Source organism: Astyanax mexicanus, chromosome 18 (genome assembly GCF_023375975.1).
Source record: "Astyanax mexicanus isolate ESR-SI-001 chromosome 18, AstMex3_surface, whole genome shotgun sequence".
Classification (NCBI taxonomy): domain Eukaryota; kingdom Metazoa; phylum Chordata; class Actinopteri; order Characiformes; family Acestrorhamphidae; genus Astyanax; species Astyanax mexicanus.
The window spans coordinates 42,828,892-43,114,343 of record NC_064425.1 but is presented as its reverse complement, the minus strand read 5'-3'; the positions used below and the strand labels follow the sequence as shown (position 1 = coordinate 43,114,343).

The following is a 285,452-nucleotide window of genomic DNA, read 5'->3' as shown; positions in this document are numbered from 1 at the left end:
CGCCCAAAACACACCCATTATTAATTAAGAGTCTTAGTCCTTTAGTACATTATGCATGTTTCAAACCGCACAAGGCATACTTTTCCCGCCGTTACGATAGCAAAGACACACTGACATGCCCTAAATCAAGCCAAATCCCCCACCCCCTTGGTAATCACTTATTTGAGTATCTGTTTGAGACATATATGTACATTGTATATCGAGTTTTGATGTGTTATTGTTTTGTCAATAAGTGTACTATGCCTAATAACTTAACACACACACACACACACACAGAGGGAGGGGCTTACAATAAAGCTCTTAAAAACAACACACACACACACAATCATACACACATACAAATATACACACACACATTTGTAAGGGTCTTAGGCATCTTTGCTGATTCTGCTCAGCAGGGTAGTGGGGCTTAAACCCCCCAGATTACAATTTCCCCACCCCCAACCCAACCTCATCCCTCTATACTCTACACACACAACAAGAGAGAGAGAGAGAGAGAGAGAGAGAGAGAGAGAGGGATTATAAAAGATAGAAAAAACAATGTGTGATGCCATTTTAGAAAGAAATATATAAGATAATATATAAGATTTGAGATTATATTAAAGGTTTTAATCACTTCTACCTACTGTATAGGTTCTATACCTATGTCCCATGACTTTTGTCATATCCCATGAAAGATATTGAACACAGCACTGAGCTGTGTGTGTGTGATGTGTGTGTGTGTGTGTGTTGAAGAAACAAAAGAAATGGATGCATTTACTCAATCAAAGCTCTAGACTCCAACTCCCATAATTCACGTCACTGTCACATGAGAACACATATTATATAGATGTATTACACAGAGTGATCTATTTTAAGCTTATGTTTCTTGTATTGTTGGTGATTCATTATGGTTTACAGCCAATGAAAACCCAAAAATCAGTATCTCAGAAAATTAGAATATTATAAGTCCTGCTGGAAAATGAAATCCCTATCTCTATAAAAGTTGTCAGTAGCAGAGGGAAGCATAAAGTGCTGTAAGATTTTTCAGGAAAACAAAACTGCACTGACATTGGACTTGGCTCTGGAGATGCAGATTTCATTTTCCAGCAGGACTTTATAATATTTACATTTTCTGAAACACTGATTTTTGGGTTTTCATTGGCTGTAAGCTTCATAATCATCAGCAATAAAAGAAATAAAGGCTTACAACAGATCACACTGTGTTTAATTAATAACTCTATATAATATATAAGTCTTACATTTTGAGCTGAATTACTGAAATAAAGTAACTTTTCAGTAATATTCTCACCACTTAAAAAATGATGAGTTTCTTTAATTTTACCAAATTAAAAAGCTCTGGAATATAATCAAGAGGAAGATGGATGATCACAAGCCATCAAACCACCAAACTGAACTGCTTGATTTTTTGCACCAGGAGTAAAGCAGCATAAAGTTATCCAAAAGCAGTGTGTAAGACTGGTGGAGGAGAACATGATGCCAAGGTGAAAACTGAAAACTGTGATTAAAACCAGGGTTATTCCACCAAATCTTAAAACTTTATGAATATGAACTTGTTTTCTTTGCATTAAAAGTAGAAAATAAAATGAATTGCGATAGAAGAGAATGCTGTATGTAAAGGATATGATTTATTATATTATTGTAATGGACGGAATCTGCTTGTGTGTTTCTACTAATAGAAATACATTAAGTACATTAGCAGAGAACCAGATAATGCAGCTTGTGTGATGCAATCATAAATCATATTTATTATACACTACAGATCACTACTGATGCTGTTATAAATACAACTGTATTGATATCATTTGGGTAATTAAAATGTATTGATGCTCTCTTCCTTTAGATAGAGAAACTCAGTTTAAACAAGCTCCATACATCTGGAAAAGAACATCTTACTCATGGTGGTGGTAGTGAGATGGTCTGGGGCTGCTTTGCTGCTTCAGGACCTGGACAACTTGCTCGCTGGTTTGAATCCTGCTCATGCAGCTTGCCACTGGCTGCCAGAGCTCTGAGAGAGCACAGTTGGCCTTGCTCTCTCTCTGGGTGGGTACAATAGATGGAGCACTTTCATCCCCTCATCTCTCCTAGGGTGATGTGGATCAGCACAAGGCTGCGTCTGTGAGATGATGTATCAGAACCGAGTCGCTGCGCTTTCCTCCGAGCGTTAGCGCTGTGATGCTATTCGGCAGCAGTTCAAAAAGAGGCGGAGTCTGACTTTACATGTATCGGAGGAGGCGTGTGCTAGCCTTTACCCTCCTGGTGTGTTGGGGCATCAGTAGTGATAGGGGGTTGGGTAATTGACCGCATAAATTGGGGAGAAAATGAGGATAAAATAAATACTTTTTTATATTTACTCAGGATATCTTTGTCTGATATTAAAGTTGGTTTGATAATCGTAAGATGCTTTTTCACGCCACTGTATACTCGTGAGCATAAACACGATTATAGTACAACAAAAATCAGTTGGCTGGAATAACTCTGTGGGCGGAGCTTAAAACCTCTATGCGACATTCTGGGCGTCTCCTTCTATCCTTTATTGTGAGTGTAAGCCCCTCTAACCAGCACACAATGAGCCATGAAGACCCCTGCAGAGGCAAATAGCGTGCCATCACACACATATACACACTCCACACACACACACACACACTCCACACACAGTCCATCCTTTAGCCTTATTAAGTGACACATCCCAGTGTTAGCACTATATTATCAAATCCGCTATTATAACAGGTCATATAGGCCTACACACACACAAATGCACTCTACAGACACACACACACACACACACACTGTCTTTGTACACACACACACACACACTGGCTTTGTACACACTGGCCGTCTAAGCACCGCATTTCCACACTCCTATAATCTGATTATACGTCTTTCATTAGTGCTAAAGTGACAGAAAGGACCGGACCAGTGGGTGGTCTGGACTGGTGGTCACTCCACATTATTTCTGGGAAAACACACACACACACACACACACACACACAACACACATACACACACATACAGGACTCTTTCGAGCTTATCAGGGTTTCATTATGGTAGACCTCTATCACACAGACCCAGATCCACACACACACACACACACACACACACACTGCAGTATATCTTTAAATGGAGATTCTCTCTCTTACTGGGACACAATCCACTCGATCCACTCATCCGCTCTTTCACTCCCTTAATCTCTCTCTCTCTCTCTTTCTAAAGCCCCTCTCCTTTATCACCCCTTTCCCCTTCCAGTATGCTCTAAGAGCCTGTTTCCCAGTACACACACACACACACACACACACACAGACACACACACAGACACACACACCATGCTTAAAAATACCCAGTAAAAAACAAACCAACAACAACAATAGTGTCAAAAAATACCTCAAAACCCACAATAATAACAATAATTAATCTCTCAGAAATTGTTATTATTATATAAGACCAATTGGTCATTTTGACAGTGTGGGCAGTGCGCCAAGTCCTGCTGGAAAATGAAATCTGCATCTCCAGTGACATGTCTGTCATCTGCTGGTGTTGATCCACTGTGTTTTATTATCAAGTCTAAAGTCAGTGCAGTTTTGTTCTTCATATCTTACAGCTTCCCTCTGCTGAAAACAACTTTTATAGAGTTGAGGATTTCATTTTCCAGCAGGACTTGGCACCTTGCCCGCACTGCAGTGCACAAAAGTACCAATTGGTCTTAGTTATAGAATATTAAAATTTTTTTGAGACTCAGATTTTTGGGTTTTCATTGGCTGTAAGCCTTAATCAATAACAACAATAAAAGAAATAAACGCTTAAAATAGATCACTCTGTGTGTTTAATACATCTATATAATATATATGAGTTTCACATTTTAAACTGAATTACTGAAATAATACAGTAACATTGCAATGATATTCTCAGTTTTTTACATGCACTAGTATTATGGACAAATATACAGTATTGGGAAACCTGCTACATTCATTGGTTCCCACAAAAAAAGAGCATTCAACTGAGTTTATAATGCTTTTACTGCATTACTGTCTCTACTGTCCAAGGAAGACATATTACTACAATATTTCGGGGGGGGATCTTGGATTGCTGTGATGATTTGATTGTATCAAGCAACAAAGGAAATAAGAAAGTAAAGAAAAGGGAAGTGGAGGATCAGTGATTAGAGCTATAGGCCTGTAACAATAACTATGACTTTGTGTTTGGATGATATACTGTCCCAGAAATGATAATAAAAAAGTATATAAACAAAATAAAGCAATATAAAGTTATTTCAAAGAGTGTGTGTATGTCAGCAGTGGGTGCAACACAGACACAGACACAGACACAGACACAGACACACACACACACACACACACACACACACACACACACACACACACACACTCAGAGTTAAGTGAGACATTGAGTAGTTTCCTGTCTGCGGCAGCTGTTCGACAGGCTTCAGTGACTAATTAACAATTACCTCAGCCACTGGGGAAACCAGTATGAGTGTGTGAGTGTGTGTGTGTGTGTGTGTGTGTGTGTGTGTGATAGATGAGAAACATGCGGACGGCGAGGCTGATCAGAGTGATTGATGAGGTTGTCACCTCTGGTGTTAACCTTCAAGTCCCTCCATAGCCATAAAACCAACACACACACACACACACACACACACACTTTCACCCAAAGCCAACAGAGCAGTTAAACACCAGACCTGTGTGCATCAAAACCAGCAATACCAGCCCAGAGTCTGCTAATGATCTGCTTACTAGGGTTCCGCGTTGACGAGATCTTGCATTCAGCTACTTAAAGTTAAACTCATTGCTGACACAGATGTGCAAATGCACTCAAACAGCTGATATAGTCCCCGTAAAGAAGTAACACAAGTAGAATAGGACTCACAGACAAACATATAAATATAGCATGATCCTATTAGAGGGGTATAAAGCCCCCTTTATGTTGTGGAGCAGTGGAGAAACTGGGTTCTCTAGAATCATGGAGCTCCATCCAATAAGTTTGGATGTTGTTCAACATCCAACATCTTGAACTCACTAATGCTTTTGTCACTGAATGCAATCAAACCCTCACAGCAATGCACCCCAACAAAACAATTACACCAATATTTCGTAGATCCTCCTTTTGCAGAAATACAATACCTTAAGTGACTCTGTTTGTGGCGCAGAAAAGGCTTCATCTTCTGCATTTCTCTCTCATACAGACTCTCCTCGTGCAAAGTGTGCTTAATAGTGAATAGTGAACGATGCACAGTGACTCCATCTGCAGCAGGATGATCATGTTGTAGGTGTTTGGAGCTGGTCTGGAGGTCTGTAGGTCGACTATAACTGTTCTCTCCATCCTTCTCCTCTGATTATCTGAGATTTTTCTTGTTCTGCAGCTTCAGGTCTTTAACTAGAACTGTGTCTGTGGTTCTTCCATTTCCTCACTCTGTTCCTCACAGTGGAAACTGCAGCTGAAATCTCTGAGATTATTCAGCTTTTTATATACTTCCTCTAATTAAACCATGATGTTGAACAATCTTTGTTTTCAGGTTGTTTGAGAGTTTAAGTGTTTTGAGGCTCTCATGTTGCCGCTCTTTAGAGAAGATGAGAAATAAATGTATCGATAAATTATCGATATGACGATAAATATCGTTTCTACAGTAATTTCATCAATTATTCATGCAAATATATAAAGTAGGCTACTATGAAATGTATTGGCGTGGTCACTTTGCATAAACTCGGTTTATACAAGTGATAAAATAATCTTCGCTTAAAAAAAAAAGCTTCATAATGTGGTTTTGCGACGTGACGCTGCTTTACATTATTTGACGGTCACGCGAAGACACGCCGGTTTACGACATGCTTTGCGTTATTAAACTCACGAGAGCTGAACAATGGAGATGCATTGTTCTATTTAAAAAAAATATAAACTACTGCATCTACCTCATCTGTTTTCATGTGACACATATATATTGCTGAACTAAATTCTCATTTGTGAAAGTTTGGTTTAATGTCACTTTGAAATAAAGTTGGGAAAAAGTAAGTAATGATATTATTTTGTCATATTTTTTGAAGAATAACTGAAAACATACTTAAACGTGGTATATCATGATATTTATCGTTATCGTGACATAAAAAAATTCCATATCGTGATGTATGATTTTTTCCATATCGCACAGCACTAGTTCACAGTATTTGGTGCAGTTTTTCATTTTGTCCCCAATACTGAAGCCATTTCCCAAACCTGACCTCTGTCCAAAACACACACACACACACACACACACACACACACACACTACACACACAATCCCTGTTCTCCAGTGAGCTGGGTAGGTGTGACAGCCCTATTTATTAGCCGATACTGTTCGGACTGATGGTGTTTGTGTTGGTATTGTTGTGTCAAATGGTTCTTTACATAATGGATCTGTTAGGGGAATTTGAAAGATTGTTGCACGGCTTCCTGAAAATTAAATACACCCCACGTTCCCCTCAACACGTAGGCCTGCTTCCCTCAAAGAATAGCTTCCTAAAAGATACAATGAGCTTATTATCGGAGGCCCAATCCGCTGCCCGCTGGCACGGGGAAGGGAGGGCAGCATCAGATAGGATGGGTTTAATAGGAGTACAGAGTTTAATACGAGCTGCCAGAAACCCGGCAGAAATCAAGTGAGAGGAACGAGAATGTAAGAACGAAAAGGAAGCTTAAATTCAGTGATTTTTTTGTGATTTTAAAATGTTCTGCATTGTAGTTTATATATAAGGTGCATCGGATTATAAATCGTTTCCTTATACTTTAGCAGGTCTCTGTGCTGGGTCGTGGAAGCGATGCAACTTGAGTAAAGTTGAGTAAAGCTAAGCTAAGCTAAGCTAAGTAAACAAAACTGTAATTAAAAAAAAAAAAAAAACAAGCACTAGATGTTAAGCTACACAGATTTCTCTCCTGAACACTGTTTAATTGTGTAAGTAAAGCACTTCCGTTTATGTACAGTAAGATTAGATTTCCACATTTCTCTTAAGCCTGGGTGCAGCAGCATTAGCCTTAACATTAGCATTAGCAGCTAACTGTGTGTTTTCCGGTAAGCCAGGGAAATATTAGCTAGTGATTTGTTCCACGTAGCTTGCTTTAATGCGGTAAACACGCTGACTACAGTCTGATATACTCACCTCTGATCGGCAGAAAGAGCTAGCGCTTAGCGCAGTTAGCGGCTAATGCTAATACTGCTCCAGCCTAGGCGCTGGAGAACTAAACTGAAACTCCTGTATAACTCTGTACTTCAGTGGAGTGGCTTTACTGCTCCTTAATACCTGACTTGTAGAATTCATACATAAGGTGCACTGTCTATTTTTTGGGAAATTAAAGGATTTTAAATATGTCTTATATTTCAAAAAATACAGTAATGTTTTAATGTTCAATGTTTTAAATGTTTAAATACATATTATGGCAAGAACTACCAAACTAAAAAAATAATAAATAAATAAAAATACTTAAGAGTACTTTGAAAGTATCCTCAAGTGCAGTCGCAAAGACAATTAAAAACTTTATGATGAAATGATGAAACTGGCCCTCATCAGGACCAACCCCGAAAAGGAAGAGAAAGAGTTTCCTCTGTTGTACAGCATATGTTTTTCAGAGTTACCCGCTTCAGAAACCGCAAGTTAACATAGTATTTTTGTTTGTTTAACACTTTTAAGTTACTAAATGATTCCTTATATGTTCCTTCATAGTGTGATAGATCACTTCACTATTATCTTCCTGTGTAGAAAATAATTATAAATAAAAACATCAAAGCATACACCAATCAAGCATAAGATTATGACCCCACAGTGAACACCTATAGGGATGCTGTGGTATATCAGGTGGAATAATTACACATTAAAATTAATATTAAATATTGATGCTTATATAAAGGTATAAAGGAAACTACAGTACTTATAGGTAAGTTCAGACTCAAAATCTAAAAGAAAGAAAAATAACAAGTATGTGTGTGTGTATGTGTGTGTGTGTGTGTGTGTAGCAGGCTGGGTTGGGTGTGTCTTTGGCACCGTATGCTATTGTTAAAAGTGAGAGGGCTGTGCTTCTGTTCTTTTTACCAGGAAGTGTGTGGTAGAATGGGATATGTTAATACACACCTCATTTGTACACACACACACACACACTTACACACACTTACACACACAATAACCTGAGGGTAAATGTGTTTGGCTATGTGAGCTGAAGGTCAAGTTTGGTTAATCTGTACAGGCATTAAACTAAAACCCAAAAACTCCGTATTTTACCGCTAAAGCTAATGCTAACAGTAGCTATTGGCACTATATGGACGAAACTGATGGGACACCTTCTTTTTCTGAAGTCAGCAGTATAAAAAAATGAGTTTATCCTGCTTTTATTGAAGGATTTGAGAAACCTTTCTACTAGATTTTGAAGCAAATACATTGCTGTGAGGATTTGACTGCAATAGGATCATTGGGTATACCAGATAATACACCGCTATGAGTAAACACTGTCTCTGCTGCTGCTCCATGCTGTTTACACACACTGAGAGCGCGGTATGTGCAGCGTTCACTGCTCATATCTGTGTTAAAGCAGCTTCACACTGCACAGATATGCACGGACAGCTCTGACCAATCGGAGGAGACGATGTGCTCGCGTGGTTTATTGCTGCACATATTTTGGTGAGTTCAGGTTTTTATGCCTGTGTGAAACCAAACCAAACAGAGGGAGAAACGCTCAAAATAAACCAAATAAACTCATCAACTGATCCACATCATAGAAACTTTCACAACTAGAGGTGTGAAAACATTTTTTTTATACTCAGCTAATTAAGTTCTAATTCAGAAATCCTTACAAACAAGCTGAGATGTTTATAATAAAGTAAAAGTAAATAAAAGTTTCCTCTATTCAATTCATCAGGCATTCTCTATTCCAGCGCCCCACGTTACGGCTTTATCCCCCCTGAAACATACACAGCTCTGACAAAAATAAAAAGATCACACGTTTCTGAATCAGTTTCTCTGATTTTACTATTTATAGGTTTATGTTTGAGTAAAATAAACATTGTTGTTTTATTCTATAAACTACAGACAACATTTCTCCCAAATTCCAAATAAAAATATTCTCATTTAGAGCATTTATTTACAGAAAATGAGAAATGTCTGAAATAACAAAAAAGATGCATGAATTTTCAGACCTCAAATAATACAAAGAAAACAACAAGTTCATATTCATAAAGTTTTAAGAGTTCAGAAATAATCAATATTTGGTGGAATAACCCTGGTGGTTTTTACCCATGTTCTCCTCCACCAGTCTTACACACAGCTTTTGGATAACTTTATGCTGCTTTACTTCTGGTGCAAAAATTCAAGCAGTTCAGTTTGGTGGTTTGATGGCTTGTGATCATCCATCTTCCTCTTGATTATATTGCTTGATTTTTAATTGCTCTCTTATTTCTTTTTTTACAGAGCTGTATACTATAAGCATATACTAGTATTTTGATTAACAACACTAATATAAATATAATTGAATTTTACATTTCTTGCACGCATTGTATTATTTACATTTAAATATTGACTATAAAAACTTGACTCTTAAGTAGAAGTGCAATTAATTGCAGGTATTTACAGAATACCACTAATAAAAACCACTAATAATAACATATTTACACAAATATGATGAATATACTACAATGTGTGAGATACTATGTATATGTGTGTGTGTGTGTGTGTGTGTGTGTGTGTGTGTGTGTGTGTGTGTGTGAAGAGTGTATTTTTAGCTTGTTTAGGTAATCTATGGGAAATGCACGGACGACAGATTGACTAGAGCTGGAACACCTTCCATTGTGCATAAGAGTGTGTGTGCGTGTGTGTGTGCGTGTGTGTGTGTAGCTGGACTGTGGGAACTGTGGGGTGGTGGATGTTGGTAAATGTTGTTATTCTTTATAAATAAACAGATACACACACACACACACACACACACACACACACAGACAATAGCATGTATGTTTTACTGTTCTCTGTTGTGTTCTGACCCTACCACAACCTCATAACTTCATAGCTGTAGGATATACAGGTGCAGCTGCAAAAATTAGAATATCATTAAAAAGTTACTTTATTTCAGTAATTCAGTTCAAAATGTGAAACTCAAATTTTAATATAAATGTATTAATTAAACACAGAGTGGTCTATTTAAAACGTTGAATTCTTTTATTGTTGTTATAGATTATGGTTGACAGCCAATGAAAACTCAAAAATCAGTGTCTCATAAAATTAGAATATTATATAATTATTAGACCAATTGGTACTTTTGTGGATTGCAGTGTGGGCAGTGTGCTGGAAAGTCCTGCTGGAAAATGAAATCTGCATCTCCATAAAAATTAGTAGTCAGCTGAGGGAAGCTGTAAGATATGAAGTGCTGTAAGATTTTGTGGGAAAACAAAACTGCACTGACTTTAGACTTGATAATAAAACACAGTGGATCAACACCAGCAGATATCAGACATGTCTCTTTATCCAAACCATCACTGATTGGTGGAAACTTCACACTAGACCTCGAGCAGTTTGGACTGTGTGTCTCTCCACTCTTCCTCCAGACGCTGATCCCTTGATTTCCTTTAAATGAAATGTCAAATTTACTGATGATCAGTGATGGTTTGGATAAAGAGTCATGTCAGTCATCTGCTGGTGTTGATCCACTGTGTTTTATTATCAAGTCTAAAATCAGTGCAGTACACTAAAAAACACACACACACAATAATCACACTCAAGTTTCTGTGAGCCACATACCATATCGAGCAATGTTTCATACCTCAGTGTGTGTGTGTGTGTGAGTGTGTGAGTGTGTGTGTGTGTGTGTGTGTGTGTGTAGGCATGCACTGGATTCCCAGCTCTTTTGTTAATCAACGGTCCCTGTCTTCATCACAGAGAGAAAGAGAAAAGAAAAACGAAGACCACCTACATCCTCCAACAGACGATGAGAGAGAGAGAGAGAGAGAGAGAGAGAGAGAGAGATAAAGAAAGAGGAGTGGGTAAACAGAGAAAAGAGAGAGAGACAGAGAGAGAGAGAGAGACAGAGAGAGTGAGAGAGATTAGTGATAACAGCATCTGTCATTAGATCAAAGGCAGTGTGAAGAGAGCGATGATGAAAAGAAGAGGAAAAAAGAAACAGAACAAAAAAAAACTCTCTCCAAACTCTCTCGCCCTTTTACTCTCTCTCTCTCTCATCACTCTCATTGTCCTGCTCTTTTACTGTAGCCCCGCCCCCCACCTCTGTCCCTCTCCACTGCTCTCACTGTCTCTCTCCTCTCTTTTCCATCTCTTTATAAAGTGAGTTAATTCGCTATTTATAGGTTTATGTTTGAGTAAAATGAACATTGATTTTTATTCTATAAACTACAGACAACATTTCTCCCAAATAACAAATAAAAATATTTTAGTCATTTAGAGCATTTATTTACAGAAAATGAGAAATGGCTGAAATAACAAAAAAAGATGCAGAGCTTTCAGACCTCAAATAATGCAAAAAAAAACAACAAGTTCATATTCATAAACTAGTTTTAAGAGTTCAGAAATAATCAATATTTGGTGGAATAACCCTGGTTTTTAATCACAGTTTTTTTCATGCATCTCTGCATCATGTTCTCCTCCACCAGTCTTACACACTGCTTTTGGATAACTTTATGCTGCTTTACTCCTGGTGCCTGTGTTACTACTAGACTGAGAATAATCTACCACCAGCATCTCTCACTGTCCCCTTTTCTTACTTTTCATCACACTCTCCCTTTCTTTTTTCCCTTTCCTCTTGTCTCTCCCATCCTTCTCTTTCTCTCCCTCTCTCTGTCCTCCTCTTTTTGTAACTCTCTCTCTCTCTCTCTCTCTCACTATCATCTCACTTTTTTATCTTTTTATTTATCTCACTCTCTCTCTGTCCTCTTCTCTTCTCTTTGTATTTCCTTTTTTTCCTCTCACTTTGTCCTCCTCTTAATCTTTCTTTCTCTCAGCCTCTCCGTGTCATTCTCCCTCTTATTATCTTCCTTTTCATTCCGACTCTCTCTCTTTGTCCTCCTCTCTCTGTACCTCTTATTTTCTCGATGTTTCTCTCTGTGTCTCTTTCACTCTGTCCTCTTCTCACTTTTCATCACACTTTCCTTTTTTTTACTTTTTCTCTCATCTCCTTTTTTTCCTCCTTCTCATTCTCTCTCTCCCTCATTCTCCCTTTCATTACCTTCATTTTTTCTCAGGCTATCCCCTCCTCTTTTTCTCCTCATTTTAGCCTCCCCTCTTGCCTGTCTCTCTCTTTTTCTGTCTGTCTCTTTTTCTGTTATTCTTCCTCATTATTATCATCCTTTTCTCTCTTGCTCTTTCTCTCTGTCCTCCTCTCTCTCTTTTTCTCTCTGTGGTTTTTCTCTCTTTTCTCTCGCAGATGTTCATATTTTGGTTTTGCTGTTGTTGCAGCAGTTTTGATTGTCTGGATGAATGAAAGGGGGCTTAAAATAAATAATGAACTCCCCTCTGCTCAGAACAGAGAGAACGACCAAAGCTGAGAGACAGAGGGAGAGAAAGAGAGTGAGAGAGAGGGGGAGAGAGGTGAGAGAGAGAGAGAAAGAAAGAAAGGGGCTATTAATTCAGGAGCTTTTGACATGCTAATCCTCTCGCTCTGCTGCTATTCAGACGTCTACCATCACCCACTTCACACTGAGAGAGAGAGAGATAGAGAGAGATGGAGAGAGAGAGAGATGGAGAGAGAGAGTGAGAGATGAAGAGAGTGGGTTTTGAAGCGTCTGCTATTATAACTCTCTGTACAGCTGTAAGTGTGGGCTGACAGTGAGGAGATAATGCTACTCAAGAACTTTAGAACACCTGAATAAACACTGATTACTATTAATAAAGATATATAAGCAGCATATCCCTCTAATCACATGATCATTCATAAAGTTTATAAACAGTTTATTGACCTACAAACATCTTAATAGTGAAAAAGCAACATGTTTTATACATACACCCTGGCCACTTTATCAGAACCCCCATCTCCTCACTGGTGTAGAACCGTATTTTTCACACTATAAGGTGCACTAAGCGACACTATTAAGGAACAGGGGTGTCGCCATGTTTTTTCTTTTAAATCATCAGGTGTCGCCGCCGGGTAGTAAGACCTGTAAAGCTAAGATAAGCTAATTTTAATAAACAAAACTTAAATTAAACTTAAAAAAAAAAAACGTTTAAAGTTAAACGAGTGCTGGATGTGAATCTACACAGACTTATCTCCTGAAAACTGTTTATTTGGGTAAATAAAGCACTTCCGTTTACTTACAGTAAGCTTAGATTTCCAGATTTCCACTAAGGCTGGGTGCAGCAGCATTAGCATTAGCATGTGTTTAGCACTAGTAAATGCTGCCCCACTGTTTATTTGGGTTTAGTATTCTAATGTTATATAGAGTTAATTACAGGTAGACATTCTCACTGATCACTGACTTTATTAGTGTTTATTTGGGTTTAGTATTATAATGTTATATAGAGTTCATTACAGGTAGATACTCTCACTCTCTCTTTTTATGCAGGAATACGTGTTGATTTGAACCTGCTGTTATACATATGGAGTTCTGTCAGGTGACGGTGGAGCCTAACCTTCTTCCTCAGCTTTTGTCAGTGTGTGTGTGTGTGTGTGTGTGTGTGTGTGTGTGTGTGTGTTTAAAGCACTCAGGTGTAAAATGCCCTGCTGTCGTGTTGAACAAAACGCCTTGATGGCCGAACGATGCCAACAACGCATCCAGGACAAAAAACGTTCCTGAGAAAAATGAAAGTCCCTTACGCTCACAGAAATAGACTTGTGTGTGTGTTTCTGTCAGTTTCACAAGTCCACAATAACTGTTTGGAGACACACACACACACATTCACACAAAGCATCTCCAACCTCACCTGTTTGATGCAATGGCTCTGAAATAAAATCTGGACATAAAATCTTTTCATTCTGGACACTCTGGACACTCCATGTACACAACCCCATCTCTGCAGACACACCCTCTGAGATGCCCTATTATAATATTTTTATAGTTTTACCATTTTCTGCACTACTAGTTTTTTATTTTATTGTCCATCAGTGTTATCAGCGTGTGTTGACTGTCTCTGGCAGCACTTCTGCTTTCAGGTTAAAGGTATAGTAAAAGTGTGAAAAGCAAAACCAACAGATTAAAGAACAGGTTCTTCCCCACAGACCTCAGACTCCTCAACCTACCTCAGTAATAACCCTGCAACTTACTCTTACTCTACACGTTTACATCTCACTGACACATGTTCAATTTTACTGCAATAATGCTTAATAATAATTGCACTACTAAAAAGCTTTCACACTTTTGTTATCTCTCACTGCTGTAGATTATCATGTTCTTGTAAATAATAATATGCATAGCACATAGTACTGTAATCATGTATATATTGCATTTTTTGATGTAAATTTAACACCAATTTAATATTTATATCAGCTAGTTTATTATTTCTTGCTTTTTTTGTATTTTTCTACATTTCTCTTTATGTGGCATACTTGACGAGGTGCAAAGAAAGATTTTTATTGTACGAGAAAACTTGTTTCCTTACTGTTCACATGACAATAAACTCTTTGAATCTTGAGTCATTGAATCTCGAATCTTTGAATCTTTGAATCTTAAATCAGAGGAAATTCTGTTCTGCCTCTGGTCTGTTAAGCTGCTCTTTAAACTCAATGAAGGCAGTCTGAGACACAAGGCCATTTCTCAATATGCAGTACACAAGTTTGGACTCGCCTACTTGGCAAGAACGGATTTGGTAAGTTCGGCTGGCGAGAACTTGAGGATGCAGGACTTTTATTCTGTAATCGGAACATCTGCGTACTTGATGACCTCACCCTCTCAGGGCACAGAAAGCGATGTTCTGAAAACGTAGAAGCACATTTTCAAATAGTTGCTTTTAAAACAAAAAAAACACATATCTGAAGTTTAAACCCCTACATTCTCCCATAAAAATGACTTTTATTAATCTTTATTTTATTACACAGTGGTACTATTTTAAAAAAAACCTATAACTTAAAGGTAGGTACTTTCTCCCCCACAGACAATGCTGCGGGGTGCATTGTGGGATATCAGGCTCTAAGAAGTACACATAAGTCACCTTCCATGCATCCTCGATAATAAAGGAAGAACAGCAAGAACTCATTCACGTATTTGTAGTGAACTTGGCTAACTGTGATCTTCTAAACTTCTAAACAGAATTTGGACTGCAGCTGAGGATGTTTCCCGAGTCCACAAAAAGACAAGAACACAAGAACACAAGAGCAGAAAAGAGAAGGTGGGTCAACAAAATGAATAGGTAGAAATTTGAGAACATGATGGAAATTTTCTGGCTTTATTTTTACAGAACAGAAGGGAAGAGAACCACGAGACGAGAAACGAGGATGAGAGGAAGTCCAGCAGAAAAAAAGTAAAAGTAAACAGATGTGCACTTTCCCTCAGTTTTCCTGAATCTCTCTCTCTCTCTTTCTCTCTCTCTCTCCTTCTTTCTCTCTTTCTCTCTCGTGGGTCTCCAGTGTGACCTGTAGAGGCCCAGCTGTCAAATCTTTGATGTCTTAATAAATTTCTCCTCTTGCTCTGTCAGTCGAGACGCGGGAGATGGATGGAGGAGTCAAGGACCTTCAACCTCACTCTAAACCACCAAGCCCATCCCCCAACACACCACAAAATCAACCCTAAACCTACATAACCCTCAACCAAAGCTCCCAACCTCCAAACTTACCTCCTACATCAACCCCCAACTACCACCAGTTAGCAGACTGAGTCTCAACTTTAAACTCATTAAGGGAACAATCAGTAAAATGATGGCAAATGTGTAAAAAGAGGCTACAGGAGTCCAATTCCCAAACACTAGTTAGAGTTTCAGTCCCTACTAAGTAAGTGGTGGTGCCTTGCCCGTTTCCATGATGGCTGCATACTGTTTGAGTGCTGTTGTCTATTACCTGGCAACCCTGTGTGTGGAAATGGGACTGGGGGAATAGCTCTGGGCTGATTCAGAGACCACACCACACCAGATTACAGTGACGTACTGCACAGTTCAAATAAGAAAGTACTGGCTGCAGCTCTGCTGACATAAGCTGCGAGTTCATAAGCTTAGAGTGTTTTCTTAATATCTGATGATAAATTGTGTTACTACAGAACATATAATCCTTAATGGTGCTTTAAAAAAAGTTTCTCCTGCTTTTGCTGAAGTACCTGTCTCTACTGCCCAGAGAAGACTTTGATTGGAAGCACAGCCAGCTGTGGTTACCAGTGCTGATCAACCGCGATTAGCAGCATTAGCCAGCCGCAGTTAGCACTAGTAAATGCTTCCCGATAGCGATATACTGAGGAACCCTGAGTGTTCCGGTAATCCAGGGCGCTATCAGCTGAACAGGAAAAGAGCTAGCGCTGCAGTTAGCAGCTAATGCTAATGCTGCTGCACCCAACCTTAGTGCTGGAGAAACTTCACTGAAAACTCACCCCTATAAAACGCTGTACTTCAGCAGAGTGGCTTTACTGCTCTAAACACCTTCTTAGTAACCGTTTTTTTCTGAAATCAAGTATTAAAAAGAGTTTATCTTGCTTTTGTTGGAGTAACTGTCTCAGGATTTCTCCTAGATTTTTGAGCATTGCTGTGAAGATTTGATAGTATTCAGGGACTAGAGCATTAACCCTTGTGTGGTGTTCATATTTTTGTTACTCGTTTACTTTGTTACTTGTATTTAATTCAGCAAAATTAAGCAATTTTACATTAAAATGCTTTACACATGCTCGCTTCACCTACATTGCAAGCAATATAAACAGCTTACATGGTTAATATTTGCCCTGTACCTTTCTTATGTTGCATTTCTTTCAAAAAGTGCTACTCTTTTTTTATTAGCTTTTTTAATAAAATGTAAAAGAAAATGAATTAAACTCAAGATATGAGTAGAAAATTTGTTTAGTTTCAAATTTACAAATGAAGCAATGTTTATTAGCCCTTGGCCAAACATACTGTATGTAATATAAATATGTGTGTTTATCGAAAATGTGTTTTGATATATGTTTTTCACAAAAAATGAGCCAATGCCAATGAGTTTGAGTTAGAATATTTTAGAAATATTAGAAATGTTAGAAATATTTTTTTAGTATCATTTGATGAAAAATGAAAACGGGTCCCACAAACCCGAACACCACACAAGGGTTAAAAAGGTCAGAACTCCACATCATTCCCAGGTCCTTAACTCTGCTCCATCATTCCAAAGACAACAGTTTTGGGATAATATAATATTGTGCCATATCGTAACATATTAAACCACTTTTCTGGATAATATCATATCGTGAAATGCCATATAATTCATGATTTCCATCCCTAGTCCTCCATAATTAATAAAATCAACATGTGGTTTGGGGACTTTTCTTTCATTATCATTGAAATGTTAGTTCTGATCACATGACCACACTTACAAGAGGATTTAAAAGGACACTATATATCACCGTGACGCACATCCACACGGACAAACAACACACTCACACCAACACACACTCACATGTACTCACACACACTCACACACAAAGGCCGAGGTCAGGAGGACGGCACTAGAAAGAGCAGAGGGAATGTGAACTCCGACCCCCGGCCATTAAGATCAGATGTCAAGGGTGGATGTGGTAACCCTCATCACACGCCGAGAAACTCACACGCCTGGAGCTGGGAGAAAGTGAGAGTACGTGTGTGTGTGTGTGTGTGTGTGTGTGCTATGACTGGTCTGTCTAGTCCATCAGTGTAAGCTGTCACTCCCAGCAGTCTAACATCTGACCTCACCAAACTCGGTCCTGCTGAGATCCTGAGATCCTGAGATCCTGACCAGCGAATATTAAACACATCATCAACAGTACTGTTCTTTACAGCTCTGATACAATATATTAAAAATATATCTATCTATCGCCTCTCCATCCATCTGTCTTTCTACTCATCCTTCCATCTGTCCATGTATACAGTGGTCTGAAAAAGTATTTGCCCCCCACAGAATTATTTTGTTTTTTTTTTTTCTTTTTTTTTAGTCATAATAATATTTTTTTCCAATTATCAAACAAACTTTAATATCATACAAAGATAACCTGAGTAAATATAAAAAGCATTTTTTAAATCATAGTTTTATTTATTAAATGACAAAAAAAATTCACTCTTCTTTACAGAATTGTTTTAATTCCGACATATTTGAGCATTTTCCAGCATAAACATCCTGTTTAAGATCATCCACAGCATATCAATCAATCAGACTTTAACTAGGCCACTCCAAAAACCTGTTTGTGTGATTTGGGTCATTGTCCTGCTGCAGAACCCAAGTACACCTGAGCTTGAGGCCAGGAAAAGATGGCCGGATTCTGATTCTCCTTCTGGATTGTCTGATAAACAGCAGAATTCATGCTTCCATCTATTACAGCAAGTTGTCCAGCAGCCCCAGACCATCACACACACACACACACACACACACACACACACACACACTACCACCACCATGTTTTACGTAAAGTATGATGCTCTTTTTTCTGAAATTGTGTGCTATTTTTTTAATACCTTGATTGATATTAAAATGTAAATATGTTAAAAATAACGAAATAGTTTTTTTACAGCACTGTATCTAAATTTGATCTCCCAGCCGTGTTTCTCCGAGTTTCTCACACCGATTTAAACCCTGTATCGACTTTATTTGGGTCAAGTAAAGAAAACTGTCTTTCTGCTACGAGTAAACCTACTGATCTAAAGTGCAGAATTTCATTCGGGTGTTTATGGAGAGCAGAGGAGTGTGTAAAGAGTGAGAGTAAAACTTTAACAGCTGAACCTGAAGCACAAGCAGCGGTACTGTCTAACTGTCTACTGACTGCTTTATTCTCTCTTTCACTCTCTCTCTCTTTCTCTCTCTCTCTTTCTCTCTCTCTCTTTCTCTCTCTCTCTTTCTCTCTCTCTCTCTCTCTCTCATCTCGCCTGTTTTTCTCTCCAGAGAGGATCAGGCTCAGCGAGCTGCCTGCAGTGAGAAGATGCTTCAGATAAATAAGCAGAACCAGAGGGAAACAAAACCCACTAACAAACAGGGAACAAGCTCCACTCATCCTTACTGACATACTAAACAAACACACACACACACACACACTCTGAGACTGAGAGCTCTATCATACACCCTGCGCAAGGCACGTACGTCGTGACGCTCTTTGCTACCTTACACCCCGCCAACAGTCTATTTTCACATAGACTAGGCATAAATCTACACTGATCGACATGGTGATCTAGAAGCGAGGTGTGTTCAGGTACATTTCTGCTGTATTGCTATTTATCTTGGCAGCGGAAAACACAGGTGCTCCACTGACTGAAATGAACCTAGACAGCAGCCAATCAACAGTCAAACACACAATAAACAGAATAAAGAATAAAATAACATTGCTGTTGCCTTAACCACCTCCTCACAGACAGGTATTTTAGTGAAATTTCAGACTGATTACACGCCAATATCTATAGAATATCTATTCAAGCATTTTATACAAATATTTCATGTTTGAGAAAAGCAGGAACTCAAACCTAATGACTGTACTGAGCCATGGGGAAGTGAAGGAACGATGTTCCCAGGAATGATGGAGCTCCATCCAATAGTTTTGGGATCATCTAACATCCGGACTTTACTTTTATACTTTCCAGTATAAAAGAAAAAGATGCATCAAGATGCTCAATCAATAATCGTTTTATCACATCGTTTAATCACATCTCAGAGCTCTGCATCGTAATCTAATCGAATCGTAAGGTGCCTAGAGAATCCCACCCCTACTGATCAGTCTTGGAGACACATTACAATAGGAATCTCGTCTTACCTTGACACTGTCCACTGCGTTCCTCGTAACCCGGGTTACACAGGCAGTTCCCGATGGGGACCAGCCACTCCCCGTCCGCCCCGCAGTACATTTTGGGGACCTCCCGCTCTTCTGAGTGATTCACACAGGACCCCCGAACCTCCACCAGAGACGAGGTATCGGCTCCGGTCACCGTATCGGGAAACTGCGCCAGATTTCTAACCGCCAGCGGACATCTCTTATAGAAGACCCTCACAGACACCAGGGCGATGCAGGCGCCGACGTCCTGAAAAGCCAGGTAGAAGCCTTTCCGCGTCAGGACCCCGACGTCCCGCACCTCAGTGTTCAGCTTCATGATCCGGTCTCCGATGTCCACCTGCGTGAAGCTCTCGTCGGCCGCCACCGTGTCGATCTTGGAGAAGCGGCTCTCGCGCACCGTCCTCTCGCCGTCCGAGTCCGTCTCCTGGTAGTAGAGGTTAAAGGTCTCCTTGCAGGTGCCGGTAACTCCGGGCAGACTGTTGCAGTCCCGCAGGGTGAATTTAATCTCGATGTAAATCCGCTGAGCCGGACCGCGCTGGATCCAGTGCGTCCGCAGCCAGTTGTTCTGACTGGCCTCCATCACGTTACACACCTGATACGTCCGGATCGGCACGTTCTTCTCGTCCATGATGCTCACCTCCTCCCACTGCAGAGAATCAATCAGAACAACATCAGGAAAAGTTTAAAACCGTATCGCCCATTCTCTATAATTCCTGCATTAAAACGCTCTTGTCACTATCAGTAATACTCGCTAAAATATCACTAAAATATACTTATAATATACAATAGTTATACTTTTAATTGCAATTAAAAACTAAAAAACTAGAGTCATGAACAGTTGGGATCTTAATCTGTTGGTTTGTTAAGTCCTTTTGTTGGTTAGTCCAATTTCCAAACACTGGAGAGAGATTTCTGCCGCAGACACGAAGATCACACCGGTTGCCAGATTGACACACTGTGGCAAACGAGGTGAATCAATGTCCAAAATGCTAGGGTCCAAAATCTCTACTACTCTAGTGGAGTTGGTAAATCACCCATCTATGGTCAGCAACTGTGCTGAAGCTCAGTGATTACCTGTTCAGCAGAACAATTACTATCTGACGATACATCCTGATCATGTAATGAGTTACTAAAGAAAATATAATCCTAACGGGTGCTTTAATATGATTACTGGTTGGTTAGTTGGTTGGTTTATTGCTGTGTTGATTGTGAGGTTATCAGATGGGTTATTTGGTTAAACTCCAGGGTTGGTTAGTTGGGATGTGTAATGCCTGGTTTACGTAAGCAGATACTAAGCTAACCAGTATGATACAAATCAAACCATTCAGCTTATGTAATTTACTTTGACTGGGCAGGTTGGTTTATTGGTTATTTACTGGTTCACTAATAGTTTGAATTTGTTGTCTGGTTGACTTACTGGCTGAAAGGTTACTGGTTTACTGGTAGTGTGGATTTGTAGACTGGTTTTGTTGGTTGGAGGGTTTAGTAGTTCACTGATAGTTTGGATTCGATGACTGGTTGTGCTGTGGACTTGGCAGGTTCACAGTTGGTTGGGATTTGTTTATTGGTTGGAGGGTTCAGTGGTTTGTTGATAGTTCGGATTTGTTTACTGGTTGTTCTGTTGGTTGGAAGGTTCTCTGGTTGTTGGGATTTGTTGACTGGTGGTTCTGTTGTTTGGAGGGTTTACTGGTTCATTTATAATTTGGGTTTATTTACTGGTTATTCTGTTGGTTGGAGGGTTTACTGGTTCATTGATAGTTTGGATTTCTTGACTGGTTGTTCTGTGGGCTGCAATGTTAACTGGATGTTGGGATTGGTTAACTGGTTGTTCTGTTGGGTGGGGCATTTACTGTTTTTTGGAATTTGTTTATTAGTTAGAGGGTTTACTGGTTCATTGACAGTTTGGGTTTATTTACTGGTTATTCTGTTGGTTGGAGGGTTTACTGGTTCATTAATAGTTTGGGTTTATTTACTGGTTATTCTGTTGGTTGGAGGATTTTTTACTGGTTGTTGGGATTTGTTGACTGGTCAGATTGTTGGGTGGAGTATTTATTGAGTCACTTTAGTTTAGACTTCTTGACTGGTTGGTTGGTTAATCTGTATACTGGTTAATTGGTTTACTAAGATTTACTGATTGGCTGGTTGACTGGTCTGGAGAGCACTCTGGTGGCTCTTCACTATAGTGTACCTCTAGAATCCATGTGGAAATTGTTCTATAATAAATAATCTCCTCAAATTATTACTAACATAGCATCACAAATTGGGCAATGAGGAGACAATGATCCGGTTTTGAGTGTGTGTGTGTGTGTGTGTATATGTGTGTGTGTGTAGCTCTCCTCTGCCCTGTGTGCACAGAGGGCCAATGGAGCGAGCTGCTGATAAGGGCTCCGGTCTGTAGATAGCAGTCCAGAAGGAGAAAGGAGCTAATTGGCCGTATTTAGGGGCTGAATGCCCGCCCACCCTCGCTGCCAAAGAGCTGTCATTCATGCAGGTGATCACAGAGCACAGCCAGCTGAGGAGCTCCAAAAGAATTAGGCCACATAGCAACAGATGGCAGCAGCACAGAGACAGCAGCAGTGGGAGCTTTCTGAAGTTTACTCTACAGACGCTGGTCTTATCAGCTCGTATAATACTGATATAGATTAATGATATACACTGTGGGTCTAATAGGGAGTATATTTGAACATATAGAGTGGACAAACAGTTTCCCAGACAGGGATTAAGCCTAGTCTTGACCTACACAGCTTTTCCAGTTGAGGTAAAATATAGTCATGATAAGTTGATTGATGAGCACCAATGAACAGGTAGGATAGTTAAACAGGGCCCTCAGAATTCGACCAATCAAGTATTGAGCTTGTTATTGGTGTAAAAATAGCATTTCTTTGCATTGGCATCATCTATGCACCAAAATGTATTTAACACACTTATATTTAAGGTTACCATTCTACAAAAAATGGTAAAATAAAAAACGTTTTTAAGCTTTAAAATGGAAGCTAAACTGTTTAGCTAAAAATACAAAAAATAATGTTTCACAGAACTAGACATCAAAGTCTACACTGTAAGATATATTTATAGAAAGTCATGATTCTATAAGTATATATTATAGTATTATTGCAATATCAATATAGAGCTCTGGAAAAAAAGAGACCTCTTAATTATATTAACTGAACTGCTTGAATTTTTGCACCAGGAGTAAAGCAGCATAAATTTATCCAAAAGCAGTGTGTAAGACTGGTGGAGGAGAACATGATGCCAAGATGCATGAAAAAAACTGTGATTAAAAACCAGGGTTATTGCACCAAATATTAATTTCTGAACTCTTAAAACTTTATGTATATTAACTTGTTTTTTTTTTTTTGGCATTATTTGAGGTCTGAAAGCTCTGCATCTTTTTTGTTAATTCAGCCATTTCTCATTTTCTGTAAATAAATGCTCTAAATGAGAATATTTTTATTTGGAATTTGGGAGAAATGTTGTCTGTAGTTTATAGAATAAAACAACAATGTTCATTTTACTCAAACATAAACCTATAAATAGCAAAATCAGAGAAACTGATTCAGAAACTGAAGTTCTCTTTTATTTTTTTCCAGAGCTGTATTGTCTCACAACTATTGATGATAGTAAGTCACATATTGAACAGTGTAGTGCTGGCTGCTGGAGGGTCCAATGGGATCGGCAGTTTCTACAGTATTAACTCTCTTGTTAATTAATGATCTCTTGAATAATGAATGATCATGTGATCAGGTGTGTGTGTGCGTGTGTGTGTGTGTGTGTGTGTGTGTGTGTGTGAGGCTGGGCTCTTCAGGCTGAGCAGTAAGGTATGCAGGAACGGACAGAGTAAAGCCGGGACGACTGAGGGAGCATACGTTATCAGCCAGAACCCACTGACCTCCACAATCTCAAACCCCTTCTTTCACACACACACACACACACACACACACACACACACACACACACACACACACACACACAGAACCGCTCACTGTTTCTATGTTGGCAAGTGTCCCCCCCCCCTTTTTTGGAAGTTGAGGGATAAAGTTTCCCAACAAAGACCATTTCTGTCTCCTGCCACTATTTACGAAACCTGACGCTCGTCACATTAACCCAGCTATCCACATTCACATCACACAAAGAGAGAGAGAGAGAGAGAGAGAGAGAGAGAGAGAGAGAGAAAAGGTAAGCAAAAAAGAGAGAAATAAAGGAGAGAGAAATAGAGAAAAAGAGAAAAAACAAGGAAGAGAGACAGACAGAACAGAGAAATAAAAAAGAGAGAAATGTAAAGAAAGGAAGAAATAAATAAATAAAGGAGTGAAAGTGAAAAAGGGTGGGAGAAAGAAATAAATGATACAGAGAAAAAAGTGAGAGTAAAGGAGAGTAAAGTAGATAGCAACAATAGAGAGAGAGAGAGAGAGAGAGAGAGAGAGAGTAAAATAAAGAATGAGGGAATAAAAGATAGAGTAAAAGAAAGAGTGAGAGAATATAAGAGAGCAAAAGAAAGAGTGAGAAAGAGAGAGTAAAAGAGATATGGCAAAAGAAAGAGTGAGTGAGAGTAAAAGAAAGAGAGAAAGTTAAAGAAATATAGCAAGAGAGAGTAAAAGAGAGAGTAAAAGAAAGAGAGAGTAAAAGAAAGTGGAAAAAGAGTAAAAGACAGAGAGAGCAACAGAACGAGTGAGGGACAGCAGAAGAGAGAGCAAAAGAAAGAGTGAGTGAGAGTAAAAGAGAGAGAGTAAAAGAAAGAGTGAGAGAATATAAGAGAGCAAAAGAAAGAGTGAGAAAGAGAGAGTAAAAGAGATATGGCAAAAGAAAGAGTGAGTGAGAGTAAAAGTGAGAGGGTAAAAGAAAGAGTGAGGGAGAGTAAAAGAGAGAGAGTAAAAGAAAGAGAGAGGGAGAGTAAAAGTGAGAGAGTAAAAGATAGAGAGAGGGAGAGTAAAAGAGAGAGAGTAAAAGATAGAGAGAGGGAGAGTAAAAGAGAGAGAGTAAAAGAAAGAGTGAGGGAGAGTAAAAGTGAGAGAGTAAAAGAAAGAGAAAGGGGGAGTAAAGGAAAGAGTGAAAAAGAGTGAGGGAGAGTAAAAGACAGTGACAGTAGAGAGTACAAAAGAAAGAGAGAGAGAGAGAGAGAGAGAGAGAGAGAGAGAAAGAGAGTAAGTAAAAGAGAGAGAGAGAGAGAGAGTAAGTAAAAGAGAGAGAGTTGTTTACTCACTCCTCCTTCCGTGGGACTCGCGACCCAGGCCAGTTCTCCCTGCACTGATCTGGAATCCAGCAGCGTAACTGAAAGCAGCAGATGGAGAGATAGAGGATGAGAGAGTGGTGGAGGTAGAGATGTGCCAGCGATTGTGGTTCTGATCCGGTGTGGAATATCTGCCTGACCCAGATAGAGCGGCAGCAGATCACACAGCGCCTCAGATTTACGGAAATAAAGAACAATAACAGCAAAACCTGAAGGAGCGGAGGAGCGGAGCGGCGGCGACAGAAGACTGGAGAACAGCTGGAGCATCACTGACGCTCTACATGATACCAGAGTTCTGTTCTAATCCGCAGAGAACCTGCGGAGAACCCGCAGAGAACCTGCACGGTGCTGAACTATCAATCTGGGCTATAGTAGTGTTTACAACGTGGATTAAATATGATAAAAAAAAAGTTTCAGACATTTTTGTCACTGTTTGCAAAGAATTAAACAAGCTGACACGCTGGTCAACGTGCTCATGGCAAGGCCATGTGAATTATGGGAGTTGAAGTGAGGTCTGATAGTGGGTACAAATGCATGGGATTCACATGTGTACCTTAAATACACCATAATAGCTTAAATTAAGCTTAAATTACCACCCACAGTAAACAGCGCAATGGTAATGATCGTGGCCGGCGGCGTCTGGCTTGAACCGTCCATGCGAACAAACAAACAGCTTCAAATAAAATCACTTCTTCACATAATGGCAGAAAAGTAACAACACATCCAAACACATCCCACAGGTCAGTGCAGATTTCTTCTTAAGCTTCCATGGGACTCACCAAAACTCATAATACCAGGGACACAATACTAGTTTGGGTCCCATGACTTTTGGCAAGTCAGTATAATACACTCAAGTCACTGAGTCACTGAGTATAATAGGATATTTTCACCCCACGTCCATTACTCAGAAGCTCCAGGACACCGCAGACTAACAGACTAAACGTCAGAAGACAGAGACAGAAAAGTGGACTTATACAAAGGCGCAACAGAAAGAATGCAATCTATCAAATCCTCACAGCAATGCTTCAAATCAAAAATAGAAAAAAGTTACTCCAACAAAACAGTGATGAATTTCTTTGATTTTACCAAATTGAAAACCTCTGGAATATAATCAAGAGGAAGATGGATGATCACAAGCTGATCATCAAACCACCAAACTGAACTGCTTGAATTTTTGCACCAGGAGTGAAGCAGCATAAAGTTAATCAAAAGCAGTGTGTAAGACTGGTGGAGGAGAACATGATGCCAAGATGCATGAAAAAAACTGTGATTAAAAACCAGAGCTATTCCACCAAATATTGATTATTTCTGAACTCTTAAAACTTTATGAATATGAACTTTTATGAATTGTTTCCTTTGCATTATTTAAGGTCTGAAAGCTCATTTTACGCAATTAAATGCTCTAAATGACAATATTTTTATTTGTAATTTGGGAGAAATGTTGTCTGTAGTTTATAGAATAAAACAACAATGTTCATTTTACTCAAATATAAACCTATAAATAGCAAAATCAGAGAAACTGATTCAGAAACTGAAGTGCTCTTAATTAATTAATTAATTAATTAAACAAATTAAAAACAGATTTTTTTAAGTTAATATAAACACATATACACATATACTTTCTTTACACATTCTTGCACACATACACGTTTTATTTTTTTATGACCCACTTATTGCATTAGATGTAGATATGCCGTGTAACATTATTTTAAAGATAAGTATGTATGTGAGTAAGAAAATAAATACATTTAAAAAAAACGTATGCAAATGTATGGAAAGGTGTAATAGCCAAAAATTAGGCAATGGTTAAAAAAAAAAAAAAAAAAAAAAAAGTTTGAGAATCAGCCTTCGATTAAATATTTAATTTCTTTGGGTTTTGGTTGCAGCCAAAAATTATAATTTTTTAGTGCATCTTTATTGCAAAACTGTGAATCTGTCTTTTTTATATTGTGTCCATTAGGGCTGAAAGGTTAATCAAATTAATGTGAATAATTGAATTTTATTTTAAATGTTTTAATGCATCTTTTTAAAAGGGATAAAGGAGATTGTACATATTTACATATAAAAGCTACCAAAGAGAATCTCAGTAGATAGACGTTTTTTGTTTTAAAGTATAAAAGCTGGATATAAGATTAAAGAGGGCGACGAAAAATTCGTAAAAATATATAAATGTAAAGGAAACAATAGTGTATATAGTTTACAATGTTTACAAATAAAAAGTTGTTAAGTAAGAATAATAATGTAATATTGAGATTTTTCTTCTTTTTTTTTTACAATATCGCCCAGCCCTAGTGTCCATATTTTTATAATACATGTACCAATAAATGCTCTAAAATATTTTTAAAAAGTGATTTCTGTATTTTGTATTGTAGTATTATAATTGTTTTTTTTAGTCCATGTAATTTATGCAATGGTGGAAAAAGTGACAAAATGAAAAAAAACAAATAAAATAAAAAGCAAAATAAAAAATGGGCTAAATATGTAAAAAAAAAATAATAATAATAATAATAAAATGTATACCAAACAATGTACATTTATGCAAAGTCCTTTGTATATAGCCCTTTGTTGGAATGCCTGTTAGGATTTAAGTCATGTAAATTTAGTTTATGCAATGGTTAAAAAAGTGTCTAAATTAATGAAAGCTTGTAAAAAGCCTTTGATTAAATCTTTTATTTATGTATTTATTTATTAATTAATTATTTAGTTCATCTCTATTACAAAACTGTGAATTTCTTTTTTTAACTATATATTTTTCATATTTTCATGAGAAATATACAATAAAAATGCTTTAAAATCGTTTTAAATTGACTCTAATTTTAAGTTATGTTGGATATGCAGATTTTCCTCTTCTTGTTGTGTTAAATTTTTTTGAATAATCATTATTTTGAAGGATGTTAAACAACAGCTCTAGGCTAAATCAGCATTATTAACTATGTTTGTTCACTTGAATTAATTAAAGTGTTATAAATATGTAAGTATCACAATATTCAGTTTTATATATAGTACATAAAAATATCAATATTTAAACTGACCCCCGGCCGGAGGGGTCTGAGCGCGGTGAGCGCGTCTCACTCTGCCCGGAGTACAGCGCTCAAACCCCGGCTCCCAAACTAACGCTCACCGCCCCGCACAGCCCCGCGCACAGCCCCGCACAGACCCCGCTCACCTTCGTTGGCCGGGTAAGTTCTCGGAGCGGAGATTCCGGCAGAAACCCCGAAAAGAAGCGAAGCCACGGAGTAAATAATCCCAGATAGCGCCGCCATCCGTCCCGCAGCGTGTCTCAGCGTCTCTCAGCGCGGCTCAGTGAAGCGCTCTGCCCGGCTCTCTGCTCCGTCCCTCAGCGGCACTGCCGGCCCCGCTCCCCGCTCTCACTCACCCCCTCACTCACACCGGGGGGCGGGGCCTCGCCGCGCTGACGCGCCCGCCAATCAAACCGAGAACAAGCAGTGAAAAAAAGTTTAAATAATTTATGGGAACTCACTCCTGTTACTATAACTCACTACTGTTACTGAAACTCACTACTGTTACTATAACTCACTACTGTTACTGAAACTCACTACTGTTACTATAACTCACTCCTGTTACTGGCACTCACTCCTGTTACTTTTTATGTTTCGAGTAACAGGAATGAAAGTAACAGGAATGAGTTTTTTTTTTAAAGAATTAGCAAAAACATGAAAAATAGCTAAATGGCAACTATGCTAATAGCATGAGAACACTGAGCACATTCTAGTAATGTTATTAGCTAAAATATGTATTTTAACTGAAATATTATGGATTTATTATAAACAAATTTTTATTTTTGAAGCGTAGTTGGGAATTGGAGTCACTGAAATCTCTAAAGGATTTTAATACTTATATTTCATGGTAAAGTATAATTAGTATAATTACAGAGTGGGGACAGGTAACACATGCTATTTTTTTTAGTGTTCTAAGTATTTTTAATAATGTTTTTTAATTGCATATCTTACTTTTGCAATTAGGTCAATTAGGTGTACAAGACACTATGCTTTTACAAATAAAAAGTTATTTTGTGTGCACATTTATACATGTAATTTCCTGGGGACAGAAATGGCATTGATACCGTAGTTTAAATGTATTAATATAATATCCTGTTTAATTTAAAAAAAATGTTTCACAGTTCTCTTGCCTTTTTTTGACATAATGTGGGTCTAGAAGTTTTTCTTTCAAATGTCAAAATAAAATTGAAAACATTATTATATACAGAGCATTACAGCCAGTACAGTACCAGTTAGTTTACAGTACAAGTTTGTTTACACCTTCTTATCCAAAGTTTTAACTTTTTATTATTTTAATTTTTCTTACATAGTAAATGAATACTGAAATATTGAAGTGCATAATGAGACTGAGAACAGAGTTGTGCCCTGCTGCCTCTTGTTCCTGTGCTGTTTACAGCACAGTCACCACAGTATTATTATTATTAGTAGTAGTAGTAGTAGTAGTAGTAGTTAGTATTCTTACCAAGAACTTAAGGACAAATAGTAGTTATAGATAAAAATATAATACTGGAATAAAACACTATATAAGCACCTTTACATTATTGATAATTGCCAATATTAGGTTGAAATGTACAATACTGTGTTTTGACGCACTTTTTTATAATACAGGTGTTTTAATACTGAAGCATTGTGGTGTCGCCCCCTAGTGCTCACGGCCTTTAATCACCTCTACTGTAGGAAACCCTTTCAGGGAAGGTCACAGATGGGGCCGGACCCTCAGGGGCTTCTTTGAGGGCCTCAGGCACTTTTCTTCCAGTGTCTTCATCCAGTGTTCCAGTAAAGAAAGTCAATAATCTGTTTAGGAAGGAATGCATGAAGTGTCTTGGGGGTTTTAGGGAAGCGTTTTGCATGGTTGGGGTCTCAGGTGGTCGGTTAAAGAGAAAGGCAGATAAATAAGGCAGGCAGGCTGTGAGGGGTGACAGGTACAGTCAGAAACATTGATTTTATTGGTTGTTTGTTTAGTTCAGTGGTCTCTAACACTGCTGAAGATGCTCTGCATCACTGGGGGACTCGGGGACGGGCAGGTGGAGCAACCACCCCCTCACAGTCCCTCTGTGATTAAAACACTTTGCTTAAAGGAGAACTCTGGTGTAAAATGGACTTTTGTTGTAGTAAAACATGATAAAAAGAACCCATGGCTTTGATGAATAGCACACATCTCACCACACTCTCACACAGTGTTCTGAGATCCAGAAATTTTAACCAAACAATTTTCCAAACACCCTTTAGACTGGTTGATACAGGGATACACAATTTGCCCCAATAAATTGCTTTTTACATCATTATCCTGCTCAAAGTAGCTCCACACCTCTTTGCTAGAATCTGGAGAGCCCTGACATTTAAAATGAGGCATTAATAACTTAAAAAGTGCACAAGAAGCTTATTAAACACCACTGTTTACATCCAGTAACACTAGCTTCAGCTCCGAGTGCCGCCATCACTGTACTGATAATGACATATATATATATACATAGACTCTGCATAGCGTAACATATGTCTATGTTATTATATATATATATCTGGAAAAAAATAAGAGAGCACTTCTGCTTTTGAATCAGTTTCTCTGATTTTGCTATTTATAGGTTTATGTTTGAGTAAAATGAACATTGTTGTTTTATTCTATAAACTACAGACAACATATCTCGTAAAAATTCCAAATAAAATTATTGTCATTTAGAGCATTTATCTGCAGAAAATGAGAAATGGCTGAAATAAAATAAAAAGATGCAGAGCTTTCAGACCTCAAATAATGCAAAAAAAAAAAAAAACAAGTTCATATTCATAAAGTTTTAAGAGTTCAGTAATCAATATTTGGTGGAATAACCCTGGTTTTTAATCACAGTTTGTTTCATGTATCTTGGCATCATGTTCTCCTCCACCAGTCTTACACACTGCTTTTGGATAACTTTATGCTGCTTTACTCCTGGTGCAAAAATTCAAGCAGTTCAGTTTGGTGGTTTGATGGCTTGTGATCATCCATCTTCCTCTTGATTATACTCCAGAGGTTTTCAATTTGGTCAAATCAAAGAAACTAGTCGTTTTTAAGGGGTCTACTGGTCTAATCTATAGCAGGACAGCTGAACATGAACAGATTCCTCCTAAATAGTTTGAAGCGTTAGTGTCCAGCGTCTTCGAGTGGTCAGTTGGATTCTTATTGGTTTTGGGAGAGATCAGGAATGCTGCCCTCACAATCCTATTGATCTTCTCAACCCACCTGCAGTCTTAAACACATCCAGATGGTTCTGCCCACACAGCGTGTCAATCAGACATCACACTTTCTCCCCCGCCTCCCTCCCTCCCTCTTATCACTACAATAGTGCCCCTGCTCTGAGTGGGAGGGGGTCGTTTTTTCACCCCTTGTACCAGGCCAGGAGGACTTATCTGTGGGCTGAGAGAAGCCAGAGGGCACCGAAGAAGGTCTGAAGCAGAGAATGGAAGTGGACAGCTGTGAGTTAAAGTTAAAGCTGAGAATCAAATTGGGGCACACAAAATGATTTTATGGAACAGAAAAATCAACTTGGTTTATCTCAATACAAAGGAATAGTCAATAAAACATCAGCTAGAGGATTATAAGCCTCTAGTGTTGGGCTGTGGACCAATGGAACAGAGATCTCTGGACCTGAGATCTCTTTGGGTTGAGTTAGAGTTAATAACATAACCGATTATCCTACATAATGAACCGTAGACGCGTTCCTCACTTCGGTTTTAGTGTCTGAATGCAATCAAATCCTCACGCCAATGTTCCACAATCCAGCGGAAACCTTTACTAGACACTGTATACAGTAATTTAGCTTTTTTGTCATACTGATATTTTTTTTAGATTATCAAACAACCTTTAATATCGAACAAAGATAACCTGAGTAAATATAAAAAGCACTTTTTAAATGATAATTTTATTCATAAGAGGAAAAAAAAACTATTCAAACCAATCTAGCCCTGGGTGAAAAAGTGTTTGCGGCAACAACTGATTTACAGAATTGTTATAATTCAGACACATTGGAGGATTTTCCAACACAATCATCCTGTTTAAGATCATTTACAGCATCTCAATTAGACTTTATAACTAGGCCACTCCAAAACCTTTAATTAGTTTGTGTGCTTCAGGTCATTGTCCTGTTGCAGAACCCATGTACACCTAAACTTGAGGTCACAAACTGATGGTCAAATATTCTCCTTCAGGATTGTCTGGTAAACAGCAGAATTCCTGGTTTCATTTATCACAGCTAGTTGTCCAGATCCTGAAGCCGCAAAGCAGCGCCAGACCATCACACTACCACCACCATGTTTTAAGTTCAGTATGATGTTCTTTTTCTGAAATGATGTGTTAGTTTTAACCTTAAAGTAACGGGACACACACTCTCTAACTTTTATGGAGATGTGGATTTAATTTTTCAGCAGGACTTGGCACACTGCCCACACTGCCACAAGTACCAATTGGTCTTATATAATATTGTAATTTTCTGAGACAGTGATTTTTGGGTTTTCATAGTCTGTAAGCCAAAATAACCATCAACAATAAAAGAAATAAAGTAACTAAAGTAAAGTAAATTTTCAGTGATATTCTAATTGTTTGAGATGCACCTGTATATTTCTGAAAAAATAAATTACATAGTTTGCTAACTAGTTTGTTTGGCTGCATCACTGCATTAAACCTTTTTTTAAATGCAATCAAATCCTCACAGCAATGCTCCAAAATCATAAAGAACGGATCAAATCTTGTTTTAATAATTGAGCAAATGTCCCAATATAACACAGAGTAGCATCAAGTGTAGCTGAAGAAAAGGGTTTACTTAGGTTGACCAAACTGCTGTTAGATAAATGGACAAACAAGCGGTCTATATACAAAATCTCATCAAGCACGGTTTGGATCACTAACTCAGTACATATCCAAAAGTCTGAGTAATATAATCCAAGGGTAAAGAGGTATAATCAGGGAGATCTCTTCTCATATCTGATGATCAAGCTAAGATATTGGGTCTACCAGGTCTAATCTCACTACATCAACCTTCTAATGTGCTCTTATTGTCTGTGAAACCTGAGTCTGATCAAAAAGTGTGTGTGCTCTTTGTACTTGCCCTGCTTTACCTGTCTAATCACAGTCCATTAGTCAGCCCATTAAAATTCTTTGGTCTAATTTGAGAGGAATCCGTCCGTGTGAATGTGGAGCGACGCTCGGCTGAAAGAGAGCAGCTGCTTTTACAATAGAGTCTTTCAGAGTCTTTCAGAGTCTTTTAGGGTTTTCTGACTGACCAGCCACCAGTCCAGTCCGCTCACACCTACCTGCCCCCTCACCTGAGATGAGCTGGATGTGTGTGGCTGGGTTGAGTTCATGCTACAGGTATTCAGCCTGCTGTTACTCCCCAACCCAGAGAGTCTGAACTGCTGTTTAAACCAGGCTCAACACAGGGCAGCCAATCAGAACAGAGCACAGATATTATAGGCTAATCAGTCATAACATCCATTCCAGTGGATCCTATCAAGTTGTGAGATGGATGGATGGATGGATAGATAGATGGATAGATGACCTGACACTTGGTACCTGACACTTATCTGACTGTTTTATAGTTATATAAATTTATAGTTATATAAATTAACTAGAATAAAAACCTGCCAAGTAAATATAATGTAATTGAGTAGATGTAAAAGTGTTAGCATTTGAAGACAGTAAGTATCACACAATCCACTCATCCTCAGAGCCTTTAAACCTCTCCTTCAGCTCTTTCTCTGTGGCAAAGGGCCAGAAATCTTCAGAGCTGAAAGCTTTGAGACCACTGAGGCCACTGCGGTCATTAAGTGGCTTCAGTGCTGACCGACATCAATGCAGGTGTCAGTCAGGGTGGGAGATCTCCCGGGGGTTCAGGAGGAGACGGGATCTGTCAGCGAGTCCTGAGGCCATAACCTGCTGCTCTTCAAACAGAGGTCTGTGTTCAGGGTGGGTCTGTCCAGTTCCTCACAAAGCATATCCAGGTCAGAGGGTCAGGCTGCTGATATGATACACCGTACATGTGGTAGGAAATCAGGAGATTGCTGATTTGAATCCAGGTCATGCAGCTTGCCATCAGCTGCCGGAGCCCTGAGAGTGCACAGTTGTCCTTGCTCTCTTTCTGGGTGGGTACAGTACAGTAGATGGCGCTCTTTCCCCTCATCACTCCTAGGGTGATGATGTGGATCAGCACAAAGCTGCGTCTGTGAGCTGATGTATCAGAACCGAGTCGCTGCACTGCTTTCCTCTGAGGGTTAGCGCTGTGATGCTTCTCGGCAATGCTGCAGCATCAGCAGCTCAAAAAGAGGCGGAGTCTGACTTTACATGTAAGTTTGGTTACACTCCTTTGATGGTAATGTTTTTCCTAATTGTCAGTTTTAATCCTTATTCTGTATTATAAAAAGGAACACACAGAATTGTGTAGTGAAACATTTCACTCTTGATATTCTTCAAATGAGCAGATTTTGCTTTAATGTCCAGATTTGGAAATCTTTCTGTAAAGGTAGAAAATTTATAAGGTAGAAGCTGGAGTGGTTCTCTGGCAGTAAAGGTAGGAGATATGGCTATAAAATAATATCATAATAATTCAGTGTATTTTTACAATAAAAATATTCTTAGCAATGTAATAAAACACAAAGACAAATTTTTTTACCTTATTTTTAAACTATATAAGGCTATGAAGCTGGGGGAAGTGCCTAAGTAAACAAAACTGTAATTCTTAAAAAAAAAATACATATACATATATACAAGTCAAACGAGTGCTGGATGTTAATCTATACAGATTTCTCTCCACAAAACTGTTTATTTGGGTGAGTAAAGCACTTCTGTTTATTTACAGCAAGCTTAGATTTCCAGATTTTTCATGAGTTTGGATGAGGATTTTAAGAGGAGTTTTAAGTGAAGTTTCTCCAGCACTAAGGCTGGGTGCAGCAGCATTAGCATTGGCATTAGCATTAGCTGCTAACCACAGTGCTAGACTGAGGAACCCTGAGTGTTCTGGTAACAGTGGAGTGTGATGGAATACAGAGCGCAAATTATGAAGATTGAGTCACTGTCCAAATATTTCTAGACCTAACTGTAGTTCTACTGCGATAATTCACCAACAATAATTAAAAAAACAGCATTTTGGGTTCTTGGTAAAATCAAAAGTTTTAATTGTCATACAGAATATTAACCAAACCTTTAGAGACTAATTTTAAATTTCAGAACATTTTACTATCTGTTCTTAAAAAAAATCTTCTGTAATTGTTTTCTTTGGACAAAAGAAAACGAAAATAATACAGTGTTTATTACTTTTTTTCAAGAAAAATATACAATATAAAAACTGTATAAATATTTCCCATACACTTGTGTTTCTTAAGAAAATCACCATAAAGTAAAAAAAATAGTTACAATACAGTTACAATACAAGAAAATGTAAAAGTAAACACAAGTAAAAAACAGTTTGGTCATTTTTTTTGGCAGTTCTGTTGACTTAAAAATACCATTTTATATATACACTTTTGGCCAAAAAAAAGTCGCTACCAAACAAAAAGGTCATATAAGGTCAAAAAGTATATTTAAAAGCTCAGTGTGTATTTTTTTGTAAAATACTGTGTTTTTTATTCTTAAAAAAAAAACAGATTGTGGTGCTATTTGTATATATCCACTCTATGTCCCCCAGTTCTAGAAGAATCTAGAGTAATAGCTGAATATACAGTTCTTACAGTTATATATATATATATGTATATATATATATGTATATATATATATATACATATATATATATATATATATATATATATATATATATATATATATATATATATATATATATATATATATATATATATACATATATATATACAGTTGCTTGAACATACTAATGTTAATAAAATGCACTTTAAAAGTGTTTTGGTGACACAAAAGTGCATTTAAAAAGTAAAAATAATATGATAAAAAACAGTGCTTGGAATCTACATGAACAACAAGAACCCTCAACAATACAATAACAGCTATAATTAAATGACATTATGGATCCGCCACCATGTTTAACAGATGGCAGTAGACACTGATTGAAGGCATCCTTTGGCAGTAGGTGAAAACTTCAGGATACTGGAATAATTGAGGGATGACACTAATGATGAGACAAGATAATGTTTTTCATTGTTTTCATTGATCCAGCTACTTTTACATTAAGTTAGTTGTGCTTATCTAATTGTTATTGGTTAGATTCTGTTTTTCTTAATGGAAGTTTTATAAAATTCCAGTTTTCTAAAGATGTTTAAGCATTTATTTTCTCTCCAATAAGTGTCTTATATATTTTATAGGGGTGGGAATCGTTTACTATCTCACGATTCGATTCGATTCCGATTTTGGGGGCCACGATTCGATTCAAAATCGATTTTTGATTCAAAACGATTTGAATTATAAAAATTTCTGCTTCTGGCTTATGAATCTTATTGAAAAAAAACCCTCCATAATATACACTGGTCCTGGAGCAAGTAATGTGTTACAAAAACAATAAAAATGTGCAGGAATGTGGGTCCTCAGTGACAGAGGAATCACTGGGATATCACAATGACGTTAATGAACAATAAATAAATAATAAATAACACTGCTTTATTACCAGGCTACTAGCGGTGGTGTGTAGGTGACGCTGCTGGGCTGATGTGATGATAGCAGTGAAGCGCTAAAGTTCAGGAGCAGCTGCTGATTAACTAGTTAATTTTAGGCCGTTGTATTTCTTCAGAAAGGGGGCAGGAGGTGGAGAAATTAATTCATATTGTCCATTCCTTAATTCCTCTGTGATGAGGAGCTGAAATTAGCTCTGATTAGCTTATTGTTATTTTTCCGTTCCGCCTTAAATGCTGCAGCCCGCTGCCACCTGTAGCGTTATTTAAGGTGGAACTGGAAAGTTAGCTAGTTAGCTAGCTAACAGTTACTGAAACTAACTACTAGCGATCTTTTTTATGCTTGTTATGAAGCATTCTGCCATAAAACATTGAAACTACACGTTAATCTAATGTAATATAGTGCTTGTTCTGCCATCTTACCGGTGATTCTCAAACACCTACGCTCTGTGTGTGTCTGGAAGATCTCCGTTTGAAGGGACAAGCCCTATCCCCAGGGTTGCCAGGTCCAACAAAAATACCCAGCCCAAAATCAGTCTAAAACCCGCCCCTCAGAATCGATTTTGGGACATTTTAAATCGATTCTGAATCGTAGTAAATGAGAATCAAGATTCTTATGTGAATCGATTTTTTGGCACACCTCTAATATTTTATATTTATGCAACAGAAATAAAACCATAATAAACCCAACTTTGACATATATAGTTTTTCTTTAGCAGGGTTAATGTTTAAAATCTGAACTAAATAGTTTCTAAGTGTACTAAGTCCTGCTGGAAAATGAAACCTGAAAAATGTTGCAAAAACATTGTGATGGAAACCGTTATAAGTATAACGTTCCTAATAATAATAATATTTCTGTATTATTACAGGCAAACTTTTCTGGAACCCTTTTTCAAAATGTGGCTAAATGTTCTTATAATGTTCTCTGTTAGCTGGAAAAGATTAAAATTGTCAAATTATCCAAGACAACTTCTGTTACCTTAACCACAGGAAAGCATGACAGGAAAACCAGTAAAACAACGAGTAGTTACATATTTGACTCATCACTACATCATAGCGGAGAGAGGCGGAGTCCAGTGCTATAGACACGCCCCCTTTAAGTGAATTATGCAAGCAGGAGTTTATAAGAGAATAGAAGCTGGAAAACCCCAAATCAAATATCTCAGTCACTACTAATATTTGTCATACAAATAAAAAAAACAATGGTCTAAAAAATTTCAGATCTGTGCTTTAAAATCCATGAAATGATCTGATCCATGAGATTTTTGATCCATTACACCACAACTGCAGTATTTGTAGTTATATCACCTGAAAACCATACATTTGGAGCTCTATTCAGCAGGAAACACTTAGTGTATAATCAGGCTACATAAAAAGACATATGACACTGATTAAGGAACACCATGGAGACTTTCTACCATGTTTTACACCATGCTCAATGCACACCGTGATGCTCATTGCTATCTTGCACCCTGTCAACAGTGTAATTTCATGCTGTGCACCTACATTGATTAAACAGCAACAGTGCTTGTGAATATATCTGTGTTGAAGGGTGTGGTGGTCTGGAAGTAAGGTGCTTTCATGCAAACTTCTGGTGTATTGCTATCTTGGCAATGGAAAACACAGGCGTGCCACTGACTAAATACAACCCGGACAACAGTCAACAGTCAGATGTTCATTGCTATCTTGGCAATGCAGGCATGCCACGTGTACACCCCACTCGTTACACACACACAAGGACATGCAACAGTGCACAAACCCAACTTTTACATTAACAATGAACAGAATACAAAATAAAACAACATTGCTGTTCCCGTAATTAACCTGTTTCCTCTGCCAAGAAGTGCAGAAGCGATGCGCTGTTAAAATAGCAATTCACAAAAGTCAGAGCTCACCTGGCTGTTAAAGGGAAAGGCGAATGACGTCTAAAACACATCCTTTTTCTTGCCGTTTGTGTTTTTTGAGCCATGCAAGGTGTACTTTTCCAGTCGTTACGACAGCAAAGATACATTTGCATGAAAAAAAACACTGAAAATTGAACAGCAATTTTCAGCCTCTCAGATAAACATGAACATATTTAAACCATATCTAAAGCCAGGAGTGGGCTAGAAGAATATAAAACCCAGGTATGTTGAGCTGTAAGGCAGTGGAACTGTGATCTCTGGAATAATGGAGCTCCATCCAGTACTTTTGAATATTGGATTTGATTATCCAATGTTTCCTGGACAGTAGAGACAGTTACTCCAACAAAAGCAGCATCAGTTCTTCTTTTACTCTTTAGTAATCCCCTTAAAATCCCCTGATCTCAGATGAATCGATGACGAATGAGCTGATGTCCCAACTCTTTTGTGCATAAAGTGTATCTACAGTGTTTCCCATTGGCAGCTTCTTGTTGGTGATGGTAAGAATACCTTTAATCTCCAGGCAAATCTGCATTAGTCTTCTAAAATCTACATTAGTATGATAAGAGAAAAAAAAAACATAAGGAAAAAGTATTTTAGTTTTATTTTAGTTTTGCAGGAATTATGGTTTAAATTTAATCTTCAGAAGTTCCATTAATAAATACATACAAAGAAATAATCAAATAAAGCCTTAGCAACAATACTTTTTGTTTTATTTTACATGAAATAGCAGTTTGATCCCTCATCAAATTACTAGTATCTATTATCAGTCCAAGGCTCAATCCCATTTCATCCCTTGACCCAACCACTTACCCCTACCCCTCTGTTTTGTGTGTGCACGCCGAGGGGTAGGGGTGCCCTGGAGGCTGGAGGGGTAGATTAGGGGAAGTGTTAGGCCCAAGCAACCAGAGAAACCAAATTTTCGTTATTAACAATTACAATAACAACTAGCCATTACGTGTAGTTTCAATGTTTAATGGTAGTTTTTCATTTCAAAAAATGTTCTAAAAGTACATCTTGCAAGCTAGCTAGTAGCTATATTTTCTAGTTCCACCTTAAATGATGCAGACAGCAGATCATTTAAGAGGGAATGAAAATAATGAATAAAATGAAAGCTAATTTCAGCTTCCCATCACAGAGGAATTAAGGATTGGCCCTTAAAAATGAATTGCTGCAAAAAAAGAGTTTTTAAAGAGATTTAATTCATATATCAATATAAATAAAAAGTTATCTACCTTCAGAACTAAAAAAAAGCTTAGCAAAATGCTTAAAACCACAAATTCATTTCGAGGCTTTGTAAAAAATTAGGAAATGATAGCAGGAACATGGGGCCAACACTGGTAAATGATTAGGACAAAGTTTCCAGATTAATCCGTTAAAAGCCAACTTACTTTAACTTTTCCAGACGGAAGTCTGGATGCTCTTGCAGAGCTCTGAGCTGGTTCTTCCCCAAGGTTCCTGGTTTGTTCCTGGTCAGTTCCAGCTCCCTCAGATGTGGTTCAGGGTTCAGCCTGAGAGCTGAAGCTAGAGCAGCACAGCCTTCATCTGTGATTTCACACTGTGACAAACTACAGGAGTGTGTGTTAGTTAGATAGTTAGACCTGGACACATGGCTCAGTATGAAACATTAAGAGCCCTAGCATACACCCTGCTCAAGGTGCGTTGCGATGTATGTTGCTATCTTACACCCCGCCAACAGTGTATTTTCACGCTTTGCACCCACACCATTAAAATAGTATCAGAGTCTAGGAATAAATCTACACTGATGAGTGTGGTGGTCTGAAAGTGAGGTGTGTTCAGGTACATTTCTAGCATGTTTCTATTTTGGAGGCAGAAAACACAGGTGCGCTACTGACTGATTAAAAACAGTCATATCCAGAAAAGGAGCCAAAGTTCCCATTAGAAGCATGATGTTTTTTGCACCTTTAGGCAAGTCGTTGTGTAGCATAGCCAATAGCCAACATACAAATGGATTATAAGATTAATTATCAATATCATTGTTTTAAAGGTCACAACAGTACATAAATCGAGTAGTTACTCCCATTTCAGTCATTTATATTATGAGAACGTGTTTTATATATTACATATAAATAAGTTAAAAGCTAATCAAAGCTTATTTCAACTCCACATCACAGAGGAGTTAAGGAATGGACAACAATAATTCATTTCTGCAGCATCCCCCCTCTTTCTGAAAACATACGATAAAATACGCCCTAAAGGCAAGTTGTTGTGTAGCATAGCCAATAGCAGACGTACATATTGGTATAAGATTATTTATCATTGTTTTGTCGGTGACAGCAGTGCATAAATCGAGTAGTTACTCCCATTTCAGTCATTTATATTATGAGAACCTGTCTTATATATTACAGATAAATACATACGATAAATACATTTTCACCTTAGCTTCTCCAGCTTGCATTGTGGCTGTTTCAAAATATCAGCGATGACCTTCACTCCAGAGTCTCTGAGTCTGTTGTAGTTCAGACACAGCTCAATCAGGTGAGAAGGGTTTGAATGAAAAGCCAAATACAGAGAAACACAGCCAACCTCTGTGATTCCGCAGTCCGTCAGACTGCAGACAGAAACAAAGACATCGGTCAGGAAAACTTTTTTTGTTTGTTTAGCATTATTAAACATACTAAATATTACACCTCGTTTTTACACTAGTTACAATAGCTCTATGGGCTATACAAAACATCTTCATGAAGTTCTTTGCATAGAATTATTTTTATATAAAGGGATTGGACAAGTTCTATTATTACCATTTTCAGTCCCTTTCAGACTGAAGAGCTTTTAAGAGCTTTGTCACTTTTATGCAAATAAGCTGTTGCTGGCCACACCATGTATATGCAGAGTGCTTACCACAGTGTTTGGAATTAGAATTAGAATTTAACTACTAGAATTATTAGAAAGTACATCTACTACATCTCCCTCCTACTTGTCTGCCATTCTGCTCATTTTGGTTAAGAACCTAAGAAACAGAACACAGCAGGATTAGCTAGTAGACTTTATCTGAGGGAGGGATCTGTGGCAAGTCATGGTGGGTCAGTGGTGAGTGGCTTGTCATGGCCTGGCTTGGTTTGGCATGTTCAGTTTAGTTTGGCATGGCCTGTATTTACTCGTCCTTGGTTTTGTTAGGTTTGGCTTCCTTTGGTATGATCTGACTTGGTCTTGATTTGGTCTAGACTGGCTAACTGCTTAACTTAGCCTTGTGGTTTGGCATGGCCTTATCTGAATTTTCTTAGCATAGTAAATTTTTACTTAGTGAATTTAACTGGTAAATTGCTTTAAGTGCAACTTTGCTTTGTGTTCATGTGCTTTTCAGACAAGATCCGTACCTCAGACTCCTAAGCTTAAAGTGTGGATTCTTCAGTGCATCAGAAAGCATCTTTACTCCGTGATCCTGAAGAGCATTTTTACTCAAATCCAACTCTGTCAAGCTTGAGTTACTGTGGGTCGCCAGGGCTTCTGACAGGACTGCGCAGCTCTTCTGAGTTAGCTCACAGCTATACAGCCTGGGGATTACAGGTTTAAGATAATTAACTGAAATAATTATAGTATAATTAAAATTCTTCAATTCTAAACGTGAGCCTAATTTTGTAAGATTTATGCTTTATTCGTTATTAAAATTAAAGTCTAAATAGCTGACTTTTTATAGTTACAAGGTCTCACGTGTGAATGGGGAGCAAGGCTGTTAAACTGTTTGGGTGCTGTTCTTTCATACTGACCACTGCATATTTAACATGGCAGCTCATGGCAAAGAACTCTCTGATGTGAGAGAGAAACAAAAAGACTTTTATAAATATTATGTCTATTAGATGCCATAATCATACTTATAACATTTTGTAATGAATATATAAAGCGTTATTAATATGACTATACCAATTCATGCATGTATAACACATTATGTTTATGTTTATTCTGCAATATGAATTGCATTCGTCATAATATATCTTAACCTGTGTTTATAAGATATATGTTATATGTCACAATACCAACACCACAATACTTATATGAATATTTAAAGCCATGTTTATAATGTCTTTTGAATGCATCATAATTATTATTATTAGGTCAATTGGTGTCAATTGATTAAAATTAAATCAGATTAATCACAACATTTTTTTGTGATTAACAGCGATCGCACTTGATAATCGCACTTGTTCTTATTAAAGTTCATAGTAAATATTTTAATGTAAATAAAAGAATGAATGTAATACATGTAAAATGCAATTATATTTATATTAGTGGTGTTAATTAAAAAGCTAGTACGTACTTATGTGTTATATGTTTGAGGAAATATAAAGCCAACAAACCAACATTAAGAATGCATGATAATAAATGAACTTTATTGTAATCATTTCAGCTTGGTGATAAAGATTTTTGAATTAGAACTTAATTAATCCTAAATGCATCAAAATACGCACCAATAAACCATGCGAGCACATTGTCTTGCACGAGAGTAAGAAAGTAAATATATTGAGAATATTCTGCGTTCCAGTTTGTATATATGTATATCTGTAGCGCAGTGTGAAGCTGCTTTAACACAAAACGCTGAATATTTGCTACTGCGCTTTTAAACACAGTGTTTTTTAAGGGAAGTACAGCACAGCTGGGGGCAGTGAACACAACACATACCATGCTCTTAGTGTGTACACAGCATGGAGCAGCAGACACAGCAGTATATGTTCTGGCTTATATATCAGATTAAACTGAGCTTTATCAACAGTTTAGAAGCAATCAAAAATAAGTATATTTGATAGTGGGGTCAAATTGAAACCAGAAAAAAATCTGTGCAATGGGCGGGGTTGTTGACAGCCATAATTATGATGTCTTATGAGTATGTTTATAGAGTGTAATAGGCATACAGTACCATTCATAAAAAGTGTTACCATGTAAGTAACGTAGTAATATGAAGAAAAATTCAGTTGAGCACTAACTTGAGTTTCTTCAGTGGACTCTTTGGATTGTACAGAACTCCACAGAGCGGCAGCACCGCAGAATCTCCAATAGGATTAAAGCTCAGGTCCAGCTCTTTCAGATGCTGAGGGTTCGAGTTCAGAGCTGAGGCCAGCAAACGGCAGTCATCTGTTTGGATGTTACATTCAGAAAGGCTGGGAAAACAAATAGAGGGGGAAGTTAATTAAGCTGTAGTTTATATTGATTTATTTCCACATATATGTGTTAATAAATGAAAAAAAAAACAGTTATTTATTGGCTCAACTTAACTCAGTCAAGTTTTCATTTAGATTGGACTCAGTTAAGTTGTAAATATATACAATTTTAAGTTCATTCAACTTAACTCACTCAAGTTATCATTTAGATTGGACTAAGTTAAGTTGTAAATATATAACATTTTAGGTTCATTCAACTTGTAAATATATACAATTTTAAGTTTATTCAACTTAACTTAGTCAAAGCTAGATGACAACTTAAATCATTTAAGTTTATTTATTGAGTTTTGTTCACACAACAATAGTTTTAAGTAAGTATTGAGGACTTTAAAATGTAGTTTATTTAATATATTTAAATAAATATTGGTATTCTCAATATATTTAGCATATTTTTTTATAGAACTGCCAATACGTCTAGTATACAGTACTAAAACTTGGTTCGAAACACATTTTTTCATTGGCTCAACAATTTTTATTTTTTATTTTTCAGGTTGAAGTTCTTTGAACTCATTTTATTGAGTTGTACTGGCCGGTAAGTTCACTCAACTTCATAATATACTGTAAGTTCTGCTGACTAAAACACTAAATCACTTTATAAAGTGCATTCATTCCTAATAACTCAGATATCTTACTCCAGTATCTCCAGTTTACAGTGCAGGTTCTTCAGTCCTTCAGAGAGGTTTTTTATGGTGGACCCGTGCATTTTAGTGCCGCTGAGCTTCAGTTCTCTGAGATTTGATGATTTTGAGCTGAGCGCTGAGGCCAGGGACTGGAAACCTTTAACTGAGAGGTTGCACTGTCGAACCCTGGAAGGTGAATCATACATGAATACACTGCATTACATCACTTATACCATGTTCTAGTCAACAGTCCACAATGCTGAAAAGTCCCCTCCCACTGACCTACATGCTGCACACAGTAACCACATCACAGTTGGCTGGGGTATTGTAATGAGTGTTGGTAATGGGTATTGTAGATGTATAGTCATTTATCTAACTATTCTACATAAAAATCTGGAAAGTATGCCATGCAAGACGTATTCAGCTCCCCTTTATCAATACCTTGCACTGCAATTACAGCCTATTTAAAATTACAACATTGTATAAGACCAATTGGTACTTTTTGCAATGTGGGCAGTGTGCCAAATCCTGCTGGAAAATGAAATCTGCATCTCCATAAAAGTTGTCAGTAGCAGAGGGAAGCTGTAAGATATGAAGTGCTGTAAGATTTTGTGGGAAAACAAAACTGCACTGACTTTAGACTTGATAATAAAACACAGTGGATCAACACCAGCAGATATCAGACATGTCTCTCTAAACCATCACTGATCATCAGTAAATTTTACATTTCGTTTAAAGGAAATCAAGGGAGCAGAGTCTGGAGGAAGAGTGCAGAGACACACAGTCCAAACTGCTCGAGGTCTAGTATGAAGATTCCACCAATCAGTGATGGTTTGGATAAAGAGACATGTATGATATCTGCTGGTGTCGATCCACTGTGTTTTATTATCAAGTCTAAAGTCAGTGCAGTTTTGTTTTCCCACAAAACCTTACAGCACTTCATATATTACAGCTTCCCTCTGCTGGCTTCTAACTGGAGATGCATATTTCATTTTCCAGCAGGACTTGGCACACTGCCCACACTGCCCACACTGCCAAAAAAAGTAAATTGGTCTTATTATATAATATTCTAATTTTCTGAGACACTGATTTTTGGGTTTTCATTGGCTGTAAGCCATAATAATCAACAATAAAAGAAACAATACATCTATATATAATATATGAGTTTCACATTTTGAAAGTAAGTTTTCAATATAAGATACTGCACAGATACTTAATACTTACTCAGCTGTTTTTGAGGCTTCTACAACAGGTAGCATCCTGTAGAGACATTCGTCTGCATTGCTCAGGCTGTATTTCCTCAGGTCAAAGACACTCAGCTCCCTGTCCGAGTTCAGCAACACGAAAACCAAAGCTGACCACTGCGCCGGAGAGAGTTTGGTCTTCGACAGGCGTCCAGAACCAAGCAAGGTCTGGATCTCGTCCTGCAGGGAGGAGTCGTTCAGCTCGTTCAGGCAGTGAAAGAGGTTAATGTACTTCTCTGGAGGAAGGGTCATCCTGAGCCGGATCTTGATGTAATCGATCGTTTTCTCAACGCTTGTGGTGCAACCTGCAGCTACCCGTGGCAGCAGAACTTGTAGGAGAGCAAGGTTGTTTTCCAAGGAGAGGCCAAGAAGGAATCGGAGGAACAGATCGAACTGACCATTTGTGCTTTTTAAGGCTTTGTCCACTGCGCTCTGATGAAGGTCATAGATGGAAAGACATGGAAATGCAGCCGCAATCTTTGTTGGGTTCCACAGGTTGAGCACGGTTTGCTCGCCTTCACTGAAGGATATGTAGACGTACAAAGCTGCAAGATGTTCCTGGATGCTCAAGTGAACGAAGCAGAACACCTTTTCCCTTCTGAGATGCAGTTCAAACTCTTCTCTGAAGATCTGCGTGCAAACTCCTGAGTACACAACGGCATCCTCGACGTCAATGGCGCAATCTCTCAAGTCTTCTTCGTAGAAGATCAGGTTCCCTTTGATCAGCTGTCTGAAGGCGAGATGTCCGAGTTTGAGGATCATCTCTTTGTCGATTTCTTTGTCTTCGCTCGGTGAGTACTTCTCCTTTCGGATGCTTGTTTGGATGATGAGGAAGTGCGTGTACATTTGGGTCAGGGTTTTGGGAATCGCAGCGTCTTCGGTTTCTCTCAACATCCTCTCCAGAACAGTGGCTGAAATCCAGCAGAAGACTGGGATGTGACACATGATGTACAAGCTCCGAGACGATTTCAAGTGTGCAATGGTTTTCTTGGCCAGACTTTGGTCTCTGATCCTTTTCTGGAAGTATTCCACTTTCTGAGGGTCATTGAAGCCCCGGATCTCTGTGACTTGACTTACAAATTCAACTGGAATCTGACTGGATGCTGCTGGTCTGGAGGTAATCCAGATTTTGGCTTTGGGAAGCAGATTACCCTTGATTAGGTTTGACAGAAGCATGTCCACTGTGGTCCTATCAGTCACATCGTTTATGATCTTGTCGTTTTTGAAATCCATAACTGATCGACATTCATCCAGGCCATCAAAGATAAATACAATATCGTGTTCAGCGATGTCGATAAACGGCATCTTTTCCAGTTGAGGAATAAAACGATGAACAAGACCTTCCAGACTGAAGCTCTGGTCGTTTATCAGGTTCAGTTCTCTGAAAGGAAGTGGAAATATAAAGCGCACTTCCTGATTTGCTTTCCCCTCAGCCCAGTCCACGATGAACTTCTGCACAGAGACGGTTTTTCCAATGCCAGCCACTCCCTTGGTCAGCACGGTTCTGATCAGCTTGTCTTGCTCAGGTAAGGGTTTGAAGATGTCGTTGCATTTGATCGATTTGTCCCCCATCAACTGCTGCGTTCTGGCAGCCATCTCAATCTGCCTCACCTCATGTTCAGTATTCACCTCTCCGCTGTCGCCCTCGGTAATGTACAGATCCGTGTAGATATCGTCGAGAAGAGTCGATTGTCCGCTATTTGGTAGTTGGTCAGATAAGCGCTGGAAGCGATCTTTCAGACTGGATTTATATTTCTTATATGATTCATCTTCACACAACAATAACCTGAAAAAAAGTTTATTTTATTTGTTCAATCATTTGTATTTGTATCAATGACAACATACACAATAAACTTTCTATTTAAACCTTTGTATCTACAAAATAATAACTTTTACAGCCAAAGGAAAAAGGTTCAAACCCCAAATCCTTTTTTTTTTGCACACCCCATAGAGGTCGTTTCATTCTTGACGGATGCACTATGTTTTTGCATGGGAGATCATTCAGCACTTATTACTGTATTTTTTTTTAATATAAGTAATAGTAAAATAAACTCAGCTTGGCCAGTTTACCTATTGATTAGATTTAGTTTAATGGTTTAGCTGGTCTAGAAGCTTTTTACTGATTTCTGTTGTGAAATAGTCAGAAGCTTACTTTAGAAAGTCTCTAGTACTGAGACTGATACTCCGTTCCACAGCGCCTCCAGTTTTGACTATATTTGGTGACTTGGTTTTCCCCACGAGTTTCAGCTCAGCCATCCTGAAAAAGATATGAAACCAAAGTTGGTATATTGGTAAAATTCTATAAATATAATATAAAATGATACTGAAGATCAGATAAAAAAAATAATCTAGATTAATTATAGGTTATCTGTTTCTTTTTGCAATATATGAAAAATAATTTAAATGAAAGAATTTTAAATTGTACATTTATTAAATCTAAAATGAATATAAGCATAACAGTATATCTGTCTCCCACATTCCCCCCATTTATCTGTCATATTAGATATTCTTTTTGCATTATGCTGCTACAGTGGTGCTTCAAAGTTTGTAAAGCCTTTAGAATTTTCTATATTTCTGCATGAATTTGACCTAAAACATTATTAGATTTTCATTTTCATCATTAGAAATCCAAAAAGTAGATAAAGAGAACTCAAAAAAGGAAAACACTTCATTCCAGCATGAGAACATTATCCCATCTGTGAAGCGTGGTGGTGGTAGTATCATGATTTGGGCTTGTTTTGCCAGGATGATGTTTTAGGTCTTATTTAGGCAGAAGTGTTTTTATAGTCTGGGGAATAAAACTGTTACTCTTGTCCAGATGGTTTGGGGTTGGTAGGAAAGGAGATTGGTGGCTCTATTGATTTATCACTCTTCAAAGACACGCAGCTGGAAGCTGATGGGACTGATCTGTAGGAACAGATACATAAAGATGGAACCATTGCTGACACAGATCTGCAAATACACACAAACAGCTGATCTAGTCCCTGTAGAGAAGTATTGATAAAAAAAGAATAGAACAGCAGGTAAACATGAATGTAGACAGTAAAATCTCAGTGATAAAATTACAGTAAACTGCCTGGGAGTATCGACATAGGCTCAATTCTTAATTTCGCACTACTACCAGCATGCTCTGCAGCGACAATTATTCTTTGTTATATGAATTTCTTTGAATAAATAGAATTAAGTTGTGGTGCTTCCACTGGTGGAGCATAATTCACCTTCTTGGTGTTGGGTTGGAAGTTGGATAAGGGACTCTACTGAACTCTAGGGGGAGTCCTTTTTTTATAGTTTTGGAAAAGTAAGAGGGTTTAAGTTAACAAATGCTTAAAATTAACCAAAGTTAACAAAAGTATGAATATACAAAAGGAAATTAATTAAATTAAAATGAACACTGAAATTCTGTTAACTCTGATGAGTGTTAGGAAAAGGGTAATGAGGTGGAAAAAGTACTGAAAAATTGTAATTAAGCAAAAGCACCTTTACTTTGCTAAAATTCTAATAAATTCTGCTAAAAATCTACTTGAGGAAAAGTAAAAAGTACTGAATTTAAAATTTACTTTGAGTAAAGGTTACATAGTTACTTTTATTTATTTGATGTAAAAAAGTATAAATCATAAATTAAATAATTATTTAATTAAATAATTTGGACCTTTCAGGCAGTATTTGTTCAGACCACCCCATAAAACATTTTCAAGAACAAGTGGTAAAGGTTTCTATGATCCATTTTTTTTCTGTACTATTAAAAAGTTAAAAAGTTAAGGTCATATAGGTATATATAGACTATAAACCGTTTTTTTTTAACTTGCCATTGATATGCTTTAACTGATATTTACATGTTTTTATAACATTTAAGCAGATTGTTTAATGTTCCCAATAAAAACTTAAGGAATTATCATGAAAAACATGAAAACATACAAAAAAAACTGTTGGTCGGCGCATGCACAGTCCCGTAAAGAAGCACATATCGATGGGTAGCATATCTCGACAGAACACTGGTTCCCCCAAGCACAGCTGATTCACACAGCGTCTCTCCCGCCAACCGTAATAAACACTGCATGGAGAAGTTCAGCTGCGCTGCCATGGAGAACAAAACTCAACTTTTTTTTTAATTCAAACAATTAGTTTTTTACCCAGCATTTTATTTTTTACTCAGTAACGGGGAGTTTTCCAATGTAGTGAAGTAAATGACTTCAAAATGAACGTGAGTAAAAGTGAAAATACCTCATTTAAAAACTACTTTACAAACTAAATTACAAATTACTTATAGAATCTACTCAATTACAGTAATGTGAGTAAATGTAATTAGTTACTTTCCACCTCTGGAATTATCTATAAAATATTAACTCTAGTTGTAGAGTTTTTTTTACACTGTAGTGAGTGAGACCACATGTTATCTAACACAGTGTTCAATTCAACTCTGTTCACACTATATTTACTAAAACTATGCTTTTTATGATAAAACTACTTTTGCTAAAAGTGTCTTAGGGGCCTATATTCCTGCAATAAAACTGCAGAGCTCAAACCTGAATTTTAACTCAACAATAAACAGAATAAAGAATAAAATAACATGCTGCTGGTGTATCTTCACAGTGTGAACATGCAGATCAGTATCTGTCTGTAAAAGCGCCGCGCTGTTAAGATACAAACGCGCCAAAGTCAGAGCTCACCCGCCTCTTAAAGAGAATGATTAGCAGGTGACTCACTGATTGGTTTATTTTACCTTATGTCCAAAATTAACAACACCCATGATTAATTAAGATAATTAGTTCATGCCTTTTGCACGTTTCGAGCTGCGCAAAGCGTTTTTTTGCCCTCACGATACCAAAGACACACAGACACGCCCTAAATCCAGCTGCATGATCTGGAATTGACCAGAGCGATATAGATCACTAAAATCGGGCCCGAAATCTGACCTGGATTCAGAAGGTAAAGGTTTATCTTTAATGGTGATTGGAGGATCCATAGATTGATGACTCTTGATGGAGACGTGGCTGGATGGTAAAGGGACTGGTCTGTTCTGATGGACTGCAGGTCTGTAGGAACATGGGGAACAGATGTTATTAATGTCTAATAAACGTGTTTATGTGGTCTCTGACACTGTATGACTTAATGATATCAATAAACATGAATAAAATAATCATGATGCATGGCTGGAACTTTTCCTCTTACTCTTCTCCAGAAGATAACGGTTTGTCCTTAAATGAGAGCGGAAAATCCATAGACTGACGACTCTTTAAAGACACACAGCTGAACTAATTAAAATTAAAAAGAAAAATGGCGTCTCGTTATTTGAGTGGTCCATTATAGATGCCCCATAGATGCTGAACTAACATTTAACTAATGTCTATTAAATGTAACTTAACCCTCGATTAAATAAAACTGATTCTCCAGAACCAAACTCTACCCTAATTATAAGCCTAACCTCAACCATCAACCTAAAACCTTAACCTAAACCTTACCCTAAACTAAGCCTTAAATCTAAACCTAACATGTAAATCTAACCCTAAATGTAAACCTAACCTCAACATGAATTCACCCAAGAACCTTCCCCTCACCTTAAACTAAACCTACACCTTAACCTAAACATAAAATCTAACATAAATCTTAAACCTAAACCCTAAACTAAACCTAAACCTAAACCTTAACCATAAACCTAACCTTAATCTATATTTTAAATCTAACCCTAAACCTAACCTTAACCTTAAATCTAAAACAAAACCTTAACCTAAACCTTAAATCTAACACTTAACCTAACCATAACCTTAAATCTAAAACAAAACCTTAACCTTACATTTAAATCTAATCCTAAACCTAACCTAAACGTTAAATCTAACCCTAAAGGAAATCTGAATCTTAAATCTGAATCTAATCTTAACCTTAAATTTAAATCTAACGCTAAACCTAAAACAAAACTTAAATCTAACCCTAAACCAAACCTTAACCTTAAATCTAAAACTAACCTTAACTTTAAATCTAACCCTAAACCTAACCATAACCTTAAATCTAAAACTAACCTAAACCTTAAATCTAACCCTAAAGGAAATCTGAATCTTAAATCTAAAAAAAAAAAAACTTAACCATAACCTTAAATCTAACCCTCAACCAAACCTTAACCTTAAATCTAAAACTAACCTTAACTTTAAATCTAACTCTAAACTTAACCATAACCTTAAATGTAAAACAAAACCTTAATCTTAAATTTAAATCTAACCCTTAACATAAAATGTTTAACCTTAAACCTTAACCTAACCTTAATCGCAAACCAAACCCTACACCTACCCCTAACCTAAACCTTAAAACTAAACCTAAATATAAATATAAACTCAACCCTAAGCTTAAATGTTAAGATTAGAGTTTGGGTTAGAGCTGGATGTTGGGTTTCATTCACTAGAGTATAATTTATTTTTTCCCCTCACTTCAATTGCATTTAATAGACGTGTGGTTAAATGTTAGTTGAATGTTTACATATTGTTTTCCCATGTGGGGAATTGAAGGGTCACGGTCTCGTTGGTGTTCATGAATGTAGATTTATAATCTGACCTACATTTAAACTACAGGGACAGTCCCCTGAGGAAGAGAGAGGTTAACAGCTTTTCTGACATTTTAATGTCAGGCTTGTGCAAGTTTCATTGTTAATGTGTTTTATAAACAAATTCTTTTTTAAATAATTTATCTTCATTGCAGAAATTGATTTCTTTTTTTTTGTGTAACACTTTACCACTGTGAAAGAGACAGATGCTGTACAAATAAAACTGCCTTGCCTAGTAAACAACTCATTAACAGTCATTAATATAACCTGAGTAAATACAAAAAGAAGTTTTTAAATAATCATTTGATTTATTATAGGAAAAAAACTGAAAGATTCTATGAATCTATTATTGAATTATTAACTCTGATCTTAACTGAGGCTTTAGTGAGATCCTGCAGTTCTTTAAATGTAGTTCTGGGTTCTTTTTTATGGACCTCCTGGATGAGTTCTTCATGCCCTTTTGGAGTAATTTTGTTCGGTCGGCCGGTCACTCCTGGGAAGGTTCACCAGTGTTCCATGTTTTTTTTTTATTAGTGAATAATAGTGAATCACTGTGGTTCTCTGGGGTCTCAAAGCTTTTGAAATGACTTTATAACCTTTTTCAGACTGATAGATGATCAATGACTTTGTTTTCTTATCTGTTTTTGAATTTCTTTAGATTATGTGTTATTTTTTCGAGATCTTTTATCTGTGTTTATCGGGGTTGTCAGACAGGTTCTATTTAGGTGATTTCTTTTTTAACATAGGGACAGGTTTGTTTTGATAGCTTTTTTCCATCAATAAATAAAATAATAATTATTATTTATATATATATATATATATATATATATATATATATATATATATATATATATATATATATATATATATATATATACACATACATTTATTTATTCATCTAATGGTATCTGTGGTGTAAATATATTAAGACATTTTTTTCCATTTCTGGAGAAAATTCAGTAAACAATAATAATAATAATTCTAAAAGGGTTGAATTGTAATAGAGAAGTCTAGAATCGACTAAGAAATTTGATCTGACGTGTGTGAGTGTCTTGTACAATAGTTTCTAATGTTTAGAGTGAATAAAGGTGCAGTTATAATAAACTAGTCTAGTGTTGTAGCTGAGATATACAGTTTATTTATGACAGGGGGAGATTTTTAGTCTATAGCAGTTATTTATTCATATTTTATATTTTTTAATTTGCAACACAGTTATGACCTTATAAATGCAGTAAGTGTTAATTGATTCAGTAAAACTCATACTAATATTAGAATAAATAGAAATACTATTCATAAAAGGTGACTCTGTATATCTGCTTTACATATCTATGCTATATTAGCACAGACTTACCTGAAAATGGATGGGTTTTTCCCCTGAAATATGATTGGCCGGTTCATTGAGCTGTTACTGCGCATCGATGCACAGCTCGGTACAGGAGAGCCAGGTTCTTCCCTGCAGAAATTTACATAAAAATGCAAAACAGCAGTGAAGTAAATCTATTAAGACTAAGCTTTCAATTATAGATACTAAAATATAAGTAAAGAATCAGTTTTAGATTCTTTATTCTTTAATTAAATTAAAAAAATATATATATTAGTCTCTTAATAAAAAAATGTATTAATTACAATAGTACTGTATGTGATTTATTTATGATTATTATCAGAATCCTTTTTTTTTTTTGTTAGTTTTTTTTTTCCAATTTCTAAAACACAATTTTGGAGACTAGGCCGGTTCACATAACCTCACATATCCTGCAAAAAAAGGCACTTTAACTAAAACCACATATCGCATTATTTAAATAAAACCTATACACACCAAATATATTTAACCCTTTCAGACTCTGCATCCATTACAATGGACATCATGTATTGTCTTTATTGTTAACACTATTTAAAAGCTGTTGTCCATCAGAGTAGAGCATGAATCAGCCAATGAACAAGTTTATAAACCAATGAAACAGTAACTTGACCCCGCCCACTGCACTGGAAAAATAGTAGATTAGTACTACAGCCATTAAGGCAAAGTAACAGCTAATATTTACTAATTTAATGTGATTTAGAACACTTTTTATGAAATGAAAAGGTCAATATGAAATATAAAATATTACACACATGCTATTCATATACATATACATGTAAATATACATATAAATATATCCTCCCCATGCAATGGAAATAAAAAAAAACTGCAGTATGGAGTGCGGAGGGTGAGTGTAAGTGTTATGGTTAAGCTGATCGAGCAGATGATTAATGATCTGTTTGATGATTTAAATTAATAAACATTTGTTTTGGTTACCTGTGCACAAGTCTCTGTGCACAAGAGATTTTAGTGCCTTAATAAATGTTAACATGGGGTTTTGGGGTGAGGAATAAAAAAGTATTTTTTTCATGATTATGAAGCGTAATAAGCATAATAGATTATTCAAGCTATATATTTTTTAAAAATATTTAATACAAATTAAATTACCTGTGTCCTGTGGATGCATCTTCATCCTGAAGGGTGTGTGAATCTTCCATCGTCTCATCCGTCTCACATACTTTTCTTCAATAAAACACACACCGGGTTTTATTCAGTCAGGAAGGAAAGGTGTGAGGTTTCATCAGGGCTTAATTATCTACGATTCACACTGCCAGTAAACTGGTTCGGCCTTTGACTCATCTCAAGAATCCTGTGATCACTCAGAATACAGAGAATCAGAGGTTTTGGCGGACGCAGGGACGGGGTGAGGGGCACAGCCACTTTCCTTCATGCTTTGTAAAACTGTGGATGAAAAACTTAATAAAGTTCCCCCTAGATTGACTAAATCCAGTAGCATAGTGCTCCCCCTGGCTCCCCTTTTTATGGGGAAAAGGATTAATTCTAAATTAGTGCTCTTATATTTTTAAATAGTTTAGGGCAGGGGTATTTGATTAGAATTCAGTTCGGTCCAGTTAGAGCTTTTTTGGAGCGGCCCACGAGGTATTTTAGAAATAGAATGAAAGTTGGCCCGCTGTTAAGCAGGTTTTTATAATGTGAGATTCAAAGTTTGAACGCTAGGTGTCAGAAACGGGCCAAAGAGTCTAAAAGCAGAGAGAGTGCACATTTATAGCACAGAAAAACGGGCCAAAGAGTCTAAAAGCGGAGAGAGTGCGCATTTCTAGCGCAGAAAAACGGGCCAAAGAGTCTAAAAGCGGAGAGAGTGCGCATTTATAGCACAGAAAAACGGGCCAAAGAGTCTAAAAGCAGAGAGAGTGCGCATTTCTAGTGCAGAAAAACAGAACAAAAGAGTCTAAAAGCGGAGAGAGTGCGCATTTCTAGCACAGAAAAACGGGCCAAAGAGTCTAAAAGCGGAGAGAGTGCGCATTTATAGCACAGAAAAACGGGCCAAAGAGTCTAAAAGCAGAGAGAGTGCGCATTTCTAGTGCAGAAAAACGGAACAAAAGAGTCTAAAAGCGGAGAGAGTGCGCATTTCTAGCACAGAAAAACGGGCCAAAGAGTCTAAAAGCAGAGAGGGTGCGCATTTCTAACGCAGAAAAACAGGCCAAAAAATCTAAAAGCGGAGAGAGTGCGCATTTCTAACGGAGAAAAACGGGGCAAAAGAGTCTAAAAGCGGAGAGGGTGCGCATTTCTAACGCAGAAAAACGGGCCAAAGAGTCTAAAAGCGGAGAGGGTGCGCATTTCTAGCGCAGAAAAACGGACCAAAGAGTCTAAAAGCGGAGAGAGTGCGCATTTCTAGCACAGAAAAACGGGCCAAAGAGTCTAAAAGCGGAGAGGGTGCGCATTTCTAGTGCAGAAAACGGGCCAAAGAGTCTAAAAGCGGAGAGAGTGCGCATTTCTAGCACAGAAAAACGGGCCAAAGAGTCTAAAAGCGGAGAGGGTGCGCATTTCTAGTGCAGAAAACGGGCCAAAGAGTCTAAAAGCGGAGAGGGTGCGCATTTCTAGCGCAGAAAAACGGGCCAAAGAGTCTAAAAGCGGAGAGAGTGCGCATTTCTAGCACAGAAAAACGGGCCAAAGAGTCTAAAAGCGGAGAGGGTGCGCATTTCTAACGCAGAAAAACGGGCCAAAGAGTCTAAAAGTTGCCGTAATTAAGGAGTTTAATATTAAGAGACATCATAAAAATATAAAATCAATTGGAAAAATCTTAGTTTACACAACACTGTCAAAGATAAAGAGAGTAAGTCAAGTAAAATGGTGTGTAAATGAAATAATCAGGAAAAAGTATTATTTAAAGTGGTATATTTCATTATTTGTTTTATTACGGAGTCTGTGGCCCGTGACTTCAAATATATTTCTTCCTCCTTTACACCAAAAATGCCAGGGCCGATTTTTTGCCCCAGTCAAGCCCTGTCCCCCCCTCTGTGTAAAACCATGCAAACATATATTTTGATTTATTGTGTGGTTTTAGTTTAAGCAGACTGTGTTTGTCTGTTGTTGCGACTTGAAGATAAAGATCAGAACATATTTAATGAGTAATTTATGCAGAAATCCAAGTATAATCCCAAAGTCCCCAAAAAGGGTCACATACTTTATCTTGCAACTGTAGATTATAAATGAAATTTAAGATTACTGGTGAAGATTAAGATCTCTATCAGAGATCTTAATCAGAGGTGCTCCATTTCCTGATCCCCGGTGTGCAAACAGAAAAGCATTGAAACAAAAAGTTTGATCAACTGAGTGGGAGCCTGGATATTAATAAGCGAAGTTAAGCACCTGTAACATACAGTATCACTCATAACAGGACGATAAATCCCTTTAAAAGCCACTTTAAAAAAAGCTACTACTCATGACACTGATCTGTTTCCAGCAGCAGCACAGAGCAGAGAGACAGTACAGAGTGCAGAATGACTCAGCAGAAGGAAATTCACTGAAAATACCAACGATTAGTTTCACAAGTCACAAAAAATATCACCCACTTTTACTGCTGCAGCACACGGACGCCTCTGAACCTGCCTTTCAGCTCTTTTGTTTGAGCTTTCGGCTGCATTGCTGTCAGATTGTGGACAAAAGCCCTAGTTTCATTTCTCCTGTGACTCCTCCCCTTCATCATATGATCAAAGAGGAGGAGGAGGAAGAGGAGGAAGAGGGTTTAGTTCTTTTTTTTCTGCTCACCTGTGGGTTTAGCGCACCATCTACCAGCTCACTCATTTCCAAGAGAGCTAAATATAGACAGTGATATGAAAAAGTTTGGGCACTTCTGATCATTTTCATGATTTTATGATTTTAGTACCACTTTAAAATAAGACTACCTTTATAAAGGGTTTATAAATGGTTTACAACTAGTTTATTAATGGTTACTAATTAGGTTGTAAATGCTTTAAAAATCATTAATAATCAGTTATGTGGCTGTGGGTTCACTATTTGGCAAACAACAGGTCTACGTACATTTCTACGTATGTGTTATAACTGATAATTAATGATTTTTAAGGCATTTACAACCTAATTAGTAACCATTCATAAACTAAACCATTTATAAACCCTTTATAAAGGTAGTCTTATTTTAAAGTGGTACCGATTTTCCTTTATAAATCATTGGTTGTTCAGATCAGTAATTTCAGTTAAATATATCGTATAACAGATGAACACAGTGATATTTGAGAAGTGAAATGAAGTTTATAGGATTTACAGAAAGTGTGAAATAATTATTTAAACTAAATTATATTAAGCTGAAAAAATTGTGCAAATGACAGCCTCTAAACTCTTCTTATAGCTTCTAATGAGAGTCTGTTTTTGAAGCTTCTGGTTGAAGGTATTTTGGTTAATTCTTCTTTACAAAACATCAAAACTTCTCCAGTTCAGTCAGGTTTGATGCAGGTTTCTGATCATGAACAGATTTAAGCTTTAAATCACACCACAGATTTTCAATAATATTCAGGTCTGAGGACTGAGATGATCTGAGATGATAAATCACTTTTTTCACTGTTATCCAGTAGCTAAAAGTAGCTCCACACCTTCTTGCTAGAATTCGGAGAGCCCTGACATTTAAAACCAGGCATTAATAAGTTAAAAAAGTGCACAAAAAGCTTATTAAAAACACTGTTTACATCCTACACTCTAAAAAACAGAGGTACGATACGAGTACTTTTTTGTACTCAAAGGTACATTCTTTGTAATTGTACCCTCAAAGGTACAATACTGGTCTTTACAGGGTCAGATTTGTTCCCTCTGAAGTACAAAGCAACATCTAACAGCAATAAGTACAGATTTGTACCATTTAACCTGCAGCCAAAAGGTACAATCTGCATTCTAATAAACTATATATATTTTAATTGCACATTTTTCATTTGGAAGTTTTTGAGCCATATTTAGTTGATGATAATGTTTATAATCTTTATAATCTTTACTGGCACAAAAAACATGGGTACAAAAAAGGACTTTCACTGAAAGGTACTTTTTTGTACCTCAATATAAGGTACAGCCCCAGCGACAAGCTTTGTACTCTTTTAGGAACAAATCTGTACTTACTTTTCTTAGTGTGTATAACACTAGCTTCAGCTCTGTGCGTCGCCATCACTGAACTGAAAATAACTATAATAATAGCCACTTTGAGCTGGATATCGGTGTAAAAAGTGATTTATCAGGGTAAATTATGCCCCGTGTCACCCAGTCTGAAGGGTGTTTGGACAAACTGTTAAAGTTCTCCTTTAATGTAGCTAAATGAATGATTTACTAGCAGAGAGCGTCCACAAACATTTGGACATATAGTGTAAGTGTAAATGTGAACAGCAGGGGGAGCCGTCAGATAAGACATATCCAGCACACTTCTCCTAATAAACAGATTAACATACAGTATATTTAAATATATATATATATATATTATAAAATATAATCTGTTTCACCATGTTAGCGTTCTGTTTTAGAACTTTACATCACTTGCATTGTGTGCCATGACTTTTGTCATGTCCTGTGGAAGCTAATAAATGCTACACTTAGCTGTGGGATGTGTGTGTGTTTTTTTTTGTTGGGGGGGGGGTGGCATAAAGTTATACAAAAGCAGTGTGTAAGACTGGTGGAGGAGAACATGATGCCAAGATGCATAAAAACTGTGATTAAAAACCAACCAGGGATATTCCACCAAATATTGATTTCTGAACTCTTAAAACTTTATGAATATGAACTTGTTTTTTTTTTTTTTTGCATTATTTGAGGTCTGAAAGCTCTGCATCTATTTTTTTATTTCAGCCATTTCTCATTTTTTATAAATAAATGCTCTAAATGACTAAAATATATTTATTTGTAATTTGGGAGAAATGTTGTCTGTAGTTTATAGAATAAAACAACAATGTTCATTTTACTCAAACATAAACCTATAAATAGCAAAATCAGAGAAACTGATTCAGAAACTGAAGTGGTCTCGTTACTGATTACAAATTAATCAAATTCATTAATGATTTAAAGTTGACAGCCCTAGATTTTTCTCTATCCAGGACTTTTTCATCATTTAATCAAGAGTTTTCTTTCTGTTTCAGTTGTGAAGCTCAAGGCCAAAGTTATAAATCATGACATTTTTGATGTGACGTCAACTCGAAGTGTAGATAAGCCTGATTCAAAGAGCATCAGGCAATTACATCTAACTCAATTCTGACAAAATCCTTCAGCCCATCGTTTCCTATAAAGCTGTAAAGTCTGTCTTCCTATGAAGTCCATCCGCATGATTTATTTTGGTCTTTCTGAAGCAGAGCATGTTTATTGATGCACGTTGACTTCCACTGAAACGTCAAAGAGCCTCCTGTTTTCAACTTAACTCAATTTAACAGGAGACATCAGGAGACACGTAGCAGAATGTGACCAAATTCAGAGACTTAAATAAAAATACAAATTAGGTAATAAAATAATAAAAATATGTTCAGTTAATCTCTCTGAATTAAATTATTAAATCAAATTTAAGTCACTTCCTTGTTTAGCACTCCTGGCTGGCCTGCATTTTTAATGCTTATATCTTACTGATCTTAATGGACTGTAAGTACGGTTTTAATAGATTGTGTAAAATGTCGATAAATGTATATAAAAACAAAAATGCAATGATTTGCAAATCTCATAGACCCATATTTTAGATTTACAGGATTTACAGTAAAGTGTAAAGTGTTCAGCATTGCAAATGTACAGGATGTACAGTAAAATGTCAATAAAGTCCCAGGGTATAGAGTTCTCTTTCCTCCGGGTCCACTGGGAGGAGTTAAAGAGTCTGATGGCTCTCGGGACAAAGGACCTCCTGAGTCTGTCTGTAGAAAAGCTCTGTGACAGAAACTAGCCACTGAAACTGCTCCTTTGATTCATAGAGATAATATGCAATGTGCGGTGTACTCCTCTTAGTACATTTTGGAAGAAACACACCTCAAAAAGGCTAAAAAAAAGTAACTGATAATAATTGTGGACATAAAGTCTTTTGTAACATAAAACTTTAGAAATGCCATCATCTACAGAACATAATAATTTCAACACATTCAGAGAATCTAGAGAAATCCCTGCGTGTAAACGGAGAAAACTAACAGTCAGTATTGAATGCTGGTGACCGAGAGAAAGAAAAAGAGATAGAGAGAGAGAGAGAGAGAGAGAGAGAGAGAGAGAGAGAGAGAAAGAGAGAGAGGTCTTTCAGCAGCTGTGCTCTGTGAGGAATTCTCTTTGAGCCACAAGTGGAAAATTTTCATCAGTGAGTAAAAAGCAAATCCACTCATTTACTGCAGCCACAGCTGGATCCCAACCACCCCACCACATTCCCTCCACTCCCTGAACCCGCCACAGCTCCTCACATACAAATACTCTACAAATACTCTACAAATACTTTACAGATAATCTACAGATAATCTACAAATACTTTACAGATACTCTACAAATACCACCCACCACATTCCCTCAGAGTCCACTCCCTGAACAGCTCCTCAAATACAAATACTCTACAAATACTCTACAAATACTCTACAAATACCCTACAGATACTCTACAAATACCACCCACCACATTCCCTCAGAGTCCACTCCCTGAACAGCTCCTCACATACAAATACTCTACAAATACTCTACAAATACTCTACAAATACTCTACAGATACTCTACAAATACTCTACAATTACCACCCACCACATTCCCTCAGAGTCCACTCCCTGAACAGCTCCTCACATACAAATACTCTACAAATACTCTACAAATACCCTACAGATACTCTACAGATACTCTACAAATACTCTACAATTACCACCCACCACATTCCCTCAGAGTCCACTCCCTGAACAGCTCCTCACATACAAATACTCTACAAATACTCTACAGATAATCTACAGATACTCTACAAATACTTTACAGATACTCTACAGATAATCTACAGATAATCTACAAATACTTTACAGATACTCTACAGATACCACCCCACCACATTCCCTCAGAGTCCACTCCCTGAACAGCTCCTCAAATACAAAATACTCTACAAATACTCTACAGATACTCTACAGATACTCTACAAATACCCTACAGATACTCTACAAATACTCTACAAATACCACCCACCACATTCCCTCAGAGTCCACTCCCTGAACAGCTCCTCACATACAAATACTCTACAAATACTCTACAGATACTCTACAAATACCCTACAGATACTCTACAGATACTCTACAAATACTCTACAAATACCACCCACCACATTCCTTCAGAGTCCACTCCCTGAACAGCTCCTCACATACAAATACTCTACAAATACTCTACAGATAATCTACAGATAATCTACAAATACTCTACAGATAATCTACAGATAATCTACAAATACTTTACAGATACTCTACAGATACCACCCCACCACATTCCCTCAGAGTTCACTCCCTGAACAGCTCCTCACATACAAATACTCTACAAATACTCTACAGATACTCTACAGATACTGTAAACTACAAATACTCTACAGAAACTATACAAATACTCTACAGATACTCTACAAATATTCTACAGATACTCTACAAATACTCTGTACTCTAAACATTACTCTACAGATATGCTACAAATAATCTACAAATACTCTCAAATGTTCTAAACGTTCTGTATTTATTTCTTATGTCACCTACACTGTAATCCCATAATATGCAGTAGGACTCACCTGCACTTGAAGAGAATCTGATTTTGACAGGGTGGCAGAATTCAGCACAACACCTATAGGCATCTTGCTGAACTGACAGCATTGCTGATGATGATGAACAGTTCCTCAGTGTACTAGATGTACATTATAAAATGTAAGAATCACATGAAGCTTGGTCCAGACTTGGTCTAGCTGAGCAGAAACTAGGCCTAATTGTGAATCTGAGTCAGAGCTGAGCTCACTCTGAGTGTTTTTCCAGACACTGATGAGTGCTCCTCACATTTATTCAGATGTGATTTATTCAGCAGATGCTCCCAGAACTGAACTATTTCTCCATTTATTACCCCATGCTCTGAGCTGTGCACTGATGAAACTCTCTACAGAGATAAATCACACAGTGTAATTACACTCAGTTCAATGTGTTTTTGTCTGTTAGCATTCAGAGACTGTGCTAGACTTTAATAAACTTTAATTAATTACACTATATGTCCAAATACCAGTGAACACCCTTTCTAATTAATATATAAATATATATATATATATATATCCCAGGATATTAATGTTGCGCACAATATGCACATGCAGCCTGTCTAGTCCCTGTTAAATAGAGGTTTTGCTAATAGAATAGAACTATCTGGACCCTCAGTTAAATATGAACCTATTGACACCATGCCTAATGTCGGGCATGGGATATATAAGGTATAAAGCTCATATAAAGCTCAGTATTGAGCTGTTAAAAACTTCAAAACTTGTATAATAATGTCTTGGTAAGAGTTAATAATTAATTGATACATTACATATCCACTTAAAAAATGCTTATTAGAGTCATAAGTACTTTTAATTATTTTATAACTATTATTGTACCTTTTTATTTCATGTAGCTCCATGTTTATACTTTATTTCATCACTCTTCTACTTTGTTTTCCATTTTTGTCAATTTTCATTTTTCTCCATAATGTGAATTTGTCAATTGTTCTTCAGATTTTTCAAACTTTCTTGAAGTAAAATATTTTTTAGACTGACTTTCGTTAAAGGCAAATGTTATTTTTAGTCTCCAACAAAGAGCTTTGTTTGTCAAAAATATATGTATTCCAAATTATTTAATAATACTCTACTAACTTGTAATTAATCTTGCATTTAACTCTAAATTAAACACAAAAAAATACTGATGTATTATGCCCAATACCAAAATCATCCAATTCACTCAGCCACCATCTTTGCAACACCCCCGGGCAGTTTTACCCACTCATAATAGACCAGCCTTCCATTTGTTTAAAAGGGGAGAGAGTAAAATACTCTAAACTAAAGGTCTAAATATCATTTTAGTAACATATTTACATCACTGATACACTCTTATACAACTTATGAACAGTTTTTTTTTTTGTAGCATTTGGCTCAATAGTGCACAAAAAAACATTTTTTTTTGGCTTGTTCTGGCTACTGCGCTTGCACCGATCTCCATATCAAGGGGGAGGGGTGAATCTGTGCATTATGTAATAAAATACTACAAAGTTCAGAAGGTTTTGTTATTCTGTTGTATTAGTGATGTATAGTATGTTGTTAAAATGTTTTTTTAGGGGTGCCAAATGGTCTAGTGATCTAAAGAGCTGATCGCTATGATCGGGAGATCGCTGGTTCGAATCCTGGTTATGCAGCTTGCCATCATGCAGCTGCTGGAGCCCTGAGAGAGCACAGTTGGCTTTGCTCTCTCTCTGGGTGGGTACAGTAGATGGCGCTCTTTCCCTTCATTACTCCAAAGGGTGATGTGGATCAGCACAAGGCTGCGTCTGTGAGCTGATGTATCAGAACCGAGTCGCTGCGCTTTCCTCCGAGCGTTAGCGCTGTGATGCTAATCGGTAATGCTACAGCATCAGCAGCAGTTAGAAAAGAGGCAAAGTCTGACTTCACATGTGTCGGAGGAGGCATGTGCTAGTCTTTACCCTCCTGATGTGGCAAAATGGTAATGCTTCCCAACAGATGGAAGAAGGGTGTTTTGTAGTGGGTAGATCTGCCCAGTAGCTTTGCAAAGATGGCGTCAGGGTGAAGAGACTCTTCTATAAGGACTCTGATGAGGCCCACAGGTTCCCACTGGTGTCCACAGAAAGGACATGTTGCTAGGACACCATGCGCTAGGCAACGGGCTGTGCTCTAATTGAGAGCTGTATTATCAGCCTGAATTCCTGAGCAACACAAAGCCAGGATTATACTCTGCCCGAATAGCGAGGAGGGAGGGGCAAACTCTGAGCCACGGGGCTTTTTCACCAACCCTCGGGGCAAGACCAGTCTCTGTCCTGAGACCCGGAACCGCTGAACCAGGATCAGCCTGCTGTTCTGTGTGTGTGTATGTGTTTATATGTGTGTGTGTGTGGACACACTGAAGCTTTTGGCTTCTCATATAATAAGGCTGCATTCAGAAACACTCCAGGCGATTGGTCCAGAAGCAGGAGCCAATCGTTTCCAGGAAAGCTCATCTCCTCTGAGCAGATCCTTTTTTACATCAAAAAAGACTTCTCTGCAATGACGTCCTCTTCAGAAAATGGACGAAAAAAGTGCTTTAATTTGTATTAAAGAATTGAGTGAATACAGTGTTTAAGAACTCCAGCAGCACTGCTGTATCTGATCCAGCATAACTTATCTGGGGAGCTGTTTGTTAACTTGCAGTTTCTGAGGCTGGTAACTCTGATGAACTTATCCTGTGCAACAGAGGAAACTCTTCATCTTCCTTTACTGGCTCAGCCCTAATGAGTGCCAGTTCCATCATCATAATGTTTTTGATGGTCTTTAAAGTGACTGCACTTGAGGATACTTTCAATGTTCTTGAACGTTTTCTGATTGACTGATCTTTTGACTGAAAATGACTGAAATTTTTGAATCAAGGAATCAGAGTCTGGAGGAAGAGTGGAGAGACACACAGTCCAAACTGCTCGAGGTCTAGTGTGAAGTTTCCACCAATCAGTGATGGTTTGGAGAGTCATGTCTGATATCTGCTGGTGTTGATCCACTGTGTTTTATTATCAAGTCTAAAGTTATGTTTAAGTTTATAGAGATGCGGATTTCATTTTCCAGCAGGACTTTGCACACTGCTCACACTGCTAAAACTTACCAACTGGTCTTATATAATATTCTAATTTTCTGAGACACTGATTTTTATTTTATTTTATTGGCTGTAAACCATAAATCATCAACAATAAAATAAATAAACACTTAAATAGATCACTCTGTGTGTAACACATCTATATTATATGAGTTTCACATTTTGAACTGGATTACTGAAATAAAGTAACTTTTCAATGATATTCAAATTTTTTGAGATGCACTAGTACCACCATTGAAAGTTTGTGATTTATTGTGATTTACCACTGAAGACAACAGAGGAAATATTTGAAATGTAAAAATTTATTCATAAAAAATTACTCAACAGGACTGCAGGTCTCTATTGACAGACAACGGCAATAAATACATGAGGACAAAGCAATGGGCAGGGTTTCTAAAACAGTGGTAATATGGCACAAGCAATAAATGCACATTAAATCTGCACAGATTTTATTTTTTTGTTTGTTTATAAAAGGTTAACAAATTTAAGCCTTTTTTATTTTTATTTAAGGAGTCATCTGCAGGGCTGAGCTTTGTTTCAAAATTTCCTCTTTCCATACTCTCTCATAGCTACAAACATATCTTGACTTCAGTATGAATTCTTATTAAATATTACAGTGGGTGTGGCTTAACCAGAAATGGGAGTAGCAAGAAGTGCAAGAAGGAGTGTACAAGCATGCGTAGATTTAACTACTTGAGTACTGAATTTGGGTATTGTGATACTCTGGAGTACTGAAGTAATTTGTGTGTTGCTATAAAAGTACTGAATTTCCACTGATTAAGCTGTGTAGTCCGAAACCTGGCTTAATCTCTTCTTTTAAAGGAGAAGTCTGGTGTGAAATGGACTTGGGTTGTAGTGAAACATGAAAAAGAGTACAAACGTACGTAAAATAGCTCACCTCCATTTTTCCTCAGCATTCTGAAATACATCGCTTTTAACTGAGGCTCCCAACAGGCTTACAATGCAAGTGATAGGGGCATAGAGTTGCCCATGCTGAAAATTATTATTAGGCACTTTTGAACCAAACTATAATCATCTGTGCTCTTTCAAAGCTTTCAGTGCCTAGTTAGCTTGATGCTAACTGTGTAAAAATAGCAATTTCTTTGCATAAATAACTTTATGCCCCTATTGCTTGAATTGTAAGCCTGTTGGGAGCATCAGCTAAAAGTGCTGTATTTCAGCATGCTAAAGAAAAACAGAGGTGAGCTATTCAACAAAAGTTCCTACTAGTCACCATGGTTCACTACACCTCAGGTCAATTTCAGACCAGGGTTCTCCTTTAAAAGTGTAGAATTTACAGGGTTAAAAACAGGGTTTGTACTTTAAAACTACTCTAAAACAGCAACAGTCTGGTCCTTGGCCTAGCCTGGGAACTACACAACCTTTTGGGAATAGCTGCTCTCACCCCTCCCACCGCTGTGGTCAAGTTCAAGGATTTCAGCACAACAAACAGAGAGAGAGACAGAGAGAGAGAGAGAGAGAAAGAGAGAGAGAGAAAAAAAGGAGAGAGAGTCTAGATAAAGGCTCAATAGATAGTGCTATGGCTATCGGTCATTATGCTCAGCCTTAAAAAAACACACACGTCTTTAAAAATGGTCATTTAAAAAGTACCAAAAAAGATTCTAAAGCCTTAAAATAACAACAATAAGACAGTTCTCTGTGTACCTAAAAAATCCTAAATAAAAAAGAGAAAATACTGATAATCTAAAAGGAATGCTGATTAAAAACGACATTTTACCAACCAATTTTATTTTCAACCATCTGGAATAATGTGGAAACTTTGGAAGTTCCAAAATGACCAATCACAGATCGGTGCAGATGTTATACTGTAACTGTATCATTAATAGTTTCAAGTGTGTATTATGTTGTATGATGTTGCTAGGGTGTTGCTATGGTATTCCTTTTGGTTGCTAGGGCTTTAATTTTGATCCGGGTGGTTGCATATCTGCATCATTGTATTGTATCATACCTAAAAAAGGTTCTAAAGCTTTGAGATAATAATAAGACAGATTTCTGTGTAACTAAAAATAAAACAAAATCCTAAAAAATAATAATAAAATAAAAACATAATTTAATAAGGAATGATTATAACCAACCATTTTTATTGCAACCATCTGGAATAATGTGGAAACATGATTTGGTGACTCTGGTGGTCGTTCCAAAATGACCAATCACAGGTCGGTGCAGATGTTATACTGTAACTGTATCATTAATAGTTTCAAGTGTGTATTATGTTGTATGATGTTGCTAGGGTGTTGCTATGGTATTCCTTTTGGTTGCTAGGGCTTTAATTTTGATCCGGGTGGTTGCATATCTGTATCATTGTATTGTATCATACCTAAAAAAATATTCTAAAGCTTTGAAATAATAATGAGAAAAAAAAAAATCCTAAATAAAAAAAAAAACAAAAACAAAAAAAAAATACTGATAGTCTAAAAAGGAATGATTATTATTATTAAAAAAAAAAAAATTAAGCTCCCTCGATATAAAGAAGAAAAAAAAAACACATGAAGGCCAGCAAGGAAAGTAATCTTGCCCTGTTGAAATAAAAAAAGGACAAAAAAAATAAAAATAATAATAAAAATAAGGACATTCATCTCTTAAAGGAACAGCTTGGCTACAAAAGGCTAATAATACACAGTGAACAGAAGCAGCTGCTGGACTGATCTTTCTGTTGTTAGCTGATCATTGGCTGATCATTCAACTCGATCACTGTTGGCAACATGAGCTCTCGCCTCTCCCAGACTCTCAGAGCTGTTCCTTTAACACTGAGCTCCAGAGGTCTAACTAATAATCGATGCCCTGGTCATAGTGGCCCCGGTACTCCTCCTGGTACTGCGGCTGGTACTCGTGGTGGTACTCCCCCTGGTAGTCGGCCTGGTAGTCGGCGTCGCTGATCTCGGAGTTGGTGCGGGTGCCCTGGCTGCCGTTGGAGTGGGGGGCGGGCTCGGTGGGGGAGGAGCAGTATTTGGGGTCGTAGATCTGTCTGCCCAGGCCGTACACGCTCATGCCCTTCTGAGACGCCGTCTTGTTGGTGCCCATCTGCAGGGAGATGGTGGAGTTGTCCATCGGCTGCTGAGCCACTTTCTGGTCGAAGATGTCCCTCCTGGTGCCGGGGGCAGACATACCAGCCTAAAGGAAAAGAGAAAAGGGTAAAAGGGGAGACAGGTTTATTTATAGAACATCTTTCATATAGATGTTCATTCAAAGTGCTTTACAAATGAGAAAATACAAAGAGAAAAACGTGTAAGAGAATAACAAGGAAAATTGAAAGAATAATAATAAAAAAAGAGGATTAAACATGATTCAAACATGACAAAATATATTTCTCATTTTGCTAAAATCCATTTTTCTTGTTCTTTGTGAAATACAGTAGGTCTTTCTAGTTGTTTATGATGCTGCATATGAGAGTGTTTCTCAGCCTCCCTTGTCTGCAGTAGTTAGTAAAAGAAAATCCTCAGAAATACAAGTTGATCAGAGAGATGTTCAGGTATCTATGAACGTCATATTAGAGACCAGAAGTAGACTGTTTAAAATGAATGTACAAATGACGGAATGAGACCTTGCAGAATACATAATACCGTTACAGAATAAAAGTACCTTAATATTTCAAAAGTCGCGTTTAATTATTTGATTTCTTTGATCAGAGAACAATCTACAAATCATTTGAGATTTACCTAGGTTCATGTAAATACATTGTACTGAATTACTGACAATTTCTGTGTTCTAAATAATTGGATTATAAAATGCACTAAACACACACTCATTCACTTATTCAAAACTATGATTCCACCATTTCAGGTATTTGCTATTGTATTCGATGTGGTTGCAAGGGTGTTGCCACAGTGTTTAGCTGCAAGGGTGATTTTATATTATTCCAGGTCTCAAACGTATCATTTGAGAGAGAGAGAGATGTAGTTACCTGACTCGCTCCCTTGTTTGTACCCATTTGGAGACTAATGGTGGTCTGGTCGTAGGGTTTGTCTGTTTGGGTCTTTGGGTCATATAGGTGTCTTCGGGTGCCGTAGGCCGTCATTCCAGCCTGACTAGCACATTTATTCGTACCCATCTAGAGAAGAGAGAGAAGCAGGGGTTAAAAATATCATCAGTCCTATTGAGTTAAAAAACACTGTTTATGATATCCAAGTAATAAATATTATATGTTGGGAAATACTGTACTGATAATCATAAACAGTACAGATTTTTAATGAATAGTTTGGGTGTAAAGATTGGTGTCAGAAAGGGTCATTTAGTGTTGTGTTGTGTTTAAACCCCACCCACTAGAGGGCAGAGATGTTTTCTATCCAATCAGTTCTTTTATAATAAGCCTAGGAGGCCAGTTAGCATGGCATTGATACTTCCAGTCTGGTTGGTGAGTATATATAAATATATATATATATATATATAAATATATCGGACAGTAGCCTGCGTGTTTACTAGCTAAAACAAGCTACGTTGGACAAACTGCTAGCTGATAGCACCCTGGGCTACTGGAATACTCAGGGTTCCTCAGCATAGCACTGTCGGAAGGCATTAGCCATTAATCACTAGCGCTATTGGTTAGCTACTAATGCTAATGCTCCAACCTTAGTGCTGGAGAAATTTGGAAATCTGAACTTACTTTAAACGTAAACGAAGCACCTAAATAAACTGATCTAAATAAACAGTTTTCAGGAAAGAAATCTGTATAGATTAACATTCAGCGCTCACGAGTTGTTTTTTTAAAGGACTACAATTGTGTTTACGATGCTTAGCTTTACTTTATTTACCTCCCCCTCACCACCACTCAGCGGCAAAACCTGCTGAATCAGAAGGGAAACATGGAGACACCCCTGTTCCTTACTAGTGTCGCTTAAAATGCGCCTTGCATATGAAAATATATACGTTTATTGATAGTAATTCACATTTTAAAACAGGCGACACTACAATAAAGTGACCCATGGTCAAGTGATTTTATCACTTCTTCATTATTGAAATATAAAATGTGTAAAATGCATTGAAATGTGAAAAACAACAGTAAAGAAGCTGCAGTCTTGACTGCTGGCTGTAAATTCCTAAACTAAATGTCAAAACTACTTTAACTCAGTCAGAGAGAAGTGGCTAGAGTAAACCAGATTACAGTGGATGGTATTCAATTTGTAAACATGTTTCAGCAAAAAAACAAGTAGCTGCTCCAGTCTCTGTAATGTATCCTGTGTGAATCACTATAGCTCACAACAGACGTCATGTTGAGAAATTACATTACGCCAATTTCCCAAAGGGAAAACTACTCACACAGTGCTATACACTGTCAGGAACCACACACACAGACACACACACACACACACACACACACACACACACACACACACACAAACACACACAAACACACAAACACACACAAACACACACAAACACACACAAACACAAACACATACACACACACACACACACACACACACACACAAAAACACACACACACACACACAAACACACACACACATACACACACACACACATACACACACACACACACACAAACACACACACAAACACACACACAAACACACACACACACACAAAAACACACACAATTAAATTACAGATTGATGAACAACATAGTAATGTGGCTTTACTGATTTAAAGTCCTTTACACTCACATCTCACAATTACATTACCTCTATTAACATGACTGTATCAGTCTCTGACATGCCACAAGTCAGGGGGGAGGAACTAGTAACATGTCCCATGACTTTTGTCATTGGAAGCTAGGGAACCTTGTAGTGGCCTGTGGAATGTGTTGTAGTAGTGATAGTAGTAGTGATAGTAGTAGTAGTAGTAGTAGTGATTGTATAGTATCAGTAGTTATAGTAGTAGTAATAGTAGTATTAATAATAGTGATAGTAGTAGTAGTGATAGTAGTAGTAATAATAGTGATAGTAGTAGTAGTGATAGTAGTAGTAATAATAGTGATAGTAGTAGTAGTGATAGTAGTAGTAATAATAGTGATAGTAGTAGTAGTGATAGTAGTAGTAATAATAGTGATAGTAGTAGTAGTAATAGTAGTAGTAATAATAGTGATAGTAGTAGTAGTAATAGTAGTAGTAATAATAGTGATAGTAGTAGTAGTGATAGTAGTAGTGATGGTATAGTAGCAGTAGTTATAGTAGTAGTAATAGTAGTATTAATAATAGTGATAGTAGTAGTAGTGATAGTAGTAGTAATAATAGTGATAGTAGTAGTAATAATAGTGATAGTAGTAGTAGTGATAGTAGTAGTAATAATAGTGATAGTAGTAGTAGTAATAGTAGTAGTAATAATAGTGATAGTAGTAGTAGTGATAGTAGTAGTAATAATAGTGATAGTAGTAGTAGTGATAGTAGTAGTAATAATAGTAGTAGTAATAATAGTGATAGTAGTAGTAGTGATAGTAGTAGTAATAATAGTGATAGTAGTAGTAGTAATAGTAGTAGTAATAATAGTGATAGTAGTAGTAGTAATAGTAGTAGTAATAATAGTGATAGTAGTAGTAGTAATAGTAGTAGTAATAATAGTGATAGTAGTAGTAGTGATAGTAGTAGTAATAATAGTGATAGTAGTAGTAGTGATAGTAGTAGTAATAATAGTGATAGTAGTAGTAGTGATAGTAGTAGTAATAATAGTGATAGTAGTAGTAGTAATAGTAGTAGTAATAATAGTGATAGTAGTAGTAGTAATAGTAGTAGTAATAATAGTGATAGTAGTAGTAGTGATAGTAGTAGTAATAATAGTGATAGTAGTAGTAGTAATAGTAGTAGTAATAATAGTGATAGTAGTAGTAGTAGTAATAGTAGTAGTAATAATAGTGATAGTAGTAGTAGTGATAGTAGTAGTAATAATAGTGATAGTAGTAGTAGTAATAATAGTGATAGTAGTAGTAGTGATAGTAGTAGTAATAATAGTGATAGTAGTAGTAGTAATAGTAGTAGTAATAATAGTGATAGTAGTAGTAGTGATAGTAGTAGTAATAATAGTGATAGTAGTAGTAGTGATAGTAGTAGTAATAATAGTGATAGTAGTCGTAGTAATAGTAGTAGTAATAATAGTGATAGTAGTAGTAGTGATAGTAGTAGTAATAATAGTGATAGTAGTCGTAGTAATAGTAGTAGTAATAATAGTGATAGTAGTAGTAGTGATAGTAGTAGTAATAATAGTGATAGTAGTAGTAGTGATAGTAGTAGTAATAATAGTGATAGTAGTAGTAGTGATAGTAGTAGTAATAATAGTGATAGTAGTAGTAGTAATAGTAGTAGTAATAATAGTGATAGTAGTAGTAGTAATAGTAGTAGTAATAATAGTGATAGTAGTAGTAGTAATAGTAGTAGTAATAATAGTGATAGTAGTAGTAGTAATAGTAGTAGTAATAATAGTGATAGTAGTAGTAGTGATAGTAGTAGTGATGGTATAGTAGCAGTAGTTATAGTAGCAGTAACAGTAGTAGTAATAATAGTGATAGTAGTAGTAGTGATAGTAGTAGTAATAATAGTGATAGTAGTAGTAGTGATAGTAGTAGTAATAATAGTGATAGTAGTAGTAGTAATAGTAGTAGTAATAATAGTGATAGTAGTAGTAGTGATAGTAGTAGTTATAGTAGTAGCAGTAGTTATAGTAGTAGTAGGTATAGTAGCCTGTTGTGGATAAAATCTGAAGTTTTGATAAATCTCCTCACCTGTAATCCGATAACACAGTGGCCGGCCTTCATCTTCTCATCGTTGAAGCTGCGCTCTTGCTTATCTGCATATTTCACACCAATATCTATCTTGGTGTCCATACCTTTGGTTTTTGCCTTTTAAACAAAATAGAACAAAACAAAAACACAAAAAGAATATTGTGCAGAATTAGGTGAACCATTCACATAAAGTAGTGATATAGTACTAAAATACAAAACCACAACTGACAAAATGCACGGGTATCAACATTACACTTATACTTTATATATACATCCATCCATCCATTTATGCATCAATGCATCCATCCATGCATCCATCTACCCATCCATTCATCCATCCATTCATGCATCAATGCATCCATCCATCCATACATCAATGCATCCATCTACCCATCCATTGATCCATTCATGCATCAATGCATCCATCCATCCATACATCAATGCATCCATCTACCCATCCATCCATCCATCCATTCATGCATCAATGCATCCATCCATGCATCCATTCATTCATCCATGCATCCATATATTCATGCATCAATGCATCCATCCATCCATCCATCCATGCATCGATGTATTCATGCATCGATCGATCCATCCATCGATCCATCCATCCATCCATCCATCCATCCATTCATGCATCAATTCAGCAGAAAAAAGGCTAATAATAATAATAATAATAATAATAATAATAATAATAATAATAATAATCAGATTTAAATGTTACATAAAAAAAGATATATATATACTTTTAAATATATAGGTTTATATTAGTATCCCAGACAGGGATTGAGTCTAGTTTGTTGTAGTTAAAGACTAGTCTCATTCCCTTTCTGGGAAGCCGTGCCTGTAGTTCTTTACTGGATTTCCTGAAGGAACTGTTAGGACGCGTCACTCTGAGAAGAAGTGTGCGGTATATGAACTCCTCACCATGCTGGCCAGAGCGAGCAGAGTCGTCTGGACCTGAGTCAGGTTTCCACTCTCAAACAGGTCATTGGCTTCAAATATGTCATTAGGCTTCAGGCCATATGCAAGAATGGCTTTGATGAAGTTGCCCAGGTTCTCGAGCTGCATTAAACCACAGAAAAGAGGATTTACCAGCAAGCTTTCAGTACAGCAGAGTTACACACAGAGCTGCTACTGACTGAGAGAGATTAGAGTGGGATGCTGGGGGTTTCAAACATCATAAATCACAGACATGCTTTAATAATTAACATCATATTATATCTCTACACACATGCTAATACATTATTTTAGTCCCCTGTGTAAATTAATAGTGGCTGTAACAGAGTACGAGTACAAGCATGTGTATTCTTGTACTTTCTGAAACCGAAACAGATACCAAAATAGATTTAAGTAATTAAGAGCATTATGTAATAGTGAAAGTAAGTAAGTATTTATTTATGCATAAAAACACTAATATTATAATAAATATAATTAACATTCATACAGAAAGTAGGTAAATCAGAGCTTAATAATGGAATAATCAGGTGATGGAACTGAGCACATCCACTAAAAAAAATAAAAATAAAAATGAAAATCTCACCTTGTGCCAGTTGAGTTTGGAATGGTTGATTTTCTTTATAGAGCCGGGCTGTAGTTTATTGATGAGCCTAAACAAAAAATAAATAAATAAATAAATAAATAAAGTTTTAATTACATAGCACTTACAGTAAACACCATCTCAGATCAACATCTTTACAGAAATGTACTCCCTATTTCCCATGATGACAAAATAAACTTTTTTTGTACAATAACTTTATTAATTTTGATAATACACCGGTATCAACATTACACTTTCCATCCATTCATGCATCCATCCATCCAGTCATGCATCAATGCATCCATCTATCCATCCATCCATCCATCCATCCATCCATCCATCCATGCATGCATCCACCCATCCATCCATCAATACATACATCAATACATCCATCAATACATCCATACATACATCCATACATACATCCATACATACATCCATACATACATCCATACATACATCCATTCATGCATCCATTCATGCATCAATGCATCCATCCATCCATACATCCATTCATGCATCAATGCATCCATCCATCCATACATCCATTCATGCATCAATGCATCCATCCATCCATCCATCCATCCATCCATCTATTCATGCATTAATGCATCCATCCATACATCCATTCATGCATCAATGCATCCATCCATCCATACATCCATTCATGCATCAATGCATCCATCCATACATCCATCCATCCATGCATCAATGCATCCATCTTTCCATCCATCCATGCATCAATGCATCCATCCATCCATCCACCCACCCATTCATTAATCCATCCATCCATCCATCCATGCATCAATTTCATTTCAGATCTCAGATCAACATCTTTACAGAAATTTACTCCCCATTTCCCATGATGACAAAATAATTTTTTTTTTTGTACAATAACTTTATTAATTCTGCTAATACTTGAATTAAATCACACTCACTTTTATATAACAGTTTTATATTACCTCTATTCAGTGCTAGGAAGTATGTACACATAATTGTGCAGTCCTAACCTGATAACTTTAATATGAATTTCCTGAATTCTATTTTCCAATGTAGAGCTGAATGATTGTGAACACAGAGTGAGTAACCATTACAGTCACATTTCTATCTGGATTTGTTTTGGCACACTCCTACTACTGTATCCAGCAGGGTTTCCTCCTAACCACGCTCACCGCTCACTACAGCAGAACTGTTTATACCAGAGACTGTAAAAAAGATGGACGCTGTGTCTCCGTTCCCATTCATTCAATGAAAATGAAGCCAAAATCTTCCTCCATGTTTCCGATCCTGAAACCAGAGTCTGCGCAGTAGAGACCAGAGGAGGGAGAAAGACTGTGGAGAGACAGCCTACTCATTTAAATAACCCCGCCCCTGAGGACTGCCTCGAGGTCACAGGCTGCAGAGCGGAGCTGACGGTCTGTTATTGGTCCCGCCCATAACCAGCCCTTTTACAATAACCACACCTGTTTTGAATAGAGCTGAATAACGTTTTAAAAAACGAATTCTGTGGGGATATAAAAATTTACCAATATAAGCAGACGTTACTCTAGCTGCTGCGTTTAAATAATGGAGGTAAAATTACAGTATATTAGAAAAAAACGTGATTGAAAGTTGTTCTGTTTTGCCATTGAAACCTATGGGGATGGGTGGAGTTACACAGCTTTCTGAAACCGAACAGCAGGGGGCGCCCGACCTGTGGTGGCTTCACTTTTGAGAGACGATGCTCTGTCCAACTATACACAGTCTACGGTTTATACTGTAAAGCTTAATGAAACAGCTATTCATTAGAAGAGTAAATGCTGAAAGTTCAATAGAGCATTGTGGATCAATATTATATACCTGGAAGGACAACTTAAATTAATAATAAAACAAATGTGTTAAATCACAATCTAAATGATACCCAAGAGATCAAATTAATACTGGCATACTCTTGTAAAAATGTGCATCTACATTTTCATTGTTTTTGACTTTGTCCAATTAGAAATCTGGCAGCTCTTCTTTATGTTTAATAAACAAATAGAAATGCTCCATAGTTACTTTTGTAAAATGAATTTTCACTAGGCGTTTGCGAGACAGTGGCGATATGGTACATTGAGGAACCAAACCAGCATGGAAATGTTGTGGCTGAAATCAGCAGAGCACAGTTCAGTGATTTCCCTATTCACACACACAGGATGCAACTTATCAGCTCTGACACACTAAGCACAGCAATTACCTGATAAATCCCACAACTGTGCTGAACACCAGCCAACAGGGTTTAAGCCAGGGAGTAAAATCTGTTCACTTTAACTCCACAGTTGGGAAATCTTAAATATTTTATTTTTAAAACCCACTTTTAAAAGAAATAAAGCATTTGAGTTTACATTGGTCTGTTAAATTATAAAATGTTAATAACATTTTCTCTATTATCATCACATACCCACTCTATACGCTTCCAGTAAATCACTAGTAAAGCTCCCATCACTAAAAGGATAAAGACCAGTGCATACCTCCTCCCATACATACTCTTTTCCAGCTGGTGCCAATCAAATAAGCATGACCAGGCAGCATCACAACACACTCAATGCAAAGCGACGGATCCCCAGCTATGATACATCAGCTAACAGATGCCTGTGCTGACCAGCATCATACTTGGGAGTGATGAGTTGAGAAAGCGCCATCTACCCACCCAGAGAGGGCATGGTCAACTGTGCTCTCTCGGACTCCGGCTGCTGATGGCAAGTAGTGCGACAATGATTTGTCGATAAAATCGACAATGTCGACAATTTAAATTTGTGGACTACCAATTTAATTGTATGTCGAGCTTAAAGGAATAGGTAGGATAGTTGAGCAGATTGCACAATTTGTTTCTTGGAAATGCATGTATTCCAGTTGTTGCTGAAAATATCTAATTACTGTCTATATTAAAATGCAAAGAAAAAGGCGATTTATCTGCGGGGGCAAGAAATGCCCCATATCATCCATTCTAAAAAGCCTGTTGGGCAACATGCACAAAACACTGGATCTCAGAAAGCTGCGGGAAAGCGGAGGTGGGCTAATTTAACAAAAGGTAAAGTACTTTTCTTTTTAAATATAATTTTATTTCTAATTTTTCCCCATTTTCACCCCAATTTAGCACAGCCAATTACCCACTCACTAGGACTCCCCCTATCACTAGTAATGCCCCAACACACCAGGTGTATGCAGCATTGCCGAGTAGCATCACAGCGCTAACGCTCGGAGGAAAGCGCAGCGACTCGGTTCTGATACATCAGCTCACAGATGCCAATTTCTGCGGACATCACCCTAGTAGTGATGTTGAGAGAGAGCGCCATCTACCCACCCGGAGGGTACATGGTACTCACACCCCCTAAGTACTTTTTTTTTTTTATCATGTTTTAATACACTAAAAGTACATTTTACACCAGAGTTCTCCTTGAACACAGTGACTGTAATACAGTTAATGTTGGCAAAAAAAGGAATAATATGGTCGCAGAAAGTGTTCAACCCTACAGCCTCCTCAACTCCAACTCTCTGGATCTGCTTTCCAAACCACATGTTAATGTCCAAATAATGACAAATAGAAACAGACCTTCCTGCAGGACATCAGTGTTGATTTAGGATTAAACTGAGTATTTGTTCTTGGTGTTACTCTTGGCTTAAGTTCCTCATCAGTCTTTTTCACAGAACTCAAACTGTAGTTACACAAGGGAGGGTCTCTAATAAAGAGCAGGTTCATCAGAAGACGAGTTCAGGATTATACTAAATTACACAAACTGCCCTGACTCAGACCGAACACACACACTCATACACACTCACACTCACTAATACACTCACTCGCAGAGGATGACTCCGTCCTTCAGCCCCATCTGGAAGTTCTCTCCGATCGGCATGCCGGTCACCTCCTCGATCCAGTAGCGTAGCTCCTCCTCCTTCTGAGTGTCATACTTCTGAGCAATCTGAGTAAACACAAGCGTAATCAGAGGGTCAGGATTTTTTTTTTATTAGACAATTAAAGTGATAAAAAATAAACACAAAAAGTAAGTAAATAAAGTAAATAATTAAAGAATGATAGATAAATAATGATCAAATAAAAAAATAAATAAAAACAGCCCATTCAAACCACAAAAAAGTTAGGCACATTTCCCATGATCACTCTCGAAAGCCAAAAAGTAAAAGTGTTTTTTTTTTTTTTTTTTTACTGTTTTTTTTAAAGATGTTAGAGGATCTCAGAGACCCGTTAGTCATCAGGGGAACTTGGCAGTTCACTAATGTATTCTGGTGCATCGCTGTGTAAAGCCTTATAAGTAAGTAACATAAGGAACTAACACCTTAAAATCAATCCTAAAAGAGAACAGTAGTTTTTTATTTTATTTTATTTATAAAAGTGGACTATAGGCGCACTGGATTATAAGGCACACAATCAATAAACATCTATTTTCTGGTCAATTTTTTCATATATAAGGTGCACCAGATTATAAAGCGCTTTAAGCAACACTAGTAAGGATGCCTACAACAAAGTGAGCAAGTGTCGCCATATTTCCCTTCTAATGGGGAAAATAGGGGAAGCAGCTAAGTAAACAAAACTGTAATTCTTAAAACAAAACAAAAAAAAAACATTTTCTTTCAAAGTAAAACGAGTGCCGAATGTTAATCTACACAGATTTCTCTCCTGAAAACTGTTTATTTGGGTGACTAATGCACAATTAGGTTTCAGTAAAGTTCCTCCAGCACTAAGTCTGGGTGCAGCAGCATTAGCATTAGCCGCTAACCTCAGCGCTAACCCAGAACGCTATCAGCTAGCGATTCGTCCTACGTATCTTGTTTTAACACGGTAAACACGCGGCCTACACTTCAATATACTCACAATCTCTGAATGGCAAAAGAGCTAGTGCTGCAGTTAGCGGTTGATGCTAATGCTAATGATGTTGCTCCCAGCCTTAGTGCTGGAGAAACTTCACTAAAAACTCACCCTTATAACTCTGTACTTCAGTGGAGTGGCTTTACTGCTCCTTAACACCTGACTGGTAGAATTTATATATAAATGCACAGCGCATTATAAGGCAGACTGTCGGTTTTTGAGAAAATATAAGCAATTTAAGTGCATTTTCGTGGAGATAAATACTAAAATGTACCCTGATTTTATCAGGGAAGGTAGAGATATCAGTTGTATTGTGATATTAATGCCCATCCATGTACATTTTGATGGATTTATATTAATTAAACTGGTTAATTTAAACCAGTTTGCCCAATTTTGTCAGAAACATGACATTTTTCCAGCAGCTGTATAACTCTACAGCAACTGACCAGCCCTGAACAGGCCACAGCTCCCAGTTCTGAGCCCTCCCAGTTCCCAGTCTATGAATTCCCACTCTGACACTGGTTTACAGTCATGCCCTGAGGTCAATCTGGGAAAGCGTCCCCCCTCCCTCTTTATCCCAGCCTTGTTTTCTCAGGATCAGTGCCAACTTCAGCACGGCGTACAGGAAATTACACAGAGGGTTTGCCCCATGCCTGAACCCTGCCTTCAGGCCCAGCTTCAGACGCCCTTCAGACGCAGAGCTCCACAACCAGATCCAGACCTGAGCAGAGAAAACACTCATCTGAGCTTCAGCAGCACCCAGACAACACTGTTATTATGAAGCCGGTCAGGGTGCGAATTATATATACACCACACAATAACCTTCATAGATAATATATTATACAGCAAAATCCACAGTTAATCCTGCAAAAACACACACACAATGCTACTGGCTGCTATCTTTCATTAGCTTTCTCACCATTACGTTTTAATTCATCATCCACATATTTTCACACTAGGAATACGATATTAAATGTTAAGGGGAGATGTATGAATGAATCAGTAAAAAGACAAAGTAAATTGATTACCAAAAGTGTATTTTTTGTTTTCAGATTGACATTGACATTGTGCATCCGTACATGCAAGCGATCATAATGTTATGGCTGATCAATAACGATTTCCGCTTTTAGACTCTTTGGCCCCTTTTTTTGCACTAGAAATGCACTCCCTCTCCGCTTTTAGACTCTTTGGCCTGTTTTTCTGCGCTACAACTGAACATTCTCTCCGCTTTTAGACTGTTTGGCGCTAGAAATGCGCACCCTCTCCACTTTTAGACTCTTTGGTCCGTTTTTTGCGCTAGAAATGCGCACTCTCTCCACTTTTAGACTCTTTGGTCCGTTTTTTGCGCTAGAAATGCGCACTCTCTCCACTTTTAGACTCTTTTGCCCCGTTCTTTGCGCTAGAATGCGCACTCTCTCCGCTTTTAGACTCTTTGGCCCGTTTCTGACACCTAGCGTTCAAACTTTGAATCTCACATTATAAAAACCTGCTTAACAGCGGGACAACTTTCATTCTATTTCTAAAATACCTCGCGGGCCGCTCCAAAAAAGTAAACGGGCCGCAAATGGCCCGCGGGCCGTAGTTTGGACACTCCTGCTCTAGGCACTGATGCTGCATTGTTTTTGTAGTATTTAACATTGTATGTAAGAAGTGTATTTACATTTTTATAGTTTTTACCCCTTTTGGGGGGGGGGGGGGGGGGGGGGTTTGAAGTCTTTTTTTTCCCCCCTAATACCCCCCGTAATGTGCACCCTGAAGCCGGTTCACACAGCTAGTCTTTAATGGCATGCAGTCGACCACAATCACTGTAATAAAGCAGCAGAAGTGCAGCAGAGCGCGCCGGGCTGAATCAGCACGGACACCTTTTGTTGCTGCACTTCCCCTCGTGAACCGCAAAACACACCTACAGACCTTCAGCGGCCCCTGAAACAAGTCTGAACACGCAACACACACAACTACACAACTGTAAAGCTGCTGGGTAAGCTGGGTCTAAAGCACAAAACACAAACAGTGACTCTCGTTCCCGCAAAAACACACAGTTCACGACCTCGAGCTGCTCATAATAAAACACATCTCAGCAGATCCGTCTTTACCGGACTGAGGGAGGAAATCCCCTGAGCTGCATTAACAAGCTAATGTTACAAATAACAGCAGACAGTCATGTGACTCCAGAGCTACCTCACTGTAAGAGCGTTAAAAAAAAGGACAATAACTACACGCCAGAACCGTGAAAGAGAGTCTGTGTCACAAGAATCTCATTAAATAATACTTAAAGACAGCAACAGGCTACTCTTACCATTCATTTCAGCATTTAATTCAATGCTAGATGAAGAAAAACAGCATATCTTCCTGAAAATTCTGTATTTTTTTATGAAATTGTCACTTTGTTTAGCTGTCAAATAAATTACGCAGCCTTAATATTAAAAATTTAGTTTTTTTCCCCTTTAAAAAAAGCAAGGCATTACAAGACTGCAGTTAGATATTTATTGTACAATAAACAGTTTAAAATCCCAGCAGACCAAACATTCACCTCAGAAGTACAGTTCTAATCATGAATTTACTTCAGTAGCGTAAGTTTAGGACAATTTACCTAAGCAGTGCCATTCTAACCATAAATTTACCTCAGCAGTGCGATTATTAACATACATTTACCTCAGTAGTGCCGTTCAAATCATAAATTTACCTCAGTAGTGCCATTTTAAACACGTATTTACCTCAGTAGAGCCGTTCTAAATCAAATTTCTCTTAGTAGTGCCATTTTAAATCAGATTACTCAAAAAAAACGCTCCTTCTAAACATGCATTTACCTCAGTAGTGCCATTCTAGAGATATGTTTCCCTCAGTAGTGCCATTCTAAACATATATTTACCTCAATAATGCCATACTAAATCATAAATTTACTTCAGTAGTGATATTTTAAACATGCATTTACCTAAGTAGTGTCTCTCTAAACATATATTTACCTCAGTAGTGTCGTTCTAAACATTTGTTTACCTCACTTGTGTCATTCCAATCATAAATTTACCTCAGTAGTGCCATTCTAAACATTTGTTTACCTCACTTGTGTCATTCCAATCATAAATTTACCTCAGTAGTGTCATTCTAACCATACATTTACCTCAATAGTGCCATTCTAAACATGCATTTACCTCAGTAGTGTCATTCTAAACATGCATTTACCTCAGTAGTGCCATTCTAAACATGCATTTACCTCAGTACCGCAATTTTAAGCAAATTTACCACAGAAGAGCAATTATAAACCATGAAAAAAGATGCTAAACACTTTATTTGGAGCAAATAAAGAAGAATCTGATGTTGCCGGCTTCCTCCCTCACTCTCTGCATTGTGTACAGCAGCACTCTGGCACACAGTGGAGAAATATGACATAGAATCATTTATTCTCAACAATTAACCAAACAAATTAGTAAAAAAACAAAGTAAATTGATCACCAATAGTGTATTTTTTGTTTTCAGATGGATATTTTCAGTGCATCCGTACATGCAAGCGATCATAATGTTATGGCTGATCCATAAAGATATAGATAATTCCTCCCTATTACTTCCAGAACACACAATATAAACCACTGTTCAGGTTTGGTGATCTACACTAAGACCTGCTCTGTTGTAAGTGCTTCAGTTTCAGCTGTGTTTTTTAGCATGAGCACAACAGGAAGTAGCACTTCAACAGAACCCACTGCCTGAGCAAAGCCAGAAGTTTCAGCCCAACACCACCAGTAAACACCACAAGGCACTCACAGTGTACTCCCCAGCACCTCCCCAACACCTCCCCAACACCTCCCCAACACCTCCCGAGTGTGACTAAAGAGTGATTGTTAAAGGCTACGTGTGAAAAAGTAAGTGTGTGTGTGTGTGTGTGTGTGTGTTTGAGTTTTTGTGGCTTAATATCACCCCAATTAAGCCCGTGCAGATCAGTTATTAAACCAGAACTCCAGTGTTAAATAGACTTTGGGTGTAGTGAAACTGAAAGTGCACATTATTTATTACATTTCACTTATTTATTAAATAAGTAAAATGAAATCATGGTTAGTTAACTGAAAAACATGAATGATGAGATAGAATAGAGTAACAGGTTGCAAAATAAATTCTGTGGAAATGCATGATACAAAATAACTTAATAATAGTCATGCATTTCATGCATCTCAAGGTGTGTATAAATGTCTTTACTTAATAAATCTCCTGTACTTAACTTATTCTTTTACTGCACTACCTCATATCTACGACTCATTACGTCCACAGTTTGTATAGTTTTTGTATTGATATATTTATGTATATATTTTTAAGTCTCAGTTCCATCCATCCATCCATCCATCCATCCATCTACGCTCAAAGTTCTCAGTGCCTCTGTTTTTTTTAAATGCCAGGACTCTCAGAATTCTACCAATAAAGTGTGAAGCTACTTTGACCTAGTTAATGGTATTAAAATAGAGATTTCTTTGTATGGGTAACTTTATGCCCCTATCGCTAGCATTGTGTAAGCCTGTTGGGAGCATCGAATAAAAGTGCTGTATTTTGAAATGCTGGGGGTGAATAAAGGTGGGCTATTCGACAAAAGTTTGTACTCGTTATAATGCTTCACTACAACCCAAGTCCATTTCACACCAGACTTCTCCTTTAAGCTCAACTTATACAGGCATGGGTGACCCCAAACTGTCCCCAAAAATGTATTATTATAAGATCAATTGGTACTTTTGGCAGTGTGGGCAGTGTGCCAAGTCCTGCTGGAAAATGAAAGCCGCATCATTGTTTTTACAATTCTACAATTTCAGACAATATTATGAAGATTTGGATTTCATTTTCCAGCAGGACTAAAATTACTTTTCACTGATATTTGAATTTTTTGAGATGCACTAGCATACATTAGGGCTGGGAATTACAGAGCATTTATAATAATATTATCTTGATATATTGCCAATGCTAATAACAATAATAATAATAACGAGTTGTCCCCCTGTCACAGGGGGACGTAGGGCCCTCGCACAACAGCGCAAATCGTACCGGGCCAAACCGAGAAACCGGTGAAAGTAATTTTGAGGTCTTATTAAGTGTGGTAATTTTCAAGAGTTTTCTATCCTGCCAAAAATGTGAAATACCCATTTAAAATACAGGTGGTGCTATAGAGCTGTTAAAACACATATACTTGAAATTATAATTCTAGATCAAACAACAGCCTCAGAGAAGCAGGCCGGTCAAAGTTTGTGAGCTTTTCTCTCTTATAACGTCCTCAAAACTCCTAGCATTACCTAGGTGTCAACCTCCAGTTTTGATGTGGCATCTCAAACATTCAACCATCCGCCATTCCCTTCTCGTTTGAGATATCGACTATTTCTTCACAATTTATCATCAGATATGTTCAATGTTTAAATTTACCAAATACCAAGAGAATTCAACAAAATTTCTAGGAGTAGTTTGACAACATACGCAAAAAATGTATGCAAAATTCAGATATTTCAAAATGGCCGACTTCCTGTTGGGCGGAGTCTGTCCTACCAATACTGAAAACGTGTCTAATGATGTCTCTTGTGTTTTTGCCAAGTTTCATGAATTTTTAATCATCTGTGTTCTGACTGTGTCATGGTTTCACTTTGGTTTAGTGTTGCGTCTCTATTCAATCAATTGCTCGCCATTACGTCACCGTTTTAGCGATCAACTATTCCTTTGGCAATTTTCATCAACTGTGTCTGATGTTCATTCTCAGCTAATTTAGAGGTAATCTGACAAAGACTTTAGGAGCAGTTTAAATGAGTTTGTGAAAAAAAGTGTAAAAAAATTACAAAATCCAATATGGCCGACTTCCTGTTGGGCGGAGCTAATACAAACCAATTGCAAATATGTGCAGAGTCATAGTATCTACGCTCCTACCAAAATTTGAGAAGATTAGACAAATTGTGACACATCCACAGCTAATTTATTAAACGAATGAATTAGGGGGCGCTATAGAGTCCGCTAGCTACACATGAAAAAATTATCACAATATTTGTAAAGTGTTTTTAGATCTTATGGAATCTGACAATTTTCAAGAGTTTTTGAGCATTTCCGTAATGTCAAATATGCATTGAAACCTAGGTGGCGCTATAGAGCCAATGAAATATGTATATATGAAATTTAAATTTTTAATCAAAGGACCGCTTAAATCAAGCAGGCCTGTAAAGTTTCGAGAGTTTTCAACCTGTTTAACCTCCTCAAACACCTACCAACACCAGAATGTATTTACTTCCTATTTTAATGGGGTATCTCAAGCAATTCAACTGTCCGCCATTTCGTCCTCGTTTAAGATATCGACTATTCCTTCGCAATTTATCATCACGGATGGTAGTAGTTTATTGCTGACAAATATCAAGAGTATTCAACAAATTCCCTAGGAGGAGTTCAACAAAGTATGCAAAAAATGTGTGTAAAATGCACGTTTTTCAAAATGGCCGACTTCCTGTTGGGCGGAGTCAATGATACCCATGGTGACAATGTGTGTAATGATGTCTTTTATGTTTCTGTAAAGTTTCATGATTTTTCAAACACCTGTGTTCTGACCATGCTAATGTTTCTATTTGGGCTAATGTTGCGTCTCCATTAAATCTATTGCCCGCCATTATGTCATCGTTTGAGCTATCGACTATTCCTTCGCAATTTAGCACCAAGTATGTCTGGAGACTATCCAAACCCAATTTTGAGGTAATCTGACAAAAACTCTAGGAGGAGTTCGAATGAGTATGTGAAAAATGTGTAAAAATTTCACAAATTCCAAAATGGCCGACTTCCTGTTGGGCGGAGCTAAAGCAAGCCAGTTGGTAAAATGTGCGGAATCATATTATCTATGTTTCTACCAAATATCAAGAATATTGGAGAATTTTTGAGAAGGCCACGGCTAATGAATTAGCCGAACCAAATAGGGGGCGCTGTAGAGTCATCTAGCTACACACGACAAAAATGACAATATATATCTAAATCACTTCGAGGCCTTATTGAATCTGCCAATTATCAAGAGGCTGAGCGCTTTCCAAAAATGTCATATGAAATAGGTGGCGCTAGAGAGCTGATGAAACACGAATATACAAAATTTTAATTTAAGGTCAAAGTATGGCCAAAGCCAAATAGGTCTGTAAAATTTTAGGAGTTTTCAAACATCTTAACCCCTCCAAAACCCAGCGGGAAACTTTTTTTTTTGCGAATTCCTGTCAAAATGGCCGACTTCCTGTTGGGCGGAGTCAAATAAAACCAAGTGATCCTTGTTCTTTATGAGGAGGTTAATGAGCGTACCAAAATTGGTGCACATTGGACAAACTTCATCCCGGCCACTGCCGACGTTTGGGGGCGCTATAGAGCTCCTGAACCACGCCAAAGTCCAGCCTCTATGGAACTTTAAAATTTTCGCCGAGCTTGAGGTCTGTGCCAAAATGCGTGAGTTTTCGAGTATCGGAAATGCCTCAAAAATGGGCGAAAGTGTCCGGAATAATAATAATAACGAGTTGTCCCCCTGTCACAGGGGGACGTAGGGCCCTCGCACAACAGCGCAAATTGTACCGGGCCAAACCGAGAAACCGGTAAAAGTAATTTTGAGGTCTTATTGAGTGTGCCAATTTTCAAGAGTTTTCTATCCTGTTAAACATGTGAAATATCCATTTAAAATACAGGTGGCGCTATGGCGCTGTTAAAATACATGTATTTGAAATTCTAATTCTACATCAAACAACAGCCTTAGATAAGCAGGCTGGTCAAATTTTGTGAGTTTTTCTCCGTTATAACCTCCTCAAAACACCTGGCATTACCTAGGTTTTCACCTCCTGTTTTGATGTGGGATCTCAAAAATTCAACCATCTGCCATTTCGTCCTCGTTTGAGATATCGACTATTCCTTCACAATTTATCATCAGATATGTTCAATGTTTATTTTTACCAAATACCAAGAGAATTCATCAAATTTGCTAGGAGTAGTTTGACAATGTACACAAAAAATGTGTGTAAAATGCAGATATTTCAAAATGGCCGACTTCCTGTTGGGCGGAGTCAGTCCTACCAATGCTGAAAATGTGTGTAATGATGTCTTTTGTGTTTTTGCCAAGTTTCATGAATTTTCAATAATCTGTTTTCTGACCATGTCATGGTTTCACTTTGGTTTAGTGTTGCGTCTCTAGTGACTCAATTTCTCGCCATTGGGTCACCGTTTTACCTATCAACTAATCCTTTGGCAATTATGATCAAATATGTCTGTTGTTCATTTACAGCGAAATAAGAGGTAATCTGACAAAGACTTTAGGAGCAGTTTAAATTAGTTTGTGAAAAATTTGTAAAAATATTACAAATTCCAATATGGCCGACTTCCTGTTGGGCGGAGCTAATACAAGCCAATTGCAAATATGTGCAGGGTCATACTATCTACGATCCTAACAAAATTTGAGAAGATTACACAAATTGTGACACATCCACAGCTAATTTATTAAACAAACAAATTAGGGGGCGCTGTAGAGTCTGCTAGCTATACATGAAAAAATTGTCAAAATATTTGTAAAGTGTATTTAGGTCTTATGCAATCTGTCAATTTTCAAGAGGTTTTGAGCATTCCCGTAATGTCAAATATGCATTGAAACCTAGGTGGCGCTATAGAGCCAATGAAATACGTATACAAGAAATTTTAATTTCAGATGAAAGTACTGCTTAATTCAAGCAGGCCTGTAAATTTTCAAGAGTTTTCAACCTTTTTAACCTCCTCAAACACCTACTAACACCAGAATGTATTCACTTCCTGTTTTAATGGGGCATCTCAAGCAGTTCAACTGTCCGCCATTTCGTCCTCGTTTAAGATATCGACTATTCCTTCGCAATTTATCATCAGGTGTGTTAGTAGTTTATTACTGACAAATATCAAGAGTATTCAACAAATTCCCTAGGAGGAGTTCGACAAAGTATGCAAAAAATGTGTGTAAAATGCACATATTTCAAAATGGCCGACTTCCTGTTGGGCGGAGTCAATCATTCCAATACTAAAAACGTGTCTTATGATGTCTCTTGTGTTTTTACCAAGTTTCATGATTTTTCAATAATCTGTTTTATGACTGTGTCATGGTTTCACTTTGGTCTAGTGTTGCGTCTCCATTAAATTAATTGTCCGCCATTACGTCATCGTTTCAGCTATCGACTATTCCTTCGCAATTTATCACCATGTATGTCTGGAGCGTATCCATACCAAATTTAGAGGTAATATGACAAAGACTCTAGGAGGAGTTTGAATGAGTTCGTGAAAAATGTGTAAAAATTCCACAAATTTCAAAATGGCCGACTTCCTGTTGGGCGGAGCTAGTACAAGCCAAAGGGTAATATGTGCGGGATGATAGTTTCTATGTTGTTGCCAAAAATCGAGAATATTGGAGAAATTTTGAGACAGCTACAGCTAATTTAATGGCCTAAACAAAATAGGGGGCGCTGTAGAGTCCTCTAGCTACACATGAGAAAAACGACAAAATATTCCTAAATCATTTCAAAGACTTATTGAATCTGCCAATCATCAAGAGGCTGAGAGCTTTCCATAAATATGATATAAAATAGGTGGCGCTAGAGAGCTGATGAAAGACGAATTTACGAAATTCCAACTTACGGTCAAAGTATGGCCAAGGCCAAATAGCTCTGTCAAATTTTAGGAGTTTTCAAACATCCTAACCACTCCGAAACCCAGCGGGAAACTTTTTATTTTGCAACTTCCTGTCAAAATGGCCGACTTCCTGTTGGGCGGAGTCAAATAAAACCTAGTGATTCTTGTTGTTTATGAGGAGGTCAATGAGCATACCAAAGTTGGTGCACGTTGGACAAACTTCATCCCGGCCACTGCCGACGTTTGGGGGCGCTATAGAGCTCCTGAACAACGCCAAAGTCCAGCCTCTATGGAACTTTAAAATTTTCGCCGAGCTTGAGGTCTGTGCCAAAATGCGTGAGTTTTCGAGTATCGGAAATGCCTCAAAAATGGACGCAAAGAGGCAGAATAATAATAATAATAATAATAATAAACGGACCAAAAACAATAGGGCTTTGCACCTCCGGTGCAGGCTTCGCCTGCGCCTTCGGTGCTCGGGCCCTAACGAGTTGTCCCCCTGTCACAGGGGGACGTAGGGCCCTCGCACAACAGCGCAAATCGTACCGGGCCAAACCGAGAAACCGGTGAAAGTAATTTTGAGGTCTTATTGAGTGTGCCAATTTTCAAGAGTTTTCTATCCTGTTAAACATGTGAAATATCCATTTAAAATACAGGTGGCGCTATGGCGCTGTTAAAATACATGTATTTGAAATTCTAATTCTACATCAAACAACAGCCTTAGATAAGCAGGCTGGTCAAATTTTGTGAGGTTTTCTCCGTTATAACCTCCTCAAAACACCTGGCATTACCTAGGTTTTGACCTCCTGTTTTGATGTGGGATCTCAAAAATTCAACCATCTGCCATTTCGTCCTCGTTTGAGATATCGACTATTCCTTCACAATTTATCATCAGATATGTTAAATGTTTATTTTTACCAAATACCAAGAGAATTCATTAAATTTGCTAGGAGTAGTTTGACAATGTACACAAAAAATGTGTGTAAAATGCGGATATTTCAAAATGGCCGACTTCCTGTTGGGCGGAGTCAGTCCTACCAATGCTGAAAATGTGTGTAATGATGTCTTTTGTGTTTTTGCCAAGTTTCATGAATTTTCAATAATCTGTTTTCTGACCATGTCATGGTTTCACTTTGGTTTAGTGTTGCGTCTCTAGTGACTCAATTGCTCGCCATTGGGTCACCGTTTTACCGATCAACTAATCCTTTGGCAATTATCATCAAATATGTCTGTTGTTCATTTACAGCGAAATAAGAGGTAATCTGACAAAGACTTTAGGAGCAGTTTAAATTAGTTTGTGAAAAATTTGTAAAAATATTACAAATTCCAATATGGCCGACTTCCTGTTGGGCGGAGCTAATACAAGCCAATTGCAAATATGTGCAGGGTCATACTATCTACGATCCTACCAAAATTTGAGAAGATTAGACAAATTTTGACACATCCACAGCTAATTTATTAAACAAACGAATTAGGGGGCGCTGTAGAGTCTGCTAGCTATATATGAAAACATTGTCAAAATATTTGTAAAGTGTTTTTAGGTCTTATGCAATCTGTCAATTTTCAAGAGGTTTTGAGCATTCCCGTAATGTCAAATATGCATTGAAACCTAGGTGGCGCTATAGAGCCAATGAAATACGTATACAAGAAATTTTAATTTCAGATGAAAGTACTGCTTAATTCAAGCAGGCCTGTGAATTTTCGAGAGTTTTCAACCTTTTTAACCTCCTCAAACACCAGAATGTATTCACTTCCTGTTTTAATGGGGCATCTCTAGCAATTCAACTGTCCGCCATTTCGTCCTCGTTTAAGATATCGACTATTCCTTCGCAATTTATCATCACGGATGGTAGTAGTTTTTTGATGACAAATATCAAGAGTATTCAACAAATTCCCTAGGAGGAGTTCGACAAAGTATGCAATAAATGTGTGTAAAATGCACTTTTTTCAAAATTGCCCACTTCCTGTTGGGCGGAGTCAGTCTTACCGATACTAAAAACGTGTCTTATGATGTCTCTTGTGTTTTTGCCAAGTTTCATGAATTTTCAATCATGTGTGTTCTGACCGTGTCATGGTTTCACTTTGGTCTAGTGTTGCGTCTCCATTAAATTAATTGCCTGCCATCACGTCATCGTTTCAGCTATCGACTATTCCTTCGCAATTTATCACCATGTATGTCTGGGGACTATCCACTGACAATTTAGAAGTAATCTGACAAAGACTCTAGGAGGAGTTCGAATGAGTTTGTGAAAAATATGTCAAAATTCCACAAATTCCAAAATGGCCGACTTCCTGTTGGGCGGAGCTAATGCATTCCAATGGCTAATATGTGCAGAATCATATTGTCTATGTTTCTGTCAAATATCGAGAATATCTGAGAATTTTTGAGAAGGCCACGGCTAATTTATTAGCCGAACCAAATAGGGGGCGCTGTAGAGTCATCTAGCTACACACGACAAAAATGACAACATATATCTAAGTCACTTCGAGGCCTTATTGAATCTGCCAATTATCAAGAGGCTGAGCGCTTTCCAAAAATGTCATATGAAATAGGTGGCGCTAGAGAGCTGATGAAACACGAATATACAAAATTTTAATTTACGGTGAAAGTTTGGCCTAAGCCAAATAGCTCTGTAAAATTTTAGGAGTTTTCAAACATCCTAACTACTCCGAAACCCAGCGGGAAACTTTTTATTTTGCAACTTCCTGTCAAAATGGCCGACTTCCTGTTGGGCGGAGTCAAATAAAACCAAGTGATTCTTGTTCTTTATGAAGAGGTCAATGAGTGTACCAAAGTTGGTGCACATTGGACAAACTTCATCCCAGCCAATGCCGACGTTTGGGGGCGCTATGGAGCTCCTGAACCACGCCCATGTCAATGCTCTATGGAACTTTTACATTTTCACCAAGTTTGAGGCCTGTGCCAAAATGCGTGAGTTTTCCCATATCAGAAATGCCTCAAAACTGAGCGAAAGGGTCAAGAAGCGTAATAATAATAATAATAATAACGAGTTGTCCCCCTGTCACAGGGGGACGTAGGGCCCTCGCACAACAGCGCAAATCGTACCGGGCCAAACCGAGAAACCGGTAAAAGTAATTTTAAGGTCTTATTGAGTGTGCCAATTTTCAAGAGTTTTCTATCCTCTTAAACATGTGAAATATCCATTTAAAATACAGGTGGCGCTATAGCACTGTTAAAATACATGTATTTGAAATTCTAATTCTACATCAAACAACAGCCTTAGATAAGCAGGCTGGTCAAATTTTGTGAGTTTTTCTCCGTTATAACTTCCTCAAAACACCTAGCATTACCTAGGTTTTCACCTCCTGTTTTGATGTGGCATCTCACAAATTCAACCATCTGCCATTTCGTCCTCGTTTGAGATATCGACTATTCCTTCACAATTTATCATCAGATATGTTCAATGTTTATTTTTACCAAATATCAAGAGAATTCAACAAAATTTGCTAGGAGTAGTTTGACAACATACGCAAAAAAATGTATGTAAAATGCAGATATTTCAAAATGGCCGACTTCCTGTTGGGCGGAGTCAGTCCTACCAATGCTGAAAATGTGTGTAATGATGTCTTTTGTGTTTTTGCCAAGTTTCATGAATTTTCAATAATCTGTTTTCTGACCGTGTCATGGTTTCACATTGGTTTAGTGTTGCGTCTCTATTGAATCAATTGCTCGCCATTGGGTCACCGTTTTACCGATCAACTAATCCTTTGGCAGTTATCATCAAATATGTCTGTTGTTCATTTACAGCGAAATAAGAGGTAATCTGACAAAGACTTTAGGAGCAGTTTAAATGAGTTTGTGAAAAATGTGTAAAAATATTACAAATTCCAATATGGCCGACTTCCTGTTGGGCGGAGCTAATACAAGCCAATTGCAAATATGTGCAGGGTCATACTATCTACGATCCTACCAAAATTTGAGAAGATTAGACAAATTTTGACACATCCACAGCTAATTTATTAAACAAACCAATTAGGGGGCGCTGTAGAGTCCGCTAGCTATACATGAAAAAATTGTCAAAATATTTGTAAAGTGTTTTTAGGTCTTATGCAATCTGTCAATTTTCAAGAGGTTTTGAGCATTCCCGTAATGTCAAATATGCATTGAAACCTAGGTGGCGCTATAGAGCCAATGAAATACGTATATATGAAATTTTAATTTCAGATCAAACTACTGCTTAAATCAAGCAGGCCTGTAAATTTTTGAGAGTTTTTAACCTTTTTAACCTCCTCAAACACCTACTAACAACAGAATGTATTCACTTCCTGTTTTAACGGGGCATCTCAAGCAATTCAATTGTCCGCCATTTCGTCCTCGTTTAAGATATCGACTATTCCTTCGCAATTTATCATCAGGTGTGTTAGTAGTTTATTACTGACAAATATCAAGAGTATTCAACGAATTCCCTAGGAGGAGTTTGACAAAGTATGCAAAAAATGTGTGTAAAATGCACTTTTTTCAAAATGGCCGACTTCTTGTTGGGCGGAGTCAGTCTTACCAATACTAAAAACGTGTCTTATGATGTCTCTTTTGTTTTTGCCAAGTTTCATGAATTTTCAATCATGTGTGTTCTGACCGTGTCATGGTTTCACTTTGGTCTAGTGTTGCGTCTCCATTAAATTAATTGTCCGCCATTACGTCATCGTTTCAGCTATCGACTATTCCTTCGCAATTTATCACCATGTATGTCTGGGGACTATCCACTGACAATTTAGAGGTAATCTGACAAAGACTCTAGGAGGAGTTCGAATGAGTTTGTGAAAAATATGTAAAAATTCCACAAATTCCAAAATGGCCGACTTCCTGTTGGGCAAAGCTAATGCATTCCGATTGCTAATATGTGCAGAATCATATTGTCTATGTTTCTGTCAAAAATCGAGAATATCTGAGAATTTTTGAGAAGGTCACGGCTAATTTATTAGCCGAACCAAATAGGGGGCGCTGTAGAGTCATCTAGCTACGCACGACAAAAATGACAATATATATCTAAGTCACTTCGAGGCCTTATTGAATCTGCCAATTATCAAGAGGCTGAGCGCTTTCCAAAAATGTCATATGAAATAGGTGGCGCTAGAGAGCTGATGAAACACGAATATACAAAATTTTAATTTACAATGAAAGTTTGGCCTAAGCCAAATAGCTCTGTAAAATTTTAGGAGTTTTCAAACATCCTAACCACTCCGAAACCCAGCGGGAAACTTTTTATTTTGCAACTTCCTGTCAAAATGGCCGACTTCCTGTTGGGCGGAGTCAAATAAAACCTAGTGATTCTTGTTGTTTATGAAGAGGTCAATGAGTGTACCAAAGTTGGTGCACATTGGACAAACTTCATCCCGGCCAATGCCGACGTTTGGGGGCGCTATGGAGCTCCTGAACCACGCCCATGTCAATGCTCTATGGAACTTTTACATTTTCACCAAGTTTGAGGCCTGTGCCAAAATGCGTGAGTTTTCCCATATCATAAATGCCTCAAAAATGAGCGAAACGTTCAAGAAGCGTAATAATAATAATAATAATAACGAGTTGTCCCCCTGTCACAGGGGGACGTAGGGCCCTCGCACAACAGCGCAAATCGTACCGGGCCAAACCGAGAAACCGGTAAAAGTAATTTTGAGGTCTTATTGAGTGTGCCAATTTTCAAGAGTTTTCTATCCTGTTAAACACGTGAAATATCCATTTAAAATACAGGTGGCGCTATGGCGCTGTTAAAATACATGTATTTGAAATTCTAATTCTACATCAAACAACAGCCTTAGATAAGCAGGCTGGTCAAATTTTGTGAGTTTTTCTCCGTTATAACCTCCTCAAAACACCTGGCATTACCTAGGTTTTCACCTCCTGTTTTGATGTGGGATCTCAAAAATTCAACCATCTGCCATTTCGTCCTCGTTTGAGATATCGACTATTCCTTCACAATTTATCATCAGATATGTTCATTGTTTATTTTTACCAAATACCAAGAGAATTCATCAAATTTGCTAGGAGTAGTTTGACAATGTACACAAAAAATGTGTGTAAAATGCAGATATTTCAAAATGGCCGACTTCCTGTTGGGCGGAGTCAGTCCTACCAATGCTGAAAATGTGTGTAATGATGTCTTTTGTGTTTTTGCCAAGTTTCATGAATTTTCAATAATCTGTTTTCTGACCATGTCATGGTTTCACTTTGGTTTAGTGTTGCGTCTCTAGTGACTCAATTGCTCGCCATTGGGTCACCGTTTTACCGATCAACTAATCCTTTGGCAATTATCATCAAATATGTCTGTTGTTCATTTACAGCGAAATAAGAGGTAATCTGACAAAGACTTTAGGAACAGTTTAAATTAGTTTGTGAAAAATGTGTAAAAATATTACAAATTCCAATATGGCCGACTTCCTGTTGGGCGGAGCTAATACAAGCCAATTGCAAATATGTGCGGGGTCATACTATCTACGATCCTACCAAAATTTGAGAAGATTAGACAAATTTTGACACATCCACAGCTAATTTATTAAACAAACGAATTAGGGGGCGCTGTAGAGTCTGTTAGCTATACATGAAAAAATTGTCAAAATATTTGTAAAGTGTTTTTAGGTCTTATGCAATCTGTCAATTTTCAAGAGGTTTTGAGCATTCCCGTAATGTCAAATATGCATTGAAACCTAGGTGGCGCTATAGAGCCAATGAAATACGTATACAAGAAATTTTAATTTCAGATGAAAGTACTGCTTAATTCAAGCAGGCCTGTAAATTTTTGAGAGTTTTCAACCTTTTTAACCTCCTCAAACACCTACTAACACCAGAATGTATTCACTTCCTGTTTTAATGGGGCATCTCAAGCAGTTCAACTGTCCGCCATTTCGTCCTCGTTTAAGATATCGACTATTCCTTCGCAATTTATCATCACGGATGGTAGTAGTTTTTTGCTGACAAATATCAAGAGTATTCAACAAATTCCCTAGGAGGAGTTCGATAAAGTATGCAAAAAATGTGTGTAAAATGCACATATTTCAAAATGGCCGACTTCCTGTTGGGCGGAGTCAATCATTCCAATACTAAAAACGTGTCTTATGATGTCTCTTGTGTTTTTACCAAGATTCATGATTTTTCAATCATCTGTTTTATGACCGTGTCATGGTTTCACTTTGGTCTATTGTTGCGTTTCCATTAAATTAATTGTCCGCCATTACGTCATCGTTTCAGCTATCGACTATTCCTTCGCAATTTATCACCATGTATGTCTGGAGCCTATCCACACCAAATTTAGAGGTAATATGACAAAGACTCTAGGAGGAGTTTGAATGAGTTCGTGAAAAATGTGTAAAATTTCCACAAATTTAAAAATGGCCGACTTCCTGTTGGGCAGAGCTAGTACAAGCCAATGGGTAATATGTGCGGGATGATAGTTTCTATGTTGTTGCCAAAAATCGAGAATATTGGAGAAATTTTGAGACAGCTACAGCTAATTTAATGGCCTAAACAAAATAGGGGGCGCTGTAGAGTCCTCTAGCTACACATGAGAAAAACGACAAAATATTCCTAAATCATTTCAAAGACTTATTGAATTTGCCAATTATCAAGAGGCTGAGAGCTTTTCATAAATATGATATAAAATAGGTGGCGCTAGAGAGCTGATGAAAGACGAATTTACGAAATTCCAACTTACGGTCAAAGTATGGCCAAGGCCAAATAGCTCTGTAAAATTTTAGGAGTTTTCAAACATCCTAACCACTCCGAAACCCAGCGGGAAACTTTTTATTTTGCAACTTCCTGTCAAAATGGCCGACTTCCTGTTGGGCGGAGTCAAATAAAATCTAGTGATTCTTGTTGTTTATGAGGAGGTCAATGAGCGTACCAAAGTTGGTGCACGTTGGACAAACTTCATCCCGGCCACTGCCGACGTTTGGGGGCGCTATAGAGCTCCTGAACAACGGCAAAGTCCAGCCTCTATGGAACTTTAAAATTTTCGCCGAGCTTGAGGTCTGTGCCAAAATGCGTGAGTTTTCGAGTATTGGAAATGCCTCAAAAATGGACGCAAAGAGGCAGAATAATAATAATAATAACGAGTTGTCCCCCTGTCACAGGGGGACGTAGGGCCCTCGCACAACAGCGCAAATCGTACCGGGCCAAACCGAGAAACCGGTAAAAGTAATTTTAAGGTCTTATTGAGTGTGCCAATTTTCAAGAGTTTTCTATCCTGTTAAACATGTGAAATATCCATTTAAAATACAGGTGGCGCTATAGCGCTGTTAAAATACATGTATTTGAAATTCTAATTCTACATCAAAGAACAGCCTTAGATAAGCAGGCCAGTCAAATTTTGTGAGTTTTTCTCCGTTATAACCTCCTCAAAACACCTGGCATTACCTAGGTTTTGACCTCCTGTTTTGATGTGGCATCTCACAAATTCAACCATCTGCCATTTCGTCCTCATTTGAGATATCGACTATTCCTTCACAATTTATCATCAGATATGTTCAATGTTTATTTTTTACCAAATACCAAGAGAATTCAACAAATTTGCTAGGAGTAGTTTGACAATGTACACAAAAAATGTGTGTAAAATGCAGATATTTCAAAATGGCCGACTTCCTGTTGGGCGGAGTCAGTCCTACCAATGCTGAAAATGTGTGTAATGATGTCTTTTGTGTTTTTGCCAAGTTTCATGAATTTTCAAAAATCTGTTTTCTGACCGTGTCATGGTTTCACTTTGGTTTAGTGTTGCGTCTCTAGTGAATCAATTGCTCGCCATTGGGTCACCGTTTTACCGATCAACTAATCCTTTGGCAGTTATCATCAAATATGTCTGTTGTTCATTTACAGCGAAATAAGAGGTAATCTGACAAAGACTTTAGGAGCAGTTAAATTAGTTTGTGAAAAATTTGTAAAAATATTACAAATTCCAATATGGCCGACTTCCTGTTGGGCGGAGCTAATACAAGCCAATTGCAAATATGTGCAGGGTCATACTATCTACGATCCTACCAAAATTTGAGAAGATTAGACAAATTTTGACACATCCACAGCTAATTTATTAAACAAACGAATTAGGGGGCGCTGTAGAGTCTGCTAGCTATACATGAAAAAATTGTCAAAATATTTGTAAAGTGTTTTTAGGCCTTATGCAATCTGTCAATTTTCAAGAGTTTTTGAGCATTCCCGTAATGTCAAATATGCATTGAAACCTAGGTGGCGCTATAGAGCCAATGAAATACGTATATATGAAATTTGAGTTTTTGATCCAAGTACCACTTAAATCAAGCAGGCCTGTAAAGTTTCGAGAGTTTTCAACCTTTTTAACCTCCTCAAACACCTACCAACACCAGAATGTATTCACTTCCTGTTTTAATGAGGTATCTCCAGCAACTCAACTGTCCGCCATTTCGTCGCTGTTTAAGATATCGATTATTCCTTCGCAATTTATCATCAGGTTTGTTAGTAGTTTATTACTGAAAAATATCAAAAGTATTCAATAAATTCTCTAGGAGGAGTTCGACAAAGTATGCAAAAAATGTGTGTAAAATGCACATATTTCAAAATGGCCGACTTCCTGTTGGGCGGATTCAGTCTTACCAATACTAAAAACCTGTCTTATGATGTCTCTTGTGTTTTTGCCAAGTTTTATGAATTTTCAATCATCTGTGTTATGACCGTGTCATGGTTTCACTTTTGTTTAGTGTTGCGTCTCCATTAAATTAATTGCCTGCCATTACATCATCGTTTCAGCTATCGACTATTCCTTCGCAATTTATCACCATGTATGTCTGGAGCCTACCCACGCCCAATTTAGAGATAATCTGACAAAGACTCTAGGAGGAGTTTGAATGAGTTCGTGAAAAATGTGTAAAAATTCCACAAATTTCAAAATGGCCGACTTCCTGTTGGGCGGAGCTAATACCAGCCAATGGGTAATATGTGCGGGATGATACTTTCTATGTTGTTGCCAAAAATCGAGAATATTGGAGAAATTTTGAGACAGCTACAGCTAATTTAATGGCCTAAATAAAATAGGGGGCGCTGTAGAGTCATTTAGCTACACATGAGAAAAACGACAAAATATTTCTAAATCATTTCAAAGACTTATTGAATCTGCCAATTAACAAGAGGCTGAGAGCTTTTTATAAATGTGATATAAAATAGGTGGCGCTAGAGAGCTGATGAAACACGAATTTACGAAATTCCAACTTAAGGTCAAAGTTTGGCCTAAGCCAAATAGCTCTGTAAAATTTTAGGAGATTTCAAACATCCTAACCCCTCCGAAACCCAGCGGGAAACTTTTTATTTCGCAACTTCCTGTCAAAATGGCCGACTTCCTGTTGGGCGGAGTCAAATAAAACCAAGTGATTCTTGTTGTTTATGAGGAGGTCAATGAGCGTACCAAAGTTGGTGCACGTTGGACAAACTTCATCTCGGCCAATGCTGATGTTTGGTGGCGCTATAGAGCTCCTGAACCACGCCAAAGTCCAGCCTCTATGGAACTTTACAATTTTCGCCGAGTTTGAGGCCTGTGCCAAAATGCGTGAGTTTTCGAGTATCGGAAATGCCTCAAAAATGGACGCAAAGAGGCAGAATAATAATAATAATAATAATAATAATAATAATAATAATAATAATAAACGGACCAAAAACAATAGGGCTTTGCACCTCCGGTGCAGGCTTCGCCTGCGCCTTCGGTGCTCGGGCCCTAATAATAAACGGACCAAAAACAATAGGGCTTTGCACCTCCGGTGCAGGCTTCGCCTGCGCCTTCGGTGCTCGGGCCCTAATAATAAACGGACCAAAAACAATAGGGCTTTGCACCTCCGGTGCAGGCTTCGCCTGCGCCTTCGGTGCTCGGGCCCTAATAATAATAATAACGAGTTGTCCCCCTGTCACAGGGGGACGTAGGGCCCTCGCACAACAGCGCAAATCGTACCGGGCCAAACCGAGAAACCGGTAAAAGTAATTTTAAGGTCTTATTGAGTGTGCCAATTTTCAAGAGTTTTCTATCCTGTTAAACATGTGAAATATCCATTTAAAATACAGGTAGCGCTATGGCGCTGTTAAAATACATGTATTTGAAATTCTAATTCTACATCAAACAACAGCCTCAGATAAGCAGGCCGGTCAAATTTTGTGAGTTTTTCTTCGTTATAACCTCCTCAAAACACCTGGCATTATCTAGGTTTTGACCTCCTGTTTTGATGTCGCATCTCACAAATTCAACCATCTGCCATTTCGTCCTCGTTTGAGATATCGACTATTCCTTCACAATTTATCATCAGATATGTTTAATGTTTATTTTTACCAAATACCAAGAGAATTCAAGAAAATTTCTAGGAGTAGTTTGACAATATACACAACAAATGTATGTAAAATTCAGATATTTCAAAATGGCCGACTTCCTGTTGGGCGGAGTCAGTCCTACCAATACTGAAAACGTGTCTAATGATGTCTCTTGTGTTTTTGCCAAGTTTCATGAATTTTTAATCATCTGTGTTCTGACTGTGTCATGGTTTCACTTTGGTTTAGTGTTGCGTCTCTAGTCAATCAATTGCCCGCCATTACATCACCGTTTTAGCGATCAATTATTCCTTTGGCAATTTTCATCAACTGTGTCTGATGTTCATTCTCAGCTAATTTAGAGGTAATCTGACAAAGACTTTAGGAGCAGTTTAAATGAGTTTGTTAAAAAATTGTAAAAATTACACAAATTTCAAAATGGCCGACTTCCTGTTGGGCGGAGCTAATACAAACCAATTGCAAATATGTGCAAAGTCATAGTGTCTACGCTCCTACCAAAATTTGAGAAGATTAGACAAATTTTGACACATCCAAAGCTAATTTATTAACCGTACGAATTAGGGGGCGCTGTAGAGTCCGCTAGCTACACATGAAAAAATTATCACAATATTTGTAAAGTGTTTTTTAGATCTTATGGAATCTGACAATTTTCAAGAGTTTTTGAGCATTTCCGTAATGTCAAATATGCATTGAAACCTAGGTGGCGCTATAGAGCCAATGAAATATGTATATATGAAATTTCAATTTTTAATCAAAGTACTGCTTAAATCAAGCAGGCCTGAAAAGTTTTGTGAGTGTTCAACCTGTTTAACCTCCTCAAACACCTACTAACACCAGAATGTATTTACTTCCTATTTTAATGGGGTATCTCAAGCAATTCAACTGTCCGCCATTTCGTCCTCGTTTAAGATATCGACTATTCCTTCGCAATTTATCATCAAGGATGGTAGTAGTTTATTGTTGACAAATATCAAGAGTATTCAACAAATTCCCTAGGAGGAGTTCGACAAAGTATGCAAAAAATGTGTGTAAAATGCACGTTTTTCAAAATGGCCGACTTCCTGTTGGGCGGAGTCAATCATATCAACACTGAAAACGTGTGTAATGATGTCTTTTATATTTTTGCCAAGTTTCATGAATTTCCAAGCAGCTGTATTCTGACCATGCTAATGTTTCTATTTGGTTTAGTGTTGTGTCTCCATTAAATCAATTGCCCGCCATTACGTCATCGTTTCAGCTATCGACTATTCCTTCGCAATTTAGCACCACGTATGTCTGGAGACTATCCACAGACAATTTAGTTGTAATCTGACAAAGACTCTAGGAGGAGTTCGAATGAGTTCGTGAAAAATGTGTAAAAATTTAACATTTTTCAAAATGGCCGACTTCCTGTTGGGCGGAGCTAATACATGCCAATGGGTATTATGTGTGGCATCGTAATATCTATTTTTCTACCAAAAATCTTGAACATTGGGGAAAATTTGAGACAGCTACCGCTAATTTATTAGCCTAAACCAAATAGGGGGTGCTGTAGAGTCATTTAGCTCCACATTAGAAAAACGATTACATTTCTCAAAATCATTTAAAGGCATTATTGGGTCTGCTTATTTAGAAGAGGCTAAGAGCTTTCTATAAATGTCATATAAAATAGGTGGCGCTAGAGAGCTGATAAATTATGAATATGAAAAATTCCAATTTTACATCAAAGTACAGCCTATGCCCAATATGCCTGTGAAATTTTATGAGTTTTCGAACATCGTAACCCACCCAAAACACCACGGGAAACTTTTTATTTTGCGACTTCCTGCCAAAATGGCAGACTTCCTGTTAGGCGGAGTCAAATAAATCCAAGTGATTCTTGATCGGTATAATGAGGTCAATGAGCGTACCAAAGTTGGTGCACATTGGACAAACTTTATCCCGGCCACTAGCAACGTTTGGGGGCGCTATAGAGCTCCTGATCAACGACCAAGCCCAGGAACTGTGAAATTTCAAATTTTTCACCGGCTTTGATGTCTGTGCCAAAATTCAAGAGTTTTCGAGTATCAGAAAGGCCTCAAAAATGGGCGCGAAGTTTAAAAATAAAAATAATAATAATAATAATAATAATAATAAACGGACCAAAAACAATAGGGCTTTGCACCTCCGGTGCAGGCTTCGCCTGCGCCTTCGGTGCTCGGGCCCTAATAACGAGTTGTCCCCCTGTCACAGGGGGACGTAGGGCCCTCGCACACCAGCGCAAATCGTACCGGGCCAAACCGAGAAACCGGTGAAAGTAATTTTGAGGTCTCATTGAGTGTGCCAATTTTCAAGAGATTTCTATTCTGCCAAAAATGTCAAATATTCATTTAAAATATAGGTGGCGCTATAGAGCTGTGAAAACACATGTATTTGAATTTTTTATTCTAGATCAAAGAACCGCCTCAGATAAGCAGGCCGGTCAAATTTTGTGAGTTTTCCTCAGTTATAACCTCCTCAAAACACCTTGCATTACCTAGGTGTCTACTTCCTGTTTTGAGGTGGCATCTCAAAAATTCAACCGTCCGTCATTTCGTCCTCGTTTAAGATATCAACTATTCCTTCACAATTTGTCATCAGATATGTTCAGTGTTTATTTTTACCAAATACCAAGAGAATTCAACAAAATTTCTAGGAGTAGTTTGACAACATACGCAAAAAATGTATGTAAAATGCAGATATTTCAAAATGGCAGACTTCCTGTTGGGCGGAGTCAGTCCTACCAATACTGAAAACATGTGTAATGATGTCTCTTGTGTTTTTGCCAAGTTTCATGAATTTTCAATCATCTGTGTTCTGACCGTGTCATGGTTTCACTTTGGTTTAGTGTTGCGTCTCTAGTCAATCAATTGCCCGCCATTACGTCACTGTTTTAGCGATCAACTAATCCTTTGGCAGTTTTCATCAAATATGTCTGTTGTTCATTTACAGTGAAATAAGAGGTAATCTGACAAAGACTTTAGGAGCAGTTTAAATGAGTTTGTGAAAAAAAGTGTAAAAAAATTACAAAATCCAATATGGCCGACTTCCTGTTGGGCGGAGCTAATACAAGCCAATTGCAAATATGTGCAGGGTCACAGTATCTACATTCCTACCAAAATTGGAGAACATTAGACCAATTTTGACACATCCAGAGCTAATTTATTAACTGAACAAATTAGGGGGCGCTGTAGAGTCAGCTAGCTACACATGAAAAAATTATCACAATATTTGTAATGTGTTTTTAGGTCCTATGCAATCTGACAATTTTCAAGAGTTTTTGATTATTCCCGTAATGTCAAATATTCATTGAAACCTAGGTGGCGCTATAGAGCCAATAAAATGCGTATATATGAAATTTCAATTTCAGACCAAAGGACCACGTAAAACAAGCAGGCCTGTAAAGTTTTGTGAGTTTTCATCCATTTTAACCTCCTCAAACACCTACCAACACAAGAATGTATTCACTTCCTGTTTTAATGGGGTATCTCAAGCAATTCAACTGTCTGCCATTTCGTCCCCGTTTAAGATATCGACTATTCCTTCGCAATTTATCATCAGGTGTGTTAGTAGTTTATTGTTGACAAATATCAAGAGTATTCAACAAATTCCCTAGGAGGAGTTCGACAAAGTATGCAAAAAATGTGTTTAAATTGCACATATTTCAAAATGGCCGACTTCCTGTTGGGTGGAGTCAGTCCTACCAATACGGCAAACGTGTCTAATGATGTCTCTTGTGTTTTCGCCAAATTTCAGGAATTTCCAATCATCTGTGTTCTGACCGTGTCATGGTTTCACTTTGGTTTAGTGTTGCGTCTCTAGTTAATCAATTGCCCGCCATTACGACACCGTTTCAGCTATTGACTATTCCTTCGCAATTTATCTACACTTATGTCTGGAGCCTATCCACGCCCAATTTTGAGGTAATCTGACAAAGACTCTAGGAGGAGTTCGAATGAGTATGTGAAAAATGTGTAAAAATGTCACAAATTCCAATATGGCCGACTTCCTGTTGGGCGGAGCAAATGCATGCCTATTGGTAATATGTGCGGGATCATGTTTTCTATGTTTCTACCAAATATCATGAATATTGGAGAATTTTTGAGAAGGCCACAGTTAATTAATTAGCTAAAATAAATAGGGGGCGCTGTAGAGTCATTTAGCTACACACAAAAAAAATGACAAAACGTTTCTAAATAATTTTGAGGCCTTATTGAATCTGCCAATTATCAAGAGGCTGAGTGCTTTCCATAAGTGTGATGTAAAAAAGGTGGCGCTAGAGAGCTGGTTAAAGATGAATTTACAAAATTCGAATTAATTCTCAAAGTACGGCCTAAGCCAGATAGGCCTGTCAAGTTTTATGAGTTTTCGAACATCATAACCCCTCCAAACCAGCACGGGAAACTTTTTATTTTGCGACTTCCTGTCAAAATGGCAGACTTCCTGTTGAGCGGAGTCTGATAAAACCGAGTGATTATTGTTCTGCATGAGGAGGTCAATGAGTGTACCAAAGTTGGTGCATATTGGACAAACTTCATCCCGGCCACTGGCAACGTTTGGGGGCGCTATAGAGCTCCTGAACCACGCCCAAACCCATGAACCATGGAATTTCAAATTTTTCAAGGGTTTTGATGTCTGTGCCAAAATGCATGAGTTTTCGAGTATCGGAAAGGCCTCAAAAATGGGCGCAAAGTTTGTAAATAAAAATAATAATAATAATAATAATAATAATAAACATTCCAAAAACAATAGGGCTTTGCACCTCCGGTGCAGGCTTCGCCTGCGCCTTCGGTGCTCGGGCCCTAATAAACGGACCAAAAACAATAGGGCTTTGCACCTCCGGTGCAGGCTTCGCCTGCGCCTTCGGTGCTCGGGCCCTAATAATAATAAACGGACCAAAAACAATAGGGCTTTGCACCTCCGGTGCAGGCTTCGCCTGCGCCTTCGGTGCTCGGGCCCTAATAATCCTTCCAAAAACAATAGGGCTTTGCACCTCCGGTGCAGGCTTCGCCTGCGCCTTCGGTGCTCGGGCCCTAATAATAATAATCAGGATACTGTGAATCTATGATGCATGATATATCAAAATGCAATTCTCTACAGTACTTTAGAGCATCTGTGTTACTGAAGGGGATAAAATACTCCTAAATAAGCAAATAGCAAGAATTATGGATTTATTTGGGTCAGTTTTACATAATTTAACAACCAACATTCTTCACTGTATTTTACCACTTTCCTCTGTTCATTTAATTATAGCGCCACCGTATGGAGGATGGAGTAATAAAGCAGTTTAACTTTAGTAATTAAATAGCAGAACGAGTTTTAAAAAGTTTAGAGCTCCTTTGTTTTTTTTTTTTTGATGCCACAAATCGCAATCATGCGATATATTGTAATATCAAACTATCAGACACTTCAGACACAAACACCACACTAAACCTGCGCTGAAAAGCCTGTAAAGAGCTCGTCCAGCTGCTCAGAGCAAACAAAAGCAAAAGAAAAAGCAGTGCACCCTCGTCCTTCCCCTTAACCTCGCCACAGATAATCTCCCTTCACTATTATACACCCACATTCAGCACACTCATCACACGGCCTGGTCAAGAGAAAGCTCCAGGAGGGAAGAAGTCAGGGCATTTATAATAAACTCTACAAGCCTGGAGTTCCCCCATTACTGACCTCTCACAACAACGACTGTAATAATGAAACAGAATTAATGCCGTTCTGACAATAATAAAAAAAAACATTATAATAATAATTTGACCAGACTAATGTAAAAAAAATTGGTATTTTGTGAGCAAGGATAGGCAAAGGATCTCCTGTTTGCAACAAATGCATGAGAAATTTATTAAAATGTTTAAAACAAAAATTCCTTAAATAAATATTTCTCACTGTAAAGCCCATAATATCATTTATCCCATTTTTTTTAAGGAGTTAGAATGGGCTATCCTGTTAAAGTAGCATCAGAGTTTAGGAATAAATCTATTCTAATAGGTGTGGTGGTCTGGAAGTGAGGTGTCTTCAGGTAAATTTCTGGCGTGTTTCTATTTTAGGGGCAAAAAACACAGGAGCTCCACTGACTGAATAAAACCTAAAGGTGCTCCCAGCGCTCGTACACCCTGCTTGACTTTTAACTCAACAGTAAACAGAATAAAGAATAAAATAACTTATTATTGTTCGCTTAAATGAGCTGCTGGTGTATCTTCACAGTGTGAACGCTCAGCTCAGTATCGGTCTCTGCTGAGACGCACAAAAGCACCGCGCTGTTAAGATACAAATGCGCCAAAGTCAGAGCTCACCTGACTCTTAAAGGGAATGATGAGCGAGTGACACAGTGATTGGTTTATTTCATGTTACGCCCAAAACACACCTATGATTAATTAGGAAAATAATTTCATGCCTTTGTGAATTTCGAGCTGCGCAAGGCGTAGTTTTTTTGCCATCATGATACCAAAGACCCACCGACACTCCCTAAATCCAGCTGCGCAGTCCGTAATTGACCGGTGTGCTATAGATCATTAAAATAGGCCCATAGTCTCTTAGTTAATCGGCAGAGTAGTATAATAAGCTGCTGATAATCGAGAGTCTAAACCAGGCCACAGACAGACAGCCTGTCTCTGCAGTTTTTTGTTATACATCACAATATTAAACAATGCAGGGCCCATGACATCACCAGCCCCACCCTCACCCACGCATCCAGACCAATCAAGAGTCAGCACTGACCCGAGGAAAACAGAAAAACTACAGTAATCGAGCCTTTAATCAGGCATTTAAATGGCTTTTTAAAAAGGTAAATAAGAGCGTTTGTTTTTCTGGGATTAAAAGCGTGAATTCAGCTGTAGCTGGAAATATCTGCACTGCAAAACTGTGCTGGACTGAGGAGCACAGCTTTCCACACGGCTCACGTTTACAAGCACCTGCCCAACCATATGGACAGATGCCATGCGTGCGGTTACCTCATGTTTACTCCTGCCTCCCCCTTGTGCTTCTCAGGCAGCAGCTGCCTGTCACTCACACAGACACAGAGACAGCGCTGTGTATCTTCTTCTTGTTTCAAGAATCAAAACATGGCAACATGACGTGTTTGATTTAATTGCCTTTAGTGACATCGAACATCCTGCGAGGTGACTATTGCGCACAAGCACATCGTGATGAAGATGCTTAAACGATATATCATGCAGTCCTACTGGGTGCCCTGGTTAAAATCAGAACTGACTCAATCAAAGATCTACAGAACACGCCAACCTCTAACCTCCTTCAGAAACATGATCAAACATGCAGCTCCACAAAGGAATAAGTGCCCACCCAAAGAAAAGTCAAAGGAAATGGGAGGAACCCTGATTCCCTCCTGCAATCCAACTACACTCGTCCCAAACCTCAGCTCTCCAAAACACTGGAGTGTTATGTAGCCTCCAGTAACTAAGAGACCAATACCCGTGTCTTCACCCACTGCTGTCCGTCTGCCGCACTCCGGCACAATAGATCCAGTGTGCCTGGCCTCGATTCCGCCGCACGTTCAAGAGAAAAGGGGGAAAAACGTCTGGAAATCTGAAGATGAATCAGTAGCCTCCAAAGCCTGAGACATCCATTACTTGCAGCCCACGCTGCTGGCAGACGCTCCTGTAGACTTTAGACAGGAATATGTGCATGCCTCATGGATGAAATTTCACTTTGGGGACTGGACAGAGAGCGAGGAGGCTCAAATTCAAGAGCATGAATGGAGCTTTTATACAGTTGCACCAGAGAAAATAGAGACATGGAGGGAAAAAACACAGAACAAAAAGAACAATGTTGAAGATTTGATTGTACAGGTTGGATGTACAGCGATGTGTACTTTTTCCACTTTTTCCTCTGATTTAGCAATGTATAGGTATATGTTTAAGTAAAATGAACATTTTTGTTTAATTCTATAAACTACAGACAACACTTCACTCAAATTCCAACTAAAAATACTGTCATTTAGAGCATTTATTTACAGAAAATGAGAAATGGCTGAAATACAAAAAAAAATGCAGAACTTTCAGACCTCAAATAACGCAAAGAAAGAAGTTCATATTCATTTTCTTTCAGTTTTAAGAGTTCAGAAATCAATATTTGCTGGAATAACTCTGGTTTTTAATCACAGTTTTTTTTTCATGCATCTTGGCATCATGTTCTCCTCCTCCACCAGTCTTACACACTGCTTTTGGATAACTTTATGCTGCTTTACCCCTGGTGCACAAATTTAGTAAAATCAATTTGGTAAAATCAAAGAAACTCAAATCATTTTTAAGTGCTCTCTTATTTTTTTTCCCCCCAGAGCTGTATTTTGGGAACTGACCTCACCAGATGTTGCCGAGTGTGGCTGCAGTTTTATTGGAGTATAGTCTAAAGCTGTTTTTACCTCCTTTTTGTTAAGACTCTTCAACTTTTCTAGAGGATTCAGACTTTTAGACCAATTACAGGAAATTGATACAGGCTATCGTCACGCATTAAACAATACAAGAAGAAAAAGAGAAATAAAGAGAAAGAAAAAGCTGCTTAGCAAAACATAACTCTGTCCCTGTTGCTCTGGGAGTGTGTGTGTGTGTGTGTGTGTGTGTGTGTGTAACAGGCCTGACCATGCATACAAAATGTGTGTGTTGTCTAAGCGCTCAATAAGAATTGGGTTGCATGACAACTGATTACGCAAGCAGTGTTAACACTCTGGTCAACAAGCGTCTAAGCGTTGTTAAGTGGACTGTGGATAACATATATGAACATAATATCTATATTAATATTTGAAAACTATAAAAGTGCTACAAGTTTAGAACATAATTCATATATTAGGTATATATTAGGTATTTATATGTTAATACACATCATGTACAATAACACTAATAACACTGGCTGTTCAGACCATCAAAAATCAATCTGGATACAATATAGACACAATCCAGAAATGCAACAAATTAAATTTCATGTGGTTTCTGTCTGTTTAGATTGCAGTCAGATTGATTTGACAGTCTGGATATGCAACAAATCAGATTTCATGCAGTTCTGGCTGTTTAGACCATTAAACATCAATGTGGCTCCAATCTAGATCTGTTATAATTCTCATTATGTGGTTTCTGCCTGTTCAGACCATCAAAATCAATATGGATGCAATCTAGATATCAAACTGGATACAATCTAGATCTGTAATAAATCAGATTTCTTGTGGTTCAGCCTGTAAAGACCATCAAAAATCCATCTGGATGCAATCTAGATCTTAAATAAATCTGTTTTTATGTGGCTTCTGCTTGTACAGACCATCAAAAATCAATCTGGATACAATCTAGATCTGCGATAAATCAGATTTCATGCTGTTTCTGGCTGTACAGACCATCAAAAATCAACCTAGATGCAATCTAAACCTTTAATAAATCTGTTTTTATGTGACTTTTGCTTGTACAGACCATCAAAAATCAATCTGGATACAATCTAGATATGCAACAAATTAGACTTTGTGTGTTTGCTGCCTGTTCAGACCATCAAAATTCAACCTGGCTACAATCTAGATCTGTTAAAAATCAGATTTTCTGTGCTTCTGCCTGTTCAGACCATCAAAAATCAATCTTCTTCAATATAGATATGCAACAAATTAGATTTCATGTGCTTTATGCCTGTTCAGACCATCAAAAAGAATCTGAAAACAATCTAGATCTGTAATAAATCTGATTTCATGCGGTTTCTGGCTGTCCAAACTATCAATAATCCATCTGGATGTGGTTTCTGGCTGTTCAGTCCATCAAAATTCAATCTGGATGCAATCTAAATCTGTATTAAATCAGATTTCATGTGGTTTCTGGCTGTTCAGACCATCGAAAGTCAATGTGGCTACAATCCAGATCTGTAATAAATCTGATTGAGGCTTCTGCCTGTTCAGACAATCAAAAATCAACCGGGATGCAATGTAGATAAGCAACAAATCACATGTCATGTGTTTCTGCCTGTTCAGACCATCAAAAAAATTCTAGGTAAGCTATGAAGTAGATTTGTGCTGACTAATCTTTGACTAATCACAGTCACAGTGCAGTGTGGGCTGTAACTGGTGGCCACAGTATCTTTAACTAGAAGTATGTGTGTTTAGTCATTTCCCTGTAGTTAACACCTCCAGTTCTTTAAAGTGGTTTGTGTGATGTTGTGTAAAGTGTCTTCCCCCACCTGCTGAAACACCTCCTCACACTACAGCTGAGCCAGAGGAGCTGCAGAGCTCCAGCACTACTGCCTGTAATCTGTTCAGAGCTTCAGAACACAGATCCCACTGCGTCAAACAGCGGAGCGTCAGCTTATCATTTTCATAAAATTACTGGGACGACTGAGACATCTGCCTACATTACAGAGAATGAATGAGTAGCAGGCTGGTTATCCTGAAAGCAGAAATACCTCAAACCCATCTGCTGTAAATAAATGACAAGATAACCAATCGCTGCTGAAACAGATGTCACTGTAGATTTTTTTTCTTTACTGAATTCTACTACATACAGTGGTTTGAAAAAGTGTTTGCCCCCTTCCTGATTTCTTGCATGTCTGTTACACTTAAACTTAAATTTCGGAACATCAAACCAATTTAAATATAAGCCAAAGACAACACAGGTAATGCTATTTTTAAATTAAGGTGCTTATTATTAAGGGATTGCCCCCTTGTTAAAACATACCGTCACTGTGGTTTCTGACACCTGAGTACACGGTCTCTAGCCACACCCACGCCTGATTATTGCCACACCTGTTCTCAATCAAGAAATCACTTAAACAGGACCTGCCTGACAAAGTAAAATACATCTACCAAAATATCCTTAAAAGCTAAACATCATTCAGGAACAATTGAGAAAAAAGGTAATTGAGATCCATCAGCCTAAAAAAAAAGGCACTTCCAAAGCTTTGGGAATCCAGTGAACCACAGTGGGAGCCATTGTCCACAAATGGCAAAGACATGAAACACTGGTGAACCTTCCCAGGAGTGGCCGGCCGCCCAAAATTACCACAAGAGCGAGGCAAGGACTCATCCAAGAGGTCACAAAAGACCTACAACAACAATCTTGATGATTCCCAAGACTTTTGGGAAAATATTCTGTGGACCGATGACACAAAAGTTGAACTCTTTGGAAGGTGTGTGTCCCTCAGTACATCTGTCGTAAAAGAAACACTGCATTCCAGAAAAAGAACATTATACCTACAGTAAAACATGGTGGTGGTAGTGTGTGATGGTCTGGGGCTGTTTTGTTGCGTCAGGGCCTGGAAGACTTGCTGTGCTAAATGGAACTATGAATTCGGCTGTCTACCAAAAGATCCTAAAGGAGAATGTCCGACCATCTGTTCGTGACCTCAAGCTGAAACAAACTTGGGTTCTGCAGCAGGACAATGATCCAAAACACACCAGCAAGCCCACCTCCGATTGGCTGAAGAAAAACAAAATGAAGACTTTGGAGTGGCCTAGTCAAAGTCCACCCTGAATCCTATTGATATGCTGTGGCATGACCATAAAAAGGCCGTTCCTGCTGGAAAACCCTCAAATGTGGCTGAATTAAAATACTTAAAAAAATACTTAAATAAAAAAAAAAAATAAATAAAAAATATTGAAACGAAAGCCTCACATAATTTTACTTTAAAATACCACTTATAGGTGTAAATGTTCTCACTATAAAAAAGTACTTTTTATTAAAAATATTTTAAAAAGCTCTAGACTCCGCCTCTCGCCTCATTGGACTGGTGTTGTGTGTCTGTCATCAGCCTCAACTTTATAATTGGCAGATTCTTCTTATGTATTCTGCTGTTGTATGAAACTGACCAATGGATACTGAGGAAATCACTCAGGACACACCCATTATGACAGAAACCTGTAATTGACACCACTTCTAGGGCTGGGTGATATTGCAAAAAATCCTTCATCTTCTTTATTTGCAAAAAAACAGCACAATTTAAATGTATGTGCAAACTATTTTTTCCTCTACATTTTTTTTAAAACAAAAATATAATTTATAAAATTTATTTGATCAAATAGTTCAAACCGCCCACCTTCAAACTTACATGCAGCTTCACTCTGAAAGATTCACTGATTCACTCTGGAAGCTTCTATAGGTAAAGATGTACATTTTCACATTTTAAAAAAATCACATTTAAACAGTAATACGATTAATTAAATTAAATTGATAAACATACCAGCCCTAAAAACACTAATAAAAATGAGGTTTTAGGTCAAATTTATGTAGATTAAGATGCTAAAAGCAATGGTTCCCATTCTGTTGGATAATTTCTCAATAAAATACATTTTTGGAATAAAAAAAAAGAATAATAAATTCCCTATAAAAGGATGCAAAAACTGAACTAAACTAAACTGCTTTGCCTTGTGCACGAACAGAGCAACATCTTGCTGACTTCCTAAAGTGACGTAATTCTGAAAACTGTTTCACAGCTGCCTTTTACAGAAACAGTAACAGGGAAGTGTTATTTTAACAAGATGCAGACAGAAGTGTGGCACAAGCCATAAATATGTTTTCTAAAAATAGTCAAGTAAAAAAAAAATGGCTAGGTTATATTATTTAAAAAAATAAAAATACAAATAAATAAATAAATAAATAAAATGTATTAGCTCAGTCCGGACATTTCTAGTGATGTATGTATTAAATAATAATTAAAACTGTTTTCGCTTCTAGTGCCTTATGTTGGTTTCTTTAGTTTGGTGCTAAATTGCTAAAGCTAGAAGGCTAAGGAAAGCTTGTTTCACCAATAGCGCTGTAAAATCTGCCTAAATCACCACAGGTTAGCCACACGTCAAATGTGGTTTCTGAGACTGTATGATGACTTGCTGAGGTAAATTTGTTCACCTAGCTATAATTAAACATAGCAGCAATGCTGAAACCAGAATTCAGTCCATATTTAGGCTTTTAAAACACAACTAAGTGTGTAATGATCTGACATGCAGTTAGCACTATGCTAACTGATTATCCATAAGATTCCATAAGGTGTTAGCTTTCTTGTGATGCCAACTACAGAAAAAAAACGCTGAGAAAACGGATACGTATCTAATTTAAAACCGCATATGAAAGTGAGTCAAATCTAATTAGTAAAAATCGAATTTGGCACGTTCACACAGCCATAAAAAAAAAAACAGATCTGAGCCACATTGAGCAAAAACTCAGATTTGAGTCACTTCAGCCTGGTAATGTGAACGTAGCCTGAGAAAATACAAAGAGAGTGCAGATCTGTCTTCAAAAGATGTGCTACTAGAAACATATACTGGTATGTTTAACACTTTGTTATCAGAATAATTCTGCATGTTCCTGTAGAGCTTTAATAAAGTCTTCAATATTAAATTTACAATGTTAAAAAAAAAAAAAAAAAAAACGTAAAAAGAAAGAAAACACATTAGAAGAGATGTATCCAAACTTTTGATTGGTACTGTATATTTATTGTGTGTTTTCTCACTTTATTATTACATTATTAAAACACAGAAGTGTCAAATAAATAAATAAATATTTAAGTGAACTGACTGCAACTTCTGCCTTTGGTTCCTTACCGATAAAGTTCCTCTACTTGTACTTATGGCTCTATCGTACTCCACAACAGGGTGTGTTGCGATGCTCATTGCTATCTTACATCCCGTCAACAGTCCACGCCTTGCTCCCGTGCTGTTAAAATAGTGTCAGAGTTTAGGAATAAATCTGGGTGTGATGTTCTGGAAGTGAGGTGTGTTCAGGTAAATTTGTGGTGTGTTTCTATATATTTTGGTGGTGGAAAATACAGCGCCACTGACTGATTAAAACCCTGGCAACAGTCAATCATCAGAGTACTTTTAACTCAACAATAAACAGAATAAAGAATAAAATACGAACGCGCCAAAGTCAGAGCTCATCTGACTCTTAAAGGGAATAATAAGCAGGTGACACACTGATTGGTTTATTTCATGTTACGCCCTAAATTAACCACACTCATGTTTAATTAAGAGAATTAGTACATGCCTTTTGCGCATTTCAAGCTGTGCGAGGTGTATTTTTTGCGGCCTCACGATACCAAAGACACACTGGCACGCCTTAAATCCAACTGCTCGATATACAATTGAGTGGTGCACTATAGATCACTTAAATAGGGCCTTTAGTCTTTTGTGTTGTTAAGAATTAACAAAGTTTTGGGATATGAACCACGCCTCAAGTTCCCTAGCTCCTCCCCCTGGTCCTATATATATACCTCCCAGGTGCTCCTCACCTACGTGACTTTCGACCTCGCACCCGCCTCCACCCCATCACCACCCTCATCTTAATCTCTTACCTAGCTGCGGGGGGGATTTGGCTTGAGAACCGTCCCAAGCTGTTCTGAACTGTACCCCAAGTATCATAATCACAGTTCCCCTCCCCGCATGGTGTAGGCGGGGTTCATTATAGCAAATAAAGCAGCTATTTTCACACTTTCACAATACACAATATTGGACATATTTTCACACGCAGACAATATGCATTGGTGTTATTAATGGATTCCTAAAAAAAATTAAGCAAATATTTCAGTTAACAGTTATTTTTACTGTTACTGAGACACAGCACTAGCTGTAACTTCACCATAAAAAGGCTACCGGCACCATATCTGTCTATATCAGGAGTGTTAAACTGAGAATGACTTCATACAGTGACATATCACACTTTGATGCTCTGAAGAGAAAAAAAAAAAAAAAGGTAACAGTTTGTTTCACAAGATGCATGACCGGTCTGCAGTTCACTTTTAAATAGCAGAAAAAGGTTGAGATCATTTCCTCGAGCTTCAGGACCTCAGACGCCAAGTTTCTTCCACTGCACTCGAGCAGATCTGAAAGCTTCTGCAGCCTGAGAGACTAAAGCAGCTGTTATTCACAAGCTTAACCTACAGTTAAGCAGTTAACCCTACAAAATATGCAAAATACATCAACAGTATTATAGAAACATACGGAAAATATAAACTAGCGCCCTGAAATACAAGAAGATTATGTTTGCACCGATTTAAATATAAAAGCTGCTGTAAGGCTGCTTACTATTCAATAAAAATGTATAATAAAAAATTTAAATGTAAAGAAAACAAACGCTTGTGCATCACTTTAAGATTGCATGTTTACCTACAAACAAAATGCTGCTCGAAACAAAATATATATTTAAATTAGTGGTGTCAATCGATTAAAAATGAAACCAGAATAATCACAACAATATTCTGTAATTAACGGCAATTAATTGTACTTGTTCTTCCTAAGACGGATTTTTTTATAGTGGATATTAAAATGTAAATGAAAGAAAGAATGTAAGAAATGTAAAACGCAATTATATATTATATGCATATTAGTGGTGTCAATTAAAATACTAGTATATATATATATATTTTTTTTTTTCTTACTTTATTATAAACATCTCAGCTTGGTTGTAAGGATTTCTGAGTTATAACTTAATTAGCTGAGTATATAAAAGCGTTTTCACACCTGTAGTCGTGAAATTTCTATGATCCCAATCAGTTGATGAGTTTTTTTTGGTTTATTTGGAGCGTTTCTCCCTCTTTTTGCACAAAAATGGTCACCAATAAACCACGCAAGCACATCGTCTCCTCTGATTGGTCAGAGCTGTCTTGCACAGAAGCAAGGAAGTAAATATAATGAGAAGATTCTGTGAAGAAAATGTGCTGCTGTGCTTTTAAACACAGTGTTTTTAATGAGACAGGCATTGAACGCAGCACATACCACACTCTTAGTGTGTAAACAGCGTGGAGCAGCAGCAGCAGAGACGGTGTTTGTTTATTGCAGTAAATTATCTGGCTAATATATCAGATTAAACTGCACTTTATCATCAGTTTAGCTCAATTAAAAGAAGTCTTTCGATAGCTGGTTCGGATCGAGACCGGATCACGATCTCACCACAAGAAACCCGCCCCAGAAAAAAATCTGCATATTGGGCGGGGCAGATTACAGCAAAAGTTGAGGTCACTTGCATTAAAATAATACCGCATTACTGATTCCAAATTAATTGCAAACTTTGACGCTTTATCGGTTACAGATGTATATATGCACAATAAAATATATGCATAGAATATATTGCATTTCACCCAGTTAAACTGAATAATTACATGCTTTATAATGAAATGCACAGATGGCTTAATGTTCTTTAGTCACTGATATCCTCAGTAATTTAAAAACTATCCTTAAAAACCTTGATAAAAGAAGAAAATTATATATTTTAATATATTTCCCACATCTAATGAAAATGCCCTCACTGTTCTGCTCTATAAAATTTACCATATCTCTGAGTTTGATATATATATATATATATAAAAGCTGTAAGCAGCTGTAAATCTGTAAAAATGAGAACTGACTGCAAATTCAGTCTTTGGTTCCTGTGCTAATATATGCTAAACATACCAAGAACTTCCTTCGTATATTTAGTCTTGTGAGCAGCTATTTTTTGCACATATTTACTTACTCATATCTTCACATATTTTTGTGGATTATGGGCTTAATCTACTCCTACTCTTAATCCACGCCTCCGTATAAACAAAAAAGTCAGCACACAAATAAAATCCAATCAATCATAGCTGCATAAATAAACAAGTATTCACTCATCACACATGCTGTCACTCATTCCCTTCACTCAGTTGTTATGCTGCAGATTCTTCACTGTGGCATCTTTCCTGCTGTACTGCATTACATACATAACTAATAATCATCATCATATTTACCAGTATACTCATTATAAAGGCATGGCATGATGATTCCAGAGCAGGCTGTTCAATTTCACTGGAAGTTTGAAAAGTAGTCCTGAACAATCGGCTTAAAATCTGAATTAGAACCACTTATCTAAACATAAGAACTGCATATATTGGGCTGGGAGTCATGACAGTTAATATATTTAGTGTAAAACTTGTGCTTACTAGTGCTAATTTAATATAATTAATATTACTACACAAAACTGAATAAAACTGAACTTAATAAAGTGTTATTTTCCTAAACAATAGGTTTGTATGAAAGACCAAATCACCAACTTGTTTGATTTGGTTTTAAAAGCCTACTGGTGAAAATAGCACATCTATAGTACAATATGTTCTTCCAAAAAAAACAACTGATTAAAAAAATTAATAAATAAAAAATAGTAGATAAAATTCAAGCTGAAATATATCAATCAGAAGACAGAGTTAATAATGGGGAATGAGTCAATATTAACAGTTAAAATGTGATATAATTAATATTATATTTCAAAATAAATATAATGCCGGTTCCACGTTGATAGAAAAGCGCCATCAGAGGCACACTGCTGCTGCTGCAGCTCAGCCAATCAGCACTCCCTCCTGCCACCACCTCTAAACCCATACATCACCCAGTGCCCCTCTGAAACTACCCCTCACATTTTTTTTTTTTGCCTTTTTCAAATTTGAGCTGAGGGTGAAGTCAGCTAAATTCAGCTTGTTTACTGCTCCTTTAATGGGTAATGATACATGGGTTAAAAGTAAACAAGTGCCAACAAACTATATTTCTTTTCAGTAATATAAGTTATAATAAGTCCTGGTGACTTTTTCAAGACACAAGGAGAAGTGGTTTATTCCACTTAATCATTTTAGATCAGTAATTTTAGAGGTCTCAAGCACGAATTCTTAAAACTTAAAAATAGACAGAAACTAGTCAACAGTAACTAAATAAGATCTAAAATTATTTTAAAATCTGTATTTATTTGTATTTTTTAACTTTTTTAAAATAAAAAAGTAGAATATATTTTTTTTATTTTTTTTTATTATTTACAATATTTAAACATATTTCCTGTTACAATATTAAATCAGGATTTTTACGAATGTTTCTTATCAAACATAAAACCTGTTTATTTAATACTTTAAAATAAATACTCAAGATGTAGGCGTGTAGTATCAGATCAGGCACAAAACAAGACAAAAATGCTGGACTGTTTTGGGGTTGACTACATTTAAAAAAAATGTAGTTTACAAAGTGTAAAAAGGCTGATTTATATTAATAACAGCAAAATACAGGCTTATATCCATAATAAACGTTCTGAAGGTTCTAGATGCACATGTTTTTAGAAGTTCTCCGGCAGAAAGAAAACGTGTCCAACTGCAGGAAACCAAGACTAGCGGTAGAAAAAGGGACAAAAGCCTGTGAAACGAAAAAAATCACCCCACTCAGCCTGAAGCTCTCGATAAATCCTGGTTTATAAAGTTTAAAGAGTGAGTTTCCGGGTTTAGAAGGTTCTGCACTGATTTCAAAGCGCCGCAGTTGCTAAAGGTTCGAGAGAACGCTACATTAAAACAGCGCGAGCTGGAAGAAGAGAGTTAGAGAGTGGGGGAAGTGGAGGAAGAGCACAGCAGCTACAGAGCAGAGTAGCAGCGGCGCGAGGAGGTGAAAGAGGTGAAGGAGGAGAAGGAGGAGGTGGTGGAGGTCTGCTCTGGGTCTTACCTTGCTTCTAACTTCCGCAGACAGGCCGTACGCCGGACCCTTGTTAAACTGGGCCATAGTTCCGCTCTTTACTGAAGTTCTGAAGGAGATAAATGGAGGTTCCCGGGCTGCAGTAAAAAGCTCCACACACTCAGAGCAGCTCGACGTCCTCGGAAAGTGAAAGGCAGGCTGGGCTTTAGAGTCTGCCTCCTCCTCCTGCCCACATCAGCTCGCTCTCTCTCTCTCTCTCTCTCTCTCTCTCTCTCTCTCTCTCTCTCTCTCTCTCTCTCTCTCTCAGACTGGGAGTGATCTATCTATCTGCTGCTGCTGCAGGAGGAGAGGAGAAGGGTGGAGGTGGGTGTAGGAGTTCATGCACTATAAATCATCAAGTTAGGAAGTTGATTTATTTATTTTCCTTTTCAGTCCAAAAAGGGTTATTCACTAAAAATAAAAATAAAAAACTTAAAAAATAAAAAATTCTACTATAATATTATTTGTACTATTTTTAATTATTTTGTATTCTTATATTTACAAGACTTCTGACTACACAGAGTTTCTATTTCCCCACACTAATCTATTTTTATTTTCTTTCATTCATTCACCCACCCTTATAAGAAAATTAAACAAAATGGTTCAATATCACTTTTTTCATGGGTAACTGTACTTTCTAAGTAAACACATGGTAATAATTGCACTGCAGAGGTAAATTTCTTATAAAAACTACACTGTGTAAGTAAATGTATGATAAGAACAGCACTGCTGAGGTAGATTTATGAATCAAATTGCATTTTATGATAAGAATTACACTACTGAGGTAAATTTATTATAAGAAAAGCACTGCTGAGGTAAATTTACGATAAGAACAGCACTGCTGAGGTAGCTTTATGAATAAAATTGCACTGCTGAAGTAAATGTATGATAAGAATTACACTACTAAGGTAGATTTTTAATAAGAACAAGACTGTTAAAATGAATTCATGATAAGAACAGCACCACTCAGGTAAATTCGTTGTAAGGACAGCACTGTTGAAGTAAATTCATAATAAGAACAGCACTGCTGAGGTACGTTTCTGATTAAAATTGCACTGCTTGGCTAAGTAATTTAATGATAAGAATTACACTACTGAGGTAAATTTCTTAAAAAAACAGCACTGTTGAAGTAAATTTATAACTAAAATTGCACTGCTTGGCTATGAAAATGTATGATAAGAATTACACTACTGAGGTTAATTTCTTATAAGAAAAACATAGCTGAAGTAAATGTTTTATGAGAACAGCACTACTGAGGTAAATGTCTTATAAGAACCATGCTGCTGAGGTAAATGTTTGACTAAAATGTGTATCATCACTGTCCTTTCAAACCTCATATCTCCAAGATTGCAACATTACAGGAAAAGGGAAAAATATTTAATTGAAAATTAGATTTCTATTGGTCTATCCATAATAAAATTTGGACACAAGCTAAAGAACATCTGCCAGAGTGACATTATGACATAAAGTGAAAATCAGCAAAACTGGAGAAGAGTACAAGCATTCTGTCTGCAGTGATGCTGAACTGTACAGAAATTAGACGTATCATGTCAGATATCAGAGCCAAACAAACTCCAGTGAGTGTATTCCACGCTAAATTTATCCAGGAGGTTAAGGCCATGGTGTCTTCTTCATTTCCAGGACATCCTCCACATGGTGCAGACAGCATGTCCTCGTCCTCCTCGTTTCCCTGAGCTTCCCGAGGCCTCAGCGCCGCTGTCATGGGACGAGTGTGTGTAAACAGGATGTGCAACAATGGAAAATTTACTACCAGGAACAAGTCGTGCTGAAAATTACACTGTGAGTTTCTGAATGACTTTCATTTGTTGTTACTGTATGTGAATATTGTTCTGGTGTGGGAGGACTGCGACTGTTGATTAAACTACTCATTAATTTTATAAATTACTTAAAAGTCTACTAATGGTTTTGACTGTTGAGGCACATTGAAAAGTTACTATATTGCAGTAATTCAGTTCAAAATGTGAAACTCATATATCATATAAGATGTATTACACACAGAGTGATCTATTTTAAGAGATTATTTATTTTAGTGTAGATGATTATGAAGCTTACAGCCAATGAAAACCCAAAAATCAGCATCTCAGAAAATTAGAATACTATATAAGACCAATTGGTACTTTTGGCAGTGTGGGCAGTGTGCCAAGTCCTGCTGGAAAATGAAATCCACTAATGATCCGCTGGTGTTGGTCCACTGTGTTTTATTATCAAGTCCAAAGTCAGTGCAGTTTTGTTTTCCCAACAAATCTTACAGCACTTCATATCTTACAGCTTCCCTCTGCTGAAAACAACTTTTATGAAGATGCGGATTTCATTTTCCAGCAGTATTTATGGATTTATTTAACTTAAATTATATATATATATTTTTTTTGAGATGCACTAGTACATGCTATACATGCTTAAAATATTGATGCTGCCACTGCATGATATGATACCATAGCAACCATCTAGCAAAGACTCAGCAACACAATATTATCCTCCAAGGAATGTCATATACAGCAAACTAACTAACTAACTAACCATGCAACATCATTGGATACCATAACAGCCACCTTCCAGACAATTAGCAATCACTTTCCAACTACATATCAACACCATAGCAACCACCCAGCAACCTAGCCTAGTATCTGCCTGGAAGTGATGACCCACTATTAACCTATACATTTATTTCAGGAATGGACCTCATCTAGTTTACTTTTATTTATGTTACATTTTATACAATATATTTAATTTTCCTTTAATTTTAATTTTATTGACATTTACATTTTCACTTTTTAAAGAAACATTAGAAATATTATGTCTTTCAGCCCTTTTAATAGAAGTATTTTAATAATTTTTAGTATTAATTTTAATAAAAAGTATTAGTAGTGTTGTAAAAATTATGTTTAATTCATTATTTAATTAAAGAACATGCATATTAATAAAAAAAACAGTATTTTTCGCTGTAGATTAGAGTTAAATGCTGTGTTTCTGAGAAAAATTATCCCAGTCAGACTGAAGGTTTAGAATTTTCTGGAATCCGGTTGTTTACAGTTCCAGTGTTTACATTGTAAACTGGCCCAAACCAGTCAGATCTGCTCCTCTGTTGAGTTTGCATTATCAGTTCCTGCTGTGTGATGCTTTAAAGATAAGACTGGACAGTAAATCGATATCAATATTTAGTTACAATAAATCAGGGATTCTTAACTGGTCTTAACCCGAGAACCACTTTTTTTATGATCATTAAGTCGTGACCTACTTTTATAGAATACAAACCAAACAAATTTTTCAAAATTAGCCTTAAACAAACCTATTTAAACATAGGTATGCATGCAAAATGAATTTAAGAGCAATTAAAAAAAACTGAGGAGAAAAACTGCACAAAATAAAAGGACACAAAATTGTATATTTCATTTTTCATCTCTGCATTCAGATTATATTAGTAACAAACTCTCTGTCTCTTTTTTCACCTATATAAAAGACAAGTACAAAATCAGATGAGCTTTTATTATTTATTATATATTTCTATTATTTTTTTATGTATTTAATTTTTACAAGCTGTCCATGACCTGCCCAGATTGTGTCTGCAAAGCACTTTTGGATCCTGACCCACCAATTAAGAATCGCTGCAATAAACTGTATTTCACATTAATATATATTAGCATACCAACTGAAAAAATATATATACAGAAAATAATACATTTTATTTTACATTCAGTTGATGACCCACTATAAGTCTATGCATTTCCTTTAGGAAACGACCTCCTCTACTTTATTTTCATTGATAGTAAATTTTCATACAACAGATTTAATTTTTATTCCATTTTCATTTTAGTGACATTTACATTTTTACTTTTCACAAAAAAATGATTTAGCTTATTACCCATGTCTTTTTTTCCATCAGTGTGTTTTAAACCTATTTTAACGTTCTAATAATTGCTTATTATTTATAAGCTTTAAATTATTAAGTTATTATAAGCACTTTGAAGTTTAATATGAGTATTGAAAGTGTTGTATAAATTATTAAATATTACAAAAGATGAGTACAAAATCAGATGAGCATTAATTATTTATTATATATTTATATTATTGCTGACCCACAAATTAAGAATCGCTCTAATAAACTGTATTTCACATTAATATATTATCATAACAACTAAAAAAAATGAATAAATGAAACATTACATTTAGTTTAGTTAAAATTGACAACTAAAACGTATTAAAACAAAATTCATGGTTTCAGTTACACCACATTTTATTAAACAGTGTTTAATAAGACTTTTTATGTGCTGTTATCCTTCCTTAGGAGTTTGCTTTTCAGGATTGGGTGCTGTAGAGAAATCTCACCATCTAGTGGTGTGTTAGTGCTAAATTTACTACATTCAGAATACATTTAGCACTCTATTCAACATTACTCTTAGAATTTCAGAAGTGTACTACTTCTTTTATAAATCATTACTGATATATAATATCTCATTATTCCAAAATAGTCATCTGTAGAGAATTATCTTTATAACGTTTAATTAGTGCAATATATGGACATGACCTTGATCCTGTTACCTGTTATGTTTTTGTTTTGTATTTATTAAGGAGAACCTGTTTTTGTTAATGAGCCAGTATGTGTGACGCCAGGTAGAGAGGAGTGACGCGAGCCGAGTTAAAAGTACAAACAGGTTTATTAGCAGGCAAGCTAACAGATACTGCTAACAGGAAAGCCAGGCAAACAGCGGTCTCACCGATACCAGAAGACGTAGTCAAAAATACAGTCCGAGTTCGAAACCGAGAAACAGTCCAACCGTACAACAAATCCAATAAGGGCAAAACAAAAGACATAAACCGATAATCCGAAAACAGGGTCGTAACAAGAAAGCAAAAACAGAACATAGGAAAACGCTTAGTATGCAACATGAGTCGACAATACCTCGCGGTGTTTGTTTACAAACGGATGCCTTAAATACAGGAGCTAGACAAGAACGAACCGGAAGTAATTCAGAATACAGGTGAATCAGAGCGTCGGAGCGTAACGCGATTGGGTGAAGGTGAAAGGTTATTATTGATGTCATAACCAGCGGAATTCTGAGAAATGGAGTCCGGTAGTGTGGAAGGAGAACAAGGCTGCGTGACCGTATGCTGTTTTTTATTTATGTAAATAATATTTTAATAAGTAAATATGTATTGCTTTTATAAAAATGTTAATTGCTTATATAACTGCATATGTAACTAAGCTAATTCTAATTTACGATCAATGTCTTAATGGCATAAAACATAATAATAATAATAATTTAATGGCAGTATTTGTTAAGCCCAATTATGTATAGGACAATATATTGTTCAAAGGAAAATAATTAATGTGACCTTTGTGTAACAGATAATGTAATAAGTTAATGTAATGAGTTTTTTTTTGACCAGATAAATATTACTAAAAGTCACTTTTATTGATCAATTATTAAAAAATAATTTTACAAAGCATTTCTGTCTCACTATCGGCTGTTTCAGAATCGAAATAACTTTTTTTGCCAAGTACATAATAAGAGTACTGTATAGCCATATGGATGCCTAAATGTTTATTTTTTTATTGCGTATTGATTATTTATTTATTAAGTGAAAATAATTAAACAAACAGGCCCAAAACATGATACTTCCACCACCATGTTTCACAGATGGTATAGGTTTTTATGCTGGAATTTTCTAGGATTTTCCTTTCTCCATATATAACACTATTTTGATCTCATCTATCGACAAACTATTATTAATATTACACATTTCACATTTCAAGCATTACACATCCCTACTATGAACTGTGTGCATGTGGGTCACATGATGACAGTAGAGGAAGGAAGTTGTAACAGTTAATTTGCATATCGCTTCATGCTTTCTGCCAGTCTAACGTGTAGGAATGAATGAGGAGAGCGGTTCCTCTGTGTGTTTCTGCTCCTATTATGTTACGCATGTCAGCAGTAATTCTCCCGGAGCCGAGTCTGAAGCTGAAGGTCGAGCCGAGTCTGAAGCTGAAGGTCATTCACGTGTGAGTATCATTCCCCCAGTATCTGCCTGCACTGTCCAGTTCCTCTGTTCCCTCTGTACCACAGCCTGTTCAGACTGGGCTTCATACAGAAGGAGAAACACAGTGCTTATTAACATGTGTGTGACCAGTAGTTTACAGTAATCACACTGTCAGTAGTAGGAATAGTATTTTTATTATGTAGTAATTATAGTTATCTATCTATCTTTATAAATGTTCTACACTGAGAATCTGCAAACAGTCATTCATCCTCCTGCTGATAAATAGCTGTTCACAGTGTGTGGAGCGTGTGTGTGTGTGTGTGTGTGTGTGTGTGTGTGTGTGTGTGCTGAATTATGATGCAGGGGTGTATAGGCGGTGACTGTGTCAGCTGTGCTGGGGCAGACTGTGTTTCTGCATGTGTTTGGATGTGTAATAGATGGATACAGCAATCTGAGAATTGCTTGACCTCTGTGTGATTACACTGCTGTGTCATCAGCAGATATGCAAATGCAGCCCCTCGGCGGGCGTTTGGCAGTGGAGTGGCACTGCGGCAGCACAGGTGATGACCGGAGCTTTTCCCCCAGCCTGGATCCGGAGTCTGAGGAGTTTCTGTTACAGAACAGCGGAGTAATGATGTAACAGAGCGCAGGCTGAAGAGCGGGTACTCCGGCACCGGGCAGCAGTGGGTATGATGGGCTGTGTGGATTTATACAGACAGTATTTATCCTTTATTCTCTTTGTTTCTCACCACTGCCTCTCTCCACCGCTGCAGGGCTAGCCGGCCATGGAGCCTCTGAGCCTGGTGGTCCTGCTTGTTCCACTGGGCAGCTTTGTGTCCTCCCAGTGGCTGTTTCACAGAGGGAGCTCCTGGCTATCCGAGCGGCTCACTCCAGCCTTCATCATGCTGAATTACACTCAGCGCACACAGTGGAACTCCAGGTAACCCACTCAACTCAACAGAACTGCTTCCATCCTGCCTTAGTCCATTTTAAAAAAGCTCAGCGTTTTGGTGGTGTTTACATATGGCTTCTTTTTTTTTTTTTTGCATGATCCAGATCATTTCTGTAAGTGTTCAGTAAGTCTGCCCATGCAGAGATTTACAGTACAGAATCAGTACAGTCTGGTTTTAATGCAGGGCTACCTGAGGGCCTGAAGATCACCAGCATCCAATACTACAACTGTCAGACTTCTCCCTTAGACACAAGGATGGATGGATGGATGGATGGATGGCTAGATTAATGAATGGATGGCTAGATTAATGGATGGATGGCTAGAATAATGGAAGGATGGCTAGATTAATGAATGGATGGCTGGATTAATGGAAGGATGGCTAGATTAATGGAAGGATGGCTAGATGAATGGATGGGTGGCTAGATTAATGGATGGATGGCTAGATTAATGAATGGATGGCTAGATTAATGGAAGGATGGCTAGATTAATGCATGGATGGCTAGATTAATGGATGGATGGCTAGATTAATGAATGGATGGCTAGATTAATGGATGGATGGCTAGATTAATGAATGGATGGCTAGATTAATGCATGGATGGCTAGATTAATGGATGGATGGCTAGATTAATGGAAGGATGGCTAGATGAATGGATGGGTGGCTAGATGAATAGATGGATGGCTAGATTAATGGATGGATGGCTAGATTAATGGAAGGATGGCTAGATGAATGGATGGGTGGCTAGATTAATGGATGGATGGCTAGATTAATGAATGGATGGCTAGATTAATGGAAGGATGGCTAGATTAATGCATGGATGGCTAGATTAATGGATGGATGGCTAGATTAATGAATGGATGGCTAGATTAATGGATGGATGGCTAGATTAATGAATGGATGGCTAGATTAATGCATGGATGGCTAGATTAATGGATGGATGGCTAGATTAATGGAAGGATGGCTAGATGAATGGATGGGTGGCTAGATGAATAGATGGATGGCTAGATTAATGGATGGATGGCTAGATTAATGGATGGATGGCTAGATTAATGGATGGATGGCTAGATTAATGAATGGATGGCTAGATTAATGCATGGATGGCTAGATTAATGGATGGATGGCTAGATTAATGGAAGGATGGCTAGATGAATGGATGGGTGGCTAGATGAATAGATGGATGGCTAGATTAATGGATGGATGGCTAGATTAATGGATGGATGGCTAGATTAATGGATGGATGGCTAGATTAATGGATGGATGGCTAGATTAATGAATGGATGGCTAGATTAATGAATGGATGGATGGATTAATGGATGGATGGCTAGATTAATGGAAGGATGGCTAGATGAATGGATGGATGGCTAGATTAATGGATGGATGGCTAGATTAATGGATGGATGGCTAGATTAATGAATGGATGGCTAGAATAATGGAAGGATGGCTAGATTAATGAATGGATGGCTAGATTAATGGATGGATGGCTAGATTAATGAATGGATGGCTAGATTAATGCATGGATGGCTAGATTAATGGAAGGATGGCTAGATGAATGGATGGGTGGCTAGATGAATAGATGGATGGCTAGATTAATGGATGGATGGCTAGATTAATGGATGGATGGCTAGATTAATGAATGGATGGCTAGATTAATGAATGGATGGCTGGATTAATGGATGGATGGCTAGATTAATGGAAGGATGGCTAGATGAATGGATGGATGGCTAGATTAATGGATGGATGGCTAGATTAATGGATGGATGGCTAGATTAATGAATGGATGGCTAGATTAATGGATGGATGGCTAGAATAATGGAAGGATGGCTAGATTAATGAATGGATGGCTAGATTAATGGAAGGATGGCTAGATGAATGGATGGATGGCTAGATTAATGGATGGATGGCTAGATTAATGGATGGATGGCTAGATTAATGAATGGATGGCTAGATTAATGGATGGATGGCTAGAATAATGGAAGGATGGCTAGATTAATGAATGGATGGCTAGATTAATGGATGGATGGCTAGATTAATGAATGGATGGCTAGATTAATGCATGGATGGCTAGATTAATGGAAGGATGGCTAGATGAATGGATGGGTGGCTAGATGAATAGATGGATGGCTAGATTAATGGATGGATGGCTAGATTAATGGATGGATGGCTAGATTAATGGATGGATGGCTAGATTAATGAATGGATGGCTAGATTAATGAATGGATGGCTGGATTAATGGATGGATGGCTAGATTAATGGAAGGATGGCTAGATGAATGGATGGATGGCTAGATTAATGGATGGGTGGCTAGATTAATGGATGGATGGCTAGATTAATGAATGGATGGCTAGATTAATGGATGGATGGCTAGAATAATGGAAGGATGGCTAGATTAATGAATGGATGGCTGGATTAATGGAAGGATGGCTAGATTAATGGAAGGATGGCTAGATTAATGCATGGATGGCTAGATTAATGGATGGATGGCTAGATTAATGAATGGATGGCTAGATTAATGAATGGATGGCTAGATTAATGGATGCATGGATGGATTAATGAATGGATGGCTAGATTAATGGATGGATGGCTAGAATAATGGAAGGATGGCTAGATTAATGAATGGATGGCTAGATTAATGGAAGGATGGCTAGATGAATGGATGGATGGCTAGATTAATGGATGGATGGCTAGATTAATGGATGGATGGCTAGATTAATGAATGGATGGCTAGATTAATGGATGGATGGCTAGAATAATGGAAGGATGGCTAGATTAATGAATGGATGGCTAGATTAATGGATGGATGGCTAGATTAATGAATGGATGGCTAGATTAATGCATGGATGGCTAGATTAATGGAAGGATGGCTAGATGAATGGATGGGTGGCTAGATGAATAGATGGATGGCTAGATTAATGGATGGATGGCTAGATTAATGGATGGATGGCTAGATTAATGAATGGATGGCTAGATTAATGAATGGATGGCTGGATTAATGGATGGATGGCTAGATTAATGGAAGGATGGCTAGATGAATGGATGGATGGCTAGATTAATGGATGGATGGCTAGATTAATGGATGGATGGCTAGATTAATGAATGGATGGCTAGATTAATGGATGGATGGCTAGAATAATGGAAGGATGGCTAGATTAATGAATGGATGGCTGGATTAATGGAAGGATGGCTAGATTAATGGAAGGATGGCTAGATTAATGCATGGATGGCTAGATTAATGGATGGATGGCTAGATTAATGAATGGATGGCTAGATTAATGAATGGATGGCTAGATTAATGGATGCATGGATGGATGGTGACATGAATTGTTTGATGGTTGGATGGATAGATGGATGCATAGATGAATGTACTGGAGAGTAAGCTTTATTTAAAATCACAATCACAATGTAAATGCATCATCATATGCATCAATTTTAGCTTAAAATTCAGAAATGTAACTGATTTTCTCCAGCCGTTCTTCACACAGGGTTCCATCCACTATTCACGCCTTGGTGGTGGGACTGCTGTGTCTCTACATACTGCTGTTTGATGAAGCTACCAGGAGAGACCCAGTCTGGTGAGAATGTGTTCTGGTTGGCTGATTTAAAGCAGTAGAGCTCTTTCAGTCTTCTTCACTTCTGAACATTGTCTTCTAATCCCTCTCTTATGAAAGGGGCGACCCAACGCTGGTAAAACTGAACGTGGGCATAACCTCAGGCTACCTCATCTCAGGTGAGGCCTTTACAGATTCCCTCAGTGAAGCTTCATATGTACAAGACCAGTAAAATGTTTGGACACACCATATATTTAGAGATTTTTTATCATTTTAAAATGTTCTGCATTATAGATTAATACTGAAGTTATTCAAACTATAAAGGAATGGTCAGTTTTATGAGGTAGAGTCTCCTGGAATTCAGGCTTTCAGTTAACAGCTGTGCTGAGCTCAAATCAGGAGTTAATTACTTGAATTTCTTGTCTCTTAATAAAGTGTTTGAGAGCATCAGTTAAAGTAAAGTAGTGAAGAGGTAGAGTTACAGGTATACAGTGAATAGCTCTATTCTATTTGAGTAATGTTCGAATCCAGATTATGACAAGAACAACTCAACTCAACTAAAGAAAAAAAAAATACTTTAAGAAATGAAGGTCAGTCAATCTGAAACTTTTCAAGAACTTTGAAAGTTTCCTTAAGAGCAGTCACAAAGACCATTAAACATAATTTAATGATGGAACTGGCTCTAATCAGGACCACCACAGGAAAGGAAGAGCAAGAGTTTCCTCTGTTGCACAGGATAAGTTCACCAGAGTTACCAGCCTAAAATACCAGAGTATTTTGGTTTGTTTAACTTTAACTTTTATACTTCTATATGATTCCTTATGTGTTCCTTCATAGTCTGGATAGAATTATTATTAATTTTAAAACATTGAATTAAAAGATGTGTCCAAACTTCTATTTTTAATTGGGAGACTTCCATGTTAAATCAACTTCAAAAAAGATGTTTTTTAAATAAATAAGGGAACCAATAATTATTATTTTTTCAGTTGAATGACCTTAATTCTATATATATACAACATTATTCAAAGAAACTTATGTCATGTGTTCTGCTTTGTCTGGAGCTCAGGAGTTACTGCACTGTCTTTCAGATCTGCTGCTGATGGTCTTTTACTGGAACATCATTGGGGAGAAGTTCTTTGTCATTCATCACCTGGCTGCTCTTTATGCCTATTACTATGTTCTGGTGAGTTCGTAGATAAAGAGACGCACCTGCAGACTCAGATCCTGCTTCATTCAGCCATTCCCGTAATGCTCTGTGCATTAGACATGTGTTATAAATAAGTTTTAAGGTGTGATTGCTGATGCCAGAGAGGCTGGTGGGAGTATTTCCAGCAGGGGCAGACTCAGGTAGTTTGAAGGGCAACGGCTAAAAAAATAGTAGTATTAGCATTAGCCGCTAACTGTGTTTAGCAATAGCTCTTCTGCCGTTCAGAGGTGAGTATTATCGGCCTGTAGCCTGCTGCTAACCCCGGCTAGCACTGCTACCGTGCTAAGCGCTAGCTCTTTCGCCATTCAGAGGCAAGCATTATCGGACTGTAGTCTTTGCGTTTACTATGTTAAAACAAGCTACATGGGATGAACTGCTAGCTAATATTGCCCTGGCTTATCTGGAACATTTAGGGTTCCTCAGTGTAGCTCTGTCGGATGGCATTTACTCACGCAGTAGCTAATGCTAATGCTGCTGCACCCATCCTTAGTGTAAATCTGGAAATCTAAGCTTACTTTAAATAGACAGAAGTGCTTTACTCACCCAAATAAACAGTTTTCAGGAGAGAAATCTCTGTAGATTAACATCCAGCACTCGTTTGACTTTAAAATAAATCTTTTTTAAGAATTACAGTTTTGTTTACTGAGCTTAGCTTTACTTAACTTCCAGTTAACTCCCAGTGGCAAGACCTGCTAAATTAGAAGGACACATGGCGACACCCCTTTTTCTTACTAGTGTCACTTAATGCGCCTTATAATCCAGTGCGCCTTAAAGTGCAAAAATTAAGGTAAAAGGTTAAATTGGGATAAACTGTATTTGTAGTAAAACACAAAATAAATTGTTATTATTGATTATAATTCCCATTTATAAATGGACACCTATTCCATCCATTCATGTTTTTAACTTTAGCCACACCCCTCTGGAATATGCAGGCCTAATGTAGTGCAAAAAAGGTGCCCTTTTTATTTTATCCCTGCCATTCAAATAGCCTGAGTCCACAACTGTGTACAAACACCTATACACCCTTTACAGCACTACATCCACCTTGATCCACAGGAAGAGCATTTATTTCTCCATTAGAGGAACATCTAACTGGGCACTTTATCATTAATGATCTTGGCTTTTTCAACCATAGTGTCCCTGTTTTTTTATTATGATTATTAATATTCACAATGATTGAGGTGTCCCAATACTTTTGCCAATATACTGTAAATTAAAAAAAAAAAGATCATGACGTGTTTTTCCTTTCAGAGTCAGGGATTGTTGCCCTACTTTGCAAATTTCCGCCTGCTCTCCGAGTTATCCACCCCGTTTGTGAACCAGCGGTAAGCACTTTCTATAATACTCTCATCATCCAAAAAAATGTGTTTGATTGCAGTGCAATTCTGTGAGGAGATAAAGGTTACCAGGAACAATACATTATGAATATTCCCCATGAATATATGACACCCATGTGGATGTATAAGGATTTTTAAACATTTATTTAGTCTGGGAAGTTGTTTGACCAAAGGAGGATAGGTCCCCCTAATATGTTAGCCTTGATATGAAATTTAAAGCATAGTGTTTAAAAAGACATTTTAGGAAATGCAAAAACAAGGCAAAACAAGCTACATGGGACTAACCGCTAGTGTACTTCAGTGTAGCGCTGTCGGGCGGCATTAGCTGCTAACGGTTAATATGGAAATCTAAGCTTACTTTAAATAAACATAAGCGCTTTACTTCATGAGAGAAATCTGTGTGGATTAACATCCACCGCTTTTTTGACCTTAAAAGAAATCTGAAATATTTTTTTGAAGAATTACAGTTTTATATACACTATAAGGTGCACCAGATTATAAGGAACATTTTATGCGACACTAGTAAGGAAAAGGGGTGTCACAATGTTTTTCTTCTATTTCAGAAATGCTAAGGTAAGTAAACAAAACTGTAATAAGTAAGTAATCTAAGTAAGCTTAGATTTCCAGATTAACCGCTAGCAGCTAATGCTGCCCGAAAGCGCTACACTAAGGAACCTTTATAGTTTCGAAAAATACAGTTTGATACCTACAATACTTCTGTATGTGTCTCAATAACTATGACCAAGAGTTGCTCATATCAGTCTACATATCTTCCGTCCGAAAAGCATTGCAATCTGATACTACTTTCTGAATGCAGCTGTTTTTAACTATTCAAGGTCATCTGTTCATTCTGTTCTTCTCCCCCACATGATGTGTTTCAGATGGTTTTTTCACGTGCTGGGCTACCACAAGTATTCCAAGCCCTGCCTCTTCAATGGCGTAGCCATGGCCTTATCCTTTTTCGTGGTGAGGATCGCAGTCATTCCGTTCTATTACCGCGATGTGTACTCTGTGTACGGGACCGAAGCTTTCTATAGGCTCCCGCTGGGGGCCCGCAGTGCCTGGATCCTCTGCAGCCTCTGCCTGGACGTCATGAACATCTTATGGATGCGCAAGATCCTCCGGGGCTGCCTCAAAGTGCTACGCTCCAGCAGAAGCCAAAAAGCAACAAGGGAAGTGGAGAGCAAAAAGATGGACTGAGAGAACGAGAGAGTGTGTGTCCATCTTTCCCATTTCAGACTGTTTTATAAAATTACTGTATGCAAACCAATGAGCCAAAATATTAAACGATCAATAGAATATACCTGAGCCAGGTGGGCAGGTGGGTCATGCTGCATCCCATTTAAATATGTTCCAAGCAGGACATTTTAACCGGAGCGCCCTTATTGTACCGAAATCTGCACCCCCGCCATGAAAAGCACCTCCTCTCGGGAGCGTGTACATACGTCTTCTTGGCTTTAACTTTTTTTAGAGAAGGAAAATACCCAGGATGCTGTTCTAAGCTGTGCTGACTCTTAAGAAATAAGGAAAAAGAAACGTCACCTGCAGCCTCTCCTGAGAGGGGGTGCATTTCCTGGTGGGGGTGCTGAATTCAGCCCCATAGTAGTGCCGAAATCTGCACCCCCGCCATGAAAAGCACCTCCTCTCGGGAGCGTGTACATACGTCTTCTTGGCTTTAACTTTTTTTAGAGAAGGAAAATACCCAAGATGCTGTTCTAAGCTATGCTGACTCTTAAGAAATAAGGAAAAAGAAATGTCCCCTGCAGCCTCTCCCGAGAGGGGGTGCTTTTCCTGGTGGGAGTGCTGAATTTGGCACCATAGTAGTGCCCGAAAACTGCACCCCCGCCAGGAAAAGCATCTCCTCTCGCCAACACGTACGCATTGTCTGCATCGTCTTCTTGATAAAAGCGTTTTAACTTTACTAAAGAAATACGCTTTGAGAGGGGGTGCTTTTCCTGGCGGGGGTGCAGAATTCGGCACAACACCCGTACACAAGTCATACTTCTTATTTAGAAAGTGGAAAAGAGTTTCGTCAACCTTGAGTCCAGAATTCAAGGTGGCCAATCTGCAACCATAGTAAATACAGTAGTATTATTATTATAGAGTTTATTATCACTTGTATTTATTAGTGTCTCAGTCATACACATGATACTGTCCAACTTCATTCTGTAGACATCTGTAGCCGTGCAAAATAGATAATCAGATAATGTGTTGTTACCTATTTATCAACTGGTATTGCTAAGAATGTTAACCTGCGACATGATTGATGTGTGGGTTATATTTAATTTAGATTCCCCCCAAAAAATTATAAATAATTGTCAAACTAGTTTGGATCAACATTGAGGAAAATATGAAATCATCATCATGAAGTCATGGAGGGATCTAGAATTTTCATCTTAAGTAATGAAAAAAAATTAAATCACACAACATCGCGGTGTTCAGTAGCTCCTCCATTTCCACTCGCTGTTGTGTTTTTAACATGGATCTCCGTGGAAACACGCGCCCAAAGTGTAATTACGGTGCGCGGCAGTGGACAAACAGCTACAGTATTTTATTAAACGCAAGGAGACAAAACTCAGAGATGTGGATCCGGACGGGACTAAGGCCCCGTCCAAACGAACCTGGGTTTTTTTTGAAAAGGAAGGTTTTTGTCTCCGTTTTGGCCTTCCGTCCACACGAAAATGGCGTTTTCGGTCACTTAAGATTCGTCTTTATAACAGACTCCAGTGAAAAGAAACCCCACATTAAGCATTTTTAAGTGTTTTAGACGTCACTAAAATGCGCTGTGTGCATTTTTTTCCGATCCTCCTGACCGGACGTAATTTGACAAAATGGTTGGACAATTTAAAAAATATGTAGTTTTTGCTGAGGAATGACGAGAAAACGTCCAAATGTCTAGAGAATCGCTGTTCATTTCAGCGTTTTTGAGTGGTATAGCGTTTCCGTGTGGACGGGGATATTTCTGAAAACGCTGCTCGTGTGGACGAAGACATTTTTAAAAACGGAGACAAAAACCTCAGTTTTTAAAAATATCCGCTTCGTGTGGACGGGGCCTAAAATTACCAGAGGACCACGGAGTTCAGAGAAAAACAGTAGATAATTCAGCCTGTAATTTTCTCAGAGGACGTCTGAGAAAAAAAAAAAAAACATACATGGTTGTTCCCGACAGGAATAAAATTACCCCAGAACCCCATAAGAAACAAATCCCGTCCAGATAGGGCTTAAGTCTTCATGCATGTGTGACCTGTTTTAATGTGCGCACACGATACTGTAGACATCACTCCTCAGAGCATCGTGGACTGATAGGGTCAAAGATGAACATCTGGACAATCAAACTCAATGATTGTGATGATTACACTAATCATTGCTAAGCTGCTATTAAAGCTAAACCACTTTTGCCTTGAGTGTAACGGATGCAATAAACACAGCACAGCAAACAGCACATTTTAACCACGGTGAGTCTCTACGGCCTGATGGAGAGAGAGAGACGAGGCGGATATACTGTAACCCCCTTTGCCTGTTATACTAAAGGGACCATGCATGCCTGTATACATGACTTTAACTATGGATTATACTCTGAAATGGGTTTACGCCAAGTATATTGTTACTGTCAAGCAAAAGCCATGTATCTAAAAAAAACAATGTCTTTACAGGAGGATTAAAGAAAACCTTCTTAAATTTTAATGTAAGTCATTGTAAAAAAAAAAAAAAAAAAGATGGAATTCCAACATATTTTGGAGCAATCTACAGGTCCAGTCATTATAAAATTTGATTGTTATATCAATGGCAAGTTGAACTTTAGCCGCAAACAAATAACAGAAATGGATAAGATACAAGTTTTTTGCATGACAGTATGGACAGTATGGCTTGGCTGGGTTGTTTGTATGTAATCAGTTAAAGGTGGTGTTTTTTGGCAAAAAAAAAAAAAAAAAAAGTTAACGTGTTAAAAAATGTAACAAAGTGATTTAATTCAAAAATGAAATGTTAGTATTTAATGCTGGATTCAGTGTAAAGAAACTCAATAACTGCACTTTATTACAATAAATACTGATATACAGTATTTTAACAGTGAGAAAATGAGGCCTGATTTATATTCATCAATGCAAAAAATCATAAATCAATTAAAAAAAAATTACAAATTTAAAATAAATTTTAATGTAGTCTCATTCATCATTTTGAAATACTTATTATTAATGAATGTCTAATAAATTAACTTTTAGACAGTTTAGTAACTCATGGTGTTTATTTCTTTGGAAGATACTTGTGTTAGTCTTAGAAGCATGTGTTAGTCTTCACACTCCTGGTGTGTTGGAGCATCACTAGTGATAGTGGGAGTCCTAATGAGTGGGTTGGGTAATTGGCCGTGTAAATTGGGAAGAAAATGGAAAAAAATTGAAATAAAAAAAAAAAGAAAAAGAAAGCTTATCCATTTGATATCCTAAAATCGAAAGTTTTAGTTAAAAAAACAAAGCGAGACAGAGACGGCGGGGAATTCTGCGTTGAAATAAACAGCTTTAAACCTTTTTATTGGTTTTCAGAAATTCTCAAAAGAAAAAAATAAAGTCATGCGAATACATGAAGCATCTCCTCAGAGCGGGAGAGAGAGAGAGAGAGAGATGATGTTCTCCTCACATCGTTTTTTTGTTTTTGTTTTTAAATCTTCTGCAAGCGAGACATTCATCAGATCAGAGAAATAAAAGGTGAAAATACATTTATATGATATAAAACTCACAAATAAAATACAAGAGTTTCACACGAACAGGTTGTCTGGTGTTTGGCAGCTCCCGTAGCTGCCAATCTCTGTACAGACTGGATTTGCATAGACTTGTAGACGTGTTAACGACAGGAGTGTCCTGGTGAGAGGCTGCTCATCTCTTTTTTTTTTAAGCTCTACGTCCAACAGCTCTGATTAAAAACACTAAAAACACTACAGCAGGTTTATTGCTCTGTCACTCCTCTGATGATGGCTGATTGTCATCTTACTTCACCTCAGCTCTACGACACACATCATTCTAACACTGTAGTTCAGATTACAGATTAATATTCTGTTTAGCACAATTTTAAACTCCCCGCCACTCAGTGGCAGAGCTCAGATTCAAATAAAATAAAATAAAATAAAATAAAATAAAATAAAATAAAATACAGACATTTACAGAGGATATAGAAACGTTTAGAAACAGCTGGACTAACAGAACTGCACTACAGGACAGAACACTCCACATATATAAATATATTACACTAATTACAGAAACCAAAGATACAGTACAGTCAACACACGGCAGCGCTGGACCAGACCGGACAGTGTGAGAGAGAGTATGTGACCCGACACGCACTTTAAAAAAAAGTAAGTCATCAATCTAATATAATCAATATAATCTATATCTATCTGTCTATCTGTCTATCTATGGACTGATTAATAGAAACCGATCCATAAATAAAATCAATTCATTTAAGCTTACGTAGATTAAATTTAAAAAAAAAAAGTATTTTAGTTATAGTTATTATTATATTTAGTTTATATATCTATTTTATGAAATTTTATGATATTTTAATTGGAGGAAACTTATTACTAGTTATTTTGTTGTGGGATAATTTACAGTTTAGCCATTTAGCAGTTTAGCAGTCTGGTTAACAGAACAACATCCATCAGGGAGCCGCCAGAGCGTCCGGCGATCATTCTTCCTTCACTTTTATATATATTGTTATATATTATATATTGTTTAATTAATACATTTTTAACACATGGTCATTTTTATTTTATTATCTGTTTCCTAATGTTTCTATGTTTTCTTCTCTACTTTCCTACAGAAGCTTTAGATCTGATGTAGCTAAAAGTAGCTGAAAGTAGTGGTAGCTTAAACCCCACCAATTAGCATTATGCTAACTGACGCATGTTTGTGAAACTTTGTTTTATTCAGGAAGCTAAACTACAGAGAGAATTCCGGGTTTAGCTTAGCTTCGTCCTTCAGTCCATGTTTACCGATTCAGGGGACAACCATAAATCAGACTATCGCTTTAAAGATCGGAGAAATAATAGCTATAAATAAACACAAAAACCCCGCCCACACTGATCTCACAGCGAATAAATAACACCTTCATCACTCACTATTCACACTTTTATACAGGGAACATCACTCCTGAACACTGGTGCACACTACGTTCCGTTCAGCTTCAGCTAGAGTTCCTACACTCCAACCTAGAACCGTTCTCTGTACGAAGAACCCCAGACTGGGCTCCGCCTGCTTTTATACAAATACGCCTGAAACTCAGTAATTCACTGATGAAATGTTTAAGATTGTCCTGTTTCCGTTTCCGGGTGAGGGAGGAAGTGAACATGGAAATGTCTGAATTCTGTCGTTTTTAACAAAAAGCAAATTAACTCAACAAATTAAGTTTCAACATGCAATACCTCTAGTGACCACAAGGAGACGCAATACGTTACTGACAGTGTTCCAGCTCTCCTTGGGGTTGATGTGCAACACTGAAATTTAAGTCTTAATTATGTCGTTTTTTTTTTTTTTTATCTGTAATGAGCTCCGAACTTTTATTTTGACATGTGGAGCGAAATCAGTGCCGGTCCAAGACTCCACCTCTCAAAGCCCATAGCCACACCCCCTAAAACACACGCTCTGAATCTCTTTCTACTCCTCCCACAGTCAGAATCAGGAACTGAGTTCCTTCCACTGCATTAAAAGTGCTTTGATGGATTTATAGTTTTTAAGTATTCTTTAATCAGGTTTTTGATTAATGTGATTAATGAATACTGAGGAATATCGATGTACTGAAATTTGCGTTTTAACTCAAACATTTCAGTAAATCTTGAGTGTGTGATTGGCTGAGAGGAATTCTATGAGTGCCGTAATCAGCCGGTAATGCGCTGTAACCGAAGCTCTCCATGTATTACTCTCCTTCATGTACAGGTAATCTATCAACGATGCAGCGCTTACAAGCCAAACAGCACAGCTACAAACAGAGCAGCAATGAAACGATTTAAACTGTATTTTCTCCTCTTCTTTAACTTAAAATCTTTCAGTAAACAGTGATTATGGAACTATGCTGTAACATAATAGCACTCCCTACTCCTGTATTATTGCTTAATTATGAAATTATGCCCCTATTGAATATATTACACATATATATATATATATAATTATATAACATAATTCCTTCTACAGCAGTTTAGGCACAAACATTCAGCTCTGTGTACATTTAGCCCCACCCATTTAGCCATAAGCAGTTTATCCCCACCCATTCAGTCTACATCAGTTTAGGCTTACTTATTCAGCGTACATCAGATTAGCTCCACCTATTTCCAGCCTACAGCAGTTTAGCTCCACCCATTTAGTCTACTTCAGTTTAGCCCCACCCTTTCAGCCTTCAGCACTTTAGCCCCACCCATTCAGTCAAAATGAGCTTAGCCCCACCCATTCAGTCTATTAGTTTAGCTCCACCTATTAAGTCTACATCAGTTTAAACTCACTTATTCAGTCTACGTCAGTTCAGCTCCAACAATTCAGCCTTCAGCACTTTAACCCCACCCATTCAGTCTGCATACAATTAGCCCCACCCATTCAGTCAAAATGAGCTTAGCCCCACCCATTCAGTCTATGTCAGTTTAGCCCCACTCACTATTAAGCCTACATCAGTTTAGCGCCACCCATTCAGTCTACATTAGTTTAAGCTGATTCATTCAGTCTACATTAGTTTAGCTCCACCCATTGACCCTAAAATTTAAAGTGTAAAGAATGAAGTTTGGTGTATAGATTAATTGTTTTGATTGACATATTGTTTTTCATATAGTTTATGATATACATAATTGGAAATACAAAAATACATCAGGATGAGAAACACGTGTGTGTGATTGACAGGTAAAATGAGAAAGGTGTGTGGGGAGAGTTTAGAGGTGTGGATCTTGGATCAGAACTCTGAGATCCTGAGATAAAACCAGAACCGGACTACAGGTAACTCACCTGCTTCTCTAAACTCGGCTTCCTCTCTGCTCTCTGAACTCCTCTAATAACGAGGCTAGCTGTTAGCTGTTAGCCGTTAGCTTTTAGGATGATGAGTGTCAGTAGCACAGTGCTGGACTAATTAGCATACCGGACCGGCACCGTGGGCGGGACTACAGTTAAGACATATTGCACATGAAGCCGCTGGAGGAGCTGTTCATCATCATCACTCACAAAAACACTGATTCTGAACCGTAGAAAAAAGTTCCGTTTCTCATAGAGAGAAAGAGTGAGAGAGAGAGAGAGAGAGTGAGAGAGAGAGAGAGTGAGAGAGAGAGTGAGGAAGCTGTGGTTGGAGAGTGTGTTTGATGGGTGATCACGCTGTAAGATCAGAAATCATCAGTTTGTCCATTTTATTTCCGATCTCTGACGGAACCGAGATTTCCTCCGTCTCGTAATCTTCCTCAAACGACCTGAAACAGAAAACACACTCGTTACACTCCTAATACACACTTATTACACTCCTGATACACACTTTACACTCCTGATACACACATTTTACACTCCACATATAGATTACGCTTCTAATACACACTTTACACTATATATATGTATACACACTTTACACTCCACACTTTAAACATCTGTCACTCACACGATACACTCCTTACTCACACCTATCAGTTGTGACACACACTTTTTATTAATAGTTACACACTTCACATACACACTTTACACTTAACATACACAAGTTACACTTCCAATACACACTTTACACTCCACATATACACTTCACACTCCTGACACACGCACTTCACACTCCTGACCACCTAATTACAGACTGTAAAATATTCTATTTCTCACAGGAGAGAGAAAGTGATATATAGTGAAATAGAACTTCACACGTCTGATTCACACTTTACACTTTCACTCCTCACACATTTTTTACACTCCTCACCTTCACGAACGCTTTTGACACACACCTTCACTTCGCAGACCCACAGATACACAAACAAACCTTTACACTACAGAGACACACTTTACACTTATCGCACACACTCCCTACATTAATGACACATTTTTCATTCCTCACACCCCCTCATTGCACTCCTCACTCACTTGTTTTACTACTCTCACACAGTTGTTATACTCCTTACGCACACCTTTTAGTCGTATGCATACTCACATACAAATTCTGGTTTGTTTAACACCTTTTTTGTTCATGAAATAATCCCGTATGTGTTTCTTTATAATTAAATCTTAATTTACAATGCGGACATTTTTTTTTTGGAACATTATTGTCCAAACTTTCAACTGGTATTGTATGTTAATCTATAGCAACTCTGATCTCTGATCAAAATGATCTGTTCTAAAAAGGCACTGTTCTAGAGACGCTCTGATCTACAGGCCCTTTGGACAACAGACAGTCTGATCTTTTGATCTAAAGCACAGACACTTTGGTCTACAGATACTTTTGATCCACAGATGCTCTAATGTACAAAAGTTCTAATCTTCATATTTCTTGATCTACAATTTATATAAATTTTGATCTACAGACAAAAGCTCTTGATCTACAGACACTCTGAATTACAGACACTCTGACCTACAGACCGTTTTTTCTACAGGCACTTTAATCTGCAGACACTCTGATCTATAGACACTGACCTACAGACACTTTGATATACAGATACTTTGATCCACAGATGCTCTAATGTACACAAGTTCTGATTTTCATATTCTTTGTTCTACAATTTATAAACACTCTGATCTACAGACACTTTGACATAAGCTCTGATCTACAGACACTCTGAATTACAGACACTCTGACCTACAGACCGTTTTTTCTAGAGACACTGGTTTACAGACACTTTGATCTACAGTTGCTCCGACCTACTGATGCTTTGATCTGCAAAGCTATAATTTACAGATCACAGAGAAACAGGATGATTGACAGTTTGGGGGGTGGGGCATGTGATGACACTGACCCGTCGTGCAGCTGCTCACTGGCCGTCTCTTCGGCCACCAGGATCTCGTACTCTTCTGCTGCGTATTTATCCCAGTCCGAGGGTTCAGGACCATCCCCGTCCAGATCCTATACACACACACACACACAGGGATGTTCAGTCATTTATTTATTCCTGTAATTATGTAGTTCTGTAATTATTTACATTTTATATAACTGTTATGTGTGTGTGTGTGTGTGTGTGTGTGTACCTTCTGCACAGCGAACGGATCTCTCTGCTCGTGGTCCAGGTATTTCTCCAGGTTGAAGAAAGTGTCAAAAAAGATGTGAGCCATCCTGCAGTGCTTCAAATCCCGCAGCGTGATCTTCCCTGCAGAACCAGAGATGGAACACGTTGGAGAACATCTGCACATCTCTGTAACAGCCCATAATAATCTAGTTTTGAATGTACAAACAGTAGCTAATCTTTGTTTGAGACCCATCTGACCTTGGTACTCTGGTTTGACGAGGTCCAGCATCTGGCAGAGCAGGTCCTGGAAGGGCAGCGGCTCGATCCCCATCCCCTCCATCCGCTCACACTGTTCCTCATAGAAATACTCCAACTCGTACATGGAGAGAACCCCGTCACCGTCCAGATCCATACAGCGGAACCAGTACTCCACACTGCACACACACACACTCTGTAAACAACTGAGATTTATTCATATTTTTTATCTCAGGAACTTCCAGCCCTTTCTCCAGAGAATGTGGACATTCTCATCTTCTTAAAGAAAAACTTGAAAATATAAAAATAACAGTTGTTTTGTCTAGCCTCAAATATGTTAATAGCTTTGGTACCTTAAGGAGCATCTTTCTCTCAGATATAGTTAATAATATATCTTTATTAAAGAAAAAAAAACTTGTCATTCTCAGGGACCGAAAAAGTCTTAAAGTCTTATTTTTCATGTGTAACTGTTATAGTAGGATAGAGTTCAGTTTGTTAAGGCTCTAATTGTTCTATTATTTTGTACATGACTGTTCCTGTATTTTTTTATTATTTATTTTGTTATGTTGCACATTGCTGTTTTAATAGTGCACACTGCTGCTACCAAAAAAAGCCACTAGATGGCATTACGTATATATCTTAATGAAATTATTTAAATTTGACCATTAGTGCCTAATGTGGTGTATTACAGATCACTTGTATCACTTTGCATCACTTATTTATATCAAGCCCACCTTTTGAAATAAGATATTGTAAATTTGATGAATCAAACCAATGACTGACCATAGACTAATCTAAAACTGGCATAGGCCTCTCTGCTGTGAAAAAAAAAGAAGAAAAAATCGAATTGAATCGAATCGTGACCCTAAAATCGGAAATAAAATCGGATTGAGGATTTAGAGAATCGCGACACCCCTAATTACCTTGTATCTAGGTTAGAGGCACCTGGCAATTTTACAGTTTTCCCTAAAACTAAACTCATTCCAACTCTTACTGCAGTATTTTTTTTATTTTGGACAGTTCAGCGTCTCACCTGGTAGGGTTCTTCTTGTCCTCTTCTGAGATCAGAAACCAGACAAACTCTGCGTAGCTCATCCTCCCATCCCTCTGCACCGAGCTCCCCCTGAAACACACAAAGCACAAATTCAGTTACAGGATTTGTTTGTAATTTCTGTAATTAATTAATGACAATAACCTGCAAATATTAATATTACAACAGATTACTGGAAAAGTTGGAGACAGTCTGTGTTGGGGTGTTGCAATATGCTTTAAAAAAAAGTCATTAGTGAGTTTAAGTTAATGTTAATGTTAGTGTTAGGGGTCGGACTGCCAGGCTCCAACACGCCACCAGAAGGCAGCAGAGAGCTTTAACTCAGAGTTCAGGGAAAATACCATTAATATTCCTGGATTCTAACTCTACAATCATTACTCATTTTCTTGGTTTCCCTGGACTTCTCTTCAGTTGCTCAGGTATTTTTAACCCTTGTGTGGTGTTCATATTTTTGTTACTCGTTTACTTTGTTACTTGTATTTAATTCAGCAAAATTAAGCAATTGCAAGCGATATAAACAACTTACATGGTTAATATTTGCCCTTTACCTTTCTTATGTTACATTTCTTTCAAAAAGTGCTACTCTTTTTTTTTATTAGTTTTTTAATAAAATGTAAAAGAAAATGAATTAAACTCAAGATATGAGTAGAAAATTTGTTTAGTTTCAAATTTACAAATGAAGCAATGTTTATTAACCCTTGGCCAAACAGACTGTATGTAATAAAAATGTGTGGGGGGGGGGGGGTTGGTGTACAGTGTGTGTTTATCGAAAATGTGTTTTGATATATGTTTTTTATATGTTAGAAAAAATATTTTTTTAGTATCATTTGATGAAAAATGAAAACGGGTCCCACAGACCCGAACACCACACAAGGGTTAAACTCTCCTTTTTCTTTTGACTTGTTGATTTGCTCTGTTTTCCAGAGGGTGGAGCCATAGATCATCAGCTCGCCTTTGTAACTAGTGTATCTCTAAGGGTTTTTTTCACACCTGTAGTTGTGGAAGTTTCTATGGCGCGAAAGAACGTTTACTTGGAGCGTTCTCTGTGTTTGGTTTGGTTTCACACAGGGAACAGGCTGTGTTCTCTGTGTCCTCTGATTGGTCAGAGCTGTCCGGTAAAGAAGTAAATATAAATATACGAAGAAAGAAAAAATAGACACAGCTTTTGTTCATAGCAGTGGTGATTAGCGTTATCTGGCTAATGTATCAGTTTTTTAAACTGCGCCTTAACAGCAGATTAGCTCAAATAAATATATGAAATATACTATATTAAATATCTGGGTCGGATCGAGACCGGATTACGTTCTCACCGTAAGTGAACCGCTCCAGAGTTCGTTTGGAACCAGATCGAGTGTTATTACTGTTTTCACACCTGCCCAATCGAACCGCACTAAAGTTACAAACGGACCAGAGTTCCTTTTAACCAAACCAAATAGTGCTGTTGTGAAAACGCCCTTAGTGATCCAGGTTCTAGTTTTCCTAATTAGCCCTTTTGGAAGTTTAAGGACTGTTTTCAGAACAGCCCCAATTAGTCAATTAGTCCTGCACAAAGTGGATTACCGTATTTTTCGGACTATAAGGCGCACCGTATTATAAGACGCACTATCAAAGAACGCCTATTTTCTGGTATTTTTCCATACATAGGGCGCATCGCATTATAAGGCGCGTTAAGTGACACTAGAAAGGGTGCCTATATCAAAGTGAACAGGGGTGGCGCCATGTTTCCCTTCCCCCACGGTGGAGCATCTCAGTATACAAATCTAGCTCTTTCAAAGTCAAACGAGTGCTGGATATTAATCTACACAGATTCCTCTCCTGAAAACTGTTTATTTGGGTGAGTAACGTGCTTCAGTTTATTTACAGTAAGCTTAGATTTCCAGATGTCCACTAAGGCTTGCTGCACCAGCGTTAGCATAGCTATCCGCTAGCACGCTAGCTAGTCCCCTAAACTAGTAAAGTTAACCCAAACTTAAACGACAGCGTTACACTGAGTAATCCTGCGTGTTCTGGTAAGACAGTGAGATATTAGCTAGCGATTCGTCCCCCGTAGCTTGTTTTAACACGGTAAACAAGCAGATTACAGGCTGATAAAACTCACCTCTGAGAGAGTTAGCGCTTAGCATCTAGCTAATGCTAGCCAGGCAAAGCAGCACAGACTTACAGGCTGATAACTCACCTCTGAACGGTGAACGCTTAGCGATTAGCATCTAACTCTAATAATACTGCTCTAGCAGTATTAAAAGTACTAAATTTAGATAATACTGATCTCTGAACAGTGAAAAAGCTAGCTAGCTTAGCGGTTAGCATCTAGCTAATGCTATTGCTGCTCCAGCCACGGAGCTGCACGGCTCTGCACGGAGTGTGTGTTTACTTTAGATAATTTAGATAATACTGATCTCTGAACAGTGAATAAGCTAGCTAATGCTATTGCTGCTCAGCCTCGGAGCTGCACGGCTCTGGACTCTGTATAGCACTGAAACTCTCTATAACGCTGCACCGAGTGTGTGTTTACTGCTCCTTACAACCTGACGGGTAAAATCCATACAAAAGGCGCACTGTCGTATTATAAGACGCACTGTCAATTTTTGTGAAAATTAAAAGTTTTTAAGTGCGCCTTATAGTCCGAAAAATACGGTAACTCTCTCAGCTCTGTGTTTCACTTCCGCCTGCATATTAGAGATACGAAGGAGGATCAGGTCGAAGTCCAGGTTTGCTCCTTCAGTGCTCCTTGGCCTTCAAGCAGCAAAGATCTCACCTTTCCTCTCAAAAAGGGCAAAAGTCACCTATGTTATCTCCCTCCCCAGGGGAAGATCCCTGGCTTAGGACACCTCAGTGACAAAGTAAACCATAATCTGAGCTGTGCAAGTGGAGCAATATGTTAGACTCTGGAAAAGAGTGTTTATAGAACCTGATTTGAAGGCTCAAACTAAGCCCCTGGTCTACAGATGTGGTGCTGTCTTCCCCACCCTGCTTTATAGAGCAGAGACATGGACCATTTACAGCAGGCACCTGAGAGTCCTGGTGCACAAATATCAGAATTCTGGAGAAAGCTAATATAAACTGCATCACCACCATAATAAGGCAGCACCAACTCCCCAAAGAAATTCTCTAATCCCAAAAGAAACACAACAAAAACCTAAAAAAAAAAGTCCATATACCACTGGACAATTGGGAGCACATTGTATATACACTATATATTGTCTTTTTTTGACAATATATTTCGCAATATTAAACAATGCAGGGCCCATGACATCACCAGTCCCGCCCCCACCACTCGCGTGCTGTCTTGCGTCCGGACCGATCAAGAGCTGAGTCAGCGCCGAGCTCTCAAAACCTGGCCTCCATCCACATGGCTGGACATGTGTGTTTACTCCTTACCCCATACCCCCAAACCCCCCTCCCCCACCCCCGCGCTTCTCGCGCAGGCAGCAGCAGCCTGTTACTGACACAGACACAGAGACAGCACTGTGTATCTGCTTCTTGTGTCAAGAATCAAACCACTACAACGAGACGTGTTTGATTTATTTGCCTTCAGAGACATCACACGTCCTGCGATGCGACTATTGCGCATGCGCACATCACGATGGCGATGCTTAAACGACATATCGTGCAGCCCTACTATGGAGGACAGTCATACTCGTTACACCTTTCCAGAGTGTAAGAATTATTCTAGGGTTCCTACGGCACCAGGTTGTAGCCACACCTGTGAGTCGCCGCTCATGAGACACCAATATCTCCCAATGAGTGTGATGGAAGCTAGCCCACTTCCATATGTGGTCCTAAATCAGACGGTCAAATCTGAATTCATGCGTCTTCTTGCTTTTACACATTAGCATTAGCGCTACAGCTACTTCCCTCTCGTATCCCACACTGTATCTCTTGGTGCAGCTGTGCAGCTATAGCTGCAAAAAAACAGCAAAAGCAAACCGCCTGTCCTTTTTTCACCTTCTCGACCTGAGCATGAACTTCAGACCAGCTGTTTCCTGTTTCTCCACTCCAGCAAAAGATGCTCCACATATGAGCTGCTGACTCATCCATTTCCCTTTATAGAGCTACGAGTCTCTCGTTTCTCTAATATGAGGGTTTTTTATTGTTGTTGGTGAAGAAGGAGACGTTTATACAGGTATCAATCTGCAGCACGTGAGGCAGTGTTTCAGGGACAGATTCTGTGTTCACATTACACACAGATACAGATACATCACTTACATTTACAGTGAATGTGAACCGTCAAGATAGCCAAATCCGATCTTAGCAAAAATTCAGATTTGAGCAATGTGGTTTGTAATGTGAACACAGCCTTAAAAACCAAATGTTTGTCTGTTTTCAGTTCAGTCTTACCGGGTCACCGCTCCTGAGAAGAGCCTCTCAATGATCCTGCTGGACGATGCTGCAGGGAGAGAAAAACACCCGGTCAGAAACTCACAGGTAGGGTTAGGCTCTCAGGAACACACCTGTACCTGCACTCACCGTGGTCGTTGTACCTGGCCAGATCTTTGGGGTCAATGAAGAGGTCGTGGTCGGTGTCCAGCTCCCAGAACTTACAGTAGATCACATAGAAGTGCTCGTAGGAGAAGTAGTCTGTGATCTGGTTGATGTCATCCTCCTCCTCCAGCAAAGCCAGAGTCTGAAATACACAGATAGAGTGTTATTAATAAGCACTCAACATTAATTTAACTATACAGCTCTGGGAAAAATTAGAGAGCACCTCAGTTTTTGAATCAGTTTCTCTGATTTTGCTATTTATAGGTTTATGTTTGAGTAAAATGAACATTGTTGTTTTATTCTATAAACTACAGACAACATTTCTCCCAAATCCCAAATAAAAATATCATCATTTAGAGCATTTATTTACAGAAAATGAGAAATGGCTGAAATAACAAAAAAGATGCAGAGCTTTCAGACCTCAAATAGTGCAAAGAAAACAACAAGTTCATATTCATAAAGTTTTAAGAGTTCAGAAATTAATATTTGGTGGAATAATCCTGGTTTTTAATCACAGTTTTTATTTCATGTATCTTGGCATCATGTTCTCCTCCACCAGTCTTACACACTGCTTTTGGATAACTTTATGCTGCTTTACTCCTGGTGCAAAAATTCAAGCAGTTCAGTTTGGTTGGATGGCTTGTGATCATCCATCATGCCGTGTGTACCTGCAGAAAGTTGTTTCTCCTGAGCTCAGTCATCGTAATCCTGCCAGTCCAGGACCGGTTGACTGTGTAGAATATCCGCTGGATCACCTGCAGAACAGGAACCAGAACACTAATTTAATCATTTTTAACACTAATGTAAATTAACTGTCATTTAAGTTTTTTTTACTGTTTCTAAAAAGAAAATAAACACTGTAATTGTAAATGTAAAAAGAATAAATATTAACCACAAAATAAAGATTCACAAGTAATATAATACAGGAAATTGACAAAGCCTGCACCTAACAGCTGGTTATGCATAGGGCTCAGCCAGGATCTACTACTCACTCAACTAACAACAATAGCCAAAACCACCACAATCTGATACTGGCTCGACAAGGATCCAGAAGCACAGCCTAACACTATGTTCATGGTCCATTGCCTCAACTGCCAAGTAACAGACCTACCGAAAAATAACCTATGAACACACAGAATCCCTCCTTAATCTAAGCTCACTTCCTTAACCTATGGCAACAACACACTTACCGCAGCACCCTACGTAAGCACAATCACACAGACTAAAACCTGGATTAAACCTCATGTTGAACTGGAGAATAAAGTCCAGATTAAACTCTAGAATAGGGGTGTCCAAACTTTTTTTGTTGGGGCCAGAAGGAGAAATATATTTGAAGTCACGGGCCACAGACTCTGTAATAAAACAAATAATGAAATATACCACTTTAAATAATACTTTTTTCTTGATTATTTCATTTACACACCATTTTACTTGACTTACTATCTTTATCTTTGACAGTGTTGTATGAACTAAGATTTTTCAAATTGATGTTTAATTTCATGATGTCTCTTAATATTAAACTCCTTAATTACAGCAACTTTTAGACTCTTTGGCCCGTTTTTCTGTGCTAAAAATGCGCACCCTCTCTGCTTTTAGACTCTTTGGCCCGTTTTTCTGCGCTAGAAATGCGCACTCTCTCCACTTTTAGACTCTTTGGCTTGTTTTTCTGCGCTAGAAATGCGCACTCTCTCCACTTTTAGACTCTTTGGCCTGTTTGTCTGCGCTAGAAATGCGCACTCTCTCCACTTTTAGACTCTTTGGCTTGTTTTTCTGCGCTAGAAATGCGCACTCTCTCCACTTTTAGACTCTTTGGCCTGTTTGTCTGCGCTAGAAATGCGCACTCTCTCCACTTTTAGACTCTTTGGCCCGTTTTTCTGCGCTAGAAATGCGCACTCTCTCCGCTTTTAGACTCTTTGGCCCGTTTTTCTGCGCTAGAAATGCACACCCTCTCCACTTTTAGACTCTTTGGCTTGTTTTTCTGCGCTAGAAATGCGCACCCTCTCTGCTTTTAGACTCTTTGGCCCGTTTTTCTGCGCTAGAAATGCGCAGTCTCTCCACTTTTAGACTCTTTGGCCCGTTTTTCTGCGCTAGAAATGCGCACTCTCTCCACTTTTAGACTCTTTGGCCTGTTTTTCTGCGCTAGAAATACACACTCTCTCCGCTTTTAGACTCTTTGGCCCGTTTTTCTGCGCTAGAAATGCGCACTCTCTCCACTTTTAGACTCTTTGGCCCGTTTTTCTGCGCTAGAAATGCGCACCCTCTCCGCTTTTAGACTCTTTGGCCCGTTTTTCTGCGCTAGAAATGCGCACTCTCTCCACTTTTAGACTCTTTGGCCCGTTTTTCTGCGCTAGAAATGCGCACTCTCTCCACTTTTAGACTCTTTGGCCCGTTTTTCTGCGCTAGAAATACGCACTCTCTCCACTTTTAGACTCTTTGGCCCGTTTGTCTGCGCTAGAAATGCGCACTCTCTCCACTTTTAGACTCTTTGGCCCGTTTTTCTGCGCTAGAAATGCGCACTCTCTCCACTTTTAGACTCTTTGGCCTGTTTTTCTGCGCTAGAAATACGCACTCTCTCCGCTTTTAGACTCTTTGGCCCGTTTTTCTGCGCTAGAAATGCGCACTCTCTCCACTTTTAGACTCTTTGGCCTGTTTTTCTGCGCTAGAAATACGCACTCTCTCCGCTTTTAGACTCTTTGGCCCGTTTTTCTGCGCTATAAATACGCACTCTCTCCACTTTTAGACTCTTTGGCCCGTTTTTTTGCGCTAGAAATGCGCACTCTCTCCGCTTTTAGACTCTTTGGTCCGTTTTTCTGCGCTAGAAATGCGCACCTTCTCCACTTTTAGACTCTTTGGCCCGTTTTTCTGCGCTATAAATGTGCACTCTCTCCACTTTTAGACTCTTTGGCCTGTTTTTCTGCGCTAGAAATACGCACTCTCTCCGCTTTTAGACTCTTTGGCCCGTTTTTCTGCGCTAGAAATGCGCACTCTCTCCACTTTTAGACTCTTTGGCCTGTTTTTCTGCGCTAGAAATGCGCACCCTCTCCACTTTTAGACTCTTTGGCCCGTTTTTGAAACCTAGCGTTCAAACTTTGAATCTCACATTATAAAAACCTGCTTAACAGCGGGCCAACTTTCATTCTATTTCTAAAATACCTCGCGGGCCGCTCCAAAAAAGGAAACGGGCCGCAAATGGCCCGCAGGCCGTAGTTTGGACACCCCTGGTCTAGATCAATGACCAAATAAAATTACATTTTAGATTAACCTCCAACTTAAATTCCAGGAGAACTAAAATAGAATTAAAATCTTGATTTAAACTCCAGGTCAAACACAGTGTCAAAAAATATAATATCTGATAAAATCTGATTAATCACAACAACATGCTCAACACGTGTGTGTGTGTGTGTGTGTGTGTGTGTTCTGGTTTCAGGACGAAAAGACGTTTCCAGGTAGTTGGGACTCGGGGGAGTGGCGGGACAGGAAGAGGCTAAATATGGGGGTGGAGGGGTGAGGGGTGTTGGGGCGCCTGCTGTTTTAGTCTTTCCATGAGGTCAGGATTCACTAACGCCACACACACACACACACACACCACACACTCCAGCTGTCCACAGACAGACAGACATGGAATGGTTCCTGGTGTGAATAATCATTCCTCTCCTGACTCCGCCCACTACTGTCCTGGATTAAAGTTTAACAGAATTCATTTCCACAGTTCACATCAATCCCATTCAAAACATCTCAACACATCTCCATCAACACAGTCATCAACTCTGCCTTTCTCTCAGATTATAAATAAACTCAGATTAATTAAACTCAGATTATAATAAATTTCACATAAATTAACCTCAGATTATAGATAACCCCAAATTAACTAAACTCAGATTATCATAACATTCTGATTAACTAAACATAGATTATAATTCACCTCATATTATAATTTACCTCAGATTATAATTAACCTCAGATTTTAATTAACCTCAGATTATAATTACCTCAGATTAACTAAACCCAGATTATAATAAACATAAAATAAATTAACCTTAAATTGATTTAACCCCAGATTAATTAACCTCATAGTATAATTAAACTCTGATGAACTAAACATAGATTATAATTAACCTCCAATTATAATTAACATAAAATTAACAAATTTGAATGAACTAATTGAATGAACCCATGATTATAATTAACCTCATATTATTATTACTAACCACAGGTTATTTACTTCTAGATTAGCCAATTTTAGATTATAATTAACCTCAGATAAATTAACCTCAGATTAATTGACCTCCGATTAACTAAATTTAGATTTTAATTAACCTCATATGAATGAACCAGGTTAGGCAGGTAATACATTTCCCCACATCCTCACACAAGAACCAGATAACCCAGTCTTATGGTAAACAGGTCTGACTGTAGAATGGTTCCGGCTCTATAGCGCCCCCTACAGCCTTACTGAAGATACGTACTGTGGTGATATAGCGGGAATGGAATTCTGGAGCATCCTTTAGGAACGTCAGCCCCGGGTGAGTGTCCACGATGTCCTAAAACAAACAACACAATCAGATAAACATCCTGACACTCTCCAATAAACACTCTACCAATCACTACCCAGTAAACACTCTACCAATCACTACCCAGTAAACACTCTACCAATCACTCCCCAGTAAACACTCTACCAATCACTACCCAGTAAACACTCTACCAATCACTCTCCAATAAACACTCTACCAATCACTACCCAGTAAACACTCTACCAATCACTACCCAGTAAACACTCTACCAATCACTACCCAGTAAACACTCTACCAATCACTACCCAGTAAACACTCTACCAATCACTCTCCAGTAAACACTCTACCAATCACTACCCAGTAAACACTCTACCAATCACTACCCAGTAAACACTCTACCAATCACTACCCAGTAAACACTCTACCAATCACTACCCAGTAAACACTCTACCAATCACTCTCCAATAAACACTCTACCAATCACTACCCAGTAAACACTCTACCAATCACTCCCCAGTAAACACTCTACCAATCACTCTCCAATAAACAATCTACCAATCACTACCCAGTAAACACTCTACCAATCACTCCCCAGTAAACACTCTACCAATCACTCTCCAATAAACACTCTACCAATCACTACCCAGTAAACACTCTACCAATCACTCCCCAGTAAACACTCTACCAATCACTCTCCAATAAACAATCTACCAATCACTACCCAGTAAACACTCTACCAATCACTCCCCAGTAAACACTCTACCAATCACTCTCCAATAAACACTCTACCAATCACTACCCAGTAAACACTCTACCAATCACTCCCCAGTAAACACTCTACCAATCACTCCCCAGTAAACACTCTACCAATCACTCTCCAATAAACACTCTACCAATCACTACCCAGTAAACACTCTACCAATCACTCCCCAGTAAACACTCTACCAATCACTCTCCAATAAACAATCTACCAATCACTACCCAGTAAACACTCTATCAATCACTCTCCAGTAAATACTCTACTAATCACTCTCTAGTAAATACTTTACCAATCATTCTCCTGTAAATATTCTACCATTCACTTTCTAGTAAATACTCTACCAATCACTCCCCACTAAATACTCTACCAATCAATCTTATATAAAACACTCTACTAACTCTCTACTAAATACTCTACCATTCACTCTCCACTACCAATTATTCTCCATAAAAAAAATATTAACCTTCTAATAAACAGAAAAAATATATACCAATCACACTCCAGGAAAGAATGTAGCAATTACTCTCTAGTAAATACTCTACCAATCACTTTCCAGTAAATACTCGACCAATTACTCTCTAGTAAATACTTTACCATTCACTTTCCAGTAAATACTCTACCAATCACTTTCCAGTAAATACTTTACCAATTACTCTCTAGTAAATACTTTACCAATCACTTTGCAGTGAAAACTATCCCAATCACTTTGCAATAAATACTCTACTAATCACTCTCCAGTAAACACTCCACCCATCATTCTCTACTAAACACTCCACTATTTATTCTCCAGGAAAAAAAAACTCTACCAATCACTCTCCACTAAACATTCTACCACTTACTCTCTAGTAAACACACTACCATTTACTTTCCAGTAAATACTCTACCATTCACTCTTCACTAAACACTACCAATTACTCTTTGTTAAAAAATCTACCATTCACAATAAACAATCTACAGTTTACTTTCTAGTCAACTGTAAACACTTTATCGTTTACTCATCATTTAACATATACTCTAATGAACTCTACCTTGCCACAATTCAGTAAACACTCTACTGTTCACTCTCCAGCTCACATTCTAGTCAACAATCTACCGTTTACTCTCTGCTAAACACTTTGCCCTTTATTCTCCAGTGAACACTCTACCATCCACTTTCTATTTAACACTTTAACAGCTTCAGAGAGATCAGCATTTGGTGTAAAAATAAATTAAAAGGAAATGAAATTAATCAGAAACTCGTGGAGGCAGAGCTTTACCCCTTTAGGACTGTTTTATACGTTTTATTCACTTACGACCTATATTATTAAAACCAAGCATTACACAGCATGCCAACAGAATGAACACAAACACACACACATGTGCATATACACACACACACACACACACACAAACACACACTCAGGGCTTACCTGTAAGAGGGGGATAAAATCTTCCTGCTCTAGATAATTACAGCCCGGCTTGGCCAGCAAGTAAACAAACTTGGATGCATCATCATAGCAGCTGTGTAACAACCTGAGGAGAGAGCAGATACCAACGTTCACTCTCCACAACACACTCACTCTCTTTCTGACATTCACTCTTCACCACACATTCACTCTCAGCCAAATGTTCACTTTCCACCCAACGCTCACTCTCCACCCAAAATTCACTCTCCACCCCACATTTACTCTCCAGCTAATACTCACTCGGCGCCAGACGTTCACTCTCCACCCAACATTCACTCTCCACCCGATGTTTACTCTCCACCCTACAATCTCACCTCACAATAGCTCTCTACCTCCATCCTACCATCCAACCCCACACTCAATCTCCACCTTACAATAACCCAACCTCACAATCAATCCCCACCTGACGTTTACTAAACACCCCACAATCATACTACACCTGATGTTCACTCTCCCCCCATGTTAATTCTCTGTCTGATGTTCACTCTCTACTCCATATTCACTTTCTGCCAGTAGAATATGATCTATTCTTTTGAGGTGATGTCGAGGCTGCTTTGGGCTGCACTGTGAATTTTACCTCACTGTGGTGTGTTAGTTAAAGTGAATGGTGAGAGTAAGGGAAAGAGGCACTCACTTCCTCCAGGTGGCGATGAAGGTGTGGACAGAGACGAAGCCCGTCCTCTCTCCTCCTGCGCAGTTAAACATGGGGGCCTTCCAGTACAGCGGACACCCGCATGCCTGAATAAAACAACAGAGTGTGTCATTTTCATAATTCAATCCCAGTAAGTCTGCAATATTACCAATGTGTCCAACTACAGCACCACCATATACTCCAGTACAGCCGAAATCTGAGGTATAGCTCATAGTTGCATAGTAATGAAGTGTATTCATGTACGAGTGGAGTACTACATTGTACTAGTGGAGTGACATGGTACACTCAGGGAGTAACAGTGCAAAAGTGGAGTGGCCTGATCTACCAGTGAAGCAGCACATTCTACTAGTAAATAAATGTAGTGCATTAGTGGAGCAATATGGTGTATTAGTGTACCAGTATTCTCAAACTCACCATACTCTTTACGCTCCTCACACTTCATTCTCCCCACAAAGCTCGCACTCTTAACACTGCTAACAATCCTCCCACTGATCACATCCCATACACTCCACACACTCCTAACTTTGCTAGTGTGGCATTTCTCTGAGCACTGGGACATCAGAGACATCAGGATCATCAGCAGGAGATCCATAGAGATGGTGAGCGCTCACCTTCGCAATCTTCCCCATCTCGTAAATGTCAGCCTTCTCCTCCTCGAACTCGCTGAAGGCCGTCTCGATTTTGGCAATGATCTCGTCGTAGTTGGCAGCGCAGGTGGGAAGGCCTGTGGGGAAGTAGAAGCGTGGAATGTTTATGGAGGGGGGAGGGGGAGTGACCACTTTGGCTGGAGGTGGGGTGGGGGACCGGGGAGCCGGAGTGGACTGAGCTGGAGCTGGAGGAGGACTTCCGGGTTTCTTCTCTGGCTGAATCTGGACAGAGAGAGAGAGAGAGAGAGAGAATGAGACAAAAAATACACTTCCTCCTCCACTCCTCAAAAACTCAACACAATATGAGAAACACCCACCTCACCATATCTCACTGTACCCCACTATACCTCACTCTACCTTACCCTTCCTCACCACACCACACTGTACCTCACCACGCCATGCCAATATTGTTGGCGTTATAGTCATGCCAATAAAGATTCTACAAATCCTAACTCTTGAAAGAGAGACAGAGAGAAAGAGGGAGTGAGAGAGATACCGAGAGAGATCAGAGAGACAGTAAGAGAGACAGAGATGCAAAGATACAGGGAGAGATAAAAAGAGAGAGATACAAAGGGACAGGGAGAGATACAGAGATAGAGAGACAGCGAAAGATACAGAGAGATACAGTGAAAGATAGAGAGAGAGACAGAAAGAGATAAAGATAGGCCGAGAGAGATAAAGAGAGACAGAAATAAAAGGAGAGACACAGAGAGATAGAGAGAGACAGAGAGAGATAAAGAGATAGAGACAGAGAGAGAGATAAAGATAGGCCGAGAGAGATAAAGAGAGACAGAAATAAAAGGAGAGACAGAGAGAGATAGAGAGAGACAGAGAGAGATAAAGAGATAGAGAGAGACAGAGAGAGATAAAGAGAGGCAGAGCGAGATAAAGAGAGACAGGGAGAGACAAAGAAATAGAGAGAGAGAGAGATAAAGAGATGAAGAGAGACAGAGAGCGATAAAGAGAGACAGGGAGAGATAAAAAGATAGAGAGAGACGGAGAGAGAGATAAAGAGAGATATAGAGAAAGTGGGAGCAAGATTTAATATAACTGGAAAATGTCCCAATAGGAAAAACCTCCAAATTTATGATTTCTTTTCCGAAGAACATCCATTCAAGATTTTTAGACTTTGAGATACTTAGAGTTGAGAGTCCTGACGCACACAACAAAGACTTTTCCACACAAACAGAAATGCAAAACATCTTTACAACTAATCTTCAACATCTGTAACAGAACTTTGTAGAACTGTGCAAAACCGTAGAACTAGGAAAAAAGGTTGAACTCTGCAGAACTCTGTGGAACTAGTTGTAACTTTGTGGAACTACATGGAACTCTGTGAAGCGTTGCAGAACTTTAAGGAACTTTGGACAACTTGGAGGAACACAGAGGAACTTTGTGGTATTCTGTGAGTCTCTGTGGAACTCTGCATAACTTTGAGAAACACAGAAGCAAAAAGGTGGAACTATTCAGAACTCTGTGGAACTAGGTGGGTCTTTGTGGAACTCTGTAAAATTAGATGGAACTACATGGAACTCAGTGAAATGCTGCAGAACCTCAAGGAACTCTGCAGAACTTTGAGGAACATGGAGGAAGTATGCGGTTCTCTGTGGAACTCTGAATAACTTTGCAATCTAGGTGGAACTCTGTGGAACACTGGCGTCTACAAACTTACGTACACAAAGAGAATTAGGTTTCTTTCCATTGATTTCTTTACAATTTGCCCAGTTTGGCAACTTATCCTCTTTAAATACTGTGGTTTTAGCATTCCTCCTAAAATAAAGGCAAGAATTGCAGACTAACACAGCATAACATCACCCACTTCAGGAGTCCGGCGCTGTCTTCAGGACAGCAGATATGGAGAAATAATGGTAGTGAATTTGTTTTATTGGGACAGTGAACAACTATGGGTTTAGAACATTGCAATTACTTTTCCATGCTTGATGCGTCTGAATCATCTCCACCAACTCTGTTGTTCACTTAATCATCTGGAAGCAGTGACTCAACAAAATGTAACATAAACAGAGTCCAATCAAGAAGCTCACATATCGATAATGATGCAAATGAAAGACTCATTTGCACAAATGACTATCCGCAGTTTCAATACCATGAACTTCCAGGTGTGGGAATCTGCTGTTGAGTTTTCACTAATTCATAGTTGTCCAGTAAATCAATAAATCTATGGGTCATAAATTCAGATTTAAGCCTAATATATGATCTAAAATATGGTTTAATATCAATATTGCTGTGCTGGCGTTACTGACCAAGCCTTTTCTAACAAATCCAGGTTACACATTAGATTTAATGGACCACTGTTCTCCAGCTCCAGGTCACCGGCAGTGTTGAGCAGGGGGTGGTGCAGTGTGCTGTTTTTGTCTCAAAGCATGGCATGCATACAGTCTAATTTACACTCCGGACACTCCGAGTCTTTCACAGCTGATGTCTGCTCTCGCCATGCCTTCTCTCAAAGGACCCTTGCAACACCCTGCTGAAGGTTAAATGTCTGCTAAGTTGAATGCCCGAGGCAGGTGTGTTGCACTGATCACACTCTGTACAATGTGTTTGTTTCCAGCCTGGAGAAAAATTCAGAACCTTGCTTCTTGGAAATAACATGAACATGCATTGTAAGATGAGCAAAATTGGCCAAATCTTCTTTGCCATTGCCAAACAGCTTAATTATTTTTGCTGATGCTATTGACACTTGTTTTGAGCTTCTGGTAACCCTAAGCCAGGGGTCGGCAATTAAAAAAAATCTGTTTAGGGAAATAGATGAAGTGTAATGGGATGGAGCGCTACAGACTAGTAGCTCTCCAGCCCAGAGGGTTGTTGAACCCAATTGCAGAACAGTTGATCTTAAAGCAGGTAAACCCAAGAAGAAAAGGAAAAAAAAATAAATTAATATATAAACACACCGCTGCTCACGCGGGATCAAACCCGTGTTGTCAGGGTCATGGTCCAATACACTACCGCTGCCCTGGCTAGTGAACTGGGACACAGCCGGGAAAAAGCGGCCTTATAAGGAGATAGGGAGCTCGAGAACGGGAGGAAAAACTAGAACGGGTGGAAACTAAAGTCACACCGAGCGCAACAGAGAGAGACAGGGGAGGAATGTAAACAAAAGCTCACCAAACAAGCATTTTATTTATTTTTTTTATTTATCGTTTAATATAGCTCAAACAACCTCACGGGCCAAATGTTTCATGCTGTTTCTTGCCGACCCCTGCCCTAGGTCTTGACAATCAAGTGCCTGGTTGGTACCTGATTGGCAGCACTTGTTATCACAAGCCAAATGGGCTGCAGTGGTCAGTAGGTATTCTTAAAGAGCTTTAAGAATCGGCATCATGCCACATTTGACTGAGCTGAACAGAGCCTGTATGATAGGGCAGCTTCAAGCTGGTGTTCTGCAAAACCAATCCAATCTGGATACTGGAATCAATCTTCAAATGGAAGGCCAAGTTTCATATAATGGCGGATGTCAGAGACAGGCCAAGAAGTGAGCTTTCCAAGAAGAGAAAAACCCTAAGAAGACTGTTGAACACCAAACAAGTCAATGGCAGATCAAGCTGTTTGGCAATGGCAGAGGAGATTTGGCAAATTTTTCATTGGCACAACCCACATACTCAGCTCTGCTGTTCATCCCACAAATGCATGTTTCTTACAACTTTCCAACAGTATAAAATTTATTGCCAAGAAGCATTATTACAATATATCAACAAAGAAATACCACATCTACAAGACACACATTTCTTTTTTACTTACTTTCTTTTTTGTGCTTTAGAAATTGTAAGAAAAGTTCTGACTGTATTTGGATCAGCCGCACTGGGTTAACTAAAACATTGACTACAAAAATCACCAACATGGATGTTTTAAACGTAGATGATTTTCTTTTAAAACGCTTTTCATTAGAGAGCATTCTAATAGATTACAATTCACTATGGGAAATGCAAGGGTGAGATCTCTGGGTTGTCTGCTGGGTTGTCGTGGACCAACTTGTCTAAAGGTTAGTCACTTCTAGAAGCTAAAAGTGGTAAAAGTTCAGGCTGAAGACACAGACCAGGCCGGTGTACTGTATGTATTGAACACAACAGCTGTTGCTGGGGGCTTGCCCACCCCTCCTTTCTGCCCAAAGCTCCTGTACGCAACATTCTCTCGGACACTGTATTCCTGAAGCCCTTTGCCACCCCAACCCCCAGCAGCACTATTAATAGACTTGTTGGTATCTGCCTGAGAATAGTTTGTCTTCCCTGGCATGTGCGAGTTAGCCGCAGCAGTCTTTTGCAGAACTTTTTCAGGCCCCTGCCTACTAACCTGCGCTTGCTGGAAAGACTTCAGCCTCTTCTTGAACCGTGACGGAAGGACAAAGTCGCAGCCCCGAGCCAAAAAAGCCAGCTCTCCACGCAGGTCAGGGTCCTCCCTGAGTGAGGCCTCCTTTATCATCATGGTTGCGGTGTCCAGAGAGATAAACCAAACACCAAGAGTCAAATTGGTGAGATTACTCCAGATGTCCTTGGTGACTTCCGCTTAGATTTTCGCAGGTCACCCTCTACTTTTTCCTCAATTTTTTCCTTCAGTCTTGTCCTTCAGTCTCCTCTCCACACAGCACACACACACAATCACACACACACACTCACACCACCTTTTAAAACTCTCACTCGCAAGGTGCTGCCCAGGGCTTCCCACCGGTTGACGGGTCTTGGAGTTTAGAGGGCTTCCCGGAAATGCAGCTGCTACCAGGGCATCTGGAGCTCAAGAGCATTGCAGCACCAGTGCCAGGCCTTCAGGCTCCTGCCTTCCCTTCGCAAAACATAAAATCGCAGTTCGCAACTCAACTAGTCCATAGCCAGTCGCTCCCAGCTCCGCGAAACATGACCCTCGCGGGGGTTTGCCTTCCAGACAAGTCCCGATCTCTGCCTGCCGTGTCCTGACAAGCAAAGGGCTGAGCACAGGGGTGGGCTTGGTTGGGGATTGAGGGGGTCAGCTGTGTCAGATGTCCGTTTGTGCCTCCGTGCGTGGATCAGCAAAGATGCATTATGGGAAAGCAACCCCCACCCCTCTCTGGCCATAGGAGCTAAAGTTAGTCGGCAAGTGCAAGCTGCTGTCGATCATGACTTTGTTTACGCACAGCGTGCAGAGAGAGACCAGCGATAGCTTAGATACTGGGATCCGGCTTCAGCAAGTTCATAGGGTACACTTTAGGACTGGACAGGGAAGAAGCCTGCAAGACTTTTCTCTCTCTTCCCTTGGATTGGAATGCATCATTTCCAAGACGGCACCAACCTTTCTGGAAGTTGCAGTCCTCAGTGGACTTCACTGTAACTTAAACCTTTCAAGTTTTGTGAAGAACCCTCAACCAATTAATCAGCAAAATAATAATAAAGGAAATAAACCTTCATAATAAAGGTAATAAAACATATCAGTACTACAAGAGGGACTGGGAAACAATAACCCTGAAAAAGAGAAACCACTCCAAGAACAGAATCACTCAGAAGCTGTAGGGTTCAAATGTTGCCTTAGGTAGTCTGGTAGTCTTAGGAATAAGGGGTAGAATGTGTCCTGGCTCTTAAGCTGTTCTCCAATGGTGCCACCAGCATCTAATTTTGATATACTGCAATATCAAAATGACACTCTGCCATGCTGACCAGTCAGACCAACCAATAAAGTGTGACTTTCTAAGACAGAGGAAAGGACTTATGCCTTCTCAGTAATTTGGGATAACGGAAGTCATGGCTGTTTGCCACGTACTGATCAAGAGACTTTCTTTTCCTATGCACTTAAAACATTGCATCTACAGTGACCTCTTGTGTCCACTAATGTGAATTTACAAGACAAAACCTGAACAGCTCATGTTCTCAATTATTATCGCTTAGAGATGAATCAAAGCCGTGCTTTAATAAAGCCGTCAGAGAAGACCAAGACCTGCTGGGCTTTTCATGCCACCACAAAGTAATAATACAAACAGAGGAACTTTAATGTTTTTGCATAACTGAGCCCCCCCACCTCCAGCCTGTAGCTCTTCTCCCCTTTCCTTTCAGTCTTATAAATAACTCTGTGTACAGGAGGCCTCCTGACATTTCAGCTGCACATAGCTATCCCACAATTCCCTGCCCTGTCTCCGGCAGCTGTTAGATGAATATCAAACACATCAAGATTTCAGGATGGGCAGGGCCGAGGGCATCTTCGACTGCTGCTAATGCCATTAGCCGGACCAGTTCTGATTACCGTCCATAGGAGAACCGACAGATCCAACCATAAGCTCGTGTAATGAACATTCACGACTGGTTGATTGATTGATTGATTGATTGACTGATTGATTGAATGATTGATCAATCGATCCAAATCCAGACGTATAGAAATTCTACAGAGTTACAGTATCTACAGTCTGAACATTCTGGCAATTCAGGCGGAATCCTGTTCTGCAAAGCAGAGTAGTCACAAATGGTACAAATCTTAAGAGATATACCTAATTAAGGTCTTTTACTCCAAGTAGGCATCCTGAGATTATTTTAAATGGACCTTAAATAAGACTGCCAACTCTACATTCCAATTTTAGCCTCAGAAAGCTGTATTAACTTTTAAACTGGTATACCATCTGTTGCTTAATCTGTTGATTAAGATATTAATAGATAAGAATTTCCCAGCTGCCCCCAGATCTTTATTACATTCTGAAATGGCAAGATGTGCAATTTCTCTCATTTCACGGGTCTCTAGGAAATTTTCAAAAAAGAAAGACTATGACCTGCTCAGCAAGTCTGTGAACTTTCAGGCGACTCTCTAAGGGAATTTCTTGATTTCGTCAGGAAGAGACAACAGTAGATCAGGTCAACAATCAAATTAATATCAACACTTTATCCAAATATAAAACTTCAACTGACTTGAACCCACTGTGAAATGGTGGGAAAAAGCTTAGTACAGCCCAGTACTGTACACTAAATATAAAATACTTATATAAACTCTTATACAATACAAACAAATCTGTGCCTTTCCAATTCCTAGCTTAGAAACTACGGTGACCGATGGAGAAGGGAGCACCCAACAGTGGCAGTGCACTGGACCCAAGTATCAAACCCAGAACCCCGTAATCAATAATCCAGTGCTCTCATCAACGCTGCCATACTGAACTGGAACTGCTCTCCATGCTTGCCTGTAGAAATCGAGCCTGCCAGCAACCCGGTCAAAGTCAGCATGGCACGTGAGTTATTACAGGAAGATCAAGCACGCTTTGTATGAGGAAGACCACAATCCGGAGGCTGGAGTATGTTTAGGTAATCGGATCTCCTCAGCAGAGAGCCAAGCAGCCGCCAAGCCAGCCAGCGTTCAGTGCCCCTCACTGAGGAACAATATCACCACCATGAAGTCACCTTGCCTGTATGGATTCTTCAAAACCGCAGAGATTATCAAAACACCCCCTCCAAATCCTCACCGGACCATCACTCTTACTTCTCAAATGATACACCCATTTACTCAACAAGAAACCAGCCCAGAATATTTCAGGTCACGGAGTCATCACCAAGATCTGAACTCACTTCATAACCAGATGAAGATCTGAACCATTCAATCACTTAGATTTGAACTCGGTTCTCTACTGGATCTGACCCCATTCCATCAGCTCTGAAACCATTCCATGATCTGAATCCATTTCATCACCAATATCTACACTTACCCAATCTCTAAGATCTAAACCGATTTCATCACCAAGATCTGAACCCACTTCAAGATCGACCCATTCTATGACTTAGATTTGAACCCATTCCATCAACGGGATTTGACCCCATTCCATCACCAAGACCTGAACCCACGTTAAGATTGGAACCTATTCCATCTATGGGATTTGACCACATTCCATCACCAAGATCTAAACCCATTCCATCAGAAAGATCTACACCAACACCAAGATCTAAACCAGTTTAAGACCAAGATCAGAGATCATTACATAAGTAAGATCTGAAGCAACTCTGAGCTCTAAACCCATTCCCTCACTGAGAACTTTGAGATCAGGACTCATTACATAGCTAATCTTCTACATTAGCCTCATAGCTTCAGTGCTAAAAGTTCTATTACTTGTTAGCTACACTAGCCTCGTAGCTTCAGTGCTAAATCAGTATTGTATATACTTCTGTTGCTTATTAGTAACATTAGCCTTGTAGCTCCAGCTCTAAATCAGTATGGTACAAACCTTCATTGCTTGCTAGTTTAACATTAGCCTTGTAGCTTCAATGCTATCACTTCCATTACTTGTTAGCTACATTAGCCTCATATCTCCAGAGGTAATCGTTGAGGTATAAGCCTCATTACCTGTTAGCAACATTAGCCTCGTACCTCGAGCGTCAAACTTTCTAACTATAAAAACTCATAAACTAGCACTGTGGAGTGTTATGGAACAGTCAGCAGGTGCAGAGGAAGGTGTGGAGAGGTAGATGGGCAGATGGGCAGACGGACAGATTGGCAGGTGGGCAGATGGGGCTTGTCGCCGGTAGGTGTGAGGGCATTCGCTGAGAGCAGCAATGTCGTCAGCAGCGGGAAACCCAATGAGGAGAAGACAGTTAATACATGTTCTGGGACGTGCCGTAACAGCGGCGTCTCTGGAGCTGCAGCCACCGCAGAGTGTGCTCTAGCACGGACTCAGACGCCTACACACACACACACACACACACACCTGTTTCCGTCTCATCTCGCAGTCTGCTGAGCCAAAGCCCCTCAGCCAGCTCAGACATACTTATCCAAAAATGCAAACGTGGCTCAAGTTCCAGAGAACAGCCAGCAGGATCCATCTACTCAAATACTGATCATTCATCCCATAATTTACAATTGTTTCATTACATTATCAATCAAAGGTGCATCACAGCCTCTGTAAGAGTATCGTAGAAGTGGAAAGAAACAGAAATTGGAATTTTATCTGAATTTGAGTTTTCCTAAACACTGAAACTGAGTTAACCATGCAAAGATTCTGTTTAACAGGTTTATACTCTCCTGGGGTTCGATTCTGTTTCACAATTATTGATCAGATGATCCACTATAAATTACCCCAATCTCTACCATAACCCACCAACAACTGATATAACCTGCCTCAATGTCCACCATGAACCACCTCAACGTTCACTGTCAACCACCTTAACATGCACTTTGCTCCCCCTCAACACTCACCATGAACCAGCTCTCACCTCCTACTAGTATCCACCTCAACAACCACTATAAACTGACTTAATGTCCACCATGAACCACCTTAACATCCACCATTTATCACTTCACGATCCACCATGAGCCACCTAAGCATCCACCATGAGCCACCCCAAAATCCACCATAAATGACCTCTCAACACCCACTATGAGCCACCTCAACATCCACTTTGCTTCACCTCAATATCCACCATAAGCTACCTCAATGTCTTCCATCAACGTTTACTGTTAACCACTGTCAACAAACTTTGCTCCACCTCAACACCCACCATGAACCAGCCCTCAACTCCTCCTATTATCCACCTCAACAACCACTATAAACCGCCTCAATGTCCACCATTTATCACTTCACGATCCAACCTGAGCCACCTCAGCATCCGCTATGAGCCACCTCAGAATCCACCATGAGCCACCTCAACATCCACCATGAACAACCTCTCAACTCCCACTATGAGTCACCTTAACATCCACCACTGGTCACATCACAATCCAAAATAAGCCACCTCAGCATCCACCATGAACCACCTCTCAACTTTTATTTTCCACCTCAACATCCACTGTGAACCACCTCAACAACCACTATAAACCACATTAACTTCCACCATGAATCACCTCAACATCCACAATGTATCACTTCAAGATCCACCATAAGTCACATCAGCATCCACCATGAACCACCTCAACATCCACTTTTAACCACCTTAACATCCACTGTGAACCACCTCAACATCCACTTTGTTAAATTTCAACATCCACCATGAACTACCTTATCATCCACTTGCTCCACCTCAATATCCACCATTAACAACTTCAACATCCACCGTAAGCCACCTCACCATTCACCTCAAACCATCTCAACATCCACCCTGACCCATTACCTTAAAACTGCTTACAAATTATTATAGTCACTGTACCAGCGAATAATTATTATTATGCTAAAGTTATACAAATACTGAAACTTTCAATGTAATATAATAATTTGAATAAAATAAAAGCGAGCGAGTGTAACACAAGCATCTCTAACAGGAAGCGAGATTGTTGAAAGGTGTCTGAACGCAGCTGAATCCGTTCTGTTTGCAGGAATAACAATGTTTTCATTCCAGCCCCTTATAGAGCGGCTCACTAGCGGAGGTTCAGAATGCCATCAGCCCTGTCCCACCTCCCCATCCTGCCCTCCCAAACCCCACCACACACTTCTACCCCCAACAACCCCCCCCACCCCATACACACACCTCTGCTGCTATCGTTTAATAACAGCAGGTCAGAGAACTGGGTGCTCGTAAGATCAGAGGTCAACTCAGAGCTCCAGCAAACCTGAGAAACCCTGCAGAGCTCCCCAATCCCACGGCAGCTCCAGCCTTCAGACACCACCCTGATTTATACTCCGGCAAGTGCGACTCGGAGTGATATTAGAGCCTCCACACCACACACACACACACCAGTACACAAACACACACCACAGCAGTGAGGGAATGTGTGATTAAACAAACGCTGCCAATCAATCCCCCAGAGGTGTTCCTGTGTTCCATCATTCTTGTGAAATGAGTTTTTATGAAAAACACATTGAAAAAGCGTCGATAATAGAATAAAAAAGTAGGATGGGGTAGAGGGGGATATAGCTGTATATCTGTTTAAAAACAATGAATACACCCTGGATTGCTGCAATCCTCATCATGCAGTTTGGTCACAATTAGATACTTAAATCAGATCTGAGCCACTTTCATATGTGGTCCTAATTGGATACATATCCGATCCACGGACATGCGACATGAATGTGAACAGTCAAATCGGGATTTGCTATAGCTGTAAAAACAGCAAAAGCAAACCGCCTGGCCTTTTTTCTTCTCCACGACATTAGCATGAACTTCAGAGCAGCTGTTTCCTGTTTACTCTCCACTCCAGCAAAAGATGCTCCACATATGAGCTGCTAACTCATCCATTTCCCTTTATAAAGCTACGAGTCTCTCGTCTCTCTAATATGAGGGTTTTTGTTGTTAGTAAAGAAGAAGATTTAGTTTATACAGGTATCAATGTGCAGCATGTGAGGCAGTGTTTCAGGGACAGATTCTGTGTTCACATTACACACAGATACAGATACATCACTTACATTTACAGTGAATGTGAACCTTCAAGATAGCCAAATCTGGGCAAGATCTGGGCAAAAAAATCGGATTTGAGCAATGTGGCTTTTCACGTGAACGTATCCTGAAAGAACGAGAAAGGCCAACTGTGTTCTCTTGGGGCTTCGGCAGCCAATGGCAAGCTGCATGAGCGGGATTCGAACCTGAGCTCTCACAATCATAGTTTCTTATGCTTTTTATGTTGTATTCTTTTTTTATTTGCAGTTCTCCAGACACCAGGTGAGTTTAGAGCTGCTGCTCATGAATGGTTCTCCTGGTTAAGACCAACAGCACAGTGCCCTGAAAGATCTGGGCCCAAACAAAAAAAATATTTTCTTCTATTACTGATTAGCCCAACCTGAACGGACTGACTGTTGGGACCTTAGTGATCTTAGTCTACAGTGCTGCAGTAAGCTGAGGTTCATTAGGGGAGTTCATAAGAGCTTTAGGGTAGAATCCTACTTGCTGTGACTCAGAACATACTAGTCTATGTGCAACGCTTGTACCTGGAGGCTTCCACTAGAGGGCAGAATGTAGAAAGGGCTCGGGATTTACGCTCCAAACAGACGCAGGATAGCCCAAGCAGCGATGTTGCGTAAGCGAACGCGTAGTTAACAGCAAGTATATCTCTACCTTTAGGGTTATTACTCTGAGTGATGACCCTAGTGAGGGTGGAGTTAGTGAGTTTTTTTTTTTGTCTCATAGAGCAACGCAGTGGACACGAGGGCTCCAGAACAGCACTGTGGAAACCCATTTCAGTAACTTAAGAGGGAGAGGGAACTTGCAGTTCACCTCTCAGGTTCCTGACACCATGTGGCCCCTGCCAAAAATCTCAAGACTTCTAGACTCATTCACATTCATGTCAATATTTAACATGGCTGTTTCACAATCTTTACATACGTGTGGGGAGGGCCAGAGACCAAGAGGGGTTTAGATGAACCACAGAAGAGCAGAACCTTTGTGATTTGAGCAAAAGTGCTTGTGATGTTTCTGGGGTTGAAAATAAAAAAATCTGTGTGTGTGGTTCTGTTAGAGGTCTGGTTCTGTTAGAGGTGTAGTTCTGTCAGTGGTGTGGTTCTGTTAGAGGTGTGGTTCTGTTAGAGGTGTGGTTCTGTTAGAGGTGTGGTTCTGTTAGAGGTGTGGTTCTGTTAGAGGTGTGGTTCTATTAGAGGTGTGGTTCTGTTAGAGGTGTGGTTCTGTTAGAGGTGTGGTTCTGTTAAAGGTGTGGTTCTATTAGAGGTGTGGTTCTGTTAGAGGTGTAGTTCTGTTAGAGGTGTGGTTCTGTTAGAGGTGTGGTTCTGTTAGAGGTGTAGTTCTGTTAGAGGTGTAGTTCTGTTAGAGGTGTGGTTCTGTTAGAGGTGTAGTTCTGTTAGAGGTGTGGTTCTGTTAGAGGTGTAGTTCTGTTAGAGGTGTAGTTCTGTTAGAGGTGTGGTTCTGTTAGAGGTGTAGTTCTGATAGAGGTGTGGTTCTGTTAGAGGTGTAGTTCTGTTAGAGGTGTGGTTCTGATAGAGGTGTAGTTCTGTTAGAGGTGTGGTTCTGTTAGAGGTGTGGTTCTGTTAGAGGTGTAGTTCTGTTAGAGGTGTGGTTCTATTAGAGGTGTAGTTCTGTTAGAGGTCTGGTTCTGTTAGAGGTGTAGTTCTGTTAGAGGTCTGGTTCTGTTAGAGGTATGGTTCTGTTAGAGGTATGGTTCTGTTAGAGGTATGGTTCTGTTAGAGGTGTAGTTCTGTTAGAGGTGTGGTTCTGTTAGAGGTGTGGTTCTATTAGAGGTGTAGTTCTGTTAGAGGTGTGGTTCTGTTAGAGGTGTGGTTCTGTTAGAGGTGTAGTTCTATTAGAGGTGTAGTTCTGTTAGAGGTGTGGTTCTGTTAGAGGTCTGGTTCTGTTAGAGGTGTAGTTCTGATAGAGATGTGGTTCTGTTAGAGGTGTAGTTCTATTAGAGGTGTAGTTCTCTTTGAGGTGTGGTTCTTTTAGAGGTGTGGTTCTGTTAGAGGTGTGGTTCTGTTAGAGGTGCGGTTTCAACTGGGAATCATATCTCTCTCTCTCTCTCTCTCTCTCTCACACACTGTGTAAAGTGATTCCAACAGATTAAGCTTCTAATTTGCTGTTTATTTCTGATTCAGGTACCAGGCAGACTTCTCAAGCACACACACACACACACACACACACACACACACACTTCCAAACACAGCTCTCAGTTTGACAGCTTGAAAATAGAAATTCCAAATGCCATCACGATGGCAACAACCCATAACCCTTCACCTGGAATAACAGAAGCATTTCAGGATGCCTGTCGTCCGGAGAGTACTCACTGTCTCTACTGCCTCTAGTATCTCTACTGACCCTACTGCCTCAACTTCACTATCAGCCTCTACTGCCCCTTCTTTCTCTATTCCTTTATCTGCCTCTACTGTCCCCAACTACTACCAATTACTACTGCACCTACTGTCTCTACTAACTACTTTAGCTACTGGCTCATTTCCATATATACCTCAACTACCCCCACTGCCTTAATCTCTATATCTCACTCTACTGCCCCTACTATCCTGCCTGTATCTGCTTCAACTAGTTCCAATATTGCCCTTACTGTCCCTACTTCCTAATTTGCCTCTACGGCCCCACATCCCTATCTGCCCTTGCTGCCCGTACTTCCCAACTTGCCTCTATGTCCCCTTCATCCCCATCTGTCTCTGTTGCCCCTAACTCCCTATCTGCCTCTTATGCTTCTACTTCCCTAACTGCCTCTAATGCCCCTACTCTGTCTACTTCCTCACCTGCTTCTGTTGCCACACTTCCCTTACTGCTTCATCTCCCCCTACATCCCTATATATCTCTACTGCCTTAACTTCTCTATTTGCCTCTAACTCCCCTACTTCCCTATCTGCCTCTACTGCCCTAACCTCCCTATTTGCCTCTACTGCCCCATCTTCTGTTCTGCTTCAACTGCTTCTGCTGCTCCTTCTGCCTCTAATGCCCCTACTCTGCCTTCTTCCCTATCTGCCTCTAATGCCCCTACTCTGCCTACTTCCCTATCTGCCTCTAATTCCCCTACTCTGCCTACTTCCCTATCTGCCTCTAATTCCCCTACTCTGCCTACTTTCCTATCTGCCTCTAATGCCCCTACTCTGCCTTCTTCCCTATCTGCCTGTAATGCCCCTACTCTGCCTTCTTCCCTATCTGCCTGTAATGCCCCTACTCTGCCTTCTTCCCTATCTGCCTCTAATGCCCCTACTCTGCCTACTTCCCTATCTGCCTCTAATGCCCCTACTCTGCCTTCTTCCATATCTGCCTGTAATGCCCCTACTCTGCCTTCTTCCCTATCTGCCTGTAATGCCCCTACTCTGCCTACTTCCCTATCTGCCTCTAATGTCCCTACTCTGCCTTCTTCCATATCTGCCTGTAATGCCCCTACTCTGCCTACTTCCCTATCTGCCTCGAATGCCCCTAGTCAGCCTTCTTCCCTATCTGCCTCGAATGCCCCTACTCTGCCTTCTTCCCTATCTGCCTGTAATGCCCCTACTCTGCCTACTTCCCTATCTGCCTCTAATGCCCCTACTCTGCCTACTTCCCTATCTGCCTCGAATGCCCCTATTTCTTTATCTGTCTTCTTTAAATGTGTGTGTCTATGTGGCTTTGTGTGTGTGTGTGTTATACAAAGTTTATCTTTGTATAAACGTGGCAGAAATAGGCCACAGATTGTAAACCTGTTCTGGAGTAGCAGTAACATATCTCCACCAGCAGGTGGTGCTGCAGGACTGCAGTATTTCACTGAGAACCTCCAGAGAAGCTTGTCATCCACTTTTCCCTCCATCCTTTCCATCGCAGCCAGGATTTTCCTGATTAGTTGCTTCACCTCTGTCTTCTACACATGCCAGGATCTGCGCATGAAGCTTAAAGCTCTTTAAGCTTAAAGATCTGGCTCAACTACAGGTCCTACACCAAATCTACACCAAAGCTTCAGCTCTGAAACACAGTTCTGACCCCTCACACTGTACACCTGCCATACACACTCACCCACTATACACACCTGAACACTGTGCTCCATACACACCTGCCCATAACCACCAATCTGCACCACTTATATACACCTGCTCACCCTACACACCTGCCCACTCTCACAGACACCTGCCTTCCATAAACACCTTTTCACCTTTAAATACCTTTCCACACTACACACACCTGCCCACCATACACACCTGCACAACAGACACCTGCCCACCTTACAAACCTGACTTCCCTGTACACATCTGCCCACCATCCACACCTGTTCACCTTTCAAATACCTGTTCAGCCTACACACCAGCCCACCCACACACACCTGCCCACTCAACACACCTACACAACAGACACCTGCTCACCTCACACACCTGTTTACCTTCAAATACCTGTCTACCATAAACACTTGCCCACCCTCTCACATACCTGCCTCCCCCCTCACACACCTGTTCACCTTTAAATACCTGTCAACCATAAACACCTGTCCACCAAACACACCTGCCGACCTAACACACCTGCCCACCCACACACACCTGTTCACCTTTAAACACCTGTCTACCTAAACACACCTGCCCACCATACACACCTGCCTACTAAACACACCTGTTCACCTTCAAATACCTGTCCATCCTATACACCTGCTCACTCACACACACACCTGCCCAACCTCACAAACCTGTTCACCTTCAAACACCTGTCCACTATACTCACCTGCCCACCCACATACACATCTGCCCACCATACACATCTGTTCACCTTCAAATACCTGTCTACCATAAACACTTGTCCACCCACACACACCAATGCACCTAACCACCTGCCATAACCACACACCTGACTTCCCTACACACATCTGTACACCTCAACACACCTGTTCACCCTCACATATACATGTCATTAACTGACTAAATAAGATGGGGATTGTGGCGTTTGGTAAAGTAGAAAAGAGATCTGTGGTGTAAAGTAGGATATGGAACTGTGATGTTTGGTAAAATAATATGGGGATATGTGGTGTTTGTAAAGTAGGATGGAGAACTGTTGTGTTTGGAAAAGTTAGATGGAGACATATTTTGTGTGGTAAAAAAACTGTGGTGTTTGGCAAAGCAACTTGTGTTTGGCAAAGTATCAGGTGTGTTGTAAAGAAACTGGGGCGTGTGGTAAAGTAACTGTTTTTGGTAAAAGGAGGAAATGGTGTCGTGATTGTGTTTGAGTGTGAATGAGGTTGTGATGTATGTGTGGAATTGAATGCAGCAGCGTTGTCATGGTTACTAAGCACTGAACACCTAATTGATCTGATTTTACTGCAGTGATGATCTGAACCCATTCTTACGGTTTCAGGGGGACTTGCTTACAGGCCCATTAGGGGCAGTTCAGCAGAACTTCAGGTACCGAACCTTTAAAACCCTGTTATCAATGCCATGGAGCCACCAGAGGCAGGGCTATACCAGACTCAGACTATGAATCTGTGCTTGACTCGCTGGTCTGGATACAGGAGGGGTGATTGATGGTCTTGGCAGCTCAGCCAACAGGGCTTCCCCGTCACCACCGGCATTAACTGCACTTCCTGACAGGTGCAGTGGAGGTCGTCTCGCCCCAAAAGTATTTCTGATAGAACTTCTCATGGGATACACACACACCGACATACACACACACTCAGAAGGAATAGGACTGGGGAACAGGGCTGAATAACAGACTAAGGAAAGGGATTGAGAAATGGTACAGTGGAACTGGAATGGGGAACAGTACTGGATAAAATGGATGTGGAACTGGGCTAAGTGAAAGGGCTGGGGAACAGAACTGAGGAACAGGAATATAAAACTAATGACTAATATAAAATGGTACGGGAACAGGACTAAGGAACAGTGCTAAGGAACAGGCTTTAGGACAGTGCTGAGAAACAAGGTTGAGGAACAGAAAGGGTGAAATGACAAGGAAACAGGACTGTGGAACACGTCTGTGGAAAAGCAAGAGAAGCAGGGCTGGAAAAGGGGATTAAGAAATGGGACTAAAGAATGGAAACAGGGGAAACGGACTGAGGGAAAGGGCTGGGGAACAGAACTGAGGAACAGAACTGAATAACCAGCCTAGGGAATGGAACTAAAGAACTGAGATGAGAAATGGGACTAAAGAATTGGTCAGGGGAACAGGGTTGAGGGAAAGGACTGGGGAATGGAACTGAGGAACAGAACTGGAGAACAGGACAGGACAAAAGGGCTGGGGAACATGACTAAGGAACAGAACTGAGGAATAGGACTGAGGAACAGCAAAGAGAAACAGGACCTGGAACAGAGCTAAGGGAAAGGGCTGAGAAACAGGACATAAGAAAAGTAGTAATAAACAGGACTAAGGATGAGGACTGAAGAACGGGACTGAGAAACAGGGCTGAGGGAAAGGCCTGGGGAACAGAACTGTGTAACAGGTCTAAGAATGGTGTAACAGGTCTATGGAACAGGGATAAGAACTTATCCTGGGGAACAGGGCTATGGAACAGGGATAAGAACTTATCCTGGGGAACAGGGCTATGGAACAGGGATAAGAACTTATCCTGGGGAACAGGGCTATGGAACAGGGACAATAACTTATCCTGGGGAACAGGGCTAGGGAACAGGGCTAAGAACTTATCCTGGGGAGCAGGGCTATGGAACAGGTCTAAGAAATTATCCTGGGGAACAAGGCTAAGAACTTATCCTGGGGAACAGGGCTAAGAACTTATCCTGGTGAACAGGGCTAGGGAACAGGGCTAAAAAATTATCCTGGGGAACAGGGCTAGGGTACAGGGCTAAAAACTTATCCTGGGGAACAGGGCTGGGAAACAGGGCTAAGAAATGTTTCTCCGGAACTGGGATAAGGAACAGGGTTCAGAAACAAGGCAGAGACAAACAGAACTAGGGTTAAGGAACAGGTCTAGGTAACAAAGTTAAGGAACAGGGCTAAGGAACAGAAACGGAACTGGACCAGGACTGAGGTTTAGAAAGAAGGACAAGGCTAAGGAACAGGACTGGGAAACAGGGCTGGGGAAATAGACAGAGGAACAGAAAGCAGAACAGGACTGACCAATAGGATTTAGGAACTGTTAAAGCTCAGACCTACGGGCTCTAAATAGCAGCCCCCTCCCCACCCACTGTGTTTATCTGTGTGATTGGCAGTGGTGTGTATGACTGCATTAACAGCCCAGGTCCAGGCTCAGATATGTACTTGGCCCCGCCCCCAGCATTCTGTGGTGGACAGATCAGGATGAGAGACGTTTTTCCCAAACTTAGCCCCGACCCCCCAGAGAGGGCAGGGTCCGCTTTCCCCCCGGCGACACTCAGTCTCTCAGCTAAATACCACACTGTGTGGGGGGGCACACACACACACACACACACACATGCACACACACACACACTTTTGTCTGTAGATGATGAACAGAACACAGAGAACTTTTACTCTCGATTTGGTATCGTTTAGGTCTGTCCACACCCAAAACCTGAAATAATATTATTATAATCCTCTCTCTGTCTCCCTCTCGTTCTCTCTCTCTCTCTCTTTCTCTTTCTGTGTGTGTGAGTATTTGTTGGTATTTTTCACACTGTGGGGACAACAACATGTTTACGCAGTATTTGTGGGGACCTGTTGCAGTATGGGGACCAAAAATCAGGCCCCAACAAGGAAAATGTGATTAGAGTGTAAGTCTACCAATCATTATGTGTGTGTGTGTGTGTGTGTGTATGTGTGTTTTAACCATGCCAGCAGCACTGCCCCACATAATTACTGGAAGGGTGAGTGTATTTAGTGGGCCAGACTCTCCAAATACACCTTATCCAGCACTCCAGGTTAAGCTGTATTGTTCAATAGAACCTGAACCTGCAGAACTACATAAGAGACCCAAGTAATTACTGGTGACCCCCTCCAACCCAACACATGTGCTAGTATATTGGACAAGGAATCTACACAAACAAGCATAAGAAAATAGACAAGCTCAGGAAATTCCACAAAGACAATGTGTAATCACATCACAGAGCTAAATTGGGTCAATATAAAAAAACTATATAATACTATATAAACTAATTCTCAAAAGCTGTGGACGGTAGTAAACAGATGTCCCTCTGCTGTGACTGATAGCAGTTCACATTATCTTGTAGTTGCATGAAGACATTAACCAGCACTAGTCTGGGTTACTTTACCCATCTCAAATAATCACCTCCTTGATCATTTATCAGAAGAATGTTGAAATGATTTAAAGTATCCATCCCTACTAGGTGTAGGTGTAGCCACCCTTAGCTAACGCTATGTGTTTATATGTTCAGGGGAAAATTAGTGACTTAGAATCCATCTTATCATAAGTCATTCTGGGCTTTAGGTTACCTCCTAAGTGTTTTATTCTGTCTCTGATCATGAAGCTTCTCAGAAAGATGCCAAGACTGCAGCACAGTGTATTTACCTGCGATTGGATATAATACCTGGCAACCTGGATTGTTAAAATTAGGACTGGGGAAATAGAATGGGGCAGTGGGCAGGATCAGAGGCTAAAACAGACAAAAAGATTTGTGATCCAAAATGAATAATTCAAAAAAGAACATACTGGTTGAAGGTCTGCTGTTAAGAGATGCTAGACCTTAAACTTAGCATGTTTCCGTAATATCTGATAACACAAAATATGATACATACTGATGCTTTAACAACTATCTATTATTTCTGCCTACTATTTCTGTGACCCAGGCTCAGCTGCTCTCCATAGCAAGACAGATACTGTAGTGAGCCTAAAGGTGTTAAAGGCATAGACCCCCAATAGGCTTGTGACCAATGACAGATAACCAAGATACTGTTGTAACAGTTCTGAGTGACAGTTCAGAGTTTAATGATGCGTAGTAGGGCTGCAACTAATGATTATTTTAGTAGTGGACTAATCTGTCGATTATTTTTCTGATTAGTTTATTAGTTAACGTTATTTCTGACATTGCCTCCCATCTCTGCTTTCTGTGGGTATGTCTCCTATTTCTAGATTTTTCTATCACTTCAAAAGAATAGAAACAGCTAAACATGAAATGGCATTTAAATGGCCTTTACATGCCTATATATGTAAATGTTCTGATATTTAGTTTAAAAAAATGTATTCTATTGTGTTGTAAGTGTGAACCGAGTGAGTAAGCAATGTTGTTTCTGTCCCCAGAACTTTCTGTAGTGCAAGTTACAAAATAAAGATTACTCAACAATGAAATTTGGAGTTAACACATTTTTATATCCAACAATCATTGCAGTCCTACTGCTTTGGCAAATCGAGGTCCAGAAAGTAAAAAAAACAACCAGGGATTTACCATTTTTAGTCAACACTGATTCACTGATTTATTTCCAGCAAACTAGACTAAAACTGAGCTGTTCTTCTTGCTTACTTACATGTGCTAAATACCCTACATCAACCCCAAATCTCCTAAAGCTCAAAGATGGTGTTGAGCTGCTCTGGTCACTGCATATGTTTTTTTTTTTTATTAAAGCATCACGTTAAATGAGTTTACTCAGCATTAGCAATCAGCTAGTTTACTAAATGCTAACTAAACATCTGCCATTGTCAGTCACATTGAGAAAAAGTTAACATTCTATGTCCTGAAACATTTGACCAGCAGTATGTTGTAGGTTCAGACTGGGGGGAAAGTGGAGTTCCTCTCCTGACAGGGTTCATGGCAACGTCATAAATAGCGCGGCCTAGATAGCAAGCGGGCCGGTGTCGCTTTACAAACTCTCCAGATCCGGATTCACAGGCGGGAACAGACAGGACATGAGTATCAGAGGGGAGGGGCGGGACTTGTATTCGGACGATTGCACCGAATATAATAGATTTTTCAATACCTGTCGAAAAGGCATCAAACACCTCTTCACAATGACCAGAAAATGATCTCTACCCACACAGAATACCATCAGTCATCCTTCCTCCTCCTCCACAGGTCAGATCAGAACACAGATCTGATCAGAATGTTGTTTATTAGACTGATTTACAGACTAAAACAATCAATTCAGTCTGAGCAACACAAACACAACAGCCTGATTTATTCAGTAGATGAAAAAATGGGCTTTAGAGAACAAGTGATTTCAGTCAGAAGACTTCAAAGAACTGCAGGTTCTGCATAATGCAGCTCTCGGTTCCGAAGGGAAGTCAGATCTCTCAGCAACTCGTCTGAGCAGACTCCCATTCTCTGCCTCAAAAGATAAGAAATCTAATTTACACTTGAGAGCAATCTACTTAAATGAGATTGTGAAACCACAGACCTCATGCACCCATCCATTCATCCATCCATCATCCATCCATCCATCCATCCATCCATTCATTCATCCTCATTTTCCCTACACACTGATCACAAGTGTGTTTAGGGAAGAAACTAACAAATTCTCTGCATCAAAGAGACACACATTTACCACAAGCAAACAACTGCTACAGGATGGACGGGTAAAGATTTTAATTCTGTAAAATGTTTTATATATATCTACAATTATGGGTGTGGTGGTCTGGAAGTAAGTTGTATTGCTATCTTCGCAATAGAACACAGAGGTGCGCTACTGACTGATTAGAACCCTGACAGCAGTCAACAGTCAGTTGTTCAGTGCTGCGCTGTTAAAATAGCAATCTGCCAAAGTCATAACACACCTAACTCTTAGAAGGGAATGGCAAGTGAACGCTGATAACCGAAAACACACCCATGATTATTTTTTTTCCCGTTGATACAGTAGAAAAGACACATTTACATACCCTAAATCAATCTGCATGGTTGACAACACACCTAAGTTTGCTTAAATAGAGCCAAGAGCAGCCCCTGTGCCCTGGGTAGTGCACTCCGCATGCAATCAGAACAAATGTACCTCATCTCATTAATTTTTTGGTTATTATATTATCTGAGTACTCACCCTGATGATTTCAGGCGTCTGCTGGATGAGTATAGTCGAGCCTGTGTCTCTTCCAGGGGTCACTGAACTGGTCACCGAACTGGTCGCTGAAACAGGCACAGGTGAAGGTGTAGCTGCTGGTGATGAAGCTGCGTTAACAGGCACTAACGTATTTTCAAGTACAGGCTCAGAAATGGGCTCCAGATGAGCTTCTGTTTTAGCAGTGGCCAGAGTGTCCTGAAGTAGACGCATGACCTCACGCTCTTTGGACTGAGTCCCCAATCCAGCACCACTCTCAACCAGCTCCTGAGCAAAGCTCTCGATGCTCTCCAGAATCCGTAAAAGCAGAGCCCCGTCATCCTCTTCACCTGCCTCCTCGGTTCTGTGGTCCGCAGGTTTGGCGTAGGAGAGTTCAGGAACATTCTCGGCCACTGGTGGACTTTTAGTACCTAAGCTAGGAGTCTGGTGCTGGCCTTGGTATGAGTTTGTCTGCGGAAGAGATTCGTTCTTTCGCCTTAACTTGGGCGGAAGTGGAGGTTCCTTTTGCATGTTCTGGGAGAGGCACTCCAAGTCCATCAGTAGTTTGTCGATATCGTCTTCCCCTTCTCGGCTGATTCGTGGGGCTGGTTTTGGGAACATTCTTGACTCCATGCTGTATGGTTGGCCAATACCTGGCTCAGGTCTGGGCTTGTGCACAGTGCCATCTCTACTGATGTCTGTTAGTTTGTCTGTGACAGTTATGCCCGAATCTGAGAAGGGTACAAGTCTTTTAGAATGCTGCCTGGACTCTGAAACACCAAAACCAGTGTGTTTCCCCTCAGATCTTGCTGCCCTGTCCAGAGTCCTCCCAACATCTGCATCCTCTTCGATATAGAGAGCTTCCATGGAGTCTTTGCAGATGCTGTCTGTGCTACTGGACAATAGTGAATTGGTGGAAGAGAAGGGATCATGGCGGCTGGCAGTGACAGAATGAAACGTGGACGGACTGGAGACGGAAGGCAGGATGCCACCATTAGCAGATGTGTGGGATGACAGTGGTGCAGAAAGACCCTGGACTGGTTTTAAACTCCCTGAAAGATCCCTGGAACTTTCATGAGCTTCTGGTTGAGAAGTTGAGGATACCCCAGATTTAGTCTGGGGTTTTGTCAACGGAGGAGACTGAACTACATCCTCATAGCGTGGTGGTTGTTCATTGCCAAAAATTGGCGAAAAGGGACTTTGCTGCAGTCCATGGAGAGTGCTGACCAGTTCAGACAAATCACTGTGTTCTTGCCTCCCAGCTTGACCCAGCTCCAGTTCCAGGGGTAACTTTTTGAGGTAGCTGGAGAGTCGTGCCATCACATTCTTATAGATGGCTTCTGGGTTTGCAGAATCCTCATTTCCATCTCCACCAATAGACTTCCTTTTGATGCACTGCTTTATGATGTCTGTGCACTTCTTTAAGTCCTCTGAACACTTGAGCAAAATGTCCAGACACGCTTTTATGTCTTCCCCTGATGTGCCACTGTCCGCCTTGGTCTTCTCCAATATTCGGGCGATGAGGTTCTCCTCACTGAGGCTGTTGAGGTAAAGTGTGGCCGTGCTGCTGTTCAGGTTCTGCTCTAGAGAGGTACTGCGACTGAGCTTTTGCTCTTCGGCCACAGACTTCTGCATAAGGCCAAAAGGAGGACAGTTCTCATCGTTCCCTCCTGCAAAGTGCCCGTAGATGATATCAAGGTCGGTGGACCTTCTGCTAAACGAATCAGGTCTGACCTTTCGACCCTTCCTGAAGGTCACATGGCTGGAGGAGTACTTGATCTTCTCAAAGGAAAACTCCTTGGTTTTCCCACTGGCTAAATTGATTGCTTCACCAGTGATGTCCTTTAAGCTTGTCGAGCTTTGAATGGCTGATCCTTTCTTGACCCTGGGGATGACCTGGTGGTAGTCCTCACAAAAATGGCTTGAACTGCCATTCTCTAGAGCTTTAGAGGCAGGCTCATGGAGGCTCATAGGCCGGTCCGCGTAAGGCCGGGAAACAGGTACGTCCAGAAGTTCTGCGCAGGTGCTGCGATGAGCAACCATGCAGTTAAATCCATGTTTTAAAGCTCCACAAGGTCCGTTACAGTAATGCACCGTGTGCTGAACACGCCGGTCGATCACCACACTGTTATAACAGTTAATACTGCTGACCACGATGCGATAGGTCGCTGCCATGGTTACTTACAAACCTTTGAGAAAGTCTTCTCACATAAATTAGGTCTAAATCAAAACAGTCAAAAACAAATACAGTAAAAATCGGTCCCAAACCAAAGCAAAACAGCTAGGAAAGGTTCTTCTGTAGCTGAGGCTCACAGTAATGAAGAGCAACTCCGAGTGCTGACTCTACTGTTTTCAGGCCAAAGAAAAAATGAAGTCCATGCCAGTCCTTTACCGGCGCCCCATGGTTAAGGTAATTGTTAGCCATAGTGATGAGGCTATCCATTCCTCAGCGTGGGACACTGCGGCCTAATTATAGGCCAAGCCACAGTGCTCATGATCATCTCTTCACTGGACTGTGGAGGCCTGTGGGCTTGGAGATGTCCCCTGGCCCCTTCTGCAACTCCATTAACCACAGACCACCTGGTGATAGGTCTGCCTTGATGGGTTCAGCAGATGTCTTTTTCCTCTCTCTCTTTTTCTCTCTCTCTTTCTCTTCCTCTCTTTCACCCTGTTTCGCTCTCTCCAGTGGGTTGCAGGCAGATGTTTTGGCAAATCCAAACAGAACACCTGTGAGTGAAGAAGAAGACAGAAGGCACCCAATTAGACTCTTCGATATATGAACAGGGGTCTGATTAGTGTGTTGAGTTATTAGTTTTCACACACATTAATAAGAGTGGATATTAACAATGATAAAGATCTTTGGTTAGGTTAGCTTTACTCTGAAGTTCAAATAATTTAAGTAAGATAAGTTGTTTACAGCATGAGACATAAACCCCGCCCCCGAGCTTCCTGTCTCAGTGGGTAAACAGCCTCCAACCAAACACGTGTAGAACTTCTCCACAGATCTAAAGGACAGAACGCCGGGACAGACATGAGCTCAGATCACCGGATGATGCTCTACAGCTCGTTACTGGATGAAGTTCAAAGAAAGATCAGAAGCAGAAATAAAATCCAGTACCAACAAAAAAAAGAACATTAGCGAGTTCAGCTCTGCACCCTTTAGTGCAGAAGTTTCAGATAAAGGTTACTCATAGAACCCACATAAGCAAGTTTACTGAGCAAGTTTACTCTATGGCTATAGGTGGTACTGGGAGTTAATGGGTGGTAGTACGTGGTAATAAGAGGCTAAGATTAGTACTGAATGTTACTGAATGGTAGTACTGAGTGATACTGGAAGGTACTGAGGGGTAGTGTGTGGCTCTGAGTAGTAGTAAAAGGTACTGGGTGGAACTGAATGGTACTGAACGTTAGTAAATGGTACTGAATGGTCCTGAGATGTACTGAGTGGTATATATTGGTACAGATTGGTGAGGATGGAGTTGGCTGAGCAGGTCGGCGCCCAGAAACACGAGCCGGTCTCTACAGCAGCAGCGCCTCGTCACCACAGCGTCACAGCCGTCTGGCATCAGGGTGATGGACAGCCACAGCAGAGCAGCCAACTGACCAGCCAACTGACACACACTCATACACTCTCACACACATTTACATACACACACACAGAGCCTGCACCTTAAATCAAACACACACAGTCTTACTCTACTCAACCTCAACCCTTACGACCATTACATCACACTACACCAAGAAGACACCAGCAACAACAAAAGTGATGATAATAATGATATCAGCCAAATCCAGATCCATAAAGACCACTTAGCTTCCCCCCCAACACCCCCTCAACCTCCACAGCAACCCTGAGAATTCCATCTTACTCAGTCCTCCCTACCTCTGACTGTCCTCATTCCGTACATGTCCACCTTCTGACTCGCAAAGAGAACCGAAGGACCTTCACCTGTGAGACTCAGTCAACACCTGAGGAGTTCAACAGCAGGACGACTCACCTGTGCTCCAATAAAACATTAGAAAAGGTCTATGGGCTATTCAAAACATGTCCATTAAGTCCTTTGAACAAAATTACTCGCACATAAAAAGATCTCACCAGCTTTATTCTTACCAGTTTCAGTCCCTTTCTGTGACTTTTATGCAAAAAAAACAGTTGCTGTCCACGCCCTGTTTACACTTAGTGCAGGGGTGTCAAACTCATTTTGGCCGAGGGCCACATTGGCATATTGGCTGTCCTCCGAGGGCCAGATGTAACTTATAAATGTAATAAAATGTAACCAAATGTAATATATGTAAATGAATGTAATTACTCCTTAATGTTAAATAACTCTCAATATATTATTTATTCAATCAAATATTACAGTTGCATGGAAAAAATGTTTGCTTGTTGCTCTATTAACATAAATCCTTTTAATTTGTCATGTCATGAAATCCAAAAACTCCATCAATCAAGAACCAAACTATTCAAGTGAATAGAAATGACATGACATCAAGTTATATTAACTTTGAAATTATTAACTGAAATAAGGCTTAATAAATATAAAATCAAATTGTGAGCTGTTAAGAACATAGCATTTCCTCAGATTTAGCAGTTCCTCATCCAACCACTAGTGGGAGCTGCAGCAGCAGCACCACAAGTCCGCAGTCTTTACTGAGTCAGAGCTACAGCCCAGCCACGGGCTACAGGGCTCAGCTCAGCCAGTCTGGAGCGTTTTTAAAATTTTTAAGTTCTTCTGTGTATGAAATAAAGATTTTTGTAACCGAATAATACAGCTCTCTACAGTTCATCTTTCAGCCCAATCACCTAACAGCAGCCGTTTAGAGCATGAGTCACTGCTGGGATTACATTATAAACAGGTCAGTTATCGCGCTGCTAACCTCAGGATGTTTATAACTACGGAGTTTAGTGGACACACCACGGCTGCAAGGTTAGACTGTTGAAGGCTACTGAAGACTATTAAAGGCTATTGGAGGTTATTGAAAGGGTTATTGAGGGCAGAAATTAGTAAAGGCTGGTTAGATAAGTGATTCACGTCCTCGTACTTTGCTGCGGTGAAACTGCGACTAGCGCTGTCCCAGTGATGTTTATTAACGTCATTAAAACAGATTTTGTCAGCTATTGTCTTATAAATATTTACACAGAACTTATATCTCTCCTAAAAAGCGTTTATTTTGGTCAGTAACACTCTTCGTAACACAAAAGGCATACCGGTCTTTCGCCTTGAAGCACAGCCGTCCGTCTGCATCAACTTCTCTTTTTCTGGACATTATGGGATAAACATTTATATGTCTCAATTCCACCCGCGAAGTTACACCTTCCCTCCGGCAGGGTTTCCACATCAATGACTACACTGCCGTGTAGTGGCAGTAAGCCGTAACTTTGCGGGTAATACAATCGACAAGCATTGTGGGAAATGTATTTTTTGGTCAAAGAACGCTTCTGACTTATTTATTATAGACACTAAGATCTTACAAGCTCTCGCGGGCCACATAAAAAGACGTGGCGGGCCACATTTGGCCCGCGGGCCTTGTGTTTGACACATGTGACTTAGTGTATGCTTTACCACACGTTAGTGCTAGGTAGAGCTAAATGGCTAAACACAAACATGCTAGTTAATGCTTAACTGTGATAGAAACACAAAACTCATTATTTGAATGTATTTGCATCTCCGTCATTTGTTTATTTGTTCGCCAGTCAAGTTATCACGATTTAAGTTTTTAAGGTGTTGGCTGTATAAACAGTGTTTTTAATAAACTATCTGTACACTTTCAAGTTTCAAGTTCTCAGTGCCTCATTTTAAATGTCAGGACCCTCAGAATTCCACCAATGAAGTGTGGAGCTACTTTAAGTGTGTTGTTAACGGTGTAAAGTAGTGATTTCTTTGCATGGGTAACCTTATGCCCCAATCACTAGCATTGTAAGTCTTTTGGGAGCATCGCCTAAAAGTGCTGAATTTTTAGAACGCTGGGGGAGAGCGAAGGTCCAGGTCTATTTCACACCAGAGGTCTCCTTTAAAGGCAGTTGGGCTTAACTTAAAGGCAGAGGTTCATCAATATTACCACAGAACTAATGGTACCTGGCCAATTGACATGTGCGCAGAAACTGGGTTCCCTGACCTTTTTATGTTCCTTATTCCAACTTATTAAATAACTGACCAGCCCTCGCTAATGGCGCTGATAGCGCCTTTCGGTTGGCGTAAACCATACTGGTTCCTGAACCTAATATTGAACTGGTTCTTTATCGTGAGCCATGATATCTTTGGGCATGTTTGTTTGTACAGGACCACCGCCACTGTGGAACCTTCGTTGTTGATTGCGTATGATGTGACGTTTTGATGGTTCTACAGTTACAGCAGGAAAACACTAAAATAAGCAGGGCAGTGGAACCAACTGCTATTCTGGGTTCTGGCTGGTTCTGTGAACTACCATGAACTATTATCGTCTCACTTCTTTTTCTTTGGTCAGTCTTATAAAGGATTCTTCTAATTTTAGTCTAAATCGTTTTGTACATTTACCACACTGAACACTAATCTATTTTGACCTCTTAGTGGGCGTGGCCACAATGACTCCACCCAAATGTGGCATCATGTGTACACCATTACCCATTACTCAGAGACAGTGTATAGGAACTGGGTCAGCGAGTGTGTCGCAGCTTTAGGACATACAGTAGAGTATAGTGCGTTTTTCGGCCAGGTCAGTGTTGCCATAGTGATAACGTCCACCCTGTTTCCGAGCCGATGGAGGGAGAGTTACTATGTTCCAAAAATAACAAAAAATGTAACGATCAGAAACCAGAAACCAGTAATAATCAGTAATAAATAATCCAGTATAGTTATTACTAATTATGAGATCATAATCACAACTAGGCATCGTGTGCTTATGTTAAAGGAGTCAGTGAACACACACACACTCTCTCACACACACACACACCCACACACACACGCACTAGGGTTTATGATATGAATAAAAATGTGTCTCACTCTACCTCACTTCTTTCTCACTTTCCTTAAACTCTGCCTATAATAAAAAAACGTATTTTGGACACTGTCTTATTCATACATACTGATTCATACATATGGTATTTTTCGCCCTATAAGGTGCACTTAAAATTCTATAATTTTACCAAAAATCATCAGTGCGCCTTATAATCAGGTGCTTCTTATGTATAAATTCTACCAGTCAGGTATTAAAAAGCAGTAAAGACACTCTGCTGTAGTACAGAGTTATACAGGAGTTTCAGTTTAGTTCTCTAGCACCGAGGCTGAAGGAGTATTAGCATTAGCTGCTAACTGTGCCAAGCGCTAGCCTTTTCTCCGTTCAGAGGCAAGTGTTTTCGAAATGTAGCCTGCTGCTTACCCCGGGTAGCACTGCTGGAGCAGTATTAGCATTATCCGCTAACTGTGCTAAGCGCTAGCTCTTTTGCTATTCAGAGGTGAGCATATCGGCCTGTAGCCTGCCTGTTTACTATGATGAAACAAGCTATGTGGGACGAACCTGTATCTAATATCGTCCTGGCTTACCAGAACACTCAGGGTTCCTCACTGTAGTGCTATCGGGGGGGCATTTACTGTTAGCTGCTAATGCTAATGCTGCTGCACCCAGCTTTAGTGGAAATCTAGGAAATCTAAGCCTGCTGTAAATAAACGAAAGAGCTTTACTCACCCAAATAAACAGTTTTCAGGAGAGAAATCTGTGTAGCATTCGTTTGATGTTTTTTAAGTATGCATTTGCTCTTTTTTTACTTAGCATAAGATTTGCTTTAGTTACTTTAGTTCAGCAGCGAGACCTGCTGAATTAGAAGGAAAACTTGGCAACACCCCTGTTCCTTACTAGTGTCGCATAATGTGCCTCATGTATGAAAATAGACCAGAAAATAGACGTTTGTTGATAGTTTGCGCCTTAGGTGTGTCTTTGTGAGACTTGTGGAACCAATTAACTTAATGCAGGACTAACAGGAGTGTTGCACCCGTCGCTGCGCTGAAATCATGCCCTGCCATAGGAAATAAATGGTCGCCAGTCACTTTCCAGTGTGAACGCAGGGTTAGGCGCTTGTACTGTCTGTCTGTCTCTCTCTCGCGCGCATGCGCCTTCTGTCTCTCCTGCAAAAACAATACATGATTTTAATAAAGTTCCATTGTTTTTATAATGTTAATAAAGGTGAGGCTATACAGAATACCCAGCCTCCATTTTTTCCACCAACCGTACTGAAAACATACCGAACCGTGGGGTTTATACTGAGGTGTGAACTAAATGTGAATTTTCTGTACCATTACACCCCTATAATAACCGCCTTATAATCTGGTACTAAATTATTAATACAGGACATTGAAAAATCCATACTATATATTGTAGAATTCATACTAAATACTGCACATTGAAACCTGAATAATTCATACTGGATTCTACATCATTCACACACACACAAAATGAACAGTCGGATCTTCTAGTGAACAGAACCTCTTTTCTCTCCTCTGACTCTATGCAGAACTGATCTGAGGAAGCTCCGCCTCCTCCCAGTCTCTCTGACCACAGGAGTCGAGTGAGTCTGACCGTCTGCGGCCGGACCGTAAAGCTCAAACGAGACGACAGATAATAACGGGTTCAGCATCCAGACGAGAATCAGAGCTCCAACAGTCCGGCTGCAGTCGGTTCTCCAGACCCGGTTCTCCAGCCGACCCAGCCGTGTAATTATCAGCTGACTGCAGCGTGTGTTTCTCCTCAACACGACACAGTCTCTCTCACACACACACACACACACCGTACTACTGAGAGGAAACTCTGACTGAGCTTTATTACCTCACACAACACACACACACACACCTATAACACACACACTGACAGCCCAGCGCGAGCCTCTCACATATACTTCAGCAAAACTGGAAAAAACCCACCTAAAATTCCATTTAACAACTTTGAACTCCCTACTGAGTCATTCATACTGAATACTGGATCACTCGTACTCTACTAAATCATTCATACATTACACAGAATCATTCATATTTCATAATTCATACTGAATAATTCATACTCTAAACTAAATCATTCACACTTTATATTTTAGAATTCATACTGAATCATTTATATTGGAAATGGAATCATTTATACTTCATACTGAATCATTTATAAAAGATACTGAATCATTCTTATTTTAAACTAAATCATTCATTGTAGAATTTAAACTGTAGAATTCATACTGAGTAATTTATACTGGATACTGAATCACCCATACTCTAAACGAAATCATTCATACTTTATATTATAGAATTCATACTGAATACTGCACATTGAACACTGAATCATTCTTGTCCAATACTCATTTAAACTAAACCCTAAATCATTCAAACTTCATACAGAATAATTCATAGTGGTTACTGAATCATTCATACTCAATACTAAATCATTTATATTTTATATTGTAAAGTTCATACTGAATACTACACAATGAACACTGAATCATTCATCTCTCATTTAAACTGGATTTCAAATTCATACTGAATTATGCATCATTTAGGCATTATTCTGGACATAGACATATATACTAAATCATTTTGTTAATAATATTGTAGAATTCATACTGAATATGGAATTAAATTGGATACTAAACAATCATAATAAACAGTGAATAACTCATACAGGGTACTGAGTCACTCATACAGGACACTGGAAAATTCATACTTGAAACTAAATCATTCATACTGGATTCCAAATCATTAATATCTGACACTGAATAATTCATGCTGGAAACTAAAGTATATATCAATTATATTGGATACTGACTGATTTATGCAGATAAACTTCTACTGCATGTTGAAAAATTCACACTGGAGACTGAATAATTATGGTGAGGTTCAGGCGGTGTTGGGTTAAAGGTGCGGTAGTGTGGAGTGTGTTTAAGCACAGCAGCAGTAAAGTATAGGATACCATAAACCATCCTGAGTCTGTAAAAGTCATTTCTGTGTGTGTGTGTGTGTGTGTGTGTGTGTGCGTGTGTGGCCCTTTAAAGCTGGCAGAGGTTTGGAGGCCCACGAGGGGATGAAGTGCATTTCTACTCTGGGCTCTGTCCAAAAACATCAACAGAAGAACCAACCACAACACAAACCACACACACACACACACACACCACAGGCACGTTTGATGAGCACAATAAGACAGTAATGGTGTGGACAGTAAGACAGTAATGACGTGGACAGTAAGACAGTAATGATATGAACAGTAAGACAGTAATGACGTGGACAGTAAGACAGTAATGATGTGGACAGTAAGACAGTAATAACATAGACAGTAATGATGTGGACAGTAAGAAAGTAATGGTGGGGACAGGAAGGTGGTAATAGTAAGGACAATACGGCAGTAGTAGTAAAGACAACAAGACAGTGATGCTAGATACAGTAAGGCAGACATAGTGTGGACAGTAAAGAAGTAATGGTGTGGACAGTGAGGCAGTAATAGTGTGGACAGTAATACAGTAATGGCGTGGACAGTAAAGCAGTAGTACAGAGGACAGTAAAGTGTAGTAAGACAGTAGTGATTTAAAAAGTAAAGCAGTAGTGGTTTGGACAATAATACAATAACAGTGAAGACAGTAAGGCAATAGTGATTTGGACATTAAGACAGGTAAAGGTAGTAAGACAGTAATAGTGAAGACAGTAAGATAGTAGTGATTTGAAGAGTAAAGCAGTAGTGGTTTGGACAGTAATACAGTAATGGTGAAGACAGTAAGGCAGTAGTGATTTGAAGAGTAAGGCAGTAGTGATTTGTAGAGTAAGGCAGTAGTGATTTGAAGAGTAAGGCAGTAGTGGTTTGGAGAGTAAGGCAGTAGTGATTTGGACAGAAATACAGTAATGGTGAAGACAGTAAGGCAGTAGTGATTTGTAGAGTAAGGCAGTAGTGATTTGTAGAGTAAGGCAGTAGTGATTTGAAGAGTAAGGCAGTAGTGGTTTGGAGAGTAAGGCAGTAGTGGTTTGGACAGTAATACAGTAATGGTGAAGACAGTAAGGCAGTAGTGGTTTAACGTGTAAGGCAGTAGTAATTGGACAGTAATACAGTAATGGTGAAGAGTAAGGCAGTAGTGATTACAAGAGTAAGGCAGTAGTGGTTTGGACAGTAATACAGTAATGGTGAAGACAGTAAGGCAGTAGTGATTTGGAAAGTACTACAGTAATAGTGAAGACAGTAAGGCAGTAATGATGTGGCCAGTAAGACAGTAATGGTAAGGACAGTAAGGCAGAAGTGATTACAAGAGTAAGGCAGTAGTGGTTTGGACAGTAATACAGTAATAGAGAAGACAGTAAGGCAGTAGTGATTTGTAGAGTAAGGCAGTAGTGGTTTGGACAGTAATACAGAAATAGAGAAGACAGTAAGGCAGTAGTGATTTGTAGAGTAAGGCAGTAGTGATTTGTAGAGTAAGACAGTAGTGGTTTGGACAGTAATACAGTAATAGAGAAGACAGTAAGGCAGTAGTGATTTGTAAAGTAAGGCAGTAGTGATTTGTAGAGTAAGACAGTAGGGATTTGTAGAGTAAGACAGTAGTGGTTTGGACAGTAATACAGTAATAGAGAAGACAGTAAGGCAGTAGTGATTTGTAGAGTAAGGCAGTAATAGTGAAAACAGTAAGGCAGTAGTAGTTTAGACAGTAAGGCAGTTATGGTGAAGACAGTAGTGATGGTTTGGAGAGTGTGGTCTTCTCTGCAGTTGCTGTCCGTATCTTGAGCTGACCTTATAAGGTTGTTCAGCTGTTCCTCCTTTGTCTTCCTTAAGGAAACAAAATGGCCTTAATAAATAATCTCCTCCGGCTCGTCCGCTCTACAGGCTCTGCCAGAACGCTCAAAGCTGCCCCTCCGATTCCCGAACCGGAATAACAAGGACACCCCGAATCAGCAGGTCAATTTACAAACCACAGCGACCATCAGCGCCGGCCAGGAGCGTTTAGCTGTAATTGGCTCGGCTCATTACGAACACAGCTCTACTTCCACCACCATCACTCAACAGCTGCCAGGAATTAAAGCCTGCCTTTGATCCAAACTCAAGGTTGGGATAAACTGGGAAGTTTAAGGTTTTGGGAAATGAGTAAGAGCACTGGAACAGTGCCAGGAGGATCACAGCGGGATGAGGACTAGTGGAGGGGGCATCACTGTTTACTTTGTGTTAGAACTTCTGAGTAATATAGATTCCCAATAACTGGAGAAATTAATTCACTTTAAGAAGTTTTAGAAGTAATACATGATGGCTCTATAAAACATCATGTAATATAAATTTTCTTTGGATAAATTAACATCTAAAAATATATATTCACTCTTTTAGCTCGTAGCTAATGTAGCTCATGCTATGATTTTTTTCTATAAATTATGATGCATTGTGGAGTTTACAGTGCCCTAAAACTCAGACACTTATAGAAAAATGGCTGACAGACTCATTAATGCCTAGAGCGCAAATAGGAATACATTTCGGTCACGTCTACGACCTTGGAAGTAATGAGGGCGTGGCTTGTGGCATAACAAGGGACCAGGCTGGATGTGGGCAGAGTTGAATGTCCAACCCCGCCTTCCTACCGGCTGCAGTGAGAGGTTTCTCCACATTCTAACACAAAAGGTAAAAAAAATATATATATATCCTGTAAGGGGGCGTGGCTTAGTTAAGATATATGTTAACAGCTTTGTGTGAACATTTGAGTCAGACACCTTAAAGCAGGTCAGTAGATGAACACAGGAAGTGTGGGTGAAGAAGAGAAAAAGTGTGAAGAATGAAGAAAAGGAGAAATTCCAAGATTCCTCACATCCAGGAGCTCTTCCTCAGCAGTAATCCTGTCTGACAGCTCGACTGCATCTGTCTGGATCTCTTCACAGCTTCGGAAGCACACGCCAGAGCTAACCATCCCCCTAAACTCCGCCCACAAACCTCCCCAATACCCCTAAACCTCACTCTGCTTCACTCTACCTTGATCTACTACACTATACCTTACTCTACTTCTGTAATCTCGGCCCAGAGCAACAGCGGTTTGTTTTCACATCAGCACTTTTTAGTCCATCCCAAAGTGGACTCTGGTTCGTTTGCACACTTGGGGCAGGCGAGCCACCAACCACACACCACTCAGTTTGGTTTTGGGGGTGTCAATGTGTCTTTGCTATCGTAACGATGGGAAAAGTTATGATACCTTGCGTGGCTCAAAAAGTACAAAAAGCATGTACTAGGGCATATACTGCAAGATGTTGGAAAAATTTTACATTGCAATTGTTCTTTTTTCAATGTTATATAACCCGATATTAAACAATGCATTGCCAACGACATCACCAGCCCCGCCCCCTACCCGCGCACTGTCTACACGTCTGGATCGATCAAGAGCTGAATCAGTGCTGAGCTCTCAAAACCTGAGAAAAACAGCGAAAAAACGTAAAAAAAAAAAAAAAAAGTAATCGGCCCTTTAATCAGGCATTTAAATTGCTTTTTAAAAGGTGAATAAGAGCGTTTTTTGGGGGATTAAAAGCGTGAATTCAGCTGTAACTGGAAATATCTGCAAATATGCAAAACTGTGCTGGACTGAGGTGCACAGCTTTCGACAGTTGCTCACGCTTCTCAGGCAGCAGCAGCCTGTCACTCACACAGACACAGAGACAGCGCTGTGTATCTACTTCTTGTGTCAAGTATTAAAACATTGCAACATAACGTATTTGATTTAATTGCCTTAAGTGACATCGCACGTCAAACATGCAATATTGCACATCGCCATGACGATGCTTAAATGATATATCGTGCAGCCCTAGACCGCACTGACCCTCCGTTATTCCTCACACTGTCCGTGCTCTCCTGACGGTCCTCCGCGGAGCCGGAACCGCTGCGTAATGACTCATCGGACCAGCAGCAGGCCGAGAGCACGTCAGGAGAACCGTGAGCTTCTTATACACTGGTTACCATGGTTACCACCCTGCAAAACAATCGTCAGCAGTGCTTTATGAGGAGTGTTATCAGGGCTTTGGGAGCGTTACGCTGACGCTGACTCGAACATCTGCAAACATCTGTCCCCTCCTCCGGTTCTGCGTGCGCTCCGGTTCCCACGCTCCCTTATCTGCTTTTATTTAATCACGTCACTCAGACGTCCACAAACAGCCTGACTCTCCAGAGACCCTGCTTCACTGAGACCACCACAACACACACACACACTTATATACACATACACACACTGCAGCACAGCCAAATGGGGCCTCCACCCAAACACACATGCACACACTCACACAAACACACACACACACACACATTTGTCTTGCTATACTTGTGAGGACCTTCCTCTGATATAAGGATAACTGTAGCTATTTGAGTCCTTCCAAAAATAACCATATACCATAGAAATCCTTAAACTACCTTAAACATAACCCCTACTTAGATAATTGGGGGAGGAGCCTCAGAACAAATAAGAAGAAGTCTGATATAGACTCTTCTGGACAAGGGCTGAACTATTAATAAATATCAATAGCAATATCTTTGTTAAACAACGTTAATATATATTTGCAATACAGGCCAAAAGTTTGGACACACCTTCTCTTTTTCAATGCGTTTTCTTTTTTTTTCATGACTTTTTACATTGTAGATTCTCACTGAAGCATCAAAACTATGAATGAACACATGTGGAGTTTTATGTACTTAGCAAAAAATGAGCTGAACCTCCACAGTCACCGGACCTGAACCCAATCCAGATTTGAGGTTTGGGGTGAGCTGGAGCACAGAGTGAAGAAGACAAAGGAGCAACAAGTGCTAATAAACACCTCTGGGAACTCCTTCCTTCCTTCAAGACTGTTGAAAAACTTTTCATTTCAGGTGGCCACCTCTTGAAGCTCATTGAGAGAATGAAGCCAAGAGTGTGCAAAGCAGTAATCAGAGCAAAGAGTGGCTATTTTGAAGAAACTAGAATATAAAATATGTTTTTAGTTGTTTTACCTTATTTTTAAGTACAAAAAACTCCACATGTGTTCATTCATAGTTTTGATGCTTCAGTGAGAATCTACAATGTAAATAGTCATGAACATAAAGAAAACGCATTGAAAAAGAGAAGGTGTGTCCAAACTTTTGGCCTGTACTGTACATTATTATAGAAAATATTCCAGTAATGGTGATGTCATTTTGAAACACATTTCCGACATTTTAGTATTACTCAGAATTCACACAAGGGGTTCTAATATATTAACTTATATATTACAGATATAGTACACATATCATAACCAACAGCAGAACTTACTAAATCTAAACAGTACAGTGATTTAATTCTGTTATCAAAAATCAGTGATCAATTTAAACTCAAAAAACAGTTAGCATTGCTAGTTAGCCATTAGCCAGCTCCACTGTGGCTAATCCACTATTGCGGGCTTCATAATAAAAGCCCTCAAGCAGGATCATATTAATGAAAAGATGTATACTTTTATAACACATTAATGAACATCCACTTATTATTATTTGGACTTAAAGTAAATAGTTAATATTTTTTTTATCAAAATATGTTCAAATATCTAAAATTTGTACAATAATAATACTGTATCGACTGAAATGAAGAAATATATTTTAGGATAAATATATGATACATTTGGGTCAAATAGTCCTGCACTAGTCTGAAATGTGGACAGGTCTAAGCACCTGAAATGTCATCAGGTCTGATCTGTATTAGTCCAGTTATTAACACATTAAAAATAAAGTGACGGTGCACGGGACCTTACAAAATCACTATGTGTGTGTGTGTGTGTGTGTGTGTGTGCATGAGTGTGTGATTAGCTGCTAATCCTCTGAGTAGTGGTGAGAGTGTGACACCAGGCTGGGCGTGAGAGGTTTCTCCACCTGGACCGACTCCAGAGACTCGGCGTCCACACAGCTGTAAATCACCTGACCTGACCTCACTCTTAGTTCTAGATAACTTTACCCTATTAAAATACAAATTAAAACTACATTTAACACTGTAATTTTACAGGTTTGCTTATTTAAAAGCTGTCCTTATAGGCAACATTGACTTGGAAATGATTAGCGATTGGCTGGTCTTAACGGTGAGACATTTTTTAAGTCGCATCATTGAGAAATTAGATCGTACCTACGTCCAAATTGGAAACACTTTAGAGCCATGTACACACACACACACACACACACATGAAAGACGTCAGCCAATCACACAATTGCATACAGCATACTCTCAACCAGAAACCACCGTCCACTTGAAGGACTACGTCGACACTGTGCAATTCAGAGAATCCAATTTACCTGATCTCCATGTTTTTAGAAACTCCACCCATAAAGGGACTTGAACCTAAGACCCCAGAACTGCAACCCTGTAAATAGCAACACCACAACAACCACCTAGCAACCACTTAGCAACACCACAACAATACTATTACAGTACCTCCGGCACTGGTAGTATCTTGTGGTGAGGACAGGGTTCTTGCTCCATTTTAAAAGCCACATCTAATGCTTTTTAAGACCTCAATAAATCTAATTTAAGGCCCAAAAATGTAGTCATAATTTCTTAAGTAGAAAATAATTTATTTTAATGAAAATTGAAAATTGAAAATTAAAAATTAACGTTTCGCATTTGTTATCATTTTTTGTTTTATAAATTTTGTTCCACTGTGATGCAGAACATGTTAGCATGTTAGCTTGCTCTACGCAAACCTTAGTTTTCTCCCCAGTAACTTTAGCTAGCTCTATGCTTACCTTAGTTCTCTCCCTAGTAATGTTAGATAGCTTGCCGCTGATGTTAGCTAGGTTAAGGTTAGCTCTCCGCTAACCTTTGTTCTCTCCCCAGTAACGTTAGCTAGATTGCCGCTGATGTTAGCTAGCTGTCTGCTAATGTTAGCTAGCTCTCCGCTAAGCTTAGTTCTCTTCCCAATAATGTTAGCTAGCTCACAGCTAATGTTAGCTAGCTCTACGTTAACCTTAGTTCTCTCCCCATTAGCTCGCCACTAATGCTAGTATGTGTTTTCCCACCAGCATTAAACTCACCATCTAAAAATTTAATACCTACAGCAAATTTACAGTAAATTTAGGACAATTAAAAATATTTTTATTTAAGATATTTTAAGACGTCATAAGGACAGGGAACCCTGGAGGAGTTCTAGGTAGAAAAGGACAAACTAGGAGGAAAATCCCCATAAAGCTCTTTAACATCAGGCTGGTGGAAGGTTGGTAGAGACCAACTAAAACAATATTTAGTGTCCTGAGGTACAGCTGCTGCTCTCTGCAGCATCCGGTCACCGCCCGGTCAGTGCGCTCCTCTGTCAGGGCTACTGCCGGACGAGTCCGGACGTCTTTAATTAGCACAGAAACCAGCGCCATATCTGCACCGAGCAGCTGAGCTGAGCTTCATTCTGAACCCAAGCTGCTGAGGATCAGGGTTTTATTATGAAACCGGACTCTCTCTTGTCGTCAGAGACGGGTCAGCGCCAGCACCGAGGGCGGGAGCGATGCTTTACAGGCTTGTTTGTTGAGAGCTCAGTGTGAAGTAAAACCAGAGAGAACACTCTATCAGAACAGCAGTGTGAATCGGGCTGAACCTGGTGAAGAACTTTCAGGCCTACTTGGTGTTGTGAGTCAGGCTTGGGGTTCATAATAAGACAAGTTCTCGGTTCTCCACTCCACTGTACAGGGGTTGAACAATGAAACTGAAACACCTGGTTTCAGACCACAATAATTTATTGTGGTGACGGACAGTTCTGGTGGAAACAGGAGAGTTGAGGTGCACATTGAATTCTGCTGTGATTTGATCAGCCGTGGTTTTATGTTTTTTGGATACAATCTGGGTTAGCACCCGAACATCCCTTTCAGACAGCTTCCTCTTACAGCGTCCACAGTTAATCCTGTTGGATGTGGTTGGTCCTTCTTGGTGGTATGCTGACATTACCCTGGATACCGTGGCTCTTGATGCGTCACAAAGACTTGCTGTCTTGGTTACAGATGCTCCAGCAAGACGTGCACCAACAATTTGTCCTCTGGTTTTGAACTCTGGTGTGCCTCCCATAATGTTGTGTGCATTGCAATATTTAGAGCAGAACTGTGCTCTTACCCTGCTAACTGAACCTTCACACTCTGCTCTTACTGGTGCAATAATGTGCAATTAATGAAGATGGGCCACCAGGCTGCTCCAATTTAACCATGAAACCTCCCACACTAAAATGACAAGTGTTTCAGTTTCATTGTCCAACCCCTGTATATAACCCAATAGTAATTAGAGCTTTAATTTAAAGTCTTAGTGTGTTATAAAGCCCAGTCGTGCAAAAATATATAACTAAATCTTGAAAATACCATGATATGCATTTTTGGTCATACTGCCCAGCACTACTAATGAGTAACTTTTAACCTAGAAATTAGCTGCATGCCTGAATCACATTACACTTCCCTCAAAAAAAATCAAACTTTCTGTTACACCTTAACAAAACCATCACTTTCTAAAAACTATCGCTTTAAGTGAATTAAGTCATTCACATTACTCCTAAAACCTGGATTACAAGTTAAGCACCATAAGTTAATTACAGGATTGAGTTCTGTCCTGGACTCTGTGCTCCTGGGCTGAGCGGTGCTGCAGAGAACATATGGAGAACCGATTAGGGAGGAACCGCAGAACCGCGTCCAGAGATGAAGCAGAAGAAGCTGAGTCAGGAAACAGCAGAATGACGAGCTAAACACAGACTGACTCACTACTGCATCACAACCAGCCTTCTATATCATTAGTACATACACATAACATATAACACACATGTGTATTTAATACACATACTTATATAATAACTCAATTATATACTAAGAATCTACACCCTACACTGTTTACGCATTTTATACAACTTTCTAGAAATTATATAAAGAGAAATAAACTTACATCAGTTTAGCTCCACCCATTATTCAGCCCACAGCAGTTTAGCTCCACCCATTATTCCGTCTACAGCTGTTTAGCTCCACTCATCATTTAGTCTACAGTAGTTTAGCTCCTCTTATTATTTCATTTGCATAGGTTTAGCTCCACCCACTATTTAGACAACATACATAAACCCCCACCCATTATTTAGCCTACAGCTGTTTAGCTCCACCCATGATTTAGTCTACAACAGTTTAGCTCCACCCATTATTCCAGTCTACATATATATAGCTCCACCCATTATTTAGTCTACAGCAGTTTAGCCCCACCCATTATTCAGTCTACATCAGTACAGCTCCACCCATTACTTAGTCTACAGCAGTTTAGCTCCACCCATTATTCAACCTAGAGCAGTTTAGCCACACCCATTATTCAGCCTACAGCAATGTAGCTCCACCCATTATTCAGCCTACAGCAGTTTAGCTCCACCCATTATTTAGTCTACAGATCTTTAGCACCACCCATTATTTAGACTTTAGCAGTTTAGCTCCACCCATCATTCAGTCTACAGTAGTTCGGCTTTATTCATCATTTAGTCTACAGCATTTAAGCTCCACCCATTATTTAGCCTACAGCAGTTTAGCTCCACCCATTACTTAGTCTACAGCAGTTTAGCCCCACCCAATATTCAGCCTACAGCAGTTTAGCCACACCCATTATTCAACCTACAGTAGTTTGTCTTCTTCTATTCTTCAGGCTACAGCACTTTTTAAGGCCTAGCCACACACACTCGCTCACACACACACACACACTCTCACACACACACAGAGTGGACTGTGTTTCAGGGTTGTGTGTTTTTCCTGCTTTACGGAATCTTTTGTGAGGGGGCGTGGCCAGTCAGTTTTCCGTAAGCAGGAATATTCCATTCTCCAACTCGGAGAAACACTCTACGCTCTACCTCACTCTGGAAAAATGTCCCGCGAGTGTGAGGCCCATTCCCTAAACCTGTGTGTGTGTGTGTGTGTGTGATTTAGAGTGTGTTAAAGCCGTTTCAGTCTGGCTACACACTCACCGCTCAGTGTTAGCAGCTCCCTGACACCATAACACACACTCCCACTGTCTCACTGAAATACTGTTTAAAGGGCAAATCCAGCAGAATTCACACATTCTAACTCAGACTATGCTTCCTGTAGTTTAGTGCGTTTTTAGGCGACACTCCACACAGCAAAAACTGGAGAGCTGGAATTTCAGAGCTAAACAGCTAAGAGCTGATTTTCACTCTTAAAGTGTAATTAATTTTAATTCATTCAGATTTGAATAGTGTTCAGTGTTGGAGTTATTTGACTAGGGCAACTAATGATTATTTGTTAGTCAACTAATCTGATGATTTTTTTTTTTTTTTTTCGATTATTCGATTAGTCAGCGATTATTTTTGCCAGGTTCTCCATCTCTAAAAACAATAGAAACAGCTAAAAATGAGATTTAAAAGGCATTTAAATGTCTAGATGTTGTTTAAATATAGAAAGTACTAATATTTAATGAGTAAATATGTAATCTGTTGTGTTTGTGCACTTTTAGAGACACAGACTAAGTTGAGTATAAACTGTCTGAGTGAGCCATTTACCCATCTCCCATCGCACTTACAATTATGAGTCGACAAATTTAAATAATCTTCATTGATGATAATATTGACTAATCGTTGCAACACTGAATTTGAAAGAATTTAATATTTCAGTGTTACCCCAAATAAACCCAATAAATACTGCCAGTTGGCAATGCTCCTGTATTCTATATTAGTAACCAAAAACACAAGATAACCTCCAATAAAATAATAATTCTGACAGATATAAATAATAACTGACGTGTCCTTAATGCTTAATATTACAGCATCCCTGTAGTGATTACCTGTTCAGGTGCAGCTGAATATTGCGTCCTGATGATGTTCACAATTCCATGAAGTTCTGCAAAAAAGACATCAACAATAAAAATAAACAAAAGAAAAGAAATAAAATAGATCACTCTGTGTGTAATACATCTATATAATATATGAGTTTTTTTATTAACTGAATTACTGAAATAAAGTTTTAGATGCATTAGTAGAACCCCCTTCTTCCAGTGCTATATAGAACACATGTCAGTACTGTATATATTAATTTTTTCAGTACTTTATAAATTATTTTCTGCAGCAGTGCACAGGACAATAACTTTAGTACTATTTAAAACTCATATCAAAATACTATATAAAACTATTGTTCAGTACTATATGGTACCATTTCTTCAGTACTGCATATGCAGAAACTCTTCTAGTACCATACTGTATATCTAAATGAATAATCAGCTCATTGAGTGAATTTCTGCTAAATTGCTGAAATATGTGGCCTATGCCCCACCAATTAGCACAGAAGCTATGAGGCTAATGTAGGTAACAAGAAATGGAAGAGTATACCCCACCAATTAGCACTGGAGCTATGAGGCTAATGTAGCTACCTTGTAAAAGAATTGTATAACCCACAGATTAGCACTGAAGCTATGGGGCTAATGTAGCTAACAAGTAATGGAAGAGTACACCCCACCAATTAGCATTGAAGCTATATGACTAACATAGCTAACAAGTGATGTAAACCCCACCAATTAGCATCGGAAACTGTGTTCAGTATCTGTACAAACAGAGAGAGAAGGGAGATAATTTGGTCACCCAGCTCACAGCATGTTAGTATCTATGGAAACCTAGGAAAGGCCTGAAGTGTGTGTGTGTGTGTGTGTGTGTGTGTGTGTTTGTGTGTGTGTGTGTGTGTGTGCAATTTTGCTCAATTTTCTGTTTCAGCTTGTAACAACATGTCTACAAATCCACCAATAGCAGGACAGCATGACTACAGTTTAACCAGTAGTAGAACAACATGGCTACAATTGCAGTAATAGCAGAACAGCATGGCTACAATTTGACCAATAAGAGAACAGCATGGCTACAAGAACTGCTTGGCTAAGGGGCTCTGGGTGGTCCAGCGGTTGAAGGTTCTGCCACTATGATCAGGAAATCGACTGATCAAATCCTGGATCATGCTGCTTGCCATCAGCAGCCAGAGTCAGAGAGAGCATGATTGGTCAGGGCGGGTATATGGCGCTCTCTCCCCACATCACCAAGATGATGTTTATCAAAAAGCATCTGTTAGCTGATGTATTAGAGCTGGTTCGCTGTGCTTGAGTTCGACTCTGAACTCTTTGATTCTGAACTGTAGTTTGATTCTGAACTATACACTCTAAAAAACAGAGGTACAATATGAGTACTTTTTTGTACTCGAAGGTACACTCTTCATAATTGTACCCTCAAAGGTACAATATTGGTCTTTACAGGGTCAGATTTGTTCCCTCTGAAGTACAAAGTAATTTCTAACAGCAATAAGTACAGATTTGTACCATTTAACCTGCAGCCAAAAGGTACATTCAGTATTCACTGTACTAATGAACAGTATATATTTAAATTGCACATTTTTATTTGAAAGCCAGACAATTTTGTATCATCAAGTTCTTGACACATATTCAGTTGATGATAATGTTTATAACCTTTATAATCTTTACTGGCACAAAAGCCATGGGTACAAAAAAGGACTTTCACTGAAAGGTACCTTTTTGTACCTCAATATAAGGTACAGCCCCAGCGACAAGCTTTATACTCTTTTGAGTACAAATCTGTACTTACTTTTCTTAGAGTGTAGTTTAATTCTGAACTCTTTAATTCTGAACTATAGTTTGATTCTGAACTGTTTGATTCTGAACTGTTTGATTCTGAACTGCAGTTTGATTCTGAACTCTTTAATTCTGAAATCTTTGATTCTGAACTCTTTAATTCTGAACTCTTTGATTCTGAACTCTTTGATTCCAAACTGTATTTTGATTCTAAACTGTAGTTTGATTCTGAACTGTAGTTTGATTCTCAACTCTTTAATTCTAAACTGTAGTTTGAATCTGAACTCTTTAATTCTAAACTGTAGTTTGAATCTGAACTCTTTAATTATAAACTGTAGTTTGATTCTGAACTCTTTAATTCTAAACTGTAGTTTGATTCTGAACTCTTTAATTCTAAACTGTAGTTTGATTCTGAACTCTTTGATTCTGAACTGAAGCTCGAGTCAAGGTTCTGTTTTTCTCACTGACTCGCCTATACTCATCACCTCATTATCCACATTCAGGATCTCAGCCAGGTGTGTGTGAGAGAGAGAGAGAGAGAGAGAGAGAGAGAGAGAGAAAGAGAGAGAGAGAGAGAGAGAGAGAGAGAGAGTATAAGAGTAGGAAAGCACATAGAACCATGGCTGTAGGGAGGGGTGGAAAAAAACAAGGAAAAAGTGAAGTGAGTGAGTGAGTGTGAGACAAAGGGGGCGGGGTCAGGACAGGGCAGCAGTGAGTCAGTTTGGGGTAAGCTGGGGGGTGGTAAAGGTCAGGTTTTAGAGAACAAGAGAGAGGGAGTAAGAAAAGAGAGAGAAAAAAGGGAGAGCGAAGCTCAGAGAGGAAGTAAACAGGAGGGTGGGGACGGAGTTGGAGAACATAAAGAACCTGTAACACACTAATACCCCCATCACACACACACACACACACACAGCACCTATTTAGATTAGCCCCATCCACTCACTTCCACTCCTCACCCTCTTTACCTCCTGCAAAGTCAGTCGTACAGACAGACCCCTACAGACAGACTCATACAAACAGACTTATACAGTCAGACTCTTACAGACAGACCCCTACAGACTGACTCATACAGACAGACTCATACACTCAGACTCATACAGACTGACTCATACAGACAGACTCATACAGACAGACTTATACAGTCAGACTCTTACAGACAGACCCCTACAGACAGACTCATACAGACAGACTCATACACTCAGACTCATACAGACAGACTTATACAGTCAGACTCTTACAGACAGACCCCTACAGACAGACTCATACAGACAGACTCATACACTCAGACTCATACAGACAGACTTATACAGTCAGACTCTTACAGACAGACCCCTACAGACAGACTCATACAGACAGACTCATACACTCAGACACGTATAGACAGACGCATACAGTCAGACCCCTACAGTCAGACTTATACAGACAGACTCATACACTCAGACTCATATAGACAGACCTCTACAGTCAGATTCATACAGACAGACTCATACACTCAGACACATATAGACAGACCTCTACAGACAGACTCATACAGTCAGACACATACACTCAGAGCCATACAGAGAGACTCATATAGACAGAACCCTACAAACAGACTCATACACTCAGACTCATACAGTCAGACTGAAACAGTCACAGATGTACAGTCAGACTGATATAGTAAGACAACTTCAGTCAGATCTGTACACTCAAAATTGTATAGTCAGACCTTTACTCAAAGCAGTGCAGTCAGATCCGTACAGTCAGATATTTACTCAAAGCAGTGCAGTCAGATCCGTACAGTCAGATATTTACTCAAAGCAGTTCAGTCAGATCCGTAAAGTCAGGCCTTTGCAGTCAGGGATCAATGCACAGCTGCATTAGTGAAGCTAAAGGTGTTCCGGTGTTTGGGTCTGTGGGGCGGAGCTTCGTTCACTGTTGCTGTAAATAATCAGACAATAGCTGCTTTCCCGTTCACACAGCAACCGGCCGACTCCGACACTCCGCTGAGACGTCCCGCTCTGTTCTCCTCCCTCCTTTTTTATTCCTTCCTCTGGAGGACTTGGCACAGGCCGTGCATTTCAGTGTGTGTGTGTGAGTGAGTGAGTGTGTGTGTGAGGGAAGTGCACAAAGAGAGTCAGTGTTGGACTGAAGGGACAAACGGCCGCTCGCTGCATTCCACATGCAGGAGGTCAGAGGTTTCTGGGCGGCCTTCATCTCTGTCCCCCTCCATCCCTGTCCCCATGCCCCCCATCCCTCTGCCCCCCACCCAGCGAGGATAATCTCTTTCCCAGATGAGCCCGAACCATACAGACCTAATCATACAGTCAGACCTGAACAGACATCATCATACAGTTAGACCTGTACAATCAGACCTCTACAGACATAATCATACAATCAGACCCGTACAGTCAGATCTGTACAATCATCATACAGTTAGACCTGTACAATCAGACCTCTACAGACATAATCATACAATCAGACCCGTACAGTCAGATCTGTACAATCATCATACAGTCAGACCTGTACAGACATAATCATACAGTCAGACCTCTACAGACATATTCACAGAGTCAGTCCTCTACAGACATAATCATACAGTCATTCCTCTACAGACATAATCATGCAGTCAGACCTCTACAGACATAATCATACAATCATTCCTCTACAGACATAATCATACTGTCAGACCTCTACAGACATAATCATACAGTCAGACCTCTACAGACATAATCATACAGTCAGACCTCTACAGACATAATCATACAGTCAGACCTCTACAGACATAATCATACAGTTAGACCTGTACAATCAGACCTCTACAGGTATAACCATCAGACCTCTACAGGTATAACCATCAGACCTCTACAGTCAGATCTGTACAGTCAAACCCATACAGTCAGATCTGTACAGTCAGACCCGTACAGACATAATCATACAGTCAGACCTCTACAGACATAATCATACAGTCAGACCTGTACAATCAGACCTCTACAAGTATAACCATCAGACCTCTACAGTCAGACCCGTACAGTCAGATCTCTACATCCATAATCACACAGTCTGACCTCTACAGACATAACCATACAGTCAGACCTCTACATAGATAATCATACAGTCAGTCCTCCACAGACATAATCATACAATTAGACCTCCACAGACATAATCATACAATCAGACCAATACAGACATAATTATACAGTCAGACCTCTACATACATAATCATACAGTCAGCCCTCCACAGACATAATCATACAATCAGACCTTTACAGACATAATCATACAGTCAGCCCTCCACAGACATAATCATACAATCAGACCTTTACAGACATAATCATACAGTCAGACCAATACAGACATAATTATACAGTCAGACCAATACAGACACTAGTGCACAGTCAGACCCCTTCAAACACAGCTGTACAGTTAGTCCAGTATAATCAGACCCCTAAAGGGGAGGTCTCAGACCACACCCACTCATGTTTTCGTCATGGTGGTTAAAATTAAACCAGGTGTTTACTGCATTTGGAGAACCCACTTCAGAACCAACCACAATATTTAGACTTTGGGACAGGCGTCCGGAAGAGTCTGTACATTAGCATAAACACAGTTCTTCAGGGGACGGAGTCGTCAGAGAACCGGCTTCACCGAACAGCTGGAGAAAAGATGCTGCACGGGACGAGGATTACTGCTGTCCATTACCAACACTCACCCCGAGGCTCAGCACAATAACCCCTATTGTCCAAAATGACAGCGACTGAGATTAATCCCACAGAGTGAAGAAGACAACGCTGACATCATCCACAACATCAAACAGCATTAAACAAACCCTCCATTCAACACCAAGCATCTGGACAACAAAGTGCCCACAACACTTAGAGAGTTTAATATGCTGCAGTGCCAGACGGTGGTTGAAGCAGGGGTTCTAGCCAAGGAGGAAAATCCAGGTTCAGAAGGTAAAAATCCCTCTCAGGATTTTGTTCCAACTGCCTGGATGTCTCTGTTGCAGTTTACTGGTTTCCTTACTTGTTAGCTGTATTAGCATAATAGCACCAGGGGTAATTGGTGGGGTAACTGATAAGCCTTTACCCCAGGCTTGGACTCTGGATAATACTGAGCCCAGCAGGGGTGTCCAAACTTTTGCATGAGTCTGTAAGCATAGGTGTGGGTGTATTTAGGTTTAATAACTGTTTAGCTCAAAACAGTAATCGACCACTGTGTACTAAAGCGTGTAATTACACGCTCACACACACACACACACACACACACACATATATACACACACACTTCTGAAATACACCAATCTGCAAAAACATTAAAACCTCCTGCATAGTACCTTGCAAGTCTCCTTTTTTATACTTCTAAATTATCTCCTGTAAAATCTGTCGTAGTGCCAGATACCACTGGATACCACATTCAGAGGTCTTCTGGAGTCCACACCTCAACAAGTTTTGCCAGAACACAGATGTGGCTAGGTGGTTGCTTTGGTGTTGTTTAGTGGTTCCCATGGTATTCCAAGTAGACCCATCTCCTGTTAAAGTCATAGTGACAGATACTACAGAACATCTTCAGAGGCCTCATGGAGTCCATGCCTTGAGACCAGATGTAAAGTGTTCCTATGTGGTTGCTGTGGTATCCCAAAATGATCGGCAGCTAACGACTTGTTGCCAGATACCATTTGACACTTTTAGAGGTCTTGTGGAGTTTATGCTTCAATGGGAACTGTAGAAAGGTGGTTGCTGTGTTGTTGCAAAGTGGCTGCTGTGGTATCCCAAAATGATCTGCTGCTGCTTATGTCTTAGTGCCATATATTACAGTGTGGAATCTACACAAGATTTCTGTAGTTGCCCTGTGGTCTTTGACACCAGAACTTTATCATACTTACATTTTTTAGATTACCAAACACATTTTAATATAAAAAAATTTAACCTAAGTTACTATTAAAAAGCAGTTTTTTAAATGATGATTTCTGTAAAGGGCTGCACGATATATTGCTTAAGCATCATCATCGCATTGTGCACATGCGCAATAGTCACATTAAATGACGTCCGATGTCACTTAAGGCAATTAAATCAAACACGTCTTGTTGCAATGTTTTGATTCTTGACACAAGAAGTAGATACACAGCACTGTCTCTGTGTCTGTGTCAGTGACAGGCTGCTGCTGGCAAGAAAAAGCACGAGGTAACCGCATGCATGGCCTCTATCTACATGGTTGGGCACGTGCTTGTAAACATGCACCTCAGTCCAGCAGTTTTGCAGTGCAGAAATATTTCCAGTTACAGCTGAATTCACGCTTTTAATCCCAGAAAACGCTTTAATTTACCTTTAAAAATCATTTAAATGTCTGATTAATTGTTGTTTTGCTCTTTTCCTCAGGTTTTGAGAGCTCGGCGCTGACTCTTGATCGATCCGGACAAGTCGGGCGGGTAGGTGATGTCATGGGCCCTACAGTGTTTAATATTTTGATATATATATATTGTCAAAAAAGGACATTCGCAATGTAAATATTTTTCAATATCGTGCAGCTCTAGCATTGTACATATAGAATTTTGACTGACTGTTCTCTCACTGGCTAATATACAATTACAGAGGCCACTAAAACCAGATTGTGACTTCACTTTATTGTACAGTGGTAATAATGTAATAGCTGACTGGTGGACAGACACTGAATTAGGTAGAACTGGTCGTGGTCCAGAACCGTGAACAGCTGTACACATCGGTTCTGTCAGTCAGAACCCGAAGAACCTGGAAGGTTAATGATAGCAATCAATGTTACTGATTAATCAATATATTTAGGCTAAAATAAAAATGAGCAGACAGGTACTGTATGTTGACTTAAGTGTGTGTGTGTGCGTGTGTGTGTGTGTGTGTGTGTGTGTGTGTGTGTGTGTGTGTGTGTGTGTGGTCAGAACTGTCTGAACTGAAGGATTGTGTCCAGGTGTGTGTGTGTGAGCGTGTGTGTGTGTGAGTAAGGACTCCAGTAACTCCAGCTGTCATTACTCGTCCCCCCAGTGTGAGACCCCCCTCAGATCAGACAGACAGGATTTACACTCTCACAGCTTCAGCTGCCACACACACACACACACACATACACACACACACATACACACACATAAATAGCCAATCAGAACACAGAAACAAAACAGCTGGTCTTTTTAAAAACATAGAAACTCCTTCTCCCCTCTCCCCCCCCAGCTCACACAATCCAATCTGACAACTCAAACACCAACACTAAACTGTGTATCTTAATGCTGAATATCAACTCAAACAGTCCGAACCAGGAAGTCAAAAAACATTACTGATCTGATCCGAGTATCAGTAAACATTGCCACCCAGTAAACAACACCACCCAATAAATAATAACACCCAATTAACACCACCTAAAAAACAACACCCAGTAAAATATAACACTCAATAACAACACGTGGAAAAAAAAACACCCCATAAACAACTTCAAATAAACAACTTTAGATAAACATCTTCCAATAAACAACTTCAAATAAACAACTTTGAATAAATAACTTCCAATAAACAACTTCCAGTAAACACCTGGTAAAAACATCACCCAGCAAAAACCACCCAGTAAACAACCCATTAAAGAACACCAACGTCAACATCCAGTAAACAATGAATAAACAACAACAATGAGTAAACAGCCAGTAAACAATTCTACCCAATAAATAACACCCAATAATCATTAAGTAAACAACACCCAGTAAACAACGCCTCCTAGTCAATAAAAACACTAATATTGCTGCTTAAATACACCAGTTCTATTACTGCTCTATTACTACTGCTAAATGCGGAGATCAAATATTTTAATATTTTAATTATTATTATTTTAAAATAAAAAGATCAAGTGGACAAGACAAAGTTTAAAGCATCTTCTATACCGGCTGCTCTGTTATCAGATATTAGTTTTTGAAGATATTCCACACATTCACCATATTTGGGAACCAAATTAGCTTGGGACAACCCTACACTAATACAGCTCTAGTACAGCTCTATTACTGCTGCTCTATGTTGACTGCTCTTCTATTGTTACTTCAGAATGGCGGATCTATTCCTACTGCTCTCTTTCAGCAGCTATAATACTCCTTAATTACTGCTCTATTATTACTGCTCTATAACAGCTGCTCTGTTATCAGATGTTAGTTATTAGAGATATTACACACCTTTATCCAATCAGAAGACCAAATTAGTTTGGGACATCACTACACTATTGCGGCTCTAGTACAGCTCTATTACTACTGCTCTATTTCAACTGCTCTTTTACTAATCCTCAATTACTGCTGTTTTACTACTGATCTATTGTGGCTCTGTTACTGCTCTCTATTATTATCTCTATAACTGCTGCTCTACGTCAACTGCTCTTTCACTCCTGCTGCTTTATGATGGCTGATCTATAACTTCTTCTCTATGTTGGCAGCTTCTTTTAATACTGCTCAATTTTGGCTGCTCTTTTACAATTGCTCTATTACTGCTGCTATATAGTATTGACTAATTACTGCTCTATTACTACTGCTCTGTTATCAGATATTTGTTATTATAGATATTAAACACAGTCTTTTACTAATGCTCCATTTCTGCGGTATCGCTAATCTATTATTTCTTCTCTATTACGACTGCTCTATTCTGGCTCTGTTACTGCTCTTTATTATTATCTCTATTACTACCGCTCTAAGTCAACTGCTCTTTTACTGTTGCTTCATAATGGAAGAGGGGATTAAATAAGGCTGGGGCATCCCTACTAGGGGTCGGCAATATGGCCCTAAAATAATATCACAATATTTCATAACAATATATATTATAGCGATATGACAAAACTCTTTTTATGAATACACTAATACAACAAAATAAACATTAAAAATTCATTTAATTATTACTTCAAATTAAATCTGAGTATCATACACAGCCAAAAAATCTAACAGTAACTTGCTAAGATTTATTTTGATATACACTGATTTTGTATAAAATGAAAAATACAACAAAACACTACCACAAAGCTAAAGTGTAGCATATGTCGTGCATGCATATAAACTACAAACAAACATTTAAAAAAGTAAATACAGTAAATATTATTTTCACAATATGGAGTTTTTTTATCATGTCAGAATTTTGTTGATATTATTGCATTAGATATGAAATGGCACACTCCTAATACTTAAAAACTATTGCAGCTCTAGTACAGCTCTATTATTGTCTCATTGTCATTCTATTGCTGCACTCACTTACACACACAGAGAGAGAGAGAGAGAGAGATAAAAAGAGAAAGAAACAGAGACAGAGAGATAAATATATACATACATACATACATATATATAAATATTTCTTTTTTATAGAGATATATAGAGATAGAGAGAGATAAATACTTTTTTTTTTAAACAATTAATTAAGTAATGCTTGATAACAATGTAATTTACTATGGTCATGCCAATAAAACTTCTTTGATCTGAAATTGAAAACAAAAATGAAAGAGAGGGAGGAAGAGAGATAGATAGATAAATAGAGGTAAATATACAGAGAAATAGAGAGAGCGTAAGATAAATAAAGAGCAACAGAGAAATAGATAGAGGAAGAAAGAAAGGAATAGAGAGTGATAGAGAAATAGAGGGAGAGCAATTAATCAATTAATCAATTAATTAATTAATGCTTTGACAACACTGTAATTTACCATGACCGTGCCATGAAGTTGAAAACAAAAATGAAAGAGAGAGAAAGAGAGAGAGAGATTGCATTACTATAGTACCCTGTTCCATCTTAAACACATCAGGATTCTGAGTGTAGCTGCTGCAGTATCTGAACAGAAAAGCTTGTGGAACCAGAGGAACCAGGAGCACAGAGAGAGAACCAGACTGGAGAACCTGAACACACACTTACTGACCAAGAACTTACTCCTCACACACTCCACTTGGCCTGTCCGCGCGCCACAGGTCCACACACTCAGCCAGTCACACACACACACACACAGATCACGTTTAGGACCTGAGGCTGGCCTTAATAAGCCGCCAGCTGATATGATAAACACACTATACACACACACACACACACACACACACACACGCAGTGCACACACACACACTATGCACACACACACGCACGCACAAGTTCCCCACAGCGCCGTTCTGCAGCCCGGCGGTAAACTTCTCCTCCCCGCCTCTGACCACCAACTTCACACACACACAAACACACACACACACACACACATCGCGGTGCAGCTCGGTCACCAACCGGGCAAACCCACCTCCAGCCGCGGGGCTCAGGCTCTCCGTCTCCGGCCTGCGGCCGCTGAACTGCCGCTGCCTGCGGTTCTCCCGATCTCCGGGTCTGTGTGAGCGAAGCTCCGCTGAGCTAAAGCCCGCAGAGGCGCGACTACTCCCGGCCACAGACACACACACGTAGCCGTGCTCCTCCAGCGCACCCGTATTCCGACAAGCCCCGCCCACCGCGCGGAGACTGGTTTGCTCCGCCGCGTAGATACTCGCGTTCTGCGCTCTGATTGGCTGACCGAGTCCCGTCCTATGTGTTGAGGTTGGTGAGCAGAGTCCTGCCCCTGCACTGGGATTGGTTGGTAGTATCCAGCCTGGAGTTATAATTGGGCAGGTGTCAAGTAGAGCCCCGCCTCCAGAACTGGGATTAACTATTACATTCCTGCCTCCTGCAATGGCATTAGCTGGTACTGCCTAGTATGTATGTTGGAGTATTCAATAAATATTGCTTCTGCTCTATTTGCTTAGTAGGAATCTGTTTCTGTTCTGTGATTGGTTGTTGGTGTATTTATTCTGCTCACTAATTGGTTGGTAGAGACCTGTTCCTGTTCTGTAATTGGTTGTTGGGGTGTTGCTTCTGTTCTCTTATTAGTTGGTAAAGGTCTTCTTTTGCTCCTTGATTGGTTGTTGGAGTACTGCTGCTATTCTTGTATTGGTTGGTAGTGACCAGTTCCTGTTCTGTAATTGGTTGTTGGTGTGTATTTGCTCTTTGATTGGTTCTTAGTGTCCTGCTCTTGCACTATGATTGATTGTTGGTGTCCCATTGCTGCACTACGATTGGTTGTTGGAGTGTGTTATGAGTGTTGCTTCTGTTCTCTTATTGATTGGCAGATATCTAATCCTCTTCTGTGATAGATTGTTGGAGTATTGCTTCAGCTCTTTTATTGGTTGGTAGAGACATTTTCCTCTACTGTGATTGGTTGTTGAAATGTTTCTTCTGTTCTCTTATTGGTTGGTAGAGTTCTGTTTTTGCTGTTTGACTGGCTGTTGGGGTGTGGATTCTGTTTTCTTATTGGTTGGCAGAGTCTTGTTTTTGCTGTTTGATTGGATGTTAGTGTCTTGCTTTTGCACTTTGATTGGTTGTGTCCCATTCCTGCAATTCAACTGGTTGTTGAAGCACTGCTGTGATTGTTTGGTATAGTTTTGCTTCTGTTTTCTTATTGGTTTATAGAGTCCTGTTTTTGCTCTTTGATTGGTGTCCTGCTTCTGCAATGTGATTGTTGGAGTCTTACTACCGCTTTGTGATTGGAAATCTTGAAATCCTGCTTCTGCACTGTGATTGGCTATATTTAACCCATCAGCAGGGGGATGTCTCTGTTGAGCTCTGTTAGTTAATAAAGTGTAATATATTTTTGTTGATAATATTAGGATCATTTTCATACCCATCACACAGCACCATGGTGGGTTTAGTCTCCGTACCAAACCCAGCTGTGGATTTGAAGAATGAGTCCTCAGTTGGGCTCAGTTTGTTTATTTGTTTATTTTCATTGTTGCATCAGATCCATTAGTAAGGACATTTAGTGCCTCAGTGCTGGAGTACAGTGTTGGGTATCAGTTGATATTCCTGCTGTGATGAAAATAACACTAGAGCCGACCCGGAGCCGGGAATCGGGCCAGGGCACTGAGCCCACTGCTGTAGTTTACTAACAGCAGCACAGCATTCCGACTTTCCAGACTGTGAGTGTTCCCACATTACCTCTAATCACCAACCTCAATGAGCTGTGACCTAATTAGGGTTCCCCCAATTACAGCAAAAGTATTCTAGAGGAATAACCATGACATTTAAGATGAACTTCATACTGGAAATTATTTGAAATTAGAACTTTTTTAGCTGACTTTGAGGTTCTGTTGATCATGTGATTGTTCAGTTATCAGATCTTTTTAAAGATGCTTGAGAAGGAGCTTATGGAGGTGTTCTGGGTTCCTAGGAGCCACAGAGTATCTCTCTCTCTCTCTTTCGGAAAGACGGATGCTGAAAACTCTTCCGTGTGATTTAGACCGGGCTGTCCATCCCGATGACTGGAATGCCGCTCCCATAACAACATCAGCGGTCACAAGACTCATCACATGACACTGGAGACACGTCTTAATGTTTTGGCATCCTGCCAGTTTTATTAGCTTAGAGACAGACAGAAAGAGAGAGAGAGGAAAGCTTGCTTGGTAACAGGAAGCAGGGGGTTTTATTTTAGGCCTCCTCTCAGGTCATTAAAGCATTGAGCTGCTCCTGTAGAAACACAGCACTAGAGCACCTGAGACCACCAGCACTGGCAAAACCACACAAACCTCGCACCAACACAACCTCACACCAACACAACCTCAATCGAACAGCCTTGCACCGACACGACCTCCAACAAACACAACTTTGACCAACACAACCTCACATGAACAGCCTTGCACCAACACAACTTTACACCAAAACAGTCTCATTCCAACAAAATCTCATACCAATACAGCACTACACATGCAGGAGAGCACCTGAAACCACCAGCACTGGCAAAACCACACAAACCTCACACCAACACAACCTCGCACCAACACAACCTTGCACCAACACAACCTTGCACCAACACAACCTCGCACCAACACAACCTTGCACCAACACAACCTCGCACCAACACAACCTCGCACCAACACAACCTTGCACCAACACAGCTTCGCACCAACACAACCTCGCACCAACACAACTTCAATCGAACAGCCTTGCACCGACACAACCTCCCACAAACACAACTTTGACCAACACAACCTCACATGAACAGCCTTGCACCAACAAAACTTTACACCAAAACAGTCTCAATCCAACAAAATCTCATACCAATACAGCACTACACATGCAGGAGAGCACCTGAAACCACCAGCACTGGCAAAACCACACATAAACCTTTCACCAACACAACATTGCATCAACACAACCTCATTCCAACACAACCTTCCACTAAAAAAAAATCAAATGAACCTTAAACCAACACAACCTCGCACTAACACAGTCTCACACACGGCACAACCTTGCACCAAACCTGCACTGACACAACCACACACCAATTCAATCTCACACCAACACAACCTCACTCCAACAAAACCTTGCACCAACACAGAATTGCGGAAACACACCACTAACACAGCAGGAGAGCACCTGAAACCAACAGCACTGGTAAAACCTCACGTAAACCTCACACCAACACAACCTTGCACCAACACAACTTCACACCAACACAGCCTCACACCAGCACAACCTTGCACCAAGCCTGCACTGACACAACTGCACTCCAACACAACTTCACACCAACACAGCCTCACACCAGCACAACCTTGCACCAAGCCCACACTGACACAACCACACACTAAATCAAGCACACACCAACACAGCCTCACACAAAAAAAGAGCCTTGCACTTAAAACTTTAATTAAACATTCTACCGACACAACCTCACTCCAACACAAACTTTGCAAGGAGGAGCTGAATTTATAGCATCCAGTCAAATGCCTGCTTACCATAATGTGGAGGAAGCAAACAACAGAAGACATTACTTGTCTACACACCTGTTCTTATCCTCCTCGTCCTGTCCTGCTCACTTCATTAACCTCGCTGGTCACTCTCGGGTCCAGGCTAACCGTACGATAAACAAGGTGAGCAGAGCTATTTAGGTCCAGACTGGCCTCGGTCCCTCAGGCTTTCTGTGCCAGTAAGATTTCTGAGTTCTTCCAGGCGGGTGGAGGATCAGAGGTGTTTGTATTGATTATATTGTGTTAAGAGTTATTTTTGTGTTCTTCGGTTCCTCTGTCCATTATTAGCAGTGAAGGTCTAAACACTGAATGGCTGCTACTCCAGGCCCATCCTCTTACTTTAGATCAGTTGGTCCAGTAAAATGTGGAATGTGTAGACTCTAAACCTTTGATCTAACCAACATCTTGTCTTCTGAGCTACGTTCTAAACCAAAAGGGTTCTGCACAATACTGGAAAAAGCTATGTTAAAACACCATGTTATTTAGTACAACCTTTAAAAACCTTCGCAACAATGCAGTGCAGGTTCTTTACCATACAAAATATCTACAAAAAGATTTACAAAAGATCACGAACCCAAAGAATCATTTGCCCAGGCAAAGATCCATTAAGGTATCCAGCTGGTTCCTAAAGTTGTAATGGTTCTATATAAAGAATATTTAAAGATCTAAGATGTAAATATACTCCAAGGTTATGACCCTTAAGTTTATCCTCTTTCACTCCTTAAGAGAACCTACATGGGTAAAGGGGATTCTGGGAAAGATCAGTTAGACTCCAGTTCCGGTGGCATGAGTCCACAAATCCATGCAGTTTTTCCGGGAAGGCTGATGATGGCAGTGGAGATGTGGAGCTCTGTAACAAGAACTCTTTATTCATTGGAGTAACAACTAACTTCAACCTATTTTCTCACCTTTTTACAAAATAACAAACATTGTTCTTTTGGGATTATTTAACACTGTGCAATGGTGATGTTGATGACGGTGGTCGTAAAGGTGATGATGGTGGCAGTGATTGTGATGGTGATGACAGTAGCAGAGATGGAGACAGGGACAGTGGCAGTGGTGGTGATGGGGGTGGGGGTGGTGGTAATGACGGTGGCGGTGATTGTGAAGGTAATGGTTGTGGCGGTTACTAATGGTGGCAGTGATGGTAATGGTGGTAAAAAAGCAGTGATGGTGATAGTGGCGGTGAAGTCAGCTAGATGACGGTGAAGTTAGCTAGTTGTCTCCCATATCTGCAGAACCTGCTTAGTCTGATTCTTCAGCCCACTTTACTAATGAGGCTGGTTCTCCTCAATAAGGCTGAAGTGATGAACTGAAGCTCTGAGGGCTGAGGGGACGGACTTTTCCTTTCATCTGGAAAATTGTCCTCTCAGCAGCTCTCAGCGGTTGGACCACAAGCATATATGAGTTATCACAGCTGCAGGTCATGTGCCAAGTTTTGCTGAAACCCTCCTATGGATCTCACTATAAAAAACATTGATTAATATATTGATTATTTAGACTTTATTGTGGTTCTGCGAGCAAACAGACAGAACCATATCACTGGGGCTGGAGGACCGACTCTCAGAGTCTCCAGAACTTTGATGGATCTGAGTGTGTGCATGTGGGGGATGGGGGTTTGGTCCCATTAGTGTTCCAGAGTGGCTTTCCAAAACTCACAGAATTCCCCCACCAGCTCCTCCAGATCAGCTGCTCTTCAGAGGGACTCCGGGTGGAGCTCAAACCCCTCCACTCACACCCACAGCTGGGGGGAGGGGGTCTCCAGACTGTGGGACGAGAACCCAACATCAGGAACCAATTAAAGCCCATGACGAGAGAGAGAATGACGGAGAGAGCGGCAGAGAAAGAGAGTGACAGATCCTCTCCTGGCAGAAGAATAACAGAGGTGGGAACAAATGGCCACGCCACGAGTACACTCTAAAACAGGGTTCTTTAATAGTTCTTCTTCAGAAAATGTAATGGATCTATTTAAAACCATTATAATTCCCAGTAAGCTTTTCCACTACAGCTCTGGAACAAATTATGAATCAGTTTCTCTGATTTTGATATTTATAGGTTTATGTTTGAGTAAATTTAGTATTTTTGTTTTATTCTATAAACTACGGACAACATTTCTCCCAAATTCCATATAAAAATATAGTTATTCAGAGCATTTATTTGCAGCAAATGAGAAATGCAGAGCCTTCAGGCCTTAAATAATGCAAAGAAAACAAGTTCATATTCATAAAGTTTTAAGAGTTCAGAAATAATCAATATTTGGTGGAATAACCCTGGTTTTTACACAGTTTTTTTCATGCATCTTGGCATCATGTTCTCCTCCACCAGTCTTACACACTGCTTTTGGATAACTTTATGCTGCTTTACTCCTGGTGCAAAAATTCAAGCAGTTCAGTTTGGCGGTTTGATGGTTTGTGATCATCCATCTTCCTCTTGATTATATTCCAGAGGTTTTCAATTAGGTAAAATCAAAGAAACTCATCGTTTTTAAGTGATCTCTTATTTTTTCCAGAGCTGTATATGGTACCTTCACCACTTGACCTGACTCTGCTCCGGTGTTTTTGCTTTTCTACTAGGCAAATTTCATAACTTGCGTGTAGTTCCAAGCGAGCTGAGTAGGGAATAAATTGTAAGTGGATTGTAAATACATGCAGCGCACTGATTGGCCAGGGAAAATCGTAACGCAACAACTGACATCACTGTGAAGGAGCCATTATAGGACAATTGCACCAAGGACCTGCCACCTACCTACAACTACAACTACAAAGTTTTGATGTAAAATTCACACAAATTCTAAATCTGGCTGTTTAGGGTCCCATTGCTCTGAATATTAACCCTCTTGTTATGTTTATTTGTCAGGGACAGCAATGATGCGTGTTTGTGTTTGGGTTGTATTACTAACTCCATTGCTAAATATTCTATCAATATTTAGTGCAAGGGTGTTTCTTACTTCTAACAGGTAATGGTTTAATTAGCATAATTCACTCGGTTACGGGGGTGAGTAACACAAAAGTAACGCAATAGTTACTTTTACTGGTAACTAGTTACTTTTATAGTGGAGTAACTATAAGTAATTACTTTTTCAAAGTAACGTCCCCAACACGGACTGTTAAAAGAGCAACATATAAAACACAAATCTTACATAACATTGCAATTTTGTTTTAGTTCTTGCAGGGGGTGGGTGGTTGCAAATATGTGAGATGAACCATCGTTATATTATATGTTGATTACACTAATTAAGGCAAGCAGAAGAAGTTTAATACTAAATTTTTTTTTTCTAAATCTCTAAATCTCAAAACAGGTCAATTTGATGCAGAACATAATAGGAGTGACATAACATAAGTGAGGTTGTTTTACTATGAGAGGTTTAGCTGATGCTGAAGCTCCAGATTCAGGCTGGTACCGACTCCAGGGAGGGACTGGCAGTTCTGCCTCACAGGCGGCGTCACAGTGAACACCCTGTTTGTGTTTATGTTACTCTCAGTCGCCTGTAAACAAAGAGGAAAAAACAACCTCAGAGTAAAGTACAGCAAATCAAACCCCTCAGCATGGAAGAAACAAAAAATCCAAAAATATGAAGTTATGCAGAACGCTGGCCGACTTCAGAACCCATCAGAACCGCCGGTGCTGGATGACAGAAGTACTGAGGAATCTCCTCTCCTGGTGGAGATGCAGGCTGGCTCATTCATCAGCGGTGATACAGAAACAGATCAGTTTCAAAGCCCACAGTCTGACTCTCACACTGGCGTCTCTCCAAGCTGGAGTTAAATAGAGGAGAGTGTGTTCACCCGGCGGGTCATACCCCACTCTAAGCAGCATGTCTGACACACACTCTGCTCTGTGTTCTGCACTGCTCCTCAGGTGTTCAGGTGTCATTGCTGTGTGAATTTAATGATGCATCTAAAAAAAAAAAGAGAATATCATTTAATAAAAGTTACTTCATTTAAGTAATTTAGTTTTTAAAAAATCATTTATTTATTTTATTGTTAATAATTATGGCTTACAGCCAATGAAATCCCAAGAATTTGTATCTCAGAAAATTAGAAAATTATACAAGACCGATTGGTACTTTTGGCAGTGTGGGCAGTGTGCCAAGTCCTGCTGGAAAATGAAATCCGCATCTGACTTTGGACTTGATAATAAAACACAGTGGATCAACACCAGCAGATATCAGACATGTCTCTCCAAACCATCACTGATTGTGGAAGTCCTCCAGACTCTGGCACTTTGATTGTGGAGATGTGGATTTTATTTTCCAGCAGGATTGGCACACTGTCCACTCTGCCAAAAGTACCAATTGGTCTTATAATTATATAAGATTCTAATTTTTGAGACACTGATTTTTTGGTTTTCATTGGCTGTAAGCCATAATCATCAACAATAAAGAATTAAACCCTAAAATAGATAACTCTTTGTGTGTAATAAATACATCTATATAATATATGAGCTTTACATTTTGAACTGAACAACTGAAATGAAGTAACTTTTCCATAATGGCACTTTTCCATAATATAGTTATGGAAAGGATATCCCAGCTGCTCCCATAAATGCTTGCAGTAACTTGTGATAAATCTGGCGACTTCTCAGGCCAAGGAACAGTTAATTAGACAAAATGTCTTTGAGTGAATTGTAGAGGCATGTCTAGCAATTAATGATCTCTTACCAAAAGTACACTACCCAATGTTAACAGTAGCATCTGAGAGCTTTTTAATAGGGCAGCACTGTTATGCTCACTAGATGCATGTCATTCTGCATCAAACTCTCTGACTCATTTACTCTCCTCCCCGCCAGGCCAGTACACACTTACCCACTGTCCTCTCTTATCAGGACAGTCCGTCTAATAATATTACCTCAGGAAAAGGTCAGGAGCAGTGGTGGAAAATCCAGGTCCAGGAATTTGTTCTGCCAGAAAATCACGTGAGAGATTTTACTCTCTGGACCGGAGTTACAGCAGAGCAAACCAGGCAGTCTGAACAAAATCCCGGGATGGATTTTACTCTCTGGACTTTGATTTCTGGACCACAATTTGCGAGTGTTCCCCCTGTAAGGTTATCAGCAGTGGCTCTGGACCACGTTCTGGACAATGTTCTTGACAACGTTTCACACTTAGACTCACAAACCACTCCCACCACTGGACTCTTAGGAACGTGTGACTTTCAGGTTCAGTTCTGACATGACCAAAAAAGACCTTGCTGTTCTGAGGAACACACAGCAGGGTGCAGAGCCAGAATACACACACACACAAACACACACACACACAGACACGCAATCGAGAAATGGGAATGGGAATGTCTGCCAACCCGGCACTGCTTCAGCTGAGCCACCTCCAAAGAGTCATTTCCAGTGAATGAATGATGATTCACAGCATCTCTACAGATCTCTCACAGCAGAACCCAATAACCCATGGAGCAGGAACAGAGGTTCTGTCGCTTCCTCCAATCACATATGCAATTCTACTGAATTAGGACAACTCAGCCATGTGATATAACCATTTAGAGAAAGATCTAAAGCACTAAATGCAGAAACAGTGTGGTACTAGATAAAAAAACAAGAGCTTTTAAGAAATGTTTGGGTAACTGATGAGGATTTGGATAAAGGATAAGGGTTCGGTAAGGGATGAAGGTTTGAGTAAGGGATGATAGTTTGGATAAGGAATGAGTGTTTGGATAAGGGATGAGTGTTTGGATAAGGGATGAGGGTTTAAATAAGAAATTAGTGTTTGGAAATGGGATGAAGGTTTGGATAAAGAATGAGGGTTTGGATAAAGGATGAGGGTTTGGATAAAGGATAAGGGTTTGGGTAAGGGATAAAGGTTTGAGTAAGGGATGAGGGTGTGGATTAAGGATGAGTGTTTGAATAAAGGATGAGGGTTTGGATAAAGGATGAGTGTTTGGATTAAGGATGAGTGTTTGGATAAAGGATGAGGGTTTGGATAAAGGATGAGGGTTTGGATAAAGGATGAGGGTTTGGATAAGGGATGAGTTGGTAAGGGTTGAGTGGGCGTAGATAAGTGTTTGGATAGCGAAGTAGGGTTTGGATAAGGGTCGAGTGGGTAAGGATTGAGTGAACGGGGATAAGTGTTCGGATAAAGAATAGGGTTTGGATAAGGGGTGAGTTGGTCAGGGTTGAGTGGGCGGAGGATAAGTGTTTGAATAAGAAAGTAGGGTTTGGATAAGGGTCGAGTGGGTAAGGATTGAGTGAGCGGGGATGAGGGTTTGGATAAGGATTGAGTGGGTAAGGATTGAGTGAACGGGGATAAGTGTTCGGATAAAGAATAGGGTTTGGATAAGGGGTGAGTTGGTCAGGGTTGAGTGGGCGGAGGATAAGTGTTTGAATAAGAAAGTAGGGTTTGGATAAGGGAAGAGTTGATCAGGGTTGAGTGGGTGTAGATAAGTGTTTGGATAAGGAAGTAGGGTTTGGATAAGGGGTTAGTTGGTCAGGGTTGAGTGGACGTAAATAAGTGTTTGGATAAGGAAGTAGGGTATGGATAAGGGATGAGTTGGTCAGGGTTTGTGAGCAGGGATGAGTGTTTGGATAAGGAAGTAGGGTTTGGATAAGGGATGAGTTGGTCAGGGTTGAGTGGGCGTAGATAAGTGTTTGGATAGCAAAGTAGGGTTTGGATAAGGGACGAGTTGGTCAGGATTGAGTGGGCGGAGGATAAGTGTTTGGATAAGGAAGTAGGGTTTGGATAAGGGCTGAGTTGGTCAGGGTTGAGTGGGCGTAGATAAGTGTTTGGATAGCAAAGTAGGGTTTGGATAAGGGGTGAGTTGGTCAGGGTTGAGTGGGCGTAGATAAGTGTTTGGATAAGGAAGTAGGGTTTGGATAAGGGATGAGTGGGTAAGGATTGAGTGGGCGGAGGATAAGTGTTTGGATAAGGAAGTAGGGTTTGTATAACTGATGAGTGGGTAAGGATTGAGTGGGCATAGATAAGTGTTTGGATAAGGAAGTAGGGTTTGGATTAGGGTTCTGGAGCTTCTCCAGCTTCAACACTCATAAATCCTGAGTTTCTCTAAAGCTGCTACTGCAACAGACAAACACTGAACTCTGTTCACTCCTCTCACTCTTGTTATTGAACACTCTACAGTCACTCCTTCCAAACAGTCACTCTTTCCTGGTGTCTCAGGGAAAAGTTATTATTACACACACACACACACACACACACACACAGATTACATGTGCTCACACACAGGCATGCACAGACGTGCACACCCCCATTCACAATGTTCTGCATAAGCGCACACACACAATACATTTGCAGTTTAGAAAAGTTAAGAATGACAAATGTAAATGAGCTCTGTTCTGATTGGCTGCCTTGGCTCATTTAAAATAAGTTCAGGCTGGAGCATTCCTTATAACATAGGTTGAATGGGTGGGACAAAACCGCTAAAGGCTGAATGGGTAGAGCTAAACTGCTGTAGTTTGAATAATGGGTGGAGTCAAACGGCTGTAATTTTAATAATGGGTGGAGCTAAACTGCTGTAGTTTGAATAATGGGTGGAGCTAAACTGCTGTATTTTGAACAATGGGTGGAGCTAAACTGCTGTAGTTTGAATAATGGGTGGAGTTAAACTGATGTAATTTTAATAATGGGTGGAGCTAAACTGCTGTATTTTGAATAATGGGTGGAGTTAAACTGATGTAATTTTAATAATGGGTGGAGCTAAACTGCTGTATTTTGAATAATGAGTGGAGTTAAACTGCTGTATTTTGAATAATGGGTGGAGTTAAACTGCTGTATTTTGAATAATGGGTGGAGCTAAACTGCTGTAGGCTGAATAAAGTGTGGGTTTAATCTGCTGTTTTCTGTAATGCACTACTGTTCTAGTAATGGTTCCAGTAATGGTTTAGCAATGGTTCCAGTAACGGTTCCCGCAGCCAGCAGCAAATCTCCCAGACCGGACTGGAGATCCAGAGTGTTTCTGGGTAAATCCTTTCATCACTCGTCTTGTTTTACAAGAAAACATCAGCGCCGCCTTTGAAGTGGTGAGATGGTCTCGGCTGAGTCCTGCTGGATCAGATCCTGTCGGGATTACGGAACGCTCCAGGGCTCAGTGGGCAGGAATGTGCAGCAATCTGATCTACAGACCTTCACCTGGGTGAAGCAGACTATTGTACGGAGTGCACACACACACACACACACTCTCAAAAAATCAGATTCTGATTCAGTTTAATCAGTATAATTAACATTGCTGTTTTATTCTATAAACTACAGACAACATTTCTCCCAAATTCCAAATAAAAATATTGTCATTTAGAGCATTTATTTGCAGAAAATGAGAAATGGCTGAAATAACAAAAAAGATGCAGAGCTTTCAGACCTCAAATAATGCAAAGAAAACAGTTTTCATGCATCTTGGCATCATGTTCTCCTCCACCAGTCTTACACACTGCTTTTGGATAACTTTATGCTGCTTTACTCCTGGTACAAAAATTCAAGCAGTTCAGTTTGGTGGTTTGATGGCTTGTGATCATCCATCTTCCTCTTTATTATATTCCAGAGGTTTCCAATTTGATAAAACTCATAGAAACTCATAATTTTTAAGTGGTCTCTTATTTTGTCTCCAGAGCTGTATATATATATAAATATATATAGACTATTGTACAGAGTAAAAGTTTGGACACACTGTTTTTCTAAACTTGTTTTTTTACCAAGAAGGAACACATAAGGAATCAGATAACTCTTGGTCTCCCTTAATTGAGCCGGTCCTGATGAGAGCCAGTTTCATCATAACTGGCTGTCATCTAAGCAAGAGGTGCTTACTTTGAAGTATAAATCATTTTTAACCATTTTAAACATATATTAAAGTTTATATTGTTTGTTTACTAAATAATTCCATATGTTGTTCCTCATAGTTTGGATGACTTTAGCATTAATCTACAATGCAGACCTAATAACCAACTGAATGTTAGGTGTGTCCAATACTTTGGGCTGGTACTATAGATGTTGTCATACTTTTACTGAGGTTCTCCTTTAGATTTTCAGTTATTTTCTCTTCAAGGTCTTAGGAAGGTGCTTTATGTAAGAATTGATTCTGTTTGATGAATCTTTCTTTATCTTTTAGAGAGGTTTTCTTTGAAAATCTTGGTTTGGTTTGGTGGTTCTTCTTTATGGTCAGTCAGCATCAGTAACTATTTGTTAGTCAGGGACTCTGATACTGTAAGTAAGATTCATCTTCACTTTCCTCATCAGATAAATTTATCTGGTGGTCAGATTTTCAGTGAACCCCTTACAAAGGCATGTTATGCTCGGTCTGATGCTAAGAGCTGATGGAATTCGGAGAAAATGATGGACCTGTAAAGTCTTGCTGAGCCGACTGTATGTAAATTCCGCTTTGGGTTTGGGACGCCGTTCCTCGAGATCTCCTCCACAAGCCGAAGAGCCTCGGGTGCGGCTGAGGAACGTGTGGTGTTGAGCGTCTGTAGGCAGGAGTTCTGAGGCCTGTATGAGCAGGCAGGTGGAGCAGGTGCAGTTCAGTGTGAGTTTAAAGCCTGAAGGTCCAAATCTGCTTGTGTTCCAAATGAAGCAAGAAGCCCTCCAGAACTGTCCTGTTTCTGATCTTCTGCACACGATCACATCACCAAAACACAGGGCTGCACCACCGAGATTCAGACAAAACAGAAACCTGACTCTGTGTTTAGCATTTATTTAATCTTAATACAATTCCTCCACCCTAACCCCACCTTAACCCCTAATCCTAACCGTAACACTCCCAAAAACACTCATCTCTCCCTGAACATTCCACAAAGCATTCCCAAGAACACACCCCAAATCACTCCCTAAATCACTCCATCCTTCCCCAAATCACTCTAAAAATACCGCTAAATACTCCAACCCTTCCCAAACATTCAATCTCTTCAAATCACTCCATCCTTCCCCAAACACCCCAGCCCCCATAATCACTCCACAAAATACCCCTAAATACTCCAACCCTCCCCAAATCACTCCATCCTTCCCTAAATCACTCCATCCTTCCCCAAACACCAAATCCCCCAAATCACTCCGTCCTTCCCTAAACACGCCATCTCCCCAATCACTCCCCAAAACACCCCTAAATACTTCAACCCTCCCCAAACACTTCATCTTTCCCCAAATCACTCCATCCTTCCCTAAACACCCCATCTCCCCAAATCACTCCACAAAGCACTCCTAAATATTCCAATTCTCCCCAAATATTCCATCTCCTCAAATCACTCCATCATTCCCCAAACACTCCATCTCCTAAGTCACTCCCCAAAACACCCCTAAATACTTCAACCCTCTCCAAACACTCCATATCTCCCTAAGTCACTCCATCCTTCCCTAAACACTCCATCCTTCCCCAAACACCAAATCCCCCAAATCACTCTATTCTTATTCTTCCCCAAACACCCCATCTCCCCAAATCACTCCACAAAGCACTCCTAAATATTCCACTCCATCTTTCCCCAAACAAAATGAAATGAAGAGAACCAGGGTTTCCATGACGATCGGCATCAGAGCTGGAACATGATGAGGGATGAGGTCATCACTGTTACCAGCATTTAGCTGGAACTCCAATCAGGAGGACCGTCACCTTCACACAGCTGTTCCTACCCCCACCAGTCTGAACCCCCAGCCCCCCCCCCCAAACACACACACACACTCCCACTACAGCCAGACTCCTCCAACAACCTGACCCCCTCCCACCAGTAGGAGACTTATTTGAGTTAGCGCCCACCCAATGCTCTATTCTCTCTCTCTCTCTTTCTCTCTTTCTCTCTCTCTTTCTTTCTTTCGGGCGTTTCCCTGGACTCGCCCCGCAGGGCTTTGTTCCAGATTACAACAGACTATAAAAGTTATGAAACAGTCAGACTCCAGTAAGAGTTCCTCACCATTTAAATGGGTGTAACTGGAACACTGTGATTACTGGTTATATAAACAAATAAATGTAGTATAATTATTATTGAACACATGTGAAAAGATTGTGAAAAGCTGTAATTAAAGCTGTACTGATTTCCTTCATCCAGAAAAGACTCAAATTCAAGTCAAACTCAAATCCAACTGACTCTCTTTTTGCTCCAACCACTTTTGCTCCAACCCCATCAGCTTTCCTGAACATTACCTTACTGCCACTTATCATCACTTACTATCCCTCGCTTAGTATTATAGTACTCGCTAAGTACTGCCGCTTACTGTCCCTAATCATAACCTAAAATGTTCTACTATCAAAACTTGTTAGCTTGGTAAATATCACGTACTGACACCTTTCCAGCTTATTCTGCCAAACCCACTTTAAAAATATAGATTTTTGCATTTGTGTTAGAATATCTAGTCAGTTCATATAAAGCTCTAAATATTTATTAATTATCTAAGTAGCCACATTTAGCTTTGAGGACGTACTGACACTTATGATCACATTACTGCCATTTATAATCACTTACTGACACTTATGATCACCTTACTGCCGTTTATAACCATTTACTAACACTTATGATTACCTACTGTCACTTACTACCCTTTATAATCTTTTTACTTCAACTTATGATCACTTACTGACACTTATGATCACCTTACTGCAACATATGATCACATTACTGCTGTTTATAATCACTTACTGACACTTATGATTACCTACTGTCACTTACTACCCTTTATGATCTCTTTACTGCAACTTATAATCACATTACTGCCACTTATGAACACCCTAATGCCATTTATAATCACTTGCTGTCACTTATGTTCACCTTACTGTCATTTACTACCCTTTCAGATCACTTACTGACACTTAAGATCACCTTACTGCCACTTGTGATGATCACATTACTGACACTTACTGACACTTATGATTACCTTAATACCACTTATGATCACGTACTGCCACGTGTCATCACTTACTGCCACTAATTGACACTTATGATCATCTTACTGTCACTTACTATCCCTTAAGATCACTATACTGACACTTATGAACACCTTAATGCAACTTATGACTACATTACTGCCATCATATTCACTTACTGTCACACATATTTCTTAGCGTGATGATATGGCTCTCCAAACCATCACTGACCATCTATATAATATATAAGTTTAAGATCTGGAACTGAATTAGTGAAATAAAGTATTTTTTCAATGATATTCTAATATTTTGGGATGCACCTGTATGTGGAGTTCCACACTGAGGCCTGTTTCTCTCGTTACAACGCCGCCCCCTGCTGGTGGAGCTGCGCTCTACACAGGCTGTTCTCTCTGCAGAGACAATTTTCTTGATTCAGGGTCATTCTATCCTCTCTATAAAAGAAATGCAATAGGAGTGTTCTTGATATTTTTCGTCACTAGAGGGCGATACAGTACAGATAAACGGAGCTCATGTATTTTGATATTATATTGTAGGTCAAAAGCTTAATTGATTGTAATCAACTTATACAAACATCAACTTTTACTCAACATTTTAAACCTCTTCTGTGTTTATGGTCTGCTGTTATCAACCAATTAGGTAAGTGTAACCTTTATCAGTTCACATTTCTTTCTATTTTGTGCTTAATATAAAAAAGAAAAGTAGAACCTCATTGTTTAAAAGAATATAAATATATACACTACCAGTCAAAAATTTAAGAACACCCCCATTTTCCCTTTATCTTTTGCCATTATAGCTTCAGGTTCAGTCACTAACCATAAATGGTGCAACATCCAGTGTACAAAAAGGAAAACACATGAACAAAACCTACTTTTGTTACAAATGCAAATTTACAGTTTTAATTTTTCAGTTTAAAAGATAAATAATCTTACATATTAAAAATGTTGTAGATTAACATCTTTACAGATTAAGAGTTTTATAGTTTACAGTTTATAGTTTTAAAGATGTTTAATTTTACAGATTTGCAGTTTTACAGTAAACATTTTCCTTTTTCAGTTTCAGGTTTACTCTTTCAGTTTACTGTTTTAGTTTTTCAGTTTTAAGGTTTACAGTTTAACAGTACACAGTATTTTTTCTGTTCATATTTTTACATTATATACTTAATTTGTACAATTTATGTTGTTTGGTTTGTAGTATTAAACATAATAGTTTTATAATTTTATAGATTAGTAGTTTAATTCCATACTTTACCAGTTTTTTTTAGTTTAACAGTTTAGTGTCACAATTCTGATTGATGTTCAGACTCTCTATGGAACAGAAGAACTGGAAGAAGCCTTTAGTATGATGAGCTGTTGATACGAGTTAAACTGAGAGTGACCCGGACACACACTGCCCTCTGTCCGATTCGGATCAGAACTCTGTGTAACGGTCAGCACTGTTTTACCCAGAACTCCACATTCCATCACTCCGCCCTACACCTCCGCCCCTTCACTCACCTTTAACCCAGTACCACAGACGGGTCAGAACCACTCGGGTCTGCACTGTCGGTCAGCACCACACCAGCAGCACATGGGTCAGAACCATACAGGTCAAACCATATAGGTCACAACCACACGGGTCAGCTGCCGGAGCCCTGAGAGAGCACAGTTGGTCTTGCTCTCTCTGGGTGGGTACAGTAGATGGTGCTCTCTCTTTCTCCTCATCACTCCTAGGGTGATGTCAATCAGCACAAGGCTGCGTCTGTGAGCTGATGTATCAGAACCGAGTCGCTGCGCTTTCCTCCGAGCGTTAGCGCTGTGATGCTACTCGGCAATGCTGCATTAGCAGCAGTTCAAAAAGAGGCGGAGTCTGACTTCACATGTATCAGAGGAGGCATGTTCTAGTCTTCACCCTCCTGGTGTTGGGGCATCACTAAGTTGAACAGCTGAGTGAGTGTGATTTTCGGCATAGCTAAATTAGGAAAGAAAGAGGAAATTATTCAATATAAAACTAGCAAGAATGGTTTAAACAAACCATAAAATAGTAAACAAAGATGAAAAATCAAGATAAAAAGCTGTAAATCTTTGTAAAGTTATTATTATTGCTGAAGCTGTTGATATTGTTGTTTACAGAGGAACATTATATTCAATGTTTTTTTTTTCCTGCAAACAAACGAAAATATTCTGTGAAGCGTTAAGTGCTCTTATCTGGGGAGCAGTTTGTTAACTTGCGGTTTCTGAGGTTGGTAACTCTGATAAACTTATCCTGTACAACAGAGGAAACTCTTGCTCTTCATTTCCTGATGAGAGTCAGTTTCATCATAACGTTTTTGATGGACTAAACTTGAGGATACTTTTAAAAAAAAGTTCTTGAAATGTTTTTGGATGGACTTACCTTTATTTTCATAAACTATTTTTTTCTTTACTTAGTTAAGTAGTTCTTGCTGTTCATAATCTGGATTAGAACATTACTCAAATATTCACTATTCACTGTATACCTGTAACTCTACCTCTTCACTACTTTACTTTAACTGATGCTCTCAAACACTTTATTAAGAGACAAGAAATTCAAGTAATTAACTCTTGATGAGTTCAGCACAGCTGTTAACTGAAAGCTGATTATTCCAGGAGACTTTACCTCACAAAGCTGACTGAGAAAATCCAGCAGAGATGTGCAAAACTGTTCATTTAAGCAATTATCTAAAATATAAAACATATTCTGGTTTGTTTATGTTTTTTTTCGTTATTTGTATTTTCGTACTTTAGTATTAATCTACAATACAGAAATTTAAATCGTGTTGACTTCTATTAAAGGATGCTGGGAGTTAAGACTCCATTACCCACAGTGCTGCAGTGCTGCGCTCTGATTGGCTGTTGTCGGCGGGGCCGGTGGATAAAGTAGCTGGAGGTGAGCGTGTGTGAGTGTGTGTGTGTGAGAGCGTGGGAGCAGCGCGCGCGCGATGGCTGCGGGCTCGGGGTCGCGCGGACAGGGTCGGGGTGTGTGTGTGAAGCTGCTGTGTGTGTGGAGTGTGTGTTCAGCGCTGACCGCCGCCTACCTGCTCTACCTGCCTCTTCCCGGAACCATCAGCGAGCCCCTCAAACTGATGATCGTGGCCGCAGCTTTCAGAGGGGTCTCGAGCCTGGTAAGGACCCCGCCCCCATCCCCCCTTCTGTAATAAATCTGAATATTAATGAGCTTTAATTACAGTTTACATTACATACCTTAAATTCAGTGTTTCTTTAATATTATAACTGTAAAGAAAAACATATATAATTATTTAGTAATCAAAAAGTGTTAAACAAACCAGATATTGTTTTATATTTTATATTTTTAAGATTATTCACAGTAGCACTTTTTGCTCAGAATAGACAGTTTTGCACATCTCTGCTGGATTTTCTCAGTCAGCTTTATGAGGTAGAGTCTCCTGGAAGTTCAGGCTTTCAGTTAACAGCTGTGCTGAACTCATCAAGAGTTAATTACTTGATTTTCTTGTCTCTTAATAAAGTGTTTGAGAGCATCAGTTAAAGTAAAGTAGTTGGTAGTAGTAGTAGGTAGAGTTACAGGTATACAGTGAATAGTGAATATTTGAATAATGTTCTAATCCAGATTATGAACAGCAAGAACTACTCAACTAAATAAAGAAAAAAAACTTGTAATTTTTTTGTCAATTTCAAGAACTTCAAAAGTATCAAGTACAGTCGCAAAGACCATAGAAAAATGTTATGATGAAACTGGCTCTCATCAGGACAGCCTCAGGAAAGCGTTACCTTTGTTGCATATATTAAGTTAATTTTTTTTTACAGTTCTTTTGGTTTGTTTAACAATTTAAGTTTACTACATTACTAATTCCATATGTGTTCTTTCATAGTCTGGATGAATTCAGTAATAATGTACAATATATAAAAAATAATGATAAAAATTTGACTGGTATTGTATATATTGTTATAATCTTTTTTAATTAACATTAAAAAAGACCATATGGTGATAATAGCAGTATTCTTTAAGTTTATAAAAAACAGTCTATTAATTACTGTAAAACTTTAAAGGTTCGCTACATTATATATGTTATGTTACATGCTCCCATGCCAGTACTGATACCAACTCTAAACTCAACCCTCCTGTGATGTTACAGGTCAAATTGACCCGTTTAAAAGTTTGACTATCTAGGAAAAATAGTTTAATTTGCCTTGACTTGCCTTGATTAGTGTCAATATAATCAATATATAATATGAAAATGGTTTATCTTATATATTTGCAACCAACTACCCCCTGCAAAAACAAAAACTAAAGCAAAATTGCAATGTTATGTTTCAAGGTTATGTAAAACTTTTGTGTTTAATATGTTGTTCTATTAAAAGTAGTAGTGAAACAATAAAAAAAAAGTTTGAAGATGTATTTTTTTTTTATGAAAAACTAGTTAATTATCCTAATTAAACCATTACCCATTAGAGGTAAGGAACACTATTGCACTAAATATTGATAAAATAATTAGCAATGGAGTTAATAATAAAATATTCACACTTCTTGTTAGTGTTATTATTATTATCTATTTTATTTTATTTTTTGGATAATTAAACATGCACCAGCAAAAAATATTAATAATAAATATACAGTAATATTTTCAAGTGTTTTGTCAAATCGCAAAAATACCCTTGAAATATTGTTACTATATTGATACTATTTTAAGGCCATATCATCCACCCATGTTTTTATTCAAAACTAACTGGACCAACATAGCATAAGTCTTAGACCCGAAGCTTAGTGAAGACTCTGGTCTGAACTGTCAGGTGTGAAAACACCCTTAGGCTCTGTGTGTGTGTGTGTGTGTGTGTGTGTGTGTGTGTGTGTGTGTGTGTGTGTGTGTGTGTGGTATGTCTTTTGTTGAGTCTGCTGTTGAGTCTGCTGGTGAACTTTGACCTAATTGGCACAGTCTAGGGTGTGTGTCCAGAACAGCTTGACTCTAAACATCTTGTTCCAAACTAAATTTCAAAATACAGAAAGAGAGAGAGAGACAGTGTGTGTGTTCTGATGTTGTTGGAGACGAGTTTTACTGCATTTTTTTAAACTGAGATGTTTCAGATCAAGCTGGGCTGGACACAGAGCCCAGAGCCAGCCAATTAGGTCAAGGTACCAGCACTGTCTCAACAAGGGACATTACTGCATGAGCACACACACACACACACACATATACACACACTCTGTGTACACACTGTCCAGTGTTGCAGTAGCTCTCTCTGCTATAACCTCCTGTAAATCATGATGTCACACTATCTGACAGAAGCAGCAGCTGATTGGTTGAGAGCTCCTTGGCCCGGCTGTAAGCGTTTGGTCCTTTCAATCCAATCTAAAATAGGGCTGCAACTAATGATTATTTTGTTAGTCGACTAATCGGACCACCATTTTTTCAATTAGTCAATTTTTTTCGATTAGTCAACAATTATTTCTGTTAATTATAATTATTATACCCTCCGTCTCTGCTTGCTATGATTATGGCTCCTGTTTCTAGCTTTTCTGATTGCTTCAAAACAATAGAAACAGCTGAAAGTGGCATTTAAATACAGTTTAAGTGTCCACAACATTCGCTTTAAATGTGGAAAGTAAAACTGTTCGAGTGAGCCTCTTAACCTTTAACCTTCTACCCTTCTGTTTCTGTCCCCAATACTTTGTGTGGTGCTACTAATTAGCGATTAGTCGAAAAAAAAAATATCAATCGACATTGTTGATTATATCGACTAATCGTTGCAGCCCTAATCTAAAATAATATTAACAAAAATCCCTATGTCACTAAAGCAGTTCTTCCTTTACACGTCTGAAGGTGGTATCTGTAGTATATGACATGTACATGCCTCTTAAGGCGGTATTTGTGGTTTCTGACCACTGTAGGCCTCGAAAGGTGGAATCTGTGGTGTCTGACCTCTGACCAGGTTTCGGAAGGTGGTGTCTGTGGTATCCTACTTGAACCAGAATAGTGCTCTCAGATACTAGTGTGAGTCGATAATGTGTATGCGATTTTCCTTTTAGATCAATAAAGAATATTTCTGTCTGTCTGTCTGTCTGTCTATTTGCTCCACAGGGTGATATGGGACAGTCTCTAGGGGTGGTCCATCATATCCGGCTGATAAATTCTGCTATAACAGGGTTTGAGAGTCTGGTTCCGCTGGACTATGAGGAGGTCCAGGTGGAGGATCTGGAGTTCAGTGGGGTTCAGGTGAGGCTGTACCAGCCTGGCACAGACGCCCAGCCCGGCCTGCGGAGGGCAGTGGTGTTCATCCATGGAGGAGGATGGTCTCTGGGAGTTCCAAGTAAGAGTTTTCTTAATTTCATAAAGGACTATTACTGTTATTATTATTGTTTTGTATTAATGTTGCTATTACATTGTTATTGTAGTGCATAAAACAAAGCACAACTTCAGACTTTGTTTAGTCTTTTTGGTCAGATGCACGGTTGCCACGTAGCAACCGATTTTTCCATATGTTTCCTCAAAGGCATAATAATGATAAAAAATACAGTAGATGCACCTAAACAAACACAAGGGGTACAACAGCAACTACCCGACAAGCACCTGTGACACCATAAAAACCATCTGGGATACAATAGCTGAAGAGCAACCACCTAGAAACACCCTAAAAACCACTAAACAGCACTATAGGAACTTGCTGAAATACCATAGCAGTCACCTAGCAAGCACTGCATTTAGTGATTCATCATAGCAACCACCTGGTATACCATAGCAACGATCTAACCAAGCCACAGCAGCCACCTGGGATATAATAGCAACTACCGATGATACCATAGCAGTCAGTTCGAAACACGATCACAACCACCTAAGATATCATAGCAACCATCTAGAACCCACTTATAAACACCATAGAAATCACCTGGCACACCATAGCATCCACCTAGTAACACAATTGCAATTATCTTTGATACCTTGGACACACTATAGCACTCAATAGGTACAATCGACAAATCGACCACAGACCAAAAATGATCAAAGAGGTACATGGTGTCCCATGACTTTTGTCATGTACCATTAAAGCCAATGAGTGCTGCACTGACCTGTGGCATATGTGAGTGGGGTCTTCTGCATTGACTGTGGATGTGATTTCTGGTCACTAGTCGCTGTTCACCAGGACAGTTCTAGCCAGACACCACTGGTAACCATCATAAACACCTGCTGTGTCTGGAAAAAACAAATTAAATTGACTCAACAAAGAACCGAATGAGAAAGCAGTCGATCAGGTGTGTGGTTCTGTTCTGATGTAGTGCTCTCTTTTGTTTTAGAGGTAGGCTCGTATGACCTGCTCTGCAGGAAGATGGCGGTTAAGCTGAATGCTGTGGTGGTCACTGTAGAGTAAGTACTACCCACAATGCATTTGAGGAAGAAGTATTACCGTGTCAACTCTTGACGTTGTGTGTTCCTCCCGGTAGTTACCGCATGGCTCCTGATGTGCGCTTCCCAGTGCAGTTTGAGGAATGTCTTCAGGCCTCCAGGTTCTTCCTGCAGCCAGAGGTTCTGCAGCGGTACTCCGTGGACCCTCAGCGCGTGGCCGTGTGTGGAGACAGTGCAGGGGGGAACCTTGCAGCCGCAGTCGCCCAACAGGTGATCTCTGATTCCAGTTGGTAGGACTTTTACTTTTGGTAGTGCCAGTTGGTAGGACTCACTTTTGGGTTTGCCAGTTGGTAGGACTGTTACTCTTGGTAGTGCCATTTGGTAGTACTCTTACTCTTGGCAGTGCCAGTTGTTAGTACTCTTATTTTTTAGTTTGTATGTTGGTAGGACTCTTACTCTTGGTAGTGCCAGATGTTAGGACTGTTACTCTTTGTAGTGCTAGTTGGAAGAACTCTAACTCTTGGTAGTGCCAGTTGTTAGGACTGTTACTCTTGGTAGTGCTATTTGTTGGGACTCTTACACTTGGTAGTGCTAGATGTTGGGACTCTTACTCTTGGTAGTGCTAGTTCTTGAGATTCTTACTCTTGGTAGTGTCAGTTGTTAGGACTGTTACTCTTGGGAGTGCCAATTGTTGGGATTATTATTCTTGCTAGTGCCAGTTGTTAGGAGTTACTTTTGGGTGTGCCAGTTGTGAGGACTGTTACTCTTGGGAGTGCCAATTGTTGGGATTATTATTCTTGCTAGTGCCAGTTGTTAGGAGTTACTTTTGGGTGTGCCAGTTGTGAGGACTGTTACTCTTGGTAGTGCCAGTTGTTGGGATTATTACTCTTGGCAGTGCTCGTTGTTAGGACTGTTACTGTTAGTGCCAGTTGGTAGATCTTACTTCTGGGTTTGCCGGTTCTTGATGGACCAGGCTGCAAATCTCCTGATATTGCCTAATTATGATCTGTATACTGTCCTTGCTCTTTTTTTGCTTGTTCTAGATTGGCAAAGACAACAGCACTGCTGAAAAATTCAAGCTTCAGGTTTTGATCTATCCTGTGCTACAACCTCTGGACTTCAACACAGCATCCTATCAGCAGAACCAAAGAATTCCCATCCTGTATAGAGAGCTGATGGCTCATTACTGGCTGGAGTATCTGGGAGCAGATCCAGATCTCATACACTCTCTTCTTCTGAACAACCACACAGCCCGGGACCAGAAACTATTGGAACCGCACAGAGCCAAAATCGACTGGACCAAAATGATTCCCAAAGACAAGAAGAAAGAATACAAGCCTGTGGTTCCCTCAAAGGGTTCTCCGGGGATTTTACAGCAGGTTCCGGCACTCCTGGACGTTCGAGCCGCTCCTCTGCTGGCGGATTTGGAGGTGCTGAAGTTTGCTCCTCGTGCTTACATCATGACCGGTGAGCACGATGTACTGAGAGATGATGGACTGATGTATACCCACAGGCTGCAGCAGGCTGGCGTCTCCGTTACCAACCACCATTATGAAGGTGGTTTCCATGGTTGTGTAAGCTTCGCTTTCTGGCCTTCATACTTTGATGTTGGAATCCGGGCGGTGGACGACTACATCGCCTGGCTTCAGGAACATCTATAATCTTGCTTTACACCAGTGCTTCCCATTAGCCCTGTCCTGCATTGCTGTGGAGTTTTTTTCTTGTTTTAATGCATCAGAAAATAATGTTTCCAGACTTCACAAACAAAAGTGTTCTTCTGTAGCTACTGTTGTAAGGTGGGGTAAGCTTTACAGAACTTTACTCAGCTCTGCCAATGCAAAAAAATAAGTTAAGCACCAAAGTGGTTCTTTGCGTTAACATGGTTCCAAATAAATCCAATGGTTTACTCCAGAACCCTTGAAGAATCCTTCTGTGTTTTGATCAGATGTTTATTCTTAATAATAAACTAAATATAGGTTATACATTTAGTGATATACACTGAGGTGGAGCTGCAGTCTCTCATAAGGGTTAATATGTACAGGGGTTGGACAATGAAACTGAAACACCTGGTTTTAGACCCCAATATTTTTTTGTCCCAACAGACAGTTCTGGTGGAAACAGAAGAGTTGAGGTGTACATTGAATTCTGCTGTGATTTGATCAGCCATGGTTTTGTGTTTTTTGGATACAATCTGGGTTAGCACCCGAACATCCCTTTCAGACAGCTTCCTAATGTGTCCACAGTTAATCCTGTTGGATGTGGTTCGTCCTTCTTGCTGGTATGCTGACATTACCCTGGATACCGTGGCTCTTGATACATCAAAAAAGACTTGCTGTCTTGGTAACAGATGCGCCAGCAAGACGTGCACCAACAATTTGTCCTCTTTTGGTCCAATTTAGCCATGAAACCTCCCACACTAAAATGACAGGTGTTTCAGTTTCATTGCCCAACCCCTGTATATCCTTCTTTAAAACTGTTCTTCAGTGGTCAGGAGAATGAGAGAAACAAGGTATTGTAATAAACACTGAGTTGCAGAGCTGCATCAGTCTGTTAAAGCTTGTTCTACTTGTTGTACAGGAGTAGGTATTTTAAAATCTATTTCTGGGTGGAGCCTGAAGAGATGAATGAACAAAAGCAGTTCTTGATGTTTTTAAGGGCGGGCTGGGAATGTTACCCTCTACACTCCATACATTTCTACAAACTCACTGAGGAGGACCAGATCAGAGTTGAGCAACTTTTCAGAACTTTCTCATCTGCTTACCGTCCAGCTGTGTGGGAACAAGAGTTGACCAAAGGTTCTCATAACATAAGTGAAAATTGACAGGTCCAGTTAAATTAATCAGCTTATTTTGAAACCATATCGCTGCTTACAAATGATTCATATTACTCAAAGTATTCATGTATGTTGTTTGTTTACAGTCTCTATACTTCTTTCAGATAATCACTCATATGTGTTTCTACTGTTGTGTATCTAAAATGATTGTTATTGTATTTTTGTTATTATTAATAATGTGTGCTGGTTAACTGTAATGTATAAGAACACTGAGCTGTAAAGTTTATCTTGTGTATTTAATAATAAAGAGACAAATAATGGAAGATTGAATTTGTATCTTTTAAAAGTGTAAAATCACATGGAAAACCATTTAGCCCCAACTCATCTAGAAACTCCAGTAAGACTAGAGTGACATTTTGACTCATTAGTCCAACCCACTGTTAATCAGAATTTGATTGGTTGGTTAATCTGACGGTCTTTAGTTCTATCGTTGAAGTTCTGACCAATGGGAGAGTTAATTTAGCTAAATCTGCCCAGATACCACTGAGAGAACAATTCTGATTAGACAGTTTTTTGTTTAGTTTCCATTAGAGTTCAATATTGTACTAAAAATTCAATGGTCACTGTTAAAAGGTTAATTTCCATGAGTGACTCTTAGGGTGGAGGAACCCCTTAAGGTGCTTTGGGGAACCTTTAGGGAACATTTTCTTCTAAAACCCTTTTCTTGAAGGTTCCTTAAATCAGCTTGAAAGTTCCCTTACAGACTTTTACATTGAAGAAACCCTGAAAGTTTTTCAATGAACATTATTATAGTCATTAGACCTTCTCTGAACATCTATAACACTTTTCTACAGGATTCTACTCCGATTATTAAATTATTCTAGGGTAGCAGGTACGTGATTCTTTGCTGTACGGACATATTTGGGAGCTATTTCTATCTCTGTCAATGGTGAAGATGGCTAAAATTAGCCATTTTACTTTAGAATGAAAACACAGGTACCTTGAGTAAGTCTATAAAATATGTGTTTATAGATATCCTATGATATCATATTAGCTTTAAAAAATATTAGTTTAAAAAAAAAGGATCCAGACACAAAATTGAAAAACAAGAAATAAAAAACTATAATTTATTTTGAGCATTCATCATTTGAAGGTGGCAGTGAATTCAGATCTCACAAATCCAAAATTAAGAAAAAAAGAATCAACAGTTCAAGTAATGACAGAAGAACAGAATCAAAGTGAGAGGACACTACGATCCTACACAACATGCTGGGCTAACGGTTACCTAACAGAACATTCCAGAAATTTGGTCGAAGCCCTATATATAGATAGTGTTTCAAACGTCCCTCAAGGAGGATGATCAGTGTAACATTTATCAGTATAACTTTTTTTGTTCATAACATATATATAACAGCAAAAATTGAAAAATCAAGTGAAGATCTATTGTTTCTAAAAACCAGACTGTGATGTGCAGAAATAAAAAAAATAGAAATTTTATTTAAAAAATGGATGAAAATGGAAATTAAATGCTGAGGTTTCATACAAATGGTCAGAAAATTAACCTGATAAACTTTACACTGACCATTTAGGGGCAACATAAGCCTACAATCAAGAGCGAAACCATGAGCTGATCTTACTCAGTGTCTGCTCACAACACACAAACAATACTGCTGCAGGACGACCAATCAGAGCCAACACACTGATATACACACATAGCAAACCAGAATTCGACCCAAAAAAAGCCCCAAATAAACCCTTAGTGTCCAATAAACTGAAGATCTCCAAATAACAACCAATCCTGACCTCTAGTGATGGCAGAGTTTTACTGCTACTAAGATAGCAAAGCTGAAAAAAACAATACTGATCCTATTGATAATATTGACACATACTGACCACTGATTGATTATGTAAAAAAAAAAGGGGGACCCCAAATATACACAGTGAATGTGTACTTTTATTGTAAATATTAAATATTATACACCCATAACTATCACCAGTTGTATGTTATTTAACTCATTTTCATACTTTGTCACATTAAATTATAATGTCCTTTTGTTTTGCTAATAATCAAGAGGCCATGTGACCTGAAAACTTCTTGTCTTTGTCTTTTCATAAAGATTGTTTTTAGATTTAAATAGAGATTGACCCAATTTCTGGGCATTAATATGTTTACCATAAAAAAACATTTAAAATTAAAACAATTTTAGAAACTTTCACCACAAAAAAAAAAACAGCTGAAGAATGAACATTCACACACTGGCCTACATTCAGCAGGAAGGTGAGGGGATTAGCTTATTAAGTGGAGAGGTACGATGCTGATGAGTGATATCACTAGGACTAGAATCTGTGTTAATAAATGTTCTCATATCAGGAGGACTTGAACTACTACATTCTGCTCTATTACGCTAATTGTTTAATACAGCCACCTTTAACCACTGACCCCATTCTTCTGCAGTGAAACTTAGTCTGACTCCACCGACCAACTAACAGTAAACATCCTGAACTGGCCTTCAAACAGGAAGTGCTTCATTATAAAATAAAACATTAAAATCAGATCCAGTTTAAGAGCTTTCCTTAAAATCACCAAAAATACACCATTTACTACAAAAAAAACACAGACTGACCCAGAAAAACCACTGACCAATGACAAAATTAACAGACCAGGGGCAGACTGACCAGACAAGGGACAGGCTGACCAGACCAAAGACAAACTGACCAGACCAGGGACAGACTGACCAGACCAGGGACAGACTGACCAGACCAGGGACAGACTGACCAGACCAGGGACAGACTGAGCAAAAATACAGAAAGTAACAGTCTCTATACCAAGACCAAGTATCACAGGCTGTAAATCTGAGAGGTCAATCTAACTGAATCAGTTGATTAACAACGGCAGGCCCCTTGGAACCGGAGAACCCAATTCCTCAAAAACACCAGGAATGAACACCTAAAGGATCTGGCAAACACCACAATTAAAGTAAAATGCCCCAAACCCAAAAAGCCAGTAATCCAGTAATTTTAGCCGGTAATCAACGAAAGCCCTCCTGCTTAGCTATAAAGTTAATGTGGCCAACAAGCATATCGTCTCTGTCCAATAAAAACAAGTTTATTTCAGGTAATTTTGAAGTATTTGTATGGGTCTGTTCATAACAAAAATTTGGCACAGTTTTAGGAACAGTTTGTCTGTTCAAATTATGTAGTAAAAATAGACATACTTGTTTTTCATTGGACCATTATAACTACAAGGCTAATTTAGTCAACAACCCACCAATTAACAGTAGAGCATTAGCCTCAATAATGTTTGAGATACATTACACTTATAGCTGCAATGATTAATGGTGGAGTAAAAGCCTACCTGTTACCTGTTAACTATGCCATATTAGCCGTACAACATCAGTGCTAATAGTTTAGGTATGTGCCTTCATTAATTGCTATCTAAATTAGCTCAAGTGTAAACCTGAAGAAGCCCCACACTTATTTCATTAGATTTACAGTAACTGAAGGTAAACTGGATTTTCCAAACTATCGCTTCCTTGTGGATCAGGACCGTAGCTGCCTAACTTTTCACCTGTAAGAGACTATCAGACAAACATCTTTTAACAGTCAAAATGCATTTCCAGAGGATCTTCAAAGCTGGGCTCCTTCTCCGGGCTGCTGCTGAGGAAGGCGGCCATTGAAGGTCCTGCTGAAAGGCTGAGGACCCCCGGGTTACTGCTGGCACTCATTACAGAAATGCTGGTGAGGTTGATGCCCAGAGTGAGCCTGGTCTGCTCCAGGGCTTTCTCAGGCACCGCGAAAGCCTCTAGCTTCTTCTCCCCATTGGCCATGTAAGAATTCTGGCAGCCCCTGCAGATGCAGTCCAGGCAAGCTTTGCGGTTTGAGTAGCACGGACAGCGCTGCCCCCTGCAGGTAAGGACACTTGGGTTCTGCGTGGCTCGTCCGCACTTACAGCCTTTCTTCTCTGGGGGCTTTTTGTACGCCACTTTAGGGGGGTTTCCTGTGTGCACACCATCAGACACCTTGGGCTTGGGTTTGGGCTTAGGGGTGCTAACCTTAGTCTTTGTGGGGACCTTTTTGGGCCCAATGCTCTCAGTGTTCTTCTGAATGTTCTTTGTGGAGTCCAGCACTGCCTTGCTGACCTTCAGAACTGCTCCATTTTGGGGCACGGTGGGCAGTTTCGGAGCTTTTGGCTCAAATGCTGCCTGAGGCGGCACTGTGGCGGCCACGGAGGGTTTCTGGGTGAAGGAGGTGATGGGCAGAGGCTGCAGCATCTCACTGTCGCTCTCAGAGCGGGAACGTTTCCGGCTCAGTTGAACCTTCCTGTGGGATGTTGTCTGGCAGGTGGTGCCTGTCTGAGGCTGCTGTGGATGTGCTGGTGCCACAGCACCACTGGGTGTAGACCGAAAAGTCTGGATAGGCTCAACAGAACTTCTGATGTCACTTGGCGGTGCTTCCAGCTTGGCCAGTTTGGAGGGACAATCAGACTCAAGGCTGTTCAGAACTTCTTCTACGGTGAGAAGAATTTGATCAGTGCTTTCACAATGGCTGCCATTATTGCCATTTGACACACTTATAGCAATCGCTTCAGTACTGATCTGCTGCATAGCCAGATTATGACCAAAGCCAGGAGATAAAACCGGCCTGAATGAATCCAGCTCAATTTTGACCTCTGTAGAAGACGGCACATGTTCTTTCTGCTGGTCATCCAACACAGCCTTAGAATCAGTCTTAATTTCAGAGGCGATCTGGCTTATTGAACCTGTCTCTGCTGTAGTTTCAGAAATTTCAGTGCTGTCCAAATTCTCCTGAGGAACATCCAGCTCCTCCTTCATCCCCAGCACCTCCTCCAGCATATTCATCACCTCAGCATGGCCTGTGACTCGCGACATGCTCTGCTCCGCTGTGACTATGACCCACACATACTCGCACAGGCTCCGGTAGCAGCCCACCAGAACCTGCAGGTGCTTGTTATCCTCAAACTGCTGGGCGTTCCTGCAGCAGCTGCACATCTTCAGCTTCAGAATATCACCTTCACAGCCTCGGCAGATGCAGTGCTGACATGAGGCAGCAAGCGGGGTCACCGGGTCCTGCAGCAAATTCCCTGATAAACAGAAACAAAACAGCATTAAAAATATATATATATATTAAACAGTAATATCCCAACGATCTGACATATTATCAACTAACAGTAATTAATAGGGGTATACTTTAGATTAGGACTCTATGCATTGTGTTCTATTAATATGATTTTATTAATACACTGAGTGTGTGATTATGTACACTAAGTGCTGTGATGGCACGCAACATGAACGGGATTCGAACCAGCAATCTCCCGATCAGAGCAGCAGCACCTAAGATCGCTGGACCACATTATTTTTTTTATAGGTGATCAAATTATTGGTAGGCAACTGTTCTTTACAGAGTAGACGACAGAATACAGAATTTCTTGTTTCTATTGAATGTTTAACACATTATATTAATAATAAATACAACATTTTTTATTTTGTTGCAATAGTATATTCTTGGAATTAATTTTAAAAAATCGCCAAGAACATAATTATCGCAAAAATACCCACAAATATTGTTTTTTTTTCTGATTATTATTATTAATGCAGTTCATTGACAATTTCAGTCTAATACATCCTGACTTTAGTTTATATAAGACAAGGTTCAGAATTCTATCCTTAAATATCAACACCTAAACAACACTTTTTAGATACCTGGGCTCAGGTGTGCCTTAAATCAGAATAAATATGACATAAAATATAAAAACACATACCGCACACCAGGCAGGACAGCGCATCCCTAAAGAAGGGCAGCAGGTTGTAGAGCTCTGTGAAGCTTTCAGGTACCTGGGGGTCACACCTGAGAGCTGCCCGGCAGGTGGACAAGTACAGTGAGGTGGCGCTTGAAGGGTTCATCTCGGTGGATGAATACAGATACAGTCCCAAAGCAGACAGAGAGGTCAAGTATAACAAAAAAAAAATAATCCTAATAATGCAATCAGCCTGGTTGGAGGCCAACCCACGGACAATGAAGAAATTCAGAAATAAAAATCAGAGACATCTCAGACTAGAGCTGATTTACTGTAAATCTGTGTAAAAACCCTCCCATTCTGAATATACAAAAACATTACAGCAATTAGAATTACATGTTTATACCATATATATGTATGTAACGTTATTAGACCTTCTTTATCAGCCTTTTGTCCAGGTATCCATAAATAATGTATGTTAAAACAAATAATTAGCTATCACTGTGGACACTTAACCTAGCTAGGTTATCAGTTCTGCACAGATGCTTGATTTCAGCTATATAAATGTTACACATTATAAAATAATCCAGTGTAGAGCAACAGTTTCCACTATAATGTGGACTGTGTCTGTGTTTGGTGATAAAAAAATAATCTCTGTAAGTCTAAAATCTGATTTAAAAAGCTAGTTAAAAACTAGCTAGTTAACCTAGCTTTTATAACAGATATTTTTCACAGATATAAACACACACACACTATACCTCAACAGCTCTCTGCAAAACCTCCAGTATAAGCGCTTTAATCTTACGCGTTTTAATGTTTTACTGTGAGTTTTATTAAAAGTCTATTGGTATTAGCGTTAGCGTTAGATAAATAACGTTATTTAGGTTAGGTTAGCTAGTCCAGGCGGGAAATACGCGGTTAGACTCCGTTAGCACAGCGCTAACACTGAAACTCCGTGTAAATGAGTGCGTACTCCAGCACTGTGCTCCCCGTTTAACAGTTTATAGTCCAGTTTTCCTCAGAAATTGTGTTTTTTGGATGTTTAAAGTCCGTATTTTGGGTTTATTGCCCCTCTTTAGCGGGTTGGTTGTTAGCACCTCTGTAGCCTCGAGCAGAGAGTAAGAGAAGAAGAGTTGACTGAGCTCCGGGCACTGCTGCCCCCTGTCTGCGAGGAGGAATGGCGCAGCGCGGAACTGCAGGATTAGACTTATTAAGGCGTGGGAACAAGAACCTAATGCATGGTAACGCATCTTGTTCCCATGCCTAAATAAGTAGGGCCCACAACTTAATTATCTATTAACTTATTCATTATTCATTATTATTATTAATAAGTAATTCACGATTTATACCGCCTTTATAAATGGTCCCACGACTCAATTATCTCGTTCCCACACTTTCCCACACTGATCACAAGTCATCCCCACAACTTAGTAGCACTGTCCTTACCTGCTGTTAATCAGGTAAAGCACATTATATTTTTTCAGTTATATACTCCTCATTTAATTTACACCTACACTATTTTGTTAAATATGTGATTATCACTCAAAATAGGTTGCGAGACTTTTATTTTGACAGGGTTGCCGACATTCAGGTACCACAGGCTTGGTATGACCTCTCAGCGAAACTGTTTTCTTATTGGCTCACTTACTGACACCACCCCTGCGAGCGCGGATCACGATTGGCTGTGGAGCCAGGGTGCTGGTGTGTGATTGGTTGAGCGTGTGGAGAGTTTAGGCTGATCCTCCGTGTCCTTTTTCTCGGTGTGTGAGTGTGTGCGGTAATGGCGCTGTGTGTGCGGGCACTGCTCGGCTCTGCGGCCGCTCGGAGCCTCGCCTCCCCCGGCCGGAGCCTCCTCCCTCTCCGCGGCCGGACCCTCACCCTGCCCGGGCTGCGGTGCGCCTCCACCGTGCAGCAGCGGGTGGAGCTGAAGAGGAGAAAAGCTCTGGAGGGAGGAGGAGAGAAGAGGACGGAGGCTCAACATGCCAGGGTATATACACTTAATCCGCTTATATATACACTGAATTTACTCATATACATGTTTAATCTATTCATATAAACACTGTCACACGTATAAATATACACATATAAACACCTAATACCTAATAGTCCTAATACCTAATAGTCATATAGACACACCTGACACTGTGCTTATGTATACTAGTGCATCTCAAAAAATGTAATCATTAAAAAGTTTTATTTACTTTATTTGAACTGAAATTATATTGATGTATTACACACAGAGTTATCTATTATAAATGCTCCTTTTATTGTTGCAAAAATTAGTGTCTCAGAAAATGTAAATTATAGACCTAGCTTTTGGCAGTGTGGGCAGTGTGCCAAGTCCTGCTGGAAAATGAAATCCGCATCTACATAAAAGTTGTCTGTGCACACACTACTCTACACACACATGCCTATCACTGTCTACTTAAATATACACACCTAACACTACTCATATATACACACTGTATACACACTGTATTTTGAAGTAGAATGTATACTCCTGATTACATTACTGTTCTACAATTTACCTGCTCAGGGTAAGCTGACGGCGCGAGAGCGGGTGGCCCTGCTGCTGGACCCGGATTCTTTCACAGAGCTGGACATGTTTGTGGAACACCGGTGTTCCGATTTTGGGATGGAGGCTGATCACAACAAGGTAACATCTTCTGCATTAAAATTTACTGAAGATGCCTGATTATAAGGTAGAAAGATTTTTGGACACCTGTTAATTCACTGTTTCTTCTGAAATCAAGGGTATTAAAAAAGAGTTTATTAAGATTTTTGTTCTGGTAACTGTAGGTGGAAAACATGTCGATGAAAGGTTTTCTAGTAGATAATGGTAAAACATATTTACTGTAAGTTAGTGAGATCAGGATGTTTGATGATCTCTAGACCTCACCTCATCCTCAACTGCCTAGCTCATCCCACCTGGCATGTGTGTGTGTTTGCACATCTGTCTCAACAGTGCATGCAGCTTAACGTATCATTAGAAGTGGTGTCCATAACCACTCTAATAAATGTTGAATTACCTGATTTCTGTGTGTCTCTCTCTTCTCTCTTCTCTCTCTCTCAGTACCCCGGGGACAGTGTGGTAACTGGTCATGGCAGGATTAATGGCAGGCTGGTGTATGTCTTCAGTCAGGTGTGTTTCTGGAGCAGCTCAACTACACCCTTGACACCACCACCACCACTAAACCCACAGATCCACACACCTCCACATAATAATCCACACACCTCCACATGTCCTCCACGAACCCACCAACTGTTCTCCACACCCTCCCCAACTGTTCTCCACATCGCCACCAACTCTCCACATTGGCGCACACCCACCTACTGTCCTACACGCACCCATCTACTTTCCACACCTGCACACCTCCACCAACTTTCCTCTACACATCCACCTACTGTCCTCCATCTTTACTTATCTTCTTCTACACACCCACCTACTGTCCTTTACATATCCATCTGCTGTCCTCCACACCTCCACCAACTATCCACATCTGCACACATCCATCTACTGTCCTCCACCTAATGACCACAGCTCTACCTACTTACTATCCTCCACACCTCCACCTATTATTTTCCTCACACCCACGTACTGTCCTCCACCTACTGCCCACTCATGCACATCTTCAGTTATTGTCTTCTACACCTCTACAGCCACCTACTGTCCTGCACACCTTCATCAACTGTTCTCTGTATATGTGATGTGCTTCTCCTTTTGTTTTAGGATTTCACTGTATTTGGGGGAAGTTTATCAGGAGCCCACGCTCAAAAGATCTGCAAGGTGAGTTTCATTCACTATTCATTAAATTATTCTAGATCAGCCCATTCTGCCTACAGCAGTTTAGCATCATCAATCCACTCTACAGAAGATATGTATGTTTTGTGAGTGCAGATAATGGACCAGGCAATGACGGTTGGTGCTCCTGTAATTGGGCTGAATGACTCTGGTGGAGCGCGGATACAGGAGGGGGTGGAGTCTCTGGCGGGATATGCTGATATTTTCCTGGTAAGTAAAATAACTTTAGGGTTAGTCGTGACCCAGAGTTCTTTTAGCTTTATTATTATTATTGTTATACGTATATATATATATATATATATAACTGAAGTTTGTGTCTCTGTGTCTCTTCAGAGGAACGTAATGGCATCAGGTGTGGTTCCGCAGATCTCTATGATTATGGGTCCGTGTGCTGGAGGAGCCGTTTACTCTCCCGCCCTCACCGACTTCACCTTTATGGTTAAAGTACGTGTTTATTAGAGAATATAGTTAATCTTTTCGGCTCCACCATATGGCAGACAAGATTAAACTTTGTGCATGTGTGTTCATGTGTAGGACACCTCGTACCTCTTCATCACAGGTCCGGACGTGGTTAAATCGGTCACTAATGAGGACGTGACGCAGGAGGAGCTGGGAGGAGCTAAAACACACACATCAGTATCAGGCAAGAGGCTTTTAAAGTGATACTTCTTCAAAATGACCCTTACCCTGTTGCTTATCCCTCCCCACACCTCCCTGTTCCTTACCCAGACCTCCCCAACACTTACCTTAACCCCTTAACCCTTACCCAACCATCCATGACTATTAAGCAGACAACCCAATGCCTTATTTTTGTACTACCCACTGTTACCCTTAATTCGATTTTTCTCTCTTTCTCTCAGGTGTGGCTCACAGGGCGTTTGAGAACGATATTGATGCTTTGCTGAGTCTTAGAGACTTTTTCAACTTCCTGCCTCTGAGTAATAAAGACCCGCCCCCAGTGACAGAGTGCCATGATCCCAGGTAAACAGCTGTGCCTATGTGTTACTGCACTGCACATCTCTTAAAGACCTCATATTCCTAATCCATGTCTCCACCTCCCTGCTCTGATGTCTTCATTCTCAGGAGTTCCTTCTTCCTGTCTGTTTAATCAGCAGCACACACTAAATTAGCACCGTCCTTTAGCTTTAGATCATTCTTCAGTGCTGTTTTAGTGCCGTACTAATCTCTACTAACTAGAGACTATATTGGCACTATTATACAGATGAAGCAAAACATTATCACCTCCCAGACATCTTGACTCTACAGATCTCTGCCCACAGATTACCATAGCAACCACTTAGCATCCACCTAGCAACACAATAAACATTTAACACACATTTAGCAATACCATATGAACCACCAGGAAATCATAGCAACCAATTAACAACACTGTAACAACCAAATCACTTGGGATACCATAGAAACCACCTAAGAAATTCTAGCTACACTATAGCAAACACCTGGGAAACCTTAGCGACTAATTATCAGCAGTTTAGCAGCTGACTGGAAGTGGAATTCACTTAAGCTCTGTTTCTTTTATCATTATTATTATTATTATTATTATTATTATTATTATCTGATTATAATCAGTGTGGGCTCTGCTGAATAAAGATGTGTTCCTTCTCTGGTAGTGATCGGTTGGTTCCTGGGCTGGACACATTGGTTCCATTTGAGACCACAAAGGCATACGACATGCTGGACATCGTCCACAGCGTGAGTGTTACATTACATCCTAACACTCCCATCAAAACCACAGAAGCTTCTCTAACAGGCAGCTTTTAACAAAACACTGTTGAAGCCATTTATACTGACTTCATGAGAAAGAGCTGATCTAAAGTGAGGAGGCTATATTCCTCTATACTGCTCTTCCTTGTCAGTGACAGGCTGTGTGTTTTTACACTGTTTGTGTGTGTATGTGTGTCTCAGATTGTGGACGAGAGGGACTTTTTTGAGATTATGCCCAACTACGCCAAGAACATCGTGGTGGGGTTTGCCAGGATGAACGGCCGGACGGTGGGAATAGTGGGAAATCAGCCTAAAGTAGCATCAGGTATGGGTTCAGGGTACTACCATTCTTCAGTGTTCCTTACTAGCATCTAATCTAGCACTAGAGTACTTGTATCTAACCTAGGAGAATATAATGACCTGATACTCTATATGGGGCTAATAAAGTTAGCCTCCTGCCTATAATTTAATAGGGAAATCCCTTTTATTAAGACAAATAACCATTTATGCATCCAGATGAAGAACTTTTTGTAACAGTAGAGGTGGCTATGAAATAGGGTTTGTCAATTAGTCAATGATTGAAGCACCAGCTGAACACGATGACATACTAGTGCATCTCAAAAAATTTAAATATCATTGAAAAGTTATTTTATTAATTCATATTAAATAGCTGTATTACTAATTAATAATTGAGTGATCTATTTTTTATTGTGTTTATTTCTTTTATTGTTGATGATTATGGCTTACAGCCAATGAAACCCAAAAATTAGTATCTTAGAAAATTAGAAAATAATATAAGACCAATTGGTACTTTTGGCAGTGTGCCAAGTCCTGGTGGAAAATGAAATCCACATTTTTTAGGAAAACTCTGCGCTGACCTCGTTTAATGTAACACAGTGGATCAACACCAGCAAATGACATGTCTCTCCAAACCATCACTGATTGTGGAAACTTCACACTAGACCTCAAGCAGCTTAATCTCTCTCTCTCTCTCTCTCTCTCTACAGGTTGTTTGGACATTAACTCGTCTGTGAAAGGAGCTCGTTTTGTTCGGTTCTGTGACGCTTTTAACATCCCAATCATCACCTTTGTGGACGTTCCTGGATTCCTGCCAGGTCAGAGCGCTGCACAGTTTAGCAACAAGTAGCAACTTAGAAACCAAAAAGCAACAACTTTTAAATAAAATACCTAAAAGCACACACCGTGCCACACTGTAGCACTTAGCTGTTCACTTTGCAACACCATAGCAGCCACCATTGCTATCATACTAGCCCATTAACTCTCTTGTCACTTTAAGACTTGACTACTGCAACTCCAAATTCAAAACTCTTAACGCTGGCCTACAAAGCAAAGAGTTGGCCAGCTTTTTTATACTTAATGGCAAAGGTCAAAGCCAGGTCTGGCCTGACACCAAGGTGTTAGAACCTAGTACCTTATGTGTGCCTCACAGTATAGCTGCCACTATGATCCGAGGATCGTCAGTTTGAATACTGGATCATGCTGCTTGCCGTCAGTAGCCAGAGTCCTAGAGAGCACAATATCACTCCCCGTATCACCCTCAAAGAAATATTAGTCAGCATCAGTCTGTTAGCTAATGCACCAGAGTTAGGTCGCTGAGCTTTCCTCCAAAACGGGATTACTTATCACTCTATATACCTGATTGAATGTGTATACACTCAGGTACTGCTCAGGAGTATGGTGGCATCATCAGGCATGGAGCCAAACTGCTGTATGCTTTTGCCGAGGCGACAGTACCTAAGATCACCATCATCACCCGGAAGGTAAAGACCGTGAGAGTGGGTGTGCACGAAAGTTCTGTGTGTGAAAATTCTGTGAATGACTCTGGGCGTGCACGAGAGTGGGCGTGCGTGACAGCCCACAGTGTTTAAGTCTGGGTGCATGAGAGAGTTCTGTGTGCGTGAGACTGGGTGTGCATGAGGCTACCATATTTTTTTACACTGTAAGGCGCACCATTAATAAACGGCTATTTTCTGGTCTATTTTCATACATAAGACGTTCCGGATTATAAGGCGCATTATGCAACACTAGTAAGGAACAGGGGGTCACCATGTTTCCCTTCTAATTCAGCAGGTCTTGCCGCTGGGTGGAGTTATGCTAAAATATAAGCAAAGCTAAATAATCAAAACTGTAAATCTTAAAAAAAAAGTTAGGTCAAACAAGCTCTGGATGTTAATCCACACAGATTTCTCTCCTGAAAATGGTTTATTTGGGTGAGTTTCCACTAAGGCTGTGTGCAGCAGTATTATTAGCAACTAATGCCGCTGTTAGCAGCTAATGGCGCCTGACAGTGCTACACTGCGGAACCCTGAGTATTTCAGTAAGCTAGGATGATCTTACCTAGTGGTTTGTCCCACATTGCTTGTTTTAACACAATAAACGCTTACAATACAGGCCAATAATAGGACTTAAAGATTAGTGTCTAATGCTAATGATGCTCCTGCAGTGATAGCTGGGGCTAGCAGCAGGCTACAGTCCAATATACACACACCTGAACGGCGAAAGAGCTTGCACTTAGTACAGTTAGCGGCTAATGCTAATACTGCTCCAGTCTCAGTGCTGCAGAACTAAACTGAAACTCCTGTATAACTCTGTACTTCAGTGGAGTGGCTTGACTGCTCGTTAATACTTGACTGGTAGAATTCATACATAAGGTTCACTGGTGATTTTTGGGAAAAGTATATTATTTTAAAATTATATATTTTAAGTGCGTCTTATAGTGCGTGTGTTTTATGTACACAAGTCTGTGCAAGAGTTTTGTGAGTACAGGAGTTCTGTGTGCATGAGAGTGGGGTGTGCAAGAGTGTTGATCGAGAGATAGATGGATTGATAGATAATGTATTGATCTCATAGAAAATTTCGGATTTAGATGAGGGCGCATGAGAGTTTTGGCTGAAAATGCGAGTATGAGTTACAGCTGACTGATCTGTTCAGGCGTATGGAGGCGCGTATGATGTGATGAGCTCCAAACACCTGAGAGGAGACGTGAACTACGCCTGGCCCACAGCGGAGGTGGCGGTGATGGGGGCAAAGGTAAAGACACACACGTCCACTTGCTGATACTTAAAAACCAAAGTTATGTGTGTCTTGTCTGGTGTTTGCAGTGAGTGATCTGTGGTTCTGGTGTTGCAGGGTGCTGTGCAGATCATCTTTCGGGGTAAGGAGAACCAGGCGGAGGCTGAGGCGGAGTACGTGGAGAAATTCGCCAACCCGTTCCCCGCTGCTGTCAGAGGTGCAGTATTTCTGAATTTCTGTTACAGTACATAAAGAAATGTATAAATCCATTTTATCCAATCCAATCCCACTGCTGTCATATGAGCTGTATTAATGTTAAATCCATTGTTCCTTTGTGTGTGTTTGGTGTTTTTCAGGTTTCGTTGATGACATCATCCAGCCGTCCACCACCCGTTTGAGGATCTGCAGAGATCTGGACGTTCTAGCCAGCAAGAAACAAACCAACCCCTGGAAGAAACACGCCAACATTCCCTTGTAAACATCTCCTCACCCTCCTGAAGATTCCCCCAGCCAATCAGAATCCTTAGACTGTGCCTTATACCTGGAGTGATTAATTAAGTTCATCTGCATTAAAATTTAATTGATTTAATAAACACTCCCAAACTTTTCAACACTCATTTATTTATATACAGGAAATGTTCTAAGAGGGCCACTGCTGTAAGACTATGGCCAACATGCTGCATCTCAGTTTTAGGGTGTTAGTAATCGTCTTGTACTTTACATTGTATTAAAGTGTCATATCTTCAGTGTTAAGTCCCAAGAAAAGATATTATAATAATTAAATATTTACATTAATTTATGGGGTGTAATCACTTTTGTAAGATACTGTATATTTTCTGTATATAGGACCAAAATTTGATCCAACCAATAGAGGTGGTCTTGATCCAGATCAGCTGTACCTGGTCCGGTTCGTTCACATTGTGAAAACCTTCTGACCTATTTAGAGCCGCACGATCTATCGTTTAAGCGTCGCCATCAGGATGTGCGCATACGCAATAGTCACATCGCAGGACAGGCGATGTCACTTAAGGCGATTAAATCAAACACGTCATGTTGCAAATTTTTGATTCTTGACACAAGACGTAGATACACAGCGCTGTCTCTGTGTCTGTGTGAGTGACAGGCTGCTGCTGCCTGAGAAGCATGAGGGGAAGGGGGAGAGCGAGGTAGGAGTAAACATGAGGTAACCGCATGGCCTCCATCCACAGGGCTGGGCAGGCGCTTGTAAACGTGAGCACGTGTGGAAAGCTGTGCACCTCAGTCCAGCACAGTTTTGCATATTTGCAGATATTTCCAGTTACAGCTGAATTCACGCTTTTAATCCCAGAAAAACAAACGCTCTTAATTACCTTTTAAAAAGCCATTTAAATGCCTGATTAAAGGGCCGATTACTGTTGTTTTGCTGTTTTCCTCGGGTTTTGAGTTGAGCTTAGCGCTGACTAGCTCTTGATCAGTCTGGACACAAGGTGGGGGCGGGGCTGGTGACTTCATGGGCCCTGCATTGTTTAATATCGCAATATATGTTGCTGAAAAAAGAACATTTGCAATATGTTTTTTTCCCAATATCGTGCTGCCCTAGACCAATTACAGGAATTCGATGCAGCCTATCATCACCTGTTGAACAACTGTTGAAGATCAATAAATAGTGGTGTGCTGATATTAGTATATAATTGTTTGATGGCTAATTGTATTGGCCGTAAATCTAACTCTTGAATCTTCAGTTCTACCTGTGAATTCCTGACCAATGAGAGAGCTGGTTTAGCTAAATGTACCCAAATACCACTGGTAGCACTTTTCCACAGACGCGGAACCACGGTTTGCTAACCTAAATAGTATCGCTTACCATGGTTCCAGAACCAGAAACATTCTTTTGCAATGGTGCAGTTCCTCTAAAACTGGTGGAAACGTGGGCTGGTTCCCTGAAAAGCACCACAGGTCTTATAAGCCTTAATGGAACTTCCTGTTCCAGTTCTTTTTGTGGGAAAGCGCTATGAGGGAACAATCCTTATTAGAAGGTTCTTTGTTTAATTTTACACATTCAACTCATTCAAATCTTATTTATTCGGGACTCTCGTCATTTTTAGATATTAGATAATATTAGATGGGACACTTTTGTGCTGCCAAAACCGCAAGACATCTCAAGGTCTATATAAGACTCTGGTTCACTGGTTGTTCTTCCCTGGACATTGTTTGGTAGATAATGACCACTGCATACTGGGAACACCCCACCCCAACAAACCGGCCTGATTTACCCACTCTGTTACTGGAGCCGCTGGATCCAGATCATCAGCGTTATTCACTTTAGAGGATTGAAATGTTACAGCTGATTGGTGTATTATTGATTAAACAGTGTTAATAAATCAGTGTACTGATTCTTTATGTACGCAGGGCGCTGAACTGTGTAATAGCCAGTTAAGGCTGCAAGCGAGAGGAAGTGCAAACAAGCTTTAACATTTTCCACAATCAGTAATGGTCATTAGATCCAGCAGATCTAGCTGACCTGCCCACACTGCCCAAAAGTAACAATTGGTCTTATATAATATTAAACATTTTTGAGTTACATCAACTAATTATAAAGAAATAAACACTTAAAATAGTATCTGTGTGTAATGAATCCATATAATATATACATTTCAGGTTTTGAATTTATTTACAGAAATAAAATAACATCAGAGGAATCAAGTAACAAAAAACAAATACTTAATATCTTACAGAAATATAAATTTTGGTTACCAATACTTTACTTAGAGTAATTATTTTTTAGCCAAATGTATTATTATTATTTATTTTAATAGCCTCATTACTCCTATTTCATTTCAGTTTGTTTTCATTCCGACTGCTCATCGTTCAATAAAACCCCTATCCAGGGGCGCCGAGTGTTAAAGCGCTGCCACTATGAGCGGGAGGTCGCAGGTTCGAACCCCCACTCATGCAGCTTTGCCATCAAGCTGCCGGCGCTCAGAGGAAGCACAATTGGCCCTGCCCCATCTGTGTGGGTAGATGGCGCTCTCTCCCCACATCACTCCTAGGGTGATGTCTGCAGCACAGGGCGTCTGTGAGCTGATGTATCAGAACCAAGCGTGCTGGCTGCTCGGTAATGCTGCATCAACAGCAGCTCGCAAAGAAGCGGTGGCTGACTTCACATGTATCAGAGGAGGCATGTGTTAGTCTTCACCCTCCTGGTGTGTTGGGGCATCACTAGTGGTAGGGGGAGTCCTAATGAGTGGGTTGGGTAATTGGCCGTGTAAATTGGGGAGAAAATGAGAAAAAATTAGGAATAAAATTATTTAAAAAAAAACCCCTATCCACATAAATCTCTACATCCAGATAGAGTGAATCTGATTGTGATTGGATGTAGAAAAGTATAAACATATACCATTCTGACTCCCTATTGGTTTATACTGTGACCCCCCCCCCCCCCCCCCCCCCCCCAATCAGCATATCTGCAGCTGAAACACTAGGGAACAGCCCATTGCATCCCAAATTATATTATCAACATTAACATTTAAATATTTTAACATTATAGTCATTATGGCTTTTAGAAAAATGTGTTTTGGGGAGGGGAGGGGGTTGTTTTCAACTTCTACAGAAGTATTCAAACCCTAGTATCTATACTTCTACCTGATGAATGAATGGTAATACACTTTTCACACCTTGGACTTATATATAGTGAGTTGAGTTTGAAACTCTAAAGTGAAGATTTTTGGTTAAACTGTTCTGACCTTTTGACCTCAGCTAGCCAGGACACACACACACACACACACACACACGTCATCAGAGCTTCCATGACGTGTGTGTGTGTATGTTTCGTATTCAGTCTCTTGATTCGTTTTCCAGGAGGAGTGTGACGCACAAGAGACACACACACAGACAGACAGACAATGACCTTAGAGAGAGGGAGAGTGTGTGTGTGTGTGTGTGCAGCTGTATATCACCCTGACTAAAGGCTAATAATGTGCAGACTGTGAAGGTGACTTTATACACACACTGTGTATGTGTGTATGTGTGTGTGTGACTCATCCTGCAGCAGTGTAACCTCAGTGTGTTTATCTACACACACACACACACACACACACTTATAGAGTGTCTCCTAGCAACCTGCTGCAGCAGCTATTATTACCCACAATGCTGTTATTACCCATAATGCTCTTCAGGCCATTCCTCCTCCTTCTGAAACAGCTGGAGGCTAAAACACACACACACACACACTCACACACACACTTTTCTGCAGGGTCACTCAGCTGCTCGGCCAAACTGGTTCCTACTGTAATTCTTTAAAACATGACTCAGTATAAATTTGATTATTTAGGAATCAACTGAATATGATTTAAACTCTTCAGGAAATTATTTAGGTAATGATTAAATTTTGAATTAGAAGCACCAGGAAATTATTCAATACAATTTTGATTCTTTAGGAAATACGCATTACATTATTAAGCATAGGATTCAATATGCCTTGCATTATTAAATGTAAAATTTAACAATTTCTTCTGGAAATTATTTAGTATGATTTAGATAAATAAGAACATGATTTAGTATAGTTTAGATTCTTTAGTCAATGATTTGATATTATTTTGAACACAATTCCTTGTGATTTTAATTCAATGGAACATAATTTAATATGAGTTTGATTATTTTGAACACAATGAATTTTTTTTGTTTTTCTAATACAATTCTATTTTATTTTTATTCTTTCAAATACAATTTAATGTAATACTGATTCTTTAGAAAACTGCTCAATATTATATTGATTCTTTAAGAAATGGATTGAATGTTTTACTCTTCTTTCTTATTTGAATACAACCAAATATGTTTTTTATTTTATAACAAATCTGAGTATTTAAAATTAATATTACAGTGTTCATTTTAAATGCATAATGGATTATAAAATTAGGATAATTTGAAGCTCAGGCATCATCAGCTGAATTCATTTCTCAGTGATTTGGGTTCAGAAAAGGTTCCTGCTCACCTTTCTATCATAATTTCTATAATAATACACTCATCCTCTACCACACCTTACCAAACACTGAGAGAATAATACGCTAAAGTATTTCACAATAATAATAGTACAAAAAGTAAAATAATAATAAAAAATATTAATATCAATGGTAATATTAATGGTGTTGTATGTGGTTGCCCAGGTGCTGTTATGGAAATACAGGCGGTTGTCAGGGTGTTGATTGGCTTATGTTACACGGTTGCTAGGATGATATGTGGTTGCTATAAAATTGCAGATGGTTGGGATGTGACTGCTATTTAGTTGTAAGGTGGTTGCTATGGTTTTGCAGTGACATTCCAAGTGGTCGCTTGGGTGTTACTAGGTGGCTTCAATAGTGTTTTCCAGTATTGCTGTGATGTTCTACATGCTAACAATTATTGGTTAGTTGAACTTTTTTTTTGAATGTTACAACATATTTCTTAGAACATTTAATCTGTCAAGTTTTTTATATGCTCCTATTTTTTTATTTATTTAACCATCTCAGTAAACAGAGGACGACAAAATAAAGTTTATCAACATTTTAAAAAGGTTCCAGGAAGGTCAGCTTGTAACATTTCGGAAATAAAGTTTGAGAAACGTTTGGAAAATGTGTGACATAATGTTTAGCATCACAAACAACCTTACAAGTTAGTCAAGAACCAAGTTCAAGGAGTAACGTTCAGAAAACATTTTACTAACAAAAATACAACAGTGGTTGCTAAGGTGTTGCTAAGTGGTTCTTGTGGTGTTACGTTAAGGTAATATAGTATTGTTTTTAAAACTGAAAAACACAGAGTATAGTCCAGATGTTTGCCCAGAGGAATGACTACTACCCCCAGGCTGAGATGCTGGGAGGATCTGCAGGACTGAGCTTGGCAGGTCTAAGGCTGAGCGATGCCTGACTGACCCGCGGGTTCTGGTTCTGCCGAGTGGATTTGCTGAAAGGTCAGCAGCAGGTGAGTCACTGATATCGTCCTTTATTTGCTCAGTAAATCTGCAGTTAACCTGGTTCCATGACGCTGATGGGAGCCACTGAGGGTCCGACTGTAAGGCCACGGCATCCCTCCAGTGCATGGCTTTAATTATTAAATTCTGATTGATAGAAAATAAAACACAAAGCAGAAGGACAGTCAGTATCATTCTGATTTTTTTGTAAAAGTATGTCCTAGATTCATTGGGAAATTAATTAGAGTATTTTTTATTCTTTAGGAAATTATGCAATGGTCCAATATGATGAGTCTTAGAAGCTTAGATTATCCAGGAAATTATTTAAATATATAATTGATTCTTTAGGAACACTTTAGCAATGACCAATGAAAACCTTAGCAACCACCTAGCAGCTACTTAGCAACACCAGAGCAAGCACCATCGAATGCATATCAACACCTTAACAACCACCAAGCAACTACTTAGCAACATCATAGCGTACAATAGTAATACATTAGCAACCACCTAGCTACACCTTAGCAAGCCTAGCATCCGTTTAGCAAGTCCATAGCTATCACTTTAACCTTTTAGCTAAACTATAGCGATAAACAGGCATACCATAGAAACACCATAGCAACCACATGGAAATCTATAAGTGATTGATGTGAGCCATGTTAGCTGTGCTACCTCCTATGTTTCCTTCATGCTCTTTTATAGTTTATAAACATAGCTTTAATTCTGATTTTGGAAGTTATTCAATATGATTTATTTTTTTTAGGAAATAAATCAACATAATTATGATTCTTCAGGAATTAATTTAATGTTTCATCCAATTTATATTCATTAGTAATTTACTCTGTATATCCTTTATTTCCTCACTAAAGCTTTACTAAAAGTTTGGATTATTTGATTCTGGTTAAAAGAGTGTAAGACAAAGTGTAAATATTAATATTGGGTTTTAATGTTGGTGATGGGAGGGGGGTTATAATGGGGGACGGGGTTATTGAGGCTGGTTTTTATTTACTCTGAGTAAACAGGAAGATTCTCAGCAGGCCATCAGCATCAAAACACCTGCTCTCTGCCACACACACACACACATACACACACACACACACAGCCCAGTCTACCTCAGGAATACCACCTGATCACACCTCCTAGAACACACACGCACACATTGTGGGTGAATGTGTGTATGTGTGTGTGTGTGTGTGATTGTGTGTGAGGTTAAGTGGTCAGGTGGTATTTCTGATGTAGACGACGCTGTTCTGCATGTTGATGAAGAGTTAACCTGCTGTTCCCAGGCTCAGCTGCATTAATAAATCACAACCAATCAGATGCAAGCCGCTTTCAGGCATGGGGGGCTAATCCTAACCTGGGGGGTCTGGGGCACACCCCCTCCACAGAGAAATAGAAAAGTATTTTGCTATCAGTTTTTGTCAGGGATGCTCAGAACAGGGGGATCATTGGCCACCTTAAATGATACAGCAGTTACATAAACTATCTGTTCCACCTTAAATGCTTTGGCACTTACAGTGAGGCATGCTTTAAATTAATTATCTGTTTCACCTTAAATAGCAGTTACAATGAGGCATGTCTTATCTCATCATTTCATCCCACCTTAAGTGGTGCTGCATTAACATTCTGGTCTGTCTTCAAATTTCATTTCCACACTAAATGGGGCACTAGTTACATTAAGACGTGTCTTATATCATCTATCTGGTCCACCTTAAATGGTGCAGCAGTTGTATTTTAGTGTGCCTTATCCAAACTTTCTTTTCCACCTTAAATGGTGCAGCAATTACATTGTAGCATCTCACATGAACTTTCCTTTCCACCTTAAATAGTGGAGCAGTTAAACTGAGTGTCCTACATCTGCTATTGTAGTATTTAAGTTTATTGTATTTAAGGTGGAACTGCAAAAAGTTTGAGAACAAAAATCCAATTTCAATCTGTATTTACTAATAATAAGAGAATAATGTGGTTCCTTTTGTGGTTCTAGAGACTGTATGTACCACAATATCTAGAACATTATCTAGAACATGGACTTAAATTCTGCCCTGTTTATAGATATCTGTGTGTATAAAAGCACATGATCTAGTGTTCTGTATTTAATGAAAGTGAATGGCTGATTGTCTGTGTGGACACAGCTGCACTGATGATGCCGCCCATAGTGATGGTTCTCTGGCAAGGACACCCTCAATCACAGAACACAGAGAACACAGCTGTGTTCTATATTCACACCTGCGAAAGATGAGCATACTTAGTCCATTAGAACCAGTAATGACCAGCACTATCAGCTACATTAAGACTGTAGATCAAAGCTGATACCCCTTATTTCTCAGCTCAGATCCACTGCAGCACCAGCATATCAAATTAAACCAAATCAAATCAAATTTATTTCTATAGTGCTTTTTACAACTGATAATGTTGCAGAGAAACTTTACCGAAATCATGAAACAATAGTTTTATCAGGCATTATCAGCGTGTGATTAATTTATTGACTCCAGACCTGTTTCTCCCCAATGTATAATGCCAATTACCCAACCCACTCGTTATATCCCCCCACCACCATGAGGGTGAAGACTAGCACATCCCTACTCCAATACATGTGAAGTCAGACTCCGCCTCTTTTTGAACTGCTGCTGATGCAGCATTACCGAGTAGCATCACAGCGCTAATGCCCGGAGGAAAGTACAGCGACTCAGTTCTGATACATCAGCTCACAGACGCAGCCTTGTGCTGATCGACATCACCCTAGGAGTGATGTGGGGAAAGCGCATCATCTATTGTACCCACCCAGAGAGAGCAAAGCCAATTGTACTCTCTCAGGGCTCCGGCAGCTAAAGGCAAGCTGCATGAACGGGATTCTAACCAGCGATCTCCCGAACATAGTGGCAGCGCCTTAGTCTGCTGGACCACTTGGAGGAGAACTTAGATATACAGAACCAGGGCAAACTGACTGAGAATGAATAGAACCAGGGTATGCAGAGAGTATGCAGGATTAAAATATACAGAATCAGAGTTCAAAGAACCTAGACATAAAAAATTGTACTCTGACTGATGATAGTAAATTTCCTGCCGCAGTAATTTAATTTTGCAGGCCTGTAACATCACCGCTGGATAGAGAATGTGGTTCTTCTTTCTTCTTTAGTCTCTAAGTAGGTTCTCCTATTGGTTCTCCTTGGTGGTTCTGGCTTGTGGTTCTAAAAGTCTGTGTTTGAAATCGGAGCTGCAGTTAATACACAATGTTTCATCCACCAGAGTGAAGGGGGGGGGGGGGGGGGAGTCAGCTTAGCTCTCAGTGCAGTTACCATGGCAACACAGCCATGCCATTTCCACGGCAACCAGATACACCATAACAAATGCCACATCAGCATCAAACCAAAATCATACACTGGGCATGACATTATTGGTCTAGTTATTTTTTGCACTCCTACATTTATATACAATTTATGCAATTTACGCCCTCTGTGGAATACCTGATGATAAACTGACCAATATTAATATACAAAGTCAAACCCCAAGCTCTTCACACAGTCAAACTCCCAATTCACTACCCACCCAAACTCATTAATCTTCACCCAGCAAAACTCCCTGCTCTACTCAAACTTCCAACTCTTTACCCAACTAAACTTTTGAATCTTCTCTCAGTCAAATTTCTATATCACTACAACAGTCAGACTCCTATCTCTTTACCAGCCAAACTCCCAACTCACTATCCCAACAAACTACCAACGTACTACATAGCAAAACCCCCAACTCAATGCCCAGTAAAACTAATCTGTCCACCTGCCAAACTCCCAACTCTTCCCCAGCAAAACTCCCAGTTCATTACTGAGTCAAACTCCCACATCTTTATCACACTAAACTCCTAAACCAAACTCCAATATCTTCATAATTTAAACTTCCAACTCTTCACCAAATCAAACTCCAATATCTTCATCATTTAAACTTCCAACTCTTCACCAAATCAAACTCCAATCTCTTTACCAGCCAAACTCCCAACGCACTACCCAGTCCTAATCATTGGAGTTTGAAGTGTATGACATCACTGAAACAGTGGCCAATCACAGATATACTGAGCCAGTATAGAGTGTCCAACTACTTTGTACACCATAGTGCTCTTGCTAACTAACAATGCATACATTTTTAAAAAACCTACTTTTTGTATAACGGGGTTGGACGGATAGTATTGATTATCTATCAGCATTATCAGTAATCAATAGTGGGCGAAGCTGGCTGAGGGTCTGCGCGTCTGCACATGCGCAGAGCATCTTCTGCCCCCCCTCTCTCTCTCACTCTCGCTCACTCCTTCATTTGCTGGTGTGATCAGGGGCTGGGGTGGTGGTGTGTGCAGTACGGCAGCAGAAGCAGCATCAGGATGGGAGTGTTAATAACCCGAGACATCAAAGAAATGAAGATGGGAGAGTGAGACACAGCGCGAGCCCGGAGTGATCGGAGTGTCAGGTGAGAGAGGAGAGTGTATGCGGGAGTGAGCGTGAGCCCACCTTTTATTGGGCTTAAGTTGGCTTTTGCTTGGAATTGTCCGTTCCACCTTAAATGGTGCTGCAGTTACACTCTGGCGTCGAGGCGCCAGAGTGTAACTGCCGCACCATTTAAGGTGGAACGAACAATTCTAGAAGGATACGACAATTACAGCTTTGTTTCATTTCTTTTTCGTGTTTAAGCGTTAGTTTACTTGTTTACTTACCTGTTTACGGTTGCCATAGCAACTCTATCTCAGATCAAAGGCGGGTTCATCCACCTGATGGGCAATTAGCCACTAATTAAATCACAGTCGCGAGTCGTTAATTGACAGCAGAGCTGCTCTTTGAAGGGCATATCTACGTCATCACTGTTAATACTGCTATAGAACAGCGCGTGCCCACTACCTGCTCCATCCATCGCGAGGGGCAACCAGCCAGCCGTGAGTGTCCTCACCTGTTCTCGCGGCTCAGAGACGTGGTGGTCACGTGGCCGTACGCCACAGTGTTTGGCGTCACGGGCGTCCGTGAATCACCCGGGATGAATCACTGAAGATGATGAATGGAGTGGTATTAGCTCCTCCCCCTTTTCCTGCAAACTTCACTACAGGCCACAGGATAGGATGTCAAAGATCTGCATAATATCAAATGTCTGCGTAAGCCCCGCCCCTCGTCTCATAATTTGTTCTGACGTGATGTAACTATCTGCCTTAGCCACGCCTCTTTATATAGATACATTATTTTGATATAATGCAGCTATCTGCATTATCAACACCCCTTTAGTTGAGTACTTTATTCTGATATAATGCAGCTGTCTGTCTTAGCCACGCCCCTTTGTCTGTATTTTTTAATTCTGATATAATACAGGTAGGTATGTGCTACAGTCACGCCCCTTTCTCTGAGTACTGTATTCTGATGTAATGAGGCTATCTGTCTTAGCCACGCCTCTTTATCTAAATACTTTATGCTGATGTAATGCAGCTGTCTGTCTTAGCCACGCCCCATTATCTGTGTTTTTATTTCTGATATAATGCAGGTATGTGCTATAGTCACGCCCCTTTCTCTGAGTGCTTAAATCTGATATGATGCAGCTGTCGGGCTTAGCCACGCCTCTCACCTTGCATACTTTATTCTGATTCTGATATATCTTTATGCCTTAGCCACACCCCTTTCTCTGTGTTTTTAATTTTGATATAATGTAGGTATGTAGTATAGTCACGCCCCTTTCTCTGAGTATTGTATTGTGATGTAGTAAGGCTGTCTGTCTTAGACACTCCTGTCACCTTAAATGCTTTATTCTAATATAATGCAACTGTTAGCTTTAGCCACGCCTCTCACTTGGGGTACTTTGTTCTGACACAATGCAATTTTATACCTTAGCCACGCCCCCTTTTCTGAGTGCTTTATTCTGAGATGATGGACAATATGAGAAAATCCCAGCCTCTTTCCCCACCCACTTTATAGTGATATGGTGCTGATTTCCCTAAATCACGCCCACCATCACGCCTACCGTATTTTAATATGCTAAAACTATTTGCTTTGGCCACGCCTCCTACCCTGCACACTTTCTTCTGACATAATGCAACTGTATGTCTTAGACACGCCCTTTTCTCTGGTGCACTTATATATATATTAGGATATAAGATTGATATATTAATAGGATAGGACACTAAAAGAGTCACTTTTTTGATATAGTACTTTACTCAAGTCTAGAAAGCCTCTAGTGCTTTCTACATGTCTGAATACTTGTAGATATATAGACAGTGATAAGGTTCTGATGGTTCTGTTCGGTTCTGTGTGTTCTCTCAGCTCTCAGAGCCGGAGGAAGAGACATGGACGACTCTCCGAGTAAACACCTGCTCGGCCCGAAGAAGAAGGTGAAGATCCACCCCAACACGGTGACGGTGAAATATGCCACCCACTTCCCGCAGCCTGGAGAAGAGGGATACGATGACGCCCCGAGCTTCGAAGATTTCGGCTCCTTTGTAGAAGAGACCTCCGACCGGAAGAGGCTGACCTCTACTGGACCTCAGAGGTGTGTACACGCCACGCCCACAAACTGGGGTGGAGTTTAATTACTGTGTGGTAAACTGAAACACTGTTTCTTTGGTTCACGACAGCACAGTTTTACACCATAGCTTTTATTATTGCCAATATAGTCAGTAACTACTGCTTTTATCAGATAACTACACAGGTACAACAGTTTTTAACCGTTATAGGTTATAGGGGTGGAGCTAATTTTACATATATGATATAATTTATTGTTAACTTAATAGTTATCATAAGTTTGGATACATTAATGTATTGTTAAATTGCAAATTGGACTGCTTTTATTGTAGTTTGTATTATTGTATCACTATTGTTATTACTATTAGTAGAATTACTATTAACGTTGTTGTTACTGCTGTTACTAATAATATTATTACTATTATTGCTGTCATTATTACTGTTATTATGGTTATTGTTATTATTGTTGTTAATATAGTTATTATTGTTACTTTTATCCACAGTAAACTGGGCCGGACGTTTTTTGGCTCTGTGGACGGTCAGCCCAAACCCGGTGGGGATCAGAAGGTCAGCAGTGGGGTCGGAGGTCAGCTGCAGAGTTTCGGGGAGGCGTGTGTGTTCTCCTCGAGGCTAACGTGGGGGGCACTGTTCGTGGCGGCGTTGGCGCACGGCTGCGTGGCACTGCTGACCCGCCTGGCCGCTGACCGCTCTAGGGTTCCCTCGCTGGAGCTGCTCTTCATCCGCTCGGTCCTGCAGGTGCTGTCCGTCGCCGTGGTCTTCTACCACCAGGAGGAGCCGTTCGGGCCCAGTGGCTACCGGGTGCGGCTCTTCTTCTACGGCGTGTGTAACGTCATTTCCATTTCCTGCGCCTACACCTCCTTTGCCATCGTACCGCCGAGCAACGGCACCATCATGTGGCGTGCCACCACCACGGTGTTCAGTGCCGTGCTAGCGTTCCTGCTCACGGATGAGCGTCTGGGTGCAGTGGACATGGTCACCGTGGTCAGCAGCGTGTTCGGACTCTGCCTGGTCATGGTGCCCAACATCGTGAGCGAGGACCGGTCGCTCGGGTTCTGGAAGGAGGCGTTCGGGTACACCATGACGGTCATGGCAGGCCTGACCGCCGCTCTGTCTATGATCGTCTACAGGTCAATTAAGGAGAAGGTGAGCATGTGGACGGCTCTGTTCACTTTCGGCTGGACGGGGACGCTGTGGGGCGCCTGCACCATGTTCGTCCTGCAGGAGCCCATCATCCCTCTGGATGGGGAGACCTGGGCGTACCTCATCAGCATCTGTCTCTGCTCCACCGTGGCGTTCCTCGGGGTGTACTACGCCCTGAACCGCCTGCACCCTGCTCTGGTCAGCACCGTCCAGCACCTGGAGATTGTGGTGGCCGCTCTGCTGCAGCTGCTTGTCCTGCACATGGTGCCGTCCGTCTACGACATGGTCGGAGGCCTCGTCATCATCATAAGCGTTGTTGCGCTGGCGGCAGTGAAGCTGTTCTGGGTGGGGAAGAGTCGGAGGCAGGAGTACGAGGAGATCCTCGATTCGCCAATTAAATAATTGAGTTCAATTATTTATTTTCACTTTGTCTAAATGCCAAGTTGTAAACTAAAGACCAAAGCCCAATTAGAGCTGGATTAGATTCATACCGGGTTATTAGTGTCGGATTGTACAAACTACACACTACAGATTCATACTGGATTAATTTAATTTTCTATAGTTAAACTACACTACAGATTTATACTAAATAAATCAGTTTTCTGTTGGTTAACTGCACACTACAGATTCATACTGAATTATTTTTTTTGTCATAGGTAAACTACACACTGAAGCTTCATACTGGATAAAATCAGTTTTCCGTAGTTAAACTACACTACAGATTCATACTGGATTGAATCAGTTTTACATAGTTAAACTACACTACAGATTCATACTGGATTAAATAAGTTTTCCATAGTTAAACTACACTACAGATTTATACTGGATTAAATCTGTTTTTAACAGGTAAACTACACTCAACATATTCATACTAGATTTAAATCAGTTTACAGTTATTACTTAAACTACACACTGCTGAATCATACTAGATTAATAACAGATTACAGTTATTGTCAGAATTCGTACTGAATTAAAATTAGTTTACAAGTATTGCTGAAACTACACACTTCTGATTCATACTGGATTAAAATTGGTTTAGAATTTTACTGAAACTTCACACTGCAGATTCATATGGAATTAAAATGAGTTTTCATTTATAACTGAAAGAATAAGCACTGCAGATTCATAAAGGATCGAAATTGGTTTACAGTTAGTAGTAAAAATTCACACCAAAGATTCATACTGGATTAAAGTCAGTTTATGATTATTACTATTATTTGCATTATAACTACACACTGCAGGATTAAATGGATTAAAATCGAAAGAATAAATACTGGATTAAAATTACATTACAGTTAGTAGTATAATTGCACACAGCAGATTCATACTGGATGAAATGTCTGATTAAGGGTAATCCGATCCAGCTCTAGTAGGGTTTATGGAGGGTGTGGGGGGGTGTGGGGTGGGGTGGGGGGGTAGTCGGTGTAGTTTAGTGGTAGTTTGTGTACCATTGTGTTTATCTAGTGTTTTGTGTAATTCAATTTTAAATGAATCCTAATTACTTTATTTGATGATTGTTTATTGATTATTGATTTCAGTTGTATTAATTGTTCTGAATAGTTTTTTTGAAACTCTGTAAAAAAAGTGTTCAGATCTCAATCACCTGACCCACTGTTCCGCTGACCCGTCAGTGACCCTTGTTTACTTGTTCATGATCATTAACCACTAAGTGTCATTGAGAAATCTTAATTGTACAGAATAAACAGGTGATCTATCAGAAACTCCGCCTCCTGGTCCAGAACCCATTCAGAACTCCAGCACAGGTGGTGGCAGTGTGTGTGCAGTGGGGTGAGGGCGCCCCCTGCTGGTGGTTGTTGCTAAAGTGTATGTGTGTTTGTTATTTTAAGAATAAAACAATAATAAAATAATATTCTATATATTTGTGTTTGATTAAATTAAAGAAAATTAAATTAAATTAAAAGTTAAAGTTAAAATTAAAGTTACATCAGTTCCTGTGTGCTACATTTTCAACTGTCTCTATAAAACATTCTGAATTTTAGACAGACATTCAGAAATGTGGAGATTTCCTATTTAAAACAAAATTACAGAGTACAAAATTAGAAGAAAAAAACAGTGACCACTAAAATTAACCCTAGAGGATGCCCACTGAGTGCTGCATTGTTACTCGTTACAATTATAAAAATGTTAGGAATCATTCCAAACCCACATTTTCACTGAAGCCAGAGTAGAAGATGATCTACACTGGCACACTGGCACACGGTTTGTTAAATGTTAAATACTTTAGTACTCCCACTTAAGTGTGCAGCTTAATTCATTTTACTTTTATTTAAATCAGGGTCTCTAGTGTTTTATATATATCTGCTGACTGGTTGGTGAGTTTAAAAGTTTTATAACTGGAGTTTAAAAGCTTTTAAAATTATGTCTACAATGATAAAACCTACTTGTTCTGTGTTAAGGAAATGAGTAAAGTTTTAAGTGTAAAAAGGATTAAACATTCATAAACTTAAAGGGGCACTAAACCTCTGATTTAAAAAAGGACAAAAAATGGGCAAAGTTTGGGAGAGGCACTGGGTGATGTATGGGTTTAGAGGCTGGGCAGGAGGAGGAGCTGATTTGCTGAGCTGCACTTCTGATGGCGGTGAGACGCAGATGGTTGGACGTCAGCAGGGGGGGCGGTAATATTGATTCATTAATTTGCCTATTGTGATGTGTCTGCATACCAAAATACATGGAATCATCATCCACGCCTATAGCACAGTTGAACCTGAGGGGGCGATTCAGAAGCGAAAATGACCGTAATAAAAGCGTTGTTTAAAGGTAAGAAAATGTTTTAATTTTTTTTTAAGCAGGACTGGTATGTTTCATTTTTTTTTCAAATGAACACATTTCAACTATTAATGGAAAACAATATGGTTTAGGGTTTATTGGCTTTTTAATTGCCCCATTTAAACCTATTCGTTTTGTAGTCAGTGAGGGGGGAGCCCTCTGGTGCACTAACACACTCTAAATGCACCGCCGCTCCGACCAGCAGGGGGCGCTGCACGCGCTCACACACTCGCACCACCACACAGCGCGCGCCCCGCTGCAGATCAACTGCAGAGCAACTCCGCGCGCGCTAAAAACCTGACAACAGGAACCAGAAGTAACCAACGGTAATCGGAGTCCGGAGCGACCCGGCCGAGCTGCAGGTAAACCTGCCGGACAGGTGAGTGCGCGGGCACGCGTACACCTGTTCTAGTTACTTAGTAAATACAGCGCCCGTGCGCGTGAGTGTAGCATCCTGACACAAGAGAACGTTAAATAAACGTGAGGGTAATGTTTTGGTCGCATTAGCTAACTTAACATACATCTTTTTATGTTGACAAAGAAAAAACAAACTTAAAAACTAACTTATAACTTATAATTTAACATTAGTGTTATTAAAGTCGCTTATTGTTAAAACTCTAACATTGAATAAAAGTTTATTTAAATGTTTTAAATGGCTGGAGCTCTGAAACTACACTAACAGCAGGTCAATGTTGTTAAGAGAAAGGTGCTCCCCACAATTAACGTTAATCTAGCTAATAAACTATTATTATCATTTAAATGTCTTTTTTTTACACTGCAACTGTAAACTGCCAGCTATAAAATTAGAATAAAACGATATATACTGTACATATACAGAACCAGTATTACAAAAGTTTTGACACACCTCTTCTCAATTAATGTGTTTTCTTTTTGTTTTTTTTTGTTTTTTTTACATTGTACATTTAACAATTAAAGACTATATTAAAGCTATACTGGATAATATTCAGACTTTTTCTGTAAATAAAAAATTGTTAAACAAAACAGAATATGTTTTATACTTTAGATTCTTCTAAATAAGTTGCACATTTATCTTTGAGGACAGATCTGCACACTTTTAGTATTTTAATCTCAGTGTCTTCATGAGAAAGAGTCACTTGGAATAGCTTTCTCAGTTTCTTGAAGGAAGGAGTTCCTGGATGTGCTGAACAATAGTTTCTGCTTTTCCTTCATGCTGTGAAGCTTCAGCTCATCCCAAATCACCTCAAATCACCATCTCAGTTCATCTTAGTTCATCAGGTTTAGATCAGGGGATTAATGTGGAGGACAAATACTTTTTGTTTACTATGTAATTCCCATAAAAGGGCTCAAAAAATGGGAGGAGTAGTTTGGGAGGGGCACTGGGTGATGTATGGGTTTAGGGGCGGACAGGAGGGAGAGCTGATTACACTGTGTGTATAAACAGTGTTTTTAATAAACTATCTGTGCACTACTACAATAATAGTTGGCAACAGCAATGAATAAATAATTTTTCAGTTGTGCGCTAAATTCATATAGGGTGTGTGTGTGTGTTTCTGTGCTGGCCAGGGTTCAAAATAGTTGTTGACAAATAGTTTAATAATGGTATGTGTATGTGACACAGTGATGGCATAAAACACATTATTACCATTTATTGAACTAGAGGCACATCATAATAATTGCATAATATTGCATGGTGCACCATAGCAAGCACTGAATCACTTTTTATTTTCCTCAAAGAAGGGCAGCCACTATGGCACTCTTTAAAACCTTGAGTAGTGTGGGTTTTGTGCATTGTCAGCATCTTTATGTTTTGTTTGTGTGGGTTCTGTGTTGTGTTCTCAGCTCCAGCATGCGTGGTTTGGGGAGTAGGAGGTTTGGGGGTGTGTCTCACTCTGATCTGCAGGAGGAGGAGCCCTCCCAGAGCAGCTCCACCTCTGAGTCCACCCATGATCAGGACGCGGAGGAGGAGAACCGGTGCTTTGGAACCTTTCAGGGAACCATAGTGGGTCTGAGGTACTACACCGGAACGGTATGAGCCATCATACGTACACTGATAAAAAAAAAATATATAATAAACAAATAATAATAATAATAATAATAATAATAGTTAACATATATATTTTTTAATCATTATTACTTTGTATTGTTTCACTTCAAAGCAATACTTTAAAGTTAATTGTATTGTTATTATTTATTTTGGTTTAGCAAAGCCATGTTTATAGATACATAATCAAGTCTATTAGAGATTACTGAACATCTCTTTATTTGGACATGCAGTTAGCTCCAGTGCTAATTGTTGGCGCATTAGCTTCCATAGCCTAAAATATTTACTATATTAGCTTATTTTTAGCTACAGCGCTAACTGTGGTATGAGCTGCTATTGTTTGTAAGCTATATTATATTTATAGCTCCAGTTCTGTAGAGTAGGTGGGTATGCTTGATTCATAACTTCTGTTCTGCAGGTGAATAGAGGTGAGATGGTGGCTCTGGTGAGGCAACCGCAGAACCCGTACGATCGGAACGCGGTGATGGTGGCTAACGTGTATGGCAGTCAGGTGGGACACATAAAAAAGGAGCTGGCAGCGGCGCTGGCCTTCATAATGGACCGTAATCTGGCCCGAGTGGAAGGGTAGGACATTGTTTAGATCATTGCCATTCTGCTACACGGTACTGACCCATTTATAAGCATCTTCAGCAAGAAAGCATCCCCTTGTGGGGATTAAACACATTGCAAAATATGGGGAAAAGTATTGAAAAAAGTGTTCATTCACGGTTTCTTGTGAAATCAAGGGTTTAAAAAGAGTTTATCTTGCTTTTGTTGGAGGAACTGTCTTTACTGTCCAGAGAAGGCTTTCTATTAGATTTTAGTAAAACAGAGTATCTGTGAGTATTTGATTGCATTGACTGACAAGTGCGTCAAGTCAACCTGTTGCCTTTTTTGTTTGCCTAAATAAATAAATAAAAATAAAATAAATAAAAATAATTAACAGACAGAGAAAGTAAGAGAGAAGAGAAAGTGCTTATTCATGCTGCACATGCTTTTGTTGAGAAGTTAAGGTTCAGTTTAATAATGAGGGCATAAAGCTGTGGTTCTCAGCTCTGCTGTTGTTTTCTCAGGGTGGTTCCTTATGGAAAGACAAATTCATTCACCATGACTGTAACCCTAACATTCTGGGGTAGAGAGGAGAACCAGGAGGCGGTACACTCTCAGATGAAAAATCACGGATACAAACTCAACGCTGTGAAAGGTAAGCTCAGCCCACCTCAGCTCCTCTATTAGATAGAAATCTGGAAAACATCTGGGACAGATTTTTAACTTCCGTACCTGGATTTACCACCTGTAGGCTCTATTAATATATTTAAGCTGCACTATATGTCTAAATGTTTGTTCTAGACTTCTAATGAATGCTGCATTCAGCTATAATTAAGTTGCACCCATTTTACGCACAGATGTGCAGATGCACACACACACACAGATAAACAAACATGAGCCTATTAGCACCATGCCTTATGTCAACCTTAGGCTAACGCAGCTAGCGGTGCATAAAGCTAGGTTAGCTAACTACGGACAAAGTTCACATGAACAAACAATAAAACAATAAAAACACCGCAAACATATTCATTAGCTGAATAACTTACAAAGTATGACTCATCGTTTGCTTGCCATGGTAGAAATTATCGAACTCGTCTTGCGCTGGATTGTGTAGATTTAGCCTTCTCAACTTGGCAACCCGAGTGAGCTTCGCGTCTGGGGAAGGGTGGGTGGGGCAGACAACTGTCTGTGGTGTTTTAAAATCGGACTGCTGTAGCTATTTCACACGCTCACTCTCATTTTCTACTAAAATCTTTTTAAATACATTAATTTTTTGAAGAAGCAATGAATAAGCAAGTGATCCAATACTTTGGGGAAACTCATGGGAACTGTGTTTTATAGGGAGCTCATCGGCGGCATCCTGGGATCGCTATGGAGGGGCTGGATCATCCTCAGAGATTTGCCCTGTGATTTTAACACAGGAGGAGGTAACATGAATGGGCGGGGCTAAGCAGCTAGAATTTCTAGAATTTCCCCTTGGGAATCAATAAACTATCTATCTAGCTGTAGACTGATTAATTGATGGGGCTAAACTCATGAATGTGTAATGGAGTGCTTCCTCTTTTTAACAGCTGAAGAATGCATTTGATAAGCTGTTTGATGACTTGTTGGAGGACAGAACCCGAGAGATGGAGGCCGCAGAGGTAAACGCCTTTTTTACCTCACTGTATCTCACTCTTTACATCACTACCTCACTGTATCTCACTCTTTACATCACTACCTCACTGTATCTCACTCTACCTCACTGTATCTCACTCTTTACATCACTCTACCTCACTATATCTCACTCTTTACATCACTCTACCTCACTGTATCTCACTCTGCCTCACTCTACCATGCTCTACCTCACCATATCTCACTCTACTTCACTGTATCTCACTCCGCCTCACTCTACCATGCTCTACCTCACTGTAGCTAACTCTATTTCTCTTTACATCACTCTACCTCACTGTATCTCACTCTACCTCACTCTGCCTCACTCTACCATGCTCTACCTTCCCATATCTCACTCTACTTCACTGTATCTCACTCTGCCTCACTCTACCATGCTCTACCTTCCCATATCTCACTCTACTTCACTGTATCTCACTCTGCCTCACTCTACCATGCTCTACCTCACCATATCTCACTCTACTTCACTGTATCTCACTCCGCCTCACTCTACCATGCTCTACCTCACTGTAGCTAACTCTATTTCTCTTTACATCACTCTACCTCACTGTATCTCACTCCTCCTCACTCTGCCTCACTCTACCATGCTCTACCTTCCCATATCTCACTCTACCTCACTGTATCTCACTCTGCCTCACTCTACCATTCTCTACCTCATCATATCTCACTCTACCTCACTCTGCCTCACTCTACCATGCTCTACCTCACTGTACCTCACTCTACTTCCAGCTTAGTCATGTCATGTATTGCAGTCTGCAGTGTGAAAAGCTCCCTCTGTTGCTACATGTGGGCAATGCATTTTGAGTTATTCACAGTGCCATTGCAACTTTTTGATGTGCTTATTGTGAAAACTTATATCACAATAGCAATAAACATAAGAGAACTATCTTACAGCTTTTATCCAAATAAAGTACTAAAATGTGTTTGTGTGTGTGTGTGTGTGTGTGTGTATGTGTGTGTGTTCAGGCTGTGAGGACCCCTCTTCTCCTCCACCAAAAGCAGGCACTGTACTGGATGACGTCCCGGGAGAACAGTTCAGATCTGCCTCCGTTCTGGGAGCAGAGGAGTGGGCTGTACTTTAATGTTCTGACCAATTTCGGTGCCAGGGAGTCACCAGAGAGCGTCCTTGGGGGGATTCTGGCGGATGATATGGGACTGGTGGGCTTATACACCGCCTTACACCAACTCCCCCATCCACCTCTTAACCTAAACCCAATCAGCTAAGACACCTTAAATATCCTACTCTGTAACTTTGGCAAGTAAGTTGGGCCATTCAGAATGTAAATACTACACTTTTTAAGGTGGAATGGCAAGTTGGAATAAGAAGCCCTAGAATGTAACTACAGTCTGTAAAAGTAAACGTATGTTTTGGTATAATGGGGTGGAACTTGGGTGTTTTAACTGTTTACATTTACATTTCTGTAGCATTTCAGAATTTGAGATAATGAGTGCTGACATGTAATTTTGATTTTTTTTTTTCCAGGGTAAAACTCTCACGACCATCGCACTGATACTGTCCAACTTCCACAATGGGAAACCTTTGCCTGTGAAATATGTAAGAGCAGTGGTGAAAATTTCAGTGTGTGCTGCTGACTGATTGTGGTGATGACTGATTATGATGGAAATTGTGGTAATGACTGTAATCCTGAGTGTGGTGATGACTGTTATTATGGCTGTGGTTATTACTATGATGATGATTGTGATGATGGTAAAAACTGGTGATGGTGGTGATGATTATAATGGGGAATGGGATGATGACTGATGGTGGATGATAAAAACTGGTGATGACTGTGGTGATGTCTATAATAAGGACTGTGAAGTTACTATGATGGTGGATGGTGAAAACTGGTGATAACCATAGTGATAATTATAATAAGGACTGGGATGTTGGCTGGTAAAAAATGGTGATGACTGCTGATGAATATGATGAGGACTGTGATGATGACTGATGGATGGTAAAAACTGGTGATGACTGTGGTGATGAGCATAGGGATGATTATAATGAGGACTGTGATGGTGGATGGTAAAAACTGGTGATGACTGTGGTGATGAGCATAGGGATGATTATAATGAGGACTGTGATGGTGGATAATAAAAACTGGTGATTATCGTGGTGATGATTATAATAAGGACTGTGATGATGACTGATGGTGGATGATAAAAACTGGTGATAACCATAGTGATAATTATAATAAGGACTGTGATGTTGGCTGGTAAAAACTGGTGATGACTCCTGATGACTATGATGAGGACTGTGATGATGACTGATGGATGGTAAAACTGGTGATGACTGCTGATGACTATGATGAGGACTGTGATGATGACTGGTAGATGGTAAAACTGGTGATGACTGTGATGGTGGATAATAACTGGTGATGACTGTATTGACCTTGTAATGATTATAATGAGTACTGTAATGAGGAGACCGTGATGGTGGATGGTAAAAACTGGTGATGACTAGTAATGACTATAACGAGTACTGTGATGACTGTAATGGTGGGTGGTAAAAACTGGTGATGACTGTGATGGTGGCTGGTAAAAACTGGTGATGACTGTGCTGATGACTGTGATGGTGGATAATAAAAACTGGTGATTATCGTGGTGAAGATTATAATGGGGACTGTGATGATGACTGATGGTGGATGATAAAAACTGGGGATGACAGTAGTGATGACTAAAATGAGGACTGTAATGGTGTTTCTGTAATGATTGTGGTGATGACTGTGGGTGATGACCATGGTGATGACAATACCGATGACTGTGATGATGACTGTGATGGTAAAAACTGGTGATGACTGTGGGTGATGAGTGTAATGGTGAATGTGATAATGATTGTGTTGATGACAGTAATGGTGTGATGTATTTGATGATGTGATACAGGAGGGAGGAGCTTCAGAAAGCCGTCCATCTACGTCCTCCACAGCTCACCCAGCTCAGAAAGGTCAGTCCTGCCTCCGCTCTGTCCTTTAGTTTAACACTGACCAGTTACAGACCATGGCCATGTCATGTTAGGTCCTGCTGTGTTCTGTTCATAGGAGCGTCCAGACGGAAAGAAGATTCACCGAAACCACTGCAAACCTTAAAGCGGTCAGTCTCACATTAACATGCTAAATACAGCATATGGACAAATGTTTTGGGACACAATAATGAATAATTACCACCAACCACTTCATCCTAAGCTCTAATGTTCCAGAGAACATTGTTCCACAGTTCCACTGCTCCACAGCCCAATGCCTAGCCCATGTCTGGCATTAAGCATGGTGCCAACTGTGCATCCAACATCCAGAGCCCAAATCCCCGCACACCTCCCGTATATCAGTAAAAACACAGCGCATCCAACAAGACCTGTGTAAAAGGGGTGCGGGGCTTTGGGCTTTGGATCTTGTTGGATGCACTATGTTTTTACTGCTGTATAAGAGACGAATAAGTGGGAGGAGGTTAAGCTGCAGACAGAGACGTGGGGCATGATGTTTGGGTTCTGGTTTAGGTCTCATAAGGAGTCAGACCGAACTGCTGCTTCTGAAGATGATGATGATGTTGTTGTTGTTTCTGAGACCCGTGCTGACCAGAAACCTACAGCCAGCCAACCCAAACGTAAGTCTTCCAAACCTCACACAATGTTCATATTTGGTTTTGGTATTAACAGATCAGAGTGTGTATTTGTTCAGGGTTCAGACCTGCTGTGTGTTCATCTCTTTTATTTTGTCCTTCAGGTCAAACTGTTAAGCTACATGATGTGGATTTCGGTTCTGCGCTGGACTCAAGCGGTTCTTCGCTGGATTCTAGCAGGTCGGCTTCTGCAAAGAGCCGAATGAAGAAGGGATCTGGTGAGAACAGCAGCGAAAATAAATAACTAAATAATAATAATTATTATATTCATAATAAAAGTTCCTTCTAATTCTGTAAAGTTAGGCTTAATTAGGTAAAAAAAAAACTGTAATTCTTAAAAATATATATTTTAAAGTCAAAAGAGCACTGGATGTTAATCTACACAGATTTTTCTCCTGAAAACTATTAATTTAGGTGAGTAAAGCGCTTCTGTTTATTTACAGTAAGCTTAGATTGACAGATTTCCACTAAGGCTGGATGAAGCAGCATTTTTTTCACATAGAGAACTGGGAATGTTTCTACACTAAAAATAGGTTCCATTGCAAAGTTGGGGTTATCAAACCCTTATCTCCTTCAGCTAAAAATGTCAAAACTTAACTTAAGAGTATTGAAAAGTCAACCCAAACGTTAGTCTTCCAAACCTCACACAATGTTCATATTTGGTTTTGGTGTTAACAGATGGAAGTGTGTATTAGTTCAGGGTTCAGACCTGCTGTGTGTTGATTTCCTCTCTTTTTGTCCTGCAGGTCAAACTGTTAAGCTGCATGATGTGGATTTCGGTTCTGCGCTGGACTCAAGCGGTTCTTCGCTGGATTCTAGCAGGTCGGCTTCTGCAAAGAGCCGAATGAAGAAGGGATCTGGTGAGAACAGCAGCGAAAATTAATAACTATTTTAGTGTAGTTATTAATAAGTAGTTAGTGTAGCTATTTTTTTCAGTTCTCTATGTGGAAAAAAATGCTGCTGCATCCAGCCTTAGTGGAAATCTGTAAATCTAATCTTACTGTAAATAAACAGAAGTGCTTTACTCACCCAAATAAACAGTTTTCACAAAAGTTACTCAATTTGGGACTTTGGAACTTTGCTGAATTAGAAGGGAAACATGGCGACACCCCTGTTCCTTACTAGTGTCGCATAATACGCCTTACAATCCGGCGCGCCTTGTGTATGAAAATGGACCAGAAAACAGATGTTTATTGATAGTTCCCCTTATAGTGTGAAACATGTGGTAATTTATGTTTGTTTGAAATATTGGTATGCTTGGAAATAAAGCAGTCACAAGTGTAATAAAAACTGTTAAAATAATAATGATGTGTTAATTTTGCTATTATATTATTGGAAAAGTGGTTGTAATTTTGTCTCTGAGTGGAATTGAAGAGTCATATTTTTAACATTTATTGGTCCAATGCCTCAAACATATTCACCCTGCTCTGGTTTTATATGTGTGTATTTGTGTGTGTGTGTGTTTATTACAGGCACTTCTAAAAAGTCTCCCAGACCCACCCTAATCATCTGCCCCCTGTCTGTCCTCACCAACTGGATGGTATGATCACACATACATACATACACATGCATGACACTTTAAGAACTTCCTTGTTTAAGGAGTGACACTGCAGTGACACTGGAATGGTGGTAATTAGTGTGTTAGTGTTGTGCTGGTATATGTAGGTGGATCAGATGCAGCAGTGCTGCTGGAGTTTCTAAACACTGTGTTTAATCTGTGTTGGTCATCCTCTATTTATATTGCAGCAAGAACTACTCAACTAAGTAAAGAAAAAAAATGACAAATTGAAGAAATGAAGGTCAGTCAATCGAAAACTTTTCAAGAACTTTAAAAAGTATACTCAAGTTCAGTCACAAATACTCAAAAACTGAAGAAACTGGCGCTCATTAGGACCACTCAAAGGATAAGCAAGAGTTTCCTCTGTTGTACAGGATAAGTTCAATAGAGTTACACACATCAGAAATCACAAGTTAACAGCTCCCCAGTGTATTTTGATTTATTAGATTTTGATAAATATATATAATATAATTATGCATACACACAAACACACATATTTATATGATGTCAAATATGTAACATAAATCAGACTGAAGGATGTGTGGTTTCTTTGTTGGTGTTGATTCTTTAGGATCAGTTTGAGCAGCACCTGCGGGAGGACGTTCAACTCAACCTGTATTTATTCTACGGCCCTGACCGCTGCCGCCAGGCCAGCTTCCTGTCTGAACAGGATGTTGTTCTCACCACCTACAATGTGCTGACCTCAGAGTATGGGGTGTGTTTACATTTACTGATTTATTAATTTAGATTTTTTGAAATATATATTTGTTCTTAAAGGACTGTGAAGAAAAGAGACTGAAACTGGACAGAATTAAATATTTGGCTAGAGGCTGATTTGTGAAGTGTTTTTATCATTTTTAAAAGAAAAAGCAATAACAAAACTGAAGTTAAAAGTATTTATTTAACACTGAACATTTTTAACCCCGGCTAGCACTGCTGGAGCATCATGAGCATTATCCACTAACCGTGCTAAGTGCTAGCTTTTCAGAAGCGAGTATATCGTACTGTAGTCTGCGTGTTTACCACGTTAAAACAAGCTACGTGGGAGGAACCGCTAGCTAATATCGACCTGGCATACCGCAGCTAGTGCCAGTGGTTAGCTGCTAATGCTAATGCTAATGCTGCTGCACCCAGCCTAAGTGGAAATCTGGAAATCTAAGCGGAAGTGCTTTATTCACCCAAATGAAGAGTTTTCAGGAGAGAAATCTGTGTAGGTTAACATCCAGCGCTCTTTTGACTTTATAAGAATTACAGTTTTGTTTACTTAACTTAGCTTTACGGAACTTAGTTAACCCCCCACCACCACCCACCTAGGGAAACATGGCAACACCACTGTTCCTTACTAGTGTTGCATAATGCGATTTATAATCTGGTGTGCCTTATGTATGAAAATAGACGTTGTTGATTGTGCGCCTTATAGTGGGGAAAAAAACATATTTTTAAACATTGAAAGGGCTTTTTGAGCCTTTCACAGCAATTTTACTCAATATTAGGTACATCCGTTTAATTACACTGTATAAGGTGTATTATATTACGGTAACATAATATAAGAATAGATTGTTATTGTTATTCTAATAATTTTAATGATAAAGCCTTGTATTGCTGTATTTTGTTCTGGCTGTAGAAGAACAGTGTTCTGCAGAAGGTTCTTTGGCTGCGTGTGGTTCTGGATGAAGGCCACATCATTAGGAACCCAGACGCCCTGCAGAGTAAAGCTGTTCTGAGTCTCAATGCAGAGAGGAGGTGGATTCTGAGCGGTGAGAAAACACCTACCTCACACTTCCCTAAAACACACCTTACACTCCACACACTCTCCCCTACAACACCTCACACTCCACACACTCTCCCCTAGAACACACTCTCCTTTAAAACACCTCACTCTCCTCCTCATACTCATCCCACACTCCCTAGAACACACCTTGTACACTCTACCACACACACACTTTACATTTCACCTCACACTCCTCTAGAACACACCTCAGACTCCACACACACTCTTGGGAAAAAACACACACATGAAACATATTGTTTAATGACGTGTTTGTGAAGTTGGAGGTGTTTAAATGAAGCTTGGCACAAAAATAGCCCAATTATTATTATAATTGTCGGGATGCTTGGTGTGTGTTCTTCCTGTGCCCTTTAGGAACTCCTATCCAGAACTCAGTGAAGGATGTGTGGATGCTAATGTGTTTTTTGAGGCTGAAGCCGTTTGCCGTGCGGGAGTGGTGGATGCGGGTCATCCAGAGGCCGGTGATGATGGGAAACAAAGAAGGACTGAAGTGAGACCCTGAATATATATATATATATATATATTGCTCTGGAAAAAATAAGAAACCACTTCATTATTTTTTTTATTTTTTATTTTACCAAATTAAAAACCTCTGGAATATAATCAAGAGGAAGATGGAAAATCTTAAGCCATCAAACCAAGCTAAACTGCTTGCATTTTTTTCACCAGATGTGGCAGAAAGTTATCTAAAAGCAGTGTGTAAGACTTGTGGAGGAGAACATGCCAAGATGCATGAAAACTGTGATTAAAAAACAGGGTTATTCCACCAAATATTGATTTCTGAACTTTATAAATTTGAACTTGTTTTCTTTGCATTATTGAGGTCTGAAACTTCTGCATCTTTTTTGTTACTTCATACATTTCTCATTTTCTGCAAATTAATGCTCTAAATGACAATAATTATATAAACTAAGGACAACATTTCTTCCAAATCGCAAATAAAAATAAACAACAAAGTGTTTTGAGTGTCAGTTTAGCTCTGGTGCACACCTCAGTGAGCAATGTCCTTTAATGATGTTTAATGCGTTTTTTGTTCTGTGTTTGGATGGAAGGAACCTGCAGGCTCTGTTGAAGGTTCTTACTATGCGGCGCACTAAGCTCAGCAAGGCGAACGGGCGTCCCATCCTGCAGCTGCCTGAGAAGAAGGTGTTTCTCCAGAAGGTGGTGCTGTCGAAAGAGGAGAGAGAGCGTTATGAGCTAGAGAAAGCTGAGGGGAGGAGGATCATCAGCAGGTGTCTTACTGTTCTTCATTTAAAACTACTCAGTATTTACTGAGATAGACAGACAGACAGACAGACAGATAGATAGATAGTTAAAATCAGCAGACACAACAATACTGTGTATATACTTGGTAAGTATTGTATTTAAGTAAAGTGTAAATAGTGTCCAGGAGTGTGAATGCACAGGATTTACTGTAAAGTGTCAGTAATGTCCACGAAGTTGAGTAACTGACTGCTTATTTCCTAAAATACTCAATTACTAAAATATTGCAATGTTCAGTTACTTGAAGTACTTAATTGCTGAAATACTTAAATTAATAAATGGTTCTCAATTAAAGAAGTTCTGAAAGGGCTGAAATACTCCATTACTCTGCTACTAAAATATTTACTGAGATATTCTAATACTGAATTACTGAAATACTTTAATTCTTAAAAGGTAAAGTTCTCAATTAAAGAAGTACTGAAAGGGCTGAAATACTCCATTATTCAGTTACTAAAATAATTACTGACATATTCTATTATCAAAAAAACTATGTCTAAAAACTCAAATTCTCAATGACTAAAATACTCAATTACTGAAGTACTGAATTACTGATGGTTTATGAATAATTACTCTTGTATGACAAACTTAACTTCGGACCAGATCAATTTTACACACCTGCTGCTTTAGCCTATTATTCCGATATATTATTAATATTATAATAATATATTATTATTATTATTTATTTATTTTTTTATTTTTTTTTTAGTTGAAGTAGTAGTTGTTGTAGTATTGATGACTTGTTTCAAAAGATGTACCTAAACTTGCTCAGTAGAAGGACTGTCTGAATATTATTGGCTGTCCAAATGCTTCTTTAGTGTAATGTAATGTAATGTAATTGTGTGTTATTACAGGTACATGGCTGACGGCACTGTGTTGAGGAACTACGCTGATGTGCTGGCGATTCTGGTGCGTCTGAGGCTGCTCTGCTGTCACTGTGATCTGGTAGGAAAACTCACTGAAACTGCTGGAACAGGTGAGAACACACAGTAACACGCAATAACGCACCTTACACTTTCTGTAGTGTATTACAGCCTGTAAGAATGAGATAGTGGGGCATTTAAACAGTATACAAAACTATAGATTCTTTATATTGCTACCTACGTTGCCTGTAATGAATTACAGCTCTGACAGAACTGAAGTGAAATGATTTTCTGTTGATTCTCCAGCTGACTCCTCCTCTCCGGCTGAACTGCGGGAGCGTCTGATCAGTAAGATCCGATTGGTTCTGAGCTCCGGGGTGGATGAGGAGTGCGCGGTGTGTTTGGACTCGCTGCGGCAGCCTGTCATCACACACTGCGCTCATGTCTTCTGCAAACCCTGTATCTGTGAGGTGATTCAATCCAAGCAGGTCAGCACCGAATGCCCCTCCCTTTTCCATTCTGCTAATGTACAGCTTACAAAAGTATTAATTTCTTCTGAATTTTTACACATTTTCTTATGTTACACCCACAAATTTTAAATGTACATTATTAGGATTTTATGCCATAGACCAATACAAAGGAGCAAATTATTGTGAGGTGAAAAAAGATGCATGGTTTGTAAACCAGAAAAGTTGTTTTCTGTCCCTGCTGCAAAAAAAAAAAAAAAGCATCCCTACGGCATGATATTGCCACCACCACGTTTCAAAGTGGGGATGTGAACGCAGCATCTCAATAAAATAAATTGAAGTAAAAATGTGGTATGAATTTTATGTGTCAAATTTTATTTGGTGGACCTGTGCTAGGGCATGTATACAAATTAAAGTGTGGGATGTTATTATTAACAGTTCTCACAATAATAGCAAAACCAACTGTCAGTGTGTGTGTGTGTGTGTGTGTGTGTGTGTGTGTTAGCTTGCAGCGAAATGTCCTCTGTGTCGTGCAAATATTAAATCCACTGAGCTGTTGGAGTATCCCGGAGACGAAGAAGATTCCAGACCTACAGACAGAAAAGACCAATGGCGCTCCAGCTCAAAGGTAAATTCAAAAACTGAGCATAATTTCTAAATAACATTACCAGTGATGACATTGTGACTTGCATATTAATAAATCAAATAAAACTGATAAATCATAACTAATAATATTATTAAAAATACACTACTAATATATTTCTAAAAACAACAGCAATTCCTAGAGTTTTTACTGAACTGGGAAAATCTGCTTTAAGCTACACCACAGAAAACACTAAAACTCAGCTCACTGGTGTCACCAAATCATTTTAAACTTTGAATTTCTATCCACCTTCAGACAGCCTGTAACCGTTTTAATTGAGTTTTTCTTCTACATTTTATTTATTTTGTCTTTTTATTCTTCTAATTTATTGTTATACCTTTTAGCCTTTTCATTTATTTCATTTATTTTATTCACTTCGTCCTTTTACTTATAGTTTTCCTTTTTATTTTATCCTTTTATTTATTTTTTATTTTATTCATTTTATTATTCTACTTTATCATCTCTTTATTTTATTGCTGTACATTTTAACCTGTCCACTTATCCTTTTATTCTAAATTCTTTTCTTTCTTCTTAATTAAATCTTATATTGTTTGCTTGTTTTTCTAATGCTTTAACCATTTAATTTTGATAGTTTTGTCTATGAAGTTCCTTATTTTAGCCTACCTAATTAAATACTTTCAATTTTAATGTATTTTTTAGTCCCTGCACTAAAAAAGGGTTACGTTTAATGTATTACTGAGTGAAAATAAAGGTTGATTGATTCATTTATCCCTTATCTGCAAAAAACATTTACATTATCACATATTATACATTATCACTAATAACGCATCACTAATATTCCAACATCTCTTATACCACATCATTGCTATTTTTTTCTGATGATTTAAATGATAATTAACTCTTTGTTGCCAGGTCGAGGCACTGATGACGGTCCTGCTAAAACTGCGCTCAGAAGACCCCACCATTAAGAGTCTGGTGGTCTCCCAGTTTACTAAGTTTCTGAACATACTGGAAGTGCCTTTACGGTAGGATCCCTCCACAGCTCCGATTCCAATATAAACTAGCATGAAATCTTTTTTTTTTGCCTATGTTGCCCATAATCCCTTTCATTGTGTGATCTGAGCACATAGCTGCACATAAAGCTGCTTTTATAATGAAGATTAGCCTTTTAAAGCTAAATAACACATTCTGATGATTTATTCTGAAGGTGGATGTAATTCCATGTAATGTAAACATAGTGGGACATGAAATACTAGTTTTTAAAATTAGTTTCCAAAGCCCTATCTGGATGGGATTAGTTTCTCAGGGGGTTCTGGGGTAATTTTCTCTTTTATGGGGGGTTTTATCCTCTGTGATTTTATTCCTGTCTGGAACGATCATGTACGTATTTTTCTCAGACGTCCGCTGAGAAAATTACAGGCTGAATTATCTACTGTTTTTCGCTAAACTCCTTTGGTCCTCCGAAAATTTTAGTGCCATCCAGATGCACATCTCTGAGTTTAGTCACCTCACGTTAAATAAAATAGCTATTTGTCCACTGCTACACACCGTAATTACACTTGGGCGCATGTTTCCATGGAGATCCACGTTAAAAACACAACAGTGAGTGGAAATGGAGGAGCTACTGAACGTGATGTCATGTGACCGAGAAAGCCTAAAACTCACTGGTCCTCCTGTTTTTTTTATTGCATGACTGAGTAGAAGTGTGAAATATTATTCACATTCTTTTGCACTACGCTGTGTTCTGCCTGCAGGGAGTCCAAGTTCTCCTTCACCAGGCTGGACGGCACCATGAACCAGAAGGCCCGGGCGAGAGCCGTGAGCGAGCTGCAGGACCCGTCTCCTGGAAGCCCCACTGTAATGCTGCTGTCACTCAAAGCCGGGGGGGTGGGGCTTAACCTGACCGGCGCCTCCCGCGTCTTCCTTATGGAGCCGGTGCGTAAAGAGCAGTGTAGGCTGAGCTCAGGGTGTAGAATCACCAATGATTCTGAATCACAGCCAGGTTTCTGCAGCCAGGCTGTCAGACTGCTGAATACAGGGTGTGCTGTGGTTCTGTGTGGTTCTGATGAAGTGACATTGTCTGTATCTGTAGGCGTGGAACCCTGCCGTTGAAGAACAGTGTATTGATCGCTGCCACCGACTCGGACAGACCAGAGACGTAGTCGTCACCAAGGTACTGTACTCTGTATTCCCATTAGAATTATTGGTTTAAATTTAGTTTACACTAAACACAAATGGTTCTGTATGGAATATAACTCCTAACTATGTAGTGGAACTTTCGGTGCTCCGTGGAACCATTTTTAATAGTTGATTAAAACTTTTGAGGCACACTGGATTATTACCTAAGTAGATGTAGTGTCAAGTACAGTGTCCTTTAGCTTAAAGGAGAACTTAGGGGTAAAATTGATTTTTAGTGTTCCTGTGTTCCTGTAGATTTCTGAGATCCAGTCATTTTTAGCCAGTTGTCCAAACATGATTTATAATGGATGATATGGGGCATATTTTGCCCCTGCAGATAAATCGCTTTTTACATCATTATTCAGGCTCAAAGTAGCTCCACACTTCATTGGCAGAAACCGGAGAGACCTGACATTTAGAATGAGGCATTAATAACTTTAAAAATGCAGAAGAAGCTTATTAAAGTTTAGGTTACGCTACAGGTTGTAAACAGTGTTTTTTTACGGTGTAAAAAGCGATTTATCTGCAGGGGCAAAATATGCCCCATATCATTTATTCAAAAGCATGTTTGGACTAACTGTAAAAAATTACTGGATCTCAGAAAGCTGTGGGAGAGCAGAGGTGGGCTATTCAACAAAGGTTAGTACCCTTTATCATGTTTTACTGCATCAAAAGTCAATTTTACACTGGAGTTCACCTTTAAATGGGACATAGCAAAAGTCATGGAACACATATTAGTATATAATTGTGTTCTGTGTGTTCGTGTGTGTGTTTGTACGTCAGTTTGTGGTGAAGGACTCTGTGGAGGAGAGCATGCTGAAGATCCAGAAGAGGAAGCAGGAGCTGGTGCAGAAGTTGTTGGGGGCGAAGAGCACCGAGGACAGGAAGCAGGAGAGGATACAGGAGATCCGGACCCTGATGGACATTTAGCTGCAACTTAATATGCAGTCTTTCTCAAGTTTCCCAATCAGTTCCGAAAATAATTTTTTTACGATGATTCTGTTCAGAGTCGGTTCTGCTGGCGATCTGTTTTTTTTCTTTACGTTCTTTAACTGTACATTCCACACACATCCTACACATTCCAGTTCACTCTCCACACTGAACACAGTGACACCAATAAAGTGGAGTTTGTTAATTTATTCATAGTTCTGTTTGCCTTGAAGGCATGGAAAAGTCAGGAAAAATCACAGAAATTTATTTGTTAAAACATGTATGAACCTTGATACCAGATCCCTTATTTTGGGGCAGAAATCTGGAAATACAGGTACCTACCACTCAGTATCATAGTTCAAATGGTTTTAACTCTCTACCTACTAAAGAAATATGGGTTTAATATGGGACTCCGGCTCATGATGGTCGTTTATGGGGTACGAAAATGAGACAACTTAAAAATTATTACTATTATACTATTATCAGTCCAGCAGTGACAATGAGGTGTTTAAAAACTCCAGCAGCACTGCTGTATCTGATCCAGCAAGTCATTGTCACCGCAGTAAATGAACAAATACCCAAACATTACCTACTATGTTGTGGTCCTGTGGGGTCCTGAACACTGAAGAACAGGGTAAATGTAGTAATAATAAAGTATGCAGAGAAACAGAATGATTCCAGTCTGTAATTAGTGGAGCTGAAAAAATTGATAATGGGTGTAAAAACAAAGATGTGGTCAAATATTTTTGCTGATTTCTGGACTCTGAAAGCTCTGCATCTTTTTTTTTGTTATTTCAGCCATTTCTCATTTTCTGTAAATAAATGCTCTAAATGACAATATTTTTATTTTATTATGTTGTCTGTAGTTTATAGAATAAAACAACAATGTTCATTTTACTCAAACATAAACCTATAAATAGCACAATCAGAGAAACTGATTTAGAAACTGAAGTGGTTTCTTAATTTTTTCCAGAGCTGTTTTGGGTCAAGATGGTGGGTCAAGATAGGGTATTGCTTTTCTTTATTCCAGATGTTACAGGAGTGAGACAGGTTTACAGGACAGTAACTGCATTATACATTAAAGAGAACATCACTGGGATCATCATCATCATCATCACCAATACCAGTAGTTAATTAAAGGTGTATGAATGCTATATGCACAGGGAAGCTATACATGATGCATTTTGGAGCAGTTTTGAATAGAGATTTTCCATTAAATGGAAAATAGAGTCTATGACTAATCCCTGTCCAGGAAATCAGCTCTATTCGTCCAAATATTTGTGTACACCCTTCAGGTTGGACAGTAGAGGCAGTTACTTCAGCAAAAGTAGGATAAACTCTTTTTAATACCCTTGTTAATAAGCAGGTGTCCCAATACTTGTGTCCACATAGAGTACCTGACTCGGCTCAGCAGGTTTTGACCAGAATATTTTTTTTTCCCTAAAATTTAGAAGAAGAAAAAAAAAAAGAAAGAAATTATATAAAACGTGCTTGGACATTTATTTCATTCACATCTATTGCTTACCAGTTACAAAAATGTTAATTATATATATATATATATATATATATATATATATATATATATATATATATATATATATATATATATATAAAATTAAGAACTGTATTTGCCCATATTTATTTTTTTAAATAATACAATTGTTTTTTTTATTAAATCTATTTTAACCACAGTAATTAAAATATTTTCCATAGTATTTTTTTCTTTCCATTTTAGTAACCTGAAAACAGCCATAAATATATTTCTACAATGTTTTCACACACTCAAAATAAATTTTCTATTGTTAAAAGTTTACATTTTTTAAAATACATTTTTAAATATATTTCCTTTCATTCCTTCATTTACTATTTTATACTCTGAAATAAAAAACAATCCTGGTATTGCTATCATGATTGATCTATTGAGTGTCTAGTAGCCTCTCTTTGTAATAATATTCCACTTTCAGACTGAAGCAGAGTTCAGAGTTCAGCTCTGTTTAAATGTTTACGGCTGTGTCCCAACTGTGTACTAATTACTAATGCTAACTAGTGTACGAGTGTAGTGTGTAGTAATAAATAACAGTGTAAAAGCTGAGTTTACTCAAATACTTGTATTGTGTAGTGGGTCTAACCAAATAATGTCCCACGTTTATGTCCCAGTTTATTGCTGATAGAACTGTTCTACATTAGCATTGTCACAGGTTAACACTGGTAGCATTATTCTATGTTAGCATTCTATGTTATTATTGTTAGCACTGTACCAAGTTAGCATTGTCCCAGGTTATTATTGTTAGCACTGTCCCAGGTAATCAGTGGTAGCATTGTTCTGTGTTAGCGTTGTCCTAGGTTATTATTGTTAGCACTGTTCTAGGTTATTATTTATACA

The 285,452-nt window shown here is 39.4% G+C and overlaps 10 protein-coding genes and 1 long non-coding RNA gene across 17 annotated transcripts in view; 6 read left to right on the top strand and 5 right to left on the bottom strand.

Annotated features, from left to right (window-relative positions):
• The window catches only part of epha4l (eph receptor A4, like), a 61,184-nt gene extending 32,769 nt beyond the window's left edge, over positions 1-28,415 (bottom strand). Inside the window, exons 1-3 of the mRNA XM_022670395.2 lie at positions 28,240-28,415; positions 25,047-25,114; positions 19,829-20,492 (exon numbers count right to left, since the gene is read on the bottom strand). Of these exons, the coding sequence (XP_022526116.2) occupies positions 19,829-20,492; positions 25,047-25,114; positions 28,240-28,336 (829 nt within the window). The 5' untranslated portion in view covers positions 28,337-28,415. The remainder of the gene's footprint in view (positions 1-19,828; positions 20,493-25,046; positions 25,115-28,239) is intronic.
• An 8,770-nt stretch (positions 28,416-37,185) lies between these two features.
• LOC103030237 (NLR family CARD domain-containing protein 3-like) lies at positions 37,186-57,171 on the bottom strand. Of its 3 annotated transcripts, none has more exons than XM_049467245.1 (13): positions 57,050-57,171; positions 54,624-54,834; positions 53,508-53,609; positions 50,541-50,660; positions 48,436-48,534; positions 47,780-47,884; positions 45,608-47,413; positions 44,396-44,569; positions 43,530-43,703; positions 41,928-42,104; positions 40,988-41,161; positions 39,981-40,157; positions 37,186-39,138 (listed from the first exon to the last, which is right to left on the bottom strand). In XM_049467245.1, exons 2-13 carry the CDS (start codon positions 54,671-54,673, stop codon positions 39,132-39,134), a joined length of 3,165 nt encoding a protein of 1,054 aa, XP_049323202.1. In that variant the 5' UTR covers positions 54,674-54,834; positions 57,050-57,171; the 3' UTR covers positions 37,186-39,131. The 3 variants fall into 3 exon arrangements, with proteins under 3 accessions (XP_049323202.1, XP_049323201.1, XP_049323203.1); XM_049467244.1 differs by having other exon boundaries at positions 54,624-54,698; XM_049467246.1 differs by lacking the exons at positions 53,508-53,609; positions 54,624-54,834; positions 57,050-57,171 and adding an exon at positions 50,797-50,875.
• An 8,404-nt stretch (positions 57,172-65,575) lies between these two features.
• LOC103046041 (calponin-3) lies at positions 65,576-118,820 on the bottom strand. The gene is made up of 7 exons (XM_022680195.2): positions 118,623-118,820; positions 78,336-78,457; positions 74,523-74,589; positions 73,907-74,044; positions 72,977-73,093; positions 69,212-69,358; positions 65,576-68,421 (listed from the first exon to the last, which is right to left on the bottom strand). The coding sequence occupies exons 1-7, from the start codon at positions 118,677-118,679 to the stop codon at positions 68,077-68,079; spliced, it is 993 nt and encodes a 330-aa protein (XP_022535916.2). The 5' UTR covers positions 118,680-118,820; the 3' UTR covers positions 65,576-68,076.
• Positions 118,821-124,130: 5,310 nt separating this feature from the next.
• On the top strand, positions 124,131-132,978 carry si:dkey-10f21.4 (Transmembrane protein 56-B-like). The gene is made up of 8 exons (XM_022681507.2): positions 124,131-124,653; positions 125,132-125,318; positions 125,405-125,571; positions 129,061-129,150; positions 129,247-129,305; positions 130,215-130,309; positions 131,585-131,658; positions 132,552-132,978. Exons 3-8 carry the CDS (start codon positions 125,417-125,419, stop codon positions 132,868-132,870), a joined length of 792 nt encoding a protein of 263 aa, XP_022537228.2. The 5' UTR covers positions 124,131-124,653; positions 125,132-125,318; positions 125,405-125,416; the 3' UTR covers positions 132,871-132,978.
• Positions 132,979-136,162: 3,184 nt separating this feature from the next.
• On the bottom strand, positions 136,163-209,658 carry ppp2r3a (protein phosphatase 2, regulatory subunit B'', alpha). Of its 3 annotated transcripts, XM_022676398.2 has the most exons (15): positions 209,483-209,658; positions 198,482-198,537; positions 177,769-180,492; positions 155,579-155,836; positions 154,950-155,053; positions 154,280-154,382; positions 152,066-152,140; positions 148,268-148,354; positions 147,585-147,741; positions 147,456-147,504; positions 143,100-143,189; positions 142,070-142,245; positions 141,834-141,952; positions 141,605-141,711; positions 136,163-140,092 (listed from the first exon to the last, which is right to left on the bottom strand). In XM_022676398.2, exons 3-15 carry the CDS (start codon positions 179,938-179,940, stop codon positions 139,996-139,998), a joined length of 3,594 nt encoding a protein of 1,197 aa, XP_022532119.2. In that variant the 5' UTR covers positions 179,941-180,492; positions 198,482-198,537; positions 209,483-209,658; the 3' UTR covers positions 136,163-139,995. The 3 variants fall into 3 exon arrangements, with proteins under 3 accessions (XP_022532119.2, XP_049322822.1, XP_022536603.1); XM_049466865.1 differs by lacking the exon at positions 198,482-198,537; XM_022680882.2 differs by lacking the exons at positions 177,769-180,492; positions 198,482-198,537; positions 209,483-209,658 and adding an exon at positions 159,920-160,626.
• Positions 167,879-168,981, top strand: LOC125782555 (uncharacterized). Its single transcript, XR_007425262.1, has 3 exons — positions 167,879-167,957; positions 168,298-168,484; positions 168,706-168,981. It is a non-coding gene; the product is annotated as an uncharacterized LOC125782555 (long non-coding RNA).
• An 18,057-nt stretch (positions 209,659-227,715) lies between the features above and the next one.
• On the top strand, positions 227,716-235,232 carry nceh1a (neutral cholesterol ester hydrolase 1a). The gene is made up of 5 exons (XM_007245142.4): positions 227,716-227,945; positions 230,877-231,105; positions 232,088-232,157; positions 232,235-232,406; positions 233,180-235,232. The coding sequence occupies exons 1-5, from the start codon at positions 227,763-227,765 to the stop codon at positions 233,795-233,797; spliced, it is 1,272 nt and encodes a 423-aa protein (XP_007245204.3). The 5' UTR covers positions 227,716-227,762; the 3' UTR covers positions 233,798-235,232.
• Positions 235,233-236,007: 775 nt separating this feature from the next.
• On the bottom strand, positions 236,008-241,900 carry msl2a (MSL complex subunit 2a). Its single transcript, XM_007245141.4, has 2 exons — positions 240,689-241,900; positions 236,008-240,010 (listed from the first exon to the last, which is right to left on the bottom strand). The coding sequence occupies exons 1-2, from the start codon at positions 240,828-240,830 to the stop codon at positions 238,506-238,508; spliced, it is 1,647 nt and encodes a 548-aa protein (XP_007245203.3). The 5' UTR covers positions 240,831-241,900; the 3' UTR covers positions 236,008-238,505.
• Positions 241,901-242,387: 487 nt separating this feature from the next.
• On the top strand, positions 242,388-249,831 carry pccb (propionyl-CoA carboxylase subunit beta). Its single transcript, XM_007245140.4, has 15 exons — positions 242,388-242,651; positions 243,201-243,320; positions 243,738-243,806; positions 244,395-244,451; positions 244,563-244,676; positions 244,800-244,910; positions 245,001-245,109; positions 245,327-245,447; positions 246,098-246,179; positions 246,393-246,516; positions 247,199-247,306; positions 247,872-247,972; positions 249,144-249,242; positions 249,342-249,441; positions 249,581-249,831. Exons 1-15 carry the CDS (start codon positions 242,445-242,447, stop codon positions 249,700-249,702), a joined length of 1,644 nt encoding a protein of 547 aa, XP_007245202.1. The 5' UTR covers positions 242,388-242,444; the 3' UTR covers positions 249,703-249,831.
• A 9,593-nt stretch (positions 249,832-259,424) lies between these two features.
• slc35g2a (solute carrier family 35 member G2a) lies at positions 259,425-264,181 on the top strand. The gene is made up of 3 exons (XM_007245139.4): positions 259,425-259,596; positions 261,423-261,648; positions 262,124-264,181. Exons 2-3 carry the CDS (start codon positions 261,446-261,448, stop codon positions 263,181-263,183), a joined length of 1,263 nt encoding a protein of 420 aa, XP_007245201.2. The 5' UTR covers positions 259,425-259,596; positions 261,423-261,445; the 3' UTR covers positions 263,184-264,181.
• Positions 264,182-265,815: 1,634 nt separating this feature from the next.
• Positions 265,816-283,278, top strand: hltf (helicase-like transcription factor). Of its 3 annotated transcripts, none has more exons than XM_049466834.1 (25): positions 265,816-265,930; positions 267,390-267,576; positions 268,010-268,176; positions 268,665-268,795; positions 269,482-269,567; positions 269,712-269,783; positions 270,778-270,969; positions 271,295-271,366; positions 272,692-272,752; positions 272,847-272,898; positions 273,299-273,405; positions 273,525-273,638; positions 274,167-274,280; positions 274,893-274,960; positions 275,550-275,693; positions 276,603-276,735; positions 277,122-277,257; positions 277,820-277,999; positions 278,882-279,003; positions 279,197-279,378; positions 279,863-279,985; positions 280,874-280,986; positions 281,716-281,896; positions 282,054-282,134; positions 282,923-283,278. In XM_049466834.1, exons 2-25 carry the CDS (start codon positions 267,397-267,399, stop codon positions 283,067-283,069), a joined length of 2,958 nt encoding a protein of 985 aa, XP_049322791.1. In that variant the 5' UTR covers positions 265,816-265,930; positions 267,390-267,396; the 3' UTR covers positions 283,070-283,278. The 3 variants fall into 3 exon arrangements, with proteins under 3 accessions (XP_049322791.1, XP_049322792.1, XP_049322793.1); XM_049466835.1 differs by having other exon boundaries at positions 265,816-265,947; XM_049466836.1 differs by lacking the exon at positions 274,167-274,280.
• Positions 283,279-285,452: the final 2,174 nt, after the last annotated feature.

What these genes read in the sequence shown, in the direction of transcription:
- LOC103030237 (XM_049467245.1), bottom strand. Translation starts at nt 54,673, where the DNA reads ATGGAAGATTCACACACCCTTCAGGATGAAGATGCATCCACAGGACAC. An exon ending in GATGCATCCACAGGACACAG is followed by an intron (nt 53,610 to 54,623) that starts GTAATTTAATTT and finishes AAATTTCTGCAG; the next exon opens with GGAAGAACCTGGCTCTCCTG. An exon ending in TGTAAACTGGAGATACTGGA is followed by an intron (nt 43,704 to 44,395) that starts GTAAGATATCTG and finishes TTGTTTTCCCAG; the next exon opens with CCTTTCTGAATGTAACATCC.
- LOC103046041 (XM_022680195.2), bottom strand. Translation starts at nt 118,679, where the DNA reads ATGGCCCAGTTTAACAAGGGTCCGGCGTACGGCCTGTCTGCGGAAGTT. An exon ending in CCAAACTCAACTGGCACAAG is followed by an intron (nt 74,045 to 74,522) that starts GTGAGATTTTCA and finishes GGTTTAATGCAG; the next exon opens with CTCGAGAACCTGGGCAACTT. An exon ending in TGCTCGCTCTGGCCAGCATG is followed by an intron (nt 73,094 to 73,906) that starts GTGAGGAGTTCA and finishes TTTGTTTAAAAG; the next exon opens with GCAAAAACCAAAGGTATGGA.
- si:dkey-10f21.4 (XM_022681507.2), top strand. Translation starts at nt 125,417, where the DNA reads ATGGAGCCTCTGAGCCTGGTGGTCCTGCTTGTTCCACTGGGCAGCTTT. An exon ending in ACCAGGAGAGACCCAGTCTG is followed by an intron (nt 129,151 to 129,246) that starts GTGAGAATGTGT and finishes CTCTTATGAAAG; the next exon opens with GGGCGACCCAACGCTGGTAA. An exon ending in ATGCCTATTACTATGTTCTG is followed by an intron (nt 130,310 to 131,584) that starts GTGAGTTCGTAG and finishes TTTTCCTTTCAG; the next exon opens with AGTCAGGGATTGTTGCCCTA.
- ppp2r3a (XM_022676398.2), bottom strand. Translation starts at nt 179,940, where the DNA reads ATGGCAGCGACCTATCGCATCGTGGTCAGCAGTATTAACTGTTATAAC. An exon ending in AGACGCCTGAAATCATCAGG is followed by an intron (nt 155,837 to 177,768) that starts GTGAGTACTCAG and finishes CTCTCTGTCCAG; the next exon opens with ATTCAGCCAGAGAAGAAACC. An exon ending in GGCCAGGTACAACGACCACG is followed by an intron (nt 147,505 to 147,584) that starts GTGAGTGCAGGT and finishes CTCTCCCTGCAG; the next exon opens with CATCGTCCAGCAGGATCATT.
- nceh1a (XM_007245142.4), top strand. Translation starts at nt 227,763, where the DNA reads ATGGCTGCGGGCTCGGGGTCGCGCGGACAGGGTCGGGGTGTGTGTGTG. An exon ending in ATGGTCTCTGGGAGTTCCAA is followed by an intron (nt 231,106 to 232,087) that starts GTAAGAGTTTTC and finishes CTTTTGTTTTAG; the next exon opens with AGGTAGGCTCGTATGACCTG. An exon ending in CAGCCGCAGTCGCCCAACAG is followed by an intron (nt 232,407 to 233,179) that starts GTGATCTCTGAT and finishes TGCTTGTTCTAG; the next exon opens with ATTGGCAAAGACAACAGCAC.
- msl2a (XM_007245141.4), bottom strand. Translation starts at nt 240,830, where the DNA reads ATGAACCCTTCAAGCGCCACCTCACTGTACTTGTCCACCTGCCGGGCA. An exon ending in GCTGTCCTGCCTGGTGTGCG is followed by an intron (nt 240,011 to 240,688) that starts GTATGTGTTTTT and finishes TCTGTTTATCAG; the next exon opens with GGAATTTGCTGCAGGACCCG.
- pccb (XM_007245140.4), top strand. Translation starts at nt 242,445, where the DNA reads ATGGCGCTGTGTGTGCGGGCACTGCTCGGCTCTGCGGCCGCTCGGAGC. An exon ending in TGGTGTATGTCTTCAGTCAG is followed by an intron (nt 243,807 to 244,394) that starts GTGTGTTTCTGG and finishes CTTTTGTTTTAG; the next exon opens with GATTTCACTGTATTTGGGGG. An exon ending in ACAGAGTGCCATGATCCCAG is followed by an intron (nt 245,448 to 246,097) that starts GTAAACAGCTGT and finishes CTTCTCTGGTAG; the next exon opens with TGATCGGTTGGTTCCTGGGC.
- slc35g2a (XM_007245139.4), top strand. Translation starts at nt 261,446, where the DNA reads ATGGACGACTCTCCGAGTAAACACCTGCTCGGCCCGAAGAAGAAGGTG. An exon ending in ACCTCTACTGGACCTCAGAG is followed by an intron (nt 261,649 to 262,123) that starts GTGTGTACACGC and finishes TTTTATCCACAG; the next exon opens with TAAACTGGGCCGGACGTTTT.
- hltf (XM_049466834.1), top strand. Translation starts at nt 267,397, where the DNA reads ATGCGTGGTTTGGGGAGTAGGAGGTTTGGGGGTGTGTCTCACTCTGAT. An exon ending in TGATTTTAACACAGGAGGAG is followed by an intron (nt 269,568 to 269,711) that starts GTAACATGAATG and finishes TCTTTTTAACAG; the next exon opens with CTGAAGAATGCATTTGATAA. An exon ending in CCGAATGAAGAAGGGATCTG is followed by an intron (nt 273,639 to 274,166) that starts GTGAGAACAGCA and finishes TTTGTCCTGCAG; the next exon opens with GTCAAACTGTTAAGCTGCAT.